This window comes from Dermacentor andersoni, chromosome 9 (genome assembly GCF_023375885.2).
Source record: "Dermacentor andersoni chromosome 9, qqDerAnde1_hic_scaffold, whole genome shotgun sequence".
In the NCBI taxonomy this organism is placed as follows: Eukaryota; Metazoa; Arthropoda; class Arachnida; order Ixodida; family Ixodidae; genus Dermacentor; species Dermacentor andersoni.
Genome location: NC_092822.1, coordinates 27,980,467 through 28,252,500, shown reverse-complemented (window position 1 = coordinate 28,252,500; position 272,034 = coordinate 27,980,467). Strand labels below are relative to the sequence as shown.

Sequence of the window (272,034 nt, the reverse complement as noted above, 5' to 3'; positions counted from 1 at the left end):
ATTATTGATTGAAACGGCAATCTTGTAGTCGCGCGCAACCTCGTTGCGCGATCGGGGCTTATGACTCTCGATATTCGCTTTTGGAGTCGTTCTAGAGGTTTTGGATAACTAGTGTACGTCACATCCCATGAATCCAGGCAGTAACTTTTGTGGCAGTGACATAATGAAAAGTACGGTGTACGAAGTATAGCTTGCGGAAAATATTGGCGACCTTTTATTAGAGTATAGCAGCCATAGGCTACCTTTGCGCATACACTCTGTACTTGCTCATGCCAGTGTAAATTCTCAACAAAAGTGACCCCTAAGTATTTGAAAACAGGGACTTGTTGAATAAGGATATTGTTTAATGATAGGTTAAGAACTGCAGTATCGATACGTTTCCTGCGAGAAATATGTTTCCTGTTTTTCTGAAAGTAGCCTTGAGTCCCGCCTGTTTAATGGTGGGCGGAGAACGTGGTGTTGGACGTCGTAACAACAACAAAGGCAGGGGAGGCGTTAAATAGTATCTTCAGCGCTGATGATTTTGATTATCATCAGGATGGTGATTATGATCCCGATGATGATGGCGGTATTTGTGTGGTCCTCGAGTACTGCCAATAGGGACCTCGCGAGCTAAGGGGAGAACAACGCTACTAGAAAAAAAAAAAAAAAATAAGGACGAGGTCGAAGCGAAGCACTAATGAGAAGTAAAAAACAAACGTTCGAGAAAACAAGAATAACACCTAACTGGGAAGTCGGAGGGAATAAATGCTCATACACTGTCAGAGCAGTGTTTATCAGACGCAAACACAAAACGAAAAGTAAACTAGATTATAGTGAAGAGGTTTTAACTACTGACAGATACGAAAATACACGAATAAAGAATTTGGAAATTGCCGTGCGATAAACAGTGATTACGGATGGATTCAGAATGCTCGACACTTTAGCACTCAAGATCAAATATACGCTGCGGCGGCCGAATTTCAACGGCCAAATGCAAAAGAGAGGCCCCTGCATTGGGTAGATAGACATTTACAACTCCAGGTGGTCGAAATTATTTCAGAGTCCCACGCTACGGCGATCCCCATAATTAGGTCGGTGTTCTGGCACGTAAAACACAATAATTTATTTTTTTACGGTAGGCGCTGTTGGAGAAAGGCTGTACAGGTGAAGGAACCAACCCTGTCAACCCAGTGGGAGGTAGCCAGCTGGGCAATTACTTTGTTTAACGAATCTGTATTTCATCTAGTCCTGTGATTACTGTGGCTGTGTTGGTTACCTTTAACAAAGTGTGGCGATGCAGTTAACGCCCTAAACAAAGTACCTTCCACCCTTCGTTTTGCTTAGCCTTGCGCTGCTCACTGCTCAAGCCTCCAAATGCTACTCTAGGTCATTACCCTGCGTCTTACGTCCAAACTGAGACAAAACAAATCGTTGCAGTATCACCATATACAAAAAAGGGGCTACCTTGCTGCAAAGTTCACCGGCATGTACATTTCTTTCTCTTTTTTTTTTATCTGCTTTTACGCCTCTTCAACTCTGCAGATAAAGCCACGTAAAAGATTGCGAGGCATTCAAGTAAAGTGATAAACAACTTGATAAGCGGCGCGGGGAAAGACCGCTGCAGGAAAGTTCCGTTTCACTTTCACGAAGGCGAAGATAAGAAAGACATTAAGCGGTCCGGTTCACTGATAGCAGATGCGATGGCGTCCTAAAGGCTATTACGCCGCTCGCCAAACCGTTCCTGCTGCATGTATATATTTTCTTTTTTTTTTATTCAAAAGGTACCGTGTTCTTGCCACTTTGCGTACGGCAGTTTCTCTCCCGAGGCGAAGCGCTGTTGAGCTACAGAGTTCTTAGCACGCGATTAACGGCAAACCAGGCCTGGCCTTACATAAATTAGGAACGGGATATTCCTTCAGCCGGATCAATGTTCGCATGGACGTCTCACTCACTCTCTCTCTTCTGTTTTCAGGAAGTTAAGCGCGTGACTAGGGTGTTTAATTCCACCGCGCCAGTTGAGTATAGATATGAGTGAGCAGCGCGTATAAGACATCGTTGTAGTAATACTCAGGACAACATGCTTGAATACGCACAAAAATTAATCTTATAAGCGGCTGAATGCAAATAAGTGCTAGCACACGTAGTACATGACTGGTTGCGCTCCCCCCCCCCTCCCCCTGAGTTAGAGCAAGATATCTTATTCCATCCTCAGTGCCGTGACGCTTACCTCAGGTGCTCTGTTGATGACTGCGATGTTGTATGTTCGAATCATGGTGGTGAAGAGGGCGTCTTGTATGCGTGGAATGGTATCTTGTTTGCGTTCAAAGACTACCGTTGCTTACCTGGCAAAGTCAAACTTGCAGCTCCTAGCCTGTGGTTGTTGCAGAGCGTGTATAAAGTAAGCGAGACGACGTTTGCCAAATTTTTGTATGAGCCTCGATGTGGACGTTGTGATTATTATTATTATTATTATTATTATTATTATTATTATTATTATTAATGCGATAGCAGTACAGGCAGACTACACCCACTTTGGAGGTATCGCTTCTCTCTGCCCAAAAATATGGGCCGATCCAGAAGGCAGTACAGTTTACACAGCGTCTCTAGGCGGTAGCTGTCGCGAGCGAAGCATGCGAGGACAGAGAACTCAAGGTGTGTTGAACGTACGCGAGCACGTCACAGTGACGATATCACAAGTCCATAAGAAATGCGAGGTGTAGAAACACCGCTTCGATCAGTGAGTGTCTAAGGTACCCCCGTGACGCACGCGCGCGCACCTGTCGAGGTTGTTACGTTTCGCCTACGGCGCGCGGTATAGCCGGCGCGGATGCAACGGACGCCGGGGCTTCGTTCCAAGCAGCGGACATTTTGGCCCGTTCAGCGCCGCCGATACGCCTCCCCGCCAAGCGCGTCCAGGCGTGTTTCAGTGCCACGTGTCTTCGTGTGTGCGTGTGTGTGTGTGTGCTACGCTTGTCAAAGCGCAGCAGCCGGGGAGAGGAGCTCCCCAAGTGTGAAGCGAGGAGGTCTGACAGGCGCCGGCCAGGCGATGCGTCACTACACTCGTCCCAACGTGTCTCTCAGCTTGTCCGTGCCGCGCGTCACGTGGGCCTCTATCAGGCGTTCCCTCTTGCCCTCGACTCCGAGACTATAAAAGCAGCTGCCCCCGGACGCCGAGGGCTCCGATTTCTTCTGTCGAGTTACGTGCTCTCCCGTCTCTCACTTCGGTCGACCTGACCGCCCGCTCTTTTGCGATGTTAGAATAAACCAGTTGTTCTGTTACCAGTCGACTCATGCTTTGCCGGGACCTTCGGATGCTTCCAGTGCACCAGGCCGCCAGGCCAACGCTACCCTTGGGGCTTGCGACCCAGATTCTAACAAGGTCGTCACAATCATCACACTGCGAGTAAGCTAACGCACACTCAGAGAGCTAGAGGTGCAAAGTTCTGCCTTTATTTTTCTTTTTAGATTAAATAGAAATTCGGCAAGGTATCTTAATTGCAGCCAGTTTTGATAAGTCTCCATCACAAATTCATTCACTTTTCTACTGCTATCCTTAAATTAGGACTTTAAAGCAGAGCAACTGTCCTTTACATTTGGATGGGTGCTTCTAAGTTCCAATATCCCATAATCCGTTGCTTCTACACTATGTCAAATTTCCACACGGTGGGGTATGTTAGGCAGGCAAGCAAGGCAGGAGAGGCAAGACAGGGCAAGATAGGGTAGGGCAGGGCAGGCAGGCAGGAGATAGATAGATAGATAGATAGATAGATAGATAGATAGATAGATAGATAGTGTTGTAATCGCACCGCTGGCCCGAGTTGTTGGGGTCTCGGTGCTGACGCCCGTTATTGCCAATGGGTCGCAAGCCCCAAGGGTAGCGTTGGCCTGGCGGCCTGGGGCACTGGAAGCATCCGAAGGTCCCGGCAAAGCATGAGAAGACTGGTAACAGAACAACTTGTTTATTCTAACATAGTAAAAGAGCGGCCGGTCAGGTCGACCGAAGTGGAGAGACGGGAGAGCACGTAACTCAACAGTACAAATCGGAGCCTCTCCCTGGCGTCCGGGGGCAGCTGCTCTTATACTCTCGGCGTCGCGGTCCAAAAGGGAAGGAGGGAAGGTCACGGGATGAAGGTCACGGGACGGCGGAGCATGAGCCCACGACGGCGCGAACTGTCGGGCCGAGAGACCTGCTGAACCGAGTGTAGTGACGCATCGCCAACCCTCACCCACACGACGGCGCGAACTGTTGAGCCGAGAGACGTCCAGGCTCCTCATTCGGGGAACTCCGCTCCCCGGCTGCCGCGCTTTGACAAGCGAGGGCACACACACACACACGCACACACGAAGACACGTGGCACTGAAACACGCCTGGACACGCTTGGCGGGTAGGCGTTGCGGCGGCGTCGAACAGGCCAAAATGTCCGCCGTTTTGAACAAAGCCCCGGCGTCCGTTGCATCCGCGCCGGCATTACCGCGCGTTGTAGGCGAAACGTAACAATAGATAGATGAAATGGTCACGCTGGTGACGGGGAGCGCAAAGGGAACGAAATATCTAGAATTTCTTCCTTCGATCTGTCAACGGCACAACGAACGTCTGTTTTCAACGAACCAGTCCTTGCAGTCCCCTATGCAGCATCTTCATATCCAGGTCCTGCCGCATGCCCCGCCGCCGCCAAGCCCGTTTCATCTCGAGAGAGAAAGAAAAGCAGGCGTGCGGGGCCGAGCACGACGATACGCTACTCCTCCCGTTATGGCAAGAGCCGACTCCACGTGTAGCTAAGAGAGAAAGAACGAAAACAGAGATAGTTGGAGTCGTGTGTTAAAAGTCAACGCACGCAGCAAGAGCACGACAGGAACAGAAAAAAAAAAAAAAAAAAACAGGGGGTGTCCGCTTCCTAGTCCCCGCGCGTCACGCAAAGGAGCCGGCAACAAAATTGTGTGAGCGCAGTGAAAGAAAAGAAAAAGAAAATGAACCGCCCCGATGAAACGCACGGCGCTTTGGCCTCCTCGTGGTGTGGTCCCTGCCGCCTAGTGGAAGCGCACGCGGATCGCAGGCATCGGAGGATGCCCGTCCCGTTGTTCTGGGCTCCAAACGGACCGACGTGCTGATGGTGGCGGTATACAGTATACACAGCCTGGCTGGGAGGCGACGCGCCCACGACGACGAGGGAGGCGGTCACGTGGTGTTTCGGAGAAGAGACTCTCGGAACTGCCTTCCCCGGCCGTACGCCACGAATGCGCGACGTCTCCGTCCGCTTCGTGGGAAATCTCGGGCGTCGGCCACCGTTGGAGGCAATCAGACGCGTTTCGCTGAGCACGAACGGGAGAGCGAGGGAGCTGGTGAAAAAAAAATTGCGCGTGTAAAGTCTGTGAGAGAGACAGAAAAAAACAACGACAAAAAAGAAACAAAGATAAGTAAAAAGAACGAAATGGTAACTGGCGGAATTCACGGCCGCTGACTCGCGTTATCGGCCCTTTGTTTCCGCACTGCGCAGCGCTGCTTTCTGCAAATTAATGGAATGGAAATGGCGCACCTTCTCTCTAAGTATACCCGTTAATCACTCTGTATTCGCAAAAAAAAAGAAAGAAAATCGCGCGAAAGGAAAATTCCAAGCTTTTGACTCGTACGTGGAGTGTTCGCGTGACGTCACAGACGCCATGACAGCTTTCTGAATACCTTTTTTTCTTTTGTCGTCACGCCCCTTAGCATAGATATTGAATTAAATAAAGGCGACGGAGGCCCTCTTGATGCAGAAACTGAAACGGCGGATGCGTGAAACGTATCGCCCTCTAAGCCGATGCCTATAACTATCTGATTCGTCCGTAACTTGGCAGCCGGCCATGAGCGACAATGTTGCTGTGTACCTCGGTTGACTTTCAGTTTTAGCGTGGCAGTAGTTTACTTACGGGACTGGACTGTGTGTTTTTATGATTTGGAGTTGTCCTTCACTTATAGTGTTACATTGGTGTCACACTATAACGTCATCCTTAACGGATGAAGTTAAAACGGAATTTGTGTTGTTATGATTTCACTATTTTTATTATGATTTATTCTTTTATTTTTTAGATCCCTATGTCAAAGCAAGTAGCCGGCGTTAATAAAGGCGACAACATCTCCTAAACATCATATAAAAAAGGAAATGCTGAATGTCAGCTGTATAAGGCTGCAGCAAAGGCTGCGGCGAAATATTTCAGCCAGGTTTACCGTTCCAAGCATGAAAGAAATGAAGGCGATTCAATTAAATTGTCATGCCGCTGAGGTTGCTGCACTTCGATACACAGAAATTCTTGCGCCATAATTATTGATGGGCACAAAAGGAAGAGACTATTTCAGATGCGTGCGTTCTTGAATACATAGTTCGGGCGACCCTTGCAAGACTCTAGTAAAAATTGTGATAATTTTACATAAGCAAATAAACGGTTGTGCGTATAGGATAGTTGGTTCTTGAACGAGGATGCCCCTTCGTGCTGCATAGTTCTAACGAAACACACAGAAAGAAAACAAGGTCATACGCTCACGACTATTCGCAAATTGTGTTCATCTTGCGTTTTGTGATCGTCCTTTCTTCTTGTGTGTTTAGAGACAATTATGCAGCGCGAATGCGAATCCGCGTTCTCATAATTTGTCCAATCGGGCGTAAACTTAAGTGATCCTTAGATGTACCAGCAGGCACAGCTTACATACAGTAATGCGATACGTGTTTTTGGTGCAGAGTTACGGAGTTGGGCCTCGAGGCGAAATCCTTCACTTGAAACAGTGCCTCAAGGAAAATAAGCAAATAAACAAAAGAGTAACAGAAAAAAAAGAGAAAAGACAGTCGAGCAGTTCTCGCACCAGCACGGACGCCTAAACAAGGACACTGCTCTAGGGAAGAAAAAAAAAGAAAAGAAACTAGAGGAGAACGAGGACTAAGCTAACATCGACACACGGCGTAGCCTGCCACTTTAGTCCGCGAGAAAGCCTGGAACGGCTGCTGCTGCCCGAATGCGTCTCGCTCCTTGGCTCGTTCATGTTGTTCTCGCTTCTGGTTCCGTGTTTCCCGCGCTGTCTCTCTTCCGGCGTGTCACCTTTTTCTTTCTTTTTTTCTGTTTTTTGCCTCGGCGCAATTCCGGGAGCTGCGACCCCGGGAGTTCACATACACACGCACGTACGCAAACACGCGGACGCGAAAGAACCACGTGACCCTTTTGTTCTATGTATTTGTGCGACCCTCCAGTTGTGCCAACGTAAGCATTGCTGCAGCTAGCCTTACTGTACTTTTTATATAATTTTTTCATCGATTCTGTGGTCTAAAAGACCATGTAGGAGAGAAGGAGTGTTACACTCAAAGAGAGAGAAAGAAAATTTAAAAAAAGATAGGCAGAGAGGTTAACCGGAGTAACCGTTCGGTTGACTACTCTGCACGGGGGAAAGGCGAAATGGAACAAAGTTATATTAAAATTTGTTAACTGAAAATGAAAGAATTATAAGATGTGGCATGTACTGTACTTACAGAAGGAGGTCCCGTTGTCAGTTACCTGTAATTGGGAACGCCTTAGTCCTGACAGAGAGATACAATCATAAAATAAATGCAATGGAAGAAACGCAGAACAGGCACTGATAAATAAATCACGCATAATATAAAAGAATCGAAAGATTACAACAGAGAAAAGTTTGTCACTATTGACAGAAGACGTCAAGTAGGAGAAACGAATCTATATAGAGCTGCATAGCTAGCACATAACCGATATTCACCACGTAAACTGTACAGAAAAATGGAGGAATATTAATGAGCTAGAAGAGGTTGAAGTTCGAAGATCCTGGCCTCTCGGAAGCAGCCTAAGAACTGTCCGCAAAAAAAAAAAAAAAAAACAGAAAAAGAAAACGTCACTTTGTAAGAAATGCAGCTATAATGCACGTGTTAAAATCTACGTGAATTCGGTGAAATACATGCTGTGCAACAAGATGGGATGTATACAATTGTGTTTTCTTTCATCACGTGCAGCGCGTAATCTGATGCTGTGTTTGCACATTACATCATTCATAACCTATGTCAGAATGCAAGCATCAATATTCAGCGGATGCATATAGTGCGAGACGTTGACGTATCCACGTCTCGATGACGCTGGCGATGCACGATGCTGGTGGAAGGAGGCATCGAGCTGACTAAATGTAGTAACTGGGCCTTGTGTTATTGTGTCACGTGCCCATCCTGCAGGATTGGCCAAGAATTTGCGCATGCCGAGAAGCGCACACTGAAAGGCCCAAATATGAGGCAGATATTTCAGGAAACTCACGAGAAGTCGTTGAATATCGTGCGTTACAAAAGGTATCACACACACAAAAGATATCATACACACTACCAACACTTTTAAATTTGTTTCTGAAATCAAGACTTGATATTTATATAACTGATGTACGAGCTTTACGTGAACATTTTGTCACTCAATCTTTCTTAAATAATTGAAGAGCGTTTTTCAGGTAATTTGTGTCTTTGCGTTTATTTTTTGTGCATATTTCACATGTAGTCAATTGCTATGTATATATGTCTCCTGTTCAATCGCTGTTTGCCTTGTAAAAGAGCCTGCGGGCTCTAGTCAAGTCGCTTGCCTCTAAAGCGACTTTTACCCGCAGTCTCCTCCATCACTGATGGAAATAAAGAAGTTATTATTATTATTATTTCATTGGGATTTCTGTCTGCCTTAAGTATGCATCCGTGAAACGACGTTATATGTACGGATATCGTTGTTATCATTGTTTTATTGGGCAGGGCAGATGTGCTCTAGGAGATCGGAAATTCGGGCGTGGTGGTACTTATATTCATATTCGTACTTTGGATTGCGCGCGAAACACACAGACGGAGTGAAGGGACCAGACGACACGAGCGCGAGCTCTCAACGGACACTCGAATTTTGTCGAGATGAAGGGGACAAATTGAGCGATAAATTATGGAGTCATTCCATAATTAAAAGGTGGGAGACGCTTGCGTCAATATGCCATAGATTTTGTCGACAGAGAGATATAATTCGCGCACCTTTCGGCAAGCACGTGTCACGGGATCGAGCTAGACATAGAAATGCCAGCCGACGTATGCTTGCAATGTTTAGGTTATTCCTCGTTTGTCGTGGTGTTATATTCCCTACCAAGTGGCTCCCTTAGGGTTTGTATAATTGATGTTCCTTCAGTAAAAATACCAGTAGATAGTTCGCACTCGCGTCTTCCGGTCTTTTGGTCCGTGGGCTTGGCGCTAAACCCAAATTATGAGTACGCTGAGGCGCTTTGACTGTCACTGCTTTGTCGGTCAAAGTCCCCGTGCCATGTACACGTGACAAGCGGGAGAATCAGGCAAACGAAAGCGTCGTCTTTCTGAAAGACTCAAGCACAGACACGTTGCGCACTTCGTATGACCAGAAATTTCGCTGTGCTCCCCCCGCAGTAACCCCCATAGCGAAAAAAAAAGAGAAAATGGCGGAAGCGTCGCTTGTTTTCGGTTTCCTGCCTGTGCGTTTTGTTAGGCCGAAACACCGTCCTCGCCGCAACATTGCTCCTCAGCTTGTTCGAAGAACGACAGTCCACTGTCCGCACCCTAATGAGCGCGTCAGATCCACGACCTGTAAAACTACACTTTCGAAATGTGTGTACTTCTCACCACGTCCCGCAATTTGCATTCGCCCGGGTCCGCGAAGGAGAGTCCGTCCGAAAGCCCTTGGGAGGAGGAGTGGTGGTGGGCAAGGACAGAACCAAACTGCCGGCATCATTTTCGCGAGTCGCCGGCGGTAATTTCGCGCCTCAAAGTGTGCTGGGGGGGGGGGGGGGGGGGGCTCGAAGGGCTTCCGCGCGCATTTGGTACGAGGACGAATGCCACCGGATAAACGCGCGGCACCCAGATCGCCGTGAACCATTGTCTTCTCTTTTTCCTCGCCCGACGGAATGGCGTAACGTCGCGCCAGACGGGTGCGTTTGTTTCCACATTTTATTCCTTTTTCTTCTTCTTCGGTGCTGCCTCACCTGCCCATGAGATGCGCAGCGAACACGCGTTGTGTCTGTGTATGAGAGAAAAAAAAACGCTACCGCACTACACGCACGTTATTACTGCAGGGACCCTCGACGGCGACGTCTAGGCGTAACCATTCGGGCGACCACGCCGGGTATTAAAATTTCGTCCTTCGCGGCGTCGAAACAAAAATTGCGGGTGCGAAGACGGGCGCATTTCCTTCCACGTTCTTTTGTTTAAATTTGTTGTTCGACATTGCCTTGCCTGCCCATGAGGTGTACAGTGAACGTCTGAGTAAAACAAAAAAGCACGACCCATCCTACACTCGCTATACTATTACTCGCACCCATTGCACGACATTAAGACATAACCATTCGGGGACAGCGCATTACGCTTTGTGTTCTTCGCGGTGAAACACAAATCGCGTGACGAAGACGGGTGGGCGACGTTCCTCGCCGAGTAACAGTGAGGTTCCCACCAACAATTACGCCACTCCATTTGCCGTTTTGCCAGACCTGCGTGTACTTCCATTCGTTCGTGCCGATGACGTCATCTCAATGGAATCACCTCACTGCCTCCATCGCCAGCAACCCGGATTATACTTCATTGAAGCCTGCATGCCCTGAGGCATTAACCCTTGAATTAATAAAAAAAAAAAGACTGCCACTTTGAACATGCTTTACTCTTAATCCTCTCTGTAACTCCGTAATGGCATTGACAGCATGTTAAATAAACAAATAAATAAATAAATAAATAAATAAATTTCCGTTAGCGCCTATAAGGAAGAACTCCCGATCGTCCGCAATGCGTGCCCGATTTTTTATGATGAGTGGCGAATGCTTTCCGGAATTCAAGCGGAATGACGTCGGACACCCGCCGTGGTTGCTCAGTGGCTATGGTGTTGGGCTGCTGAACACGAGGTCGGGGGATCGAATCCCGGCCACAGCGGCCGCATTTCGATGGGGGCGAAATGCGAAAACACCCGTGTGCTTAGATTTAGGTGCACGTTAAAGAACCCCAGGTGGTCGGAGTCCTCCACTACGGCGTGGCTCATAATCTGAAAGTGGTAGCGGCACATAAAACCCCATAATTTAATTTTTATGACGTCGGGCGTTCCTCGAAGCTTCCAGAGCATCTTCGGAGAAGAACGGCATTCGTTTCTCCCAATAATCTTAAATTATCTTAAATCACTCATTTTCTTTTTTTCTTTTTTGTGCCTGTCGCCTTTCTGATCTCATATTAAATGTTGTCTTTCAAGAGCTCTTCATATATCCTACCATCTAAAAAGTTGTCTTGTATTTTTGGTTAAGATGCAGTAAATGGACACCAACGCGCGACACTGCATAAGTTTCGACTATTAAAGATTCCTTCAAAACTGTATTGTGATTTACTTGGTGAAAGAAAAAAAAGAAGCGAGAACGACTATTACAAAACAACGCCAATGTTGCTGTTTGTTCTGAATGCCGGACAGAAGCCTTAGCGCCGTAACCGCCATGCGACGTCACGGATCTCAAAGCACTTTCCGCCATTCGCACCGTACTTTTTCTTTTTTTCTCTTTTTTAAGTAAAAGCTGCTTACCCTTGCTTTTGTGCGCCTTCTGCTCATTTGGGACGCAACGTAAGCCTTCTTTACCGACAAATGCTTAACTAGACCCTAATAAACGTCGTCGAAATCTATGACCTCAGATCGAGCTAGGGCATTACCACCCTTCTTTTGTTTTTGTGTGTTTTCAGGCTCACCAGACTTCTTCTCAAGTTAAGAAGGGGAGATAACCTTTTGCTATCTCAACATCGCAATTCAATAATGCAGATCAGTGGAGTCCGTATTCACAAGATAGTTCTCAAGGTAGAGGAGGAGGAGGAAGGAAGGAAGGAAGGAAGGGTAGGGAGGTGAACCAGATGCACGTCCGGTTTGCTACACTACACAAGGGAAGGAGTTTAAGGGAATAAAAGAAAAGAGAGGGAAGGAATGAGGTACTATCGGCGGGAATACGTGCGGATGTCCATCAATTCTCGCCTATAAACGGTCACTGAGACCAGTCACTTTCATGAAACGTAGCAGTGCCGGCGTCGCTTTGTAAGCCTCAAGGTAGAACTGTTCGTAAGATGTACCAGATGTCAGCCAATCGTGGAGTTGGACATTTGGTTTAGCGAAGGTAGCCGACCAATGGTCAGACAGCTCTTACGAATGAAAAGCTCCGTGAATTCAGCCCCAGCCTTTTCCAATAGAACTAAGAAACCGGACTTGTTCAGAAGAACCTTTTCTTTGGCGAGTTAATGCATGGCTATGCTTTAGGAAGAGTTGCACCGAAGAAAGAAAGAACTGCATATATATGCAGATTCGACACAAATAAACCCAGTTGATAGTTCGCGCTCTTTTCGTCTACCTCGTTTTCCCCTGTGTTTGTTCTTTCTTTCTTAGGCGCAACTCTTCTTAAAACATAAACCGGGCTTGGCATTCACGAAAATCCTTATTATGCCAGATGTGTTTGTTAGTTCGACAATCGTGATAAGGCAGGGTAAGGCAATCGTGATACTCGACCTGTGATGTGCGAAGGCGACCAACCAATGGTGCACAGTATTATATGGACGAAAGGCTTTGTGAATTCGGTTCCTGAAGTTCTTGAGCTTCACGTTAAGATTCTTTTCTTGTTTTCTTTTTCTCGGTTGAAGGTTGAAATGTGGAAGAGATCGCGCTGTGGCCCGTTTGGGTCGTTCGGGTTTCGTCCTATAGCCCTGCAGTGCTCTGCATAAGCGCGAGAACCTGACGCGTTACGACGGCAGCCATCCGAGCAAAATGCGTTATGAGCTGTAATGAACTCAATACGCTACGCTCGCGCAGATTCTTAAATTTCAGCGCCGAAAAGCGTACGCGCCGAATTACCCTTTCCCGGTGTAAGAGCGCGTGCGAGCGCGCGGCCGCTACAGAGTGACCTCCAAAGCAGTCATCACGTGACAATGACAGGCTGGAAAAAATAAATGACTTTTGTTGTTGTCGTTGTCGTCGTTAGATGGCTTTCGGAGTGAGCTTTTGTTTCTCGCATTGAGACAACGCTCGTACATTAAGGCCAAGTCGAACGTTTCAAAAAAGGAATTCGAATCGTGCGTCGGGTCCGATGACGTCAGAGACGGAGGTACGACGGAATGCGTATCGATGTGAAGGGAGCGTACAAACCGAGTGAGCTTTGTCGCTTTGTGGTCTGCGGCCCCCCGCTGGGAAGATGATGGTGCCGATCACGATGATGAGGATGATATTGGGCGAGTTGGTGCGCGTTCGTGAATGTGAAAGGACGAGCGTGAAATAGTTCGAACACAAGCAATACAAAAGGGCGAGCGCTGACTTACTAGTTTTTTCAATTATTAATGCTATTCTGGAAGGAACATAACTACAACAGTTTTTTCCCTTCAGACATCCGTATATTCAACGTTGGATTGTCAACACGCGTGGAATTGGATACTGTCTACTAGTCAAACTCACATTCACCTTTTTTTCAGTTTAAGAGATGTCACTGATGCAGACCGGTTTGTCGAATGTGAAGTCGAAGTTTTTATGACATGTTAAGCTGCATTTCCCTGTGCTGACGTTTAAGTGCTTTTTTAATAGTTATCATAATGTCACATAACAATATGTTCCTTTTATTTTTGTGATATTTTATGACGTGCGATGTACTTTTATGTTTCTCGCGTGAAAAGTAACACTTCCTTCTTTTTCTCGTCAATAAAAAAACGAAGAAATAGAAAAAGAATGCCGAAAGCAGCCCAAATCAGTAAGATTGAGAGAGAAAGATAAATAAAACATGGCTTCACTAATTACCTTATGGTGGAATACGGTGCGACCCTCTTGTTTCTGCCGTCTGGAAGCAGATACAACTTTTGGATAGGGAAATCTGGTTTGAAAGGGTAAGCCGGTGTTTTAAACGTATCACTCTTCCCTCGTGAGATACGGATTCGACGAGGGTTCTAAGGATTGTCCTGCAATCTTCGGATGGATCCATTCCGCATAGTATTGTCGGTGGCAGCGCTGTCAAGACGTGTTCCCTGCACGACTCTTGGTTTTCCCACTGTCCGAACAGGCGCTGTGCAATCGCTGGATGGCGTGTTCTCATGGCGGGGAAAGCAAGCAACACACACACACACACACACACACACACACACACACACACGCACACGCACACGCACACGCACACGCACACACACACACACACACACACACACGCACACACCGTATGTGGCAGTCACGTGCCTCCCGGCCAATTGGCGAAGCGCGGAGGCCACACCTCCACGCGACCTGCGTGAAACACGTGACCGCGGATGTTATCATTGAAAGGTTATCTGTATAGCGCAACAAAACAAGGACAAAGCGTTCCGCTATACGCACACCTTTCAACGATGACCGACCAACGAGCCCGTATCGCCACCCTCGCGGACCTTATAGACTGTCTCCCGGAACGCTCCCCAGTAGTCGTTACACCATATCTGGAATCGGCTAAGTTTTAATACGCAAATATCTACGGGATGGGCCCTCCTAAGCCGGCGAGACGCTGACCAAGCCGGCGCGCTAAGCACAACGAAAGAAGGCTCACGAACTTTCGCTTTGTAAAAAGAATTCTTCGCTTGAAGTCGAATAATTGTTTTCAGTGAAGACATGTAAGTGCTATTTGTTCTTTCACTGCGTGATTCCGTATAGAACCGTGCCAGCACTAGCACATCTGTAGAGGTATATATATATATATATATATATATATATATATATATATATATATATATATATATATATATATATATATATATATATATATATGCTGACTCACACTACGAACGAGTGCTGTAGCGTGTGTGAGGCATTCGCCAAGACCACAGCATCAGCCCCGACGGTCAGCAGCAAAGACGTGGACGATTCACAAAAAAAGAAAGCTTCGCCTCGGCGAAAGAACGGAATGGATGCACCTGACAAGAAGCAGGAAGCGAACGAAATGTCCGATTGGAGGGCCGCTCCACCGGCGGCGGTTATCACGCACCCGGAATAAAAAAAAATAACAAGCTCGCCGGTCAAAGAGCATCCCGCTCTCGCGGCCCCAAAGACGCAAATAGGCACGCGCCCGTCTCGGCGCGCGCGTAGCCTTGAACTTCATTTCAGCGGGAACCCCCCCTGCTGTCGGGTTCGTACTGTCTCTTCCACGTTGGCCACCGCCTCGAGCGTAATTGCGTGCAGCAATGCCGTTCGCTCTCTCGTCGAGTCGCCCGGTGCACGCTCAGGAGCATCCTTTCTCCTCCTCGCACGGACTTTCAACAGCTCTCTCTCTATTCGGTGAGGCGCGGTAATACGGTGCACTGGCGTGCAAAAGCTCCGAGACGTGCCTATCGATGAACTGCTGGGCGTGACGTCACAAAAGATCTGGCGGCAGTTGCACATAGTTCTCTACTAAGCATGCTAGAGGGAACTCTGGAGCTGCATTGAATTGTCTACCGGTGGAATTATGGCTAGTGGGTACACGGATTCGTCTGGTCTTCGTGATTGTGGCTTCAGACGTCCTCGCGGCTTTATTTACTGCGCTTTATCTTCCTTCATTGGAATTAATTTCAAAGCATAGCTACCCGCCCACCCATACCTTTAACCAAGGAGGTAATAAAGCTCTGCGCACGTGCGCATAATCATTAGCGAGTGTTAGATTAGGGAACGCAAGCGGTTATGCGCATAACCGTTAGAGAGTTTTAGATTAGGGGACGCAAGCGGCTTGAGTATGCAAGAACTAGGGGCCACGGTACTGCGCATGCGCAAGCCCCTACGTCTGGGTCTGCGCATGCGCGGTACCGTCGCCCCTAGTTCTTGCGGACGCAAGCCGCTTGAGTCCCCTAACCTAAGACGCTCCATTGTGAATTGTTACATTTATACCGTGATATTTTGCGAAGGATCGTGAATTCTCAAGGTCACGACGCCATCTAAAGTGAGAAATCAGATCAAATCAAATCAAATTTTATTCAGAATTTCCATTTCCCCCTTACCCTCCCCCCCTTTTTTTAAGAAAGATGGGGGAAAAAAGGGAAAAAAAAAAGAAAAATTCTAGGATTGGAGCAACAAGCTGCTGAGTTAGCAGCTTGACAAAGTTTAGATGATTCCACGTACTAATTACGATTTCTGCGCATGGTGAACGAAAGGGAGCTTGCAGCTTGCATCGAAACTAGCGCAAGAGATCGCTGTAGTAAACTTTGTAGGAAACGCCATGTTTCCTTCGTGCAAGATATGTTTCGGCGTATGGTACTGGCATGAATTTTCGGCAGGAGAGGTTAATCGACGTTGGGTGGCTGAGACGGACGGACGGACGGACGGACGGACGGACGGACGGACGGACGGACGGACGGACGGACGGACGGACGGACGGACGGACGGACGGACGGACGGACGGACGGACGGACGGACGGACGGACGGACGGACGGACGGACGGACGGACGGACGGACGGACGGACGGACGGACGGACGGACGGACGGACGGACGGACGGACGGACGGACGGACGGACGGACGGACGGACGGACGGACGGACGGACGGACAGACAGACAGACAGACAGACAGACAGACAGACAGACAGACAGACAGACAGACAGACAGACAGACAGACAGACAGACAGACAGACAGACAGACAGACAGACAGACAGACAGACAGACAGACAGACAGACAGACAGACAGACAGACAGACAGACAGACAGACAGACAGACAGACAGACAGACAGACAGACAGACAGACAGACAGACAGACAGACAGACAGACAGACAGACAGACAGACAGACAGACAGACAGACAGACAGACAGACAGACAGACAGACAGACAGACAGACAGACAGACAGACAGACAGACAGACAGACAGACAGACAGACAGACAGACAGACAGACAGACAGACAGACAGACAGACAGACAGACAGACAGACAGACAGACAGACAGACAGACAGACAGACAGACAGACAGACAGACAGACAGACAGACAGACAGACAGACAGACAGACAGACAGACAGACAGACAGACAGACAGACAGACAGACAGACAGACAGACAGACAGACAGACAGACAGACAGACAGACAGACAGACAGACAGACAGACAGACAGACAGACAGACAGACAGACAGACAGACAGACAGACAGACAGACAGACAGACAGACAGACAGACAGACAGACAGACAGACAGACAGACAGACAGACAGACAGACAGACAGACAGACAGACAGACAGACAGACAGACAGACAGACAGACAGACAGACAGACAGACAGACAGACAGACAGACAGACAGACAGACAGACAGACAGACAGACAGACAGACAGACAGACAGACAGACAGACAGACAGACAGACAGACAGACAGACAGACAGACAGACAGACAGACAGACAGACAGACAGACAGACAGACAGACAGACAGACAGACAGACAGACAGACAGACAGACAGACAGACAGACAGACAGACAGACAGACAGACAGACAGACAGACAGACAGACAGACAGGAATGCAATGGTCTTGAACATAAAAAATGCCCAATTATAGTATTTTTTCCGGTGTGTATAATTCCTCCGCAGTTTCTCGTTGCAACTACTCAGAACCAATCGGAGCGCGAAGCAGGGGTACAATTCACAGCAGCGAAGTGTCTCGCAAACTTAGAAAAATAATGCGCATGAATTCGATTACAAGAAGTTCTGAAGCCGAAAACACGAAGTTTAGACAAAAACCCATGTACAAAACATCATTGTCGTGGTATCTGAGTGATCGTCGTAGTGTCAGATATTCCTCTCGTAATTTTAATAGGGAACTCCGCGAGGCCATTACGAGCTACCCATCGGATACCTCCCTGCACGTCTGCAGAAAAGCAATGCACCGCGCCGGAAGTCGCTCTCCCTTGATTGGCTGCAATGGGCTCAGCTTCGACCTCACTGCATGGTTTTGGAGAGACGGCGCGCGGTGTTACTCGCTCTTTCGTTTTGCCAGTGTAGTGCAAGGGTTATTCTCTTTGCAATGCACCGCCGACAGGCGGGATAGATCACTCCCACCTCGTTCGTCCACTTCTTTTTTTTTCCCCCATTTTTCTTCCGGCTTTGGTGTGTTCGTTCTCTCGCGCGCTTTTTCATCTCGCACGTTCGGTCGACACCGGTGCGCGAACTTCCGGGGTAAGTCCTCCCGCGTGCAGTGAACAACCGGTGAAGGTGAACTGACTTCCTGTTGCTGTCGTCTGCACGAGCGTCGTCGTCTGCTAGGAAGAGGCTCGTTTAAATGCAGCGCCGATCCTCGGTGTCGCCGGCTTCCTCATTAGCCAGCAGTGCAGACGGCGCCTGCCCTTGCTCGCGTCGTTTTTCAATGCGAATGCCGGAGCGACCACGCTTCTGGCCTTTACAAAAAACCAACAACAAAAGAAGGGCGCGTCCGTTTCGCTCCAACGGCACTGCCAGCTAATTGCCTCAACGCACGAGGAGCCCTTAACTTGGACCACAAAGGATTAGCTCTCCTCCTGGTACACCCTTTCCCGTTATTAAAGTCGAGCCCACTGGCGTGGTTGTGCATCGTCTTTCGTGACTGATTCGTTTGAATGACTGCGGAGGGATGGAGGGGGGGTATGTCGGGTGGGGGGGGGGGGGGGGTGGCAGCTGTTTGCATTGCAAACTGACTGGGACGTGGGGCAGCTCAACACCAGTAGTCATAGCTAAGGGCCAGCACTCAGGCACGCGCGATGTCCATTTCCTGTCCCTGTCCCGGTGTACGCTTTAATGCACAGTAACATGGAACACCTACTAGCCCGGTGTCAAACCATATTGCGGTGTCACCGACGGCAACTCACAAAGACGAGCCCTATCTAAGGCCTGCTGGCTGGGGCTTCGGGGCAGCTGTTTAATCATATATTTTATTATTGGTGTGCGACGAAGTAGTAGTGGCTCGGAATACCGACACGCGAAAGACGGTCAACGCCGCGGATGTCGCTGCCAAAGTTTGAGAGAACGGAGGGCGTCTGTTCTGAAGACATGGCAAGTCTATGGCACTGGGCTGGAACAGAACTCAAAGGGCAATGATTGAAGCTTCCTAATCAGGCGAACGGGATCGAAATGTGTCAGTTTGACATCGATGACTCTGCTAGATGAAGTGTGTGTTTTTTTAAGGTCACAACGCACATAATCTTTAATGGAAACATGTTGAAGCTATTTTTTAAACGTTGTTGACGTTATTTTTTTTTCTGCTGGTGCAATGTGTGATGATCGCACGAGAATGCATGTTATAAATAATTCCCTTTCCTGGAATAAGATTCGCGGGTATGTTTCAGTGTACTTCCTGCTTATCCTGCTTATCCTAGTGCACTTTCTTTTTTATCCTTATTTTTTTTTCATTATGTCTTAATCCTTCAACCAGCATGTTGGACCAAGTGACTGAAGCAAGAGGTATATGAAGACGACAGAATGCAGAATAAAGAAGAATTATTCTGGACTGATGGCAGTGTCGTCAATCAGCGCTATTATACCTTCTTTACTAAGGGTATTATAATTTACCTTAAGTAGGACAGTTCTACTGACAGTTGGTACGCTGCGCTGTTCATTACAGTGAAGCTGTATACCTCTACTTCCCAATGCATTTGTCGCGTCCGTGAGTAAAAACTGGACGAATCACAGTGGGAGGCGCACGCCTCGTGTGGTGTTGGGTTCCTTGCAACACCACCAGGTGTATATTGGCTCCGCGCATCCGCGGCAGCGGCGGCGCCGGCCGCGCGGTGCAAAGGAAAAGAAAAGAACCAGAAAGCTTGCCTTCGCGCATAGCGTTCGCCGCAAGTGTTTCCCGGTAAAGATTACGGTTGCTTAAGCTGCAGTTGCCGGGAAGCACCAACTGTAGCGTACGAAGCAGAGAGTAACGTAACGACACTTTCACATGTAAAAGAAGAACCCGTCCAGCAATCACTTTCATGTGTGTTGTGATAGCGCTAGGGAAAGGCCACACATAATTAGGACTCCCGAAGAGCGGCGTGAACAAGATGAGCGGCGACGGGAAGAGCAGCATCAATGTGCACAACGGCGTCGTGCTCAGGCTAGTAGGAGGCAGCGGTTCCTGCCCAAAGCAAGCTACGCACAGTTAGGACGCCTGAAGAGCAGCGCGAATACGATGAGCGACGGAATAGCAACGTCAATATGTACAACGGCGTCGTACTCAGGCTCGGCAGGACCCAGTTCAAGGCTACGTCACATTGGTATATTGCCTCTGGTGATACCACAGCTGCGCTGACCAACCACCTTCATAGCGTTCACTGGAGCCCATTTATTTTAACACTCTAAGTGTTCAGTGGTTTAGTGGCCGAACTAACTGTTTTAACCGTCCCTATCTACTTGCCGTCGTCAAAGAATGAACTGAAGTGTCCGAATGCATCGTCAGTGAAGACAACCCGTGACCCTTGAACAGTTTATTCAGCATCTGTTACACCTGTTAAATTTAGCATCGCTTACGTAGACGTTACTTAAGGTGGGCCCTGGACCGGTGGCGGAGGGGAGGGGTGTAAGGGGGTGCTATTATATGTCGTTTTTGTTTATGATTTTGTTTTACGTTTCTTTTTTACATTTTTGTTTATACCTGGATGTGCGGCCGTCGTTCGCCCTCTCGAGACACTCCTTCAGATCACCGACTCAGCCTCGCCTTCCTTCGATTGGCCAACGATGCCCTCTCGTCAACTTCTATCCTGATGCAGCCGGAGCACGTTGCCCCCAAGAGCATCATGGTGCAGATGCCTACGCCATCGGTGGCGTTCTTCAGCAGCTTCCCGGAGCCCAGTGGCGACCGCTCAGTCGTTTCTCTCGAAAACTAGCATCAGCGAAGCAACAATACATTGTACTCGGAAGCGAACTTCGTGCTGCCTAGCTTCCTGACTGACAAGCACATGCGGTATTTCCTTTAAAGATGGTCATGTGTTGTTATTTTCAGGGATCACAAGCCTCTGACTACCGCCTTCGCCTCCAGCCTCACTACGTGCAGTCCACGTGAAATTCGTCATTTGGCTTCGCCGTATGAGTTCACGGCCAATACTTGGTAAGAAAAAGGCCCATTCAACAACCCTGCTGACGCCTTAATCCGGATGTGCAAGCTAAGAACTCGAATTTCACGCTTCAGCAGCTTGCATGTTTCCAAGCACGAGACACAGAACCACCCGTTCCCTAGTAGTCGCATTCCTCGGCTCTCCCGCAGAGGGAAGTGAAAATTTCTATACTCGGTCAAGCACATTGTTTGAGACGTAGATGTGGGCTCCGGCACGTCAACCTTCCGTGCCCCCGACACTGCGACGACGCGTGTTTGACCAACGACTTCATTCGCTTTGACACCCCAGCTTTCGTGTTTCCAAGCGCCCCGTCGTGGACTCAGTTTCGTTAATCGTTTGACCAGGAATGAACAGCAACATTCGACCTTGGGCACGCTCGTGGCTGCCACTGCCAACGGTGCAAAGTACCGCGACACACTTCCGCCTCATTTGACGAAGCTCGTTGGCTCCAATATCCATATACTATCCATATATGTCAATCATGCTAGAAACATTATATATAGTCTAGTATAGTCTATAGTATAGTGATAAACAGTATAGAAACATATAGTCGCCACCCAAAGAGTTCCCCATGTCCATTGTGGACAGATTCACCCGGCGGCATATAGTCATATGGCATGTATAATAGGTGGCGCTATTATGGAGCATTACAGCCGAAACAGTCGCTTCGACGCTCGTATCCACGTGATTTGCCCGTTTTGGCATTCCTGCCCAGCTAATTACATATACGGGCCATTAGTTAGAGACGGAAGCCCTCCCGCCAGCTCACGAGCCATCTCGGAAACTGCAGCGTGGAGACCACGGCCCTACGGTCCACAAAGCAACGGTTTCGTATAGTTACGTTTCACCGCCCACTGGAGGCTTCGTTCACGGCTCACGCTCTCTCATCAATGGGTCAACTCTACCCGCGGTCTTGCCGGGGCTCCGCGTAGCTATTAAGGATTATCTCTATTCCTCTCCTGTCCACCTCGTATTCGGCCACATCTCTGCTTCTGCACGCTGAATTTATTCACCCTCGACCCCGTGCGACGGCCAACGGTGCGGCCAATACCTGACCCAATCAGTCCGGCATTCGAGAAACGATGACCCCAAACTCAGAAGTCCGAAACTCCCCTTGTGATCCGCCATATGCGCGACTATTCCTATGTGTTTTCTCCAGGTCGTCTCCCACTCTGCCATCTCTGCAGCCACCGCACACCGGCCCCTATCTCTGCTCCGAGCCAGGATACCTTCACAAATACGTTTGTTTGTGGTCTGCTCAAAGGGTACTTAGCTCTAAGTATTTGTCAACGGTCGTGACGGTGTCATGTATTTTTACCTGTTCAAGCCAGCTTTCGTCAAAAAAACTCTCTCTGTGCATCGTATTTCCCCAGCACTTCGTCTGCCTCCGGTACACCTGTCAACTTCTCCTTCGAACACTCCACGCCGCCCCTCGACTTTTCGTCGCACTGTGAAGTGGAAGGACTCATCCTATCACATCCGCCTCTAAAGGCGGATATGACAGGACGCACTAGGCTTAAAAAAGACTTACGTTGTTGGTAAAAGGGTGTCCTTCACTGGCGTATAGCCAGCGTATTAATTAGGGAAGTATCCCCCCCCCCCTCCCAGTAGACGTGCCGCTTGCGTGGTATAAATATAAGACAAGATGGAAACTCCGAGGACAGGTTCTGACCTCCGAGCTCCCTTTCCCGAACTCGCCTTTTTCCGTATGCCTCCGATATTATTTAAGTGATGCTGGATTTATGAAATACCACTAGATCATCGTTAACGATATTAATTAGTCGCGAAATTCAGGCACTAATATCTCTCGGACAGCATTATCAGTACAGGGTTGTTCAAATAGCGAAATTTTGCATGTCAAGTCGAATGAAATTTTCGAGAACAGCGATGCTCGAATATCGATTCAAATACCGTATATTTGGTCATTTCTAAACAATCTCCAGTTGCCAGAAAAATAAAAAGGGAGGAGGACCTACCTTAGTAACTCATAACCAGAATTCCGGTCAACTGAGGAGCTCCTAAATGGTAAAATGTCAAACTTAATCGCGTCTGGGGAACATTGAGGAGGACAGTAACGTAATGCAGGAATAGCATGTCACCAGGCGTCGAATGAGCAAAGCGAAACACGAGAGCCACGCCCATCTTCTCTTTCATTTGCATTATCTTGCAAGTTGTATTTCCATGCACCACGTAAAATGCAAACTCGGTGATACTGCCCAAATGATCATTAAATCCAGAAAGCAAATTCCTAGGCTGCCCAAAGGCGAGTCGTGCATGCTGGTTGGATGACGAAATTTTTTGAGCAGCGAGCAGAAATTGCAACGTAAAAACAGAACTCGCGGTGACCAACTGCGGTGTCGGGTGTGTTGCCTACGCATGAATCGGTAGCCTCAGTGTTTCCATTTCTCGGTGTTTCCACCGGAAGCGCTGTTGGTACAACTCCACAATTTTCGTTTCTATTCGCTCTATCTGCAGCTTAAGTTTGCCATACACGGTTGGTTTGCACAGGGACTGGTGCTTCGTGGTCGCAACCACGGCTTCATAGCAGCAGAATGTATTTGGACTGAATCGAATTTTATACTTTGGCTTGTGTGTACAGCGAAAACGCGTGAAATTGTGCATTTGGACCCATAGTTACAGGCTAGTTGGGGTTCTCTATAAAATTCTGCGGACAAAACAAAGCAAACTATAGGTAACAGAAATATTAGTGCTTAGCGCTAAAACGAGCACCGTTGTATCAAGCACGGTCTTGTTTTGTTACCGGTAAAGAATACAACCCCCCCCCCCCCCCCCCCAAAAAAAAAAAAAAAATCTTCGCGATGCACAGACAGGATAATCGAGTGGTAAACGAATATCGAGCATTAAACTTTAAAGGGAATGCGCAGAAAAAAGCAAGTCATCTGCGACACCAGCACACTCGCACCGGAATTTCTCCCTCGAGCCTCCAGTAAATTGAATTCAGGCCTAAGTGCGAGGCAAGCTGTAGTGAGGGACCCCTGATTATTTTTCACCAAGTGGGGTTCTCTGACGTGCTGCTAAATTTACGTGCACGGGCGTTTCTTTGCATTCCGCCCCCATCGAAACGCGACCGCCGCGGCAGGGATCGAGCCAGCGACCTCGTGCTTAGCCACTGGGTTACTGCGACGGGCCCTCTCCAACAAGTGCTGTTATGCCTCACATTAAAATAGTGTCGAATATTCGATAACTGTGAATAGTGAGTTATCGAATCGAATACGAACCGAACTACAAAGACTGTGCAATTCGTATTAGAAATTTCGAATATTCCCACGCTACTACTTATTGGCACGGTTACACTTAGCGCCATAATAAGCTGGGACAGAAACAGTGCCTCGTAACCGACGCGCGAGCTTACACCAAGGAGTTAATTTGGTTCAGGAGGAACCTCCGTATACTTTCGCTGTCTGCTATGTCGCTGTTCGTTTTAGGAACTGCTATATAAATGCACGAGAACTGAGAAATCGTTTTGCGCGGCATCGATAGCACTTAATATGATGAGGTATGTTCCATTTAAAAAGAAAAAAAAAGTTGAGGACTACCAACCGCAGGGAGCACATTTTTTACCTAGCTTATCGATCTTTAATTTCGTAAATATTGTTGCACATTGCAAGATTAAAACAAAAGACACAGGGATATCAAATTTACAACTCCTTAACTAAAAAAAAAAAAAAAAAATCACACAAACAAGGTATCTGTGAGTTATCAAAACTAAGAAAAAATAAATTGTCAACCGTAATTAGTGCAGTTTACAATTATGGAAGCTGCACCTATCGATACATCCAATTAGGGCTAATTTATTTCGTGTATTATACGCCACGGTGAATTATACCGTTCATTTTAGAGTTGTAGTTTTGCAGATACCGCTCTAAACACTCGTAGCTGCTCTGTGTAAGCTCCAAATGCAAAACGCTCCTTGCACTTGTATTTAAGTGCGCTGTCAAATAGACCCCAAGTGGTCAAAATTAATCCGGAGTCCCCCGCTGCGTCAGATTGTGGTTCAGGCACGCGAAATCCCACAATATATTTAAATAATCCATCTACTCCCATTTGCCTACCGCTCTTGAGGCGCGGATGCAGCGAAGTCGAAATGCGCGCCGAGGGGAACAGGTTCGGTTTGACTATGAGCGTGCGTGTCTCGCCATCCAGTGCCAGCGTAAAGAACTACACAGCGAGGCGCCATTTTTCGAACCGTTAGTAGGTTATGCGGTGTGCCCGTGGCGTGTGTCCGTGATACGTTTGCAAGCAGCTCGGTAGCACAACGTGCCAGTCAAAGTACGAAACGTAAAGTGCCAGTCACTTTACTAAAGTAATAAACGCATAAAGTGCCAGTCAAAGTACTAAACGTAAAGTGCCAGTCACGTTACTAAAGTACTAAACGCATAAAGTGCCAGTCAAAGTACTAAACGTGTAAATCACTGCATACTCTACTTCGCAAATATTTTCCGTCAGATGAACGTTCAGGTCAGCGTTATAAATATAAACGTGCACATAAAGCCCGAGAAATTCGAACTTTGAGCGCGGTTATTTTTCCATTTCTTTATGGAAAAAGTAAACATAATTTGATTTGATATGTAGAAAGACGTGTAACGACATGAGTATGCATCTCTATGCTTAGTGTATGCGCAGTGTATGCATAGCCACGTGCGACGCACATTGCGTACGTAGTCGCATAGGTATATGCAAGAACAGATTATCCGCACTTTTTAGGTGAAACTTGAAAGAAACACATCGGAAGGAGGAAACTTGAAAGGAGAGGAAAATGAAGATGGAGCCAAATGGTAGGCGACTAGGCGAACAAGAATAGTCTCACCAGACAGTGTTGCATTTTAAAGGAGCTTCCGTAAGAAAATCAAAGCACTAACTTACGCTTATACACTGGCAAACGTGAGTACAGCCTAAACAATTTGCTACATCATTTCTCCGGTGAACCAGTTTCGGTTTCGGCAACAGGACATGGATGCATCGTGTCGTCATGATGCACTGTCTCTCTCTCCGTTTCTGTGATAGCTGGGGCTGTCACGCAGGAGCAGAGCCGCAAGAAACACTTTGTTTATTTTGGATAAGCAACACAAATCCCATCTGAACTTACCGCTACACAACGTCAGCGTAAACTTTGTGTCATGACGTCACAATGATGTCGATGCCTCCAGGTGCGGCACGTCGAGAGCAACGTTAGCACCGAATTGAAGCATATATTGTTTCCCAACCTTCACGCTCGCGGCGTTTATTCCGTTCACGTGTACAAGAACCATGCGAAAGAGCTTCTACAATTCGAAAAAGTATTTGCCAGTATGCTTCTTTAGGCAACTTACTACCATCTACACGCCGGGTCTAGTCGCAAAGAGCAAATTTCCAAATGGACGCAGCCGTTCTTGTGCTTTTGAGGATTCTTTCTAAATCGCATATGCTCCTGCTCCCGCGCGCTGGCACCCGCTTCCGAGCATCACTAAATCTCTTTGCTCATCATCATCATCATAATGGTCACAACCATCACCACATTACGCAGCCTACACTGTGTGTGCACTGCAGGACGACGGCCTGCATTTCCCTGCAATCTCCGATTACCACTTTCTTGCCTCAACCTACAGAGAGAGTCCTACGTACGCAAATTTCCCGATGTCATTTCCATGGCACCAGGTAATCCATTAAACGTTCTCGAGTGCGTTTCTTTTTCTTTGACACACTGCATTACTCAATAGATCACACTCGCCAAAGTAGAATTTTTTCTCTGACTCTCAAATATAGAAAAATAAGCTACAGTTGTTTCCTCACTAATCCGTGCTGTTCTCTTCCTGTCTCTTAACGTTACACTTACCAGCTTTGTTAATCTTGATCTTCACTTGGTGTAGTACGGGGACACACACCGGCTGGTGCCCAGAAAAAGAAGTGGAGACGTGCCACGAAGACCCTGTTGTTATGCTTACGCCAGTCAGGACTCAAAGACGTTTTTTGACATTTGTTCATCTGGGCTTGATCTTTTTGTTTGTTCTCAGTTTCTTCTTCATTTTTTTGTTGCTTAGGTCAATGATCTTTTAATAAACAACAAATGGCCTAGCAAAAGGAAATCTGCTTCCAAGGGTTACTACATTTTAACTTTTTCTTCTAAGTGCCTTCATCAAAAACGGTGCAGCGGATTGCCGAGGAAAACAATTTGTCTATTCACATGTATCTGGATAGGAGCTCCCGAGCTAAAATTTCCTTTTAACCTAGATATTTTATTCTTCTGTCCATGAGCTTCCTCTCCAAATTTGTTTACTGAACCTCCCAGTGGTGCCAAAAGAAGGATGTCTTCGAATGTGTCTTGATCGCCTGAGGTAATTGGACTTTGGATGACCCACAAAGCGCGGCCGCGCTCTCAGCAACTCGTACTTTAAAACTCTACACGATAGCTTTCTCATCGTTTCTCGAACAAGACCTTATCATAACGTTGCCGCGTAAACTGAGCGTTTGAATGAATAAATCATCGCTTTGTGCTTCCCCGCAAGCCTAAGCTCCGCCCTTTTGCAGCAGCAGTTCTTCGTGAAGACCTGCGTCTATGCGTCGTTGAGCACTTTCTCTATTCCCTCTCTCCCGTCGCCCAGAGTTGGGTAGCCAACCAGACGCATTTCTGGTAAACAACCCTGCCTTCTCTCTTTATTTCCTCCTCCTCGTCTGCAACATGACTACAGTGCGAACTTGTAAACGTATAACGTCGCGTGCCCAATAGAAAGCTACTTCCTCTTCAGACGTCACAACGCTCACAGTGAGGTCATTGACTGCGACCATCCGCAATGGGTTGAATGCCCAGGAGGGAGAGGGGATGTCTTCTTGAATTTGTGCGTGTTTGCACTAATGTGGCATCAAGGGCATGTAGGCCTAAAATTTCACCTCTAATGGGCCTGGACTCACGCTTGTGATAACATATATGCAATGCGTCCTTCACCTGTTTCCTCCCATTATCATCCCCCATTGTGAGCCTTTTTCTTCCCCTCTTCCCCTTCCCTTACGTAGGGTAGCAGGCCAGATACTCCTTTTTCAGGCCGGCCTCTCTACATTTTCTAATCATTAAACTACTTCTTCTTCACCTCTAATGGACGCAGTACTTTCCTGAAGACTGACGTACAACATGCGTGCGGTAGCTGTAAGTACTTACAGGTTGCATAAAGCGGCGTCGAGTTCTATCCCAAGGGCTACTTGACTGTCACTCACTCATTCTTGTTTGTTTTATCCCGAAATCTCGACAAGTTACTGTAGAACGAGTAAAACCATCCAATTAGGACTATATAAGGGCCCCTGAAATACGTATAAAGATTTGCCTTGGCTTGCCTTGAAGCTAGATAAATGATCGACAATCGTGCGCGTGTTGTGTTTTTCCTGAGGAAACTTGTATTTTATTTTTAAATTTTTCTTTAGCTTTGTGTGCTTCTTTCTGCTTCCTTTACACTGATGTCTTCTTATATGTAATGAAGTTGTCGCTGGACCTTGCTGTATATATAGCCTCCTTTGTGTAATAAGACGAACATTTCAGTCGATAGACAGCACCGATCGTTCTCTCACCTTTCGTCCTTGTCTTGTTTTCAAACTGCATTTTCAAGAATTAAAATTCAGATTTTTGTTGTTTGTTTGCCACCATACGTCGCCCCTCGTGAAATGCACAGGGTAGGGAGAATTGTTGTACGAGAATGAGAAAAAAATTAAATATAAGCAGTGAATCCGGCAGAGTGAGACAGAGCATAAAAAATGTATTTCAAGAACACACCGGGTCCATAATATACCTCTGTGTATTTACATATATCGTCCACTTGACTCGTTTTGACACTGATTCATGATATGTTAGAACTCAAGGAGCAAAACAAAAGTTCAAAACATTTCTTTCACTCGGCATCAGGTAATCAATTCGCGTCAGGTGAAATGAACAAACATTACATAGGAACGAGCAACATACCGACTCGTGGCAGGGTAAAACAACGAAGCACAATAAGTTAAGCACGACGAGGCTGTGTCCACACAGCGACGACGTGCACGCGTGCGTGGTAACGCTCAACGAAATCAAACTTATCACAGCCGTCAGTGCAAGCGCCCCACGGAGCGCTTTCTGAAAAGCCGGACGTAACCACGCGCATGAGCACACGGCTGCAAGTTTTTAATGCTGTTGCATTGAAAAAGACAGCAGATAGGCTATTTTAATGGATCGCATTTTTTTTTTTACGCCGACCGCCCTTCCGGTGTAACCAAAATGTCGGTTACCGAAATTTTCACTTCCGGCGCACTTGTTTGGCTTGTTAGTAGTTCGTCTGTCGTAAATACATTGCCGTTTATGCTCTGCCGGATCAACAAAGACGTGGATGGATGGATGTTATGAGCGTCCCCTTTGGAACGGGGTGGTGGCTTGCGCCACCAAGCTCTTGCTATTATACTGCCTAATGTCCTACCAAGGTTTCGTCAATGGGGACAGCAACGCCATCCTGTGACGCTTTCTTGAACCCTAACAAGTTATAACTATTTTTATGTTCCGTCGTTTTTATGCCAGAAAGGAAAATAAAAAATAAAAAAAAATGGCTACAAGCTAATTATTGTTGCTGGCGATGCCTTTGCAACGGCAGATAGGAGGAACTATAGTTCTGCGTGCTCTAGCTGACGCCAGCTCCAAAGCGCGGCGCCACTAGGATTTCTGTGCCCGTCTGCGTCACTGATGTTCCGGCATTCTATAAACTGTAACGCGTTTACGGACAGACTGAACATCTCTAAATTTTGGCGTAATAGCTGGTTGGGTTTCGTATGGGTTTCCTTTGTAGCAACTGCTGCGATTTGGTGGATGTCTAATTTTCCCTTTATTAATTTATTAATTCGTGTTGCGGGGCATAACGAAAGTTTGTCCCTTGAAAGAAGTCGTGGCATACGACGTTGCAACTTTAGTAACCTCCTAGACGTAAACAACAGTTATCATTGCACCGACTAGAAAACACCAGCGAGCAGAAGAAGGGGAAGAAATGTGTTGGGTTCTAAGAAACTGCAGAGAACAATAACATAAGCACTGCAGTATGTGGGCCCCGAGGTTGTGCATTATAGCCTCACAAGACTAGAGATTCCGGATAAACAAGAAAAATAGGAATGAGGTTGGTAATGAGCCACTATACTTGCACGATCGACACCAATTTTTGCATTTCACAAAGAGCACGGCCACAATAAATGCAGTGTACGTAGTATAAGCAGCCGGTGACTGCGTGGTCGAAGTATTATTGTACCTTATAGACGCCGCATAAGCGGCTTTAAGTGAAGTTTTCCTTTCTTTCCAGCAAACGCGCTTATAAACTGGCGAACGTTAGAACACAGCCAGTTTACTTTCAAAACTACGCAAAGCTGCCCACGTGGTCACAACTTTGTACCACGTACTGAAGCTGCTACAGTAAACCTGCCGGCTTTATGAAGCTTTAAAATTTGGCAATCACCGTGCTTACCGGAATGCACAATTGGTTTCATTGTCAGATTGAACCTTGTATAAATTTAGGGAGCCCTTCTACGGGTCGCATGTTTCGTGCTAAATGTGCTCCGTAGGAATTCTGCACCACTGTTGCTTTTGGTACAATATGTGCGCGAAATATTAGAACAACATTGTAAATCTTACCACGCGTTTATTCTCCAGTAAAATCTGACACGTCGTGTTGTTGACACACAGCAGCGCTTTGCTTTTCGTTTTTAAAGGCTTCACCACGAGCGATCACAGATTGTTTAGTCTTGGTGCGCAGATTCGTTTGCACGGGACATAAGATTTTTTTGCACTGAGAAACAGGTCACAATGTCGAATAATTCTACTATGAGGCAATGCAGAAGGAACTTAAAATATTACATTCAGGTCTGTACCCCCCGCTACAGTAGGCTTAACACAGTGTCTACATATGAACATAAGATAAAGGTGCGTCTAGGGGATCTGCAGAAACCCTCAACACTCGTTTTTATTTTTCATTTCTTTTTCGAGCGTGTGAATTTCGCGACAGTTACTAAAAAAAGACTTGCAGCCGGCGCATAGCGTAAGCGAATGACAAGCAGAACGAAAAATAAAGATATGACGGCGTGGTCAAGGCGAACTGCCGAGACAAAATACAGAATTGCTAAATGCTTCTTCATGTCACAGGGAGCGCGGCGGAGCAGGAAGCTCGGATAGAAGCGCTCTCGGAGCGATAATAATTGGTCCTGCTGGCGACAATTGCACACTACCGGCCCCGCCACTTGAACACGCACACACACGCACACATACACACATCACAATGCCTCGCTTTCCGTGTTTAAAAAACAAAAAAAAAAAAGCCCGAGCACCAGGATTGGGTCCGGAGTAATCTCCACGCGTTACAAAGTCACGGATTCCCTTTGAAGCATAGAGTTTGATAGAAAAATTACGACAGGAACCTCTGACGCTTCAACGGAAGCAGCGACTGCGATTCATTTTACATGGGAATGACGGGCAGTACATTCATTTCGCTAAAGAGCGCATTTATAGCTTCAAGCAGCAATGCAGCGATAAAATTGGTCATCTTCAATTAAATGATTAGTTATAAACATTTCGTAGCGTTTAGATAACTGTCCGTGCTTGAATGTTTAGAAAGATAAAGTGTAATAACTTACGCCAAGAGAAAGTCTGAAGCTAGAGATACGAAGATCGGCCAGATCCGCGTGTACGACTGGGGGCGTGATCTCATAAGCGTTCGGAAAGCGAAACGTTCCCGTGCCCTCGCGCGACTGGCGAGAATCGAGCTTTCGTCATCGAAAACGCGATTCTGACCAATCGTGAGACGGCAAGCGAGTGGTTCGATTTCCGAACCGTTATCAAATAACCCCGCCCATCATTCCTATGGCAGCTGAACAATCGCAGCGCAAGGGTTACCTGTAGTAAAGTTTAGCAGGAAACTCCAAGCTTTGAACATAGCCTCGAAGATCGGACAGTGCGCGGATCTCGGGCACCATGCTTTGAAAAACAAGAAAATGAGAAGATGAAAGTAAGCAATCGCTGAAATTATCTCTTAGGAACTGAAGGAAATCATTCAACCTGACGTCATTCTGAGAGAGACGTTCCATGACGTCATGTCACGTGGCACTGAAAGATACCAGTGGAGTGCTGCTCGTTCCGTTGTGTCTTTAACTAACGCCACTGAGAGTTGCGAGGTCGCTTAACTCGGGTAATATGATATGCTTTATTCCCCCATTTTCTTCCCGCATTCTTTGGTAGATTTGACTAGGCTCACGCCATCGACTAGGTTCCGCACCAAAAAGTTAAAGCTCATGAGCAAACAGTTGTTTTGTCGGTAAATAACTTGGAGTGTGATATGTGAAGCAATGAACCTGAGGACTGCTCCAAAACTAGGGCCCGCCTACCAAGCGTTACAAAGGGCCATTTGATATGATAGATGGCGCACTATGACATCATCATACGCTTCATCTGTTTGATATGACTTAGAAGAGCAGATAAGGTAACCCTGAGGAAACCGAAAGCTACTGAGAGTTTTGACATTGCTGTCCGAGCTTTTAGAAGAGCTTGCAAGACAACTGGAACTGCTCGGCGCCTTTGTAGCAAAGGCTGTGCTTGTCAATCGCCGACATCGATTCAGGCTGTTCCATACATGCATTAAAGAAAACAAGTGCCTTGCATCTGGTTTCCACGCATTCCCAATAAAAACTCAGCCACTGAAGTTAGTCAGAAGTGTGCTGATGAAACATACTTCTTGATCATTTTGAGCAGACTAAACTGCAATTGTAATAGGTTCTTTGAGACGGAAAGCTACCAGAAACGCTCGACCGTCGGTTTCAAATTATCAATAGGAAGAAAATGCAGCTTCCATGAAACCTTTCATATCGCTTACAGCAAGCCTGAAATGTGCGTCTCTTAAGCGGAGGGCAGCGCGTGTAATAGCAACTCACCGCTAAATGCAACTTATATTTTAAGCGTTACATATACACAGCAAGAGCCAATTCTTCCCCGTAAGTCGTAATCGTGTTTCTTAAGCGTTTTGGTGTATTATGAAACGATACGTATCAGTGTATCGGTGTTCCGCTCCAGAGAGACTAAGTCCACTATCAAATACGCCTAATGCACTTGCTCAAGAAAACGACAATATTATCCGAAGAAAATTTTTCGTACTTTTTATGAAACCTCCTAACCAGAGATCATTGGCTTTGTACTTTCAGTCAGCAACTAACGCGCTGCTTTATGGAATGTCTGTGAGTAAATGGAATACAAAACGAAGTGACTAGGTTCAATTGTATCCACCAATAAAAAAAATGACATCCAAGTGACAAGAGGCACCAAAATAGCCAAGCAGCACTGACCTGGTGCTTGAACACAACCTTGATAAAAAAAAATCCCACTGAAAACATACGTGATATGATAAACGTTAAAACACCAGTAAATAGGCATCTGTTCTCCAGACAGCTTAAAAGGGAATGTTTAAACGAACATGTTCGGCGTCTGCCGCGTTGTGATATGACTATCAACAAAGAAGGAATGAAAAAATCGTTTCCACTCGCTTGAGTGTAGATCACCCCAGTGCTGCAAATCGGTGGGGCCTCGCCCGCCCCACGAGTACACCTGAAGCCAGATATCAATCAAAACTCACACTGGGGCCGATCAACAGCACTCGAGGGTCACATACAGTGTGAGTGCCACGAGTGGTAGTTCAAAGTACAAGTGCATGCACAGCTGTCCATCATCACGACACCAATTACAGTGAACAGATATGATCCGGCGTCGGGCCTTTCGAAATTAGGATATCACACCCCCTCCCCAAAAGAAAGGTTCGCGTGCATTTCAAACAGAAAACGAGCTCTCGTCGCTTCACACGCTTGAAGGACGAGGCGGCGGAATGTACCGCTGCACGTGAAATGCAATGCTCGTGATAGACACGATGCCGCGGCGATAAGACGTCACAGCTCACCGGACGCGCACATGCGAATCTTCTGACAGTGCTGTCTCTAATAAGGCTCCTCTTTCTGCTTAACACATGCTTTCGCTATAAAGGTGGAAGTTTCTCGTAAACATTACACGGGAGAGCCGTCGTGAGAGTAAAGAAGCTGTACAGGAAGTTGGCTGCTAGAGGAACCTGGTGCAATGGGGGATGTTGGGGAAATACCGAGATCGTCTGCGAACGCTTTAGTGGCCCGTGCCAATGCTGGTATCGCAGCGAATCGCAAACCCTGCTTCGTCTTCTCTCACTCATTCAGTCACACAAACGCTGTGCGCATGTAACGTGATTACGCTTTGGGGCTCGATGTTTTTCGAAGCAAGCGGTCTCCACGACTCCTACGCTTCCAGCGAAGCACCGTTAAATGTAATGGTCGATAGCAAACATTACAGACAGTATACCTTTCCTGGGAAAGTTTTCAAAATTTCGTTTCATACAGACCTGTTAAAGGGATTCTGGTAAGGTGCCCAGTAAAAAGCACGAATGAATAAACTGGGAAACTACACGGTTGGCTGCTGACGCTTGCGCAGCGGTCCCATAAGAGTACCAGGTCCACGCGGTAGCCTATCGGAATAAGAGTATCGGTGCATTATAAAAAAATCTTCCAGCACTTCATTCGCCAACCGACACCCATATCTGAATGTATACCTTCAGCTAACTTCGTATCAAACTTTGCGTCGACCGTCAGTACTGGAGCCGCTATCGACCAGAGAGTATGAACAAATGTGAGAGCCACAGTAGCAGCACACCGCAGCGGATCCGGCCTCCAACCTTCCGTCCAGCTTCCAAACTCACTCGAGCTCGCCGATAGATATGTTGACAAAATAGGAGGGCGGTAAAGACACCTCGAACTGTACAGAGTATACAAGAGAGGATCGTTTTGACTAGATGCCTCAAGATATGCTGAGTGAGATATGACTTGCTTCTATCTCGTCAAATCCTATACCACCCTGATGCGTTGTTATAAGACTGCTACGAGTACAAAGCTGCGGCCCCAGCGCCGTCTAGCTGTCAGTGACGTTGATGCCGACACACGTTATCTCTGGATATGGACAATGAAGGCAGTGCTTACAATTTTCTTTACAAAGCCTGGTCGCAGGGTTATCTGTACATGTTGTCAGCCGAGCTGATGGCATCACAATAGCTCTTCAAGACGGTGCGCTGTGTTGCTATGGTCTCGGGAGGCGATTAAATGATATGAACCCACGCCGGGCCCTGGGCTTGAACCGCGCTCTAACTCGGATGGCGTTCAGTACTAGAGCAAATTCCCTGCACTGCTTGGTCGATATCACCGCAACGTATCCATGCCTTAATGCCACAGAAACTAAAACGGAACAAAGCAATCAAGGTACAAGGTACGCCTCGTACATTTAAACGCTTAGTGAAACAAGTTAACAAATGTGAAAATGCAGGCTCCAAACTTGGCCCACACTGCAGCACGGGGAGCTCAATAACTTCTAAACGCAGAATTAAAGAAAGACAACGGCTGGAATGTATCCGCAATACTGCACCCAATAAATCAAACAATGACAACAACAATAAAACGACTAACCGGTCGTTGCGTCCTAAACAACAGCGACGATAGCGGAGAATAGTCAGCAAATAAAACTGTCGAGTCGGTGAAACGCTACGCAGTGGGAACGTCACCGTACCTGAGCACCGCGGTAACTATAGTGGCCCTTACACTTAACACGGCGCGCTCGGTAACCTAAAACAGACCGCACCACCGATCCTCTTATCGACTGCCAAACCGTCCCCAACGTCGGGGACCTGCGTCCCACGGCAGCTGTTCGCAAACTGCGAGTTGGCGAAGACGAGTCGAGTAACGTCCCCGAAACAGCCTGGCAAAAAACGCCTCCGTCGGGTCGTTTGTACACAAAGATGTCGTCCTGGCAACCGCCGGCAGTTTGGTGGTATCTCTGTGGCGATGTCGCGTGTCTCGTTGCTCTGGCCCCGCGTTCTAGTTCTGCTGGAGAAGCAGCTGTTCCAGTTCGTCGGCGGATCGCAGCAGGAAGGCCGCCGACTCCCGGTAGCCCGCGATGAGCTGCTTCACGGCGTTCACCTCGGTCGGGTTGAGCGAATACTTCAACGCCATGGCCGGCCTGTCCACGCCGTTGCCGACGCACTTCTTGACGCTCAGGTCGGTCGGGCCGTTGTTGCTGTTGTTGCACGACGAAGACGAGACGCTGGTGCCTCCCAGGCTGCCGGCGTGCCTGTGGTGCACGTGGTAGTGGTGACCGTTGGCGACGGCGGTCGCCGCCGTCACCGCCGCCGTCAGCCCGACGCCGTTGGTGGCCGAGACGTTGTTGAAGCACTTGTGGTGGTGGTGGGTGTGAGGGGTGTGCGGGCTCGCCGCTCCGGTGATCCCGTTCATGAAGCTGTTCACCGGCGAGGACGACGAAGACGACGACGTCACCGTGCCGGGAGAGTTGAGGATGCCGTTCGACGAAACGGAAGGGTTCGCCGAGGCCGTCGTGAAGTGCTGGTGGAATTGCTGCGGATGGTGGTGGTGCATGTGGAAGGGGCAGACGGCGGTCACGTCGACGCCGGACGTGTTGACGGCGCTGCTCGCGGTCAGGGTGGACCCGGCGGTGACCGAAGACAGGGCCACTGGGGAGCTCGTGGCGAGGAGACCGTTCGTCGAAGCGTTGCTCGTGACGATAGGCGCCGTCAACCGGCTGATGAGCTGGCTGCTCACGTTGTTGGTCATTGAGGTGGCGCTGCTGTTGGCCGACAGAGACGCCGGCACGCCCGTCAACACAGCACCGGCACCGCCGGATCCGCCCACGCCGACGGTCACGTGGTAGCCGGGAGCCGTGGAACGGCCCGGGATGTCCAGTTCCATCTGGAACAAGAAAGAACAGCATGTGGAACGTCGCCGCAAGTTCTCTGTCGAGCATCAATCTGTAGGCTATACTTAGCTGCTTGTTATAGAGGTAGGCCGGACTATAGAACACGCATACAGAGGTATCAAGCATTGCTGCCACCAGCACGAGCGCTCTCAATTTAGATATCATAGGCGGAAGTAATCAGGCTCATAATTAGATGACGGAAGGTATGAAAATGGTGTATATATGGCTATGAAGCATAGCATATTCTCACGAGTCTATCGTGCCTTCGAGGAACTAGCAGAAATTCCGTCCGCTACCTTGTTACGTCCTTACTGTTGCACAAGTCTACTGCGTCGCTAGCCTAATTTAGTACTGGCATCCCTTCGCATGAAATCTTTCGTCGCCATCAACAAGTTGAAGCACCTCACCTGTGCCACCAATTTCGGTTACATTTATTATTGACTTATTGTAAGAAAATACGCTTTTACCATAAATAATTAGAAAATCGTTTCATGCCCCCCCCCCCCTTCCCGTGAAGTAAATCATTTCTCTTTAACTAAGGCTCTGGACTCACCAGAATACCAAAGTAAGCAGCCTACGCACTTGGATTTGTGGGCCGACAAAGAAAGGTTCAGAACGACTACACAAGAGGAACGGTCGCAAGAATCAAAGCCATTGGCGTTCAGTGGAGATAATTGCGGCAGTACTGGCAGATGACTCGAGAGCTACATCGAGAAGAAAAAGATAAGGCGACGAAGGTCGATTCTGTTGGCGACAGAAGGAAGGTCAGCCAAAGAAGTGACAAGAAAACTAGCAAGGAAAGCTTTTACGTCAACGCGATGAAGAGGCAATGACTAACGGATAGATGTTGAATATACTTATGAATAACAGCGACCTCACGTACATCCCGCTCGAAGAACCTGGCGCACGGAGAATAGCCCTCAGATGTCATGATGCACTACGTATATCAGTTTGCTTTCAGGAAAAAGAAAACCTACCGGTAACGGCTGGAGACCGAGCCTCATCCTCTTGGCGTTGTTGGTTTCGTTCTCGCACGCTGACGCCAGGATCTGCTCGGCAAGCGGGGACGTGAGGTGAGGAACTGCCGTGCGACCCTATACGCGGCGGAAAAATTAGAGAAGGGAAACGAACAGTCACAAGGCTCGTCTTCTTGCCAAGCGTGAACTGTCTCGACTATTCGAGCTCGTCATCGCTACACAACTGTCTGGGGCCTGACGCTATTCGTTATTACTGTCGTCGCGTCATCACTACGTGCATCTACGGGCTTCTTAGCCACCGCTGAACATGATATCGTCCATGAAGTTACAAGAATGCAAGGCCGGATATTAATGTGATTCGAGCTATACAGAACCCCTTCCTTGCCTGTGTTGCCAAACAGAAAGAAACAAAAACGGGTGGAGTGCGTGTACAATACTTAACCTTGTAATGCAAATAATGAGATCAATAGGAAAATGAAGCACTTACTGTTGCGCTCTAAACAACAACGATAACAGTATAAATTAGGAAATAGAATTGGGCGAGTCGATAAAATGCTGCCCAGTCAGAACGTTACCGTACCAGTGGCCCGCGAAGGCTTAACACGGCGCACTCAGTAACTTAAACACACCACTTATCGATAGCCAAACCATCTCCAAACTATTAGTGCTTCAAACAATTCACCTGCGTTCACTAAACCGAAGGGCGCCAACAAACGGACAGGAATTTACGGCTGATTCTACGGTTCTTCACGTTACGCAGAAAGGGCATCCAATTTCCTGTAGCGATTGCTTATAATCTCTAAAAAGGGTTCATTTTCACCGACCATTCATTTCGTCTCAACAATATGCAGATATTCACGCGCAATAGAGCGCACCTAATCGTGGAGCAAGTGGCCAACCATAGGACCAGCGCCATAGTCCATCAAGCTTTACCAAAGGCGGGGGAAAAAGAAAACGGCACATGAGCTTCCACGGAGGGCTATGTTATAAAACCATCTCTTCGCAAATTCAATGGCGGATGGAATAGCGAATGTCATGCTATGACCACACTGTGGGAACAATCATTCGTACGCTCCTTTTTTCCTTTTCTTTCTTTTTTCTGCCTTCATTGTCCTAATGCCTAAACGCATCGACAACTGATGCAATGCGTGTAATAGGCGCCGAAGTGTGCCCAGGTTCAACAGTGACGCTGGTGTGCTCTTCTCGTGACCAAGTCCTGCTTACTTCTAGCACCGTAGCGCTTGATTCTTCGTCGATTGTGAACCTGCCCTTGTCACAGGACACAATATCGTTACCGTTTGAAAAACTTAATTTCCAAAACCACCTTGGGAGTCACTTCATTTATACATGCAACGTTGTAACAGTGTCGCAAGTAACAGTGTAACAGTGTCGCAAGAATGCAAGTAGCATTCTTGGGCTACTTCGCATAGTTGTTGCTCAGCGACCAGTCTTTCCCTACCTCTTGAATAAAATAAAAAATAAAAAAATAGGACATTTCAAGTTTCCCCGTGCATATGCCGGATTCGAGCCCACATCACATGTTTACTTCAAGCACAGCAGCCCGAATCTTTAGTGAGATACCCCACGACTGCACTGTTTGCGGATGAGAGGAAAACATTGACCCCTTATTGTGCTATTGTCCTCAATTTCAAGCACAAAGACAATCTTTGTCCAACACATTGAATAAATTAGATGATCGTCCTCTGAGTGAACAGACAGTACTAGAACACCGTCCCCACCGATCATTGGCTCAGAAGGCAGTGAATGCACTTATGTGCTTTCTCAGAACTTGTGGTTTGCGCGAGCGGCTTTAATTCAAGTACTGTCCGTACACGTCTCTGCACCTTCTCTCTCCCTTCTCTCTTTCCCCCTTCTCCCTTCCCCCAGCATAGGGTAGCCAACCAGACTCTTGACTGGTTAACATCCCTGCCTTCCTATATTCCCCTCTCTTTCTCCCACGATTGCACTCGGTATGTGCCGCTATTTATTGAACCTATTTCACGCCTACTTGGGTCACTGGGGTTGTGCCATTCGACATGTGGCCACCAAAAGAAAAATTCTCAGCTTCGCACGCACCAGCGCGCCACTCATCTCGGAGGCCTCGAGCGTACTTCTCGGCAACACCGCTGAGTGTCGCTGAGTGTCCAGAGGGAAAGGCGAGAGGGAGCTCGCCTTGCAATACACGGCTCACACGTAATACCTTTCAGGGCATATGCGTTCGCACACAACGGCGGGCCACGGATTTCGGAGACCACGTGCGGGCATCGCGGCGCTACCGCTAGGTGGCGCAGCGTATCCACAAAAGAATAAGGTCCCTAGAAAAGTTTCGAGGTACCGCCATTCCCTTTACCCCCGCTTCCCTCCTACTCTAATCCTCTTGCTACCTGCAGGGCCGCTAGCGCCTCCAAAGGTTAAAGACCTTCATCATGCGCGCCGAAACGAATAGCTTCTAATATGTATCGCACTAAATTAAATATCAGTACTCGCTTCAAAACTATTCCGTGCAGTAAATTCTCATTCATGTGTATGTTGGCGTAAGCCAGGCTGCGTGAAAAAAAAAAAAAAAAAACTTTGGTACCTTTGGGGACGCTAGTGATCGTGGCGATCACGTCAAAGTTCCACGTGACCGCACTAACCCAATCACGCGCTGACAACAACAAGAGAGCACGGTGATGGGGAGGGCGGCTGCATGAAAGAATGGCACTGCCTTGAAACGTCTTTTTCTAGCGTCCTTATTAGGGAAGCGCAAGAGTGGGGGCCGGTTGCACACACAGCCCATACCCACTATCGCGCCATTGGTGCTGCAGTCTCGGAGGTCAAACAAAGAACCACGCGCAGACTTCGCGGCGGCGCCGCTAGAGTGGGCAGCGTGTCCAGAGGCAAGCGCGGGAGAAGAACCCGGCTGCAGCACAGGCCCCACGCAAGGCGCGTTTCGGCGGTGGCAATACGTTGCGTCATTGCGCTGCTTCAATGCTAATCGCATTGCCACTGACGGTCATCGTGAGGTGGGTTCTACCGGGATTTTCGCACTGGTTCGTGTCATCTTGCCTGAAAACGTGTGCACCTAAATTGTTGACGTAACGACGATCATTCGCCGCGTGCACGAATAGATAGCGCCACAGTACTTAACCGGAAAAAACACAGAGACTTCGGCAAGGAGCACAGCGCATTCGTGTTACTAGCACAAGATCGTTAATGTTCGCCCGTGCGGCGATTAATGAGCAAGACAGAGTACGTTAGCGGCACCCTGGCGCTAGAAGGACCTGTATTTCAGTCGCACTTTTATAACAGCCTCTAGGTTTTTGTCCTTGCCGCTGTTATCAGCCCATGCATACACTAGTCTACAGCTAGTTTGTTACGTAAAGAAAAAAGCTTTCGAGAAAGAAATCAGTATAGCGAGAAGGGAAAGAAACCATTGATGTTTCTTTCCTCTAGCACACGCTTCCCAACCGATTCGCGAAACCTTCGCAAGGGCTGCGGTTACTGGGCTCTTTACGGTATTCATTACTTCATTCATTCATTACGTTAGTAAATGCACTATTTTATCAACTTGCCGACGCAAGATACTTCGAAAAACGAAAAAAATAAAAGAAGCGCGTACACTCACGTCCCACCCATTGAGGTCGCGGGTGCGCTTGGTTCGGCGGCAGGACTTGAGGTAGGTGCGAATGCGCTTGCGGGCGCGCTCGGCGAACTCTGGAAACTGCCGGCTGCAAGAGTCGATGATGGCCTGGATCTTCTCCTTGGGCTGCCGGGAGATGGGTACCATGCGGTCCAGGTTCTCGTCCACGAACAGACGCACGAACATCTGCGCATCACAAAAATGGGGGGAGGGAGGGAGAGGTCATGGCACCTGGTTGGCGAGCTTTTCCGACAGCTGGCAACATGAGCATGAAACCTGCCCCGCGAAATATAGGCAGGAACGAGGTGCCGCAATCTATATTTTAATGCTGTAGAAATCTTCAATATCTAATAAAGTTACTGTTACAGAAGATGTAGTTTGTTATAAGTGGTGTTTGTTACCAGGAAAGAGGCTTTAAGAGAACCACGGAAGCAAAAGTGCAACAATGTGGAGGCTCGCGAAAGGCACTATCGCGGACAAATCAAATGAGCACTAGTTAGGGCTAACTGGAACGCATTACTTCTTTACTGCTTTCAATATAGTGCATGATTTCGGCAGGATTTCGCCCTATAAGTATAGTTGGAGCTCCGCGCCATCATTGGAGATGGAATTGTAGAGGTACAAAATCGTACTATACCGTGTCAGTTTAGCACGAGTTTATTTATTTATTCAGAATTCCTTACAAGTACATTAAAGAGCATTCGCAAATGCATTCGTGCATGTGGTGGCTTTTCGCATTAAACTGAGTCGAGTTACCTTCGCCCGTGTTTGCATTCGTGTAAGTATTCGTGTATGTAGGTGGCTTTTCGCATTAAACTGAGTCGAGGTTACTTCACCCGTGTTTCGCTGATCCCGTGTCCTTGTCAATTTCGCGTCGCCTGTTACCATGGGGGGCGAACGAACGAACGAATCTTGTTCCGTAGCAGGCACTCACGTTGAAAGCCTTGAGGCGCTCGGGGTCATAGGAGCTGATGTCGAGCTTGTCCTGCTCATCGTCGTCGTCCTCCTCGTCCTCGTCCTTGGTGCCGGCCGACAGGTCATCCGGTTCGGCAGCCGGAGGACTCTGCATAGGACGGCGGGACGCGATGAAAACGTGACAGCACGAAACCGCAACTAAATCGGAGATGCCGTACTGACGTCATCAACGACGCCATTCGGGCGCGCAGTTCCTGATATCATGCCCTGATAATCTATCTTTTTTTTAAATTTTCGCCGCTGAACATAGCGATACTGTGTACAGCCAAACGGTACGGTGTGATTCTGGTGCTTCAGAGAAAGAGAGAAAGAGTAAGCACGAGGATTAAACAGTAGTTTTGGTTGGCTGCCTGCAAAAGGAAAGAGGGGGAGGGGACAAGGAGTTTGAAAGCGAAAGCGTCCCTAGAACTGGTGTGATAAGCCATCGACAGACATCGTGCACAAACCGGTAAAGTGGATTTCTCGTTATGAGCGGAACCCATTGGAGGACGAGTATCAAAATTCAAGGGACAAATTACCGGCACATATCCTGAGAATTTCGTACTGGGGACAGTAGGACAGTACTGGTTAGATCTATTGGTTAAACTCTAGGGGGAGTGTGAGTACTGTGACGTAAGTATGTAAGTATGCGACCATGGAGCAAGTATGCGACCGATATACGCGTAATAAGCAACACCGAAACAAAGAACGTCAAACGCAAATCCACAGAGAGGCTGGCAGAAATCTCCCGGAACGGCTGGAGGCACTTGACGGAGGCGGCGAGCACAGCCCGCGCAGTCAGCTCTCGGCCGCCAGCAAAGCACACTTCACTACCGGCTAAGTCCGGACACGTGTCGAACGCTCCGATAGTCGCGTTAGCGGCTGCGTAGTGTATAATTAAAGGTAACGATGGACGTCGCTCGCCTTCCACGGGGCAAACTGATGCTAACGCATTACTGTCGCACGAATCTGGTTGACCACCGTCAATTTCAATCTTTCTTTTAAGCTGCATTTTTGAGCACCGCACGTCGTGTTCCACAAGGGCAGGCTGCGTGTCGCGCACGTAGAACCGCTGTCCCGCGTTCTCTTTCACCACCAGAAGCTGGCGCCTGGCAAGTGCGCTTGCATATACTTTCTACCGCAAACAGAACCACGCTTGGCGGGTGGTCTATTACCTGTCCTCGGTCAGCGAAGCCGTGCTCGCCCGCCGTCGACGTTCCGCTGCCGGCGAACCCGCCGGACCCGCCCGGCAGCGACGTCGCCGGCTTGGCGGTCATGTTCAGGGGCTGCTGCGTGTCCATGGCCTCGTCGGCGCCGCGACTGGCCTCCGGGTAGGGACGCCGGCTGGCCGCCGAGGAGGGCGACCCGCCTTTCGCCGAGCCCAGGTCCTCCGATCGGGGCGACGTCGCCGAGGCGGCGTCCGCCATGTGCGCGTCTGCTCCTCCTGCCGCGACCGACGTATCCTTGGAGTCTACCACGCCCGCGTCGGGACTCGCCTCTCCGTCGTCGTCGTCGTAGTTGGGCGTCGCCTCATCGTCGCTCAGCTCGTCGCTGCCCAGCGTTGAGTCCTGCGCAATCATCATCATCGTCGTCATAAACATCAGCGTGATCATCATCATTAGTTATATTTTTTCTTAACGGAGGAAAAAAAAATCGGAAGGCAGGCTGCTTTTAGGGCCGTCAATGTCAACGTCTCAGATGCGCCACTACTGGGGCGAGAATAATGGCAAAAAAAGAAAACTAAGAAAGAATTATCCGCATGCATTTAGAGACGCAAGCACATGACACGAGCATACAAATAGCGTCGTTGTATGTGTATAGCCCCAGCAGCGTAGCGCAGTACGAGGAAGAGTCATCCATCACAAAGAAAAGGAGGAGCGCGCACAAGCGCGCACGCACACAAACGCGTATATATATATATATATATATATATATATATATATATATATATATATATATATATATATATATATATATATATAGCGAGAGAGAGAGAGATTCACATCACCATCAACAACAACGACAACTACAACAACAAGAAGATGAAGAGGAATTCAATCACATCGACAACATCGAATGCAAACATTTCGCTGAACAGAAGACTCCTCAGGCGTTTTCCAACAGGACATGCACTATTGTCCTGAGCCCATCATGGCATCCGACCCGCTTCCGCGACATCCTGCGTTTCTAAACCTTCGCGACCCCTTTTCGTACCCGTTATCCGTGAGCGCCCCTTGAGTAGACTGGACGTCCCTCCTCGGCTACGCAGATCCAAAGGCAACGCCATGACAAAACGGCGTTTAATAACACCCCTGGTTGATTTTCTTCTTATTGCGTTGAGCGCAGTCGTCTGGCAAGACTTCGAAAGCGCCAAACTCTCGAATTTAGTGAGGCAATAAGTGAGGAGCGCTGCGAGGGCTCAATGGCTTCTCCAGAGGTAAACGATTGTTGGCCTTCTTTGCCCACTGAGGTTCCTTTTCCTGCATGTTTTACCGAGCTCCAGTGCACTGCTTTGTAAAAGTGAATGGAGTAGTCGTCTCCAGGAGGAGCCAGCTTCCCCGCCTTCTTCGTGTTTATTTTCTTGTGCCTAAAATGTATCTGCCTTTCTCGGCGTCAAGTCGCAGCGCTGCCCTCTACTCGGTTGAGTCGAGGGGTGGGGGTGTTAGTGGTGAAGGAGGAGGAACAACGAGTCGAGGTGGAGCCTTTAAATATTACCACGCAAGCTTCGTACACCGACGAGGGTAGGTAGCGTGGGATCACGTTACCACGTCATATAATCAACGTCCTAGGCATCTCAGTAAGATCGCAGTGAATGAACGGCAAGTGAACACCCCTTGTTTAGGATTACTTGCGTTTGTAACAATTGGTTGGCAGCTGTGACGCTGCGGTGCTGCAGTTTGAGCGCGCCTCTTTTGCGTGTGTGTGTGTGTGTGAGAGAGAGAGAGAGAGATAGAGATAGAGAGAGAGATATATATATATATAGAGAGAGAGATAGATAGATAGATAGATAGATAGATAGAGAGAGAGAGAGAGAGAGCTTTATATGACTGCTTATGAGGTTGGGAGCATTTGCCTTGCCTTCAAGTGCGCGCTCACTCTCAGTTTTTCGCAAAAAAGCACTTGGTCTGGGTCTTTCCTTTCTTTTTTACTGAAATGTTGCTGGATCGTCTTTACCTACCGTACCAAACTGTTGAGGTGGATGGAATTGGATTTTGGGTTTTTGCGTGCCAGAACCAGGCTTTGATTATGAGGCACGCCGTAGTGGGGAACTCCGGATTAATTTTGACCACCAGGGGATCTTTACCGTGCCCTCAATTAATGCACGGAACACGGGCCTTTTTGCATTCCGCCTCCATTGAAATGCGGCCGCCGCGGCCAGGATTCGATCCCGCAACCTCGTGCTTAGCAGCGCCACACCATAGCCACTAAGTCACCTCGGCAGGTACTGTTGAAGTAGTGTGACATTCATGACGTCTGATCTGACACTATGGCAAGATCAATGCTAAATCACCGTTTTGGCACTGCACGGTTAGATAAGTTTAGCTACAAGGCTTATATTTACTGGGTGGAATGACAATGTAAATGCAGAACGCAGGCTTGAAAACGCCGAGGAGAAGAAGCGAACGCAACAGCGAACCCGTGTTAACTCTTACTGAAACCAATACTTTAATGTTTAACGCACCCGAGTACTAAATAAACCTATGAGTACTCTACGTTAGTTTAGCGACTTGCCATCGCGTCGCAAAAGTTATTATTCCTTCGACGAAGCGCAATAACGACGACAACAGAAACGCCTATAGCAATTGATCGGTGTTACCAAAAAAACCAATGCCTCACACCTACCATTTTAACGCGACAGCGTTAAGGAGCCCATGTCACAGAAAATCCGGCATCGGCGCCCAGCGTCGGGAAAAAGAATTTCAAACCAAATTCTGAACCACGCATACCCAACCACTTCTCTACCACCAAGGTTGCTCATACCTTCTCTTTCATTCTTTACAAATTTATTCCTCGGAATTTTGCGAACGGCAGCCCACAAACAGATGTAATGGAAAAAACACCAACAACGCATGTCCTTTATGTTAGCTCTTCTCGGAGTGGAATATTAAAAGTGCGAAACAATAACAGGAGATCGACCCACGCAAGAGGCCGCGTTTCTACCAGAAAGCTCGCCTTCGTGCATAGCTTTCGCAGCCAGCGTTTCCCGGTAAACGTTACGGTTACATAAGCTGCAGTTGCAGGGAAGCATGAAAAGCAGCAAGGGGTCTTTGAACGCTATGGCGTTCCACTCTTAAAGGCGAAGCTCAAACGCCCTCAAAATTTTTGTTCGGGGTGGTACTACGATATTGCACTGCAACCTGGCAACTTCGTCTTGGAAAGCGGGTTACAAGGCACCCACCAGAAAACATTGTAAAACACAAGCTGGGGCCAACTGGCATTCCTTTCCGACTTCGAATAAAAAGGGACGGGTTTGAAAAACGACACACAAGAGTCAACAACCGAGAAACACACTCTGCGTAAGAAGATATTCGCTTCGGAATCCGCCTTCTCGCGTCAAGATTCATCGCGTGTTCGCTCGAGAAGACCGCACCACCACCATGTTTCTCGCTTCGTCGCGGCACCGGCTGGAGGCAAGGGTGGGGAGGGAGGGAGGCAGGGGACGCTCAACTACGTAAACAAACAGCAATAGATCACCCGGAGAAAGGAATGGAGGAAACGATATAACAAGGAAAACCAGGGGGAAGAAGAGCCCGAAAAGGAAGGGTGAGCCCAATGGAACGACGTCCATAAGAACGCCCGAAAAATGGGCACAGCTTGTTTTCCACTTCCCCATCGTCCCCTTTCTCCTCTCGTGCCTTCTGCCACCGGCTTTCTCCTTTTACGCTCTCTTCTCCGTTTAGTCACCACCGCTCTCCCTTTCACCGTTAGTTCCAGCCTGTCACCAAGCGCGCCCGAGGACACAACGATCGCGAAGCAACGCGTGGAGTCTGCTACAAGCGCGACCAAACACCAAAATAGGCAGGAAGTAGGAAAGAGAAGACGAGAGAGAGAAAGAAAAAGGAGGAAAACCTGAGAGAAAGGAGTGAGGGGGAAAACAAAAGGAAGTAATAACTAAAAGTAGAAAAGGCGAGCGCGGAGCCCAGTTCCTGCACCCCCCTCCTTTCCTTGTTGCCCGTGACAACGGGCGTAGCGGCGAATCACGTGATATTTTCCCTGCCTTTCTGCTCCCCTCACGACTCTGCCCGCTCGTCCCCAGACCAACTTTTTTTGCCTTTTTTTTTCAACGTCCGCCTCCTGTTCTGCTTACTACCACCCACGCTTCCCTCCTCCTTTCGGTCTGAACAACGCTTCTCTTCTTCTACATGGAGGAGTCAACACCACGAACAAAAAAACATAACCACGAGAGGGAGATAAGGGAAAAAAAGGGGAAACAGACAAGTCACATACGAGAGGCCTACGCTGTGTCCTGCGCCGCGATTATGTACTCTTTCCCCTTTGGACGCTGCTGCCGCTACGTCTGCTCGGCTTGGCTGGCGAGCTCCGGCGCAGACTGGCGAGTGAGTACCCGAGTGCCCAAGCCCTCCCACCCCAGCGTCCCCACTCCCTCCTCCCGTACCCGTCTCATCCCGACCGTGCCTGTCGGGGCAGAAAAAAAGTTTGTGCGCTTTTTTCCCGGGCTCTCCTTCGGGACGAGACAGAAAGAGGGCAAAGAAGTAGGAAGGAACAAAGAAATAGAAGAGAGCTAGCGAGAAAGGCATTCGTCCACTTGTTGCTACACAAGATGGAACACGAAAGGAAAGCAGTGGCGCGCTCTGCCGCCAGAGCTACTGGGGCCCGCAAGACGGGAACGCCGTCCTCGCTGCGAAGAAATAAAGGAAGAAATCCTAATGGCTCGTTCCAAAAGAACGGACCTGAGAGAAACGATGAAACGTTACAAAAGATGTGTAAGGGGCCAGTGGAAACGCACCTAGACAAAAATGTAACTTCTAGGGCATGCGTCCCAAGGATGGAGAAAATGGGGTTCCTTCTTTCCCCACTGAGGGAAGGAAGAAGAGCGACGTTCCCTATTCTTTCTCCGACGAACGGACGCTATGGCGAGAAAGAAGGTTTGCAGGAAGCGGCAGTATGAAACGTCGTAGGGCTATAGGAACAAATGTTCTATCGCGGAAGAACGAGTAAGTTCCGGGGATAGGGAGGGGGTGGCAAGCGCAAGCTAAACAACTGGCTGCAGAAAATTTAGTTAGAATACTCGGAGAGGGAAGCGCACAACATGAATAGCGGGCGCAGAAAAATTCTGACACGAAATTGGGGGAGCTGTTTCTTAGGGACCGACTGATAGTGGGGAGGGGCAAAGGTGGCAAAAAAAAAAAGACCCACGTTTGATGACTGAAGAAGAGAAAAGAAGTAAGCGCGATAAAGTGCGACGTTTTATTCGAGAAAAGTGCGAGGAAACAAGAAAAACGAAGATCAAATAAACGGAAAGTGGGGAAGGAGCAGCGCGTTGAATGGAGCGCTAATACACTGCAACGTGTGCAAGCACTAAAACGTGCTGAGAGAGAGGGAGAGGAGAAAAATTCTCAAGGGAAATGACAGGCAACTTCAACGCGCTCAAAGAAAGCTTGAAAGTGGGGAATAAACCTACAAATACACATATATGCGAACTATAAATGTGTAGTACGCGCTCGCTACTTGACAGGTGAGTTACGATTCCTAAAACTACAGCAGACGGGATGTCTAACAGGGTGAGTAATACTGAAGGCGCCAAAAAAGAAGAAAGGAGCAAAGGCGGCGCTAAAACGACGTAAAGAACGGTACTCGGCGCAGCGATCAAAGAAAGGGGGGGGGGGGGGAATCGTTGTAGAAGCGAGCGCGTCGAGGTAAAATAATTTTTAAAAAAGAAAAGAGCCGAGCCCAACTCCATACCACTTCCCCCGGCTGTCGACCTGTCTCTGTCGTCATTTCGAACCGACATCGTTTGTTTTCTTCTGCATTACTTGGGTTTTTTAGGGTTTAGGCGGGACGAAGCACGTAAGGCACTGACTGCAAGGACACTAAAGCACTGCGCATAAAGCGAGCAGCTAAATTTTGAAAAGAGAGATAGAGGAATAGAAAATAAAGCTAAGAATACCCATGCACCAAAAAGAAGACAGAGTTTGTGCACTTGTCCTTCCCATTTTTTGGGGGTAGTCACTGCCTCTTTCATTTCGCTTCGAGTCAGAAGCTCGCTAGGGCACAGAGAACGCAGGAAGGCGGGGGGCGCGTACACATAGAAGCTGCGATCTTAAAAAAAAAAAGGAGAGATACCAGAAAAACAAATAAATGAAAACGGCACTTAGAGAGAAACGGAATATTTATTCTTGACTCGTGTTTATCGTTGACTTTGTTCCGCGTCCTAAGTGAAACCCTTCAAGGTGGCCAGCAAGCCTGAGCGAGAGGCAAACGCAGGCGGCACCTGTGACAAGACTGCGCAGGTAAAATGTAAACGTATACATATAGATGCGGCGAGGGCCATAAGAACGACGCTTTAGTCGAGGGCGTAATCTATTAGAAAAAAGAATATAATAAGAGGGCGAAGTTCTTCCCGAAATACACAAAGCCGCCCGGTCGCACACGCTAAAAAGCAAAAAAAAAAACCAAGTAAAGTACGCATAGAATATGTGCGCGAAGTATTCATGCCGTTAGTTTTAATCTTTAAATATGTAAGTGCCTCCCGGTTCAAAGTTACGAGAACAGACACGTATATAATAACCTGGGAGACGGCAGCCTACACAGCTTTTGTACTGAGTAACCTTACCTTTGTTTTAAACGTAGCAGCGTAGAAACATCATGTTTTTCTCGAATTTAGACGTCAACTTTGTTTTCTTTTTCTTAGTTACGGTCGTAAACGTATGTACATTCAACCGAATCTCTAACAGTACCGCGCCAGCGTTGACTGGCCTAGTGTTCCTGTATATGCTCCCAAATACAGGAACACTAGACTGGCCGGCTCGTCAGCGCCTTTTAACGGCTCGAAGTGACGGGATCAGTAAGAGCAAGAGAGATCAGCAAGATATCAGCAAGATCTTTCTTAATCGTCGCTTCGCACCGTTAGAAGGCGTTCACCGGCCTGCCTGTCAACGTTAGCGCAGCACTGTTAAACGATCGGTCGACTATGCCTTGTTGGCAAAATGGTGACGTTTGGAGGGTGAGGGGGAGGGAACTAGTGTGCCTCGATAAGTAGGTAGCGAAACACCCGCACGAAGTGCGCGCAAGAAATACGATTTCCGAACGGACAAGCGGCCTGAGAAACGCTGACCAATTCAACCAAATACGTAAGTTAGCGCAAGTCGATCAACACGCTCGCTATAACTATATGTATATATATATATCCTCGGACATTGACATAATCGCTTTCGTAGTCGGTTATCATTACCAACCCAAGTACTGCAAACATGACGCAGTTAAGGAAGCGTTTTAACTGCATGGCGAGTTTAGTAGCAGTTACGCTGCTTTTTCAGGCAGGCGGACGGTTAGTCACGTGAATTTCTTTTTTCTTTTTTTTTTCTTTTTTCGCGGGCTCTCTATATCATCTGGAAAAAATAATCGGGCAAATATTACCTGGCTGTAAACATGCCAGTTTTAAGTGTCTTTCAATATTCTACAAGTTCTTCCTTAGCAGCACGCCATCCACAACGAGCGATGGAACAAAGAATGTTCGGCGTGGCAGTAAGAGACAGGAAGACAGCGGTGGTGAATTAGAGGGCTAACGGGTGTACCCGACATCCTACTTGACATTAAGAGGAAACAATGGAGCTGGTAGACCATGTAATACGTAGGGCAGATGATAACTGGTGGAGCGTTAGAGCTACGGAATGGGTGCTGAGAGGGAAGGGAAGAACGTTCGAGGACGGCAGAGGATGGGTGGTGTGATCGAATTAGGAAATTAACAGGCGTAACTTGGAATCAGCTAAAACTAGACAAAGGTAATTGGAGATCGCTTCAAGAGGCCTTCGCCCTGCAGTGGACAGAAAAAAAAAAAGGCCGACGACGAATGACGATCATGAATTGATGATGATCACGATGATCGCCCAGCATGGCAAGCAAAATGCAGGCAATAATTCTGAATCTGCATCGGGACCGCGTAAAGAAAACTGCAAATTCTGAATTTGGCAAGAAAAGAAATCGTGTTATACGCGAGCTTGCGGGAACGAGGGAGCCGTTTGATTCGCGCGCGGGGCGGAATTTACGGCATGCACTTTGCGTAGCGGATAAGCAGAGGCGAGGAAAGCGCTCTGAACTTCATGCAAAATATATGCAAATGGCAGACACGTGGCGCATTCCCTACGAAGCGGCAGCGTGGTTCGACTTTTTCTTTTTATATTGAAGCGAAAAATAATTCGGCTGCGAATAAGGCAGGCAGGAGTTGTTAATAACGCACCTTTTTTTCCCTCATATTAACGCACGACGACGACAAAGATGATGATGATAATGATGATGATGACGACGACAACAACAACAACAACAACAACAACAACAATAATAATAATAATAATAATAATAATAATAATAATAATAATCCTTTGTCAGTAAAGGTCGAGAGCTATTCTTTTATTTGCTTTTCAAAGAAAGATTCGCGAAGTTTCTCCCGTAGGGCGAAGCATCGAAAGCGATAGCGACATGGTAAAGATGGCCGATTCAAACGCACTTGTTGGCAACCTACGTTCAGGGAAGTTCTGCCGAAACATTCCAATAAAATGTTATGCAGAGGAATCCAGGATGCGTTCTATTTTAAGTCCATGTGAACGGCGCGACCACGGAGAACACAACGTTTAAAATCGGTCCAGTTAATGCAAACAGCGTTCTCGGCATACTAAGAGCAGTTTTCTTTCAAGCTACCTAGTGATACCACCGAATATATGAGCCGATCACGGAGATAGTGCACTATAGAAACGTGGGCAGTTTGCATGACTAAGTGCCGCTTTTCCATGAAGCTTTTTTTACGTCACCTCGGGTATCTGCCACTGGGCATGTGGCTCTCTTCAGCGATCCTCATTGACGCCAGCTTGGGTCACAATATACATGATAGTGGGTATGCGCGGACTTCACGGCGGCACCGCCAGAGGGCGGAGGGCGTCCGTAGGGAAGCGCGAGAGAGGAGCCCGGCTGCAGCATACACGTCTCATACGTGAGGCGCTTGAGCTATACGCATACTTGGATAGTCATCGTAAAGGAGTTCAGCTCGAATAATTTTTTTCATTACATTATCTTCGAAATGGACTCAGTTTACTATTAAACACTGATGGTGATGATAAAACAACTTTTCATGTAAACGGCAAGTGTCACAGGAGTTTATCTCCCCTCCCTTAGATGGCGGCTAGGAGCCCTAGCGGCATCTTAAGCTTGCCTGACGACTTGTAGTTGGACCTCGCTGTCTGAGCTGAGCAGCGCGTTATTTCACTGCTCCGCGTTCGTATACGTGTTGTTTGGCCCCTGCACTATGTTCGGGCAAGCCCAGATTATGTGTCCGATGTCCGCCCGCTGATTGCAGTCTTTGCATCGGTGATCGTCGCAGTCTTTATTGCACCACGCCCCGTGTCGTCGCTGTTCACTTTTACACTATCTTCGGTATCGACTCATTTTACTCGGTCAGACAACAACAAAGCCGGCAAGTCATACCTGCGAAAGGAACGCAAACGTCCATTTAATAAAATAATTAGGCCCTCGAAGACGGACATTTGCTGCGAAAAAGTTCATTGAGGTACACTTTGTTGTTTTGTTGCGTAATTCCAAGAACAATGCCGGTCACCAGCACATCCGTAGGGAGAGTAGACATGGCTATATCGACTAACTCGTCGGCCTTCTGGTTGCGAGGCCGACGATATATTTCGAGGTATTGGGTGAAGGACACACTCACGGTAAACCCCTCAACAACCCTAAGCCAATGAGTTCTGCTTAGACATGATATTCCCAACCAACCACACCGGCGAGTGGCTGAAATGACGAAGACGCCATCAGCTAAAAATAAAACGAAAAAAAAGAAAGAATACATGCTAATAGTCACATTATTATCAGTTAGGTAGTATTGGTGCGTCTATAGCGGAGCACAGTCAGAAAAAGTCGAGAAGTGTCCCATTTTCGCTGCTGCAGGACATTGAAGCAGAGAAAGTCTAAGAACGAAAGATGGTGACGCGAATAGTGCCGAGAAAAAAAAAAGCGCGCACTTAAAGCTCAGCATCATCATCATCAGCCTGGTTACGCCCACTGCAGGGCAAAGGCCTCTCCCATACTTCTCCAAGAACCCCGGTCATGTTCTAATTGTGGCCATGTCGTCCCTGCAAACTTCTTAATCTAATCCGCTTACCTAACTTTCTGCCGCCCCCTGCACGCTTCCCTTCCCTTGGAATCCAGTCCGTAACCCTTAATGACCATCGGTTATCTTCCCTCCTCATTACATGTCCTGCCCATGCCCATTTCTTTTTCTCGATTTCAACTAAGATGTCATTAACTCGCGTTTGTTCCCTCACCCAATCTGCTCTTTTCTTATCCCTTAACGCTACACCCATCATTCTTCTTACCATAGCTCGTTGCGCCGTCCTCAATTTCAGTAGAACCCTTTTCGTAAGCGTCCAGGTTTCTGCCCCGTAGGTGAGTGCTGATAAGACACAGCTATTATACACTTTTCTCTTGAGGTATAATGGCAACCTGCTGTTCATGATCTGAGAATGCCTGCCAAACGCACCCCAGCCCATTCTTATTCTTCTGATTGTTTCCGTCTCATGATCCGGATCCGCCGTCACTACCTGCCCTAAGTAGATGTGTTCCCTTACCACTTCCAGTGCCTCGCTACCTATTGTAAATTGCTGTTCTCTTCCGACACTGTTAAACATTACTTTAGAGCTCAGAATGAGCTCTAAACCCATTCTGAGTTCAGCTTGTGAGCGCTCAATGAGTGCTCAAAAGGTAGGTCAAATGCGAAACACAGTTCATGCGAATGCACACGTCGACATGTCACGAGGACTAAGGCGATGTTTGCTGGCAGCAGGCGCTGCCACGGTCAGGAAAAATCCGGGAGGGTTCGCTAGGAAATCTTAGCTTTTAAATTATTTACCCGTGCGCCACCACCTTTATTTTTTTAACTTCGCCGATAGCACATTCCATCTGTCGGGTCTGCAACCTTCCGCGCCTTCCTGCAATATTGCCCCTGGAGCGCTGCCTCTTTGGCACAAAGAGTAACCATGCGGCAAAGCACGCTTTACAGGTGCTCTTTCACGGTTCGACGAAAGTTTGTAAAGGTCAGTCAGACATGGGTTCAAGTGAATCACGGTCACTGACCAAGTCTGAAGAAGGAACGACGTCTCGGAACCACGTGCAGGTTCTTTGTGTGAACCTTCATGCGGTTCCGAAACGTCGATTTCCTTTTTCAGACTTGGTCACTCACCACGGTTCCCTTCAGACACTCTTTCGTAGACCACATGAGTGTGGTTCATTCAAGGTCGCTCTATGTTCCGTCGAAAAATTAGAACATGTGGCATACGACAGCCTACTTACTGCACAAGCTCCCATCCAAGTTATTGCGCACTACAAGGATTCTGCGCTACATCAATATAAAGTACCGATACGCGGTAGAAATTGAAGTGGTGATGATTAAAATAACCTTCGCGAAGAAGGAAGCACAGAACTGTCGAAAGAATGTAAAGGTCAATTGCAGCGAAATTTCACTTTGATTAAATTTGTTATAAATGAGTAGTATATACCACTGAAGCAATCTTGGCAAAGCAGCAGGGCTAGTAATTGTATAATTTTCTTGCTACGAGCTCTTAACAGTACCTAAGCCAACGACGCGTGCACGTGGTGGTTGTCGCTATGACGTAAGTCCCAGCAGCCACCTCCGATATTTTTCAGCGCGCCACGAGCACGCGCGGGCGCCTCTTCATCTGGGAGGTCATGCTAGGCGATCGCGTATTCTTGGCTGTGCGTCACCTCCGGCGAGCGGTAATGGTGGCGTTCTCTTTTTCCAGTTTCGGCATCAAAACCAGCTTTATTATCGAAGTTTTCGTGAGGCTCCCGCTCCTTTCTCAAGCGTGAAATTTTGCACAGACTTTTCTATATCTACACTATGTTAAACTAGACCCTTTACGCCGTCCAAAACATCGTTGCAGTTGGCCTTTAAGTTCTCTGACTGCCTGGTGGCTGTTCAGAAGACTTGAGTGCCCCTCAATAATTTTTTAATGAGTGCAGATAACGAACCATATATGGCAGACGCGAGGTATTTAGTGCCAATAAAGAAAGTCCAGCATGCCAAAAAGAAAAAAAAAAGGTCCTGCAGGACCTTGTCCGACACGCTCTCGCACGCTGATTTAAAGCGTAACAACAGCCTGCTACATGATGATCCATATGACACGACATTCGCCTGTGTTTCCCGTGTTTTTTGTGAGTTCAGAATAAGCCGCTAATGTGTTCTCGCATTGCGGAGACCTTTGCTTCGCCGGCATATTGCGTTACATGCAGGACATGCAGCGCAAGAAGGTTTTGATGGACGAAATATAGTACTAACCTTACACAATACGGCGCCGTATTCCAGCTGAAGTTATACTATGCTGTGCAAAACCAACTAACTTTAGCTGGGAGGCAGCGCTGTACCTTGTTTACGTCATTCACTTCGAGCGTCGGCTCCCTCGTTGCCTTGTGGTACCTGCCACGGATCATTGGTATGAACTCGCCCGGGACAAGATCACATTTTGCAACGTTCCCTTTCCTGTACAGAATTAACTACGGATGTCCATAGAGCACCAAAACGTAACCATTGCTGCAAGGAATTACTTTTTTATCGAGAGAACGAAAGCCCACTTCACCTACTTCAACATTCGCTAGAACGCAAAAAGAAAAAGAAAGTACGTCGCAAGGAGAGAACAGAGAGAGAGAGAAAGAGAGAGAGAGAAAAAAGAAAGTTCCTTGGTTTCCCCTTCCCAGTCGTAAAAACGAAAAACAAAAAGTTTGGCTCCCCCACAATGCAAGTCCCCTTTTCTCTTTTCGGCCCACGCCAGCCGTCATGTCCGCTTTATTTTATTCTTCAGCAGCTTCTGTTTCCAAGCATTCGGGAGAGCGCACCATACTTCGGGGTTCTTTCCTCCCGGCGGCCTTCCTTCTACCCTTTTTGGGGATAAAGTTTGATGTCCCCACTATCTTGTACTTCTTTCCAACCCTCCCTCCTGGCCCCCTCCCCTTTTCCCCTCAGTCTGACTACACCGAGCGCATTCCGCTCAGGCTCTGCTGCTTTGACGCCGGCTCCCTTTCACCAAAATAATGAAAAGAAAGGAGCGAGTGGGCTTCATTTTTCTTTCCAAAACGTATAGCCTTTCCCCAGAACTGCTATCCTTTCTCCCCACGGTGAGCGATCCTTAACTGCTCTCCCCCGCAGCTCTCGCGATGGCGCCTGCCTCTTCGGAAAATAGAAAGTAGCAAGCTTTGCCAGTTTCTCTGACATCCCTGCACGTGCGTACCGCCTCATCACGCGGCGCGCTTGCTTGGCTCAGCCTGCAAAACCGCTGCGTCATCTGCCTGTTTATCTTCATTTCTTTTTGTCAGCAGCTCCTCCGTGCGCGCTGCTCCCTTTCGTCCTAGCCCGCGCGTCATGCTGACTCCCATTCTTCCTCCCCTTTCTCAGAAGCCGTCGGAATCGCTACCCCCAACAACAGCAACAACAACAAAAAATGATAGCTTCAAAAAGAAAAACAAGATATATGAGTATGGCGTCCAAGCATTCCGTCAGCTTTTTTGTCGTTACGGGCGTTTTCTCCCTGTTGATTGCTTGAGCTTCCTCACCTTCCCCATCATTTTCTCTTTCCTCGTTTCTTTCTATTTCATCCCCAAGTGCAGGAACAAACTAGCTAGATCGCAATTTCTTTCTTTCTTCTCTCTCATCGCGGCGGTTATTTTCGGCTACGGAGAAGCGACGTCCTCATCAAGCAACCCACTTCGTCAATTTTTCGTTAGTCTTTCCCATATTCCCGCTCGGCCTTTCTTCAGTGCAACGGGAAAGATGAGTGGGATGTTTGAGCAGCAGGATCAGCTCTCTCTCTTTCTCTTTCTCCTTACTCCCCCCTTCCTTTGAATTCACTCGCATTCCGGTTTGCATTTCTCGGTGAAAACATCTACGTGCGCGTGTTTCGAAAATTCGTTTCTCTTCTCCGCCATCCCTCATCGAACGTCCCCTTCTTTATGTATTTTAAATATAACGGCAGACAAGCTACTCGTTCCCGAAATCATTTGTACTTTTCACCTGCCGCTCGAGTTCCGTTTTTTCCAACCTTCCCCAATCGTCTTCCCCAAACGTCGCCGTCAGAACGCCCCCCCCCCCTCCCCGCGTAGAACTTTCCACTTGTTCCTTTCTATCCCTGCCTGTACGCGCAAGCTTTACCGCCGTAATTCTGACGAAACGCTTTTATTTGCTCGTTGGACTCGTTCCGAAAAATTCCTGAGCTGCTTACGTTCTTCCCCCTTTCTTCCCAACTTTCCTAGACTATATTTTATTTAGCCTGGCATGCGCAATTTTCATACCCCAAGAAAAAGCACCGAGAAGCACGGTGGTAAAGAGAGAGCGCTAGACTGAGCGGGCCGCTTTTCGATCGTGTTTGCTTACTTTTTTTCTTCTTTTCAATAGGCACGGACGAAAGTCAACGTTATACCAAGAAAAGAGCTTCAGAAAGCGGAATCAGCTGGAGGGGAAGCGAGAAGGAAATGCCGCATCAAAAGGTACGATGAGTAGGGATGAAGGGAAAAATGGGGACGCATGGGGTAACAAGAAAAATGGATGAGGCGAAACACGTGTAATTCAAAGGGAGCGGAAAAGCTGCACAGCTCCTCCGCAACGCCGACTGTGAGACGTCGAGCGACTCGGGAAAACCGGCGCTCCGGCAGGCGGCGGACGATGAGGCAAATATAACTCGGTGAACAAGAAACCCATAGTTTCCTTATTTCTTTTTGCCTAGCTTGCCGATTTTCAAATCCTCCGATCTCTCTCCGCCTCCGCCTCTGTCGGTTCTTCTTATAGCGTTTTCTCCTTCAACTGTTAGTTCTAGTTTTATCGTTCCCCTTTTTTTCATTCGCCATCATCCCCTTTTCCCTTTTACCCTCCTTTTTACTTTTCACAATTTCAAATCCGAGCTTGGTGCAGCGGCAGACAGAAACTACGTTCACTGGCTGCAAGCGCTCCCTACCCGTCTCGTCTTTCTCGCTCCTCTTCCCCCCTCCCTGTTTTCCACCGACCTGGCCCTGTAAAAGTTTTATTTTTCTGTCGTTGACACTTTGGAAGCTTCCTTTATTGCTGTTTCGCCGCCGTATGAAACCTGCCTCCTCCTTTGTGCCACTCACTCTAACATTTTTCCTTTTTCTTCGCTGTGTAGAGGTTGGGGATGGGGGATGGAGGTGCTCCCGGTTATTAAATCTTCGTTGCGCTGGCACAACCATCCCCTCCACCCTATTTTTCCTCCTTCGCACACCGCCCCCTACCTTCACCGTTTTACTGCCCTCAAAAAGAGTAAGACGTCGACAATGAAAGAGCCACTGCGGTGGGCACTAGACGGCGACGCGTTTGGAGAGCAGCTTCGGGGAAGTAAAATAAAAATGTGCGGAAAGGGAGAAGAGAGGAGTCTGGACGAAGAGAAATGTTTCGCTTAGTTGTAACGTTCCCTGGGATCCCCTTTCCTGGAGCCACATTGCCTTTTTCTACCGCTCGCTGGCATTCTGTGTGGTAACCTTTGTTTTCAGAGTTTGGTGAGCTTTAGGGAGAGGGTGGGGGAGAAGCGGCATGCGGGAAGGGTGGATCTGGAGAAACGAGCGCTTCAGCATTTCCAGTGCCTCATTCGCCCTTCTTCCTCCTCCTCCTCTCTCTCTCTCTCCGATGTGCGCCTTATTGGCCACCTCGCGTGCATTGCGGGAAAAGCAGCTCTTCTAGTTACCGGAGTTGACGAGATTTTGTATTAAAACTGTATTTTTCCCTAGAGTAGCAATGCTGCTTATTTTTTCTCAAAGAAACTACAATAAAGTATTTTTTGTGTTATTCGTTTCTTGTCTTTGCTTTTTTCCTGTTTCACTCATCGTTCTCAAGTTTTTTTTACGAACTTGTGTTCCTGGTGCAGTAGCACCGGAGCTCAATTTCAAGTTCATCAGTTCTTCGAATCTGAGATCGCGAGAACAGAGAAGATAGAACTTGGAAAGAAAAGGGTTGGCATCTCGGCACTGGGCTTCGCTTCTCCCTCATTACGTTTTCATGCAGCCGGTTGCAATTCTCAATGCGCAACGGAACCGAATCAGTGAGGCAGTCCACCGAAGTTTCTAGAAAAACGGCGCGCCATCGCCTTTTCATCCCTTTTTGAGCAAGCACATCCGCTCCACGTATATGACTGGCGCTATTTGAAACTGTACTACAGAACATAGTCGCCTCCAAGCATAAGAGATGCGTACTTTGAAACGTGGCTCATCACTCGGATCAACGACGCGCACAAATCTCGACGGCCGTACGAAATATGACTAGCATTGTAGTGTTGATGCACGCTTGCTGACGCACTTAAAACGCTGGTCTTTCGATGGCATTATCACTCCAGCGTAGCAAGAGACACCAAGAAGTCACTGCGCCAGTTTGAAGTTGAACCAGTCAGACCGAGCCTCGTGATGCCTAGGCACGGCGTGCATAACCAACACACAGTTGGGTTCGATTTTTCTTCTATTTATCCCGTGGCTGCGGACGGCGCTCACGTATTGGCACACTGTTTGCAGAAGCATCGTTCTTACCATGTGAAATCTAAGTAACGTTGCTCCACTGTCCAGGAGTTTTTCATCTCTTGGCCACGCAGGGGACGGGCCATCAATTCAATAACTACAACTTTTCCTACGCCGCACAAAAGCTTTCTATTGGAACGCTTTGAGAGAGAGCAGTTACAGCAATCAGGTAGAAACAGATGGAACCTAGCTTCGAAGCCTGCAGTGAAGAAAGCCTCCGCCGTAGCGTAGACACTTCAACCATCGTCGTGGTAACTCAATAGAGCGCGGACAGATATCCTTGCTTTGAATGAAAGCTCAGGCACCAGAACCGATCACCGTTCAAGCCACTTCCCGTGAGCGCTTTACTTCAGCTTACAAGCAGCGACGAAGGAAAGAGCGGATTTATTTACTTTCGTTTGAAACAATCATCGCAACATATATAAGGAACTGTCTAGGACAGCGAAAGTTCGCCGAGCGTTCTGGCGCTCTCCCCTCGTCCTCACTTGCCGCGTCTGACACCGGCAAGCACACGCGCTCGCCAGTGCGCGAAGGCGAGCGCGAAGCAGGCGACGAGCAGCGCGCATTAGCTGCCGAGCCGTGTGGGAAGTGTACGGCTTCGGCAGTGGCTCCCTTCGCTTCCCTAACAGAGTACTCAACCTCTCCGCTTCCGCCCACCCACGCAAACTCGCCAATACCCTCCAACAGCGCCCAGCTATGGGGAACTTTGTTTCCCCCACGCGAATAAGGAGGAGTCACTGCTCGACAGAGTGGCCGGGCCGGTCGCCCCAGCGACCGAACCGAGCAGGCAAGAGAGGAGGGAAGAGAAAGGGAAAAAGAAAACAGTATCGAACCCGGCGCTTGTGCTAGCCGCTGCAGGGAAGACCCACGAGTAACGGGAGACGCAGCACCACGAAAAGCGGCAGAGAGAAAGGCGCACACCCCGGAAGGGGGAAATAGGGAGAACACTAACGGCAGCCATGAAACAACAAGGTAGCACACCGAAGAAAGAAAAGACGCAAAAATGAAAACAAAAATAAAGGCAGCTCAAAGCAAAAGGCACAGCCCGACGACCTCCTACCTCCCTCGATGTCCGGGAAAGTTTTTATCCTCTCCCGTCTTCCCCCTGCGCCCACTCATTCTGCTCTTCCTGCTACCCCCTACACACGCCGTACCCCACCCGACGACTCCCTATTTCCCCCCACCGCTGCAGAGAAGAAACTTCTTGCTCTCCCTCGCGTTCCCGACCCGGTTAGAGCGTTGGTGGAGCGCTTCTTTCGATCTGCCAGGCGGTTTCTCTCTCCCTTTTCCCCCATGCAACAAACCTCCTTTTCTCCTTCTCGGGCCAGTCCTTCTCCCCAGGCTTCAACGCAGTCTTCCCGAACGCCCCAGGCTTCGACGTGCGCAACCAGTGGTTTTTATTTTCGCTACAGTTTTATCCCCTTCCCTCCACCTCTTGCCTTCGTTTTCTTCTCTGTGTTCCAAAATCCTCACCGCCCCCATTCACCCATTTTCCCTTCATTTCTCTTACAGTAACTCACAGTATCGCATTTCTTCATTTTTTTCCATTGTGTTCTCTCTTTCCAAAAGCATGTGCGCCCGGGGAGCGAGCCTCTGCCTTTTCACCTCCTCGCCGCCGTGACCCGTTTTCGCTATCTTTCATTCCGGCGCGCTCCCGTCTTCGCTCGCTCCCCAAACTTCCCGACGACGGCGCTCAGGAACACCGAGGCGGGCAGACGCCATATATATAGTTGTAAGCTCGTCCTCGTTATTGTAGCTTTGCCTTTATTTCTTTATTTCCGGCGCCCGTTGAGCGCCCGCTCTTTCCCTCCCTCCCTCGCGTGAGTCCCTAAATCTGCTTCTCCTTGGCCGGGCGCGCCGCTCCTTTCTCCTCGAATCTTCCCTTCCGCGTCTTCATTTTTTGTCTTTGGCCCGGATAAGCACTTTATATACAGACACAGCCACGCGCCGCTGTCTTTTCTCTATGTTGCTGTTTCCGTCGTTCCTTTCCCGATTGCTTTCCCCAACGTTACCCCCCACTTTTCCCCGCTCACGTCAGGGTTTCAGCGCTTCTTTCCCTCGGTGCTTTCTGCTCTATAGTCGTGTTCACTCTTCGCCTCCTGCACAATCCCCTCTTTCATAACTGCGCAAGTCGCTCGACTGCCATTGTGCTGCGTTGAGTGCGGCTGACAAAAGTTGAACTGCGCTTACGTCTTCGGGCACAAACCCGAAATCCTTTTTCCATGCCCTTTGCCGTTTCTTCCCGGTTCTCGCTTTTGTTTTACTGCTCGTGGCGCCCCATCTCCCCATTCCAACGGGAGTATAAGCATTAGTTCCCTGCCATGTTCACTTTCGGATTTCCTTTTTTCCTTTCCTTCGGGCGGTAGACTCCGTGCATCGGCCTTGTTGTTTTGGTGTCACTTCCACGTACGACCTCAATCCAATCCTTTGAGTCACCCGCTTCCCCGCTCCCTACCGTAGGAGGATTTCCAGCGAGCTTTTTTTCCGTTAGTTCGCTTTCCCCTAGTCTCACTTTCCTCCTTTTCCCCATTTGCCAGAAGTTGTGTTCCCAAGGCCCTCTCATGCTTTACCCGAGATTTTGTACAGGCAGTGCGTCTTCATGTCCCTTTGAGCTTCGGCAAGCGGCACCTTCGAATACAAGCTTTAAAGGAACACTAAACAGGAGTAGTATTAACCACTGGAGGCACCAAAATTTCTGTCTATTGTAAATGTATTATGCCAACGTTTGCTGTGCATTTGCTAACGTTACAAGGGTACACCGGCAAAACAGATTGTCAATTTTGAATTCATCCCCGAGTTTTGTTAAGTTGACAGAACGTGTTCTCCGTGCGTGAACTCTAGGTACTCCTCTAGGTACGTCGTGCAAATATAAAGAAATGAACTTTTTCATGCCCAACATAGCTGGAAAGCATGCACCCGGAGACATGAAGAATATACGTGATGTAATAAATACACTGCCAGAAATAATGAAAGAAGCGAACCCACTCTGTGAAGACATACTGGCAACGGGAGCAAACACGCATTAAAAAGTTCAATTTTGGGATACGACGTGCCACAATCAGGATATGATTATGATGCACGCCGTAATCCGGGACTCCGGATTAATTTTGACGACCTAGGGTTCTTTAACATGCACCCAATGCACGGTACACGGGCGTTTTTGCATATCCCACTCATAGAAATGCGGCCGCCGCGGCCGGGATTCGATCCTGCGCCCTCCGGCTTCGCAGCGCAGCGCAAAAGCCACTACACCACCACGGTGGGTACAAACACTCATACATATGTCTGCCTTCCAACGCATTTCATTGAAACCACTTCGTACATATTAGCCCAACAGACAATCAGGGCAAGGAAAGCGTAGAGTGAGTTATTGTTTTGCATGACTTGTAGAAATAATAACATAAGAGCAATTAAAGTAGCGAAAAAAACTACTTGCCGCCGGTGGAACCCGTATATGCAACTAATCTCCCTCATTAAGCCTGTTATTTCTCAACAAATTTCGTAGCTTGGTTGCCAGTTGGCTTCACGTGGCACTAACTAACAAAAATCAGGCCATTCGGTTCCCCTCTTTCTCGTTCTTTGCACATATTATTCAGATATGCTGCAAAAGTTCGAATGAGAAGTGTCTCAAGATGCTTGTGATACATCTTAGGCATCATTATTTTCATCAGTGATATTGCTTTTAATGCGTTATCCTGGCGTGCACAATTGGGTACAAAGCGTCGGAAGGCTATAGCTCGGGACGGTCACTTACGGATATATCACTTTCAGTGCGACGGTCCCTTAAGGGGATATCACTTTCAGTGGGACGGTCCCTTGGGGCGATATCACTTTCAGTGCGACGGTCCCTTACGGGGATATCACTTTCACTGGCTGGCTGAGCGAAACCGGATGAGCTGATTGGCTAGCTGAGCGCTGCGCCACGCGAACGCAATAGTATCGCCGAAAGTGATCGTCCCCTGCATTGGTAAATCACGCTTCTGTACACTTCTGTAACGTAAGAAGAGCCACTCTTATTCTGAAAGGAGCGTCGATAAGTTAGAAGAGGATTAAAAAAAGGAAAATCTGGCGGAGACTCCGCCCCTTAGCTCCCCGCATCAGATGACCGCGGCATCATGAATACTGACAACGTTTACACGGGTATCGTTTCACGTATGTAAACTCTCTACATTGCAATCTAAAAGGGCCAGAGGCCACCTATATACATAGTGTTTTCTCAACCTTCCTCTGCCCGAATGACAGAAATAAGGGATACATTAGAATCAGTGCCAACGCAGCGGTATCCGCGCGAAATTCAAAAGAAAAAGAAAAAAAAGGGGGAGGCAGGGGGGCTTTGTTTTCATCGGTTCCCCAGCTTTCTGCCAAGTATATGTTAATGTGGTTACTAAAGAACCATTCCTCAGAGTAAACTCAATCAGTGCTGGCGTGTATAATGTCCCCTCTCAAAGAATGACGTATATATTGCAATGGCGGACACTTTCAGCCATAAGCCATTGCCACGACTTCACCGATTACGGCACTTGCTTAGATATGTATTCCTAAAATCATAGCGCCGAGTACACGTAGTCGGAAAGCACTGTTGCGCGACCAAGTGCACGTATGCAAATTTTTGCGAGTACTACAGAAAATCGGAGGACATACGCCATTTATTCGAGAGAGTGACTACTCAATGCGAAACAACTACGTACCGTAGAATGACAAATCTGGCTGGTTTACGAAGTACGGCTGAACGAATTCAGCAGTCGTTTTACCGCAGAAAGCACAAATGCCGCAGTGTACTGCGTACTTAGTGCAATACGCACGTCTGTGGCATTGCATAGCTGCGGTTGTTTACGTTCAGTAACGAGCGCTTTGTCTCGCTTGCTCCTTCAAAGCACAATAGACACCCTTATTTTTCGTGCACGTCATATATCACATCCGACAACTGTTGAAAAACAATCTTGAAAGTATCTTCCTTGACATTATTCTCTCGCGTGAATCATATATGACGGCGCTGGTGATTCTCTCTCTTAAGTTATACAAAATGTAAAAAAAATGCAGATGAAGCACACATGTTGTAATTTTTATGTAAAGCGAAGCTTTCGCGACGCGCCTGATCAAATCCTGTACAACTAACGGCAATGCCCACACTTGCGCTTCCGTTACTCATATGCAACGTGTAGTAATCTCATGCAATCTTTATTCAACATTGAGGGCATAACTTTAATATCATGCAATTTATATGTTTACGAACCAGACCACTCACAAACGCCAAAATCAAAACAAGGAAATCAGGGCGGATGCACACTGTGAGACGTCTACGCAGGTAGTACGTCAAGAGGACGAAGGCGATGTATGACGACGCTTGTTCGTGGAAGATGGCGATGGCGGGTTTGTGTACATAGACGTACGACGCATATTTAGCTACGTTTAAGGACGGTGTATTCGCGTCGAAGTGGCCCGCGAACCCATTCCGGAGGATTGGTCAAGAGCGGTCGTGCACCCATCGGCACACACCGAGTTGATAAACCAATGAAAAGCGTGCAAACCAAAGAATCCGTTGACTATGTTGTACGATTTCCGTTAACAGGTAGGTGTTCTTTAGCGATGCCCGTGAGCCGGCAATGTCTTCTTAAAGGTTAATGCCGGAATTAGCGCTTTTGTTACGCAGAACAGAGGTGTGCGTATTCGCGCTACATCGTCGGTCAGCGTACAAGGGTTATATAAGCCCGTCAGCTAGTACTAGCATTCGAAGCACGTATAACCGTCGTATATATATCCGCGAACATACCCGCCGAGACACTGACCTACACAGTACACAGAGCGGGCAAACTTCTCTATAAGAAGGCCCGAAATTCCATGACTATGTTTGAGCTCCTATGTGTCTGTTCCTCCCTGCTATGCGTTCTCAGAAGGTCTTAGGGCCCCTTTAAGCAACAATGACAACAACCACAAAGACTCATGGTCTACAGCCGCCAAACTAAGGGTCGTTATCGAACCCCAATTAAAAGCTATAAATCAATCTAGACTGATAAACTGTTGTATTTTGCGGTGTCGGCTTCATTACTAGAAAAGAAAGTAAAGTTACAAGTTGAAATTTCTTGAATTACGCGCCGATATCCCAGCGCCAGTGCGTCCGTGTGACGTCAATGATTTAACAATAAGGTGTGATTGCAATATCTATCATATGGACACTCTAGGAGCATTTCCGTCGTCGCCATTGGCGCGATGTGCTTGCTGTATAATGTCCAAGTGCGATAACAACGCGGCCGCGCGCCATATGCTGTGGGTGCGAGTGAAAGCGTGCGAAGGTGAGCCGAGAAGGATGGTGGCACCATGTCGCGCGCGCAAGGCTGCAGGGGGAGGGGGAGAGGGGCTCTACTCCGCCGGCAGCTAGAGTTACTAGTAACTCTAGCGGCGGCTCCGTAAGGCGCGGCTGAGCTTGGCAGCACGGGCACTATATTGAAAGCGATCTGCGATGGGTACAGAGTCTAGGCACGCCGAGGGCTGATGGTTTCGTGTGCGTCGTGTTCTCGCCGCTCAGTGTGCGTTGATGAGATAGCGCGAAGGTCGCTTCGCTCGCTGCCGCTGCCGCGCTTCCTCACGCCCAGCGTTTTGACAGCGAGCGTACGCGGTCATCGAGTGAGATGTGTTCCTGTTTGCCTGTGCGCGCGTGACACCATGCATGCTTGTTAATTTAGTTTGTAAGCGAACGTTCACAGGTTTATACGGCCGACAGAACCTTGCGGCCGATAAATCTCTACTTCGTATAGCTGTCTAATCGTTTGCTATCGCAATCGATGCCATACGCATTTTGGGCGAAACTTGCGATTTTTCTTTCGTGCTCGGGGCCACTGTATTTTAGTAAATGCTCCTGCACTTTGCCAAGTTGAGCTCTGGCTCTTTTAGAATACGATGCCGCTGATGCTTAGTAATAAAGGAAAGAAAATTAGCTAGGCCCGAGCAGCCGTCTTTAAAATCAACGACACGACAGCGAGCTGGTGCGAGAAGCGCAAGGCGGCATCACCAGTCTTCTATCGTTTCTTTATACTTGTTAAAATTCTGTATTTTTTCCCTTCTTCTTCTGGCTAACCAAGCGTCATTTCGATGTCAGAGCGGTATTGCGAGCAATTGTAGAGAGAGGTAATTTATAACTACACATCGAATAGCATTTCAACGTATATGTTCCCATTTAGAAAGAAAAAAAGAAAAACTCGGAACGTCTCGCTCAATCGACGGCGAGGCGCCGAAGGTGAGACGAACGGGAGAGGGAGACACAATGGCGCATGTACAGGCGGCGAAATGGCGGGGGCCCGAGGCGGCGGCCGGTGTCTCCTCGAAAACACTTCGCGAATCTCCGCAGCGACGACGACAACGACTACGACGCGGCGGCGGCGCCACTCTAGTCCGTCGTAGCGGGCGCTTTCGCTCAAAACGCCCTTTGAGAAGAGAGAGAGTGAGAGAGAGAGAGGAGCAGCAACAATATCTCCGGCGAGGTAGCTGCCAATGCTTGTTGTCGAATATATGTGTGTGCCCTTTTCGCCAAACGCGGCGGGCGGGCGGGCGGCGGAGAACCGGCGGGAAGCCAGATGTAGAAAGAATGAAACACGCCGTTTCGATTCTCCGAAAAAAAAAAAATAGATAAAATAAAATAAAAGCAACAGACTCGGAAGAACCGTATCTTCCAGAATGTAGTCCGCGGGCTATTAACCCTTCCCCCCGCCCCCGGAAACCCAAACGCAGTCCCCCCCTTCCCCACGCCCCCCCCCCTCTTTAGCACAGTGACTGGCGCTGCGCCTCGGGGCTCGAGGTCGCCGGTTCGATCCCGGTTGCGCGGAGGCCGCATTTAGATGTGGGCGAAATGGGGTGAAATAGCGTAAAAATAAACAAAGAAAGAACAGCAAGAAGAAAAAAAAAAGAGCGTGCGCTTAGATTTACGTGCACGTGAAAAAACAAAAAAAACACGGGTGGTCAAAATTTACCCGCAGTCACTCAGTATGGCGTGCCTCACAATCGCATTATGGTTATGGCCCACACGTAAAAGCCGATAATCTAACTTTTATTTTTAGAGCCCTAACAACATTCCACATTAGAGAAAATAAACGTATTTGTTGACCTCTCTTACCCGGCAATGACGAGCTCATCTTTTTTAAAAATGAAATGTTGTTTGAGTGAAGGCTACTTAATATACTATTGATTTATTGAACCTACGACTGAAAACTTGCTCCAGAATATCAAAAAGGATCTGCGAAGTTGTGGGTTCGCATCCCACCTGCGGGATACGAATCCACGTTGTTTTTTTTTCGTTCACATTCATCTTCCCTTGGCTTTATCACTTATAACTACATTTCCATTCAACAAGCAATTTACTCTATGCATTGTTGAGGCTTCTTAAAGAAAGAACATTTGATTCTAAGCGTATATTTGCACGTGCATACTATAACCAATTGGATACTACATGCGGGAATATACGGTCGCACAATAAATAAGAAATTGAAAAATAAAGGGCATCGGAGCGAAAAAAAAAGCACGGGGAGGCTTCGACGCTATTTCGCCGCTCGCTGTGCGAACAGCGCGTTAGCCAAAGCGCGCGCTCCCAGGCCGTTTCCTTTTCGCGCTTCCGTTCTCCGAGAAAAACAATTCGATTTTCGTTTTCTCCCGTCTCGCCTTTTCTCTCTCTCGCTCTCTCTCGTCGTCGACGGCGACGGAAAACAGGAATCCGAGACGTTCTCCGCACGCCCTACTTTGCCGAAATGGCCTTATCGGAATCATCGCCGGTCGTGTTTTTTTTTTTCCTTCTCCCGCAGTTGTTCCGGTACAGATTTTCTCGGCAACGCGACGCAAAGGATAAGAGAAGCAAGACATAAGAGTGAGAGAGAAGTGAGAGAGAGGGGGGAGAAATGTTTATTCTGAAGAGGACGCTCTGCTTTGCGATATTAGAGGGCATCTTGATCTTACTGGGCAGACATACGCGCTTCGCTACTAAAGTGTTTTACAAGGCTGTGCTAAGCGCTTCTCTTTCTCTAAGCACGAGGTCGCGAGATCGAATCCCGGCCACGGCGGCCGCGTTTCGATGGGGGTGAAATGCGAAAACACCCGTGTCCTTAGATTTGGGTGCACGTTAAAGAACTCCGGGTGGTCGAAACTTCCGGAGTCTCCCGCTACGGAATGCCTCGTAATCAGATCGTGGTTTTGGCACGTACAACCCCATAATTTATTTTTGTATGTTTCGCTTTCGTCGATGGATCTCCCTAATCGATATGCTTCGCATCACACGAACTGCCGTATCATGGAGATGCAATTCTTCACGATCTCACGAGAGGCGGGAAGCCCGCGACAGAGAATCTTAGCGCACAATCGCTTCAGAGGCAAAGCATTGCTGGAGCTATGGTGTTCCACCGAAAGCGTGGACCTGTGGCTCGGGTAATCCTGGTCAGGCAGTATGCGAACGATAGGTCGTACGTGCATGTGTGTCTCTGTGCGAGCATTTTTTAACCCTTTCATCTCTGTCCTCTTTCTAACCTCTTTCTCCCAAGCCCAGTGTAGGGTAGCACACCGGAGACTAATTTCTGGTTAGCCTCCCTGCCTCTCCTCTTCATCTTTCTCTCTCTCTGCCCAAAATTCGTCCTTCAAATTACTCTGTATACTTTGCGAACTGACCACATTCTACGAAACACTGAGTTACAAATGCAACAATTTGCCACGATTGCGCAAGCACGCGGGAACTAATTCTGGCTTCTGCATTTAAGATAATCTGATTGGTTAGAAATTTGAACTGGCAAGTGAAGATGAAGCGTAATGCTTAACGGCACAGGAACGTCTCAAGCCACAAGTACGAAGATCAGACAAAATCCACGTATACATCCACGATCATTATACCATGGTTATGGCTAATGACCGCAGCGTCAGAGATCCCTCCTATAATTTTTTTTTGTAAGAAATCTTGCACTTGCGACGTGGCCTCAGGGATCAGCGTGCACTGTGCGTCGTGCGATCGCGGAGGCGATGCTTGCGAGTACAGATGCAGTATCGTTCACTGGAATCAATATCGGCCCCTCCACACCTTTGAATACACCGCCTCCGAGATCGGCAAGCTTATGGCTCTTTCTTAAACACATATCTGAAACACTTCTACATTACCAAAAAGAAAAAAAAAGTTGGTTCGAAGGAAAGGTTAGGCTGACATACATGCATTCATAAAATGTGCACGTGACCTCACAGTATAATTCAGCTGTAATTGGTAGCCGAATGTATGTTCTCGAGATTGTTCTCCCCTAGACTACGTCATGCAGTAATAGCTAACTCCATCCATCCGTACAGCTCTCGTAATCATGTTTTTAACACGACCGGCCCGATGCGGACAATTCACCTGCGCACATTTTGTTTCTCTGTTTCGTATTCGACGTGCGAAGTTGTGATCCTCACGTTCTTTTCCTTCTTCAAGCGGACACAGTAGTGTACGTTTATACGAATCACGTGACCGCCAGCGTTGCACCCGGAGGTCACAGCACAGCGAACTTCCTTCTGACAAGCTGAAAACGGTAAAAAAAAAGAAGAAAATTAAGAAAAATAAAGAAAAATGACAGAGAGTTCGTAGAGGTGACAAAGATCGAAGTGGCAATTGTAAAGGAACGAATGCGCCGAGCTAATAATATTCAGTCGTGTCCTTTTCGTGGGTTCCTAGGTCCTTTGGAAGCGCCTTCGAAAACAAGCTCATTGGCTGACGACACCGAATTTCCTACTCCTTGCTGCCCAAGGACGAACTTCCCGTGCAGTCGCACGGCCAAGAGAGAATGATGAAGGTACACAATCCACAACGGTAATGGAGCACCCTGTCCATGTGTCGTTAGCAAAAGGCAGTGCGGACTGGGGGGAGAGAGAAAGAGCTCGGGCTGGCGAGAGGGAAGGGAGACGCTGCCAGAGACGCACTGCTAGTTCCTAGCGCCACGCGGACTGAGAGAAACGGATGCGACCCGATCCTTGCGAGACAATCGAGAATTTGGTATCTTCCTATACACGTGGGGGGGGGGGGAGCCATTGTTCGTGATGCCGGCAGCCGCTGGCTTCCGAGAATCTGCGGTCAGACACGCCGCAGGAGAAGAGTGAGGGAATGCGGTAAGGGTCACATGAAACGAGAGAGAGAGAAAGAGAGAGAGACAAGAAAAGAAAAAAAAAAGAAGGCGGACGTGGAGGGGGGTTACTCCGAGGGCAAACTGTTTACAAAACTCGAATTCGCGCACCTCGCGTCAAAACGGCAGACATGTTTCTTTTTTTTTTCCGCGCGTGTTACAATCGCCCCTCTCGCCCCCTCCATCCCTCCCCCTCCACCCTCCTGACCACCACTCTCTCTCTTGTCGTAGGCAATGGGCGAGGAGGTCAGAAGAAATTCTAGAATTTTTCTTTATTCTTTGGCCTGTAGGCTTTGGCTTTGTCTGCTGTGCGGCTCATGCGCGCGTTCCACATATGGTGCAAGCGATATCGGCTTTCTTGTTTTCCCTTTCTCGCGGGACTCTTGAAAAGAAAAGATAAAAAAAAGGGTCCTGGTTCGACGTCGCTATTTTTTGCTGGTGTAGTGGCAATGAAGATTGCGATGTTGTCGCATAGACGGTATTGCATGTGCCTTGGCAGCAGTACAGAATATTATTTCATCGCAAAAAAAAAAAAAGAAAAGAAAAAGAAAGAAAGAAAGGAAAACCTTCTACCTACATAAGATGTGGGTACTGCGGGAAAAAAATGAGGTGTAACTGCAGCTTGACTGGGCTCCGCCTCCCTTTTATGAAGCGGTAGCCGACAACGTGGCAACATACGCACATTAAGAAAGTGCTGCAGTACAATATATAACCATAATGAATTCTAACTTCAAACTTCAGTGAGCCTGCGACCTCAAGTATGCTGCTTCCGTTTCCTATCTGTCTACACCACGCCGATAAAAGAAAAGAAAAACGTATGTTCAATGTGGCTCAAAACACGGCCGTTCTTTTTACGTTCTTATATAAAACAAACGCGCATCGTGTCCCAGGCACATATCTTTATGGGTAATTTACAGAGAAATGAATTTGTAAGCTTGTGATTGACTGCAGAGGAAAGCTTGAAACTATGAGTGCTGAGGAAAACTTGAAAAATATGCGGGGCCTTTGTCCTGCCGCACTACAGGCCTTGTATACTCTGAAAACTGCGAAGTAGGGGCTCGTCAAGGCCCCTAGTTTTTTGTAAACAGCGAAATGGTGTACAATGTCGTGGTTGACGTAGTAGTCGAAGTAGAAGTAGCGCTAGCTTATGCGTTGCGGTGCAAAATTTCTTTTAAGTGCTGTCATTGGCATCAGGAGTGTCGTTCTATTTTAGTAGTGCTTCCTGTTTCCTCCTCGACATTTTTGGGAGGGGGAAAAGCGTCAAGGAATAATTGTCATTTTCTTTCCCGTTTAGAGAAGCCGGTTTGCTTTTCGTGGCAACATTATCTCCACTCCATTTCGAGGTTTCTTTTTATAATGTCGCAAAGCAGAAATCTCACGAGAGAGCGGTTCAGCAATGACAACTCCGTTATAATAGAACTAAGAAAGAAGAGGGAGAGGGAAGTCTTGAAAACAAAACCACGAAGAAGAAGAAAATGTCAGACTTCGATAACACCTACGCACAAGGAGATGAGTCGGCTTCTTTTTCTAGCGCTGCCTAGAATTCGTCTCGCGATCTTTTTTTTTTTAATTTCATTTTTCATTGTGTACGGGGGGCGCCTGAAAAAGCAGAAGCGTGCGACGTTTGCAAGGCCTCTCTTGTACATCTCTGCAGTCAAAAGTGTCAGTTTAGTTGCTTTGGTGTAACGAGCTTAATCGAAAATGCAAGATGTACGGGAAGCTAATCCGCTTCCACCTGCCGTGGTTGCTCAGTGGCTATGGTGTTAGGCTGCTGAGCACGAGGTCGCGGGATCGAATCCCGGCCACGGCGGCCGCATTTCGATGGGGGCGAAATGCGAGAACAACCGTGTGCTTAGATTTAGGTGCACGTTAAAAAACCCCAGGCGGTCGAAATTTCCGGAGTCCTCCACTACGGCGTGCCTCATATCAGAATGTGGTTTTGACACCTCAAACCCCATATTTTTTTTTAATCCGCTTCGAACGCTGACACGCGAAGCAACCTGCATTTCCTGCGCAAGCGATTGGGCAACCTTTATGGAGCACAGGATCGTGTTTATGACGCCGATGTGAGTGATTGAAATTAGCAATTTGAAAACGATAACGTGTTGCTGTGAAGCAATAACGGTGAACAATGTCAGTAGTAGTACTAAAACAGTACGCTGCTTCCTAGGTAACTGCACAAAATGAAAGCGGCGAACTTTTTTTCAGTATTAATTGAGGATAAGTGGAAACGTAGGCAGGTTTCTTTAGGGCAGACAGTCTCACATTCCGAATCAATATTGAGGACACAAAAAAATAAGTGACAAACGACAACTAAATCACAACAGATACTACGGATTCTATAGCACAAGCGAAATTTGTTACATTTACGCGATGGCGTTTTTTGTCAACTTTCAGAAGGTTGATTTTGATTCGACTGGAGACCCACCGTTTCATGTAGGGAATACTAAGGAGAAAAATAATTAAATAAATACCTTCAACAAAACAGATAGAAAGAGAGAGAGAGGGGGGGAAGAGAGAGAGAAAAGAAACAGGGTACTCCTACGGTGAGACAAGGCTTGCGAAGCCGGAAAAGACGAAGAAAAATGAGCGACCCCTGGCGACACCGCCGCGAAATTCCCAAACCAGGTCGCCGTGTTATCAAGGATATGACATCAGTGATATGATACGATATCAGTATGAGTGATAGCGTCTGCTCGCGGGCCGAGTTCGTTGATCGTCGGCAAATAGGAACCACATCGACACGTGACGTTGAACGACGCAATGCGACTCTGGGGCTGTGAGAGTGGAAGGCCACAGAATAATCTTGAGCACCAGAGGCCCCCCCCTGGAAATACGGCCGCCGCAACAGAGTGTCGAACCCACGACCTCGTGCCCAGCTGCAGTGTATATATATGCGCCATAGACCAGGGGGTCTCCAAACGTTTTGGCCAGAGTGCCAGAGTGTACTGGCGATCAGTCTAGGCAATAACGAACCAAATAACAATTAGCGGAAAAAAATAAAGAAATGAGTAAACACAAGTGACAGTATGGAAGTAGACTAAAATATGTACTGCAATTAATGGACGAGCTTTACTTTATTCAAATAATTCAATATTCTTAAGCGGTTGCGTTGACCCTTCTGCGAACGCACAGAAAAGGAGCGAAATACCTATTTTAGGACTAGAATTTTGCTTTTACGTTGAGCCGTTACAAAGTTTGGCCAGCTAAAGTACGGCCAGCCGAAACGGTTGGAAAATAAATAACGTGTTTCCACGTACTTAGTTTTCGTATTTAACGCTACATATACCCGCATGACAAAGTGCCCGGGGAATCAAAAATTGCATTAGTAAGATCTTGATGAGGGCTAGTTGGTTCATACTTAGAACTGGTGTTAAACAACGCGAAAAAGACGAGGACACAAGGAAACAAGACAGCGCTTGCCTGTGGTATTTGTTTCCTTTCGTCCTCGTCTTTTTCGCGCTGTTTAACACCAGTTCTAAATCGAAAATCGTCCGTTGTACAGGTCACTTCGTTGTTGAGGCGTTAAAGAAGAAAGAAAAAAAAAAAAACTTCATTTAACCTGGACCCATAATTTCGGCCGAGGACGAAAACGGCCTAAAGAGCCGAAGAAAGATATTCACTTCAATACCGTGGACACGCTTCAGCGTTCGAACGGTGCACGACTCCACCGCAGCTTGAGGCCAGAGTTGTCCTCCAATTCCTGCTGTACTTGAAAGCCTGTCTCATTGGGCGACTGTCATTCATCAAATTATCTTATTGCGATAGTAGTTATATGGATACTTGAAGCGAATTTCCGCCGTCTTCGTCGCCGTGAGGTTCCGTATACATTAAAAAACGTATATATTTAGGTATATATTTGCTATCTGTCAGGCCGTGTTATATGGCAGGCGGTATATGCTGGCTATATTGCCACACCATTGCATCGCTAAAGCTGCACGTACCAGGTCTTAAATTCTTGATGAAATATTACTCGGAATCTTGAGAAAGTCAGCGCACAAACAAATGTTATGAAACAAAACGCCGACAACTCGTGCCTTTTTTATCTCAAATCTTCTCAGACCTAAATATTGAAAGTGCGAAACAATAACAGAGCTCAAGCCTGAAAAGCCTGAAACTGATGCAATGTTATTGGCGCGGCTGTGCACTGCCTCCGGGATCGACCCAGGAACGAGGTTTTAAAGATACGCGATACGGAAAAGCGGTGGTAAAGTCGCCAAGAAAAAACGTTGACGTTAAGAGGAAGCTTTAGCTCGGGCCCAATTCCAACGCGACCTATTCAAATGCATGTAAAACGCAGAAACGCTTTTCTGAGATAACCCCCTGGACCGATTCTTAATGAAATTTATTGCATTTGAGAGAAAGGTAAATTCTAGTGACTGTCGGAAGCGGAATTTAGATTTAAGGCCGGAATATTGTTAAATTTTTTTCAAAAATTCGAAATTGCGAAAAAAAAAAAAATAGAAGCACGAAGTTTACAAATTAATAGCTCTGCATCAAGAACAGATATCGCAGTTCTGTAAACGGCGTCTATTAGTTAGCGCCTGTGCGTGTCTGTTTTTTTTTCTTCTGCGTCCTCGTGCTTTTGCGCTACAAGCAAAACTTCAAAATGTTACACCAACAAGCCCAAATAGCTACGTTGATGGTCTATTAGAACATTTAAAGCGGACAAATTCGACATGTCAATTTATATCTTACGTGAATTCGTTATGTTGTGTACAAGGGTTCTGAAAAAGCTGTATTTCAATATTACTAAATTTTTTGAGATTTATCTGTGACATATAAATTTTGCCCTCTTTAATGTGCTATTACACGCAATTCACAGAATTGTGATATCATTTTCATTGCTGAGTTCCAGAGTTGTAAACTTCATAGTTTTGTTTTATGAAAATTTTCGCATTTTGTCAACTTATAATAAAAATTTGACGACCAGAGAAAAATACTAAACCAACGGACACCAGAATTGAAGTTTTTCTTTAAAATGCAGCAAACGTCGTCAAATTTGGTGCTGTGGTTGCCGAGGAAAACGAATTCTCCTTTTACATGTATTTAGATAGGAGCACGCGACCTAAAGCACCCTCTTAATAAGCATAAACGAAAGTGTCCGATGGTATAGGATTCCAACAGAGGACACCTAGCACAACAGCTCGTTTTTACTTAGTCAGCTTACGTTTGTTTCAATTCTTACTGCCACTTCAGCTACGTACCTTGCACTTCGTGCAATACTCTAAAATGTTGCTATCACCTTCAGTGCTTCGACCTTATGGCGAAATTGTGATATATTTTTTTTTTCTTTTCCCTAAAGCATTGCTCTTATTTCTTACCCCAGCATTTAGGCGAAGGTGCCTGCCGTCCTATCTGTAATAAATTCATTTGTGTCACGTGACTGCGATTTGAAGTTTCGAGGAAGTATACTAAGATATTTAAGGCGATATATGTATTGCAAAGATAATCGTACTGGCCAATTAAAAAAAAGAAAGAAAAACTCTTCGTGAGGTATTCATCCATTCATTTCTGTTTAGGTGCCGGATAAACGCGACTCAGCGGCCACCATCGACTACAGCATCTGATGCCCGTGTGAACCTCTCGCCCACACTTGAGACCCCGCGCGTCTTAAATTTTGGGGGTTTTACGATCCAGAACCAGGCTATATGATTACGAGGCACGCCATAGTGGCAGGGGGGAGGGGGTCCGGATTAATTTTGTCCAACTAGGATTCTTTGACGTGCGCCCAATGCACGATGCACGGGTGGTCTTTTTTTTTCTTTTTTGTGTGTGTGGTCTAGATACTATCCAAAAGTTGGCGAAGCCCGCTTCATCTTCGTCGTCGTCGTCATCACCACCATCATCATCATCATCATCATCATCGCCTGGTGACGTCCACTGCAGGGCAAAGGCCTCTCCCATACTTCTCCAACTACCACGGCCATGTGCTAATTGTGAACGTGTTGTCCCTGCGAACTTCCACAATTAGCACATGACCGCTTATAATGCTAGAAAGAAAAAGGGTGACCTTGTCAAGTAACGCGGGCGAAAGCTCTCCGGGCCTAATAGCGCGCCATGGGCGAAGTGGCGAAAGCTTCAGCGCATCTTCCGACGTCGTGGCCGGGACCGGCCAATCAGAGCTTCGCACGATGCCCACGGCGCTGAGGTTCGCTTGAGGTTCGTCGGAATTGCCTCGGACGAGGTGGCGTGACCTCGTAACTGCAGTGAAGCCGACTCCACAGACACGGAAGAGCGAACTGTCTCGCAGAGAAGCACTGCGCTCAGGCGGAGGCATAACGAAAGTTTTGCGGGTAAAAAAAAAGAAAGTCGTCGGAAGGACCATCGCCGGCAGCGGGCGGGTCAAGAGGCGGCCCGCAAGCCGTATTTGGGACACTCCTGTCATAGGCAATGGGTCGCCCCGGCACGCGAAAGATGAACTATAGTGTATTCTATAGGAGCCAAAGAGTGAACCTGGCAAGTTTTAGAGAACTCTTACTGCATCACGAAAGCCCAACTACGAGGCCATACTTTGAAATATCTGACGTCGCACAGACGCTCGGGGGCTGGCCTTGTGGCGTGAAATTAGAAAAGAAAGGGAGGTAATTTAGACTTCGTTTGTTCTTGTAATCATCAGCCTCTTCCCGCAACTACCCGCCGTGGTTGCTCAGTGGCTATGGTGTTGGGCTGCTGAGCACGAGGTCGCGGGATCGAATCCCGGCCACCGCGGCCGCATTTCGATGGGGGCGAAATGCGAAAACACACGTGTACTTAGATTTAGGTGCACGTTAAAGAACCCCAGGTGGTCGAAATTTCCGGAGTCCTCCACTACGGCGTGCCTCATAATCAGAAAGTGGTTTTGGCACGTAAAACCCCATAATTTAATTTAATTTTTTTCTTCCCGCAACTGCCGCGGTACTTTAGTGACTACGAGGTTGCGTTGCTCAGCCCCAGGTCGCAGGTTCGACCCCGGCCGCAGAGGCCGCGTTTCGATGGGGGAGAAATGCGACAACGCTCGTACAGTTCGATTTAGGTGCACGTTAAACAGCTTCGGGTGGTCGAAATTATTCCGGAGTCCTCCACTACGTCGTGCCTCATGATTATAGCTTGAACCTACGGAATGTTCTCAACCACATGTCGTCAGCCTGTCATAAGCTTCAGCACAGGCATATTATTTACAGCCGAGTAGAAAACGGCATAATGGCCGCGCAAGCTTTTTAGAAAACCCCTGTTTCCAAATCAATGGCACACCTTCAAAAAAAAATTGCTACCCTTAGAGTTCTTGATGCTAATTGCAAAATTAAAACTTAAATAGATGATGAGGCGCACTTCTAGTTAACTTCAATTTACTGTTTTAATAAGTTATGGTAAATCAGAAATCAGTACTCTTATGCTACGCCGTGTCGTTGATACATCGTTGACTTCTCCTTGGCGTGGTTTACGTTATATTTATTAACAGTTTCATTTCAATCTTCGTTCTGCTGACAATTTTTTGTTGTTGCGAATACCACTTCGTGGCTCGCTTCGCTCTATGGCTTTTGATAGAGTCGACTTCGGTATTTATGTCTCAATACTAATACTAATAATAATAATAATAATAATAATAATAATAATAATAATATTATTATTATTATTATTATTATTATTATTATTATTATTATTATTACCACTATTATTATTTACGGGCGAAATAACTGGCAGCCATGGAATTAGTATGTACCACAAATTCACGGGCACGATGGTGACTGCACAAAACGTTTGGGTATACGTGTACACAAGAAATTCAAAATATTCAAATAAGTAAAGCAGAGTGAGCTAAACAACAACAACAACAACAACAATAATAATAATAATAATAATAATAATAATAATAATAATAATAATAATAATAATAATAAGAAGAAGAAGAAGAAGAAGAAGAAGAAGAAGAACCTCAGTTCCGTTGCAAACCCTACTGAAGAATACATGTACGCCCTGTACTATAATCCTATATGGCCATATATGTTTATACGAAAACATACGGGGACCCATTTCATCATAAAAGACTACATATATAAGATATATGGAGTATACGGGTGTTGCTCGCTAGAGAGAAAATGTAGCTCGAAGTGGTAGCAATTGGTTCTTTAATAAGAGCGAAGAAAGAATGGGTTGGGGAAGCCGAATTGTTTCTGACCGCCCGGTAAATTATAAAGCTTAGGCAACTGGCTTACCTGAACGACGCCATAACTATTATATTTCACTGAGAGAAAGGTATGCTGGCGCTTTCTATGCGTACTCGGTCAGGCTTACGAAGATATGGGTACCATCAATTCTTGCCCTCAGAGGATTTCGTTCCTCCCTCCGGGTAACAAACTGGGAGACTTCCAGGTAATAAGTTCAGACCGTCAAGTAAACATGCGCCTAGAACATTTATTACTCCTTTTTGTTTAAATCCAAGGTCCGTATTGGTGAAATGCGCTGCAGTGTCAAGCAACATACCAAAACATGTCGAAAAAATGTGCTTTCCTCATCTGAGGCATACGCCACAAAGCAAGCGCGCATAAATAAATGTCGGGGCTCGAACACTTGCACGACATGGATCCCGAAAGGTTAACAGAAATTTCAACTCTCTCGCCAAAAAGAATTTCAGAGAAAGAAAGAAATAATCAGTTACAAATCGGCTGGTTCCGACTCTCTTACCAGCGCTCTTTCGGCATGCAGCATTGCAGACAGAAAACAACAATAATAAAAAAAAAAAAACAAGAGCAAGGAGGGAAGCTTTCCGACTTCGCTCCGACGAAAAACAAGTCGTGAAGCCACGTCGCGCCCTGACATTTGAAAGGAAACTCAGTGGCATTTCAAAGGCGTCCCAAGTCTCAAAGGCACGCCGAAACGCACGCTCCGAAAGGCTAGACAACCGCCGCTGCGCAGCAGCAGACGACCGAAGCAGGAGTGGCGGCGGCGGCAACAGCAACACTGCCGATCAGCTTACCGCGGTGTCGGCAACGCAACAAGTAGTTAAGGTGTAGAATAACGTCGCCGCCGACACACCCGGGGAATGAAGCTGCGATTGACGCAAGAAGCGCAGCCGCCGAAACGCAGCGCCGATTCGAGAGAGAGAGTGACTCACTCACCTCCCGCGGGTTGAAGGCATCCTCGTCGGAGAGACCGAGACTCCTCATGTGTTTCAAGTAGGCCGTCGTGATGGGGACGCTGAAGTCGAGATCGGCCGCCGTCACGGACGCGATTCGCGCGCCTACCGCGCGCGCCGCGGCGGCGCTGGCGTCGCTGCCGGCGGCGCCCCCTGGCGACGATGACGCGGAACTCGCCGGCGAAGCAGTGGCGCCACCGGCGCTCACAGAAGTGACGTCACGGCACGGGCTGCCGCTTCCGGTTCGACAGCTGGCGCCGCCGGCGCTGTTGCCGTTGGCTGCGCCGTTGCTCTGGTAACCGGAGGACGCCGTCTCAGCTGTCGTCGTCGGAGGCGGCGCCGCGGGCGTTGCGACGCCGCTGCTGAGGGCGGGAGAGTCGGCGTTCGCTGCAGCTGTGACGGGCGCGATGGCGCTCAGCGCACCGTTGGTGAGGTGCATCCTCTTCTGGCAGTCGGAGCAGGACATCAGGAAGTGCGTGACCGCTTCGCGGGGCAGGAAGGCGTAGAGCTCCGCGATCTGCGGTCCGAAGAAAGGGGCAGAGAACACTCTCTGAGACGAGAAACGTGTGTGACACGACTGCGAGATATCTTAGACTTCTGTTTACGGAACGTCGGAAAACCGGACTGGTAGTGACTCCTCGTGAAAATTTGTGCAACCAGAAAGTGTTAGAAACATTTTTGTTTTTGATTTTATTGTGATTAGTGGGTGTTCTCCACTAATCTCTAATATAAATTTAGTAGAAATCAGTGGTGTTTGTTCTCACCGAAAGGAGTCGCACATCATTACACCAGCATGCAAGTTTAACATGGTCTTAGCAATCAATCTTAGTTTCCTGTGCTGAAGTTAAACGCAATTTAAGAAGATGGCAGCACCGGCGCTTTGCGTCTCTGGATTCCAGGTACACCGTAAATTGCCACAGTTAACGAAGAGGCTCCAACTATTCATTAACAAGAAAGAAACACGGACATCCGCGACATGTAAGAGTTGCAGTGAAAAAGAGGCCATGAACTTAGCTTGTAACTGGATCGGCGTCAGGTATCTGTGCCAGTCTGGCATGAAGCTTCCACCTAAATCATTCTCTAAATTTAAGGTGGGAGCATGGCGAATTGCTCCCGAAGGTTATATATCGACGGAGCCGTACAATTCTGGATTTATTTATTTACTCATTTACTTATTTAATTATTTATGCATATTGTCCTCAGGGCATTTTAAGGCATTAAACGAGGAAATAGGTTACACAGCGCATCAGGAAAATTACAACAAAAATGGGAGGAACAAGAAAAAAATCCGGAGTACAAGGTTAAAATACATGAAACATTGGCAAGAATAGAAAGACTAAAGAAAAAATAAAATATTAGTAAGATATAATGTCATATACGAGTAAATTCAACTGCAGTCTGAAGTAATGTTGGTTGCTGCATGCTGAAAGGAGGAATTATCCCAGATGGAAACAATGTACGCGGGAAGGTGATTCCACTCTAGTAACGTCCGGAGGAGGAATGCCTGGAAAATGCACTAGCGATTCAAGACCGCGCATAATCTTATCAGGGTGATCGATGCGACCGGACAAACACGGAGCGGAGTACAAATAAATACATCACCCACAATGCTGAACAGTCAAAACTTTTTATGAGATAATGTTAAACGAGGAATTTTTGCATCGAATCGCAAGAGATGAAAGGAGAAATACTGCTTTCATAGCTGTTATGTTGGCAGCATTGTTAAAGAAGCCGCATTTTCAACCGAAAGGCGAAGCATCGATTGCGATAGCAAATTAGTGGACAGCTATATGAAGTAAGGACAGTAGCTTTATCGGCCGTATGAACTTGTAAACATAGGCGCACTAGCGAAATTAAGAAGCACGGGGTCACGCGCGCACAAGCAAACATGAACACATCTGACTCGACGACCGCGGAAACTCGCTCTCAAAACGCTGGCGTGAGGAAACGCGGCAGCGGCAGCGAGCGAAGTGACATTCGTGCTGTTCTATCGCTTCAACGAAAAGTGAGCGCCGAGAACACACAGTATATGATGCCGCGTGGGAGGCTGCGAGCGTGGATATTATCCGTTGTACAAGCTCATGTGCGGAGGAGAAGGTAAAGAGACGGAAAAACAGTGGAGGCTAGTCAATGTAAAGACCAGCTGGCCAGCACGTAACGGGGGAAAGGCGGTAAAGAGAATTAAACGAGTTTCGTCGATGCAACTTGTTGGCAGTGCACGATATCTCTCGGCTACCGGGAACAACTTCGATACCGTAACGTGCAGGGAATGGACGCATCGGTTTTTTTCACGACTGTAGCTTGCACCGCCAAATTATAGTACCAACCTTGCACACGATTAAGAAGGCGAACATCACTGAAGCCAAGGAAGTCATAGATCTGCAAGTTGTTGAAAGGCAGCTTTTACTTCGGTGCCCCTGCATCATCATGTATGACGTGATGGTCAAATAAACTTATTATTATTATTATTATTATTATTATTATTAGATGCATATAGTTTGTTTAGAATTCGTAACTACACCTAACTACACTAACTACACTCCCAAAACTCTCGAATGCCTCAAGTAGCTAATACAGCCTCGTGCTAACAAGTGCTCGGCAGCCTACAGATTCAATGCTTTGAACACAGCGCACTAGAGGAGAAGGAAACGTAGACGAAGCGTCGACGAGGGCGACTTACCGCCTTGTAGGTCCTCTTCTGTCCGGCGTGCTTTCCCCCTCGGCCGTCCATCTCGACGTGGACGCCGTAGATGATCTCGAAGAAGTTCTCCACCACCGCGACTCGTTTGTACACCGTCGTCTCGCCATCGCCGCCCTTCTGCGAAACGAGCAAGAGAGAGAAAGAGAGATACAAACTCTTAATGAAATGTGCATATCTTCAAGGGCGTGCCTATGGAGCGCTGACACGATAATCTGCACAAGATCTGAGAGGGAGGGGATGAAACGTCATTAAAGGACAGGAAACACTAAAAATGTATACGTTTAAATTTGACAATAAAGGTTTAGTTTGTCCGTATAGGCATTTTTTAAATTTTGTTTTACACGTAGAAAAATGGCAAGGTATGCCTCTTTGAGGTCGGCTATCCCAACTCGGGCGCCGCCATCTTGGAAAAGTGGCGCCATCTAGTACCTGACTGGGCTCCGCGGCTATGCTGCAATGTGAGGCTGGCTACAGCGAGGGAAGACCCTTTCGCCGGTCTGCGCAGTGGTGTTTTCTTGCCTAATTTTTCTTTATTTTCTTGTCGTGCGTAGGTTGTGTTGTCAAGAGTGGTTATTAAAGTGTATGTCGGTCCTCATCACGAGGTCTAGCCCTGCAAATGCTGCCGTTTAGTAGGGCATCCGCTCCACTACGAATATTTTTGTCGCAGAATGCTGCCATGGCGGTTGTCTAGCAATAAAAGAAAATAAACGCGCGGATTGTTGGAAAGCTAGGTTTCGTTAACCGCGACATCAGAAAATTCGGATTCCGTATGCACTCGCACAATTCCATATACTGTTTTTCAGACACCTGCTCTGCTTCGTACGATAAATAAGTGCTCCATGTTGAGTAAAGATGCGACCGAAGTGTTGGGTCGTTAATTATTCACCTTTCACAAGCATGAAGTACGTACTACTATGTTTGCCGTCAATGTCTTTCCTAGCTAGTCCATGCGGTCAGAGCGACAAAATTTTATTGGACACTCTCTGTTGTAATTCACAGGCTATCGGAGACGTGAACAGCAGCAGCAGCAGAGCTGCTAGAAATATCTTGCGAATGTTTTGTCATCATCATCAGCTTAGCTTATGTCGATTTCAAGACGGAGGCCCGCCTCCGTAATTAGAAAGCCTCATGTGTCGACTGCCTCCGTCATATATACCTGCAAGTTTCTTAATCTCATCATATCGACTAATCCCCAGCCGTCCACGACAACGCTTTCCATCCCTTGACACGCAAGTCCACCACAGAACAAAAGATGTGAAAATAAGAGAAACCGCAGACATGGTCTGTATAGACATCGTTCAGCAAAAATAGTAAAATAAGCACGAATGTCGTATTAATAAATTAAGCCTGGATCAGAACACTCAGTGTTGGCAAAGTTGCCAGAAAAAACATTACAAACGGCAATCAATCAAATAAAATGAATTCGAAAGGCACTCCCCGAGGAAGTCATGTGGGACACATCTCAGGTGTGTATAGGAGGGGCAGGATCATGAACCTAGTACGTCTTCTATTGTGTCCTTAGGATCTAACTGCTGATCCGTTAGGAGCACGACTACAGTAAACGTTGCACACGTTTTTCGTTGGTGCGCGCAACATTACGATGACACGGGTGCTTTGAAGAATGCCAAACTTTCGCCCGAAAGTCTAAAGCAATGAGAGCGTTCACCGTTCCTTAGGCGCTGCTTCAATTACATCATGATGACAGAGCAGCTCGCGTGATTCGCGTCGTTACTCGACTGCCGGTCGGAAACAGACAATCCGCGCGAGTCTGTAGAAGGTCCCGCAGCAAGCTTCTTGATTGCTCCTACTCTCTGCCAACTCTTTAATTAATTTGCGCGAGGGCACTGCTGACATCTCACAGCAATCTTTTTTTCATTGTAATACATTTCTCTCTAGCTGTCTCTCTCCTCTCAGCAACACCGCGCAATAATAGGCTCCACCGTGCACGACGCGAAGCGGCAACTTTCCCCCCTTTTATTGTTGTTCCCCAAAACTTCCCCAAAGGACCTCGCGCCAACCAAGCTTCTCCCCACTGATTGTTCTTCGAACACAACACTCGCGCACCACCGCCAGTGTGCCGACGGCAGCGCGCGACAACCTCCAAGAGAAAAGAAAAGTTGCGCGGGCAAGGGAGGGCTTTCCTTTTAATCGATGCCACCAGGGGGTGCAGCGTTCGCCTCCTCTTCCCCGACAACGCCTCAACCAAGAGGCACGCAGAGCCATCGAAACGCCGAGACGCTTCCCCTGCTTCCCTCACCGCAGGGAAAGTGGGCGAGCAAGCAGCCTATACTCTTTATTTAGCTAGGCAGCTTGCCTGCCGTGCACCGCCGTTGTCAAGCCCCTCCCCCCCCTCCTTCCGACCCTTCGCAAACTTCCCGGGCGTCCCGCTTCTCTTTTTTTTTTTTTTTGCCCCCTCGACTCGACTCAACGCCAACCACCTTCCACTCCACACCACGGTGCTCTCTCTACGACGTCCAGAACTTCCCGACGCGAAAACCACTTCCTCCCGAATCACGCGAGCTTGCGCCCTTCCATCCATTCCTCCCCTTTCAACCCCGCAGAAGCGCAACCAAGAAGGGAGGTGAGAGGAGGAACCGGGGAAAGCCCGCGCCGACTTCAGCCGGGCTGCGCTACGGCTCTCCCTCCCCCGTTCCCGCTTCTTCTCCGAGGCTCTTCATCGACTTCCAAACTTTGGCCGCAGCCACCGGCTCTGTCGTTCCCGGCGCTGGTTGTAGAGTACTCCTCGTAGCGTGTGTGTGCGTGCGTGCGTGTTTGCTCGGCCCGGCGAAGCGCTGTTTCGCGGAACCTGGCTGCGCCCCGCACAGGTCTCGGCGCACGCGACGCTCAAGCGGAGCTGAGCTCCACAGCTTTTCCATCCTTTCCTGGCACTCCCTTTGCCCCCCGTCCGCTTGCACTTCCCCCCTCAGGCTTTCCCTACAACCTTTACGCGCCTCCCCTGATTCACCGGGTTCCTTTATTTTCGCGCTATTCTTTCGCGGGGAAAGAAGCAGTACCGGGGAGCACACGCAAGCGAGAGAACGCTGGTGCAAGTCGGGAAGGGAAAGGGAGTGACGATGGGGAGACCATCTTGACTCGCACACCCACCCTCCTCGTGCCCTTGGGCACAGAGAGATATGCTTCCGCGCCTCCGGCACGAAAGCGTCAAGTACTGTCGCTGCTAGCTGAATTGGACTGCGTTGTCTATTAGCTCGTAAGCCCACGTGCTTTCCCTTCTTCAAGCAGTGGGGAACAAAGTTTTCAGAGAGGGGTAGGAAACTGCCAGCCAATAAAACTAGTTATGTTCTCTTGAGACTGACTGTACAGTCAAGCCTCGATTTAGCGAAATTCGCGATGTAACGAACTATTTTCATTTCCCGATCCTAGTTGCATTAAAAACCGTGTATTTTATTCGCGATTTAGCGAAGTCATTTTCTGACAGGGTTTCGATTTAACGACGTTTTCGGCCATTTTAGCATGTACTTGGGAGCCTGTATGGCTAGTAAATCTAGCAAAAGACTATAGAAATGTCGGCCGAGGCAAAAGTTACTTCAAGTGTCCTTCGGCATGAAAAGTTTGCGCGGCAAAAACGCCATCAAAGCGCGCGCGCAGGGATGCGGTAGGCAGGAAACACCACTGAGCCATTTGTCGCGTCGGTAAACAACTTGCTGAGGCCGCGGGGCACGCTGCATCTCGCAGCGCTCGGAGAAACCCAAGAACTGACGATTCCTTCTGCGCAATTAAGGGAGATGGGGAGGGAGTGAACGCGTGGTAACGTGAACAAGCACGTGATCGGGAGCATGGGAGTGGGGTGGGGGGGGGGGGAACAGGAACGCGGCACCATCTGGCTTCTTCTCCTATCCCGCGCGTCAATGCACGGGACACGCGCCTTATCAATTGGAAGCAATCACACCGTTGCAAGTGCAAAGCCCGATCCGAGGCGTAGATTGCCTTGATGCACACTGGATTCCCGCGCGTCTAGTGGTGGCGGTCGCGTAATCTCAAGTTTCCGAGACAACGCTACGAAGCGTTCTCTCGCGTTGTGACAGCGAGTTCGTCGTCATCGAGTGAGATCTGATAAAGGTGGCGTGAGCGCGACTGACACCGATAAAGGTACGAACCTTGGTTCGTGTAGTTTCATCTTTGCTATTGCCATCACTGCTTTGCCTTTCTGGCGAAACTGCGACCTTTCCTCTCTTTCTTTTTTGTTTTTTGCTCAGGACGATGATTCGTACCTTTTTACCCTTTTGTTTTTAAATTATGGGCGCTCGCTGCGGGCACTAATCGCGGTCAGCGATGGCGTCCAAGATTTACGGCGCCGCACGACTCGCAACACACGCCAATCGCGGACGCGGTGAACCGCGTCGATGCACTGGTCTCGGCGCCATCTGGGCCGGACGCGCTGGCTCTCATAACTGCGCTATTACGGCTCGACCTTCTTGAAATTCATTTCTTTTAGTGCTTGGTAACAAGATACTATCGACCAGGCATGTTCTAGGAATTTGTGAAGTTGCTTTCAGTGCTGAAACCGGAAAACGTCGAAATAACGAAATTCGCCAATTAGCGAAGTTTTTCGGTGCAAGTATAACTTCGTTATATCGAGGTTCGACTGTATTACGCGTTCACTTATATTTATTTAGAATTATTACGGAAGTGACTACGCAAAAGAAACTTAGTGGAACTGCACGAAAGTCATTTAAGCGCATTCTTCACCGTGCGCTTTCAGAAAATTCACTCTGATTAATTTAGACCACTGTGCCACTGCAGACGACAAAGAGCAACCGTATAGTGCGAATGCCACGTACGCACGCACGCCCCCCCCCCCCCGCACACACACGCACATACGCACACACACAAACACACAGACACAATGAGACTGCCATTGTGCGAACGTGAGAGATAGGGCACCTGATGCTGGTAAATCACTCTTCCTGCGATCGTCCCATTCTAAAAAAAAAATGTGGCGTTACAAAATTCACAGCGAATGAGAATCAAATCACTTGTAGTAGCCGGCAGGGAAAGAAAGATTGAAAAAGGGTAAAAAAGGTACACAAGGAAACACCTGCACCGCGATAAACATTTTTTTTTCTCTCACTCGGCGTAGGCACGCCTGTACCGCGCGCGTGAGCTAGTACCGAGATTAACGTCAAGCACCCGCTCACACTTCGGTACGTACGAGAAAAAGAGATTGTGATCCCGGGCATAAAAGGGGGCTGGAGAGGAGGGAGTGAGTCGGGCCGTTAATGAGCGCCAACTTGAAACCTCCCTACACAGATTCGATTGCCACCTTGTGCTTAATTTCTTTTTCTTTGGCGCTCGTCTATTTTCGCCAAACGGGGCCGCCAAGTCATGTCGAGAGTGGCGGCAGGGCAATAAAGAAACGAAGCAATGCATAGCACGGAGGTCGCATGCGAAAAACGGAAACACGCAAGCGTCTACGCGTGCACGCATAACTATGTAGGCAAGAACGCACAGACATCGAAAGAGAGAGAAATAGGTCGTGCAGTAAAGCTGATCACGTGCTTACTTACCCCAAGCGAAGGGTAGCAAACCGGACGCTGGTCTGGTTTGCCTCCCTGCCTTTGCTATCATTGCTTTCTCTCTCTCTCTCTCTCTAATCACATGCAGATGCGTGGGTGAAAGTGCCTCCAGCGACGATATAAGGAAAGGAAGGCAGTGAAGATTGACGCGGAGAAGAAGAGAGAGAGAAAGAGAGAGAGAAGCGGAGAAAGGAAAGAGAAGCGTGGAAACCACGATAACAAGGGAACGCCGACGCTACGGTAAGTCAGCCCAGGAGAGGAGGAGCGAGTCGGAAGCGAGAAAAGCAAACAGCCTGGCGAGGCGCGTAATCTCAGGTATAGGGAAGAAGGCGGTGGGGATGCAGGCGCCGAGGCAAGGCCGCGCGCCGCAGAGTTGACGGGAAGAACGAGCTGCGTTGGGAAAACGGAAGAGTGAGGAGGGGCGAGCGAGGGGAAACGGGGACGGCGAAAGGCGGCGGGAGTGTAGGCCGAGACGTCGCAGCGCTGTACTTGATGGGACGACGTCGACGACGCGCAGGAGACCGGGGAGCGGCGCAACAGGCAAGCGGCACCCCACAGCGCCGGAACGATGGGGAAGTGCGGGTCAGGAGGTGAGAGAGAGCGCGAGAGAGAGAACTGCACTCCGAGACGTCAACTCTTCTCGCCCTCTTATCCTCTGGTTTCCACCTCACCCATGTTCTGCTTGTAAAACTATGCACAACTTCGAGGGAGGGCGAGAGATGGTAATGCAAGCAGAAGGAAGTGAAGCTAAGCCAAGAACAAAGAGATGCAGAGAGGGAGCAGAGAAGGAAACACAGTCAGCCAGTGTAGAGAACGGCTGGCTACCCTGTGCTGGGCTACGGGTAGAGGGAATGACAGGCGATAGGAGATCCGATCTAAAGAAGAAAAGCAACGGGAAGTACTATATACAAAAGTCGGTTGAGGAAGAACACAGGAGCGAATGGAGTGGCGAGGGTGAATGGAAGGAGAGACGGCGTTTGAGATGATCGCGGGTGAAGAAGGCTGAACGCAGGAGGAACAACGAAAGGCTGAGAGACGTCAATTTACGAAGCGAAGCAACGACGCAGCTCAAGGGATAAGGGCTGGAGGGGGGGAGGGGGTATAAGCGCGGGAACACAGAACGACGGAAGAAAGAGGGAAGCTCCGGGGATGGCGTTGCTGAAACGGGAAACAGCAGAAAAAGCACTAGGCAGAAGCGCGGGAAGTTGGCCAACTCATTGTTATGGACGAGGGTGACTGCAGCAGCAGCAGCTCCGAGCTGCGTTGTCTCTTGCACCTACAGGGGTCGTGCGCGCGCACTGAACGAAAAGTTTGCGGATCAGAAAAGCAGGGAACGAGACAATGGGGAGACAAGGGGGATCGCTAAATACCGGCGAATAGTTAAGGGCGCAGAACAATGGCTAGAGTAGAGGAAACAACAACGAAGTTTACGAACAACGGAACTGTGTGGTAAAAGAGCGAGGGGGACCGCCATTACGCAATAACGTGTTTGTTGGTCGGGTACTTTTAGGTAAGAGCGCAACGCTATGGAGGGGCAGTGTTACAGGAAGCAATTGCGCACAGCAGTGTGCGTGTATCGGCCAAATCCTAAATGTTGGGAGTTTTATTAATTTGATGTAGAGGTGAATTGTGCGCTACGAAGATGAGCATTTAGACTGCACTATCTATCTATCTATCTATCTATCTATCTATCTATCTATCTATCTATCTATCTATCTATCTATCTATCTATCTATCTATCTATCTATCTATCTATCTATCTATCTATCTATCTATCTATCTATCTATCTATCTATCTATCTATCTATCTATCTATCTATCTATCTATCTATCTATCTATCTATCTATCTATCTATCTATCTATCTATCTATCTATCTATCTATCTATCTATCTATCTATCTATCTATCTATCTATCTATCTATCTATCTATCTATCTATCTATCTATCTATCTATCTATCTATCTATCTATCTATCTATCTATCTATCTATCTATCTATCTATCTATCTATCTATCTATCTATCTATCTATCTATCTATCTATCTATCTATCTATCTATCTATCTATCTATCTATCTATCTATCTATCTATCTATCTATCTATCTATCTATCTATCTATCTATCTATCTATCTATCTATCTATCTATCTATCTATCTATCTATCTATCTATCTATCTATCTATCTATCTATCTATCTATCTATCTATCTATCTATCTATCTATCTATCTATCTATCTATCTATCTATCTATCTATCTATCTATCTATCTATCTATCTATCTATCTATCTATCTATCTATCTATCTATCTATCTATCTATCTATCTATCTATCTATCTATCTATCACCGTCGCGAGGGGACGTCTGGCGATCCCAGGCGAAGCGCAATAAATGTTTTTCTTCGCAGCGTAAGCAAGCTGGCCAAAAATAAGTACAGCCCACGTGAGGGTGTTCGACGAGTGTAATACATTGAAATCATTCCACGTTGCGCGGTAACGTCGGAAGAAAGTTTTTTTTTTCGTGATACCGCGGCTCTAGGTCTTACTGTTTTCTTTTGTCGGGTGTACTTTCATAGCGCGCGCGCATTGAACAGCAAGCACATGGTTGAAATCCCGCGGTAAGCAAAGCAAAATGCATATGTTTCCAGTGAAATGCCAACTTAATCTCAATTAAGCTTATTTATTAACAACAACACATCTGGCAACGAGCCCACGTAACCAGATTCACAGACCGCGCTGTTCTGCTGTACGAGTCGTTCGAATTTGCCGCGAGTAGAGTCGATAAACTCTCTCTCTCTCTCTCTCACTCTCGTCGGCAGCTGTCGCGCCATCTGCTCACGACTCGAAAAACTGCGGTAGTTCTGGCGCTCGCCAATAGAGGGCAGCAGCGCCAACGCAGCGATTACGCAGCGAGGCTTGACATTTCTGACGGCAGCGCGCGCTCCGTGCGCGGGGCATGAGAGAGCTGCGCCGTTCGTCCGTGGTGTAGCGTGGGAAAGCTGCACGACGCAAGCGATGTGTCTAACGATACAAGGTACAAACGCGGGAGCAATTGCGCTCCTGTACTGAGGAACACTTGTGAGACACGACGAACGTGGATTCGAAAGGTCGCGTTAGAATGTAGTGCGCCTTGGAAACGGCAACGGCTGTTTGGAGTATTACACATGTGAGAGTAAGATGTCTACGTTCTCATCGATAATTTCACGTTTTCTGCCACATTACTCCCCTACCCCCGCCACTCTTTTTCTTAATACTTGCGAAGTTGGTTAATTAATCTTGATTATTTATGAAGTTACGCAGAATACAGACAAATCGCGTGACGCGATTGGGATGGTTTTAAACATTAGCGAAGTCAACCTGTACACACATGCGCGAGTAACAAATATATATATATATATATATATATATATATATAGATATATATATATATATATATGCACGAGAGAAGCCGGGAAACCGAGGGGCTTGATTTCTCCTAATCATGATCATATGAAGCCGACGGACAATGGAGCCAAGAAAGCATAGGGGAAGTTAGATGTGGTTGAAATTGAAATGGTGTGTGTGTGTGTGTGTGTGTGTGTATATATATATATATATATATATATATATATATATATATATATATATATATATATATATATATATATGCACGAGAGAAGCCGGGAAACCGAGGGGCTTGATTTCTCCTAATCATGATCATATGAAGCCGACGGACAATGGAGCCAAGAAAGCATAGGGGAAGTTAGATGTGGTTGAAATTGAAATGGTGTGTGTGTGTGTGTGTGTGTGTGTGTGTGTGTGTGTGTGTGTGTGTGTGTGTGTGTGTGTGTGTGTGTGTGTGTGTGTGTGTGTGTGTGTGTGTGTGTGTGTGTGTGTGTGTGTGTGTGTGACGCGAAAGTATTTGAACACCTTGCTCCAGTCAAGCTTTCTTCACACCCTCATCAAAAGCACATGCGTGGTTGTCTCAAGTGTATCTTCCTTAATCTACGCAGATGAGCTACTTTTTCATATCCGGTGCAAGGCTTGAAACTACAACTGCGGTTCAGATTCATCATCATCATGGTCATCACCATCATTATCATCACCCTTTAAGTGAAAAACGTCTACAGTCCACATCCCTTCAGAAAGGGCACAACATCTACTTGGCTAACGGGATACAGGAAAGGCGCAAAAGCGGAACACTGGAGGGCAGAGAAATAGGGAAGCCGCTTGGAAAAGCGTACTCAGGCAGCCAAAGCGGAGTCGCCATCTGGTGGGATGAAACTCAACATGCGCCGGTGCAGTTGCGTCGCCCTCCCAAGTTTTCACGGTAGATGGCAGGACGAGTTCGTTCTCCCTAAGTTCTCCCCTCTTACCTGCGGGTCGTTTGTTTACTGTTATGTTTATTTACCTATGTTTTGTGCTTGTGAGCTTTCTTTCCTTTTTTCCTTTTCTTTTTTTTTCATGGCTAGGGCGTGCAATTGACATGCCTGTCCGTTGCAAAGGGTGAAGCCGCATTGCATCATCATAATCATAATCATCATCATCATAAGGTAGAGTTCGGCTACAGTGAACTAGAAGGCTCTGGGTCACTATAGTTCGGTCTTCATGACTTATTCTGGAGACGCTGGACGCTAACAACATGGGGATTCGCATCGCTTTCGGAACGTCTAGAGAACTACCGCATCATTTAATACGACAGATGGGGATGAAGAAAGGAAGACAGGGACGAGCGTATTCTAATAAATTGATTTTATTTTTCGAAAAGAAGATCACACCTAAATACCATACAGATCTGCAGAGCACATCTCTGGATTCCATCTAGGGCGCACACAACTATGACGTGACTTGTCCGGAAATTTACAGATACGTGGAAAGTAGCAACATTTCTTTATCTCACGTAGCAATAGATGGGTGACTCGCGCAATCTACGTTTTGCTGTGAAATGTAAAAAAAAAAAAAGAACTTCCGCGATTTCTCTTGATGTTTTGTTACAATGCTTGAATAGAATGGTATAGTCTTGTCGAAGCAGGGCTTATACAGACACTCGTTACAATGCAAAACCAAACGTGTGCTAGGACGTACATTTAAACGTGACAAACGTTCGCTTATCTTGTGTTCACCTGACCGTTTGTCTGACGTACACGTGTCCGCACTTCAAAGGGACCCTATAAATCACATTCTATAACGTTCAACTAACTGAAACTTCTGCCTTATAGTACAATAATTCTTAACTTCATCCTTCCCTTCAAATTTTTGTTTCAGCATGAAACAAACACTATGTTCTTTTTCGTTTTTCTCGAAAAAAAAAAAAAAACCTTTACTCCGCAGTTTCCTGCTACTTTATTAAAATTTGTTCGACAGGCTATGTACATAAGGAATTGTAGAATCTTTTGAATATTCTTCGTTCTGCTTTCTTTTCTCCTTAGTTCCTTTTGTTCTTTTGGCTTCTTCATTAGTGCACCACGCGAAGCCTGCAATGCTGTGAGTGGAGAGTCAGCATCCCTCAAACGGGCAACCTGTTAACTAATTGCCTCGTTCAAAGAGTGACAACACGATTTTAAAGAGGCAGACCGAAAGCAAGGAACCGCTTTACCCATTCCTGACAAGCCTAGAATGGTCAGAGGCGTAGCTCAGAAAATGCTTTCCAGGTCCAGGTGAGGAGGACCAGCAAATGTTATCTGGTTGAAAATATAACTTGACATCAAGGAGCTGTGACTTGTCAACAGGACTTCCGAAGTGAATTTCAGCCTTTTTGCCAAATGAGATAAACGTATCTAGCATCCTCTTCCTGAAAGCGTCCGACGTTAGAACCCAAAATTAAATAGTCGTCTACATAGCTATACACATTTGATACTACAACGCCTAAATCTCTGGCCAGTTCTCTGTCCACGCTACTCAGGTAAATGGTGCTAAGGACGGGGGCTACCTTCGAAGCAATGCACACACTTGTAATTTGTGTGAACGTCTCATCACAAAAGCCAGAGTGAGTGTCTAAGATTAAGCGAACACATGTCTCGTTTAAAAGGACGTCCTACCACACATTTGGCCTTGCATTGTAACGTGTGTATGTGCGTGTGTGTGTGTGTGTGCGTGCGTGTGCGTGTGCGTGTGTGTGTGTGTGTGTGTGTGTGTGTGTGTGTGTGTGTGTGTGTGTGTGTGTGTGTGTGTGTGTGTGCGTGTGTGCGTGCGTGCGTGCGTGCGTGCGTGCGTGCGTGTAAACTCTGCTTCAACAGGACTATACCATTCTCTTCAAGCATTGTAACAAAACATCGAGGGGTAATCACGGATTTTTTTTTACATTTCACAGCAAAAAGAAGATTGTACGAGTCACCCATTCATTGCGATGTTAGATAAAGAAATGTTCCTACTTTCCACGCATCTGTGAATTTCCGGGCAAGTCTTGTGACAGCTGTGTACGCGCTAGATGGAACCCTGAGATGCGTTGCGCAATACGGTATGGTATTTAAGCCTGACATTTCAACAACTAAAAAAAAAAAGAGAACCAGTTTTTAGAGAGCGCTCGTCCTTTGTGTCTCTTTCTTCGTCCCCGTCTGTTTGCGCAAAGTTTCACGATGAATCAGTTCCAACCTAGCCAGCTCGCAGTGATGCTTTAGGCAATCGAACCTACGACCCCGTTCGGGGAACGTTATACCTGCTGAGTCACCGCGGTGGATGACTAAGTTTGTGTGCGATTGAAGTGGCAGCTGCAGTGTTTGCGACAAAAAAAAAAAAGCAATACAGGTATTTTTCGGTAACGCAACAATAACAATATTGAGTAGAGGTGCTTTATAAGTAATATTTTTCATCGGATCGAATGCTAGCATTTGAGGAGAAGCAAATAATGCTTCGAAAGTAGAACAGAACGCATTATTAAAATAAAGCAACCCAGAAACGGATTGACAGCGCCAGAGTGCCTCAAAACTGGATATCGTTCCGCGCACGTGATGGTATGAAAATGAAAACGACGCGATCGAACGGAATTACGCTTACGTTTACACCAATGCAAGACTGAAGACGACTTCAGATATTACCTAGAAGAGGAAGTACAACGCTGTCCACATTGGTAATGCCAAATGGTCAGCACCACCCAAGGAACGAGAGCTTTCATGAACAGGAAAATACAACAACACGGGCAGCTAGAATTAATTTCTAATTAGTTTGCTTAATCCCCAGAATATATCACAGAGAGAAAACAATACAGAAAAGAAAATGAAGTGGTGTACATCCTTATCAATGTCGCATTAAACTGGTCGTTCCACAGAGCTGTTCGAGCGTCCTATGAACGGTCGAAAACAACAATGAAACCGTAGTTTACAAACAAAGGACTTTAGTATCGTTATTCTGACTTTGTTAGTGACTACAGGAACATGCTCATTGTAGCCACGAAGCTTAGCTGCTCTGTTTGACAATTTCTGAGGCTTCTCAGGAGTACGTGGAAACAAACAACCAGTCGAACATGCCATTAGTGAACTGTTCCCTCAGTAAAGCAACGACGGCTTACAGGCGATAATCCCGTACGTATTGACGACGTTATCCAGGTGAGACATCCTACGAGCGGCCACTTGAAGCAGCGAGCAAGAAAGCCCACCACTTGCACGAACCTTTCCGCTTCCACGAATAGTAACGATACCATCGATTCGGCAGTAATCGCATCAGAGAATAAAGCAGAAAGGACGTCAGATTTCTGAACGCACATCCTCACGTTTCTGGCCTGTTCCGTTCTTCACGGGCAAGTCTGCTGAAAGGTGGGCCGAGGTGTGCAGAATTGCGTAAGCGACAACCTTTACTCAGCAGCTCGCGCACGTTGGGAGTTACCAAGGCAACCAGATTTTTGTCGTTTTTGTGTGCGTTGTACAGCTCCTATAGCCTGCCCTTACCCGTCGACCCGACTAACAGCGATAACTGCACTCGATGAGTGAGAGTCGGCGTTATCGTTATCTTTGGCGAGTGTGCGCGGTCCGCCCAGAGAGTGGTTTAGGGAAGCGCCTGGCATGAACCGGAAGCACTCTGGCGAGGACCGAGAGAGACAGCAATTGAGTGTTGTCCGCAGCTTGCATAAAATCGCTGAAAGAAAGTTCCCGTTGCATAACTCATTCATCCGGGCGAGTGGCGACTCTTTGTGATGAACGAGAAGAAAGGAAACCGAGGGCCCGATCTTTATGAGTCATATCATAAGAAGCCAACAAGCAAAGATACCAAGGACAGCACGGGGGAAATTACATGTACTTATAATTACGTGTACTATAAGTACTTATAAGTGTGCAGGAAATGGAACAGTGAACAGTGACGCGTCGCAGTACTTTACTGCGTGTGAAACTGTCGGTGCAGCCTAAAGCGAAGCTTCCTCGCGATTCGTGAGTCTTGCGATGCACGTGTAGTCTCGGAGTGCTAATTTGCCGATGGGACATTCACGACCACAAGCGCTTTCTACTCCGCAACCCGCTAGGTCACCTAGACTCCACCCTTGTTGACGAAAATTCTTGTACCGGCGTCCCATGCGCGGCAAGCTCAGAAAGCGGCACGTGTATTGCCGCAGTTCTTGAAGTCGGCAGACTCTGGTGGACTCTTGATGGAGCGGCAGCCATTATTTCTTTTCACGCTTTAACCTCGTTCCTCACCGTGCAGGGTAGCAAACCGGACATGCGCCACCTTGTAGCCCCCCCCCCCCCCCCTCCCCTTCCAGACCTCTTAGCCTCTCCTTCGTTTTTTTTTTTTGTTTTCCTGCTTCATCTCATTCACGGAGCTAGAAGGAGTAAGATGCGCTACGATTCCGCCGAACATGCTTGTGCCTTAAGTTCGGCCTCACCTTTAAAAGAAGCATATGAAGGAAAAGCTCGATTCGCAGGAAAGAAAAGAGTGGGGCGAAAATAACTGCGAGTTTTACCATTCTTGGTTTAAAACTGATACCCGCAATGCCAATTCGTGCTCTCTAAGTAACGAGAAAACAAACGCATATTTCAATTTTATGAAACGTCCGCAATAGCATGCCGTGCGCAGAATTGGCTCGTGGACGGAAGGACGGATTGATTGATTGATTGATTGATTGATTGATTGATTGATTGATTGATCGATGGATCGATCGATCGATGGATCGATTGATTATTTGATTGATTGATTGATATTGAAGGAGCCCTGAACCACAAATTATGCAAGTTGGTTTTATTCCACGTTTGCTTACTACACTACTTGGGGATGCCCCAGTGCAGGGGAAAGAGCCCAAACCAGAGCACTGGATATATTAATTTGCTTCGGAAATTAGTCTCCGCGCCAATGGCAGCGTAACACGTCAACAAATTTTGGCGGCGGATTGACGCTAAGGCTCGTGACTTATGCTGCTCGTTTTGATTGATTGGACATGGAAAATATATAGCGCATGTTTATACTATACATACAACAATGTCTTTAAAATACAAAGTAGAAAACGTATTTCATGCTTTTTAATGCTACGAAAAGGGCCCACATTTGCGCAAGGCCAATTAACTTAGTTTGCAACTGACACAAGGTGAACTGTCCAACCACGTACACGCGACATATAATGCAAAAATTACCCCTAGCGCCTCACACGTAGGTATCAACGGTGTGTAAAGTTCATTCTGCATATTTTTGACAGGCATCCGATTGATATTCATAAAATTTATATGTGTGCCAGGAAGTGCCTTTGCAGGCGGCTTAGCTAGATGGCGCCACGATACCAACCGAGGCCACGAAGGGAAGGCTGCAACGGGAAGAAACTTCTGGTACCATGGAATGTAAGCCGCGTTTTGATTGAAAGCAGCATAAGCCTTCGCTGGGCGAGTGAAATGCGAAAGGGTATGTCTCTTTCTGCCGCCTGATTTTATTTGGAATTTGTAAGTTGAATAGCCCTTGTTTGGGCGCGTCAATATTTTTTTTCTTTCACTTCTGGATAAAACAAGAAACGCGCCGTGATGTAGCAATCGGCGGGTATAGAACGATCGCAACGCCCCTTTATCTAGGCTGAGCCTGTCGGTTGGCTATCCTGCGCTGGGAAAGGGTAGCAGATGATCAGGAGAAACGTTTACAGTAAGCACGAACGCACAGCGCAATACAGTGTTCATCGATGAGTTCAAAACAAGCGGTGATATAGGCTGGCGAATCTCAAGAAACTCAAGAAACGGTCGTCGCAGAGGTTGCCATTGTGCCAGTCCTTTAAAGCTAGCAGATCGTTGCGCTCTACACAAGCAAACAAACAAAAATCAAATTAAAGACCTGACTGACGCCCGCAAGAGTAGGACAAGTAAGTTTTCTTCGCCGTTATACCCTTGTTTTTACTAATGAATAAAGAAATAGACCTACAGCAACCAACGTTTAAGGCGCATATGCTATATTTTGAAACACAGCAGAACGTCGATAGACACCCGGGCGTTACAAAATCAGAGGCGCGATTAACAATACGAACACGAAACAAAGATAAGCGACGAAGCAAGCACCGAAGGCGTCACCTTGAAGGTGCTGTTAACTCTGCTCTGCCGTTCACGAACTGTTCGCTAATAGCTGCATAAAGTACTCCCTCCTCTTCGAGGGCGAAAGAAGGAATCGTTTTCGGCGCTCCTTTAATGTATGTTTCACCGACAGCGCAAGCAATCAAGGGAGCCGCGAACTTAGAACGGATTGTTTCCGTACAACCAATGACGCAAAAATAAACAGAAAAAGGAAATGGGTGGGGAGGTGGGGTGATGATAGTGTTTAACAGCGCCGCTCGATGGCGCCACTTGTCCTTATGCGTGCTGATGCATATTTTTTTCATCCGCCTGGTCCAGCATGAACGGGGTACGGAGGGGGGGCCTGTTGAAAGTTTCATCGAGCGCGTGTCGTACCTAATGGAGCTCGCTTCTTTCCGTAATTCTCAATTATTCTCCTCACGTGAAGGCGCTTGGCGGAGGATTGCAAAAGTGGTGGTGGTGCGAAGTAAATATTCGGCGGTCGCGCAGAAGTGTCGGATCCGCTTGACGCAGCAAGGGAATGCAAGAGGGGGGGGGGGGGGGCGGTTCGAGTCACTCCATTGAAGATTGCAAGATGACTCGCATTCGACGCCGTGTCATCAACGAATCGTTTACCCGCGCCGTAAAAATGAAGAAAGAAATGAAGTAAGTAAGTAAGTAAGTAAGTAAGTAAGTAAGTAAGTAAGTAAGGAAGGAAGGAAGGAGGGAAGGAAGAAAGAAAGAAGGAAAAAAGAAAGAGTAAAAGGGGGTAAAGAAAGAGAGGATACGTACGGTCTCCTCTCTGGGAAATGGCTGCGCGAACTTGAGGGGTCATGTTTCAACTGGTATGCAATTCGTTCCGTAGTCACCACATTCGATGACTGTCGTACATATACAAAGCTCGAACAGTCCTACATAATTTCGGTTCATAATGCTTATTATATATATATATATATATTCGATAGGTCGCTAAGTTTTCTTATTCTTACAAGCGAAAAGGGGTGTGCAGGACGATAGAGACGCGGCATGGATGGAGCGATCAACATTGATCGAATGAGAGAAGCCTCAGCTTGGAGCCAACGGTTGGACAAGGACACTTCGTGATGACCAAGAGAAGTTGAAATGTCCTGTCTTGATGACAGCAGGTTCCCTGAAGACAAGTGCCCATGAAGGAGGCCCAGGGATCTGTCCATAATTTACGTAATGTAGTATGTAGGTTGGCGATTACGTCAGTGAGTCAGCGATTGACATGACTCTGACGGAACTTGTCTCGACCTGTGCCCTGAAGAAGACAAGCGCTTTCGTCTAAGTTGACTCCAGGTTGAGGCTTGCCTTTTTCGTATGCTGCTGGTCAATTCTTGTAAGCTATTTTCTCTCTTTCTCTTTCTATCTCACTTCGTATAAGTGCCCCTATCTGGGGCCTAGAAGCGGTATTAGGAAATTATTGTTTCTTTTTCTTCTTTAATTTTTAATTCGCTATGTTTTTTTCATTCACTGGCAGGACGCCACGCCTACGTTATCGGCGGTATCGGGACACTCGTTGCGATGGATGGCAATAAAACGGAATCGGCGGGAAAAAAAATTATCAGATAATACGGCACTTACTCCCACTTCGTTCCAGCAGTTACTTCACTCACTCACTCACTCACTCACTCACTCACTCACTCACTCACTCACTCACTCACTCACTCACTCACTCACTCACTCACTCACTCACTCACTCACTCACTCACTCACTCCACTCACTCACTCACTCACTCACTCACTCACTCACTCACTCACTCACTCACTCACTCACTCACTCACTCACTCACTCACTCTGTCCCACATCCGCATTTATTTCCCTTATTCATTCATTGCGTATACCGAAGAAGATACACGCTCAGCCAAGAAAAAGCACGCGCACTCCAAAGCCGCGTTACCAACGCAACGCAATTAGAAGCCCGAGCTGGGTACATTTCGGCTAAGCCTCCACTGTTTCGTCGTCCACGTTGTGTCTGCCTGCGCCTACGATATGTTCTGCGAACATTCATTCATTCATTCATTCATTCATTCATTCATTCATTCATTCATTCATTCATTCATTCATTCATTCATTCATTCATTCGCTCGTTCATTCGTTGGTCAGCGTTCGATCCCTGGCTCAGTCCGACGACAGCCGCGAGGCGCAGTCCTCACTCGTACAGGAAACGTGCACGGCCCGTATCCTGCTGGCGTCGACGCCGCGGAGCCGTCCCGCAGCAGTCGCCCGAACGCGCCACAGCGGGTCACGACGCAGCAGTATACAGAGCCGCAACGGGCGCGCTGGCACAGCTGCGCGCGCGGGACAGCCGCTGTAAGCGAGTATAACGGGGCGAAAAGAGAAAAAGAAAGAAACAAAACAAAAAGAAAGGGAAAACAGCGCATACCGCAGCGACGCGGCCACAAGCCGACGCAAACTGCAGGCCCGTGCGAAGGACGCGAGCGAAGCCTTCGATTTGGCCTACAGCTTTGAGGCGCACCAAAGCGAAACACTAATTCAGTTTAGAAATGCGTTTGCGCGTATTGACGTTTCAGTTGAAGTTTATTTTTTGTTTGTTTCTATCACAGAAACGGGAGCAAGAGCAAAAGGGCTGACAAAGGCCCCCTGCCCCTGTTGGCATTCAGCAATGCGGTACCTGGTTTGAACTCAGTGTAGAAGCACGTCGGTCATCTCATCAAATCAATGTAACAAAACAACGTGGAAGTAACCATCATGCTACACGCAAAAGAAAGATAAAAGGAGACACCGGCTAACTTCCACTAGCAGGCCGCTTCAAATGCAGTACACTAGGCCCTTCTCGCTTTCCCAGTGGAAGGTAGCCATCCGTATGGTTTAAGCTACCTTCCTTTTTCGTATTTTTTTCTTTCTAACTCTGTCTCTCTTTGGGTTTGAACGGTAGACGTTGCCTTCCCCTTTGTCCCAACTTGGAGATCGGCGTCTTAGTAACGACGTCCTACCGGGACTTTTAACCAGACTCTAAATCGAGTTACGGGGGAGGGGGGGGGGGGGGGGGCATGCGTTGCTCTCACCCCAACAAGGAGCTCGCCCATCCCGGCTATACGGCAGGTTCCTCGTATTTCTTGACATACTCTCTCATCGTCTTCACCCCTCGAAACAATCTTTCTCTTTCCTCTCCTTACCCTCCTCCTCAGAGTAGTAGTCTAGATAAGTGTACTCCAAGGCGCCGTCTACGCCGTTCATTATTTCCTCTATTTCTCACTCATGTGTGTCTCTTTCTCTAGTGAGCCGCCGTATTCAACCAACTGTCGTAGGTGCGATCGCTGTAGAGGTAAAACGAAGCGGCTGAGAAGTTCAAGAATGCAGTTTTCGCATGACTTTTTTCCATTGCTCACGTGAAACACGTACTTTGCAGTGACAACCAACACTATGAATAACTATAAGCACTGCCTACAACCAACTCTGCTCAGTCGCTGTGAAACGGGCATGGCACGTTAGAAATTGCCTAGTTGCCAAAGCCCGCCGTGTGTATGATAGGCGATGAACTTACAGGTGCATATCAGGGCGTTAGCTTACCCACGGAGATAAAACACGTAGCAATTTTACAGTCGCTAATGAAACCGTATTATCGTGACATGATCTTTTGTATATAAGGATGATACTTGTAACGCGCCTTTTTGTGCGTACGATTTAATTTCATATTTTCCATATTTGTGGACGTCTTGCATTCTGAAGAATCTTTATGTAGTGGTACGCATTGCTTCGTCGAAAGCTGTATGCTTAATGATGTGGCCACTTTACCTCTCTGCCTGCGTTCCTGTTTCGATTACTTGGAAGAATGTTATCAAATGTCATAACTATCCCAGAACTATGCATCCAAATGCATTTTCCACAATTTCTGCAGTGTAATTAAAAAAAATACAGCTAGCTTGATAACTCACTCACTTATACACTCACTCAGTCACTACCTCCCTCGCTCACTTACTCGCTTACTCACTTAGTTATACATTCACTCACTCACTCGCTCACTCACTCACTTATACACTCCCTCACTGATTCACTCACTAACTGCTCCCTCACTCACTCAATTATATACTCACGTATACACACGCTCGCTCACTCACTTATGCACTCACTCACTCACTCACTCACTCACTCACTCACTCACTCACTCACTCACTCACTCACTCACTCACTCACTCACTCACTCACTCACTCACTCACTCACTCACTCACTCACTCACACGCGCGAATCCACTCACTCGGTATGTGAGGAGGTGGACGAGCACACGAGCCAGCTCAGCACGGGCGTATGCGGCATTCGGCGACGAGGACTCCTCTCCGGCGCTTCGCGCGCGCGATAGAGAAGAGGCACAGCCGCAGCAGCAGCAGCAGCGGTTCAACGAGGCCGAAGCTGCGCCCGCACGCCTTTCCTCCTTTCCCTCGCGCCCCCTGTTTCCCGGGAAGCTCAGCTGGACCGACGCGGACACAGCGCTCGAGTGCGCGCTGCCTAAACGCCAAAACGAGCGCGCGGGCCCAGAGCGACCGACGCCAACGGGCAAATGGCGTGGACAAGCGAAAATAGAAAAAAAAGCTTTAGGCAGCGGTTCAAGTGCACGCTCACGAGTTGCCTGGCTTCTCCAAGCCTGCCGGCCCTCCGCTTTCCGGCACGAGCGGGTTGCGATGACGAGCTCCGGGCCCGATGCGCGGTCCAAACTGATCACCACTGAATATCGTCACCGTCATTTATTTTACTCTCAAGGGCCCTTTAGGGGGCGTTACGCAAGCGGGCGGACGAGCAGTAACAAGAAGTACGTCTTACACAAGCAATGAAATGGCTAACGGTACAGAAGCCATTTTTCCAGTCAATGAAATACGAAGCGAGTACAATAAAGAACAAAATTACCAGCGTTAACGTTGTGCATGTTAATGGCAGCAGTGGTAAAAGTGAACAGAAACAGGCCTGACATAAGGAGAAAGCAGAAAAAGAGGGAAGGGGGGAGGGAACGACCTGGCTAAAAGCACGGAAATGGATCAATTGAATTGAATTGAATTGAATTAATGAGGAAAATGACAATTAAACTGGAAGACAACCTGCCGCCAGAAAGCCCGGTACTCGCTACCTATATGCATGACGAATGTAATACGCTACAATGTGCCTGTGCTGCTTACGCAGTGTGTCTTAATGAAATGTTTCTCGTTCTGGTTTTAGTTCCGTTCCACCGAAAAGAGTTCCGTTCCGGTTCTGCTCCGGAACGAGAAATAAGATGTTCCGTAACGGTTCACAACGGTTTCGGTACGCGTGCAAACATTTTCGAAGCAAAGTAACGATAAAAACGTAGTGTTTATTTTTCTCAACGATGATACACGAATTCTCAGATAACGCTCAGTCCTTTGAATCAAGGCACTGATCATGATCTCAGAAGGAGCACGTCATCGAGCGTACTCGCGGAAATGCGAGACCGCTGCTCCGATAAAACCAACTTAAACGAACATAAAGGAACCACAATATTTCGTTAACAAAGCGTTGCGTACCCGTAGAAAACGAAACGATAAGCTCTTCAGCGCGCAAGCCCTGGGTTTTGCTGCGATGCCGATCCGCTATAGTGCACCGAGCGACAGGCTTAGATTAGCGGAGCGCTCGACCAAAGCCACCTAGAAAAAAAAATTTCTAGGTGGCTTTGGCTCGACGGGCTATGGCTCGCACTGTCCCTGCCTGAGACACACGCTCATGCGGACCCTTGAGATGTACGCTAATGCTGACGTTGCCTGACATCGGTCGTTTCGTATTGCCGACTTTCCCCTTGAACCAAAGATCGATGAAAAAAATATTTCGTTTTCGCTCCGAAACAAAATAATAAGTGGCGTTTCGTCTTCGCTTTCGTTCCGTTCCGACACGCTCGTTGCGTGCTCTTATTTTTTTTTCTTAGGGCGTTCTGCTGCCGATTACGAGGTTAAGGGTTCGAGTTTCATCAGCGGCGGCCGCTGCGTTTAATGAAACGCTTGCGCATCGCGCTTTGCCGATGAATGTTGAGAAAACCGCAGGTCGCCAAAAATAACCCGAAGCGCTCCACTGCGGCGTCTCTCACAGTTCTAGTGTTACTATGGGACGCTGAACACGATCACTAGGCGGTGTCCAAAACAAGGTGTCCAAGACGTGCTTCCGCCGGCATAATCACTTCCGGCCCACGCAATTAGCAAAAGCGTAGCCTTAAAGATCGGTTTTTTGTTGCCCAGAGATAGCCGTCGCTTGGGCGTAGGTTTGGACACCGCCTATCGCTTACATCGTGACTGTGACGCTCATTGCAACTTGTGCTGTTCCTTGTCACTATTCTCACGTGTAATCTTCGCCGCTGCAGAGGGAGACTTCGGGAGTCCGCCCAAAGGTGCGACAGTATGGACGCCCGCGTTCGTTCGATGTCAACTGCGTCTACTACGAGCTTTTAGGGGAACCTTCCAAGCGCGAAGGATGGAAACAACTAGAAGGAAGCACTGCGCAAAGCGCTTGAAGTCAGACGATTCGGCCCAACACGTGATCGCTACGTCAGAGCTCGCGGAAGGTCTTAGTGCTCGCGCTCTGCTTGGCAGAGCCACCTGCAGAGCAGCCGAACAAGTATGTATCGAATAAAAAACTACCGGGAAGCAAACATTCTCGGTCGACAAGCTCTCTCGCGGAGGTCACGCGTTGGGCCGACTTTTGGAGGGAAAAAGCGAAGGGAATCTCTTCGCGGAGAACGGGCTTGCCAAAGTTGGCAGCGAGACGCGATGCTCGATCCCTCCTAGTTTATTTATTTCCTCCGTGCTTTCTTTCCTCATGTGCTTCTTTCAGTAGAAGAACAGAAACTGGAGCAAAAGCAAAAGGCATAGCAGCCTGACGAAAGGTTTCTGCTCCGAATACAGTGCGTATGTCAAGCACGTAATCCATCCTCCAGCAAGGACAGCTGATGTGCAGCGCAACTGAATCGCACGATTCGCGTCTTGTGCCTCGACCTCCTCAGAGCTGTCAACATTTTTCACGAAGAACTCATTCATCGCCTCGCAGCTCTTTCCCTACTACCGAAACGCGTTTGCGACGCGGCTGACTACCACGAATCAACGGCACACGCTGTAACGACGTTAATATTGCACTGGAAACTTGACTATACAGCGCGTACATCGACAAAAGGACCGAAAGGAGAACCAATACAACCGCCGATTTCCAGCTGAAATTCAGTTGGAATTCAGCGCTTGTGGTCGTCGTACTTCCGGTCCTTTTGTCTGTGTCCGCGGTGTAGTCAAGTTTGCAACGGAATACGAACTAGCCCGTACCCAAACCTTGCGTCAATAGTCTGCTTTGTCACAGAGCTGAAAGCGAAGATGGTTTCGAAACGTCCAAAAATCGTTGGTATTTTTCTCCTGCCTTTCGAAGTAACCTATACGAGAACCCTAACATACCTACTCGTTCTCGAAATACAGGTTTCTAAGCTGTCTTGGTCGACCTTAGAGGCACTTCCAGAGAACTCCCAAACAATCACTATAATTTGTCGATGGTTATCCTCATAAAGGAACTTCTCATAGACTATGACTCCATGGAATGGACTAAGGTTGTCTTTAGTCCATAGACTAAGCATAGCGAGTGAATTTACGTAGAGTATACCTAAAAAAAAAAAGCGTTGAGAAATTCGATTGCTTCTTCCGGAGATAATCATTCACAACTTCGACCAATCGTTGCAGAGCATCCCACAGAAAGTTCCCGTAACGTCCACCATGACAGCTCAAAACCCGCATTTCGAGAACAAGTGAGCCTATTTTGTGGCTTGTATAGCTCCACCGTTGCCAGTGGCTTACGCTCGCCTTACAGCTTATAGTCGCTGTCCTACACCGCCATTGCAGAGCCGGGCAGATAGCTCAGAAACGACCCGCCGAACGTGGCACAAACGCATCTCTCGCTCGCCTTTTTACGGTGCCAGTGGGCGCGTTCTAAGAGGCCCCGCATTTCTCTTCGCAGGACCGATACGTCTTCCGGATCGTCATTCCACATCACCGGCGCAAAAAATCTAGAAAGAGGCAACAGACAATAGGGAAGAAGAGCATGCGGCGTTTCGGTGAGAACAACATCGCGGGACCCTCGAGTAGGTTTTTGTGTGTGTGTGTGTTTATTACTATTTCCTTTCCTTCTCGACGGGCGCCGATCTCTTTTTCAGCCCCGACAGCGGCACACAGCACGGCGAAACGTAGGGCTCGTTTTTTTTTTTTACGAGGCCGAACTCGTTCCCCGTCCGGCACCGACGGCAGCTGCGCGCACACGACGGTTCCGCACAGGTGGTCACGTGGAGAGGAGGAAGGCGCCGGCCCGCACCGCTCCGCACACCGCTGTTCGCTATGCAGCTCGCTCGATCACGCACGCGGCCCGACCAAGCTACGGTTTTCTTTTCTATCTTTTTTGTTGTTGTTTCTTTTCGTTTCCATCTCACCTGCTGTTCAAATCTCGATGTACCGCGCCCCCACAGAGCTTCCTCCAAAAAAAATTTTACTGGAGGTGAACTCTACCCGTCGCGGTATAGCGCAGTGGCTATGCGTCGTTACTGTGCTCAGCTTCGAGGTCGCGAGATTTGGCATCCCGCTCGCGACGAGCGCATTGCGATGCGGGAAAAAAAAGAAAGGATAACGCTCGTGTACTCAGTTAGATACAGGTACACGTTAAAGAACGTTAGGTGGTAAAAATTCACCCGCTTGTCCCCCACTGCGGCATGCACCGCATAATCATGTCCTGGTTTTAGCATGTAAAACTGCACAATTTAATAATTTTGGGGGAGGGGGGGGGGAATCTCTGCCGCGCAGATCGTTAAGCTACCATGGGCGACGGGCAGTTAGCGTGGATTTGTCGAATCTGCGTGCTTGTGGTGCCTTACGTTCTTGTGACTAAATTTCCACACGAAACCGTACTTTCGTCTAAACGTCTGAATGCAAGAATATATTCTTCGCGGATTGACAATCATCGCGAATCATTGCGCTTATAACGGTCTATTTTTGTTTGAATGTGATCAATTTCGCAAAATCAAAATAAGCCGCTGGAAGCCACCAGGACGAAGTTTAGGGCACATGCTTGCACTATGCACTATATGGAGCTTCGCATACGAAGCTTCCGTAGCGAAAGACACTTGCCTCGATTTCACTTCACCTCACCCACTTCTAAAAAAAAAAAAAAAAGGCCTACATAAATTGTTTAAACGGGTCGAACTCTCTCTAATACAAATCGATCCCTTGGGGCTACCGTATAGACATTATATAGACCCTTTCACTGTTTACAAACATAGGCCCCGGACGGTTTCCCGTTTTGCTCATCCACATAGCCCGCTAAATTTAGCGACCAAGAATAGCATTGGGCTTCGATATTGACTAGCAAGAGTGCATTAAAATCTAAGCCCACATATTTTCAACACTTTTCCTCTGTACATAACAACAATTTTACAAGTGAATGTCGCGCTAAGTTGTACGAAAATTTTTATGTATTCGTGTTGAGGCGTAATGCACGTGTCTTTTATCCGAAAACTTAAACATTGACTCTCCGCCAGTAAAACAAGTTAAAACGTTCTCCGTGTTCCGGTGCAGCAGTAGACTGATAAGGCCCGTGACCGGAAGTTTCTTGGAGGCGCACTCTCGCAACAGTTATCGCGCTATAGTGAAACCGTCTATGCGCCCGAGTTCTTTTCTAGCAATTTCAGTTGGAAACTGCGGCGCCGCACCACCTGCACGCGTTCTGCTGTGTCGTGTAACACGTACACACACTCACTCCGGTGCCGAATCCTCCTCCCCCTTTCGAATCGCGCACCGAGGGCGCGGACCACTTGTTCCGCCCCGAGCGCAAGCCGGTTGGCACAGCGCGCGGCGCAAGCTGCTGCTTTCTTTTTTTTTTTTTTAATGGGATTTTACGTGCCAAAACCACTTTCTGATTATGAGGCACGCCGTAGTGGAGGACTCCGGAAATTTCGACCACCTGGGGCTCTTTAACGTGCACCTAAATCCAAGTACATGGGTGTTTTCGCATTTCGCCCCCATCGAAATGCGGCCGCCGTGGCCGGGATTCGATCCCGCGACCTCGCGCTCAGCAGCCATCACCATCGCCACTGACAATCAGGGCGGGTCGGAAGCTGCTGTTGCCGCGCGCACTGTAAAATAATTTACGCTTTTAAAGGTGAGAAAAGGTGTAAATGTGTCATTAACCCACACCCTTAGGGTGTGATTTATGTAACGGACACTCTAAGGGTGCGAGTTATAGACACATTTACACCCTTTTTCACATTTAGGGTGTAAATTATTTTACAGTGCGGCCGCGCGGCCGCAGGTTTCCCGAACCGGACGCTGCGCTGCTTGCCTGCCTGCTACGTTTTGCGGAGATCGTTGAGCCAGGCTTCTGCCTATACGGGCTGGCATTGAGACCTGTAGTTCATTTTTTTTCCTTCTTTTTTTTCTGCGGCTTGGCGTTGTAAAAACGACAACGTGACATCAAAAACACGGATGACCGTCAACTGTTCAAAACAGGAAAGGAAATAAAAAAAAAAAGAAGGTAATTGAAAGAAAAAGGAAACAAAGAAAAGAATGTACGTCACCGTAAAGCACGGCAAATGTAGGAACGGAAAACGAAGCGCAGACGAGGGAATGTGGAAAACGAAGGACGAATGAAAAAAAGAAAATGTAGACGACGGCATCTTAACAGCCTGTTCCGTTCAGACGTAACGATGATCCGGCAACCTCGGGTTGCGTGCGTTAGACGCGAAAAAGAGAGAATTACAACACGTGCGATGAAAGGTGCATGCATCGCCAAGCAATGCAAAAATACAGCGTGTACGCATCAAATATGTCCGACTGCGCGTATAGTCAGCAAGATTTATACATTCTTTAATAAACATTCTGCGTCGCTTCGTGCCTCGGCTTACGCTTCTACACTGCGGCCAGTGCGGATCTGTCAAATGTCACTGCCAGGGCGCGCTTGATGCTCGCCCATACTCCAACCATGCCCACAACTGCGTCAACACCTAGAGGTAAATATTAAGGCGTAAGCCTTGCGTGACTCATGAGTGTCCGTGCACAGTCCGTGGTGGACGCACGAAAGCGGTGATCACCGGCGAGAAGAGCAAGGAGAGGAGGCGCCATGCCAGTAGCGCTGTATGAGTGCGCGCGTGCATGGGGGTGTGCGCACATCGGCGACAAACCTTGCAGCCATATGGCTGTGATTGCATCCCAGCTCGCGGCCACGGCGGCGTCCGTTCGCAAAACAGTTCAGACAACAGTAACAGAGGCAATCATAGATAGGCTTTCGCCTATCGCAGTTTAGCTCAGCAAAGTGCCCATAGATTTTTTGAGTTGTTCTTCATAAAGAGGTAATTCGCTTCTGATGTTACTGAAAGGCATGGATCCTTCCGGCCATCAATATTTCCTAATTGTTAGAAACCTATACTAGCAAACGCACGGTGTAGTTGTACTGCAGGTGTTGTACTCAGGCACGCAGGCACGCAGGCACGCACTGGTGGTCTGCGTAAGGACGCGTAATCATAGGCGGGCGCGGAGGACAGGCTGACCTCCCGGCAGTGTTCGAGACCCATTCCCGACACATACCGTGCTGGCAAGCCGCAACGCCGCCAAGTGTCCTCAAAATCGAGAGACGTTGAACAATACTTCTATACCAGATAACAAATAACATACTTCTTCACTCGTGATTCTGTGCCCTAAACCTTGCCAAATTAAATACTTGTTCTGTTTACCTTGCAGCATCGCTCAAGTTCTCTCCGCTCGAAAGCTAGCCTGAATAATTTGTGAAAGCATACCGTTATGAAAGCATACCGTATCTCCAAGAACTCGGACGATTGTGAAAGCTGCAGTCTTCAGTTACACCGTGCGCTAAGGAGAAATAGTTTTTGGTAGGCATAATAATAACTTTTCTGTCGGCACATCCTTGATTCCTTGTTTGGTTTATAGCGCATGTGTGGCGTGGGAGATGATTGTTTGGAACGTTTTGTTTGCCTGGTTTTGATAAAGTGTTTCGGTTGCGGCTAACACCCATGCCCCCTCTCTCTCTCTCCCTCTTTCCTTGGTTCATCAACAGATCATATACTGTTGATATACCAGCTGATAAAGCATCACGATGTATATTATTCAGAACACTACACCAGGTTTACAATACAAAACAAAAATGCAAGACTAGGTTTTGAAACAACGCTAGAATGTGGGATACTCATTACAAATTATCCACTGCAGCGGAAACAACGCCTGGCCTCAGCGTTTATTCAAGTGGATGAAAGCGATAGTTCAGTCTTGATGTCATAAGGCAAAATATGTAGGGGTGGCGGGAAGGGAGGTGTTAGCTCTCCCTAATGACCTCCTCCCGCTTTTCCCTACCGTCCTCCACGAGCGCACGCCTACGCACCGGCAAACACAACGAAACCACAGCTCCGCTTACATTAGGCTACGGCTTGGTCAAACCAGTCCTCGCCGCGGAAACGGCACTTGACCGCTCTGCGCTCCTTCTTTCGGGGTCTCGCTCTTCCCGGTCACGCGTGTCAAGCAGTTTGTTTCGCCGCGCTGCCACAATGCTCTTCCCGTTCTTCCGCGGAAATTCCCGTTCTCTTTCTCCCTTATATTCCCCACACCCCTTATTTTTTGTTTGTTTCCCGCGGTCCCCACTTCGGCTCCAAGCGCGCTCTCTAGCGACGACTCCCGAGTGCCCTCATTTCCATGGTGACGAGCGACAGTGCGAGAGGAAAGCTGCTGCTGCTGCTGTCGGGACATCAAGAGCGCGCGCCGACAGTCGGACAGGGTGCGCTGCTGAAAGGAGGGTGGGGGGGAAGGTAGAGGGAAGGTTGAGAGGGAGAGCGGGGAGACCCGGGGCCCGGCGAAAAAGAGGCAGAGAACTGCGCTGGAGCCGAAGGGAGTGCGAGGGCCCCGACGTCCGACCGGAGTCTGTTGCCATGGTAACAGGCTCGGGCTCGGGCACGGCCGAGACGCTTCGGGAACCCAGGCCGAGGCCGCCGTGCGGGACGGTGAAGCGGGTTTGCAGAAGAAGAAAGAGAGAGAGTAGGAAGGTCGCTGGCGAAGGATTTCCTCCGTCGCGTATATGCGAGACTGTGCTGCAGTGGCGCTACGCGTGGGACGCGAACTACTGCTGAGAGATGTGGTGTATTAGGGAGCTTAGCGAATGTATTGAAGGTGTGTGTGTGTGTGTGTGTGTGTGTGTGTGTGTGTGTGTGTGTGTGTGTGTGTGTGTGTGTGTGTGTGTGTGTGTGTGTGTGTGCGTGTGCGTGTGCGTGCGCGTGCCATGGTAATCAGTTTCACTCCCGAATGCAGAGCCATGGCGTCTACTATACATCGTAGTGAAAGCGTAAAGTGAACGCGAAAGTTTATGCGCACGCATACGCATCCGAGGGCTCGACGAAACCTCGTCTGACCGGGATTAATCATAGCGAGAGGCGAATATAGACGCCGACCACAAACAACACAACATACGACACGTTCGATTGTGAACAATGATCGCGTACAATAGGCGAAACGCCTCGTACATGTGTGCTTGTTTGTTTATGGTCGGCGAGTATGTTTGCCTCGATTACATGATCACTCACGATTCGACGAGCTTGCGTCAAACCCTCGAATGTGTGTGTGTGCGTGTGTGTGTATGCGCGCGCGTACAATTTCTCGCGCACTTTACGCTTTTGCTGTGATCATAGTGCACACGATGGCATGGTGCTGTGAGAGGGTGAAACCGATTACCGTTCTAACGTGACAGCGACAGCTGTCCCAATATCGGCGACCGCAAGAGCTGCGTCGTAGATGACTAGCACCTACACGCTTAGAACCATTTCGCTTGCACAGCGCGGGTGTTCCGCATGCTAATTTCACGCGCGAGTGTATGAGGTAAGGCGAATAAAAAGAAAAGAGGCAAAAAGAAAAGAAAACCACCGGCTGTCTTTAACGACGGCTTCTGAATTCGTTGAAGATGCGGAGAATAAAACACTGAACTGGAAAGAATATGTGAACGCTTAATTCACGTTTTTTCGCGTTTATGAATTCTGTTCAAACCGAATATACCAGTCGCAGTGTGGTACTAGCTATGGCGTCCCGCTTTTTAGAGCGAGGTCGCGTGTTAGTTACCTACTTACCATTGGCCACCGCCATCTGGTTAGGGCGCAACGGGAAGTAAAAAAACGAAAGAAAGAAAAGAAGAAGAAAGGAAGTAAGAAATAAAGAAAAGGCCATAGTACCGAAATTTGGGTGTTCGTTAAGGAACCCCGGACGGTCAAAACTAACTCTGAGCCCTCGGCGTCTCTCAGAGCCTCTTGTCGCTTTGGGACGACAAATGCCACGGTAGATGGTGAACCGAATTGGGGAAACGTTACGCAAGATACTATTGTACAAACGTTGTAAAAATGGTGTGAACATTTTTTGTCAGTACTAAAGTGGACACATATCGGGGTAAAGACTTAGCGGAAGGAGTAATTTGCAGGAGTGCATCGTGCGTCGATAACCCGGGCTCGGCCATTTTTCTTTATCTTATCCTTTCTCTTTTTCATCGTGGACTGATCGCACATACAGAGATACACAATGCTGTCTTGTCATAGAAATCTGCGCTCTGACTCCTACCTTGCTGTGGGCTTATATCGACTTGGCACCACCTTCCCGGATCCATAGCTGCCACTGCAGACGCACAGGCGCGTACCGAATATTGCGCACAGGCGCGTACCACATATTGTTACCAAGTTACCACAGATTACAGTTATCACAGATTGTTACCATTTTTCCCCCGTATTTGTTTTGTTTATTAGCACTCTTTTGTGAACTGTGTACTCGTCTCTACCTGGTCTCAAATATCCACTGAGTAGCCAGCTCGCCGACTCTGTACCCTCACTCACTCACTCACTCACTCACTCACTCACTCACTCACTCACTCACTCACTCACTCACTCACTCACTCACTCACTCACTCACTCACTCACTCACTCACTCACTCACTCACTCACTCACTCACTCACTCTTCTAACTCCCTCACACTTCCAACGCATTCACTTGCATCTCCACTGAATCCCTCACAGCCTCACGCACAATCCAGACCACACCGCACTCGCATCACGGCAGCAGCACCGCCCAGCCATTCCTTCAGCCGACTCGCGCTCCTCTGGATGGCGAAGGGGGGACCACGCGGGCCGCGCGCCCACTACTGCACACGTTCCACACGCTTTTCTCGCCAGCGAAGCTGGCCCGTTGCCGCGTTAACTCGACCCGGAGCTTTTCTCCCAATCTTTCTCCGTGTTGTGCGGGTATACACGTGTACGTGGACGAAGAACAAAGAGGTGGCCACCTAACAGAAGCGCGAAACAACAAACTTCGCTTCGTTAGAGCTTCCTCTTAGGCAATATGGAGGGGAGAGTGAGAAGGGGGTGGGCGAGGAAGAATCGGCTCTTCTGCGAGCGCTGCGCTCATATTTTCGCCCCGCCCCCTTACCCTCTCCAGTTTCTGTTAGCCGGAGCGAACGCAAACAAAGGTTCAGGGGCGGCGGCGGCGGTGCTGGCGAGTCAAGTGGCCGGCCATAGAAAAACGCAGCTCGAGAGATAATGCGGAGAACGAAGAAACAAAAAATCTGGGTTGGCGCTAAAGACAAAACAGAAAGAATGGATGCGCGGCGGACCCAAGGGGCAGTGCAGAAAGAGTGAGTTAGGGAAGTAGACACTGTTTAATGGATGAAGGGAATATTTGAAGAGGACGAGCTGGAGAATGCATAATGCTGCATATATTGCGGCATCGGCCGAGGGAAAGGAGGAGCACACACACACACACACACACACACACACACACACACACACACACACACACACACACATATATATATATATATATATATATATATATATATATATATATATATATATATATATATATATATATATATATAGACATTGACGGAATCATCGACGATACCACGACGTTTCCAATAAATATGCGCCTAACGGAAATAAAGCGACATAGCGGATGGAATATCGTTAGCCTGGCCGTACGTTGTCTCATACAGATTCAACTAAGCGTTTATAGACGCTCCTGAAAGCGGGCGGCCGCTGCGTCGGCAGTGGGTCGTCCCTGGTGGCTTCTCAACAACGGTGACCCTGTTGTCATGGCAACGCTCGGCTGCGAACAAACGCCGCACGCGGAAAAAGACTGCAGTCTTTACCGTGAAAGGTCGGCGCAGGCTACCGCCTTAAGATGTGACGATCGAGAGGAAACACTAGAATAACTCTTGGGTTTAAGGCTCAGCTTGAGGGCGGGGAGGTCGAAGCAATATTATGATGCAGCAATTAGAACGACCCGCTAATAAGCTCGAGAACTCGGCCGACAGTCAGCGCAGCCCGCGATGATGGTGGTCGCGCACAGACGACGAAGAGAAAAGACCAAAATATGGCGATAAGGATGATAATATATGGATGAGAAAGAAGTTTAACCTGAATGGCTTTGGAGCTTTGCATCCGAAACTTCCATGGTATCAGAAAAATCATCGCGAACCCCGCAGGCCATTCGCGTGACGCATAGGCGTTACTTCACTAGTTGAATTTTTCAAAAGTGAGATTGCGTCAGAAAATTTGTAAAGCACGACTTACGCACAACCTGCAGACATAATAGCGTCGGATTGTAATTTGAATATGCGAGAAAACACAAATTCGCTTGCGCGGAAACTCAAACACAAATCCCTTTTAAAGCTGCCGTTTGAAGTCTTTCTTAGTACAAGCGGCGCGCCCCAGAAAGCTCGCCTTCGTGCATAGCTTTCGACGCCAGCGTTTCTAGGAAAACATCACGCGGTTACAGTTGCCGGGAAGCGTGAGAAGCAGTCAGGGATCTTTGAATGTTATTGGTGTTCAACTCTTAAAGGCGAAGCTTGAGCGTCCTCCAAATTTTCTTTTAAATCTTAAACCCAAACTTGCCTCTTCGCTCTATCCATCGGGTGCGAGCTGCACTCCGGACTATACGGTATAAGAGAAGGTGGACGGAGCAGTCAATGGTAAAAAGCCAACGCGGTCCTTTGACAAGCAAGACAAGCTGCGGACGACAAACAAAACGAAAAGTTGAGGTAGCTTCGTTGCAATCGGAGAGAAAGAGAGAGAGAAGTGAGAGAGACAGCAACAACAAAGAAGAATCGTACGAGGAGGAGGAATGAGTGGAGTTGAAAAATGTCCTCGATGAAACGAGAAAAATAACACAAACGCCACACGGCGAAGGAAGTCGGGAGACGAACGAACTGGGGCCGATCTCGAAAGGTCGACTCAGCAGACAGGCACTGATTGAAAGTCCTTCTTCGTCGTCGCGGTCTCAACCCCCGGGTCGCTTCCCCCGAGGATGCCGCGACTCACTGCAGCAGTGCTCTGCGGTGAAAGCTGCGGGTGGTGATGTCAGCAAAGTGGGGAGTCCGGCGGCTTTCGCGCTGAAACTCGCACGCGTCGTAATATTTGTATTATCAATTGCGCCGGCAGGTTTTTTTGGACATCATATATAGTTAGATTTCGCAAATTTCCGGCACCCGTTGTTTTCTTTCTTCTTACTTTTTTTTGTGAACTGTTATTGCGTACGGCGGCCTTCGTTTTGCATAACATTACAGGTTTTCGCAGAGGGTAGCTGACAGTGTAGTTGCCACTTAGCGGAGGCTGATAAGATTCGCTGACACTGCCCATTAAAGTGTCGGTTGTCATTGAACTTTCTGCCATTATCTCTCGATGCCTCTATTAGAGTGATTTAGCATAGCAGATATATGCTGTAGTGTAGGCGGATGGTATATATGCGTAGCGTGACGTCCGGAATATGCAGGCCGTTGAAGTCGCATTGCGAATCTGTGATGTCACACTGACGTCCCGGTACTGCGATTTTGGCGAGAAATCGAAAAAGAAAAAATTGGTTTCACCTTTACTTTCTGTTCTGTGAAATATGTAAATTATGTAAAATAGAGTTTTCGACCATTGTTTTCTCACTCTAACCTCATCTATTGTCTTTAGTGCTCCTTTAACAAAATACGTACCGACAAAGAACCAAAGAAAGCAAGCAGACAGAAAAGTTAATGTTGCCGCGAACGGCGTTAAGGCGCGTACGCGAGGTATACCAGAGTCAGTTGCTCGATAACTACCTCTGGCCTGGTTCGTTTACTGAAGTTTTCCGAGAATTACCCAGCCGTTCAAGTCCACACGCCCTGTTAGATTCTCCGGCTGTTCCTCTAAATACGGGCTGGTTTGGAAGAGGCGGGGATGGAGGGGGGAGGGGGGGGCAGGGCCGGTAGCGCCGGCACACGCGCCGTACTCGCGCTATAGCTGCCGCCCTCAATTCGTTGTCTCGCGCGAGAAGCGAGGCCACATGTGCGCCAGTTTCACTTTGCCGAACAATGCGCACGTCGTTGATCACCTGCCGGCGCGGAGGCGTAGAGTAGCCGGGGGAGAGACGCGTGGAGTGGCGGGAGTCGGTGTATGATAAGGGTTGGAGGGGGTGGGGAGCGAGGGGGGGTGCGTAGCGGGGACAATCCTCGGCCACGTAATTGTCTCGCTCGAGATACCTGGGGCGGAAATCACGTAGCTCTTCGTTCGCGAGTACTCTTTGCCGGTGACAGACCGCCTTCGCTGTGTCCAGAGTTTTTGGATTGCTTGAAATTTTATTTTGCGAACAGTTCTCTTTGCGATGCAATATATAAACGAATTATTTCCTTTTATTTTATTTTATTTCTTTTCAACCGCCATTCACGGCTGGCAGATCCCGACGATAAAGTAGCCGGACCCCACTCGGACCACTGCAAACGGTGAAAATGAAAAAAAAAAAAAAAACATTTACGTGCCAGAACAGCGGTGTGGTTATGAGGCAAGTCGTAGTGGGCGACTTCGGATTAATTTTGACCTCCTGGAGTGTAACACAACCCTTTATTAAGGAATGTTGTCTACATGTGACTTACAAGAAAAATAAAGTTACGGCAGAACTGATGCCACGGTGACTGTCGATGATAATGCGAACAGCAATCGAGCAAATGCGACAGGCCATATTCCTAAAGTCCGTGACGAAGTGGAGTGACGAAGTGGAGTGGCGATGATCGCAGGACCACATCGGCGTTACGACGACGGTCTGAATATGATTGCTTTAATAGCGGCGGTCTGTCGATGACAGCCTGACAAGGGCTGCATAATCGCGATTGAATGACGACAGTATAATTACAATTCAATGACGAAGAAAAATTGACATCGACGGAACGACGAAGACGTTATGGCCACGACGGCATGACGACAATGGGGATGGCGTTACGGAGCTGATGACGATCATAAATTAACATCGTGATTACGACGCCATGACGCAGATTGTGTGACAACGACGGCGTAGTGAACAGCATGACAAGAGCCGGATGACAAAGATGGAATGACGTCGATGCAACGACCACGATGGCATCGCGAACCCGAACACACACCTTGTGGCCCAAGCTGTTAGACAGTCTGGATCACTGGGTAGGCGCAGAAGACGTGACGACAACAGCACGACGAGAGTCAGATCACGAACCTGGAACGACGAGGACTGAGCGACCGCGACGGCATCACTGTGGTGGTACGACAGCGAATTCAAGACGACGGTACGACGACAATGGCGTGGCGACGGCGGCATGACGATTGTCTGAATGAGTGAGTGAATAAAAGTTTATGGGGTGCAGAAAAACGCGACAAAACGCGCACCCGGCCAATATCCCACGACTGGACTGACAAGTCTAGCCTGCCGGCCCGATCGAGGGCGCGCTGGACGGCCAGGATTCGGTCCTCAAAGACGGGACTTCCTTGGTGAACTTCAGGGCCAATGACCCGCACTCCCAGAGCAAGTGAGACAAAGTAGCAGCCTCACCACAGGCCACGCAAGAACAATTCGGGTAAACGTCAGGATATACGCTGTTACGAAACGCCGGATTTACTTAGGAGTTAGTTTACAGGAGTCTGAGCGTGACCGCCCGCGGCCTGCTTAGCTTGGAATGAGGCGGCGGGAAAACAGTTCTCTCCAAGTAAAACAATTTAGTAATTTCATTGTGCGTAACAGGAGCGCGCGTCTCTGCGTGAAAGAACTTTATTGGAAGTCCGGCGAGGACGCGAACTCGTCGCGCACCCGGCTAGTCGCACGTCGGGACCGGTAGATCTATCCCACTGGCCCGGTCGCGGGCACGCCGGACGGCCAGCATTTGCTTGCCTAGAGCGGGTCTACGCAGAAGCGAGTCCCACTTCTCCTTGCTGAAATTGGGGTATCTCGACCCGTACCCCCAGAGCATGTGTGCTAGCGCGAAGGTCTGCCCGCAGGACGGGCAAGCATACGTCGGGATAAACTTCATGTAGAACGGCCACACACGAATCAGCAAATGGAATGTACACCTATGGTTCACGTATGATGAGAACTGCCTGTACAAATTCCAGACGAAGCCACAGGTGGCGTGACGTGAAGCCTACTTCCACCACCGCAGGTGTAACCGAAGCGTGCTTACGACTCACTCCCGTAAACTGTAGAACGTTGTTGCTCACGACATGACACTTTCGCACTTAATTCTACATTTCCGGTCAATTACAGGCTAAAGTGATTCGCATTGTTTCTCCTAGATTGTTTGCAACAGACGTCACCGGGACTGCCATGTCGGGGTCCATAGCACAATGCGAAGATGCGTAAACAAGAAACACGCGATGGTGGCCAGTACGGCCGCAGCGATTCCTCCCGCTCGATTATTCTGCGCAATTCGCCAGCCATCGTTCGCGAGTGGCTGACCCCGTTGATAATGGCGTACTGACATGCGCACTGACCACTGACCGCCCCGTTGGCGTGCTAGCCCGGCGAGAAGCTGCGTCCACGACGAAAATTATCTATATGCGTACCTATACATATACCGAAAAGCTAGCAACGCTGAGAGAGAGAGAGAGAGAGAGAGAGAGAGAGATCTCTTTCCACGATGCAATATGGAATCGCCATTCGGACGAAACGGTCGCACTAATTACCGGCTCGCAATATTGACGCGACGGCAACGTGGAATGCCAGCGGGCGCCTAACCGAAGCGGACGCGAAGATTGGCTAGATATAGAGACGACGTGTTGGAAGATACTGGAAGAGAGTGAGACAGGAGAGAGCAGTTCATAGCCGCACGCGCTCGCAATGAAGCGAGCCAAGCAATCGGCCAGTGATGCAGAATGCTTCCGACTCTGCGAGTGAATCATGCATCCACTCCTGACTTCGGCTGTGCAGTGGAATCTGCATGTCTGTAGCGAGGCTGCGAGGGCGTTGGTGCGCGTTACAAGAAAGCTTTTCTTGCACGGCGTCAGTTCCGACACCTCTATCCAAGCACGCGTGAAATGTAGATAACGCTCTCAGTAGACAGTCTCCGAACCGATTCCAATGAAATTTGTCTCGTCTAAAGTAAATACTACAGACTGTACGCGTGCGTAACCGTGATTTCGGCCTCATAGTTAACACAAGAGCTGCCGAAAATCAGCAAGTTGACAACATCGAAGCATGAATATGCAGCGAAAACATCTATATTGCAGTTATGTAAACTGTGTCTGCTAGAACATCTCGAGTGGACAAACGTGATGGATGAATTTAGAGCTTGCCTGAAATTGTAATAATGTTTAAGAGGGCGTCACAAAAGTCCTACTCACAAAACTTGTATGTTTCGCAGCGATGTGTAATACGTCTATTTTGTCTGCTATATATCTCTCATAGGTACATGTTAACGAAATAGTGATACTGTTGTTGTATTGCTGAGTTACAAAGTTGCGAACTTAATGATTCAATTCTAAAAAAAATGTCATTCTAAACGTTTTTCTTTTGCATTTCTGCGTGAGCGCATATTCGTTGCGAACTGTTATGACACAATATTTTCGGTATTGTATAAGGCGGCATTGTTGGGAAAAGAGTCTCTAGGGGGACCGGACAACCGCGCATAGACGCTCTTATTCTATTCTCCTATTCTTAGAAGCACCTATTCCATTGAACTAGTTCACCTTGCTGCGTCACAAATGCCGTTCGTAGCCAGAAGGACAAACTGTAGCAAAAGCGCATGTAAACTACCCGACATTGCCACGCTGGCTGCTTGCAGCCACACTTGCAGCTTCCGTATCTGTCACTAGCGTCTAGCGACACTAGTGCCACAGTTGCCTCTAGTGACTTCTGCAGGAAACTCTACGCTTCCCGGAGCCTAACCCCTTCCTCTTCAGCCTCCTCCACCCACCAGGACGCTGAAGTGTCAGTGTCACTCAAGAACCAGTCGTCGTAAGGGAACATGACGGGACAAACCGCTAAATATCTCCTCCCCCCTTCCCGCTTCCGCCAAATCGGGAAGACGATCAGTATGACAGTGCAGGCGCGGACGCACGCGTCGCCACCGCGCTAAGATGTCTGGCAAAGCGTTCCTCAATTAAGGGGGGGGGGGGGATATGCGGGGATGTGGCTAGAGTGATCGGGGTGGCATCGCGAGCGTAGGCGACGATAATTCATTCCGCAACGGCGGGGTGCCCGCGCGCGGCCGGGCCGCATCATTCTCTGTCCCGTGCAGGGGACGGAGCCATCCCGCGTTCCCATTTCACGCTCGGGACGGGCACCGGCTTGGCCGCATTGGCGCCGCCGGAATGGGGAGAGCGGGGCGGGACGACCGCGGGAAGGAAGGAAGGAAGAGGAGACGCCCCGGTCGGGTGGCGGGACGCCGCGCTGCACCCCGCGCATGCGCCCTGCGCGCGAGGGGTGACGACGCCCCCTGGAGGCGACGACGCGCGGCGCCCAAGCTGGGCGCGATCGTCGAGTCCGCGGCGTGCGGAAGGGTGGGTGGCATGGTCAGGTGATTTGTTTGAAGCATCGTCGTCGCGGAGTAGTTGGCTTGATTGAATTGTGAAAAAAGGGCAGGAACAAGAGCAGCTGTACAGTTCTCCGTCAGGGGTGTTCATACGTACGGGCCCGCAAAAAGCACGCGGAGTTATTTTTTGTTTTGTTTAAGTATGGCGGATAAAGCCCAGACTCCATGAGGGCGATGTTGTGTACGACGACGAGCGACGGTGTCGAGCGACGAAACGGGCCGTCGCGCGAACAGATTGCTCGTCCTTGTCGCTCGATCGCTCGGTTCCGGAAATCTGGAATTGGTCGATCGTCGCCAGGAAGTGCTACGAGCGACTAGCCAATCGCGCGAAGCCGGAACTGGGTGTACATCAGTCAAGTAATACTGATTGTCGCACGGAACGAGCAAGCGACTAAATTTTTGATGCGTGCAAGGATAAGAACCTATTGCAAGACCTTCCGAAATATCTTATGCTGCCCTTTACAGCAAAATACAACAACTTAAGTTAACAAAGCACGCGTCACGCCAGACGTCGCCCAATGTCGTCGCTCACGTGGGGTTCGTTTTGTAGGCGACGAGCGAACGCGACCGCCATCCCCATTGCGCCGCTTGTCGCCGTCACGAGCAGGATCGCTTGCATGGGGTGTATTAAAATCGTGAAAGCCGTCTCTACATGTATGTGGACAAAGTAACATTCTAGTTAGGCTTGTCAGAGTACAAACCGCATTTCTTCGTCTACGCTCGGATATGAAGATGTTACATCGCGAGGTGGGTTGTCATGTCGACTGCGGAGCCTGGGTTTTCATGTGATAATCGAAACCCGCTTTAATGGTACTTGTCCTCGTCTGTGAAGGCAGACGACAGCTGAGATATCAAGAATATCGGTTATCTCAAACGCAGTTATCAGATATCAGTTACCTCAAACCCTTTCCTTAGAGTCCCGCAGGCATCTAACTACATTTTACGCTTCCCACATGATTTCGTTTCCCAGATGATTTCGAAAAGAAAGATGTTTGAGGTGATGTGAGTCATAACCTACTAGAATTCTCACAACCCCTGGCGCGCTGCTGCTCGTTTCTGTGTGGATATCACCAACTTGTCCAAGCCCTACCAAAAAAGCAAGATATCTACTGAGCTCTGGAATTCGGCGCCTAATTATAGCAACGAAATACGGCGCTAGCTTGCACAAACTGTAAACATGAACTCCAGATTATTTGGCCAAGCTTCGTGGAGATTCAGCTTTCTCGTATATCCCCCCCCCCCCCCCCGCCCTAAACTTTTGACGCTGAATGCATACGTGTCCTTCTTGCTCATAGAAAGCAGCAAAACCCGGCTTTGCGTTGCGTAGTTGGTAGCGATGCGTATGCACAGATCTTGAGGCAGCTCTTCATATTCGAACATCTAAACTTTTCAGGACTGAAAGTACGGAAACATAAGACAAAGACAACACAAGAGAATTTGTGTGTTGTCATCGCTTAAATTTTTAAAACCTTGTTTTTCTTTTCTTAGAATTATGATATGCACCTCGCACCAAGACACCCAACGACGTGTACTGTTGTTCATATCTGACGTTGCGCAAGAACGCCTTTCATATCTGATAGCTGTTTTGGCTAAACCTGAATGTTTAACACAGCCAGTGTCAGCGCTACGCGCTCACGGTAGAAAATACAGCTAGGGTGTGACAAAGAAAGAACCAGGTACTGAATTAAAAAAAAAGAACGACAATCTTGGGCACAACCTCGTCCGTGAATGTTATGGTCAGCACTCTTGACTTTATGCGTACATAGCCTGTAAATACACCGTTTATACATCTTCCATTGCTCCCAATTACTTCCAAGTTCCATTGCTATGGTTCCGAAGTTAGCACATACCAAATATACGTACGAGGGAATGCATGATGCGTGCCAAAAAATGAAATGCGCTTTCTTACGACACGGACGGTACAACCCTATAGGTTCGCAGCATAGCTATAGTCTATAGCGTCCCGTTTCTCATGGCCCCATTAGGGAGGCTGCAAAACACCCGAGCGCAAGAGAGGGGGGGGGGGGCACTTTATTGCGATTCACACTGCATCCCACCTCACTTCGGTGTTTCAGCTCTGATCACCAGACAGTGTACAAACCTCGATTACGAACTCGCGATGTCGCAAGCTGTGCGGTTGCGGAGACAGAAACAGAGTTCGCCAGCAAGGCTGCTTTTCCGACGACAAATTTTTTAGCAGAATGTTAGACGTTGCCCAACTGGCACTTGAGGACGATAAAGGAAAAGAAGGGGCAGTTCCAAGCCCGAATGTCTTTGCGTAAGTTCAAGTGCTGTTTCAAAATTGCAAAAAGTAAAGAAAGGAAGAAGAAGGAAGAAGAAGGAAGGCAAGAAAGGAGCAAGATTGCTACGACGCAGCAAGCGCTGCCATTTATATAGCAAAAGCCAAAGGCTACAACAATTCGGCCAACCGCCGGTGGCGATTTCGTCGACCTTCCTTTTCTTCCACCAATCGTATATGCTCCGGTACAATTCCATTGCTCACCGCACTGAACCCCGTCGTTATGCTACCGCGTCGCTGAATTGGGGAGAATGGGGAAAGGACGCAAGCATACAGGGACTCGATCACGAAGCATCGCAACGCGGGCGCGTCAGACGTAAGGTGTCGCCATAACTGCCACCCCGCGTCGTTCCAACACTCCCCCGGCTTTCTCTCCCTTCCTGCGCCGAGAACGTCACAGTCACCGTGTTCGGGAGCAAAAGGTATACATATACGGGAAACATATCGGCAAAGGCGCGTAACGGCACAGTCCGCGCGACGCCGAGGACACGGTCGCTCCGGCGACCGAGTTCTCCCTTTCCCCCTTTTCCCTCGTCAGCGGGAAGAGCCAGGCGAACTCACGTTTCACGTCCTCCCGTCGCTCCCCGCTCCCGAAAGGGATCCGGGAAGTTGGGGAGTGAGGGAATGGAAAGAGAGATGGCCCGAGGGAGCGGCGGGAGCTCGGGCGCCGTGGGTCGCTGTGGGGGGAGATATGCGGGGACGCACCAGCCACGTTACACCCGCCTCCCCCCTCTTAGCTCTTTCCAAACCTCCAGGATGAGGGTGGGACGCCGTAGGCGACGGGGAGGAGAAAAAAATGTGACGATCTGAACAGCCCTGACACTCGGGTCGGTCGGTCGGGGGACCGGGAGAGGTCCGTCGTCCCTCGCTTCTGGTTTCTTTATTTGGTTGACTCGGGCCAGACTAGGCCCGACCACGTCCCTCCCTAATGGGGAAAGAGGACGCAAATTGGAAGGGACTTGCGCCACAGCCCGAGATCCGACGAAGGAACGCCGGGATGCGAAGGACAGAAGGAGAGGTAGAAAGGAGTCGAAGGTTGTTTCCTCACCGCTGGACTTTCCGGACACTCCCTGCTACGATGACGTGAGGAAAGGCGATGCGTTTCTAGTTTCTGCCTCAGTTTCCGTAAAGAAATAAAACATATAGAAACATAAAATAATAAAGAAGGCATTAAGACAAGGATCGCTCCCGCTTCGTCCACATGCTGCGTCGATGGGGGCCACAGGAACGTCCTTATTAAGGAGGTGAATAAATGTATGCAGTCGTGATTTGGATGGCAAATCAATAGGCGAAAATTAGTAGCTAGAGCTTAGGCGTCATGCATACAGCCTCACTATAGCTAGGTAGCGGTGGAAGTGGATCAACGGGCCTTGCAAGCCACTACCAGAAGGCAAAGTGCCATAGGTACTGGCAACGAGCACTTTTATCAACGCACGGTACTTTCAGGTCAGAAGAATAAGAAGAAAACAGCTCAAGCTTCAAGCGCACACGGCACCAAACGAAAGTAAGCAAATGTGAGACATCCAAAACGCATCTGTTTCAGGATTAAGTTGCGCTGAGTTTTAAAACTGAAGAAATGAAAGAGCATACGACAAGGAAGGACGAGGCGCACCGCTCTCCCTCGTCGTAGTCGTTCACATTTCCGATGTTAGAACTCAGTGAAACATTAATGTGCACCAACTAACCCCGGCTCATCGCTCAACTAAAAGCATCTGTTTCTCGCTTTTTTTTTGTGTGTGTGGGTAGCAAACACGTGTGATGAACGTTTTAGTACCAACAACTGCAAGCAAACGCAAGCGTCCTACAGACCTGTCACTGAGGGTGAACAGGTAATATAATGTATTTAAAATGTGTTACCATGTAAAAATTTTGCGACTAGCGGTAAGTGTTGTTATTCAGACATTGATTAATTAGATAGGATTCAAAACGCAAAAATAAACACAGAGTATATTCTTTGCTGCCTCCCTCCCCTCGGCTCTCTCGATAAAGAAATGAAATATTACCCAACTCTAGTGACGTCACCTACCGCCCTCATGCGGTGGATGACGTCGGTGGCAGTGACAATCACACATCATAACTACTTTCCACAGCTCGCCGCCTCGTATGTATGAGGACCTGTTGGCGAAGCAGCCTTTCAAGCCCTTAACGCTTTGGTTGGGCCGCGATTTGTACTGTTGTACTGTTGTATGTATGTATGTATGTATGTATGTATGTATGTATGTATGTATGTATGTATGTATGTATGTATGTATGTATGTATGTATGTATGTATGTATGTATGTATGTATGTATGTATGTATGTATGTATGTATGTATGTATGTATGTGCGTATGTATGTATGTATGTATGTATGTATGTATGTATGTATGTATGTATGTATGTATGTATGTATGTATGTATGTATGTATGTATGTATGTATGTATGTATGTATGTATGTGCGTATGTATGTGTGTATGTATGTATCTATGTATGTATGTATGTATCGGTAGCACGAAGTCGATGCTGGATTTACGTGCAGTTGCGTTGCTCGTGGCACTGGTTGTTGAATAAAACAGTTGAACGAGAAAGACAAGATCAATTTTGACTGGAAAGCAACAAAAAAACTAAGCCTTCTGGGCGTTGTCCAGGAAAACACTCACACTGACTGATATTTCATTCAGGCAAAATTTACCGATCGTTTACTGCACTCCCGAAACTTGATCCTTGACTTTGGCCCACAACGTCGAAGCATTAGCTCTCTACCGAGAATCGCGAGCATTAGACCGTAACCACCGCAGTTAAAGAGGATCTAGAGACTCTGAAACATGCCACTACATATCATTTAAACTGTTTTCCCCTCTCACGGTATTGCAATTCTCCAATGAGAACTAAGCATTCGTCCTTCGTTCTCTCTTTCCGACTTCGCACCATGGGACAACGCCAACGAGGATCTGCTTAGACGCCGTAGGTTGTCAACAGCATCCATGGTGAATTACCGCACTGGTAGGTGCGTTTCAGTAAGAAGAGTTATTGGGGTAAGCTCAATTTTTGCGATTAGTCTCCGACGACGTTCATTCATAGACAGTTATTCTCCGCGGATTACGAGCTTTTACGTGCCAAAACCACGATCTGATTATGAGGCCCACCGCAGTGGGCGACTCCGTAATAATATGGACCACATTGGGTTCATTGGGTGCACCTAAGTACACGGGTGTTTTCGCACTTCGGCCCCATCGAAATGCGGCCGCCCTGGCCGGGATTCAGTCAATAATATTGGCTGCACGTATCTATTACTGTTGGAAAGTGAATACGAGCTTCAACACACTTGCGCCGCCGCGTTATGGCTTGTGCGCCGAAAACTAGCATTTTTCATACAATAGTCAAAACGGTGTTAGTTGAAATATTTGTAAGTCATTTATGAAAAGGCCCATTCCTGAGGGAATGACGTGTGTGAATTTTTTGTAAGTAAGAATGCGCAAAAATGTGGCATAGACCCGTCTTTTCGAGACATACTTTATGCGCACGATGCATGGTCTTAGAAGGGACAGCATCATGAAGAGATGACCAGCGCCGTTTTACATGAATTTCCAATCACACAACAGGCGTGGAGCAAGAATCTTGGCAAATAAATGGACATTACTCTCCCAAAGCCACCCATCAACCATGCAACGGCACTGCGGCCCCTGCACCCGGACTTTCATCTGAAATGCTAGTTCAGTTCGAACGTTTGTGAGGTTGCTGGAAAACTTAGTCTTTACCAAGCAACTTTATTCCGATTCAGATTGATTATGCAATAACAATGTTGCCCTCAATCACCGTTAAACGTCCACAACGTTTCATTGCTATGATGCGTTTATGGTAACATTTGTTTAACGTTTTTTAGCATTTCATTGAGAAATAAAAGCAAGTAGATTCTGCCGCACTGAAGTCTTCTCTTTCCTCTTTCGCCCAGTGCCTCACTCTGACCAATACTCACAATAATGATAGTGAGCATGGTGATAATCAATAGTGATAATAATAATCAGTAATAATAGTAATAATCAAAAGTGATAACGACCCGTGTAGAGGCAAACTCGTGCAGGCAAGGCAATCCGTATTCATAGAAATAGTTCTGTTCTTAGTATGGTGTACATAAATTGACCTCAAAGGTACACCCTCGTTCAGTGCTTTCGCGTGAATCGCTCGAAACACTGCCACAGACATGAGGAAACTTGACACTTGTTTGTGTCAACACCAGTTACGAGAAGTTTACACATGCGTACGCATTCCTTTACATTCTTTACGTTACACGATTAAAACAGAAATTATCTGCCCGTACGGTGGATACAAACAGCTCGGTCATATGACGTCATCTATTACGGGGAGTCATCAAATACCAAAAGGAATAGCAGCAGCCAGTGTCCGTTAAAGTGGGGTTACACCGCGTGCTCGAGTGAAGAAATACTAGTCCACTCTGTACTAACCCGAGCACAGCACCCGTGTTTCGTTGGCCACCTATCGCCACGGGCGCGCGGACGCGATGGCGACGGGCAAGCGCATTCTGCTCCTTCTCCGGGCTGTTTCCAAGCAACCGCGAGCCCCCCTTTATCGCCCCCCCCCCCCTCCTTTCGCGTGCCAGGTCGGCAGCCCGCTTCCAGGAGCGGGACGAGACGCACGGGAAAGCGGCAGGAGGGATCCCGCAATCCGTCTCCCTCCTTTCACTCTGCCAGGACTGCGCGCCCCCGTATTGCTTCCCTAATTCCCGCGCACGCGCCCTGCAGGACCGTTCCGCGGCACCGCTCCCCGTCCACTCGTTCGAAATAACTACAGTTTAAGGTGCGCGCACGCGCGCGCACAGCCAGCGTAGCGGCGCGCTCCAGGCCGGCCACCGCTGTATGTGGTGCCCCCCCCCTTCTCCCCGCTCCCTCCACCTTCCCTAAAACCCGGCTTTCCTGCTCGTGTGACTCACGTGCCCGCGGTCCTGTCAGTGAGGTGCAGGAGCGGCTGGGGGAAAGCGCTAGGCGACTACGCCAGTCTAGTAGGTAGGCGAATCCCAGCCGTGGCATCCCGTCATCTGGAAAGGGGGGAAGTGAGGTAGGGGGTAGGAATCGGGGAGCGCGCCGGATTTTGCTTCCCTCCCTCCCTTCGTTGCAGCATCCCTGCGTGACGTAGTTCGTGCTTCCACCAGTCTTCATCGTGCACCGCCTGGCCCCTGTCCCGTATCTGCTTGTGGCGCGATAAGGAGCGGCGGAAGAGGAAAAAGGGAGAAAACAACCGGGTCTGCGGGGATGATTCGTTCCCTTGGTTGTCCTCACCACCGGACGGTGGTGGGTAGCACCACCGGCTCTGGCTGCTGCTGCTGCAGCTTCTCCGCACAAGACCGTACCCGCCGCGCTCCCTCATTTTTCCAGTCGGCGCTGCCACCTCCTCTTTAGTTCGTCCCCTCACATTCCCCACATTTCTGTCCCTTCGCTCCTCGAAACAACCCGCGCGCGCGGCAAGGAACAGCGAGTTTTTCCCATCAGAACGCCAGCGTCGCCGGCAGGAGAAAAGTGCCGAAAAACTAAGGGGTGCCAGAACGGGAAGACGCGGCCAGCAGCGGCTCTGACGGTTGGGAAAAGGAGGGGAGACCGAACGCGGTTCATTTTCCTTCGGGTGCCTCCCTATCTTCTCCCCATCCTCTTCGTTCGCCAGAAACCGAGAGGTGGGCTTCGCCCCCGTGTTTTACTGCTTGCACGAGAAGCCTCCCTCCAGCGCTCTCTTCCCTCTTCAGAGTGGGAAGTGTTTGGAGGAGAGATAGAGAGGGGGTGGGGTGAGGCGGATGAGAACGTACGAGCCAGGTTCGGTCTGTCGGGGGTCCTAATAACAGCGGCCCGACCGACACCGGCTGCTCCCGCTCAAGTCGCGGTGTCGATCAGAAAGAAAGAAAGAGGAGCGGGGGGAACGCCGCTCAGGCCGTCCGGTCTGGTCGGCGCCCGGCACACGCTACCGTGTGTGTGTGCGCGGGGTGCGTCTCGACCCGCACGCTGACGTAACCTGGGACGCCCTGAGCGGCAGGGCAGCCCGCGTGTGCCTGTGCGCGGCGTAGATCAATGAACGACGCCGATGCGGGCACGCGTTTCCACCGTGGCGGCGCGAGCGGGAAATGAAACAGCGCGCGCAATAATGGCCACGAGCGATGTCTAGATAGAAAAAGGCGGGGGCCGTTTCGTGCAACGCGGGAAAGCCGCCTTTCTGTTTGCTTTTCTGTTTTCGTTGTCCTTACAAGGCGCCGCGTCATCTTGTACAACCGTGTTGTTGGAACGGGGGGCGAGGCTGCAGGCAACTGTTTATTCACGCTGCTGCCTTTCCTAACTTGATGAAAACTATCTTTTAGAGCTCTGCTCGCGCGAAGAGTGCACCTGGTGGGTGTACGTTTCGCAAGACGTGAACTTGGTGACAGAAACGCGCCGGTCTGGTCACCCGCGTTTATAACGCCTCGTAGATCAAAGTATTTGAAAGATCCTACTACGCGAACTGAGCTCCGCGAGCTCACTGCGCATTACGGCTCGGAAGTGAGCTGCAACTAGTATTTACGCTATGAACCTGAATTTCCGGTGCTCAAGTTGCACCACACGACAGCGACGGTGGGAAAGCGTTTACAGTAGAAATTGTACGTGACAACCGTAGTATTCCTTAGTCATCGCTCCTTCACTGAAACCTCCACCCCCCACACTCCCTGAAAGGCATAATTCGTCAGCTGCAGGGAGTGGGGCGTTGTCCGAAGCCAAGCCTGAAATAAGTATAGAGTGACCGATCTACATGTTTGCCGAAGGCGTCTCCTTAGTGCGTGTTACTGGGAAAGATTCCCTTTCTCTCCAAATGTACCGAAGTACAATATACTTTAATCTCTTTACAGTACAATTCATCTAGTCTGCCATGGTATTATTTCAAGAAAGTAAGAACTGGTTATTCAATAAAAGTACAGTCAAAAGAACGAGTAGTAATTAATACGCATATGTCGCGCATAGCAGAATTTTAATTGAATCAAGTCTAAACCCTCACGCTATGTGCTGTTGGATCAACAGGTGGTCGAAAAACGACGTCTGCCACTTCAGTCAACGTTTTGAATAAGTGACTTTGGCTTCGCCAGGGCTCTAGCCTGATGCATCCCCCGTTAAATCTCTGCTATAACTCCTATTGCTCAACTTCCCGTTGAGTTCCGTTTTGTTTGTGTGCCGGCCGATGCGTGTGCGGGCGTGGAGTATATGTCGGCGTATATTTCGATTTTGACACGCCCATGGGAACAGTCTAAAACACGAGATATACCGCGTTTCTATCGTACATCGCCTTGTCTTATCCCTAGTCCTACCACACTCTAATACGCTTGGCAGGAACACACAGAAATTGGATACGTATTCATCCTTTGGAGAAGGTTGGAGTAGTAGGAGCAATCTTTCTTACGAAGGGCGTCTAACTAATTGATGGTGACATATTTTATGCAGCACGTTATTTTTATGATGATCGCTTCCCCATGCCAAATCTACATGCCATCCGTGAATCGCGAAATCTTATCGCCGCATCAGCATGCCAACACACCAATCAATCTCTCTGTCAACCACATTGCCGAATGACACCTCGGCCCGGTACATCTTGTTGTAATCATTGCACCCCAGCTAAAATACGCGAGTAAATCCTGAATACTCCTAGTGTTCCTAGCTGCAACTTCGTTGCAATCGCCATCCATCAAGCGCGGCGCAGCTTGATGGGGATGTGTCTGTAGAGGGATGGGGCGCCATCGCTGTAATATATTTAGGGCTACGTACAGCTTGCGTCACCTTGGCACATCCGTTCTGGGAGATTAGTAAAGGAATGGAATACAACGACTTCCCATAAGCAGTGCGGAAATTGTCTGTTCGGACGCGTACCCAGTCACCCACGTTATCTGCGAGGCGAGACGTCAGCCAGCCCATGCCTAGTGGTCCAAGCTAGTAGACAACTTGGGTCGCCGGGTATGTGAAACAAATTAGATACATACCGCAAACTGGGTGGAGTTCACACTGAATGCTGAACGCATTAAATCCAACTAGCCCGTCGACAAACGATTAGGTTAAAAGGCCTCTACCATAAACTTAACGCATGCTTAGCGCAAAAGGCGCCGATACGCGATGGCGTGCCATAACCGAAATTGATCCTTGCGCGCGCCAACGGCAGCGTTACGCTAACAACTGACTGCAAATTAGCATTCCTCGGGCACGGTGAAAAAAAAATGTGCGCGGCGAATAGTTTTCCACGCACTTTCCAAGCACTTCACGCATGTTGTGCCGCCTTTCTTGGTCACTGGGTAGTCCGTGGTCGAATGGACAGCGCGTCGGGCTGCTGTGATGAGAGAACAGGGTTTGAAAACGACTATGGGACCAACTTGGCTCACGGAGTATGCGGCAATCTGTGCATACGTGCCAGCTCCTCAACGAACCTCTTCAACGCCGACACGGGTCACTCTAGATGCTGGATCGGGTATACAGCGCTCTCCAACAAAACTGGGCACGTGCCACTCGGTCTGTGCTGGTCATCAACCAATATCTTTGATGCTTACTTGGGTCTCTCCGATGTGCCGCTAGGAACGCCCCACCACTCTACAATAACAAAAAAGCTATTTACATTTAGCTGATGCTGGGGGAGGGGGGGGATTGAATCCCTCAAACGGTTTCCTTACTGACAGCAACCCGACGCTACAGGAGGCAGTGCAACAAATGCAATGCGTATGTGCCGCTTTCAATGTACGCCTTTCGCGTCAACGCTTTAGCGAGCTGCGCCGTGGATGCACCACGGGTACGTGGCACTCTTCAGTAAACCTCTCGCCAATTTGGGTTACCCAGTACGCGCCACTGAGTGTGCGGCAAGCGAGGGAACCATTCTCAGCGTTCGCGCGCACCGGCGTGCCACGATTCTGGTCTCGGAGGCCACGTGCGGACTTCCCGGTGGCGCCACCAGATGGCGTCCTGTTGCCGCATGTAAGAGGCGATTCGAGGTTTGGTGGAATAAAACTAGGGAAACGACAAAAAACGGATACGCACAAAAGCACAGTTCGCAACAGGAGATCAGAAAATTTGGTTGTGGGAGTTCATAGTGTTTTTTTTATTGTTTAGCCTAGGTAGGCAATTAGGCAGTATAATAGCAAGAGCTTAGTGGCGCAACCCATCGCCCCGTTTCAAAGGGGAAGCTCATAACATCCATCCATCCACGCGTTGCTCAGCGTTCGCCACGCACCGGCGCGCCATGCATTTCGGAGGCCACGCAGGCATCGCGGTGGCGCAACAAGATGGCGCCGAGTATTCTTAGGGAAGCGCGACATAGGTGTCTCGCTGCAGTACACTCACACATAACTCGTTGCGATGGTGACAATACCTTGTGTTACTATATTGATTCAATGCTAAAGGCATTACCGTCAACGGTCATCGTGATATGGTTGCTGACGAATTTTCATAGCCTTCGCCTGTTTTTCATTGAACCTGATATCACCGCCATCGTTTCTACGTCACATTTCCTTGTTATGGTAGGAAGTGAAAACAGAGCACGCTTCCGAATTTTCAGTAAGCTTCAAGTTTGTCCTAAAATTGTAAGATCCTGCAAAAGCAACATGTTTCAGTTAGTCTCACGGTTAAAACAACATGACCGCAAGTTAATCTGCACATGTCTTGCTGTTAGATATGACAAGAAAAGACTCCAGTAGCTGCCTCAGTGACGTGTGCCCACGTCTAAATGTCTGCGATAGCTCAAATCCGAAGACCGATCATCTATAGATGTTATAAAAAGGACCCGAGACGAGGTTTCAATTATAGAGATGTGGTGTCGATGTGAGGTGATGTAGAGCTCTCTTACGTGCTGCAGCACACGACAACTCGGAGCCCGCAACGGATATTGAGGCCTGCCTTCCTAACTTTGGGAAGTCGCCGAAGAATCGCGGCGAAAAGGGCACGAGACGTCGAGAAAAAGGGGAGGGGAAAGTCGACTGGCGTAATATTACAGAGCGCGGCGCACCGGCAAGACTGCAGACGGGGACACCCGTCGTCGGCTGATATTCGGCCCTTTCAAAACACACAACGCAGATTGGGGGAGAAAGAGCCCCTTTCACGGCGGCAGAAAAAAGGGACGAAACGGGAGACGCCGGGGAAAGACTCCCGCAGAAGAAAAAAACAACGAGGAGCGAGAAGGGAGTCATTTGGAGAAAGGGAGAGAAGGAGCTTCCCTTTCACTCCCGTACCGTCCTCCTCCCTTCGGCGCGCGGTCACCAACCGCCGACGTGCGTCGAGGCACGCGCCGTACCGATACCGTCACGTTCGGGATGCGGGGGAACGGGAATTCCCCCTTTCCCCAGCCCTCGGCGACGCCAGTGCCGCTGGGGACGAGGGGAGCCGCCGGAGCAGGCCGGCGGGAGCGGGGGAAGAGCGCCGGAAGACTGGGGACGGGCCGCTGCTCTTCGGAAGAGGCTGGTGGCCGCGGCACGACCGTATTATCGGCCGCGTACGCCTCTTCCTCTTCCGTCCCCCCCCCCCCCCCCCCCTTCGGCAACTCCATTTGCTTTGCCGGCGGTGACGCTCAGCAGTCCGCCCTGAGGCACGGGGAGCGGAGTTGAAAGATAAGGAGCCCCAGAAAGCACGCAAGTGTTCGCTACGTGGTGGGGCTAAGCGAAAACTCATCGAGCGCTTGTTACGGAGTTTGCATAGCTGCAGGATTGAGATCGTGTTAGGAACGTGTGATGCGGTTCACGTGTGGGGGAAAATGGAGCTCCTTCATTTTCCTTGAGCTGCTTTTTTTCAGACGTCCTTTTTGTATGCTTTGTTTTTTTAAATGATTGAATGGATAAAGCTTTGTTTGCAAAATGTATGGCTACTTCGCGTGGATGGGGTTAGGCGGGTTCGTGAAGGTGATTGCAATATAGGTGCCGAGATCATATCACGTCATATGAGATCGGTCTCTGTGGCGCAGTCCTCGACATATATATGAAGAAATAGCGCTAGCTACAGGATCATTGCAAGACAAAACAAAGCAGGCACGTTGCAATACAGTACCTGCGTTGTTTTGTATTCTTGTAGTGCTGAAACAAGCACTGTTCCTTAAGAATGTTTATCAACTAACTAATCCAACATTCATCCATACATATTACCAAGTGTCCTTGCCATTAAAAGCGCAAATGAAGACAGGAACACTGAATCGGTCACGAACAAACGCGTACAATGGATGGGAACGCAGTGCTTATCTGAAATCGGCAGCCGACAAAAACAAAAACAAGAAAAACATTAAATTTCTTCCCGGCTCGGTTACGGGCCATGCAATAGGACAAGGCGTTCAGTGGTACATAGAGGCTCCGTTATGGTTGCGCTTAGTGCAAAGAATGCATTGTTTTCTAACGAATGGTGCGGCCCATTCTTCCCGCAACATTCGCAGGTTCGCCGATATCAAGAGTCACCCACGAAACAAAGCCGATCTCAAGAAAGCTTGCCAAGTGCCGTCAATCATTGGTCATCGGGTAACGAACGAAAGCGAGCGAAACTAGTGTGCCGATAATTGCGGTAGGGAATCAAATCCGAGACTTCAGGGCCTGAAGAGCAGCTCACATCCCGCGAGGCCAACAGCTCAACAACACGCGAGCACGCATTCGTGCGAGACACGGGCGTTTATACGAAGCGCCTGTCCGAGGACGATGTCTCGACGTCAAAGGCGAGTCAGGAGCCGACGATTGATTTGACACTGAACAGCGGGCCCAGCAACACGGCTGTGGTTAATGGTGTCCACGGTAGTAGGCGATCTTGCTAGACATTACGAAAGCAAGAAGGGGAAGAAAGGGGGACAAAGGAGTCGACGACGAAGGTTTATTTATGACACTCCTGTCAGAAAACAGCGCGACGAGCATTGACAACATAGATTGTGGCAGTAATAAGTAGGCACAAGGCACGAAGCTTGTGCCTATTTCCTGACACGGCATAGACAGTCATTTGATTTTTTTTTCTAATTTTACAGCTTGCGTTTCGCAAGCTCTTGCTGTCTCCTTGGGCAACTATTTATTGAATATATTCTATTACTAAAATTCCTGGCACATTTCTTTTCTTCGCTCCCATAGATGGCACCGTTTGTTCCCCAACCACGCAGAACGAAATATTCACAACTTGTGGCTGCTACACGAAAGAAAAAAAAATGTATAGTGAGACGACTCAGACATTTTAATGGGACGCGAAGATGTTCATACAGCCAGAACTTGAGGAAGCGCCCAGCTTCCAGAATCGCTGGGGATCAAAGCTGGTGGGAGCATAAATTGGCCAGCAGTGGACATAAGCATCAGACATTTGGAGTGTTGACGAAAAAAAGAAAAGACAGGCAAGATATAGGGCAGAGATCGTGACAGGCATAGGTTACTTTGGAGTTTAGCCTAGAGATAGGTAGAAGTCTAGTTTACAATAGATGCATTAACATGTAATTAAATTACGCACTCTGTGTGACTTTATTTGCCGCCACCCCGGTGGAAAGGAGGTGTTAGCAATGACCATGATCGTCACCGCTGTACTGCTCAAGCCGAACGTATACCATGTAGGGCTGCAGCGTCCATATTTAGCTTGTTGGAAACTTTCGTTTCCAGAAGGCATGATGCAGTAACATTACTTTAAAGAGCGGGCTCGTAATAACACACATTTTCTTCAATCTCCTTTCACGCATCTGTTAATTATTTGGTTGCCACTGTTTCGCCGTACAATCTATTTCTGTTACGTCACACACGACATAAACAGACTTACAAAACGTCACCCTCGAACGAACTTTGTCGGTGGCTGTTCTGTACCATAGCCAGAAGCCACGGCACGTGTCAAGCACAAAGGGAAACATCATCCCCAAGCGCTTGTCTGCATTGGAAGGCAAAGGGAGAATCTGCGGGAAACAGGGAAGCGCCCTGGAAAACAGGGGAGATAAGGGCTTCCCTGACTTCAGCAGAACTCGTTATTAAGGCCGGGGAGAGATGATGCGATATCTCGCGTGATCTTTATCTCCCGCTTCTCGTGTCTCAATAAAGCGCTTTGGCTTGTGTTCCCGCTTCCACCGGCGGCCCGTTCTCATTCAAAAAAAAAAAAAAAAGAACCGGAGATCGCGCATGCAAGACGAATATCACCGACACGTAACGCTTGCAGCGAAAAGCAGTCGAATAGGCGCCGAAAGGAACCGTCCTCCCTTCAGCCATTTACTATGGCGCAACAATGACTATCACGGTCCATCGGTGCGGTTGGGTTAGTTCCAGTTTGGTCGAGGTAGGATTGGTTAAGTTAGGTCAGATTAGCTTACTTTCAGTCCAGCCGTACCATCTGCACCATTGCCCTTCTTTTCCTTTCTTGGAAGTGCTGAAAATGTTCAATAACGTCAATTTTCTGATTAGTTCAAGTTTATGCCACAACGAGTGCGCTCAGGAAGGACCTCACTGGCCTGCACCAAGTTGCATAACCTGGCCAGGGAACGGAAACTAGTGGAGGGTAGGGAGGTGTTGTGTAAGTGTCCACCTAATGGACATGGCCATTTCCTCTGCTGCTATATTGCCGATTGGCTGGGAACGCCTGTCTCCTTCTAACTCGCACCTCAGCCCAGCCAATGAGAACTTCAGAAGAAGACGAAATAGTCATGTCTACTACGTGGACACTTACAGAATACCCCCCCCCCCCCCCTTCCCCAGATCTAGTTAATGTACCTACGTTAGTAAACACCTTCATAGACTTCGCTATCCCACTTAGTCAAACATGGCGTGCAGCGTGGAACATGCTAAAATGCGCCCGATTGCGGGGTCCACGCGGAGGAAGAGCATTTTAACCAAGCAAATTTCCAACACAGCCAGCTTGAACTCATCACCACAAGTCGTGGCCACAAGCACACTTCTTTCCCGCAGTACGTCCCAGCATTGCGGCAATGCGGCGGCAGCAGCGCAATAAGTGCGTGCTAAAGGCGCCTAATGTCGTGGACAGCGCGGTGAGTTATTCACTGCTTGCGTCACCTTCGCTTCCAGCGATCGCAAAAAGATTCGGCCCGAACCAACGTTACCAGATTGCTCGACACAGTAATCGTGCAACGATGGTGTGCGATCGATGAATGTGGGCGGGAACACTGCACGTTTGCTTGCGCCTCGCAGTGAAAGCAATCATTCCCGATAACGTTAGACTGTGCGGAGAGACTTGGCCTGCGGCGTCCACGTGTTGCCGTTATACCATTACCGAAATACGTGCGCCTGTCATTATGAGTTCAACCGGCGCCGATAGGAGAGATAAAGAGATGAAAGTCTGGCAGAGAAAAGGTGTGAACGTTTGGTCGGAGGAGCAAGCCTTTGGCTTGCTGCAGCCCACTGAACCCAGTTGTAGAAATCTTAGTGGAATGTACGGCTGGGTTTCACTTGTCTTCTGGCGTAGACACAGCAGGCTACCGTTAAGACGAAACCGTTTAACCCGAACTTTCGTATATTAAGAACAATTAGTTAACATTTCGTTGGTTTCGACCCAATGCACAGGGCGAAAATCGCTTAATACGAACTTTCGGATATTAAGAATAATTGGTTAACATTTCGTTGGTTTCGACCCAATGCACAGGGGGAAAATCGCTGAATACGAATCCCATATTCGCTTAAGCTGAATTTCCCCAGCCGTCCGCTGACGCCTGCTCTTAGCATAATGAGGGGCCTCGATCGGCAGATTTGGAGGAGGCGGCTGTGCGAGCTACACGAGATGCAAGTGCTGCTTCTCTGGATATACACAGCGACTTCACGCAATGACAATAATTACGTACGAACCTGCAGGGTTGGAACAACGAAAATAATTTTCGGGGAAGTCGTCGACGTGTCCCTGCAGGCTGATAATTATGGTGCAGACACGTGCTCAGAAGGTACAAGAACAAGATGTGGTCACGTATGATGCAGCTGATAATGCTACGGATACTTTTGTGCTTTGTATTCAGTAACATGAGAACACTGAATAATTTTGTAGCAAGCCAGGTAAAAAAAAGAAAAAGTTGGGTTGTGCAACAGCGCTCGGTTTGCATAATGAAGACAAGGAACAAAGTAAGAGCAGAAAGCAATACGTTGTATTACGCAGACGAAATAAATGCCTTCTTTCAGATCTGCCTTTATTTGTAACACTTTTTCATTTAATATTTAATATTTGAGTGCATCGGGAATATAGCACATCTCGAATTCTCACGAATCACTTCTATTAAGAGGTACAAACTTCTGATACGACGATGAAAGTTTCCTGATGGCTTCGAGTTCAATCTTAACGGGTGTCTACTGCATTTTCGCCAGCAACATAATATTCAGAAAAGCGTGCCAAAAGTTTTCTCCGCGCACAGGGGTCTCGCAACGCAAGAGCGTTTCCGAAACAAACACTGCATAAACACAGGGTCAGAAACATGTGGTCAGAAGAGCCGCTCTTTCCGGCTACACCTCGGTAGCAGCGTTGCCGTTAACGCGACTGGGGCGTCACGTATAGCTTTACACATAGCGAAGAGACAGTGCGCATGCGCACACCATTCCGCGCAAGCGCGCGTCAGAAGAACTATCTTATTGCGTACATGAGCGCATATTAAGTCGTCTTCGGCACCATAATCGTCATTATCATTTTCATGGTATGTCATTTCCCACGGCGGCATGAAACGCTCTCCCAGCGATCTTCAATTTGACCCGTCTTACATCAACTGAGTCCATCCTAGGCTAACGGATTTTCTCATTTCGTCCTCCGTTCCCATCTCCTGCCGTCCTCGACTGCGCTTCTCCCTTGGAAGCCATTATTTTCCACTAACAGACTTTCAATAATCGGCTATACTCGTTTTTAGGTAGATGGTACTTAAACTACCTCGTTGCACGCAATTGCTTGCACGTTGGTTCAGCGAGCGCTGCGTTTGTGCTTCTGGGTACGAGGTCTTGGGTTCGATTCCCAGCGGCGGCAGCGGCCGCATCGCTATGAGGAGCGCAACGCAAGAAACGGTCGCGCACGCATATTTAGGATCACACTAAACGAAGCCGACGGGGTCAAAAGTTAATTTCGAGCCTTCCGCTTCGCCACCTCCACTGTCTCGACATCATATGCAGGCTCGGAACGTTGAGCCTCGACATTCACTACATGTCTACAGTACACGTCGCCGAATAACCTGTGTAGAGTTTCATCGCGGCATATACATACATGAGCGGCTAGTAAACCGCCTAGGATACAAGAGACCTCTCCACCCATGGCGGAACACTTCAGTTAACGCAGAGTTCCGTCCACGGGGATTTCTTCACTTCCTTCCACGGGCGCGCTCAGTACAAACTGCAGCAAACGAGAGCAACGGTCGAGTCTCTCTCTCTCTCTCTCTCTCTCTCTCTCTGTCTCTCTCTCGTTTCGACACGAGTAGCACGTGAAAGGCAGATGAGAGGTGGCTGTTCAGCAACTCACTCGCGCTTATATATACTCTATGCCGCTTATCGCGCCACGATGATTCTTACGATATATTTTTTTTGGCGCGCTTGTTAAAACTGAATTGCATTTTTTTTTATTTCTTTGTTCCCACCCGGCTTTCTTTTTCCTTCCTATGCGGTATGATTTTATGCCAGTCACGCTGTCACAAACGCACAACTGCACAAGCTTTGCCAGCTCGCGGAAACCAAACTCGGAGTGAAAAAAAAAACGAAAAAAAAACCGACCTGTTTACCTAATGTGACCATCGTCGCAGTCGTCACGTCGTAAACCTCCTCGAGCGTCGCAATAAATCCTGCACCTTCTCTGTACGCAACGAGAAATCGAAGGGCAAATGTTGAGTCATGGCGCAGCGCTACCGCTTTAAACCGAGTGGCGAAGCTTCTACGCGGAGACAAACGATAGGACGAAAAAAGAAAGAAAGAAATGAGCGCCTATTTGAATATGTTGCTCTTCTCTCGCTGTGTTGTGGTTAATTTGTTTTCGAAAGAACTCGACAAAGACTCATTAGCATGTTCGCGCATAATACGCGAGCTACATCTTGCGCTTTGCATTGTTTATACCGCATATCGCTGATGCTCTCACGAAGTGCGCGCGTAGCTGCGTCTGCAGGCACGTAAATCGCCAGCCATAACGTCGTCGCCGGCACTGCCGGTAAGAAAAACTTGTCGTCGCCGACAAATTAACTCCCATTACGCGTGCGATGACGTAGGATGACGAAGACGTAGGATCGTCCCCGCCTGCGGCAAGTTGTTTTTTCATCCGTTTTCGTTTTCCATTAACTTATAATTTATTTAATTCATTTAGTAAGTAGAAGTGATTTCTCAGTTTTCAGTTTCAGTTTCAGTTTCAGTTTCCCCTACGTTGTCCTTGGTGTGAATGTTTGTTGGCTCCTTATGATATGATTAATAAAAATTGGGCCCCTCGGTGATGATGATGATGATGATGATGATGATGGCCTCATGTTATGGCTCATACCCACACTGGGGGATTGGCCAAGAATTGAGTGCTGAAACGTTTACCTCGGTAAGCCCCTTCTTCTTCTTCTTCTTCTTCTTCTTCTTCTTCTTCCGTGAAACTCATCTCCCGTGGCACGCGGCCTACACAGGGCGATAAAACCATTCGCGTCGGTGTATTCAGCGCGAATCGGCCGTAGCTAATCCATGGACAATGTTCGAATATGCTTTCAATCGAGCAGAGCAGAATTTCACCAGTGGGTTCCATGTTACGAGCGTATAAATAAAGGTCTAGACGAAGGCCACGCAGCAAAAAGCCTAAATGCAGAACGATGAAAGTGCACAAGTCTGTGTAATTAGTGGTTAGAAAAAGAAAATAAAAAATAAACGGACATAGTTTTCGTTGGTTCAATCAAGTGGCACTGCCTCCAGTGTTATTGTACCATATTCGACCCCTCGTCTCCCTCAGCCCCCGAAACTCACTCACTAATTCACTCGATCACTCACTACCTGTCCAACACTCACTGTTCTGCGCGCCCACCGAAGCTTGGGGTCGCCGTAATTACCGAACTTTCCGAATCCTGGACGCAGACGTGTAATGAGCGCTGGCAACGTGCCTCTTCCCTCCCTTTACAGTGAGGCCAAGCTTTCGCGGCGACTCGTCATTCCCCACTAAGCGTCATCGCTCGAGGAGCAAAGGCGTCGGGACCATTAGCGGCTACGCTGTTACTTATTATTATTTTTTTTTGTCACCGCTTGTTCCGACGATGTCAGGAGCGGGTGGGCCAACGCGCGCAAAACCATTTCCCCGACTTTCCGGCCGAACACAACGAGGCCGCACGCCTCGGTTGCGCAACCAGCGAGGCTCAATTTTATGCTCCGACTGCTCCAGCTACGGGCTGCAAATGGCTCGCACAGCGGGTGACGCAATCGAAAAGCGAGTATACAGTGAATACGCGTCGGACGCGCTACTTTAAACATAGATACGCCACTCACTACTGTCCCATAAAATAAAGAACTTGGGTGCGCAAATAACATACTGACTTCAGAAGAACTTCACTTTGGCCTAGTTGGTATTTACTGCATATCATATTGACCGCAAATAAAGACGGGGACAGAGGGAGAGAACACATAAACAGCACAAGCGGTAACTTTCAACTGTTTCAACTGTAAAACAGTTGAAAGTTACCGCCCGTGCTGTTTATGTGTTGTCTCCCTCTGTCCCCGTCTTTATTTGCGGTCAATATGATATGCAACATACTGACGTAACTTTGCACGCAACGAGTAAAGAAAAAAAGAACACAGACGAAGTCGGGGCAGCGTATTGGGGATGGATAGCAGCCTCGGGCTATCGCTTTCAGCCAACGGCTGATTGGCTAAAACCAGCGGGTTCGCAATGCCCGACGATCCAATAAGGCGCCGCGTAAGGTGCCTTAGTTGGAAAAAGCAAGAGCGATATGAAAAAAAAAATTGCCATGCAGGCTGTCATTCAGCCGTTGCCAAACTTCGTGGAATAAAGTGCATATGTGACTACTGCATCAAGCAGGAGTGTTTTTTGATAGCCTTGCAAAAGCCTTAGAAATGTTGCGGGCAGTCGCTCTGTCCGAGCGCCACTTACCCAGTGCGGTACGGTCTTAAGTCCAACGCAAGGAGAGAGGTGGTTCGGCTTGTGCTAAGATTCATCCGCGATACACGGCTGGAGTGTCAATGATAATACGGCGTGTGAGTCGACGTGGAATGGATGGCCTGCAGCCTATTGCGCCCCGGTTCAAATTCCTTAAATTCTATAGGTACTCTCGCTACTCAGTACTACAAAAAAAAAAAAAAAAAACTTGCATATATGTATATCTTTAGAACACATCGGTCACAAGAACGCCGTTGTTTCGAAACTCTATGGTCGGGCCAAGCTAAGGCCGAATTGCCCAAATATCTTACCCAAGATATGTGCCAGCTTTATTAAGAGATTGGAATGCATAAAAAAACTGAACAAACTAGACAATGTAGACATACTTTTTCCTTTCTTTCAAAATATTGAAATAGTAAATTCAGCAGCTAGCCGTGTAATGAACAGGCACGACAATTATTACTTTGCAATTCCTTAATGCTCCAGAATGTCCATAACAAAATGACAGCAAAGATCGCAGTAACGGAGACCGTCAACGTCCAAGCGCGACTTGAAAGCAGCTGCGCATACTTGTTCAAATGTCTGAACCACAGGCGATCAGTGGGGGCCGGGTCAAGTGGGGAGGAGGGGTCAAGACAGATTACCGCCACTAAGTACTTGCATTCACTAGTCTATTCACTAATTACCTCTCTAATTAACAGCTGTCTTGCATGCGCTGTCATTCCGGAACAGAAGCCGTCTCAAGGATCGTTTATTTAGCAGCAAACCGGCAGCAGCACAGCACCAAATGGGAGGTACTCGTCGGCAAATTGTGGCCCGTATACACTGCAGTTGATCACACACGGTTTTTCCCCACAACATTTCGCTCTTAAGAATAAGAAAAAGAATACATTTATTTGTGATAATGCTTCGTCTGCATCGCCAGCTCTTAAGAGGAAGCTTTAGCTCGAGTGCTCGTATGTAAATACACATAAAAAGACAATTAATTTTTCTCGTTTACCACTGCACCAAATTTGACGAGGTTTGTTGCAGTTAAAAGAAAAACTTAAAATCTAGTGACAGTTGGTTTTGAATTTTTCGATTAGGTTGTCGATATTTTATTAAAAATTGGCCAAAGTCGCAAATCTTCAGAAAACGGTACTATCAAGGTTACAACTCTGTAACTCAGTAATGAAAAATGATATCACAATTATGTAAATTGCATCTAATAGTACATCTAAAGCGCACAAAATTGATATGCTACACATGAATCTAAAAAAAAAACTTTAGTAATATGGAATATAGATTTTGCAGAACCCTCGCGCACAACGTAAGAAATTCACGTAAGATATAAATTGACATATCCAATTTGTCCGCTTTCAATGGGTTAGTGGATGCCGTTTACAGAATCGCAATATCTGTTCTTGATGCAGAGTTATTAATTTGTAAACTACGTGCTCCTTTTTTTTCGATCTTTACAATTTCGGGAGGTCTTTTTAACAAAATTCAGACTCTACATCGAAATTTCGCTTCAAACAGTCAGTAGAATTTAAAATTTATCTCTCAAGTACAACAAATTTCATTAAACTTGGTCCAAAAAAAAAAGTACACAGGAAGCTTTAGCCAGAGGGAAACTGTGACGCAAATGCATACTGATAAACCTGACGCACAGTGACAACCTGACAACCGTTGAACCGACACGAAAGGAAGTTGTTGCATTTAAGAGAGCGATTTTCTTCGAACTATTCTGGTAGAAAGAATATCGATTTAAGCCCGCAGATGTTCCCAAAAGCTATCGAAGACGGGTAAACATCAAGAAAGAGAAAGCACGAAACCTGCAACTTCGTAACTCTGCACCAAAAACGGATCTTACGAAACTGTAAACTGCATCGTGTAGAGCATATGAAACGGACCAATATGATTTATTAATTCGAAGCTTACGCGCGATTCTTACATTGTTTACGGTTGATTGCGAAAGCCCTATTCACACGACATGTATTCAGTGCATTAAATATTATGACAAGTTTCTCACCTTTAGAAGAGCCATGTAGTCTACAGAAATGCGATATTATTTTCTTTAGTGCTGCGTTACTCCAATTCTGAACTTCACATTTTCGTTTCTTCCCGATTTTCAGCAATTTTTATTAAAAAGAAAGAAATAATTGATGGCGAAGAAAAATCTACTACATAGAAGCAAGAACTTCTTACTTCAAGTGCAACAAGCTTCAGTGCAGTGAATGCCAAGTAAGACAATATCTCTGTCTCCATATGTTAGGAATAGCTCTAGAAGCAAACCTTCCTCTTAAGGCTGCGGATCAAGACCATAAGTGAAGCACCAATGTAGTAAGTGTTGTAAATTTGTGGACGAATATATTCAACCTAATGCTGTATTCCTACCAGGGGGGCCTGGATACGATACTCACCGGCTTCGGTTGCACAGCGTATGTGCACTACAGCTAATAATTAGAAGGCTAATTAGTGAATCTCAACTAATGAAAGCGCTTACTGCGGATTACTGCAAATTGTCGGCTGCCAAGTACCTCAGATTACGCGAGACAGAAAGAAATTAGTTCCTTGCGTCTACCGCAACGTCATCTAAAATTACACAAACACCTCTCTTTAACAACAGGGCAGACTGGGATGACGTAACCACGCACGGAACAACCCGGTTGTTCTGGGCTGGCTCTGAAGCTTTGCGAGACGATGGGAAGTCGACATATTGAAGTTTGCTTCGGCCTTATCGCCGCCGCTTCAAAGTCCAATCACGTCGATCCACAAGCATACGGGAAGATTGACCAACGCGCTTCAATGTTTAATGGTCGACACAGCAGGGCGATATGCGGCGTAGCGCTGTAATGTTGTTGTTATGTTTCACTCACAGCTCCAAGTACGTAATTAGGGCAGCGTTGATTGGCCGCCTTTCGCGCGCGATAATTTATTCAGGGTGGCCGCCCTTCAACGCACTGTCATTTGCTTCTTTTTTCTTCTTTTTGTTCTAAGAATTCTCCAGAAGTCTGCAACGCTGCAATCTGCACTACAATGTATGTAATCGGCGACGCCTGTGTGCAGCTGGAGGGTCAGTTCATCGGCGATTCGCCAGTTCTTTCCATGCGACTACTAAAACGTTCAGTTTTGTGGAGCACTGGTTACGAGGCGTCTGTACTCGCCTGTGCGTTTGCGCTTTGCTTTGCCCCGATTCTTCTCGAAGCACAGCCCCCTTTTTTTTTCAGGCTGTCAAATTATACCGCTGTTTCCAGCCGCGTGCATACGTCCACGTGCTACGACACCCAAAACGCGCAACGTACATTGTGAAACCACACTTGTCGAGAGTGGTCAATCGGGCGGCCTGGCCGCCATCTGTCACGATAAAAAAATATATAAAAATATAAAATATATATATACAATGAGTGATCATGCCGCACTATCGGTGTATTCTCTAGAATAAGCAGATTTGGAACCCAGCAGCTACCACTCTGCGGCTGCTGCACACGCTCGTGCTATCCCACAGTCGGCCAATCGACTACTCTAGACAAGGCTAAAGCATCGTTCGTCTTCCCTTGGTGTCGACTACGAAACTATCATCCGTCGCCATCACCGACGTTACCACACAGAAGAACGAGGAGACGCTCATTCGAGGCATCGCCCGAAGTTTGTGCGCAGGCGCGAGTACGAGCGGGTGCGAGAGAGGAAATGTGGGGGCTTTTGCTCCTTGAATATCTGTCTTTGGCTAATACGGCGGATAACTTTCTTTGCTCGTTTTGTAAACGCTTGTCCCTAGGCTAGCCGGCATCGCGGAGTGGGGTCGAGTTTGTTTACGCTCCGGCGCTGGCTGCCCGCGCGGTGAGGCAGTGGGCACGGACGCTCCATCTGGTGATCGCTGTGTCTGAAGGTACGTCGGACAGACTTTCTCGCGCCTGCGGCGCTGGTGCTGAGTCAGCCATGACGGATTAAACCATTCCCGCCCCTTACGGCGCTCCACCTTCAAAAAAAAAAAAAAAAAAAAAACATGACTGAGTTTTCCGGGGGAGCAGTAGGGGCCGTAGTAGAGACCCAGCCTGCTCTCCTGGTGCCGTATCTTCGCTCTTGGCAGGCTTTTCGTATGCTGCTGTCCGTGACTTTTCAGGCCCTTTTTGAGTGGTCCCCTTTGAATGAAATAAACGCGCAGCGCCTCAGCAACCGCCGTTGAACGCCACTGCCTGATGTCACGCCGTTAAGATTATTGGCTTTGCGTCTCGCCCACGTTAGGTTAGGTTAGCTTAGGTTAAGGTTAGGTTTAGGTTACGTTAGGTTAGCGTAAAAGGCGCTAGGGTGGCGCGGCGTATTCTCATAGCGGTTACAGGGCTGTCGAGCGTGACCGGCGGGCTTTCAGTCACTTGTGTTCAACCGCGGTTCAATATTCTAGCTCAATATTCTGGCTTCTAGATTTTCCTCTGCTACGGTCCCTAATGCTCGCACGGAAACATCACTGATGGTATTTTTAAGGTACACCGCCCTAAGGCGCGAGAAAGCTATAAGTCAGTCGGCACGACTGACTTAGCACGAGCGCTGCAGGTGCGAGACTGTCTGTCCTACACAGCGGTCGAAAAATGGGGCGTAAGTGCCCGCTGCTTCACCTGTTTCACCGCGCCGGCAGCCAGCGTCCGAGCGTAAACGAACTCCACCCCACTCCGCAACGCCTGCACGCCTAGGGACAAACGCATATAACACGCATAGAAGCTAGGTGAGGCCTTTCTACAGTACATAGCGTATCGCGCGACACTGACGCCGCATGGTGGACGCAGGTCATGATGACACCTGCCAAAAGCGTCGCCATGTGGCAGCTGTGAAAGAAGGCACACGTATAAACACTGTGGCTGTCGCTGATAACGGTTGGCTAGCAGCTGACGGTATTGAACGCGATTTGACTCTTCAAGTACAGCAGAAGCGCAATCGGAATTAAACGATTAATTGGGTGGTAAGGGCACTGCATTATGTTTTACGGGACTGGTCGTTCAAACCGGGATCAGTAAACTAAAACAGGAAGAATGTGCGCGTCTCGTGCGCGACTCACCTTCACCTTGCTGCATGGCACAAATAACAGTTGCTCGGGGGGCGTCTTGGCGGCAGCGGCGGCGAGCGCCGCCTTGTGGACGCTCTGCTGGGGATGTCCCGGAGGCAGGCCCATCTTGAAGCCCTTGGCCTTGACCCAGAAGCGGAACTTGGAATTCTCGGCGCTGGTCTGTTCTTCGCCCTTAAGTATCTTGAGAATGCGCTGGTACTTCTTGCGGGTCACCGTCTTCGTCTTGGCGCTGTCGCCGTAGGTGCGCAGGGCCCAAGTCTGGAAGCCCTCGTACATCTGTTCCGGGCTAGCAGACGACACCGTCGTGGCGGACGCAGCAGACAAGGCGCTTCCCGCGGCCGCCGTAGGTGTCACAGGCGTCGACGGCGGCGATGTCGGTGTCGCTAGCGCCGGCGACGCCGAATCATCCTCCATTTCCTCGTCGTCGTCGTCTTCGTCGGAGGAGTCGCTCTGCTTCGCCGACTGCTGGTGTTGCCGGTACCGCGAGGAGGACGACGTCGGCACCGCGGTCTGTTCTCGTTGGTGTTGGTGGCTCGCTGACCCCGGCGGTGGGCTCGGCGCCGAATTCGCCGCCTTGGAGTTCGGCGAGGTCGTCGTTGCAGTGATCGTCATCCTCTCAGCGGTCGCCGACGATGCTCCGCTGGTCGCGTTGGTGGCGTTGCTACCGGCTCTGCCGCTGTTTCGTGCTTGCCTCGCGGCGTGCCTTGTGTTGTGCTGGCGCTTTTCCATCGCTCTGCAAAACGATACAAGAAGAGCGAGGCGTTCGGTCACGCAAGACGAGTTAACGATTGACGAGGTTGCGTTAATTTACGGCGATCGGAAATGGCAGAGGTATGCACCGGCCTTACCCACACGCTGGAAGCAGCGGTCTTACATGAAATCGAACCCATAGAGATTGGATTTCAGGTTTTGTTGTATTTTGTTTCATGCCGAAAACATGGGCAAAATACACGAACAGCCAAGTAGACGGCACGACCGCTTCTACTCATCGGCCGTGCTCTTTACGCTGTTTCCGGTGTGTCAGCTAACAAGCTCAAGCCACCAGCTTGCTGCATTTTGTCCTGTCTTCTAGAGTACTTAAACAGCGTGTGCGACTACAGCGGATAACTGTCAAAGACACATCGCATGAAATATCGCGTACATCATCTCTAACCATGCAATACAGTTTCACCGGCATAAAATAAGAGCGGAAGAAAGAACAAAAGACGAGGGAAGGGGGGGGGGGGGGGGCAATTCCTCGGCGCCCTAATCTGGAGGCAGTCAAATTACGACATACTGTGGAATTTGCCACAGCGTGGGCTCTGACTGGTTCACGGGCGATCGGTGCTTCTCAGATTTGCTTATAAAACGCAAACATGGCGACATTGGACACTGTGGCGACTAAGTTTGTCGCCGTTTAGTCTGCACCAATTGCGTACGTAGCCTGGAAGTTATGTACACAGGAGCCTGTCTATGAACAAGAGACACCACTATATCATTCCAGCCTGATGAAGCTAAGTCCTGAACAGAGCTAGACGTTCCTTGAACCAACCTCTCAGAGGCCCAAGGATCGGTCAAGCTATACCTCAATACACACACACACACGGCCGTCACAAAATTTCCGATGTGCCCATGACTGCGAGCGTCACCACAACGGCGAATTTCGTGCCCACTGCCGCACGGCGTGGCATCTGAGATCGAAGAGGCGCGCCACCGCGATCTCGGGGCCCACGAGCGCGCTCAGGTCAGAGAGCCTGGTTGTGCGAGGTCGTAACTCGTGGGCCGTTGACAAATACAGCTTTCTAATCCTGATGAAGCTAGAGCGGTCACGGTTACGCCCGCATCTTTCATCTACAACTGGAAGCGAAAATCAAAGCAGGAAATGCACGCAATTCCGCACAAACGCACGCACACAACACACTGAAAGACAAACACACACACTATTGGAATCTCAGCGCTGACGCCCGTTGTTGCATCTGGGTAGCAAGCCCCAAGGGTAGCGTTCGCCTGGCGGCCTGAGGCACAACTGGAAGCATCCGAAGGTCCCGGCAAAGCATGAGTCGACTGGTAACAGAACAACTTGTTTATTCTAGCATCGCAAAAGAGCGGCCGGTCAGGTCGACCGAAGTGGAGAGACGGGAGAGCACGTTACTCGACGGAAGAAATCGGAGCCTCTCTCGGCGTCCGGGAGCAGCTGCTTTTATACTCTCGGAGTCGAGGGCAAGAAGGAACGGCTTGCGAGAGGCACACGTGACGGCGCCGCGCGGACACGTTGAGACGAGTAGGTGACGCATCCGCCGGGCCGGCGCCGGTCAGACCTCCTCGCTTCACACTTGGGGAGCTCCTCTCCCCGGCTGCCGCGCTTTGACAAGCGTGGGCACCAACATGCACACACACACACACGCACACACGAATACACGTGGCATTGAAACATGCCTGGACGCGCTTGGCGGGGAGGCGTATCGGCGGCGCTGAACGGGCCAAAATGTCCGCCGCTTTGAACGAAGCCCCGGCGCCCGTTGCATCCGCGCCGGCTATACCGCGCGTCGTAGGCGAAACGTAACAACACATAAACGTACAAATTCACGCACATAGACACGACGCACGCACGAAGAGCGGACGAACGCACGCATACCCACTAAAAGAAAACACTAACGCTCCAACAGACACACAGGAAGACGCGCAACATGGAAACAAAAACACGCAATAACACAAATGCACACAAACACACATACCTTGCCCTCCGCATGCACAACGCATATAAAACGCACAGAAAGACAAGACGGGGGTGGAGTGGAATAGGGAGACAAAGTCAACCTTAGTGGTCGAACAAGGAATGTGTTGAGACAGCGTTCCCACACGGTACTGATTTTCGTCTCGACGCCCCGGCGACATCGAACGCAAGCACACACAATCACACAAGCCGCCTGCACACGCAAACGCACAACAAGCACATACGCAAAAACACACAACACATATACATTAAATCAGACTTGCAACACACAAACACACACAAATGCAAAAGCATGGGCGAACGCAAGTACGTATACACTCGCGTGCGCTCGAACAAGCGTATACACATTCCCCACAAACTCAAACACGCGCACACATAACAGCCCAGACACAAACACAAACACACATACAGATACACACGTTTCCTGAGCGTTAACGATATGGCTAACTGGCTAAACGATTGGCGGACTGGACCGCGATCTGCGATCAATCACATTCTAAATGCATTCGGTGGCATCACGCAGCGCCAGCGCCGACACTCGACGCATCATTTATCGAACTTCTCACATGCGCGCACTTTTTTTACGAAGCGCCGAGAATAAAATCTAGATGTCGTCCGCCGAGAAATTTACAACCTATACGACCGTACCTTCGATCTAATGAATTTTAAAGCACAAATACACAGACAGCGCACGCACACACAACACACACACACACGACACTGGTCCAACACACAGTAACACTGATGTTTGGAAGCTTGTATTATTATTATTATTATTATTATTATTATTATTATTATTATTATTATTATTATTATTATTATTATCTTTTTGATCATGCAGAGTAGGCGGCGAGCATAGCGGCAGCTTCGAGCTAAGGAACGAACAAAAAAAAAAGTGAGAGAAGTGAATTCTACAAACGCGACGCGAGCTGAAGCCGTTATTCATATGAGCAAACACTCGTCACGTTCAGATCACGAACTGCGCGCGTTTCGGAACGCAGAGCGCGCGCGTCAGGCGCGGTATTTCACGATCTCGCCGACCTCACCATTGCACCGGAAGGGGTGGGGGGCTCCGCGATAGCACAGCCGACCACGAGAGGCGAGCCTGCCGAGGGGTCGTGACCATAGAGTTTCCTACAAAATTACTAGAGGGAACTCTGGCGCTAGTGTCTACGTGAGCTACAATGGGAGCGGTTGTCCCGGCATGGGAATTATGGGAAGTACATGGATTTGCCTAAACTTCGTCTTTTTGGCTTCAAACGGCTTTGTGACTTTGTAAACTCGCCATTTTCATCAGTTTATTGCGTAATAAATAATTAAATAAACATCAGTAAAATTGCCCGACGGCAGGATTCGAACACAGGGGCTCTAGTATAGAAGCCTGATATTGAAACCATTAAGCCACGGATGCATGTATCGACAAGCGAATGAAACGCACTTATGAATTTATCGCGGGCATGCCAGTGCTTTGAGACGCTTGGCGCGTTTCGATTTGGGCACATAGACAAGCTCAATCGTTGCAATTAATAGCAATTGTACGCGTTCCCGGCGTCTTCCGCACTTCGAAGAATATAGATTGCGCTGAAATATACGACAATAAGATTTATATAGCGTAATATACAAAGCCACAAGAACGTCTGAATCCACAAGCACGAAGATCAGACAAATCCATGTACTTCCCATCATTCCCATGGTAGGACAACGACTGCAGCGCCAGAGTTCCCTCTAGTAATTTTGTAGGAAACTCTATGGTCGTGACCTACTGTCCACGCTCCTCGCTGTCGAGCCCGAACGCGCGTCGAAATACCGCAAAAGGTCCCTCCAAGACAGATGTCGAGACAGAGAGGAAAGGGGGGCAAGAGCCTCGCGAGAACGATAGCGCGGCGCGCGACGCGTCTCCTGAGCTGCGCACGGGAAAGAGAAGAGGAGGAACGAGCGGCAGTAAGAGACGAGGAGGAACAGTCGCGGGGAGACGCAGGACAATCTGGGGACGTTAGCGCTGGCTCGGCGTTACGGCTCGCGTCGGGGCTCAGCGCGAGCCCGCGTTCCAACCCGGACAGACGCGCCGGCGCGGCATTTCGCTCGCCGGCGTTGTTAACGTCGTCGCCGCCGAAGTTGTTTCGCCTCTGCTTTCTCTCTCTCTCACTCACTCCTCTCTATCGTTTCCTCACGCGCGGCACCCGCTCTCTTAACCGCCAGCCCAGCTCGCTCGTTCGAGGCTCGGGCGTCCGGGGCAAAGCCACGTATGTGTCACGTACGCGTATCCGCGCCGCAGCTGCAGCCGGAGCTCCGGCCGCCCCGCGGACTGCCGCCAAGGTGGGCGGTGTCCGCAATAGGCGGCGGCAACTGCGCCCGCGTTTCCGCTAAGCGGAGCGGCCCCAGCTGCGGCTTGCGTTTGCCCCCGGAACGCCGTGCCGCCGAGCGCTGTGGCCCGGGACAAGCAGCGCGCGCGCGCGGGTGTATGCAGCGCATACATACACGCCCGACGTCCTAACCGACGTTCTTCGCATTGCTTCCCGTGCTTCTCGCTCCTATAACGAGAAGCACGAGATCGTGTGTTTGTGTGTGTGTGCGTGCAACGCACACGCACGCAGCGTAACGCCAATGCTAATAGGTGGGGTGCAAATCCACAGCGCAGTAAGTGGTGGTTGCCCGTGAATGACAAAAGAGATCTCGAAGGCTGCGCTCTTTTGCTAATCGCATGCGCCGGAAGCGATTGCGGAGCCGGAAACGCGTCAGAGACGCCATGTTTTGGACAGCATACATTGGCTGAAAGCGGCGCTTCCGGCGTAAACCAGGCCGAGCCGCCGTAGCTTGTCGGATACATCTAATACCTGCGGTGCCGCCATGATGCGCAGTGTAGTTCACCCTTTCCCACGAACTAGATTAGCACTACCTCCCGCACCGCGACGTTGATTGGTTAAGAAAATAACGTTCGTATACGTAAGGAAGGCTCGCTCGGACCTTGTGTGCAACGAGTCGCCCGACAAGCGGAAGAACGACCTTACCTCAAGGCCTCGGTACGTCATTGTGACGTCACGAATTTCAGTGTATACGTTTCATACGTCGGACGTTGCGGCTCAGCTAATACAATTTCTCGAAACTTTCCAAATTCTGTCTTTGGCTGCTTTAGAATACAATGATGTATAGATTCACCCATTAAATCTTAACTAGCTCCTAGCAGACACCATCAAAATCTGTGACGTCAATGCGACATGGTACAGGAGCTTGACGACAGCGTCGCCACCTGTCTTCCATATATGAATCTTTATTGCCTTGACAAGCCTTTTCTCATAATAACAATGGTTTTATGTTGGTCTAGAAGGGTAATTTACTAATAAATCTCAAGCTATGTTTCCCTTTAGTATCCCTTTAAATCTTGATACTCACGAACATCGCTAACCCCAGTGCATTGCAATTGCAGTGAGGTATGCAATTCTGCATTGCATACCGTCTGCGGTTGTGAATTCAGCTTTCGCATAAAATTGGCACGCGAAATAAGTATGTGCTACAAATGCGCAGGGAAAATATTTCACCTCAATACGTATAGACGATAGCAAAACGAGATACCTGTAGAAGGAAAGTCATACCGGCAAACTCGGCGCGAACGTTCATAAATGTCAAGACCCTAAAATATAGAACAGGTATACTAGCAAGTTCAGTACGTACGTATTCGCAGTTAATGCCGTTCTGCTAGCTCGGTCAGGTAAGCACCGTCGAGAAAATAGCGCGAACGTAGTAGGTTGGATGCACAGGTCAGTTACCTTTTTTATCTTTCTTGCTACTATTAAAAAAACTATTTATATATTTTGTTTCTCGAAACTGCTCCCCGAAGACCGATATCACGTCCCGAATATATAGCTCAGGTACATAGGGTGTCCCAGCTAACGTTAGCCAAGCTGTTCAACGAATAACAAAAAAAATGAAAAACTGTAAACACCGTACAAGATACAGTCTTGAGACCCACGGTGTCCGGTTGTCACACCATAGGCTTGATAATTGTATTGAGCGCTGTCTCATTTTATATATATATATATATATATATATATATATATATATATATATATATATATATATATATATATATTCTTTCTTTCATTGAACAGCTTGGCTGACGTTAGCCGGGACACACGCATAGCGGGGGCTCAGTACCTTGCAACTCCAGAAGATACCTCGGGGTGGGTTATTCACTGTAAAAAAGCATACTTAGCGGGAACCGGCAAGCGATACTCAAAGCTCACAAATCTCGAATGAATGCTTGCTCGAATACCGACCGACAGCGCTTCCTATCATGGGGCTCTTACGCAGCAGAAACAATCGGAACAGTCCTACTCTCCGAATAAGTGTCTTTACCCCGTATATTACCTCATCCAATAGGAAGAATAGAATTATCTGATCCAACAGCAAGGGATTATTCAGTCGCATTCGAAATTGAGAATATTTCGTTGTTCTGTTACCGTCGTTATGTTAACTACCTTAACGTTTACTTGTGCTATGAGAGGTCCCAGTTCAGTCTATGACTCTGCGTGGGACCTCGTTCGGTATTCAACAACTCGTAATGACACGCGATGTAATGAAAGTTAGGTTCCGATTCGCACTTAACCCACCACTGCGCGGTCTCGGAACTGTAGCTGAACCTCGACATTTCGTTAACACCGTCTCACCCTCCACAAGACAGCGGGCGCACTGTGTCGACGATCGCGGTGTCGTCCTTTAGACTTTTTTGCGAGCGACTGCATACGCGGGTAAAATGCTGACAGAGGCCGGGACACGTTTCAGGGGGCGGTGTGAATTGCTAATCAATATCCAGCATAGCGAACTAGCAAAAATCTGTGAAACACCTTTGAGTTGATGACGTACGTGCGCTGTTCTTGACGCTCAGAGAAAAAAGAAAAAGAAAGTTCTACTGCCGGCTCGTCGCACTGCGTGCTTCCAGCAGACATCTATTGTCATAAAAAAAGGAAAGAAAAACAAAGTGGTGGGGCGGGGGGAGGGCGATTTGAGCCTGTCATCGTAGGCGCATATGCTGTGGGCATTCCAACGTGCGCACGTGGACGCATTCTAGAAGTCGTGCTCATGCACTGACGACACCGTGCAACAGGTCGGGGACGTCTAGTTAACCTTCAGCTGTCGGCGACTGTCAGGTAGCTGTCATTACAAGCTATACGTTACTAGATTGAATGCAGTGACGTTGTGAAATATATATATATATATATATATATATATATATATAAAGAGCAAGAAATAACAGAGACGCGGAGAGTCGCATAACTCTAAATTAACAATAATATTTCGTGCACGAGGAAATTTACTTAACTGGAGGCCTTTGACGCTGCTCTTCAATGACAACTTGCGTGCGTGAGGAATAAAGTCTAGCTCGGCATGCTCGAAATTACCACGACGCCATTCATAATTCGTGGTGGGCGCGATACGCGTATACCATCGTAGATCGGAAAAACGCCAAACGCCATTTTTCTGAGGGTTTCTACAGCTTGTTGCGACCTTAACGCAAAATGCGAGATGCAGGGGCGAAAACGGTAAATCGAGGCGAGCAGCTACAGCGTTTCGACGCTGGCGTCTTCCCGTTTGCTAACCGTGTCAGATTTGCGTCGGCAACGTATTTTCCGGGCTACCAAGTTTGAGTGGGGCACAAGAACCAACAAACCAACAAACAAACAAACGCGCAAGGACACAAACACACAAGCAAGCAAATAAACAAACAAACAGATAAGCAAGCAAACAAACATGCAAAGCCACAAACACACAAACAAGCAAACGAGCGGCTAGCGTTTCTGCTATGCGCACAATTATTTAAATTGTGGTGTTTAATGAGGTGATTGGTTTCGGAAACCTTGGGTATTTTAACGAGCATGCGAAGCACGGTACACGAGAGTTTGCACTCCGCCACCATCGGAATGCGCGACTCCCGCGGCCTGAGTCGAACCCGCGACCTAGTGCTCGGCAGCGCAACGCCGTAGCCACTGCGTTAACGCCGCATCTGTGCGCAACAGTGAACCGTCACGATTTCGAGTTACGCGAAGCGAAAAGGATTCCTCCCCTGGAACGGGACCTTCTTTATTTTCGATGGGCTCATTGCAGTAACGTGTGTCACGCTGAACGTGGTAAGGAAGGGAAAACCCTTGGACTGTTGCGGTGATCTCGGAGGTCCCCTACATCCCTGCTGCGGGTCCTTTGAACACCTTTGCTAGCAGATTTTCGAGCAATACTACCGCATCGTTTGCTGATACAGAACGTTCGATATATATAGATCGAAAGTGAAACGCCCGTGCACCGTGGATTGGGGTGCACGTTAAAGAACCCCAGGTGGTAAAAAATTATACAGAGTCCATCACTTCGGCGTGCCTTATAATGAGATGGCGGTTTTGGCACCAGAAACCTGGAATTATTGTTTTAGACAGATATCCAAGCACACGGATCATCCTACAAGCGAGAACATAGAGGTATACCAGGGTAATCAGTAGAAGCAAAATCTGCTTGAGCTGCCGATCTGTTTCTTTGTTAAAAAAAAAAACGAAGAAAAGGAAAGAAAAAAAGTGAAAACGAATGTTCCTTTCGCGGTACTGAGGCTGCGAAAGGTGATATTGCTGAAATGCATCCTTTGCTGCGTCGTTTTTGTTTGCTCCCTTTTGTGCTTCCTGTTGTACGATAGTATGTACGTACTGACCGCGAGCAATAAACTATCACTTATTTGTAGCACCACGTATTCGTCGTTTCAGTCGACTTGCACGACTGAAACTTTCTCTCTCTCTCTCTCTATTTGCGCTATACACCTCACGTATAATGCAATCACCAACTCAACTACAGCCCCATCATGTCTGTTCTCTCACTGCTGTCGCTTTCGAAATCCAACAGGCATCGCTTCCCGTGGCTTGTTCCTTCGTAAGCACATTTCTCGTATTCACCCTTTCAAGTTGTCGGTTTTCTTTCGTCGTCATATCGTGCTTCCCTCGGTGTAGGGTAGCAAACGGCCACGTGAGCATTGCGCCTGACCTCCGCGCCTTGCGCCGTATCAGTTATCTATTCGCCGCCAGTCTAACCTGTATCCCAGCTTATATACCTATCGGCAACACCGCCTTGCAAGCATCGACTATCCTAAAGGCGGCCGATACTTTGCAGGTGGCCACTCGATCGAGTCTTGGTATGTTATGTATGTTATGTTGGCATGTTGTATGTTGGTATGTTATTCTGTATGTATGTTATTATGTTGGAGTACCTCGGCCACCGTACTCGAAGGCGAAGTGCGCTCTCGTATGGCATAAACAGTTGGGCGGACAACGGAAGAGGAAGAGAGAGAAGTGGTTGTTGCACGGGAAAGGAGGAAAGGCTGGCACTATCTCCTGCAGCCCTTGCGGGAAACACGGCTCAGCGCCAACAGAAGAGGAAGGTAATTATTAACGCAAAAGGCCGCGCGGCTCGTGTGGAGGCCGCAAGCGAGAGAGGAACCAGAGAGGTGTAAATTTTCACGGGGACCGGGCCGACGCGAACACCTTGTCGTTTGGCGGCGGTGCGCCGGGGCAATACAGAGGGCAACACCATTGCTCTCTGCAGTTTCCACTGCTCACGTGACGCGGATCTCCCAGCGTTCTCGTCTCCCATCTGCCGCTACCGATAGGCGGTGCGCTTTTGAGTTAGACCCGCTGCAGCAATTATCGGGAGACGATCGCGCACATCGTAATGCAATTGCCACAATGTATTCACCTAGCAAGAGCTCTAAATCTAATGCAAAAGGATACAAAGTTGGGTGAGCTGGTACGGTAACATGACCTTGAATTGTAGCGCGAAGTGACACAGACAGAGATTTAGCGCTCGTCCTGTCTGCGTCTAGTCTCTGTCTGTGTCGCTTCGCGCTACAATTCGAGATCAAGACCTCTAAAGAAGCGTCTACCTTTCAGAAGCGGTGGCATTCAAGGCTGATGGGAGCTCTAACCAGTTAGCGGTGGTGATAAGCAAGAGACGTACATAGTACTGGCGGAAAAAAAGAAAGAGAAGAAAGGAAGAGATCGATAGAGCTGGTCGGGGTTGCTGCAGGCATATATAGGTAACGGTAAAATATCAAGGTTTTGCTGAAGACCGAGAGAAGATAACAGAGGGATAGGCAAGAATCTAGACTGCAATAGATGAAGTAAAACCCGATTAGCTCACGAAGGCTACTGACTATTTGTTGCCATCCCGTTTTGAAGGGCTGGTGCCGACAGAAATCATCATCATCATCATTATAAGCATGGGTAGGGAGGAATAGAGAAATATGCTGCATAGAGGAAAGCGCTTTACCTCTGCTGGCCTACAGGAAACACGGCTCAGCATCTGTGAGTTGAAGGAAAAGGGGAGAGAAAAGGAAACGTGTTGTCCAAAACATGGTGCGTATAAGGTGTTCCCGGCTGCGCAACCGCTTCCGACGCATGCAGTCAGCAAAAGCCTTCGAGATTAGCTCCCAGACAGAACCGTTCCTGCAGTGTAGATTTAGAGACTATAATAGTCATGCCCGAAACCTGGTTGCTTATAAGTAGAAGAAGCAGACCCCGAAGGCAATGTTATTGCGGTCAGATTGCACTGGAACCGTTTGCGGAGCCGGAAACACGCCATGGGCGTAAAGAGAGAGAGAGAGAGAGGGGGGAGCGAGGGAAGGAGAGGGAGAGAAAGGGAGAGGTGGTGTCCACAACATGGCGCCCATGGCGTGTTTCCGGCTCCGCAAACGGTTCCAGTGCAATCAGACCGCAATAACATTGCCTTCGGGGTCTGTTTCAGAGCACCTCTTTCTCTCTCTCTCTCTAGCGAGCGAGAGAGAGTGAGAGAAAAGGGGGAGATAGATAGATAGATAGATAGATAGATAGATAGATAGATAGAGAGAGAGAGAGAGAGAGAGAGAGAGAGAGAGAGAGAGAGAGAGAGAGAGGGGTGCCCATTTATACACCGTTCATCGTTAACGAAGCGATTCGGCAATCCATTAATCGAGTTGACACGATACAGACGAGGAAACGATACACGCAAGACGCATTAACGGAATGCTGTAGTAAGCGTGCTTACAGATATCAATTACAGCGCACACAGTTTAGCATTAGAGACAGCTGTATGGGCGAAAAGAGCTTCAGGAATTCCCGATTTCGTTGGCGAAGTAGCAGTCGCAGCATTATACCGAATTGAACATTCGAAAAACAGCTGTGAACGTTACAACTGTCGCTGCTAAATGGGGCTATAACAGATACCGTTAAAAAGCCGCAATTGTTTCTCTTAGCGTGCTATATTGCAAACAAGCCTTCTTTTTCTTCTTCTTTGTTGTAATCGAATGAGAAATAGAAAACGCAATTCCTTCTTCGCCTTTGTGTACCGCGTTCGCCTTTATAATAACACAGTTTCTTTTTTTCTAATGGCACGAAAACGTGAATTTGTAAGTTGAGAGGAAGTTCTACCTTTTGAGCTCCTATACAAATACACGGAAACGGAGAATTTGCTTGGCAGCCACTACACCAATGTTTAGAAAGTCTGTTGGATTTACTAGGAGCTCATAAAACGGCTGTGGTGTTTCTGCTGCTAAGCACGAGGTCGAGGGTTCGACTGCCGGTTGCATTTCTGTCGGGTTGCACCGGATTTAACGTGCACGCTTTGAGTGCACGTTAAAAAAGTTAGAAGTTAAAAAGTTAAGATTACGGAACCTTAGATGGTCGAAAATTCTCGAGTCCTCCACTGTATACAGCGTGCCTGATATTCATATCGTGGTTGGCACGTCAAGCGCCAGAATTTTATTTATTTCTGAGGAAAAGTTAAAATATAATAACTGTAGGAAGTATATTGTAAATTCAGGCCATTCGTTTTCTTTAAATTATTAAAATAAGAAATTAAAGAAACAGAAGTAAGGAAGAAAAGAAAGCTACGCAAGTATCAAGGTTCAAGTATCCCAACTATAGCCTTGAGCTGGGGATGCAGATGTCCTGTACATTATTTTCTGTGTACTTTTCCTATTTTGAATAAACTTCAACTTCAACAACTCGGCTTCGTTCGTGTTTTGTTTTTATTTCTTTATATAGAGTTGTCGATTTTCGACAATTCCAAAGAAAAAAAACTGAGGCGTTCAATAAAAATCCAGTTTCCTACAGTCCGTAGAATCCGGCTATCTTTCTTAAGTGAAACCAACTTAACTTAATTCAACGGTTCAGTGGTTGTGTAAGGAGAACACCTCTGCGTTTCAAGTTCACTTGAATTAGGTAAATGGCAGTTGGCCCCCACGCAGAGGCAAACCTTCCTTTCAACTTTTCTGTAATTAACTTGGAGTTAACTGTTCTTTTATTTTGTTCTATATCTTTGTGCTGAACTTGTTTATTCTGATTTTAATTTTTCGACCCACATGAGAAATATATATTTTCGAGTCTCTTTTCATTTTTATTCCTTCCTTCTTCTTTCTTTTTTTTTTTTGTGCTGCTGTATAGTTATCACTTTCAACATTTAACGTCCACAGGACGTGTCAATAGAGTCGCCGATCACGATGCCTCCTTCTGTATTCCACAACTGCCGAAACGGTAATAATGATTTGAAACAACGAATTCAACTGAATTTATTTAACTAGTAACCATGGTGGATGAAAGAGATTACCACTATATTACAATTTCATTTTTCCCCTTTTGCATTTCAGTAGTTCCACACCATCTCCACAGATATCGCCAGTTTGTCGACATTAAATCACCTAATTCGAGCGGCAGTAATATCGCGTTTCGGTCCTGACACCTGTGCTACGAATATTCGTGCGCCCTCGAGCACCAGATCCACGAGAAGGCCCTCATGTCCAGTGCAAGACGACGACTTCTCCCATCGATCATCAATCATCAGTGGGTCTTGCGCCAGCTGACCCATTCGTGATTTCATTGCAGAAACTAGTTTTCTGCCGTCATCGACTCCGTTTCCCCTCCCTTGGTAACCTCTCCACAACTGTAACAGACCTGCAGCAAAGCTGATAGTTGGGCGAGCTGGTAAGTATATTCGTGGAGAAATTTGTAGCGCGCACAATAGACAAGGATGCAGAGAAGGTGGACACACGAGCGCTTACTTTTGTGTAGTTGTGAGTGAGCGCTTGTCTGTCCACCTTCTCTGCGTCCTTCGTCTATCGTGCGTGATACAAATTTCACCACGAGTCTAACTGACCTCCGATTATCTGCGGATGCCCCTGTATACACCGCTGTCTTTATGTCTCCTAACTTCACGCCTATAATTCTTTTTTTTTTCTTTCTTCGCTCTTTGCACGGTCCTCAGCTTCTTCTCAAGATTTGTTAGCCTCTAAGTTTCTGCCCCAGATGTTAGTGGCAGCAGAATGCAATGCTTACGCACTTTTGTTTCAAAGTATAGCGGTTCCTCCACCTTGTGGGATTCCGCAGAACTGATTTGTCATATTCTGTGCCTCTGCGCGTCGGGCTGTCGATTAATTTGCCCTCTCGGTGCGATCTGCTAACCCCCTGGTTAGTTCAGATGGCAGAGCGACCGCACCGGAGAGGCGTTGGTCCCGGGTCCGAATCCCGGACCAGGACGATTTTTTTTTCTTCTTTAACTGCGGAAGCGTTCTTTCTGAGAAACTCGTATAGGTTTCCTTCGTAGCTTCGTGCTACATTCGGGTGGACGACAATATTTCCGTTTCGGGATAGCAGTAAGCTGCCGGCCACGTTCATTAGTTACTGTGAATAAATGGCACACACCGAGACAAGGACAAGACGGACGAGAACGGACGCTGTTCTCGTGTTCAGCGCTTGTTCTCGTCTATACTGTCCTCGTGCCGCCGGTGTGCGCTGCCATTCACAGTAACGCGGAACGCCAACTGGCCCGGACCCCAACCCTTGCTGCCTTGTTTCATAAGGTTGGAGTTCTAACTCGCCGAACCGATTTATTCCCAGAGTCTTATACTTACAACGCGCATAGGAAGATTGGAATTTATTACGACAGGTTGAAGGCGCGAAAGCGAACGACCACACTTACAAAAACACGCCGGACGGACTCTATTAGAACGGCCTCTCTGAATCTGTAGTAAAAATTCGAGTTTCATAAGAAACTAGTGAAGGCATTATCCAGTGTTTTTGTAATGTTTACTCTCGCGCAGATTATTTTGCACGCTGTATTTACATTCCATTAACGTTGCGTAACTGGAAACAACAACGTGTATTTTCTTAATACTTTCTTTTTTGTTGTACTGTAACTCTTTACTCCCTTCTGCAATATGTGCTAATCCTGACAGTAAAATAACTGAATGAATGAATGAATGAATGAGCAGACAGAGAGCAAACAAACAAACAAATAAAGGTTTTTCCTAGTTCAGCAAAAGCCGCGCAGTGCGCCGACCACTTCAACGTCACGACTGTGTGAATGAAGCTAAAACAGAGAGAGAGAGAGAGAGAGAGAGAGAGAGAGAGAGAGAGAGAGAGGAATTATTCTTAAGAGTAAGCTTTAGCGAGGGCACAAGTTCGATGCCGCCTATTCAACTACTTGGAAAACCCAGAAATGCTTTTCGGATGTAACTCCATATTTATAATAATTAACTTTGTTGCATTGGAGAGAGAAAGTTAAATTCTAGCGACTGTAGGAAGTGGAATCTTGATTTATGGCCAGATTTTTGTTTAATCGCCGAAGATTGGTAGGCTATAAAAATAATATAGAATAACGAAGTTTACAAATTTCTAACTCTGCACGAAAAACATATATCGCAGTTTTATAAATTGCATACGTTTGAGCATCCCAAGCGGAAAGAATTGATATATTAACTTATATCTTATGTGAATTTGTTACAACGTTTACGAGGGTTCTGCGAAGGGTTTATTCACAAATAAGCGATATACTTCACACGGGGTATGTTTGTGTTGTCCACCTTACGCGCATTATTAAATGCTGTTAAATTATTCAATTTGCCTCGCTTGACATTGCTGCATTGCAGAGCTGGGAACGTGATAGCTTCGTTTTCCCGAATTTCGCAATCTTAACAATATTTATTTAAATAAAGCGGCGGCCTAAATACGGAATGCACTTCCTAAGGTCACTAGACTTTAACTCTTTCTTTTGAATGTAACAAACATCATCGAATACAGTGCAATGGTTGCTGTGAAAAGGGATATCTCTTTTGCTATGTGTTCAGATGGGGGCCGCCAAGTTAAAGCTTCCTCCTAATATTGACACACTATCACGTGGCATTTTAAATGTTTCTAGCCCTTCAAAGGAGGATGCCAACTGCTTTGTTGACTTCCGCAGTGGGTACACCGTTAGCTAATGTGCACCGTTATGTGCACATAGCAATGTAAATTAGTTTACGGCGTAGAGAGGAAAGTATCCCAGCATAATCGTTACGTGTGTTGACCACCTCAAACATCCCTAGTCACCACTCAAATTGCTTCATTCTACATATTCAGTGGTCCTCTTTGAGTGATCATCGGGCATTTCTTTAAGCTAACGATAGTTCAAATGCCAGTTAATTGATTTCATGTTTCAGGCTCGCCTGTACCGGAAATAGGCAGTTGCCTAGCACGCATGCATTCATATAAAGTCAGTGCACAGAATAACGTCCCACGTGCTCCGTTGAACAATTACAAATTCATCCAATAAAGCATTCGCGATGCAAAACAACAAGGGATCTAACCAGCTCGCAGCTTACACCACAAAACACTGTATGTTCAGCCGAAAGAAAAAAAAGAAGAAAGAAAGAAAGAACGAAAGAAAGAAAGAAAGAATCAAACATAACATGGCGATTAATGCGGTGTTTGAAACAAAGGCTCACAAGAGGTAGCGCGCAGCGCTATAATATAAATATTTATCCTGGAAGCAAACTTCGACGCCTGAAAGAGTTAAGCGTATACTCGGAAAAGGCCCGCTCACGCAATGTAATAAAGGACCTGCAGGGGGGTAATAGGTAGTACGTTCAGTGCGTGCGATAACCCGGCACGCCACATGCTTGCGTGGACGACATTAAGGCTGGTAAGTTAGGGTTTGCGTTAAAACTGCCAGAAAACTCGCGCGTACGCGCCGATGCGTTAGCCTGAACGTGACGTTTGACGTGGCGTCCCTCCAAATTAAAACCCGTTATAGTCGCCATTCATCTCCTTTTAGCGAACTTCCAAACATGGCGCGCACAGCACATAACGGAATGTCGAAACACACTCTGTTCATAGCTCTTTGAAGGACGCTAGAGAGGCGAGTTATATCAGTAAAGACTAGTAAGCGATCCTTTCGAAATCAACATTCGGTAACGTGTAACGCACATGCGATGTAACGTATAGCACAACGCGTAACGTCATTACGCAATACTTAGCTTCAAGAACACAGCGGTTTAATACTTCCAAAAAAGTATCCCAGCATAATCGTTACCGTGTGTTGGCCACCTCAAGTATCCCTAGTTCCCACTCAAATTGCTTCATCCTACGTATTTACTGGTGCTCTTTGAGTGACCACCGGGCATTTTTTAAAGCTAATGATAGTTCAAAATGCCAGTTAATTGCTTTCAAGTTTCAGGCTCACATGTACCGGAAATAGACAGGTGCCTAGCATGCATGCAGAGAGTACAACGCAACTTCAAACGTTATATGACAAGTGTATGCATCGTACATTAACACCTGGCGCTTGCTTGTTTGTCGCCGAGCAAGTACAACTATCGGAACGAAATTAAGAGCAAATAGCCTATCCGCCGGGTCTTACAAAATCATGATCAGCAGCTTGGCGCTATCTTTGAGGACTATACCTACAGAGCTGAGGATGCCCTTCTGTGCCGCTTGTAGCTTGGCGTGGCCTTCACGAATGCGTACTCATTTCGAATAGGAATGGCCAGCAGCCCTTCATGCGATGACTGTAGCTGCGAGGAAACGATCGCCCACCTTCTCTTGAATGTCCCCGCCTTCAGTGCGCCCAGAAAAGAACTTTCGAAGAGCGCTAGGTAGTCTGGAAAAACACCCTTTGTCGGAGGAAAAGGTCCTGGGACACTGGCCGAGACCGTCCTCAGCACAGGTTATGTTGAAAGCGTTGTTGCGCTTCTTGCTGAGGACTAGTCTTAACAGAGAAACTTTAAGTAGTGCCGTATTCTGCTTTCCTTTTTCGCTTTTAAATTCGCTCTCTCCCCCCCTTTTTTTTGTAATATCTCTTTTCTATTATCTTTTATCTCCCTTAGCCCCCTTCCCCAGAACAGGGTAGCCAGCCGGTCTGAGAACTGGCTAACCTCCCTGTCTTTCTGTCTATTTCTCCTCCTCCTCCGTACAATCATTGCGTCGTACCGGTTCTATACCAACATATGGTGCCAAAGCTTTGAGGTCAACCAAGAAGCTTCAGGAGAAGCTACCGCGCGACAAGCGATGGAACGGAAAATGAGAGACGTAAGGTTAAGAGAGAGGGAGACAGCAGTGCGCTTTACAGAGAAAATAGGGGTATACCCGATACTATATAGTTAAAGTTAAGAGAGTACGAAACGGAATAGGGCAGGCCATGTTATGCGTATAGCGGAGAGAACAGGTGGTGTGACGATATTAGAAAACATGGCGGTAACCCGGTGGCGCTAAGTCTCAACCCACAGTTGCTCCGAAGGACGAAAGTAAAGAAAAAGAAAAAGAGAATGTCAGAAAAGAAAACAAAAATGAATAAAGGATAGATTGTGACATCAAAGTAGATTTGTTCCTGTTCAGCCTACGCTGAACAGGAACAAGTCGTTTGCTTCGTTGCGAAACGGTAATTCTCGCGACAGGTTGAATAGCTACAGCGTTGTTAATAGCCGCTAAGAGAACACTAGTTCTCTCAAGCTGTAGAGACCGTACTACAACCCTGTTATTCTTATACAACTTTGTTACTATACATAATAAGAGAACCCATTTCCTAAAGCAACTAAAGTCCGCTAACACTCTCTAAATTTCTTTCGCGTTCCGACGCAGCTAAATAGAAAGGCGAGCGCTCGTGTCCCACTCCGGGCGCGGGACCCGAGCGCGCCGAGCGGAATCTCCCGCCGACAACTCCAGCGCACGTACGGAGGAAAAAAAAAAAAAAAAAGGTGTGACGTCACAGTCAGCGATGCTTGCTGCGTTGGCTACACGGCAAGCGGCCGTGAGCTACGACGCAGAGCAAGGACTAAGCTAGCTCGGTTCCGCGGGTGAGGGCAGCGAGAGAGGGGTAGGGGAGAGAAAGAGAAAGGGGGGGGGGCGAATCGAACAGAACCGTGCTCCACGCGGAGCCATCGAGTTTTTTCCCGAGCTTCACGGAGACCAATGACCGATCGAAAGTCCGAAATTGGCCACGGAGATCCCTCGCTCGCCCGGCGCCAAGTATTTCCTCCAAGCTGCGATGCGCAGCTTGGAAAGACGGCTACCTCGTTGCCAAATCAGTGTGGCTTCCGATTGGCCACTCTTCTTCGATGCATCGTCGGAAGAGTTCCTGACACCAGGAACTTCGTGCTGACTTCGCGCCCATTTAGCTGTGGGTGACCGTTCGCACTTGTTAGCCGACGAATGAACCCTTCGACAACCACACGGTCAACCTCTAAGCAACAACGCGGAAAACTTTATGTTAAAAGCCACAGTTTGAGACTTGTAATGGGCGCAAAAGATGAGCAGGATGGAAAGGTAGGAGCGGTAGTTGTGCCTCCTGGCGTCCCGAACAAGGATGTATTTAACCTCAATCCCACAAAGAAAGGGGGAAACGAAGAGATTAGCGTGGCCCACGACGGACCGCATAATGGGAGAAAGCGGAAGAGGCGAACGCTTGATAAATGTCAGCGCGCGACAGCTGTCCTATCCGGCACTCGAACGAAGTGCACCACCGGCGGAAGAGAAGCGGACGAGCTTTTGTTTTCTTTCGCTCGAGAAATAACCGTTCACATAACATCGAAGCGACACATGATGTCCAACTCCACGTGTCCACCAGGCGTTGCGCAGTATTGATGAACCACTGAGAGACAGGTGGCCTATACGCCAAAAGAGCCACGCGATCAAGAAGTCTTGCAATAAAAAAAAAAAAGCTAAGAACAAAGGCATCAAATAGAGGCGCCCTCTCAAGACGCGGCGCGGATATCGTCCGCGTGGCGATGCACGCAACACGGTACGTTGAACAAATGCCACGACACACCGGCCCCCGGGTCGGGATAAAGGCTGCAGGGAAACGGCGAGTCGGAAGGGTCGCCGAGGACGTCCGGCTCGATGCAACAACAGGAGCAACACGACAGGTCACCGTACGACACGCGACTTTGATACAATCCGCGTGGCAGTCCACGAAATACCACAACACACACACACGGACACACACACTGCGGGAACTGGCCGGCAGGACACCGGCATGGCGAGGGGGTCACCAGCACCAGACGGTCACGGCGCCCAAACATAAAACCCGCGTTCCGCTAGCAGACGACACGCGCCCGGCAAAACCGTGACACAAACTCACCGCTCGTGCAGCAGCGGCCGGTGTGGGGGGGACCCGGGGTTAGGCTTAGCCCTGGGCCGGGCGTCCCACGGCAGGCGGCTGCGTCGGCGGCGTCGGCGACTCGGTCCCGGCGTGGCTGCGGCGACGCTGCTAATAGCGGCGGCGCCGGGTCCTGCTGCCGCTGCTGCAGTTGGCGTGGTTCCTGGAGAGAAGCGCGTCGGCGGGCGAGCGACGACGGCGGAGCAGGCCGGCTGCGTTCAGCTGCCTGCTACTCCCTCGCGGTGTGCGCGCCCGTAGCCAGGCTCGTCCCGGCAGAGGCTCTGCCCTCCTCCGCCACCCCGCTCTCTCGGAGCGCGAGCAGCGTTCCTTCCTTCGCTCGGGAGGCCCCGCGCCAGCCAATGGGACAGACGCGCTCGCACCGCCCTTCTTCGCGCCGCTCGGTGTGTTCGTGCCGCTGGCCGCCGATGCTACAGCCGGCGCGCGGGGCTCGGGTGCCTTCTCTTTCTCTCTCCACACGATGAGGCAGTAGCAGCAAGTGCGCCGCGTCGCAAACCCCCCTACCTTTCCCTGCGATTCGAACCAGCGCGTTGCGTTTGGAGACTCGGTTGAACTCGATCGGGAGTTTTTCACCGTCGTCACTAGGGCGATCGAAACTCTTCCGCAATCCTGTTAGCGAGGGAGTGTGTGTGTGTGCATCTGTGTTGCTCTCGCGGGACGCGTAGCTCAGCTCCGACGTCCGTTCGATTATGCCCGCTCCCGATCTCCTCCTCTAGAAGTTTTCTTGCGAGACGACCTGTTGAACCGATGAGCGCGCGACCTAGGTTTTCTTTTTCTTTTGTTTTTTGGAGAAAAGTTGCACTCGCTCGCTTTGAGCCTGCGTTAGCAAAGTCAGGATGCGCTGTCCCTACAGCGTCATTACGTTTTCGCGGGGGTTCGTTGCCACTAGCGTTTAGGCGCTGCAGTACAAACAATGAAGAAGGCATGTAATGTTCAGCCGCTTTCTGTTGCTCTTCTTCAAGCCCGTTCTTTAAACGCCATATGTGTTGGCGCATTATACGACCGGTATGTTGCCGTTTGGCTATGGAGAGAACAGATTTTGTTTTTCATTCCTGCGCAAGTTGTGCTATAGGAGAAGCTCGCTTCCTTTTACTTGTGGCCCAGTTACAGCTGACTTTATTCGTAGGAGTCCTCTATAAGCAGGGTTGCCATTCTGGACAATGCTAAACTGCGCCATATTGTCAAATTCGCCAGCTTGATACCGCTTATTGGCTCAAAGGGTGGATACAGCTTCTGTGATCGGCTATAAGTTACAACAGTCTTGACTCCGACGACCCGGCGGCATTTGATGAAGTGTTCAGAGCAGCTTCCCAGAATCACGCTACTGGCCACTTATAGGCACGGCTAAGACTCGCTATTCTTTAAGTGTCATTGATGCGTCGAATGAATGAAGTCGCGACATACTAATAACGTGAGAAAAAAATGCCTTTACGGCAAACGCGCAGGTCACCCCTCGCTTCCCTGTCGTGCGCAGGATGCAAGCTTACAGATAACATGAAACGGAGCCAAATCTGACGAGTAGGGTAGAAACCATTTTGTATTCAGCGAACTGGCTTATGCAGAGCGATCGGTGAGATGGGTGCATTGTCGTCGTGGAGCAGCCAGCTCCACATGCGTCCCAGATTGGGCTGTGTTCTACAAAACAGCCTCCCTCAGAGTCATACGCCCTAAAGCTTGGCAGTAAAGATCGCGATTTTACGGTCGGGCCGCCCGGGAAAAATTCCTGATGCACAATACCGTGAATGCCGAAAAACACGATAAGCCTCCACTTCGTCGGGCTGTGGACGTGCCTAACTTTTTTTGTTTTAGGTCGTGGAAATGTTGGGCTTTTCCACAGCACGGAGTGTCGCTTCATCCCAGGGTCGCACCCGTACATCCTAGTTTGGTCCCTAGCGGTGACCTTTGACGTGAAAGACAAGTAATTCGTAAGGATTCGCTTTTCGTAAGGATTCGCTCACTGTGATGAAGGAGCCGCCGTCCAGTCAACACTAACAAATAACTTTCAAAGCGAGTGCGGTTCCTCATTTTCCACCGAGGTAGTGAAATGCAGAAACGCCCGTGTAGCGTACATTGGGTGTACCCGAAAGAACCACAGACGGTCAAGGTTAACCCGGAAATCGTGGTTTTGGAATCACGTAAAACCACTGCTCCCCAAAACCACTGCTATCCGAGTTTGTATCCAACAGACGCGTGTAAAACATGCGGACACAGAGCAACGCTGCGACACATGCTCTGGGAGTGTGCCGGCAACAACGGTAATCAAAGCAGCTCCGTTGGCGACGCGTCCAGAATCGCGGCTGTTGCCAGAGTAGGAGAAGGCTCGAGCTCCGTTCTTCCCGACTCCGCCCCGGATGCGGGAGCCGCCGGGGACCTTCTCCGTAGGCGTCGCCGCCGCTGGGAGGCGGCTATCAGAAGTTCAGAGCTGGCAGACCAGCTCTGGGCCGTCCGGCAAGCCAAAGATGCCGCTCGAGTCCAAGAACTTCGAGCCGTCACCTGAGGCCACCACATCAAGAACTGCCGGACTATTCTTTACTAAAGTTTCTTCTTCTTCTTATTCTAAAACCCCACAATTTGTTAAGGTGTACTGCCGACGTCGCTGAAGGTTACAGCGGTGATGACGGCACGAATTACCGTCGACGTGTTTTGGTAGACGGCAAGGCAGCGCGTCGACGACTGCGGCGGTGAAACGACGACGATGGAATGAATACGATGAAGACGATGACGGCACGATGGCGACGGTACGGCATCCCGAAGACGGGCCTGACTACAATGGATATCACCAAAGCGTGACGACAACGGTACGACGACCGCCGTAGGGCGACGACGGAATGATGAAAGCCTCATACTTTTTCTTTTGTTACTGTTCTCCTCATCGTCATCGAGCATCACCTATTTTTCATTTCCCCGTTGCCCTTGCCCAGCGCAGAGTGTAGTCGGTTACAGCTTAGAATTAACTGCAAAAAATTGCTAGCGGGAAAGTCTGGCGCAAGAATCTGTTATGTATACGCGTGAGCTGCATGCAAGTACAGCGGTTCAGTTAACATAATAACGATGGTAGTCACATGCGTTCGCCTAAACTTCGTCTTGCCGGATTCAAACGGCTTTGCGACTTCGCGAATTGATCGTTTTCGATGACACGCGTTGCTTTATAAATGCGACAATTCGCAGACTGATATGCATGTGCGCGGGAACTTATTTTCTCTTGCCGTGTTTAGAAAACTACGATTTCCTTGAAAATTAGAAAGATCAAGCGCAAAGGAAAGACATAGAGCCTCAAGAAGGTTCTAAGCCACAAGCATGAAGATTAGGCAAATCCATCTATACTTCTCATCATTACCCGTGGTCAGTGAACGATTGCAGCGCCACATGTCTCTCTAGTAATGTTTTGTAGCACTGTGGGTAACAGCGCACACACTCAATGCCACCTCTTTGCACTTCTCCAAATAAAATTATCCCTCTCTGTCACCCTGTCACTCACTCACTCACTCACTCACTCACTCACTCACTCACTCACTCACTCACTCACTCACTCACTCACTCACTCACTCACTCACTCACTCACTCACTCACTCACTCACTCACTCACTGTTACACGCACACACACACACACACACACGCACACACACACACACACGTCTCTCAGCGTTCAACGGCCCGAGCACAAACAAAATAGAGCCGGCATATGTACACACGGCGGTTACAGGACGCATGGCGTGGCGGTTGAATCCCACGTGTTGTTTGTACCCTTTTATCGGCGGCAGGGGTGCTTTTGCTTCCGGAACAAGTGCCGAAACACCTGCGAAAAGCACAGGCGTGCCTATAGGCGAACCGTTAAAGCGTAGAAAGAATGAAAATCGAAATAAAAAGTACTGCGTGTCGAGAGTTATACGAGGTTCTCGTTGTTGCATCCCGGCCGCTTTCTTTGTGCGTGCGTGCGCGCGCGCGCGCGTGTGTGTGTGTGTGTGTGTGTGTGTGTGTGTGTGTGTGTGTGTGTGTGTGTGTGTGTGTGTGTGTGTGTGTGTGTGTGTGTGTGTGTGTGTGTGTGTGTGTGTGTGTGTGTGTGTGTGTGTGTGTGTGTGTGCGTGTGTGTGTGTGTGTTAACTTTATTCGGAATCCGGCGATTGGGAGGCCCGGGCCTGGAGCCGCCTAGATGGCCACTGGGAGCTGCGGCTCCCGTGCGGCCTCCATGGCTCGCTGGACGGCCCAAAGTTGGTCTTGGAGTTCTGAGTTGAGCAGCTCGGCCGACCACCGCGCACGTAGATTTTCCGGGGAGACTGCCATTTTATAGCTTGCATAGCTTGCATAGCTTGCACGTATTGCTCTCGTATATATCGGGGTAGGAAGTTTTTAGTTGCGCGGGGCTCGTATAAGTCTCTGTTTGTAATCGCTTGCTAGTAACGGACTCAGCTCTGTTCAGTTTAGTGTGAGGCGGTGGTAATACTCGCCTCCGAATTTGATAGAGTTTGGTAATATCGCTAAATCTTTTTATTCTATCTTTTTCTCTCCAGATATCCTCCTCTGCGTTTTCCTGACCGATGGAAGTCACTCTTTGCTCAGCTCGGCAAGTAAGACCTCGAGCTTCGCGGTGTGCTACCTCATTGAGGTTGATTGCGGGAATGCCTGGAGTCGTTTGCGCTGGGAACCAGAGCAATTGCCTGCCGTTCTTCTCTGCGTTGGAGAATTTTTCTTCATTGACTCGGATGATGTGCCATGCCTCAGGAGAGATCCTACCTTTTGCATAATTTCTTAATGGCCGCTTGAGAATCGCTAATGATGTACTGAGCATTCGTGGAGACCAATGCTAGTGCAATGGCTACCTTCTCTGCTGTTTCCGAATGTTTGCTATTAACTGATATGCTTGTAAGGGTTTTTTGGGTGTGACCCTACGATTACTGCTACGTAGCTATTTCTGTGTGGGTATTCAGCCGCGTCTACGATGGTTTCTCTGTCGTCTGACCCAAAGCTTCGGATCATTTTCTCTGCTCTACTCTTGCGTCTGCCGTCGTCGTAACCTGGATTCATGTTCTTGGGTAAATTAGGTACCAGGACTTTGTCACGAATTTCTCTCGTTATCGTCCTCTTTTCCCCGTATAGATTGTGGTAATTCATTCCTAGTTTGCTTAGTATGTGCCGTCCCGTTTTGGTTTTTGTTAGTCGTTCTGCTTGAGATATGCGAGTCTTTCCATACCCTCCCCACCTTTGCTGACCGTGGCGGTTGCTGCTGTCTGGCCGAATAGCCGTGTGCATCACATTTTTTATGGCAAGGGTGAGAGCAAGGGCGCGCGGACCAGACTCCATTATGGCCATGGACGCAGGAATAAAACGTGTGAACAGTAATGAACCTTACATCTCAGTTTTCTTTACGTCGTACTCCAGAAACCGATTCGCAAGCATAAGGGTGCAATTTGGTCTATAGCATGCACCCTTGAAACCTACGGGTGTTAAGAACGGGAGTTATAGGCCGATGTGCACTTTCAAAGACCCCTTAAAAGTTGTGAATCGGTTTACAGCGTGCTCACCTTTGCATACAAATTTCCTTACCTTTATTCGTCCCTCGATAAACGTCAAAGATCGCCTTCGTCCTCGAACCAACGTCGACGTCTCGCAGTGTGATGCTGCTTGCATGCAGTTAGGCGCAGCTTTTGTGAACGGTGTATTACGCAAACATAAAGATTGGGTAAGTACATTGCGTGAGTGGCGGGGCATAAATCGAAACATTCAATGCTGCTACAGGTTACAGTAAAGGCAATTGAAATGGGTGCATTTGGTTGAGTAGCATTTACTCAGAAACGCCTCACGAAAGCTTCGATTAAGAAAGATTCCTGCATACGCGTTGGTTCTACATAAAACCGGAGTGTTTCAATTCACTTTTATTTCCGTTCCTTTCTTCTGAGTTCGTGTAAAAAAAGAAATGCGGTGAGCGGAGAAAAGAAGGTTGTGATGCGACACCTTGACAGGATCTCTGTACTCTTAGACGCAAATGCTGGCAGGCATTTCAATCAAGCTTGCACAAGCACAACACAGCGGCTGAAAAAAAAAGTAATAAAGATACGCGGTATACGCAGTAAGCGTCCGAGGCTAAATGACAGATTCATACCTAATGCAATGCTGACAATAACCATATATAGCATAGGAGCACTCACGGCGAAAACATAATAGAAATATCGTGGACTTATCTGTGAAATAAGAAAAAAAACACGTGCATCCGTAAAAAAAGTGACATTGTTGACAGCAGTTACATTTGTTTGAAGAACAAGTGTCTTCCAGAAGAACAAAAAGCGCAGTGCTTTATATTTGTGAGCTTTTCATTAGGCGAGGCCGTATATTCCGAATATCGTATACGAAATACGAGTCAAATAACTTTTGTTACTCCTAGTCACATTGAATTTGAATGCCGTTTTAATTGATTTAATTTACTCAGTCTAGATTAACTTGAAAGCAGCAGCACGCCTTTGTCGTTTGGCATTCGAAAGGCATTTTCTTATTCCATGAGATTCGTAAATTGTCCTAGCCGAACAATCTTGTTCCTAATTTCGCGTAACATGAAATGCTTTGGCTGGAGGCTGTGTCTCAAACGTGTATTAGGAGTGTTTATCGAGACGCTGGAGTACTTTATACAAACATTGCGAGGACGGTTGTTTCTCAAGGTCATATCCGATTTCTCGAATGAAATACACCCATAACGCAGAGATTCTCTCATTAGGAAGCTGCAGAACCAATTTAAGATAAGTTGATTGCATTTTTGAGAGAAATATGAATTTTGCCGACTGAAGGAAGCAGTCCTTATCGTTTTTTCAGAGAGAATTGATGTATCTACAAACATAGCCAAATTATAACAAGCTCACAATTAAAGTGAAGCAGGTAATTTACAAATGCGTAATATTGCGCGAAAAACAGATATCGCCGCTTTGCAAACTGCATCTTGTAGAGGATCTGAAGCGTACAAATGTGATACACGAATTTAAAGCTTACGTAAGGTTTTAAAACTCTGGAAATCGCATAATCGACAAGACGAAGTGAAGCAGACAACTAATTAGATAGTATGTTCCAACGCGTGTCTTCTCTGTTCAGGAAGCATTATATAGTCGATATGACGTCTATTTGTAAATGGGTCAAATAGTCTTGCAAAAGAGCGTTAAAATATGTTGCGGGCCGCAATTTAGCATTATTAGGCAATAGTATATCTGCGCACTGAATACCGAATGACGATGTGGTGCCATCGAATAGATCGACATTACGAATACGGGCATATAAAAGGGCCAATTGTGCCTGCGCAAATAAAATTTGCGAGGCATGTAACCGTTCCAGCATGTATTCAGAGAAGGCATTTAGTTCACAAATAAATGCATAGCCTGTACGTCTAAGAGGAGATTCACAAACTCTCGAGTAGCTTTCAACCACAAGCGCGAGGAAACGCTGGTTGCAGGCGCGGCTACTGGCGTAACACATTTTAGAAACAAATGTAGGAAGGCCTGAACATGAGTGAATAAGAGCTTCACTCGCTAAAAGAACGAAGGGTTTTATTTTATGTGTTGCGGCTACATATAAAACTACACTCGGATAAAACATGCATGCGCGTCACTCACTCATCGGGCGGCATTTAACGACCTCCTCAGTGACGCAATAACCCTGTCTTCTTTAAATATATACGTGTCATGTAAGGTGCAAAGAACTCTAGAATCGCGCATGAAAGGAAAGTGGATCAGATCGCAATTATATTTATGTATTGCCACACCGGCGAACAATGTAAGGATGGTAACCTGCATTAAGGTTGCAGACTGGCAGCTGGTGAGGTTTAGAGCTCATTATAAGGCGGCCGCAGCAAGAGAGAAGCAGCGCGTCCTAAACTCCTATCAAACTTAAAGAAAGTGGCTGGGCTTCAACGTGGCTTGGTATGGGATGGTAAAACTTTATTGAAGTCCTGCAGATCGTGAGTCTTCACGAAGCGGGCCGCTCCCACGTGGGAACCGGAATGCCGAACCTCTAGGCCACATCGGGGGCCTGCTGGACAGCCCAGAGTTGGTCAGCCAGAAGAGGGCTGCGGAGAACCGCCTCCCATCTGGCCGAGCTGTTATCGATGATAGAGCGTGACCGGGCACATCGCCAGAGCGTGTGGTCTAACGTGGCTATCTCTCCACAATCGCAGCAAGTACCATTGGTGTAAGTATGCGGATAGATTTTATGTAAGAGCGACGGATTGGGATACGTATTCGTTTGTAGTAGACGTAGCGTTAGTACTTGAGCTCTTACTGAGTCGCGGATGAGGAACGAAGTAGGTTCCACGGCTGAGATAGTAGTGTTTAGTAATCACGTTGTAGGTGGAGGGCGTGTCCCTGTGCTCTGGAGACCCGGCTTCTGATTGGTCGGGGGCTTGAACCTATAATTATACGAGCGAAAGCTCTGTTAAGCATGGTTAGACACGGTTCTTCAGCGCTTCTTCCAGACGAGCTACATCGGTAGAGTGCTCAGACTTAGCCTGCTGCGAAGAGTTGACGAGCTCGCACCGGCGCGTGGCTCATCCATGAGAGGCTGAGACCAAGCGCCGCTGCAGCAGCTGTTAAGGCACGTTTATAGTCCGACGTTATCGGCGCGCGGACGAGCGTCGCTCGACACTGGGCGCGTCGGGGCGCGTTGGCAGCGTCCGGTTACGTTGGCTACGCCAGTGCGTCGAACCATCGGTCGAACTGTAGAGGCTGTCGTTCTCGCCAACGAGACGTAGCGTGTGCGCACAGTCACGCTACGTCGGACTATACTTGGCCCTTTAACCGCTCGCCTATAGTCATGTTGTACGGCAACGGCGAGGCTCGATAGAGCGCAGCTGCCACGCCTCTCCGCAGCGGATACGTGACGTGGCGCCACACCTTCACACTTGTGCCCTGCTGGCTGAAGGTCAAACGCGCGCCGAGATTAAGTTTGGTATTAACCGTCGATCGAACTGTAGAGGGTGTCGTTCTTGCCAACGTGACGTAGCGTGTGCGCACAGTCACGCTACGTCGGACTATACTTGGCCATTTAACCGCTCGCCTATAGTCACGTGTACCGCAACGGCGAGGCTCGAGAGAGCGCAGCTGCGACGCCTCTCCGCAGCGGATACGTGACGGGGCGCCACACCTTCACACTTGTGCCCCGGCGACTGAAGGTCAAGTGCGTGCCGAGATTAACTTTGGGACTTAATTGTACATCGAAGAGCAGAGCTTTCGCTCTAAAAAATAAAAGATAATTAACAACTGAAGAAAAAATTGACAGTAACTTTAGCAGACGCCAAGGAGGGCGAAGGCGAAAGCCTGCGCGAGAGACATTCATTAAACTGCTTGAAATTCTCATTCCGATGCGTTGTTACCTATTACCTGTTTTCTGCCACCAAAGGTCGTGGTTTCGAGTGCCTTAATTGACGCCACCTCATTTAACTTCGCCCTAATTAACACCAAAGGTAGTGGGTTCGACTTCCACCGAAGGTGGTGAGCCTGAGTGCCTGAATTAACTCTATCCTAATTATCTTTGCCTTTTTCTTTGGCATGATGAGAGGCATCGGAGCCAGCTAAAAAAATTTAATTATGGGGTTTAACGTGCCAAAACCACTTTCTGATTATGAGGCACGCCGTAGTGGAGGACTCCGGAAATTTCGACCACCTGGGGTTCTTTAACGTGCACCTAAATCTATGTACACGGGTGTTTTCGCATTTCGCCCCCATCGAAATGCGGCCGCCGCGGCCGGGATTCGATCCCGCGACCTCGTGCTCTGCAGCCCAACACCATAGCCAATGAGTAACCACGGCGGGAAATCGGAGCTAGCTGTGGAAGAAGACGACGACGAACGCGCGAGCAGTGGCACGAGCGCGTGTCTGCGAGGGTGAGGTCACATGACTTTCTGTACCGCACGCCGCGTCTTCAATGAAGGCTTTCGCCTTAATAAACGCTCAATAGGTGTCTCTGACGAAAAAAAGAAAGCACGGATCCAGCTGACTGTGGGAACCGGGGAGACGCGAAGTTTCTCCATTGTAGAAGTTTGTGTTCTTGCCAAATGTGTTTATTTTACATTAATGTTGATACTACGTTACGTTATACAGTAGATGCCACGTTGACGTCATCTAAGCTACGACTTTGGTTGGTGACCTTTCACTGGCTTCCTGGTAATTACGATATTGTTGGTAGCAACCTCGCTGGCAAGGCTGCCCGTCCTGCCCACGAAAACACTCAGACGTTTCGAATTTCATTGGTGAGGACGGATGCTGCAAGCGAACTTGTCCTGCTCCCTCGCACAAAGAAACATGCTTTCTGGAGTCCTCTGGCTGTCTCTAAATGCACCCTGCCTACCGTGGACCATTTGTTGCGCCTGCAAGTGCCAGCTAACCTCTCCCGAAATCCCATACTATGGCTGGGATTTCTTACAGACAATTCCTGTTTTACTGCGAAAGAATTATATGCCCCATTACGCGAAAATCCGTCGGTGTCGGCGTGGCCGAAATATGTTACCAAAAATGGCCGACGGCATAAAGAGTAAAAACATGTCCAAAAAAGTGCTCAGATTGAAGTCAAATTTCTGAGGGTGGTTCCTGTAAACAAACTAAATGTGTGGCTTCGTAAAGAAAATTTGGTACGTCTTGGTCTTGGTGGGTACCGTACCCGCGCCTCCGGGGTACGAGACGAGCACACTTCCCCAACCCCACTGTGGCTTCATGGTTGAGGCTGACTAAATGTGGGCCTAGTGCGTTCGTCATCACACACGTCATGTCGCAGCCACTGAAAATAAAAATTAAAGTTTGGGGTTCTACTTGCCGAAACCACGATCTGATTATGAGACACGCCGTAGTGGGGCACTCCGGCATAACTTGGACCACCTGGGGTTCTCTAACGTGCACCGAAATCTAAGTGCATGGGTGTTTTCGCATTTCGCCCCCATCGAAATGCGGCCGCCGTGGCCGGGATTCAAACCCGCGACTTGGTGCTTAGCAGCCCAACACCATAGCCACTAAGCAACAGCGGCGGATTCGCAGTCACCTGGCTGACCAAAGACCCACTGTGGCCTAGTGTTTGCGGCACTGCTCACGTGACGGCGCAGCCAATGGGGAGGAGGTGGCGCCAGGTCACGAGTGTATAAAATGAGCGCGTTCATGTCGTTCCGAGGTCTACAAACGGTAAAATGCTTTAGCATTCCAACACGTAAGCAGTCTTGAGTGTGTCTGCCGAATTTCCTTGCGTCACAACAATTGCCATGTTGTGTATTTACGTGTTTTTGGTTTTGGTGTGTAGCGCTTCTTGCGTGGTATTGAAGAACTGTGTTGTACACTCAATTTCTTTCTCTTTTTATTTCTTATTGTCCATGTTGCACTTCCTTTACGCTGTAGTTCTTTCATAATGACGCATCAACAAAAAAAAAGAAATGTGTACAAAGCGAGTAAAGATCTTGCGAATGCGTTACAGCGTCATTTCGTGCTGCTCACTTTCCCACTGACGTCTTATAACGCTGTACTACCTGTCTCGTCGATGGTGCGAGTGTCGAACGGAACTACATTTGTTTAATCAATGGCATACAACACAACAACGTGGCAGCGCCAAAGAAAGTGTGTATCTTCTAAATAAAAGAAAAACGAAGTGTTCCAGCGCACGTAAATTTCCATTATATTGGAAAAGAGACAAGGCGCTTTCTCATTTGACAGCTGTAAATTCCATTTCCCGCTGCTTTTCGCAGCTGAAGCAGTGCGTGATGCAAATTCTGAGTATGAAAACTGACAGGACGCCGCAAGCAGACTCTGCATGTTCGCGAAACAACCGCTTTAGAAGTTTGTGTAAAGGTTATATTCGAAGAGCGCTTGCTGGGGAATTCAGGCTGACTGGTATGGTAGGAAATCTTCAAAACGCGACATCGACGTTCTCCGGTGCAAAGATTTGTGTACGCCAGAATGAGAAGAATACAAAAGAAAACAGAAAAAAAAAAGAAATGAACGTCGAGAAGACAACGAAACCTTTGACAAGTTGCTGTTCTCTGCAAAATTAGGTGTCCCAAGTTATCCGAAGTGAAACGACGACGAAAGTTTTCGAAGCAATGCAGAAACAAAACGGCTAGTGCGAGCTTCGTTTTCAGCTTCACGGTGGAAGCCTACGTGACAACCTGGGATTTTGTTTGTAGTCTGTATAATCTAGTCGTGTGGCAGATATAAATAGTTAGTGTGCAATGTTCGATTCTAATTCGAAACTTCGATTATTCACCCATCCCTACATTATTTTCATCAATGCATTTGTCTTTCATTCTCTCTGCATTGCGGTTAAGCGCAAGACTACATGACTACCTGGGATTTTTGCTTGTAGTCTGTAGTGTTTCTTACAATCTAGCCAAGTAGAAGGGGCAGATAGCGTGCAATATTCGATTCGCATTCAAAATATCAAATATTCCCCGTGCCTGTACATTATGTTCATCAATGCATTTGCATTTCATTCTTTATAGACTGTGGTAGACAAACGTGTACAAAGTGCCTGAAGGGGTTTGGCGCCATTCTTCCGTTTTCTCGCGAGCCACTGTAAACAAACAGGTCGATCGTATTCATTGTTAGCCGTTCAAATTATACGAAGGGTCTAATATTGTGAAGGAAGGTTGTAGCCAGTGTTTCCGACGTTGTAAACGCTCAGGTGATCCACAAGAGAAAGAAGGAGTGAAGAATAACGAAAAAAATTCGCATAAATTCGCAGTTCGGCCCGAAAGGCGATGCATCCATTGCGGTAGCAAATTGGCAGATAGCGATACGAAGTAAGGATATTAGTTTTGTCGGCCGTATAGACTTGTAAACATTCGCTTACTAACCAAATTAACAATGATAGAATATGTAAGCGTGACTCAACGAGGACGTAGTAAGAAACAGACACAAAGAGACAGCGCTGTCACTGCGTGTCTGCTTCTTTCGATGTCCTTGTTTAGTCGCGCTTACACGTTATATCATGGATTATAAACCAACCAGCCCGCCAACATGTTTTAACTAAATTAACCAGCCGGGTGTCAAGCGCGCACAGGTAAACATAAAATCATCTCGCTCGATGAGCGCGGAAACTCGCTGTCAAAATTCTGAAGTGAGGAATCGCGGCAGCAGCAAGTGAATTGACCTTCATGCTTCTCTCGCTTCAACGCGAACCAAACGTCGAAAGCACAGCGCATGCGAAGCTACCGGCACTACGCGCACTCTGCAAACATCGCAGATCGCTTTGAAAATCAGGTCCGCGCGGGCGCGCACTTTAGCCACGTCGCAGACCGCTTTCAAGACACACGAGCACCGGCAAGGCGTCCCTGCGGCGTCCGCCAAAGGCGTCTACTACGGCGTCCGCGATTCGCGTGGCCAACGCCGTCGGAGACGCCGCGGTTGTCTCCACTCTGTACGGAGCGGAGGGCGAGGTGGACATCGAGGCCCTCTAGCAGCCGGCGACGAAGAACGCTTTTCCTCCTTCGCCTCATCACCATCCCCCCGCCTCCCCAGCGACAGGAGAGGGCGCGCATTCGGGCCGCGTTCCTCGCTCGTGCACGCGAGATTGAACCGCGTTCGCCCGCTCACCCTCACACGCTTTCAATCATACGGAACCTCACGGCGACGGCGACGGCAGAAATGGGCCTGGAGTGTCCATATAATTGCTATAGAAACAAAATAAACCATAGTAGCGTGAGAAATTTTATGAAAGTAACTTCCTAAGGATTTAATCCGTGATTTCTTATGTGTCCTTATTTTAGTCTAGCTAAGTGGACAGTCTCGGTGTTTCGTGCACCTGTATGCACAATCGTGTTCCTGTGTTTCTGGTTTGACTTCTAGTTTGAGTGTGGTATTATTCTACTTACGTGACTGGACTCTATGTGTTCTTACGATTTGGAGTTGTCTTTCAGTTGGCGTGACATTAGTATGCTTATGTTATCGGAATTCGTGTTGTTATGATTTCACTATTTTTGTTATGTTATTACTTTTTTAGGTCCCCATGTGAAAAAGAGTAGCCGGAGCCAATTAAAGGCGACAGCATCTCCTAAATACCATACAATAGTAAAAATAAAGAAGAGAGAAATTCTCCGTTGAGAGCACTCTACCGGTGTTTCTCGCATTTTCTGTACTTCTCGACTTCGGCGAGAGAAAGCATGTGTTGTTATATCGTGGCCTATAAAAACGAAAAAAAAAACAGAATGTGTCAGTGCTTTTGCAACGTGTGGCCTGTCAGATGCTTAGAGCACTCTTCTGGCACAGTGGCTTTGTTGCTTTCAGACCTGGAGGCACAAAGAGTGAGATGAAGGAAAGAAATAAGAAAAGAGAAAAAGACGCTTACGCAGTCAGTGGTTCGTGCTGCCACAGCACAATAAGTGAGTGAATAAATAAATAAATAAATAAATAAATAAATAAATAAATAAATAAATAAATAAATAAATAAACTTTGTTAGTTCCGCACGTAGGGTGGTGTATTGACAACGTCAGCAAGAGTTGACGTAGCGGTTGCTCTCCTAGGATGACGTTCTAACTACACACGGATGTGACATATTGTCACGATGATGATGATGATGATGATGATGATGATTTACTGGCATCCTCTTCGAGACGAGCGGGCGACAAATAGTCCCCCAGCCGGGTTGTGCCAATCAAGTAATCTATATACATTTATCCCACTATATCATTTTGTCGTTGTCTCCTTAATAATTTCTCTCTTCCGTAAAACCACAATATGTACCTCTATATGTCCGGTCCTATCAATTTCTTCCCTACATTTTTTTCCCCAATGCTCTGATCGTCTCTTGCTTATCTCGAGTGCTGGCCAGTTAGTGCTCCCATCAGCTTTAGGTCCCAGAGCTTCTGGAATGTGGGCGTTTCCTACGTGTCTCTCTGGGCGAATACCTTCTCGTTTCATTAGGATGGGGTGTGTTGTATCCGGATTCACTTTTTGCTGCAGCACGCACATGACTCACGCTTTCGCGGCGCGGCACGCAAGGCGACTCCTTCTGGGCAGCGGGAAACGAAAACAGCGCCCTGGCGTCTGCCAGGCGTCTCACACTGCTGGCGAGTTAAGCGCCACCCGTGGCGTCGCCGGCGTCGAATCTCGGTGCTGCGCGAGATGACAACGACGGGAAACTGTCGGCGTTAGTCTGTGAACCAGTGAAACATTAGATAACACTTTGAAAACTTCTGAAACGCAACGATAGACAGGACATGATAGAAACGACAAGACAAGGAGCTTACTCGCCACTGAAGATTTCACTTGAAAGAGAGCACACATATATATGCACAAAAAAGGGGTCTGACGGCGCATGCGCAGTAAGAACTATTATTTTTTTGGCACGCCTGTTAGTGCTGTGAATGCGCGACCAACCCCTTTCCTTTTCTGTGCTTATTTATTTGTGCTTCCTTTCGATAAATATTCTAGTTGCGAACAAAGCGCCCTGTGTCCTGTCGCTTCTGTCTTGCTCTGTCCATTGTTGCGCTCTTAAAAAAAAAGTTTGCAAGATGCAAATCAACCATTCTAGCCCGGTTGACCATTTCGTTTTATAGAAAACGACAGCTTGCACGTTTACTCTTTTGACCGGTGCCAAGTGGGAGCGCGCTAGTGCGTTTATAGTGAGCAACAGAAGGAAGAACTCCACCCTCGCGTCCGCCACTGACTCGTGAGATTGAGCCTATGGCGCATACGCCTAGCGCAGCGCGTAAATTGAGCCTATCGCAGCGCGTACACTTCGCTTTGTCGTTTTTGCAGCCAAATTCATTCCGTGTCTCTCCCCTAACACATTACGCGCAAGCCGCTCATGTGCCTTCAGTGGGACAGCTCCACAACGGCGACGGCTGCACCGACAACGTAAATGCGACTCGAACGATCGTATAATTTCTCTCGCAATAATAAATGAGTAAATAAATAAATAAATAAATAAATAAATAAATAAATAAATAAATAAATACGTAGAACAAGTTGCTTCCTCATGACAATCAGTATTGCGGCAGGTTAACGCTGCTGCAACTCAATGCGTGAATAATTTAAGGACAATGGTGATGATAATGGGTTAATGATAACTGACAGTGTTCAGGTTGGTATCGTCCCAGATTGGCGGCGGGACAAGCAAAAGTCAGTGGGGAATGCTTATTTTTTAATTTCGATTTCATCTGCGGGGTAATAGTTCTCGCGGTCACAGTTTGATTATTACAACCGAAAACTATGCTGAAAGTTTCATTTTTGTAAAGTTTCACGCCGAAACCCTAGCTCCTGTACTTCAGTGTGGCGTCACGGATTTCGAAGTAATTACTGTTTTTTTTTTTAATCGTATTCGGGCCACGGTGGCCATGTAAATGTTCTTGTTCTTGCTCAGTTCAGTGTCTGGTTCCTTTAGTATACAACGTATAGTCCATATTTACTCACACCAAGTTAAAGCTAGGACCCAGCAGACGCCGTCAAAGGATTTGTGACGTCACAGCGAGCTGTTCCGGAAGCTTCCAGGCGGCGCCGCGCCAACCGTCTCTCATTTTCTTCTTTCCGCATCTTTCTTTGCTTACAAAGCCTCATGTTGCGGTAAAATTGGCTTCCTTTATTATCGTTTTTTTTTTGCATTGTGGTAGGATAATTTACGGATGCAGCTAAAATAATGTTTTCTTTTTAGTGTTCTTCTCAACGCGCACTCAACTGAAGTAGGCTACAATGGGCGTATTTGCGTGTTTCGCAGCCACCGTCGAAATGCCACTCCGGTGTCGGGATCTAACCGATCGCCCCGTGCTCAGCAGCACAACGAGCGAGCGGAATGAAGAGAACAGATTGGTCCAATTCTTTGTTAGTTGTAACCGCAGAATTTCCTACGAAAATCGCCAGGGGGAGTTGCGATCACTCAGCTGCCAGAGGAGTTGGACGAATCTGTCTAATCTTTCGTGATTGCAGATTCAAACGTTCTTGTCACATTAATTAACCACAGAGTGATATATATATATATATATATATATATATATATATATATATATATATGTAGATAACAAGGTGTCACTGAAGGAAAGTGAGGTATCAAGAACCAAAACGGAAGGTCAGTCAGGTGACGTAAGCGCACTGAAAACAGTTCACAACAGAAGTCACATAAAAACACACTTGCATATAAAGTCGTCTCACATAAATGTGAAAGAGGTTGTAGACGAAAGCAGCTAGGTCACATAAAACACAGTAGGGCGTAAAGTCAGTTCACATAAGTACGACTAAGACAGCTCATAACAGAGGCCACATAACCTCCCCACCTCCCCTCAAAATGCTTCTATAAAAAACTCTTGTGCGCTCGAAGTTAGAATGCGCCGCTGCAATCTGGAACCCCCATCACGCAAATTTAATTAGGTCTCTAGAATTAATTCAGAATAACACCGCGCGTTTCCTTCTTTGTAATTACCATCGTACAAGTATAACGGCAACAAAACAAGCTCTATCACTGCCATTTCTGTCACTGCATCGTAAGTATTTCCGCCTTTGCCTCTTTCATAACGTCTTCCATCATTCATCCCTATGTACCGAGCTTATCACGCCATGGATAGGCCATAAACAAACAGTTAAATGTTTCTTTTCTTGTAACACAAACACATTTTATTTTTCCTTCATACCGCACTCATCAAAGGATAGTTTCGATCTTGATCATTGTCTTTTTTTTTTTTCATTCTTTATCTGCGCACCTGCATTGTGATAGCCCTGCTTAATCATCTCGTGTATCTCTCCTCCCCACTCCTTTCTCTTTCTTTTTACATCTGTCTCGATGCCTGCAATTTCTTTTGCTTTATCACGCTTTTTTTTTCTTCCTCCTCTTTTGCCTTCTCCCTTTCCCAAATTTCTCTTACGCTCATATTTGCCACTGGTATTGTATAACAGGCTGTGTTTATTTCTGTTCAGTTCAGTTACATTTATTCTAGTACCATTCTGGTATATTTCATTTCACTTTTACAATTTGTCGCTAATACTGTAAAACGCTGCACGTTACATTCTGTTCTTTTCTTTGTTTATATGTTGTCACCCACCCACTCCCCTCTGCAATGCCTAGGCGATTGAGGGTATCGAAAATACATAAATAACTATAAAGACCCACTGAAACGCAAGGTCGGCCTCTCATAGATAAGCTAAATGCAGACAAACACGAAATTCAAGTCACAGAAATTCACATTCACTCGGGCACAGAAAGAAGTTGGCGGGCAGAAATAGCAAAGAAAATGAAAAATGAAAATGGCTTCGTTATCTCTTGACGTAGTGTGTCTTTTTTTACCAACCCAGTAGCAGTACCAGTAGCAGTAGCGTCCTATGCAGTGCATGATCGCGGCTGGTCCACGCAATTGCAAGTGCAGTGAATTCTGGGGAGATTTCCATGCGAACACGCCGGTGCAGAATGTTGTATACTAATAGTAATAATAGTTTTATTGCCCCTAATAAACAGTACATTTAGTTAGGCCTGCCAAAGCCATTGCAGGCTTGAGCGGCAGAGCCTGGCATCCAGCAAAACCATACACGGGACATTAGCAGAATAATATTAAGCAGGGAACTCGAGTATAGCACAGAACAAAAATAATATAAAAATGTATACAGTGTCTATGAAGAGAAATTTTTTTGAACATAATGAAACAAACAGAGCAGTGCGTGCGAACAAAAATAACCAAACGAAACTAGATAAGCGAAAGTCCATCTGGCTGACATGGTACAAGGGTATTGCACATGCGCAAACATGAGCAATAACGGTAAACAAAGAAACAAATACGCCTTTACACACAGGCACGCCTTAGCGGTCTCTTTAACTTGCATTTTGTTTTTGTACAGAAGGTGCTGGAGGGTATTTTATTGAAGTCAGGTGGAACATAATGAGCACGTGAGTGAGTGAATTGCACTCACTCACTCACTCACTCACTCACTCACTCACTCACTCACTCACTCACTCACTCACTCACTCACTCACTCACTCACTCACTCACTCACTCACTCACTCACATGCTCTAGTGACATACCTTGCGGAACAACGAGGTCTTCAAAAGAGGTCTTTGGGCTTTAAATAGCGCGAAGAAACGTATGGAACAAGGAATTTACTAGACCAGAAGAGTGTTTTAAAACAATCGTTTGCATCACAAGATCGTTGAAATCAGACATCGAAAGTATTCTGAAACGGTCTGCGTCAGCATTGAGGCTCATATCATATGTTCTTTAAGAGGGAGTGCAGTATAGCGTTTGTTTTGTCGTGCTAGCGAACGGCACAATGGCCGTAAATTGTTATTCCATATCGCAGCGGACAGGTCAGGACGGATGAAAACGACTACATGACTCCGGACATATATGTGCCTCGCAAAAATTGCTTTCGACAGTTTATTGAAAGTATGTTGACATTTGACTGCAAAGTTGATAGAATCTCCATAAACAAATTGTACAGACTTTGATTGACGAATTCTAGGCACGGCGCTAACGCTATTATAGATAGTCTTATGGCTTCACCCGTTATTCGTTGACTATTGTATATAGAATGTCTATAGACAAATTATACAGAGTCGTTATGACTAGTCTTATTGTCTTACAAGGTTTATCTAATATCGTCTATCGAATGCTTACACCGAAATGTGTATAGAATCTCTATGTCGCGTTTGCAGACATAGTCTTACACGTTCTATTGACTTTTGCTTGCAGGACGTCAATAGACAAATCCTGCAGATCGGTCTGTAGGTGGTGCACAGACTGTGTAAACACCTTTCTTTTCTTGCAAGAGATGAACATTAAGAGCCAGTAACCGCCGTCGCTGCCGAAATGAGGCGCGAAGAAACCTCTCATAGGTCAAGTCCGAGAAACGCGCTGCCAACGGAGCAAACGTGGGACGTTGAGAGAGAGAGAAAGGAAGAGCTAGAGAGAGAGAGGGATGGGCCTGTTTATGACGAACAGCAGCAGCTGCGGCCCTGCGATGCGCGCGAGCACCACATGCCTCGGTATTCCCGACTGCGGTCTCGCGCGAGCGCCGGCACAATGGGCAGATCGATCACGCCGCAATCTGGATCGCGCGCGTACAAGTGGGAGGAGGAGGAGGAGGAAGAGGAGGAGGAAGTTATGATTGCCCCCGCGGCTTCTGCAGACGCGATGTCACCCCGCACGCGCGAGCATTTGCGTCGGGAGTGTGCGCGTTCCGGAGCGGGCACATCGAGAAGTTGAGAAAAAAAAAAAAAAAACAACAGCGCGAGAAGACACAGCAACCGCGCCTCGAGACGGTGAAAGATCAGCTGTGAGGGTCACAGTGTGTAATGAGGCTGTGCGCGCGCTTTCGGCGTGGCAGCGCGTCGCAGCGGTGGTTTGTGCGGCGCGCGAACGCCGGACCGCCACGTCGTGAGGATGGGGACTCCGGGCTCATAGAATGAAAAAAATTTTTTTTTTGATCCGGCAGAGGAAAAAAAGGGAAGGTCCAGGAAATTTGGACGTTGCCTCTTAGGCCATTTGTTGGACTTCGCCGCAAAGCGTCGCCCCAATTCAGTGGACAACAGTTCAGCTCTAAGTTAGCCGTAACTTAGTCGTAACAGTTATTAGTCGGTCATAAGTCCTCTGCTGTGCTGATAGCAGTGTTTTAATGCTGGTCAAAATGCCGCTATAACGCGTGAGGGAATTTACGTGACTAGCTGCGGTAAATGTGCATGGATTTTTTTGTTTGTTTTTGAAGAGAGTATCCTTTCGACAGTGCCAATTCAAAGTGCTTGAAAGTAGTTCAATCTTCTGAGGTATCACTCAGGTTACTGAAAAAATGCTAGCAATTGGGTTACCTTCGTTCACTGCGGTGAACTTTGGTAGTTGGCCGAAGGGTCAGGGCCCGAAACCACTGCGACGCGCATTGTTAGTTCATAGAATGCGTCCGTCGAGAAGGTTGAAGCGAATTCTTGTTTTCTAACTCGTAAGATTGTGTAAGTTTGCCTTCTGCTACACAACTTTGTTTTGTTATTTGCGTATTCTTTTGTATAATTTTTCAAGTTATAAACTGATTGTGTTTGTTGTTGCTGCAATAGCCAATACGGAGGCCCTGCGGCTTTGTCAAGCTGTCGAAATGACAGCTTTTTCCGCACGCCCCTTCGTATCATTACACTGCCATCATCATCATCCTGACTACGCCCACTGCAGGGCAAAGGCCTCTCCCATACTTCTCCAACAACCCCGATCATGTGCTAATTGTGGCCATGCTGTCACTGCAAACTTCTTAATATCATCCGCCCGCCTAGCTTTCTGCCGCCCCCTGCTAGGCTTCCCTCCTCTTGGAATCCAGTCCGTAGCCCTTAATGACCATCGGTTATCTTCCCTCCTCTTTACATGTCCTTCCCATGCCCATTTCTTTTTCTTGATTTCAACTAAGATGTCATTGACTCAAGTTTGTTCGCTCACCCATTCTGCTCTTTTCTTATCCCTTAACGTTACACCCATCATCCTTCCTTCCATAGTTCCATTACACTGTACTTTCCACTACACTGTACTGATGCGAAAACAAACCTCATTGTCATTGTACCGCAAAGTGTGCGCAATACATTCTGCATCGGGCGCCGAAGCTTTCGAATTGACCTGGCTCGCACTCCGTCCCGTCCTCAGTCCGATCTGCAAGGAAACTTCGGTATTCAACATTAGGGCCACTGTGGAGACTTAAAGGGACAATAAAACGAAAAATAAAATGGCAGTCTCTCCCGAACGGCGAAGCATTGACAGATACAACAAGGTTTATCGTTGCGCTTAGACCCTCCACGGATGGTGTTCTAATTATACATTGATGTGACACACGCGGATGCGGCAATAGTTCTGGCACCCTTAAAACCTTTAAGATACCCTGTGAGGCCTGTAATGGCATCGCGATGACGGCACTGCGGTACATGCCAGTAAAGAGCGGCGCCAACGAAATTACGTCACATTCAGAATGTGAGCACTGAGGCAATGTTATACTTTTTTTTTACAGCCTCAGAAGATTTACGATGAAAGGCATGCGCTGTGAATGTAATGTAGCTGTGTCTGCGGTTGGCAATTCTCGATGATTCTGAGGAACAATTTAGTCAAGAACGCAAGACCTGGTTTGAGCAACTCTGGTGGTTGAATAGTATAACATATTTCTTGCACATACGATAAAGATAACAAGACATAGCGTGCGTATACCTAAATATACGCGGAACATAATGGCGATGGTGGAAATTCGCCTGGAGTGTCTACACAATTGCAATCACAATAAAATTGTTTGAGCTGCATTCTCTCTGGTCTTGTCTGGCGTTCCTTTCTTCTATCTCCGCTTTCTTGTTTTTGCACTTCAAGTCAATTATTTATTAATAGATTACTTTTAAACGGTCAAACATTTCCCTGATTTCTCTCCGAACAAACCAGCCATCAATTGCGCCTTGGATCAACTATACGAAGTCGTCTAATGTCCCAAGTGATCGGCTTCTGCGTCTGCGATGAATGCGTGCCATCTATTTTGAACGTGTCCTTAATCAAGGACAGTCAGCGATAGTGTAGAACTCGGGGGCGTAAAGTTGAGGCGTACGCTATATATATATATATATATATATAGAGAGAGAGAGAGAGAGAGAGAGACCTGTGGCTACGTGGCCTTGAAGTTTCCGCGCTATCTGGCCATGACACCACGTATTTCGACACCATTTGCTCAGGCCTACAGTTAATTTTTACAGTGGAATTGTTAGAACCTCGCTGGGTTTCTCTTGACGTCCGCACATTCTCAGAGCTGGGGGGAGAGAGGTGAGAGAGAGAGCTCGGCATAAAAATAGCATTGCGCAGCGTAGCAACGTGGCGAGGGTGAGCGAAGCCTAGAGAGGGAGAAGGAACGGCGCGGCTGGGACACAGCTGGTGTGACGTCATTGCTGTCCGATGAAAACCCGCGCGCTCGCTTCGGCGGTTTTCTTTCTCGCAGTGGAAAAAAAGCTATGCGTGCCTCTGCTATCGCAAACACCAGACACCGGCGGAGCTGGGGGAAGCCCAGCAAAAACTACACTAAGTGGGCGGTTTGGTACTACTTTACTGGCCTTCCCCCAGGTCCACTGGTTGCTGGTGTTTGCGATAGCAGAGCCATGCATAATTTATTTATTTATTTACTAATTTATTTATTACTTAAGTACTGCCGGCCTATGGTTCCGGCCTTAGGCAGCAGTGGGTATTAAATATAATTCACAGTAGTGGTTCAAAGCATGCTCAGAACTAGGTAACAGAACATGCGTGAAAATCAGATACAAGCATAAGAATACAAGCATTTGGCATCACATTCACTCTGAGGAATGTACATGTTATATACAAGAAAGAGCAGCACAAGCTTTAATATACAATCTTTGAAAAACGATGATCACACATTTGAGGGCAAGTTCTGCAACACAAAACCTGGAAAACCCTTATTGCTGTAATAATATTGATTGGACACTGTAGGTAAAAGTACTGGTATGAACAACGTGAATAGCACACTTTGGAGTGATCAAATGAAGCAACGCAAGAACATTTGGAAGAACACGAAGATCTGTCGCAATAGATATTACTTGATGTCATGTGAAAAATTATTAGCAGAAAGTTCACAGTTCAACACGTCTAAGTGCTTTCAAAAATACATCAACTGTTGGACTGGTGACAACATCTGAAGGCAGTGCAGTACAGTCGGAGATAGTATGACGGAGGAATGAGTTTTTAAAGGTTATTGTTTTGCATGGGTACTCGGTGATTTTTTCGAGGGGATAAGAAGGCATAGTGAGAAGGTTTACACGTTGGATTAGGGTGTTTTTTAGTCAATTTGTAACATGTCATTGCATAACAGGTAGAGAAGTTTTAGCCTCTCGTGATACCACCGCGTTTTGAGTTGCTCTATCTGGGCAGCTGGCAAAAGCGCGGATGGGGGTATCTGCCAACTGTAGCGAGTGAATATATACCATGGCTGACTTCCTTTGTACACTTCCCAATTGCGCAATGCTACTGTCTGTACGAGGGTCCCATACAGATGCCGCATATTCTAATATTGGTCGGCCAAATGCTTTGTATGCTTGAAGTCTTATCTCAGGCGTAGAATTGTCCGATGATCGTCCAAGAAAGGCCAATTGTTCCCATGCCCTTTTTTCTACATATGCTACACCTTCGTTCCATCGCAGGTCAGACGTGATAATTACTCCCAAGTACTTATAGCTGTGTACAACACTCAATGGTTGACCGGTTAGGTTGTATGTGAACTATAAGGGTTGCTTCTTTTCCGGCTTACTGTCATCGCCGCAGATTTTTGAGTAATCAGAGACGTTTGCCACGTGGAGCGCCACTCTTGTATTTTGGTCAACGTATCGTTCAACAAGGACTGATCTTGTCCGCAAGAAATTTCTTCATAAGGTACGCAATAACTTGCGAAAAGCCGGATTTTAACAGGGATGTTTTCGGTAATGTCATTAATAAAAAGTAAAAGAGGGCCCAGAACAGACCCCTGAGGAATACCGGACTTTACTGGTGTGAAATCAGAGCTAGTGCCGCGGTGATTTACACTATGGCCTCTACACGCAAGGTATGACTCACTCCATGCAACCAAGGATTAATTTTTTAGTATTGGATGTAGTTTAATCAATAGTTTTGTTTGACATACCCGGTAGAACGCTTTTGCGAGGTCGAGAAAAATAATATCAACTCGATTATTTCGGTCTAAGGCTGCCTCGATATCATGAATTGTAATAAGGAGTTACGCTACTCTAGATTGAGCGCGACGGCAATCATTTTGCAGGTTGTTAATTAAGCTGTGTTATTCCACGAACTTTGATATATGCTTGGTTACAATATGCTCTAGCATTTTTACGAAACTGCTGAGAATTTATATCGGCCTGTAAGACGACGGAGCTGAGAGAGAGAGAGACAACTTCATGTAGTCGCCTGCAGAGCGACACCATGACTAAATGGCACCGTGACGCGGGCCCTGACGTCTTCTCAGCGGGTGGTCTCTACTCAACTCAGCGCGTGTTACTCCCGCGGTCGGTCGCCGGGAGCTGAAAGGTTACCTGCTTTAGGTATGGTGTGTTTGTTGAATATTTCCAATCGCTCGGTAGCTCAGCGCAAGACAGTGACTTAGTGAATGTTAAACTCAGATATTTTGAACACCATAATGTGCACCGTACTATAACATCACTTGGTATTTTATCAATTCCCGGTGATTTCATTACATCAACGTTCAGCAAAAGTGCTAGTACACCTTTTTATTAACTTGCATATTGTCAATGGACGGTAATTCTTAGAAAGAGGCAAAACCAGGGATGGTACCGCCATCCTGAGTAAACACCGAGCTTAAATACTCGTCTAGCACCTGCACGACTTCGAAGTTGTCGCCAATGATTTAACCGTTTATGCAAAGACGAGGCACTGACTTTTCCTGCGTTGTTAGATAACGCCAAAATTTACCAGGTGATGTCATCAAAAACTTTTTCACGCGCACATTCTGAAAGTGCTCTTTTACTTCCTTTATGCGGTTTTTCAAGATAACGCGCAACTCAGAAATCTTATCTGCATTGGTCCGCAAAGGGTGCTGCTTCTCATTCTTACGAGATTTCTTAAGTTTACGCCCAATACGAGCGATATCTTTTGTCATCCATGGCTTCAAGTTCCGCATTATTCTCCGTTTTTTCGGATACCAAGTTTAAAAAAAAAGAACACCATAACTGTTTAACGGTGGTATTGTCGGTGTCACACAGAGTTGTGAAAGTAGCAGATGAACTCTCAAGGGCATCTAGTATTCGAATATCATTAGCGCTCGCGAACATGGGAATTATTTCTTTTTTTCTCGAGTTTTGAATTGAAACATACTTCCATTGTTAAACTTACCATCTTATGATTTGATATACCTTCAAACACCTGCACAGAAGCATTTCAACAAAGCAAGTTGTGATTAACGAAAAAAAAAAAGGATCCAAAATAGATTGGCTATTATTTGAATACGGGTTGGTTCTTTAACGAATTGAGTCAGATTGTGTAAGAAGAGCATATCAACAAACAGTTGAGAATTGCTAGTGGGAGCCTCAGAATAATCATTAAACCAATTTACTGATGGAAAGTTGAAGTTACCTGTTAGTAATAAATTACAAGAGCGAGAATTATTTGAACACAAAAACTCATTGAGCTTTTCTACAAATAGATTGTCGCAATTCGGGGGTCGGTAATATCCCGCGACAGCTAGATAAAAGTAATCGATAATTACTTTAACTGTAACAATCTCTATGCTTGGTACATCATGTAATCTGGATACGCGTAATGATTCGCTGATTAGTATTGTAACGCCGCCTCCCCTACTATCTCTATCACGACGAAAGATGCTGTAGCCTTGGGGTGTTATTTCAGAATAGTTTCTATCTCGAAGTAGCCAGGTTTCAGTTGCCGCTATAATATGTGGTTTATGGGCGATAACAACGCTTTCCGATTCGGCTAGATTATGCACGAGGCTACGAGCATTCCTATTAAGGCACCGAAGTGTCTTTTTGAGACCATTACAACTTCAACGTGCTCGCTTCCTGCGGAACCATCTTATTCTGACTGCTATCCCACCGAAACACGTTGCTGTGAATTTTTACTTTGTCATGAAGAAGTTTTACTCTCTTACCCTCTTTTCTTTCTTTAGTAGTTCTTTCCCACAGCTTCTTTCTAATTGTTCTAGTAATAGCTGAGAAGTCCTACGATATGGAAAGGTTTTGCCCTTTCAATTTATAACAGTTCTTTAGTATATTTACTTTCTCGCGATGGTCGATTAGTTTCAAGACTACTCGACGCGGTTTGTTTGCTTGTTTTCTTCCAAATCTGTGAATCCTTTCTACTGAAGTGACATGCACGCCTAGCGTGATTTCAAATAAGTCATAAACCACACTGTCCGAAAGTGACGCCGGAGATTTATCAACATTTCCCCGGATGGCTAAACACCAGCATACTACTGTCTTCTAGATCGGTCAGCTTCCTTTCGAAGCTAAGAACAGTCTCTAATTCAGTGATTTTAGTTCCAAATTAAACATGGTAAAGATGGGACAGGTTGTATTCTAAAAGAGGGAAAGACTGAACTTAGGAAGCTTCAAAAAACTTTCGCTTAGACAAATCATCCTGAATACGAAAAGGTAATTTGAAATACGTGACGCCAGACTGACGTAAGGGCTCTGCGGTCTGCGGACAATTCAAACACAGCTCAAAGACACGTTCCAGCGCGTTGATAAAAAAAAAATGAGTTGCATGTACAAGAGGGCGACAATAAAGGTTGAGTGCTGGTATCGAAGCTACCAGCGCTGAACTTTTATGGTACTTCGACCTTCATTTCCTCATCCAGTAATGAGCGCATTACTGCTAAATTAATGAGAATATAGCTTTGAAAGAATGCATTATCCGCCTAAACGAATTAACAATTTCTCTTTAGTGTTCCTTTAGGGCACTGGACTAATGTTATATAATGACTAAAAGTTCTCGACTAATAAAATTCTTAGAATCGCAGAGGAATATCCTCGAAAAATCGGCCTACCAACTATGGGATCACATAACAAATATTTTCTCGCTTCCAAACAAAGTGAAACGTAAACGTTGATCGAGTCACGTGACTACTGTAGAGCCGCGTGCCGTCTATAATGATCCAAACATGGAGGGATTGTCCAGATAACTAGTTGTTTAGAAAGGAAATTCGTAAGCTTCGTAAAAGTGAGTTACCTTCACTGAATGACTGGAGCTTATTAATAAAGAGAAGAAGGGGAGACTAGGGGCCATGTTTTCGGAAGTCACAAGCAAATAAAGCCGACAGACAATGACAACAAGGAAAGCAAAGGGGAAATCCCTTGTTTATTGGGAATTGAAATGTAGGCATTAGAAATAAAATCAAAAATGAAGGGGGACGATAAAAAAAAGAACTGGGCTCAGGTGGCAGGCGAACTTGGCGAAATTAATAAGTAGCATTTGTCTACTCCGCGCGTTTTCACAGTAATTATTATTCGGTGAGACGACCGGGGGTTCTTCTGCAGCGAAACGATTGGACACAGTCATCGAACTTGCACACTGTCTTCTCCGGGTAGTCTCCAAGCGTTAATGCGATGGGCATTTTTGGGAGCTTCACGCACCATTCGCTGGGACGTCCGCTTCTAACCTTTTCATGTCACGAAACTCGAGGCAACTGACTATGTGCCACGTGGGCATGTGCCCGAATAGAAGAAATAGACAACTCGCACCATTGGGTCTGTTAAACTGGGCATTTCTCTATATCGCAAAACTCTGCAATATCCGTGCTAGCACCGTCTTCTGAATTCCACCATCTTGGCTTCTCATGGAATAATAATTGGTGTCCTTCGAGGCAATTGGAAGTTTCCATTACAAAATTGAGATGTCGTATACCGGCTCTAAATTTTTACTTACGCAGCTCTGGCCTCGCTATGCCCCTCTATGTTCTTTTTGCAGTGACGCCTGAATCTATCGATCATTACTTTGTCTCGTGCCACCGATTTTCTAGATAAAGAAAGCTCTTAGAAAACTCATTTAGAAAACTTGGGCTATCACTAACTTCGCCAACCATCCTTTCTTTTGGGGCGACTTCACTGGGATCCAGCAACAGGGATGCGTTTCTCGAAGTTTACAATTTCTTTAGAGAGACAAAAAGGAGTACCTCGCTGAAATTCTAAAACCGTCACTTGTATCGGTTGTTTCATTTCTTTATGTTAACTTGATCTATCGAAATTCTTAACGACACTTTCGTTACACTTCTAAATTACGTTTCTTTAGTCCCACGCTCTGCTAGTTAAGCCTACTTTCACTTTAATTCTAACCGTGCGGGAAACCGCCTGCTTCTTGGCCAATCCTCCACAGTGGGTACGCGCCAGTATTTGGGGGAGACTAGACGAGACGAGACGAGACGTATGCCACTTGGTCCACAGGTGTGTGCTGCTCGTTCACGCCGACTTGGGTCGCTGGGTATGTGGCGCCGTTCATGGAAAAAAAAAAAGAAAAGAAAGAGAAAGAGAAATGCGTGAAAGAGGAACCCCGCCACTCATCGTGCCCCGTCAAGCTCCGTAACAAACACTCTGCATTTGTACGTGTCACAACTTTGTTTCCGTCTCATAACCATGGTAATTATCACATTACTACTACTACTACTACTACTACTACTACTACTACTACTACTACTACTACTACTACTACTACTACTACTACTACTACTACTACTAATAATAATAATAATAATAATATTCGTCATAACATACAAAACATTCACCATTACGGTGCGCTGAGTTTTATAATGGCAAAAGGATGACGAGGAAGGGAAGAAGGACGCGGACGGGCGAACCGCAACTTTCCGGGTCCTTTTTCCCTTCCTCGTCATTCTTTTTTTTTTTTTGCCAGTGTAAAACTGAGCGCAGCGTAATTGTGAAATTGTACCAACAAGCCCATTTCATCGCATTACGCAAAAAAAAAAACCACGACATATAATCACCAATCGCACATCCATCGCAAGAAATATTGCCAATCGTATTAGCGTCGGCAGTCATCACACCAAATGGATTCGTCACCATGTTCTTTTACTTCGCATGTTCGAACAGAAGCGAATATTCGACAACCTTCAACAGCGAATTCCCGAACCGAATAGCAAAGGCATTTCTATCCGTACTCCGAATTCTCGCAGCTTCGCGCACTCGGAGTATCGGCGCAGTTTTCGTAATTTGCCTCGTGTATAAAAAAAAAAAAAAAACACGCTGCCCAGTGTGTCCTGTACTCCACGTGATTACATGCATACGATTACACGCGTACTCCGATTTTTCAGTTTTTCCGTAATGTTATTGCTTACAAAAGTGCTGTTCTCGCTACGAATGACGCATTCGTTATTACAGAACCATTATTGTTGCAATACAGCTCTACTTCATATCTTTTTCTCTGTCATGCTATTGAACACCACGATTTGATTGTCGGACAGAAGCGTAGCCTAATCTTGAAAAGTTGGTTCACTGTTGACAAAGAAGTAATTGAGAGCGCAGAGAACGCAGTTAGCAAGATTCAGCACATTTTTATACACACTGTGGAACGCATTAACAAAGCACTGCCTACGCACTCTTGCACGTCTCTTCGTATTCATTTTTTTGCATATGTTATCTATAGCTTCATGTTTAATTGTTATCGGTGGGGATGAAGCGTCCTAGAAGCCATAACAGCACCTTGGCACGTGCTTTCAGCATTGTGATGTCGTTCATCCAATTCAAGGTATCTTCGCGGAATTGGGCGAAGTGGAACAAAGGACAATGTACAAAACACTTCAGAGGGTTCTGTGGAATTGTAGATACTTAATGCCTTTGCTGCACAGCAACGATCACCATTTCTTAGTAAATCGGTGTGCTGCTCTTGCGATCTCGATTACGTTTGTGGTGAAAAAAAGAAAGACGCGCAAAACACAGATGCAAGAAGAATAACAGAAACCGTTGCAAAACGAAGCTTTCCAGGCACACCCGTACCGGTTCTACAGACCGCGGAGGCGACGGCTTCTGCTGCTGTTGCTTTTTATTTTTTATTTATTGAGATATAAAAACACAGGAAGGTAGGCTACGTCGAAATCAGCTATTTCGAAATGCCAAATTCGTTACTCAAGGAAAAATAGAAAAAAAAGAAGAAGAAATTATTAAACAAAAACCACGAAACATACGCGAACATAAATAAGCGCACATAAACTATCTCGTGTACGGACGCCAGCGTCGAAAACACAGTTCAGTAACAATGAGATGGTCGCTCATTACACAAGAGTGAAGGAGCCCACATAAGTGAATCCCTTATACATAAGGGCAACATCACGGTGAGATCAGCTCGCTAAGAAAAAAAAAAGCACAGTGTCAGGAAACACAGTCAGCTAAATCTTGTTTTTTTTTTTCTTTTTTTTTCTGGAAAAGAACTTAATGAGCCGTGCAAGGCATGCGGGAAAGGTGGTTATTGACTACGTGAATTGCATAGAAGGAAAAGATGTCTTAAAGGGACCCTGAAGGAAAATTTTAAGTCGAGCTAGATTGAAACATAGTACTTCTGTAACACCAAATTCATCATTCGCGGCGAGAACACAGCTTTCTTAAGCGAGAAAATGACGGAAATGGAAAATTGAAGTGTCGCCACCTGTGTTAGACCGCAGTACCTCTTATGTGACGTCAGCATTGGATGATTCACAGACGTTGGCATAGGGTGAGGTCACGTGGCGAATACGTAAACTCCTCAGTCTTGGCGCGGACTATTCAAATTCAGGAGCAGCAGCGGGACCTTCGGCGGCAATTTCCTACTCAACAGAGTGATTATATCGGCACGCAGAAAACGATGATAGACTTCCAGACAAATAATCTATCGATATAGCTGAATATGTTTTGTTAGTCGTTTCAAATAGTGCTGGTGAAATGCAGCACATCGAACGTCCCGTAAACGTGCTAGTGATTTCAATGAATTTGTCGCGCGCAGTAATGGCGCCTTGAAATGAAATGGAGCCACATTCTCCTTAGCAGAGGGCTCTACTTGAACACATCCTAACGGAATGCGAAGGTATTCACCAGTCGCGACCGGTAGGTAACGTCCATCTTCCAGAAGTGCTGGGACTTAAAGCGGATGAGAGCACTAACGGGTCACCTGTCGATATATGAAGGGGCGTTTACAGCATTGGTGGAAAAAAGAACGGAGCAAATTGGTAGGACTGAATCCGTTACAGGCATGGGGAACTGTGTCAGGTAGATGCAAAGGTTTCAAGGAAGAAAGAAAACGTGTAAGTTATAAGCAAAACGCTTGACTGATAGGCGTGTATAGATTACCCGACTACATCAACAGGCTAAGTAACTTTTTGTCACCGCCGCGTTTCGAAGGGGGTGCCAATAAATCATCATCATCATTGTCCCCTAGACAGAACTAGTAAAAACAACTAGCATATGGAAATGTTTGCACTTCGAGTGAAGTCTACGATATACAAGTCGTCCTGTAGTGTCCCTTACCGAGATGCAAACAACTAACCATTCATATTTTGTACGTCCTTGATGATTGTGAATATTGATGGTTTTCTAGTGACACCGCAATTCGGGCCAAGTATTTCCGCATACGAGGATATCACTCTATTGCGAGTGACATCTATGAGTATATTTCGTACCTTAGAGGCCTAGGGGTTCTGGCGTTGGGAGTTATAGAGACGGAATTTCTCCTTGTGAGTAATATATCCAACCTGATGTTTTACAAATATTCAGGTGATTACCGCTCTACGGACCCCAACACGTCGCACAAGTTCGTGTTTTCTTGTGTTCATTGTCGTTTTCACTGAGCGAGGGAGAGCAAGGATTTAATGGAAGCTGAAAATGTCAGCCCTGCTACATGAGCAGCTTGCTGCTTCAGAAAAATAGTGTTCGAATTGACATGAGAATGACAAGAAAATAAACAAAATCCAAACTAAAAATACAACTAGGTGTATGCCAACAAATCAAGCACAGATGGGATACACTCGATCAAAGAAGCTCTATAAGTCCTGACTGCCATGACTATACCAGCAGTGCCTTGTGGGTTCGAATCGCGTCCCCGTGCGTCATGTCTCGCTTCTAAACGCGCGGTGGCGTATAGGGCGTCAGAGCTCTCCCTATAAGGGAGATAATAACCTTAATCTAACCAATGCTACGGATAGCTCCCTAGAAGATCGCGCTGCGGAGTCTCATCAATCGCTTTGCAGTTTAGGCCCATGTCGAGCATAAAGTTTTAACTGCCGACGCCTTGTCGCCTCGCCTCGGTCTCTTCGTCGACAGGAAGGCATGCGCCGCCTCTGGAAGCGCCTCAACACACACATAACTACACACGCACTCTGCCGTGAGCTTAGTCAGAAAACGCTGTGCCTGTGCCGCCCTTGGAAACAATATATCGCCCGGCGTCCCGCGCAAGACCATCGGCGAGTGGCCTGGCCGCTTATCGGGTTCTTTCCTGGGGAACGGCCGCTGGCCGCATCGATCGGCCCGCCGGCTGCCGGCGGGGGCCCCCGGTTGCGCCGGGAGACGAACCGCGCAGCCTCCGCGACTCCCTTCTTACCGCCCTTTCCCTTAGCTCCCTTTCCCCACCATGTCGGGATGCCCGAGAGGGACGCGCCTCTCTCCCGTCCTCCTCTTCGTCCCCTCTTCGCGCACTGGCTCTTTCCTCCTCCTTTCCCTTCGCAGCTAGCGCGCGCCGGTAGCCGCCTTTCCCGTTTCCAGAGCGCGCTTCGCAGCAACCTGCACCTTTCCTCCCCACTCCGATCCTGATCCTTTCCTTTGCCAGAAGCCGGCCCACTCCTGCAATCTTTCCCTAACTCCCCTTTATTTCCTCTCAACGTCGCTTCCCCTCTCTTACCTAGGCAACGTCCCACGCATTCTAACGGGCAGCGCACCTTCTTTTCTCGTACCTTCTTTGTTTCGCTAACGCGGCGGCATGACCTAACGTTGCCTAACCAAACATCTACACTGTGTGATTAGCTTTGTAACCGAGTACAAACGGGCGCCACTTGGTTTCTCGTCACGTAACGGCGGGATGTGTAGAGAACGCCTTATCCCTCTGCTCCCTCTCTGGTGATTTCCCTATGGTTCGTGCACAAATGCACAAACGAGTACGGCATGTTGGGGAGTTTGCACGTATTCATGATGATGGGCACAAGGCGGACCACACTGAGGACGAAAGCAAAGCGGATAACACAAGCGATTACTGATGTCTGCGTTTCTTTTATGCTCTTTTATGCTTGCGTTTTCTTTTTCGCGCTCTGCGCCCGTCATGACGATAAAAGACAGGGACCCTGAATAATACACAGACTCAATTCCGTTCGAAACCGACACTTTCGTACTTTCGTCATTCGCTGGAACACCGCCCCCGCCTACATCACCACTGAAAATAATCAGGCGGACTTGTCTCAGTGATAACACTAGAGAAGTCGATGCGGTAAGGTGCACTAACGTAACGGAATTAATAGTCGTATGACAGAAGCCCCTGATAACGTGCAACACTCGGATAACGCGATTTGTGGCCAACTTTTTGTCAAGCGGGATAGTTGGTTGATTGGCTAAAATTTTGCACGTAGAACGCAAGAAAGAAAAAAAAGATAAAAAAGGGTCTGAGGAGAAGTGCCGAGCACAGGGCTGGGTCGAAAGCGGTTGCAGCGTCTGTATGCGGCGAATGCTGCTTCACGCGGTTTAAGTAGTAACTTAAACAGCCTCGAAGTGGCTGTAATAATAGTGTTCATCACAAGGTGATGTAGGTGATGGCCTTACATCTGCTGTTTTCTCGAGGTAGTGCTTACGCAGGAAATTGCACTGCGATGAACAATGGCGCTTCGAGGGACGCAAAAATAAAACATAAACGAAGTTCTAAATGACGACTTACTGTTCCCAAATTGTATTTGCCCGTCTTCACCGCGGACAAGAACAAATTAAAAGAAAACGGAAGCAGAATTTTTATGTTACATTTGTTTCGGAATGCCATAACCAACAACGCGAAGTTGGCCTCATGACATTGATGGTATTTCAATTGCGTTATTGAGTCTTTCTTTCTTGCGCGTGGGAAGCACCCGCGAAAGTTGCTTGGTTGAGTCTCTGTTTATTTTCAGAATGTAGCGTGACACTTTTTGTCAGTATGCAGTTTAATAACCTGTAGCAGGCCCTGGAACAACCCATGCTGTCAAAAAGCGTTGTTGCAGGAATTGCAAGCTGATGTCGCAGGCGTCCTTGTTTATTGCGTCTTTTGCGACATACCATAGCTCTGATTATTGTAAGGCTGACATATTCGCGCACTACACAGCTCTAACCCGTACGCCGAACAAAGTTAATATCGTTATGTGGAAATAAAGTAAGCGGCAAGCCATTTATAGGGTGTGTGTAAAGATATATAGGCCCAGAATTGGGGTAAGATGGAAATGGCTGTAGGGTGCTAAGAGGGCAAGAATATGAAAAGTAATTTTGGAGAATATAAGATAAAGCAAGATAAATGCCGGGAAACATTAAATTGATGATTGTACGATGCAGGTACGGCACTGAATGATAATAACAAAGTAGAAACATTAGCTTAAGGAAAGGTGAGAACGAGAGAAAATACAAAGTCTCGGCATGTAATTCGTCTTGTGTCACTTGGAAAATCGAAAATGTCATCACAAACGATCTTACGGCTAAAACTCGGGACGCAAACACCAAACGGAAGGCGCACTGGAGAAGTCGGGTTCAGGTCAAGCCCTGCAAAGGGTTTACGCGTCCTAAAGAAACAAGCCCATATCGGGAACAGACCGTAGATTAGGCTAATAGGAGCAAACGGAAAAAAATAAATTTTGAAAAATGGAGAGATGTTAAATATACCAACGTATTTTTCTAGCTGCACCACAATTTTAAAAGATTGCCTGTGGCAGATCGCACAATTCTAACCTTTGAGCTAAATTACGCGATGAGGCGGCCATCACTTCTACGAGAAATCAAAACGGTTGATCGAATAATTAACGTAATTATACTAATCAACATCTTCTCTAATTAATTTACGGTACATATTTCCATATACGAATTATATCCAGTGAGTTCGCAAGGCGTATCGACTTGGAACGAATTCTCCGGAGAGCACCAGTTTCGTGATATGAATTTTTAACGGTGTCCAACGAAAGGCGTTGGCAGAATATAGATCAGAAGCCAAAGAGGGCTAGCCAAGCCTCTTGCAGTTATTTTCCTTTTTTTTCACGTGCCGTATTCGCTTATCGGTTTTCCATTCGTTCTTCAGCCTGGCACCTTCGTCAAACTTCTCCGGCTGTAGTCTGGGCCTGCATTCCGGCCCTTTGTCCAGACCATTCCGCTGTCCTTCACTGTCGTCACACTTGACTCGTTTTATATATGCTCTGACGGCAGCGGGTTTGGACCTCGGGCACGTATCACAGTCAGGGTGGAAAGTGGGTTATGCGTTCAGCTAGATTCCTTCGGGCCACCGCTGCCTCTTCTTTCGGACGGATAGACATTGTGCGCGCTACTCCCCAAACCGGCCCTCTCTGAATTTTTTTTTTCGCCGTTGTGTGGGCTGTCATATTCAGATGACCCGCCATGGTTGCTCAGTGGCGGTGGTGTTGGGCTGCCGAGTAAGAGGTCGTGGGATCGAATCCCGGTCGCGGCGTCCGCATTTCGATGGGGGCGAAATGCGAAAATACCCGTGTACCTAGATTTAGGTGTCCGTTAAATAGCCCCAGGTGGTCGAAATTTCCGGAGTCCTCCACTACGGCGTGCTTCATAATCATAGAGTGGTTTCAGCACGTGAAACGCAATAATTTAATTTTTTAAACTATTTTGATGATTTGAGTGTGCGCAAATATTGCATTCGGAAACTTCTCATGGTAGTATCTCAGATAAGATAGTGTAATGAATACATGGACATATATATATATATATATATATATATATATATATATATATATTGTCACAAGCTGTCATGAACCACGCCTGCCGCGGAGACAACGAGAAGAAAGAAGAGAACGACGTTGGCCAAGCTGCCGCGAGACCGCTCTTCAACAACCGCGCCTATCAACCAGATTCCTCTGGTTCTGCGTTAAACACCTCGTGTGTAACATTTGGTGGAGCTGTGCGGGGTACCTCCCACGACTTACAACGGAACCACCAGCACTAGAGCTACGCCGAAGCCGTCGCCTCGCCGGACTTTCGCCGTCGCGCTCAATCATGGCTACAGAGCAAAATACCCTCACCAGCAGTGCCTCGGCAAGCCCAGTCCCTATCCAGCACTACCGAGAGCCACGCACGTTCTCGGCGAAGGCAGAGGAAGATGTGGATGAGTGGCTAACCCATTACGAAAGGGTAAGCCAATACAATAACTGGAATGCTGCCAGTCAGCTTAGGAACGTTGTTTTCTTCTTGGCCGGCACGGCGCTGGTATGGTATGACAACCACGCGGACATGCTAACTACATGGACACGCTTCGTTGAGGAGATCAAAAAGTGTTTCGGTGACTCGGACGCAAAGAGGAAACGTGCGGAACTCACATTAGCCCAGAGAGCTCAGGTACCCGGCGAGACTTGCACTACCTATATCGAAGAAATTTTGAAGCTGTGCCGAACCGTGAACCCTCACATGACAGAGGAAGATAAAGTGGGACACGTGGTAAAAGGAATAGCGGAAGACGTGTACAACTTCCTCATTGGTAAAGAGAACTTGCACACTGTATCAGAACTGATACGGCACTGCCGTACGTTCGAGGCGCTGAAGACTCGCCGAATTACACCAAAGTTTGGACGGCTGGCCAATGTAACAACTGTAGCAAGTGTTGACACGAGTCCTCCGCTCCCAGACCTATCGTCCGCCATCCGCCAGATAGTCCGCGAGGAGCTACAGCGACATGACGAACAGGCACGTTATGCGGCGCCACGTTACAGCTCCTCCGTTTTCCGAGACACTCTTTGGGAACCCCCTTCGGCTACTTGGAACCACTCGGTGAACGTCGCGGATCTTAACGGCTCCAGAGACGAACCGCATTACATTACGACCGAACCACCACGCAATGATTCGCCCCCTCAACGTTTTGATCCACGCCCACGCAACTTTCGTCCACGAAGACTCGCCGCTACCTACGACTTTCAAGGGGAAGAGCCTCGTTACCCTCAACCGATGTCTTCGGCAGAATACTTCAACCCGCATTCTGAACTTCGCCCTTCGCCAGTGTGTTACTGCTGCGGCATGCCTGGCCATATAGCTAGGTACTGTAGCCGACGCCGAGCATCGAACTACGGATCGTCAGCGCCCACTATGCGGTCTAGCGGTCGTACACTGCGCACTCAGTGGCCAGGAGACTCCACTTCAGGAAGCCACTTTCGAGAGGACCGATGCAGCGCCCAGGAGACCTACCTTGGAGAAGAAAGAACCCGGAACCGCTACCGCTCCCCTGCCTCCGACCGTACTCTGACGCCACCACCAGCCTTCCGAGCCTCCCGATCACCATCCCCTCGGCCGCGATTCACGTCACCATCGCCTCGGCGCCGTTTCGTGTCGCCCCCGCCGGGAAACTAGCCAGCGCGGCCGATGGAGGTGAGGTCGCTGGAAAATGTGTGCTGCCGACTCAACTGCCTCCAACTATTTTCATGCTAAAGAATAAGGTTCATGTACTGATTGATGGGGTCTCTACAATGGCTTTAGTCGACACGGGAGCAACTGTCTCGGTCATGAGTGTGGGGTTTAAAGGCCTTCTGGGACGCAAGGTTATGTTTCGTTGGGACCAGTGCACAAGTTTCCGTGGAGTCAGTGGTGAATCATTATACCCGGTTGGCGTGTGTAACGTGGATGTGTCATTGGGTGGGAAAGTTTTTAATGCAGAGTTTACTGTTCTTCCTCGCTCCTCGCATGACGTGATTCTGGGGATTGACTTTTTGCAATTGTGTGGTGCGAATGTTGACTGCCGGACGGGAGAACTCAGTGTCGACACCAGTGTTTCACCTGTGCTCTTTGAAGTTGAAGCTTGCCCGGAGAGTGTGCTGTGCGTGTCTGAGGATACAGTTGTGCCCGCCTTATCCGCGATGCGTGTTGCCGTCGCCTGTTCATCTCCGGCTCCTATCTCGTTCGACGCTGCAGTGGAACCTGTACATCGGAACTGCCTCAAGAAAAACGTGTTAGTTCCGCACTGCGTAGTCTCAGTGACCAATGGATGCGCGGGGCTGTGGGCGCTAAACTGTTCCACTGAAGCGGCAGTGCTACCTCAAGGCCTAAAGATTGCCACGTTTCAGGAAGACTCGCCCGTATCGGTGGCAGTACTTACAGAGCTCCCCGATGGAGGAGCAACCAGTGTCTCGAGCCCCGGGAGCTCGAAGATACTTTCCATGATTGACAAGTCACTCAGCGATCACGAGCGTCGAGTTTTGATGGCCCTGCTTACGAAACATACCTCGGTATTCGACTTTGCGCAGCACGAGGGCCCGCCATCAATTCCTGCGTCCAGAACTCGTCACCGCATCAACACAGGAGCCGCCCAGCCAATCCGACAAAAACCCTATCGTGTATCTCCGTCAGAACGCAAGATAATCAGTGATCAGGTCCAAGAAATGCTATGCAAAGGCGTCATTCGAGAATCATCTAGTCCTTGGGCAGCACCCGTGATATTGGTGAAGAAGAAAGACGGTACGTGGCGGTTCTGTGTTGATTACCGTCGCCTAAACGCCGTCACTAAGAAAGATGTATATCCGCTCCCACGAATTGACGACGCCATCGACTGTCTCTTTGCGGCATCTTACTTTTCCTCAATCGATTTACGGTCAGGTTACTGGCAAATTCCTATACACAAGGACGACAGAGAAAAGACAGCATTTGTAACACCCGACGGACTATTCGAGTTTAACGTGATGCCTTTCGGGTTGTGTAACGCACCTGCAACGTTCGAAAGGTTCATGGACACGATATTACGCGGCTTAAAATGGGAAGTTTGCATGTGCTACTTAGACGACGTTGTGATCTTCGGGCGAACGTTTAGTGAGCACAACAAACGTTTGGATTTGGTCTTGAACTGCTTGGAGAAAGCGGGCCTCGTGCTCAATTAAAAAAAAATGCCGTTTTGGGGAACGACAAACTCTTGTGCTAGGCCATCTCGTCGCTAAAGAAGGCATCCGACCAGATCCACAAAAGACTGCGGCCGTAGAAGCATTTAGAGTACCCAACTCTGTCAAGCAGTTAAGAAGTTTCTTGGGCTTGTGCTCCTATTTTCACCGATTCATTCCCCGGTTTGCTGACATGGCTCATCCCCTTACACGCCTTCTCCAAAAAGGCGTTCCCTTTGAGTGGACTGCAGATTGCGACTCATCGTTTCGCCAGCTCAAGTTCCTGTTGACATCCCAACCAATTCTTCGGCACTTTGATCCTTCATCACCAACTGAAATTCACACCGATGCCAGTGGCGTAGGCATCGGTGCTGTGCTAGTTCAGCGTGTTGACGACAGTGAGCACGTGATCTCTTACGCTAGCCGGTCCTTGAGCCGCTCCGAGCGCAACTACACAGTCACCGAACAAGAGTGTCTGGCGGTCATCTTCGCCGTGCAACGGTTTCGTTCGTATCTCTATGGGCACCCCTTCACTGTGATAACAGATCATCATTCGCTATGCTGGCTTGTGAATCTGCGGGATCCCTCAGGACGACTAGCGCGCTGGGCCCTCCGTCTACAGGAATACGATTTCGTTATTTGCTACAAAAGTGGCCGGCGACATGCTGACGCTGATTGTCTCTCTCGGATGCCACTTCAAACAACTGAATGTGATGCGGACAATTTTGATGAATACATCGCTTTTGTGTCCCCGGAATTTCCGGATATGCGTACCGTCATATCCGAGCAGCACAAGGACGAGAGCTTACAACCGCTCTTCGCGGCAGCACAGGAGTCACCTGCAGGCAGTCGCTTTCGCCTACGTGATGGTGGCGCGCTGTATAAGAAGAGCTACTCGACCACCGGTGCACGCTACCTTTTAGTTGTCCCCAAGAACCTTCGCCACCAAGTATTACACGCCATGCACGATGACCCAACTTCCGGTCATCTTGGTTCCACACGTACACTCTACCGGGCTCAAGAACGTTTTTACTGGCCTAAGATGCGGAAAGATATCGAACGGTACGTCGCCAGCTGCTCTCAATGCCAGCGCTACAAGCGTCCGCCACAAGCGCCACATGGCCTGCTTCAACCAGTTCCCCCTTCTAGCGTGCCCTTTGAGCAAGTTGGTATAGATCTTCTGGGCCCTTTCCCGCGATCCTCCAAGGGTAATCGTTGGGTTATCGTTTGCGTAGATCACCTGACCCGCTATTGTGAGACCGCCGCATTGCCATCGGCCACAGCTACAGAAGTTTCTATCTTCTTGCTGGCTAACGTTATACTCCGACATGGACCTCCTCGCATAGTAATCAGCGATCGTGGGCGACAGTTTACCGCGGACGTGGTTGAAGAAACCCTTCGTCTGTGTTCATGTAGCTTCCGCCATTCTACGCCCTACCATCCACAAACTAATGGTCTGGTCGAGCGCACAAACAGAACGCTTGCCAACATGCTATCCATGTACGTCGATTCAGCACACAAGAATTGGGACAGTATCTTGCCTTTCATTACCTATGCCTTCAATACCGCGAGACACGAGACCACTGGTTACTCACCATTTTTCCTTCTGTATGCTCGTCCGCCGCGCTACACCCTCGACACCATATTTCCCTACTTCGCTCATGACAACGAATCAATTGATCAGATCCTATGTCGAGCAGAAGAAGCGCGACGCCTCGCTAGGCTACGCACCCTAGCATCGCAGGACCGGTCCAAGATCCGCTATGACGGGCGTCACCGCCACGTTTCCTTCGATCCTGGGGACCTTGTGTGGCTCTGGACGCCGTTGCGGAAGCGTGGCTTGTGCCAGAAGTTTCTCGCCCACTACGTCGGCCCTTACGTTATTCTGGAGCGCCTCAGCGAAGTAAACTACCGCATTGCGCGTGTCACGAGCAGTGGACGACGCTCGGCCAAGGCTGAAGTGACGCACGTCGCGCGTCTGAGGCGTTACAACCCACGAGATGACTGACTCGCCCGGCGGGCTTCGTCTGCCAGCGGGGAAATGTCACAAGCTGTCATGAACCACGCCTGCCGCGGAGACAACGAGAAGAAAGAAGAGAACGACGTTGGCCAAGCTGCCGCGAGACCGCTCTTCAACAACCGCGCCTATCAACCAGATTCCTCTGGTTCTGCGTTAAACACCTCGTGTGTAACAATATATATATATATATATATCGCAGCATTAGAAAACTGCTTAAGATTGCGAGAATGCAGGAAAACATCCTATCAGGACTCTCCAAGAGGATGTTTCCTTTTCGATGAAACCTATTCTACTTGCGGAAACAGCCCCTCTGTGTCTGATTATGCAGTTCAGGAAGTTCCCGCACAGCCAACGACGGCTTCTGCATCGATATCTCATCCGTTTGAGGTTAGGAGAATGCGACTGCTTGGCGTTTCCTTTTTCCGGTTACTTCGTTACATAAAAAGGAAGATGGCGGAGCCTAATACTTTCGTTTACGTTCAGTTGAGTTTAACTCGACTATGACATAATAAGTAGGGCGCGAAGTGGAAATGTGTCCCCCAAAACAACACCAGGTACTCCGTATAGTAACAAAGAAGAAAAGTTCTCAAAGAAAGGCGTAAAGAAGATAAACGGTGATGGTGTGACATTACTCCAAAGCACTTTCAAAATGATTGCGCCCGAAATATAATGGCTTAGTTAGTCGTTTAGAAATGTTCGTAATATACTTGGCTATAGCCCGTCCCATCTTTTCTTCTGTCCTGCTGAACCATCGGCCCAATCGACAGCCAGTTGTGCGCCTGCATTGGCATTAGAGCTAGTGAAATTTACCCACTCCTTACCAACTTTACCCTTTACCCAGTCAGCAAAGGGTGTTTAGGAGGATGCTTTAGCTCGGGGGCTCCTATCTTATCGCATAGGAAAGGAGAGATCGTTTTTCTCGGCAACCGCTACACCAAAATTTACGAGATTTGTTGAAATTGAAAGAAAACTTTTAAATATAGTGACTGTAGGAAGCGGGTATATTACTTAGGTCTTCAGTTTTTTAAGACTAATTGTTGAAAGTCGCAAATATTCAGAAATCGTAAACTCTCAAGCTTGCGGCTCTGTAACTCAGCGGTAATAAAAAAAAGATGACAATTCCTTATACATAGTACATCTATACAAAAGTACAAAAGTACAATTATCTATACATATACAATAGTACATTTAAAGCGGGAAAAATTGATGTATTTAAGATGGCTTTTAAGTAAACCACTAATACGGGAGCAGTTTTACAATGTTCTCGTAAATATTGCAACCAGTTCACATCATTTATACATTTATATATATATATATATATATATATATATTTTGTCCGTTTTGATGGTTCTAAAGCATGCAGTTTCCAAAAGTGCGATTCCTGTTGTTGTAGCAGAGTTACGAATTTCTAAACTATCTGCTTCTATTTTTTTTTTTCAAACTTACCAAATTCTGGGAAATTCTCGTAAACAAATTCAGGACGTCATTTAAAATTCTGTTTGAAATAGTGACTAGAATTTAACTTTCTATCTCAAGAGCCACAAATTTCGTTCAAATCGGTCAGTAGGTGGTCTCATAAAACCATTTCTGCGTTTTAAATGCATTTCAATAGGCGCTGTTGGAGTTCGCCCCTAGCTAAAGCTTCCTCTTCAGGGTCAAGAGGAAGCTTTAGCTCGCGCCCATCTACGACGCGGCCTATTCAAATACATCTAAAACACCAAAACGCTTTTCTGAGGTAACCCGTGGACCAATTTGAGAGAGAAAGTTAAATCCTAGCGACTGATTGAAGCGGAATTTCGATACAGAGCCTGAATTTTGTTACAAGAATTCTGAAAAATTTGAAAGTTTGAAAAGATAGAAACATGAAGTTTCCAAATTAATAGCTCTGCATCAAGAGCAGATGTCGTGTTTCTGTAAACGGCATTCATTAGATAATTGAAAGCGGACAAATTCGATATGTCTTTTTATAGCTTTTGTGAATTTCTTTTTTTTTATTGAAATGAATATTAGGAGAGGTTGGCGCCTTAATGGTGGCACCGGCTACTCCTTGTCACTTGGCAAAGGAATCAAATTTGCGTAAAAAGGGAGAATAGCGACACGAAATATGGCACTCAGTAGAACACTGGATGAATAAAAAATGTACAGTCCAACAGTACATGAGTCGCAAAGTTCTGTGCATTAGTTCAGTCCACGCACGCATACAATTTCTTACGTTGTTTACAAGGCTGCTGCAAAAGCTGTATTTCCATATTACTAAATTTTTTAGATTCATGTGCAACATATCAATTTGGCTGCTTTAGATGTACTATTAAATGCAATTCACTGATTGTGCTATCATTTTTTGTTGCTGAGTTACAGAGTTGTAAGCTTGATAGTTTCGTTTTCTGATTTTTTTTTTATTTTTGCCAATTTTTAATAAAAATTTGACGAATGAAATGAAAAATTCGATACCAACAGTCACTAGATTCTAAGTTTTTCTTTTAAATGCAGCAAACCTCGCCACATTTGCAGCGGTTGTCGAGAAAAAACGAATTATCCTTTTACATGTATTTAGATAGGAGCACCCAAGCTAAAGCTTCCTCTTAATGACAACGAATGATGATGATTGGGCGTGTTAGTGTCTTATCCCTTGTCTCCTTCTCGACTCTCCTTCCCTTCCGGTTCCCATTGTTCCTTTCTGTCTCTTCTTTGCTGGCCATTGTGCAGGTGTCGATCTCAAAGTTGGATATATACGCAAAAATACACCCAAAGAGCCAGAAATCCTACCTCTCGTCTTAATTTCAGAACAGGGTGTTAAAAAACATTTTCATCAATAATGATTTGACTGTTAACCACTTAACTAAAAGAAGCTTCACTGCAGAGCTTAGAAACTCTACTGTGTGTTCCCCGCACTAAAATAAAGCGTTACTGCCAATTTGATGAACGCCTGTATAGCTTATGCCCGAAGAAACCTACTCGTGGTGAAGCCGAACTTGTGTTTGCAGGTTTCAGTATGGACGAGCCGAGCTTGTCCTCGGTAGGAGCGGTGCGTATTTCAACGACTCGTATGGTTCGTCCTCAGTAGGAGAAGGGCTAAGAAATGCATAAAAACAAAAACAAAACAAATGAAAGAAAAAAAGTAAAGTTGGTAAATATAATCCCAGGCCCTGCACTACAGCGTCCGTCAGCCACAGTACTGATCCGAGGCGTTAAATCACCCGAATCAATCTCTCAGTACATAAGTGATGACAAACTCGGCGCGATCGAATGGACTCCCACCCGACGCCCCGCATCACGCCTCCTTTCCTCCCTCCGAGCTCCCGTCTTCCCGCAGCCCATCTTTTTTCCGACTCGCCACGTGACCCGCTCTCCCCTCGTCGCTGCCGCTTCTTCCGGGAAAATGGGAGCGGAGGAGGAGGAGAGCCGGCGAGGCGCGAGAGGAAAGGGTAGTCGCGGCCTAGCGGGAAAAAAAAGGGGGGGGGGGTAACCGAGGCGATGGAGGCGCGCGGGCTGGCTCCGGACTTTCCCAATTTGTCGGCGGGCGCGAGTTGTTTTTAGCCGCGCCGGTCAATGAAGCCATCCTCTCCTGGCTGCTGCCGGCTGGCTCACCTGCGCGCCGGGCTACAACCGGCGGTGGCTGGCAAGCTGGAGGGGCCCCGCCCAGGGGCTCGTAGCGCGTCGTCTCGGTGCTGAGTGCGACACGACGTCGGCTCGTTAGCGCTCCATGAAGAGGACATTTGTTCTTCGCCAACGACCGCCACGTGGGCTCGACCGAGTGACCAAATTGGGCGACCGGCCACAGGGCCGGCTTGCTGTTCTGTCCTGCCGTAAATGGATCGCCGTGGAGAGATCGAGAAAGAGAAGATTTCGGATGCTCGATTTCTTCGCTGTACAACAACAGACGAACGAGTTAATAAATATAATTATAACTAAGCACAAAAAGTGATGTTGCACATTATGATAATGAAGACAGGGCGGAGCGTTCAAGCAACATTCAACAGCTATTGACGCCGCTGCACACACGTGGGATAGAACTTGCAGCCTCTTACATCTACAGAATTTCGCAGAATCCTCAACTGACGGAAAGTCTAAACACGCAAGTCAATTGGGACTGAGTAGACCATGGGGAATCAAAGGAACCACCAGTGAAACATCGCTGTATAGAACCTGAATTATCACCAACTCTGATCTAACTCTGTTTCCACTAAAACAGTGAGTATAAAAATGTCCGTCTTTTGCCGAGGTGAGTGGCCTGCCACGGTTCAGGTGTCGTTGTCATAAGAAGTTTCACTGTTTTATGGGAAACCCGCAGTGACTGCGTTGAAGAAATAAACCCGGAAGTATCCGATATTTCTTAGCTCAACGGAGCGTTACATGCGATAAGGGTCAGGATTCTTCTCTTTAACATCAGCGAAATGAAGTAGCAAGAAGATCCTCAACGGCGCTCAACCCATTAAGTTATCGTGGCACAGCCGGCAGCATGATGATGATTTATAGGATTCATCGTAGTAAAGCAGCAGTAAGGCCACGAGGGACGTCGTAGTAGGTGACTCTGGGTAAACTTTTTCCAGTAGGGTTTCCTTAACATTCAATTGAGTATTAGTACATGAGCGTTTTTTGCATTTCGCTCCTATGGAAAGGAAGCCACCGCGGCAAGGAGTCGTACACGCGACATCATGCCCGGCAGTAGAATGACATACCTGTTCAGCTACCACGGCGGGTAGCCGGTAGCACGTGCTGGAGACAGCTGTATTTTCACGCCTACGGACTTTTGAGGCCTTGTTACGTAAGTCTTCCACTTTTCAGTGTAGTGCACAGCTTAATTTACTTTTAAGGCGGAATGCGAGCATAAAGCCGAGCTAAATAGCATGAAGCTAAAGCCAGAGACGTAAAGTGCGTGCATCTTTTTTTCTTACGTATTATATTTCATTGAAGAGTATGTCAGGGAAAGTTTACTTTTTTTTTTGCTCATAGATGCTGTTCACGTGTATGTGAGAAGTGTGGAAAGGAGAGCGAGGAAGAGCGTGTAGGTGCATACTCGTGTTATTGTCGTTGTTGCTATTTCCTTTCTTATTTCCTCTGTCTTTTTTCTTCGTCTGCTTCTTATTATTATTCTAATTATGATTACTATAATTACTATAATTAGTAATAGTGAGAATGTACGAACACTACACAAAGAGAAGCCTAGTAGCAATTTCCCTCTAGAAGGGGCTCTACCCGGCTGTTCGGAGAAGAGAGAAAAACAGGAGGGTAAGAGAAGACGAAGGCGCAGCAGAACATATGACGTCCCACACAGTGTACGGACACCGATAGACGAGAGGGTGTTTGAGATTTGAGCATTTGAGCAGAAATGTAGGACAGCTATGTAAGCCTCGTATCGAGTCGAAGCTGCACCTACTGGAAATAAATCACTGAGCACAGTTTCAGCAAGGTCAAACTACTGGAACTTGAACCACACCATGGAGGACAGCTGTTGAAACTTCTTGAAACTCCCTGTTGCAACAGGACTGTTGAACGTTTGGGCATTCCAAAAGTAACTGCGGAGACGTTTCGCTGTAGTGTCCCTGCAAGCCGGGCACGAAGGGTGCTCGGTGCACATTCTTGCAGGAGCAGGCGATGTGCCTATACATACCCTGTGCGCATGCGCGGTAAAACTCCATGGCCTCCCAACGAACGCTGCGCGCAGTCTGTTGAGTGAAAGCTGCGGCCACGGCCTGCCCGCCGTTTTTGATCCAGTTAGAACCCCTTTCTTTCTGCGCACACAAAACCCCGCGTTCCCTCGGCTCCTGCCCCCCTCTGACCCCGTGTCACGTCAGAGGCGACAGCCCCGACCGAGCATGGCCTCTCCCACTCTTTTGATGAACGTCGCGCCTTTTAGACGACGCTCTCCAGAGGGATGAGCCGTGGATGATGCGTCACCGCAGCTCTTCCGGCGCTCACCATGCAAAGTGACCCGCGAGAGCTGCACAAAATGCGAAAGCAGCCTGGAGGACGTGGCATGTTTGTTCGCAGCGAAAAGCCTGTTAGGTCGGGTCGGTGAATTAGCGCTGTTGTGGCTTACGGGGCCTCAACTGGTGCGCCTTCGAGGGACGACAGCGGTGTACCGGAAAGCGGACGCTTTGAAGCACTTGTGGTTGTGTGGTCTGCAGCATGTGGCTGGTACTAACGGAAGCGATCGTTTCAGTTTGGCGTCTGGATCACTCACGTAATGACTTGCCAGAAAATTTCGAGTTGTTCTGCAGTCACGAACGGAAGCGGAGAAAAGATACAGAGTGAACACTTTCGCCTAAATCACCTGCCTTGGCTCAGCAAGCAATAGAACACGTTGTGGGGCTAATTGGTTCGTAGCTTTCAAAAGTTGAAGCTCCAGCAGTGACCGCACGCTAAGGAATAAAGGCAGGACAAGGCGCCTTGTCCTCTCTTTCTTTCTTCTTAGTGTGCTGTCACTGTCGGCGCTTCACCTTTTGTCAGCAAGCAATGCGGGTAGCAGAACATAACGATTAAAAAAGAAACAATTTTTGACTGATTTTTTTTATTCATGGTGTGCAATGTCCAAAAGCGACAATACAGGGTGCTTTTTTTAGCTGCACCATAAAAAAAAAAAAAAAAAAAACTGCCTGTAGCAGGGAGCACAATTTTAACCCTTAAGTTAGACTACTCAATGAAACGGTCGTTATTTCTACGATAAATGTGAATGCCTGATAGTATAATTAACCATTACGCTAATTAACTTTTTAAAATAATTACTTTGCGGTAGGTATTTCAATTTACGAATTGTAGGTCGCGAGTATGCGGAGCATATCGACTTATAACGAATTCTCAGGACTACGCATGTTTCGAGATATCGATTTTCCAGGCGTCCGAGGAAATACATTGGCGTTCCAGTTAATGGCTTCCTTCAATGCATAAAAGAGCGTTTTCTCCCTCCCCAGCCCGAAAAAAAAAGAAAGGTAAGTGGAACATTGCATTTATACCGCAACATTGACGGCGCCTTCCTTGAACGTGTTGCCATCCTCAGAATTCGCTCTAAGTCGAAATGCCTAGCATACTCGCTAGCTAGAATTCGTAGTTTGAAATATGTGCCTTAAAGTAATGAACTGAATAGTAATAAGCGTATTTATGTTAATTCTTTGGTTAAGCATTTTGATTTCTCGTAGAAGCAATGGCCGCTATACAGCGAGTATTCTAGAACAAGGGATAGATCGAACTTTGTCATCTGCCACAAGAAATTGACAGAAACAAAGATTGGTGGAGTTAAAAAGAAAACACCCTGTGTAGGGTTGTGAGAACCACTGTGTAGTGGGGGGGTGGGGGAGTCTCCGGATTAATTTTGACTGCCTGTGGTTTTTTAACCTGCACCTAAATCTAAGTCCACGGGTGTTCTCGCATTTCGCTTCCATTAAAGCCTGCCCTCCGTTGCCCCGAATCAAACTGTCGATCACGGGCTCACCAGCAGAAAGTCCCAGCCACTCAGCCACCGTTGCGGGTGATAAATTTCGCTTTGCGAGCAATTCGAAACATAACTTTCCGCATTTGTGTCCTCGGCACCATCACGTCATTTCAGGTGCCTTGCTCCTGAAGGAAGCGTAGACATTTTTTTCGGTGTTGAATTCTGAAATTTGTTTTCGATTCGCGTTGCCAGCGCGAAATTAAACGAGACGGATAGAGACGACACAGATGTCTCTTGGTGTACCATTTAATTTCGCGCTGTTAACATGAATCAACATATTCAGTAAATAACTAACTCGTCTAACAGCGTTTACAACTAACAGAGTGACTTATAGTTAAGTGTGCTTATTATCGGTAATTCGGCGTGGTTCAGACGACAGCTCCGTGAAGATGTGGGACTGAGCACGCTGTTCTGCAAGCTTGTTTCAAAGATCGAGCAGCGCGGCCTTTCTGGAACAAACGCACCTCTGATTACATCTCTGTGTAAGCAAGAAAAAAAGTTGACAAAAACCTGGTTGCAGATGCCGCTTTTGCGTCCTATACGCCACAAAGATGCACGTTCAAAGGCCTTCTTGGGTATATATTTTGTTGCCATTGCCGTAGTTATAGCTTACTGTGAACAGTCACCAACTGTCATTCAGTGTCTATCCATTCGTGCCGTGCACCCTAAAATCCTGCACATCACCACGCCCTCTTGCTTTTGAAATGGCTACGTTGTCGTCGTGCCGACATCGAGTCATTGTCGTGGTGTTGGCTGTCGTCGCCGTCGTGCCGAAGTTGTTGCGTGCTCGTCGTCGTCGTACTACATTTGTTGTCGCCGCGTCGTCCTGTCGTCTTCTGTTGTCACCTCACTGCAGCCCGCAGTGCGCGCAACCCGCATCATGAAAGCGCTTTTTCATTGCCTATGATTTGTAGTTGCTAATTTCTGCGATGACTATTTAGAATGATTCATTGGGATAAGTTAAGTTATGGGGTTTTACGTGCCAAAACCACTTTCTGATTAGGAGGCACGCCGTAGTGGAGGACTCCGGAAATTTCGACCACCTGGGGATCTTCAACGTGCACCTTCATTGGGTTAGCGAGTTGCATGCAGTATGGAATAGGCAGTATGGTATAGACTGCACTACGTATTAGAGAGAAAACGAGTCTAGCTGATATTCTAGTTGAGGCTAAGAAGAAAAGGAAGACTCGGGCGCACAATGCAATGGCTATGGCAGATAACCGGTTGTCCATTAAGAGTTACAAGAGGGTGCCAAGGGAATAAAAGTGAAGCCGAGGACGGCAGGGGTGTTGTGATGAAATCAGGAAATTTACTTTCACAGGATGTAAATGGCGGATGCGAGACACGGGTGGTTGGAGATGACTGGGCGTCCCGCGGTGGATGCATGAAATAGACTGATCATGAACATAAGGGCAGTTGGTTTGCCTGTTTAAGGAAGGCATAACTTCGGAGACAAGTGTAGCCTATAAGCTATAGAACATGCGCACATAAGCGCACGGTATCCAAGTACACCGCAACAAAGTACAAAAATGTGGAGGTGCGCCCTCGAAATGCGTTACCGACACGTCTCAATGCGGCGTTTTTTTTTTCTTTACCTGAACGGCTTCCCGTAGCTCCAAAAGCTTTCAGGAATGAGTTTTTGTTCCGCTAAGTTTCAGTTTATTTCCCAGTGTTCGCAAACATGTTGGGAAATTAACCTGGCCTTTAGCAGTACCACTATTTATAGCTCTGGGCCCAGTAGCAACACAGTTAAGTGTCATGCCACGTAGAATACGTACACGCACACCATCAACATCCGTTCCAGGTTTATTTTTCCAATACGAGGCTTTCTTTCATGCGCCACGTGGGTCTCGTGTTTTCTTAACCCTATGTTTATTAAGCCGTTTTACGCGCTCTCAGTGCTCAACCAACTCGACCATCTACAGTTGTGTTGACCAGCTTTCCTTCACATAGATTCACGTAGATTCATGTCCATAACGCATATCCAACGCATATGCAACGTGTGTTGGATGTGCGTAATTGCCTTGGTTAGATTCAGTCTGCTTCTGCAAAGGTCACTTCAACTTTCTTTTCATTGTTTCACTTAGTATTTGTGAGCGCTCATCTCGTTCTTCATTCGTCATTTATTTCCCCTCTTCACATCGTCCACTCCAATGTTTCTGTCCCCTCCTTCCTGAAGAGTAAGTGGGCGTTGCGCTCCCTTCCGGAGGCAGGGACCGGCCTGCTCTGTCCTTTTTCTTTCTCTCCACCAATTTGTATGCAAATTCTTTCCCAAACTAAATGATGAGAATAATTCTGGTAATCCTCTTTATTAAAGAAGCAGGCGACCCCCTGTTCATGGTACTTGGAGCCATGGTAGCTCCAAGTACCATGGCTCGAGCCTCGAGGCCTTGAATCCCCGCCTGCGCGCCATCATGACTGCCCGATGCCGCGACGCCTTCCCTACCTGGGCCGGCAAGACGCGCTGCTACGGGGACGCTCGCAGAGGGCGCCACCGTCACGCGCCCGGGCCGGGAAGGCGCGCACATGACGCATGCTGGACACCCCCCCACCAGCGCCCGCGTTACCCCCTTTCCCGAATTCTCCTCCCCGCGCACCGGCGTCTCCCGAAAGAGAAGGGAGCGCCGCGCCGGACTCCCGTCCAAAAACGGCGCGCTCCCACCTTTTCCGACGCTCGCCTACCTTTTCCTCCCTACCTCCCCTTATATCGAACAGCTCACCTGGTCCTCCCTCGCCTGCGCGTGTCTAGCTCTCCGACGCGACGCGCTCAGGGCCTCTCACAGACTACCCTGCTTTCGCTTCCCCAATTTTTTCCTCTTCTTCTCCTCAGTTTTCCTCCTCCCGTCGCCGGCGTCTCTCCCCGCCCTGTTTGCCGAGGCCCTTCGCTGCAATCGGGGAAGCTTGATCAAGGGTTGGAGCACCGCGAGCAGACGATGCCTGCGTCACCAGGTCGTTGATCAGGCCGACTCGTGGTCGAGTGTTGAGAGCTGCCACCATATGTTCCCTATTGTTAGTGCGACTAAGGTGTACCTGCCATGAAGAGAAAGAGAGAGAGAGAGAGAGAGAGGGAAAGAGAGAAAATTTGAAACAGTGGTGAGCCTGCAGGTGTCCTTTTGACCCGTCGTCGTTGCTTACTGACTACAGTGTTGGGCTGCTAAGCACAAGGTCGCGAGATCGAATCCAGGCCACGGCGGCCGCATTTCGATGGCGGCGAAGTTCGAAAACACCCGTGTATTTAGGTGCACGTTCAAGAACCGCAGGAGGTCCAAATTTCCGGAGTGTCCCACTACGGCGTGCCTCATAATCATATTGTGGTTTTGGCACGTAAAACCCCATCATTTAATTTTTGTTTCAGGTGTCATTTCTTTTTTGATCATACAAATAGCTATCGCAGGCTATCTGAATATTTTTTTACCTGATTAGATGAGTGAATAAACAGATGTTCCGAGGGATCTAATAATGGATAGATGGTTCGATGGATCGGAGTATGGAAGGAGGCATTGATGGATAAAAGGACGTATGATGGATAGATCGATGAATGAATGTCTACTTGTGGACCTGTCTTTAGGCAACTTATTAAACAGGCCTAATAAATTTGTTGCATTGCAATGAAGACTGCCCCATAAAAATATTTCATGAACCCCCCACAGATAGAATCAACACAAAAATAATCTTTAAGAATAATGCAATGAATTTCGACTCAGCAGAATAATCACGTTTTCATTATCTGCATGATAGAAGCGTTCAAAGCATACAAAACGATCTTGTTACATTGAAAGCGCAAATCTATACAACCGGCTAATCTGCATTCAGTGGACCGTCTACAAAAAAGCTGAGAAGAAGTGTCGAAGTCCAAGCGCGAAAAAAAAAAAGGAGATACAACAGGAAAGAACAAGATAAACGACTCTGAGGCAGCGCTGGTCTGACCGTAGAATGTTACACCTACAGTTAGAATTTACGCGTGCCTTTTACCTTGCTGACCTGGCGCTTAAAGCTGCGTGCAGTAGGTAATGAGACGAGTCAGCGGCTACCGCAAAACGCAGTTTCCTTTGATGGGCGCTGCAATCGCTTGGCAACCATGGGAATGGTGAGTAGTGCACGAATTTGTGCACATTTTGTGGCTTGAGACGTTCGTGCGGCTTCATGTATTACGCATTATCTGCCTTTGTTGGACTGATTCAATTTCTAAGCAATCACATCATTCAAAACGCACGAAGGCAACAAGACTCTGCGGACATGTATAACCATTATGCAGCGTTGTAGGTACAACGCGATTTATTGGCAAAAGTTATCAGTTTGTGAAATTTACGCAAGTGCATCTACTTAACAATCATTTGTGAATATTTGTTTCTTTGTGAATATTTATGCCACCGAATGCCCGCTATACACCTACTTTAAACACTGAAAGCTAATTTACACACATAAGGCCTGAATAAGGTTATAAACTGGTCTATAACACATACCCTTACACCCAAAAGGGGTGTAAGGGTGTGAGCTACAGACGGATTTACCCCTTTCTTTCAGCCTTAAGAGGAAGCTTTAGCTCGGGTGCTCCTATCTAAATACGTGTAAAAGGAGAAATCGTTTTACTCGGCAACCACTGCACCGAATTTGACGAGGTTTGTTGCATTTAAAAGAAAAACTTAATGTGTATTGACTGCTGGTTTCGAATTTTTTCTTTAGATCCTCCACTTTTTATTAAAAATTGGCAAAAATCGAAAATTTTCAAAAGAACACGATACTATCAAGTTTGAGACTGTAAAACTCAACAACGAAAAATGATAATACAATTATGTGTATTGCATCTATGAGTACATCTAAAGCGGACAAAATTGATATGTTATACATGAATATAAAAAAAATTAGTAATATGGAAATACAGCATTTGCAGAACCTTCGTAAACAACGTAAGAAATTCACGTAAAATGTAAAATGACATAACGAATTTGTCTGTTTTGAACGTTCTAATGAATGCCGTCTACAGCACCGCGATATCTGTTCTTGATGCAGAGCTATGAATTTGTAAACTTTGTGCTTATATTTTTTCCAAACCGCCGAATATTTGAAAATTGTTTTAACTTAATTCAAGCCCTAAATCAAAATTCGCTTCCAACAGTCACTCGAATTTAACTTTCTCTCTCAAATGCAACAAATTTTATTAAAATCGATCCAGGGCTTATCTCAGAAAAACGTTTTTTGCGTTTTACATGTATTTGAATGGGCCGCGTCGGAGTTGGGCCCGAGCTAAAGCTTCCTCTTAAGAGGAACATCTCGGAAATCATGTTTGATGGGACAATCAATTGAACATCGAAAATCGGCGGAGGCGACGGAGAACACGGAGGAGGCGACAACGACGAAGTAGCGATAAGAGACGACATAGATAGACTGGTCACGTACCACGACATGCTGACACACTATACGAAACAAAGAGAAGCATACCCACAACCCCACTAATAACTCGACAGGTCTCAAGAAACAAATTGGGGAAGGTTGCAAACCAGAACGTTCCCAAACCCAGTACGTTTAAACAGGGTAAATTCAACACAATACCCAAACGCGAGCTGCAAGCTCTGCAAGCGCAAACACGCCGACATGGCACACATCTTATGGAAGTGCACAAAGATCAGATCGATATATGTAGAGGACAACATAGAACCGGACCTTCTCGACAAGCGATGGCTAAGTGCTCTGACTAGCTCGGAACTACGCGACCAACTATGGGCTATCCAGTGGTCCCGGGCAGCGGTGGAAAGGCTATGCCTTACCGCACATAATGCTCGGGTGGCCTGGGCCCAGGCTGGCAACCTCGCAGGTCCTTTGCTCGTAAAAGTGTTTTCCGTCCGTCCGTCGAAAGCATGTTTCAACTGTTTCAACTGCGCGCCACAGTGACGTTCAGTAGGCGGAGCGTTGTGGGTACGCCCCGCTGCGTTGTAGCCTTCGCAGTGCATGGCATTGAAGAAGGAGTGGAAGCGCCGAGAAGCGGGTGTTTGCTTGACTGCCGAACTCCGTTTCTGCTGAACGAATTGAACGTTTTCTGCGGCAAAGTAGTTCTGAAATAGCCTGCTTTAACTTGAAATGCGTTTCTCCACTTCTATACAAAGCTGTTAAGGGCCCCTTTAAATGCTTCCTATAGACGTGTATGTTTCATTGTAGGACCATTGTCTAATCCACAAATATGGCCGCACCCACATTACATTATGGTGTTTTACGTGCCAAAACCACTTTCTGATTACGAGGCACGCCGTAGTGGAGGACTCCGGAAATTTCGACCACCTGGGGTTCTTTAACGTGCACCTAAATTTAAGTACATGGGTGTTTTCGCATTTCGCCCCCGTCGAAATGCGGCCGCCGTGGCCAGGATTCGATCCCGCGACCTCGTGCTCAGCAGCCCAACACCATAGCCACTGAGCAATCAGCGGCAGGTCGCACCCACATTGTTTCAGTTATTGCAGGTGAATTTTTTTCACGATATTGTCACTGTTAATCGCTCCGCGAAATCAGTGCGCACTGCATCCCAAGTTTCTTCAACATTTCTTAAATAATTCTTGGTAGAAAACTGCTTCATACATACAATTATTTCTTGCACATGAGCCTGTTTGTTACTGCAGGTTTCGGCTGCACTCAATTATATAGCAAACTAGGCATGTGTAAGTAGCTCGGATACACTACGCAGACACTGTTGTACATTCTCGAACGTGTGCAAGCGACAGCGGTAACTCTGGAATGTACACGCTGAGACACGTATGCATATCTCGCGAACGCACTTGACCAGTTACGTTAGCTTCGAATACCGACAACCACGCTCACGACTTTCATTGCGACTTGTGTATTGCTTGTTTTTTTCTGAGCTCAAGTTCGTCCAAGTAAAGAGTTATATCTTAACTCCCACATTTTTTAATGTTTCTGGTTCTTCGCCGTCCTTGAAACGTGCCAATAGTCGACCTCAAGCGGACAACGCCGACTACACCTCGTGCATTCACTGCAGTAGCAACGTGATCAATTATCTCGACGCACCGTTACTCAAGTTTTCACCGGTAATTGTTTCGCAAGGAACTAAGTAATCAAAAACTTTTAAAGCTCTATGTCTGTTTTCGCGGTTTACAGGCTTGCCCTGTGCGGGTATCAACGTGATCTGCTGCTAACTGGTGTATGCAGGCTTTTCGGGCCTACCTGTGTCTGCTACATATAAACGCGCTATATACCCATAGAAGATGTACGAATTGGTTGTTCAGCAACCCTCCCCACTTTCCTTTATTTTCTGATTGTACAGCATGTTTATTGCTTTGTTCACCGTGCGTATGTGTGAAGCATATTTTGATCCCGAATATTATTTCCGAACAAACTACCTCGGTTGCTGCCTTACAGGCTCTTTCCGATTCGAAATCTTCCATTCGATTCGAAGTTTGAGTAACAGACGGCGCTGGCAATAAAATTGCGGCAATCGCTTTCTCATTTCCAGTATGCGTCGCAATCAAGGCTACGATGGCCCTTGGATGTGGCACCAACGAAATGGACAAAGAACTCTCCTTCGTGAACAAGGAAGTCAAGCACTATTCAGCAAACGTTAATGGTGCCCACAAGCGTAAGTAGCATGAGTACTATGGAACGCGAAACAGACGGCGCTGTCGCCGGGCGACGCCCCACCGAAAGTACGCTGGGAATACGCCTCTTGTGGTTGCCTCTTAAGGCGTTCTTCCACCCGGGATCTGACCTTCCGAGGAGGGAGGGGGGGGACGTGGTCGTTTCGGTTTCCTGCCAAGATGGCGCGCGTGACCGCTGACGCCGCCGCCGAGCATTTACAGCGCGCACCGCGTTTTGTCCTGCGCAGGCCGCGGGGGCGAGGACGAGGAGGGTGTAACAGCCAGTCCGCCACCGGGCTCCGGGAGGAGCTGCGAGCCCGGGCCCGAGCAGCGGCGGGGGCGAGCGCGCATCCCGAGTTGGATGGGAGTTGCGTTAGGGAAGAGAAAAAAGGAGTTCCCGGGTCGGTAGGGATAGGGGGGCGCTCCGCGGCCCGGGGCCCCGGCAAGGAGTGCCGCTTCCTCGGCGCGGAGGAGGCGCAGGCGAGGGAGAGGAGTTGCCGGTCACGTGATCGCGGACGGGGGGTGCGCGTTCCATCGATCTGTTTCCTTCGTCGTCGTCGCCGTCTCCTCCAGACCGGCTGAGGAAGGACTCCTTCTCCTCTCTCATCTCCGGATGGTTGCTGTTGGGTTTTGCGCGCCAGGCGACGCGCGCGGAGTGCGTTGCTGTTTGTTGTGCGGCGGGCCGGCTGGGGCTCTCCCCACCCGCGTCCGAGTCTCTCGGCGGGACCCGTAGCGGCGCGGCGGAGTCCCTGCGGGTGGCCTTCCTCCATCGAGCGGGTGGCGACGCTTGCGCCGCAGGGAGTGGTGCCGGGCAAGTTCGCGCTCCCCTCCGTCCCGGCCATATTGGGCCGATGCCTGCCGCCAGCGTCGCGATAGGACGGGCCCGTAGACTAGGCGCACAGCCGGGACGTTCCTGAATGCTGTCGCATGAATTGTAAAGCGTTTGAGAGAGAGAGAAAGAGAGAGAGAGAAAAGCAACAACGCGGCACCTTGCATGTCCTGATTGCGCGTGTTCTCACTGATTGATTGAAAGTGCTTTATTAACAAAGTGGGAGGCGCAAGTCATTTGCGGAGAGTGTTAAGGGCGTCGCCGGGATGCTTTTAGTTCACTGAATCTCCTGACACCGCCTTGGTCACTGCTACAAATCACTCGACGCGTAACTAGTTGCGCTGACGCTGTACGCGGTCAAAAAGGCGGCCGATCAGTCCCCTATGAACACCCCTTACAGAAGAGGCGTCCTCGCCAGATGGTGATCACACGGAAGCCGCCGCGCTATGCAACATGACTCAGATGCCATCAAAATAGCATGCTGCATGTGGCACACATGCGCCTGCCCTACAATGAAGCAACTCGTGTGGGGATTTGGCTCCAGCCTACTGACCATTCGGGCACTCTGCGAGCTCGCCGCGGCTTTCCTCACCCTCCCTTCCCTCTATCTTATTTTTATATTCCCTCTTTCCCGTCTACCGTGATAATGTGTCATCGTATGGACACTGGATTTCACTCCCAAAACAAGTCAGCGCTGCTCGGGTCCTCCACTCAATGTGAAATTCAACACGCGTAGGGCAGGAATCCTCCCAAGGATATAGCTTGACTATATTTCCTACTCTCCCTTTTTCCCAACGTGGGCCAGCGTGTCATTAACTTCGATAATAAAAATTTCCCATTTCATTCCATACAATTGAAGTTCAAGTTAATTGTTTCATTACAGGTACGTATGTGCAGAAGATATTATACAGAAAGAGGTCCCACAGTTATAAACGGCAGCGGGACCTCTTGTCCTTAGGGACATAATAAAATAAAACTAAAAAAGCGTCATTTGCGGTTATGACCAAACGAAGAACAGAATACACAATCTCTACAGTGTTCAGCGGCGATTTGTTGGTAAAAGTGAGAGAAATGCGCTAGCATTACGTCGGCCTCTGTGAGGCCCCACACCTATGAATGAAACCGCGTTCACCACATTGTAACGTTCTGTTCAGTAACTCACTTGATACAAGTCCTGCCTATGCAACTGACGGGTAGTCTGTAGCAGACCACCGTCAGTCGCACCACACACACACACACACACGCACACACGCACACACACACACACAGGCACGCACGCACGCACGCACGCACGCACTCACTCACTCACTCACTCACTCACTCACTCACTCACTCACTCACTCACTCACTCACTCACTCACTCACTCACTCACTCACTCACTCACTCACTCACTCACTCACTCACTCACTCACTCACTCACTCACTCACTCACTCAAACACACACACACACACGCACACCACGTGATTGACTTGCCAACCTTCACACACGTGCACTTCTTTTCCCTAGGGAAAAATTAGGCCGGATTCTCACCACATTTTTCGCGCCACGATCCCTAAATAACCGCCCACGTAGAGAGGTCAAGTCACTTGCCTAGAATGTGCGAGACCCGTTCTCCGGATTGTACTGGCGACATCAGCGATAACATGTGGTACGAAAGCGGTTCGATGTGACCGTGTACAGCTGCTTTTACGAGAGGCCCTGTCTCTTCCCGGATGGCTGGTCGCCAACTGCTTTGGTAGCTGCTTTGACCGTTTGGTGCGAGTTTTAGTCAAGTATCTTCACATGAGTACGGCCAGGTTCTTCATCTTGACGCACTGAGCAAATTTTTGTCCAGGGCCTCCTTCACAAACCGAGTTTTAAAATGTCACAATGCTATTGTGACTAATACCTCTCACCGGGCATGTTTTTGATGGTCTACCTTGCTTGCAATAGTGGCCATATTGTTCCGGCACCGTGAGCAGAGTGACAGCGACAGTGGTCAGCAATGTGAGAAAGAAAGCGCAGGGTTCCTAAGCTACAATAAAAGAAATGTTTGTACCCTCTGCACTGAGGGTTTACACCTCTGAGGTGTATTTGGTCACCAAACAACTACCACCAATCTTGCCAGCCTTTCCTTTCTTTAACGCTGAGCGCCCAGTAATTCGCGGTCACGAACGGCATGTGCTTTATTAGCCTGACAGGATATTTTTCGTAGGAACGACAGCGAGTGCAGAGTTTTCTAAAAAAAAGGAAAAGCAAGCAACACAGATGATTCTTTTTTTCGGGGATGAATGGGATACGCCCCGAGAGGGTGTAAGCTTTATTTTAGAGGGTAGACTCTCCGCCAACTTGTACGTTTCTAGATATATATTTTTTTAATGTATTCTGTAAATACGTTATGAATGATATCTCTGCGCGTGACAATATGACGTGCGCCTCAAGGCAAAAGTGTGCCCCTATTCCTGTCCCCACCGGCAGTCGGACCGAATCGCTTACGAAACTACGCATCTTATTAGATCTGAACTAAATTACACGTTCTGTTGTAATCCAAGTGCACACGCACCAAATAACATTTCTGCATGTCCATAGCAGGGATCACCCTTAATGGACGGATGAATAAAGGAAGATTGCAGTCTGTGACGCGAATAGTGTTGTTGCGGAAGTGAAAAATATGGAACCAATTTTAAATGCCAACTACATATTTATACGCATAGTCGCAGTGCTTGCAGACACGCAGGGTGATTTTGTTGTTTGGCTGGTATTTCCTCGCTGGAATGAGGCACCACCTACTGTGTGGAATCCTCTAAGAATGAGATACGTAAATAATAATAATAAACATATTGGATAATATAATAAATAGGTACAGCGAAAGTTTGCCCAAGCTTTGCGCACCACGCCTTCATCATCACAGCTTGGCCTGGCGCGATCGCTTTCCTCAAGTCACTTCGTAGTAATATAAATAAAACATATATATATATATGCGGAAGCAAGTATATGTCAGAGAAAGCGTAAATTAATCTTGTACATGGCTAACATAAATAAAAAAAAAGAAATAAAGATCAGGCTCAAATATTTTAGGACACTGGCTAGCCTTTCGAACTAGTAAGCACTGGTTAGCCATAATCTTATTTTACCAACATTGTAAAGCAGAGAGAAACACATACAAAGAGAAAGGAGGACATACAGCGTGATGCACTATTAAATAAAACAATAAACTATTTAGGGACTGATGACAGCTCACTTTTGACACGAAAGCCCCGGCAATAACTTTATTAGCAATTTTTACCTAGCGCTTCATATCAGGCGCTTTCTTCTTCCGATGTTGATAATTCCTTATAATTTTTGTTGGCATGAATACTGATCAGTTGTTTTCATTAACAGAAAGCTATGGCCCGGGGGAAATTGCGATTTAATTATTTAAATACGCGTACAACGCGTAAATGCGTTGATGAGACAAGCGATGGCTCGATGTGAATGAAATTGACATGAATTTTAGAAGGAGAGTAAAATTCTAGCAATATTGTGAAACAAAATTTTTAATTTATTGCCTGGAAGTGTTAACAAAGAGTCTTGGTAACTGGTAAGATTAAAAAAAAAAGTTTAAGCACGAAGTTTACAAATTGGTATGTTTCCACCAAAAACAGATATCTCAGACCCGCGAACTGCGTCTGTTAGAGCTCTTAAAGAGACCGAGTTCGATATGTAGCTTTACAACCACATTCTTAGGAAACGTTTACACCTTTTGGGGCGTATCTTGTCCCACAACAATAATCCTCATCTAGCTTGCCCTCATATCATTTCCTTAACGCTGTGCAGCCGGTATTTCCCGGTAAGAAGCGGCGCGAGCGTTATCAGTTTGATAAAGCATTCTCGGCAGGAAAGTAGCGAGCGCTGAGTTTTAATAAAAGGAAATGCAAGCAAGGCAGATGACGATTATTGTTGTGGGACAAGATAAGCCCCAAATGGTGTAAGCACTTTTAAGAGTGTAACATAACATTGTCTCGATGACCACTATGGTATTGCAGTAGTCTTACTCACAAACTACTGATTTATTTTCAAGCAGTGTATAATATATAAATCATATTTGTCCGCTTGAGATGTATTCTTAGCCGTAGTGAACATAATTGTGTTATCGTTTCTATTTGAGGGCTCAACTTGTTATTTAAGTCCTTTAAAATTTGGCAATTTTCACAAAGTTCATTTCGTTTAACTTCAAGTCTAAGTAAGCCCTCTACTTCCTACATTAAGCGTAATTTAAATTTTTCATATAAATGCAACAAACCTCATTAAAATCTATGTAGTGGTAGCCGAGAAAAACGATTTCTCCGTTCCGATGTGTTTAGATGGGAGCTCCCGAGCTAAAGCTTCCTCTTAAGCTGTCACCGAATGGCCAGGAGCGATTGTCTGAAAACGGGAGTTTATCTCCCCCTTCTTCCCGTGTCCTTTTCTACCACTCTACGCTTTTTTTGTACGCTGCCTAATTGGCATACCCTTCCAGCAGCGCTTTTAACTCCTTTTTTGAGCTCGTCTCCACGGCTCTCCCCAATTTCCCTCATTCTCGAGGGAAGCTGGGACGACGGTCCGCGCCGCTCATTGCTGGAAAGACGGGAGAAGAGCAGAGGCGAGTTTTAGGGAGTGAAAGGATGCCTTTTTTTCTTCGAGCGCCGGGTCACTCGGGATTTCGACCACGCGGACAGCGCCACCACCGCCTGTTGCATTTCGAGCCCGGAAATGGCCGGCGAAGGGGAGGGGCGCCGGTAGCCAGCCATCCTAACTAGGGCTGCGGCAGCAACCACCGCCCGCGCGCCTCTCCCGTTTGGGATAAAAATAGGCCTGAAACCCTTTTATTCCCCAAGTTCGTGCAGTGCGGCGGAGTGCTATAGAGGTCGCACCAACTGACCAGGAAACCAGAACCGGGCTGCGTGAGGAAAGTGGGGCTGCTGCCCACTACTGGCCCTCTAATCCTTCCATAATCCTTGTACTCGACCAGAATCGATTGTACAAGGGAATGAGCAGCCGACAATGCAGGTCAAAACAAGTTGTATCGCCAAAAAAAAAAAACAGAAAAGAAAATGAAAGAACGTGAGGACATGATAAGACACCGTCGGCGTGCATGTACGGTGCTACTTGCAACGACAAACTTTAGTTCTATCACCAAGCCAAAGTTGAATAGCGTTCGCCGATTGCCACGTGCACATTCCTAATCAATAACATTTGATTGGAGATGTACACGTCGTTGCAGTGAAAAGCAGTGAAGCAGAAACTAGGAATAGGCAATAATCAGATGTATGCGTTAAGAGACAAAGACGGCAATATCATTACTAATATGGATGAGATAGTTCAAGTGGTTGAGGAGATCTACAGAGATTTATACAGTACCAGTGACACCCACGACGTTAATGGAAGAGAGAATTGTCTAGAGGAATTTGAAATCCTACAAGTAGCACCGGAAGAAGTAAAGAAAGCCTTGAGAGCTATGCAAAGTAGGAAGGCAGCTGGGGAGGACCAGGTAACAGCAGATTTGTTGAAGGATGGTGGGCAGATTGTTCTAGAAAAACTAGCCACCCCGTATCTGCAATGCCTCATGACTTCGAGCGTACCGGAATCTGGGAAGAACGCTAACATAATCCTAATCCATAAGAAAGGGGACGCCAAAGACTTGAAAAATTATAGACCGATCAGCTTTCTGTCCGTTGCCTACAAAGAATTTACTAAGGTAATCGCAAATAGAATCGGGAACACCTTAGACTTCTGTCAACCAAACAACTAGGCAGGATTCCGTAAAGGCTACTCAACAATAGACCATATTTACACTATCAATCAGGTTATCGAGAAATGTGCGGAATATAACCAACCCTTATATATAGCTTTCATTGATTACGAGAAAGCGTTTGATTCAGTCAAAACTTCAGCAGTCATGGAGGCATTACGGAATCGGGGTGTAGACGAGCCGTATGTAAAAATACTGAAAGATATGTATAGCGGCTCCACAGCCACCGTACTCCTCCATAAAGAAAGCAACAAAATCCCAATAAAGAAAGGCGTCAGGCAGGGAGACACGATCTCTCCAATGCTATTCACAACGTGTTTACAGGAGGTATTCAGAGACCTGGATTGGGAAGAATTAGGGATAAGAGTTAATGGAAAATACCTTAGTAACTTGTGATTCGCTGATGATATTGCCTTGCTTAGTAACTCAGGGGACCAATTGCAATGCATGCTCACCGACCTGGAGAGGCAAAGCAGAAGGGTGGGTCTAAAAATTAATCTGCAGAAAACTAAAGTAATGTTTAACAGCCTCGGAAGAGAACAGCAGTTTACGATAGATGGCGAGGCACTGGAAGTGGTAACGGAATACATCTACTTAGGGCAGGTAGTGACCGCGGATCCGGATCATCAGACTGAAATAACCAGAAGAATAAGAATGGGCTGGGGTGCGTTTGGCAGACATTCTCAGATCATGAACAGCAGGTTGCCATTATCCCTCAAGAGAAAAGTGTATAACAGCTGTGTCTTACCAGTACTCACGTACGGAGCAGAAACATGGAGGCTTACGAAAAGGGTTCTACTCAAATTGAGGACGACGCAACGAGCTATGGAAAGAAGAATGATGAGTGTAACGTTAAGGGATAAGAAAAGAGCAGATTGGGTGAGGGAACAAACGCGAGTTAATGACATCTTAGTTGAAATCAAGAAAAAGAAATGGGCATGGGCAGGACATGTAATGAGGAGGGAAAATAACCGATGGTCATTAAGGGTTACGGACTGGATTCCAAGGGAAGGGAAGCGTAGCAGGGGACTGCAGAAAGTTAGGTGGGTGGATGAGATTAAGAAGTTTGTAGGGACAACATGGCCACAATTAGTACATGACCGGGGTAGTTAGAGAAGTATGGGAGAGGCCTTTGCTCTGCAGCGGGTGTAACCGGGCTGATGATCATGATGATGCACGTGTCATTTGTGACGGAGTCGGCGAAAGGTATCTAATGTTCGGCCTCGTGATGAAACAAAAGTTTGTCCTTGAGAGTAGAGTAGCACCTGTCTGCTCGTGTGCCATGTGCTCATGTGCTCGTGTTATTTCTTTTTTTCTTTTGTGCCATAACTCGCTTTCGCTTGATGAACCATGCTGGTGAAAAATGGAGGAATTTTTCCTCCCGAGGGGTGTGCATTCAGAGCTTGTTGGCGGTTTATGCGAGAACTGGCTCAACCCGTAGCCCTGAGAGGGGAAAGACGGACAAATAGGAGTAGGTATTTAGAGCACGAGGAAAAAAAGGGCCACCATGATGCTCGACATTTTTCTCACAGACTCATCAGACCAAGAGAGCCGAGGAAAGGGTAGAGAGAGTTAACTGTCTCGTATATAAAGTTTATAGTTATAGATGAGAATGGGGAGAGAGAAGCAGAGCGATAAAAAAGGAAATGCAGGGAGTGGATGCGGGGTTAACTTTGCAATAAACTTCATGTCATGGCCCAGTGCATTGCGGTGGCAATTTCGCGAACTTTGCGGCGGCACCGCTAGATGACGCAGCGTGTCCAGAAGGAAGTTTTGAAGAAAGACTCAGGAACATGGATGAAAAGAAATGGGCGGATAAAGTGCAGAAGTACCTGTACCTAAAAGGCGTGGACTGGAGGAAGAGGTCAAGAACGTTGGCAGTCAAGTACAGGGTAGCGGAAAGTGTAGACGGACAACCAGGAGGAATCAGAAAGAAAGTGAGGGAAACAGAGACAGTGAATCGTTTGCGAATAATGGAAACGAAAGAGGTCTTGGAGATTCACAAGAATGAAAAAAGAAAAGAAATTAGAAAGGTAAATTTGTACGATAACACGAAGGGAGGTGTCTTGCTATTTGAGCAAATATTCTCAAATAGATGAGGCATGTGCATGGTGCATAAAACATCAGGACACCGCCGAGCAAGTCCTAATGCAACGCGAAGGGATCCACCCAGTGAGAGTACGCAACGTACACCTTCCAGAAGCTCTTTCACTTAAAGTGAACCGAAGCATCAGCCGGTCAGCAGTCGAGAGAAGCAAGAGACGTTTAGAGTATTGCTAAGGAAAAAACAGCAGGCAAGAGATTGATTGATACGACCGGATCATGTACCGCCATCGGTAGTGGTACAAGGCAGATAGAGAAGTTTTGAGGGAAAAGAAAGATTGAGGAGATGTGTACAAAAATGATAGAATGAAAAGCATGTATAGTATAACTGATTAAATTGGGCAGGCAAGGTGACCATTTGCCAACACCACGCTTTAAGAAGCATGCCAATAAATCATCATCATCACCGTCGTCGTCGTCGTCGTCATCATCATCATCATCAACAACAACAACAGCAACAACAACGAAGCGCGAGAGACGAGTCCCGCTGCTGGACACACGTCATACACGAAGCGTTTCAGCGGTGGGAATACGGTGTGTCGCAACAGTGCTGGATAGCTAATCGCATTACCGTCGACATTCATCGTGAGATGGACTCTGCTTGAAGTTCTGCAAATATGTTTGCATGAATGTTGAAGAAAATGTACGGAAGGACAGCGATCCCCGTGAAACATGAATGGTAGTGCGCGTTGTGCAAGGGCAGTGGTTTGTGGGCAAACTTGTCTTTTCTTCCACATCCCTTCTCTTTTCATTAAGCGCTTGAACATTATCGCGAACACAGACCTCGTATCTGTAAATAGTTATGCACTTCAAGAACGAGAACGTGGCGTCGGGCTGGTTCGTTGGACGTAGTGCTACTTTCTAGTGCTGAAAACGCTCCCAACTAAATATACATGACAAATAAAGCGACGACTATCAACTCACGTTTAGTTTTGGATTCCGCAGAATATATTGGCCGCAATCGCAAAGTCAAAGGAGGACATTTGAGTGGACGTCTGTATTTCGCATCGATTCTCACTGCATGCACACTAAAGAAAAAACTGATTTCGTCTCTATCGGTCAACTGCCCTTCTGCAATATAAAAAACATCACCCTTACCTAAACAAGACGCTTGGTAAGCCAGAAGAATGGCGATAAAGAAAGAAGACGGGTAGCGACGCCTCCTTGAAGTTTCCGCGCCAGATTGGCGCTGTGACGTCATGGATTTTGATGGCGTTTTCTACGGCCCAGATAACTTTTTTAGCAATGGAGATGGACTATATTGGGTTGTAAAGGAGTCAAAGATTGAACATGGCACGTTTCAGGAACTTTTGTTCAGCCAACTCGGCCCTAATGCGAAAAAGAATACTTTGAAATCCGTGACGTCACAGTGACGCACAGGGCACTGAAGATATGGCGCGAAATTCAAGAACTGAAACATTGACCTTTACTTTATTTTCTAATAATCAACCTATTATTTGAATATCCAGACAACTAATCCAGTTTTCAAAGAACACTCAATCCGTCTAAACTAATTTAGTGTTTTGCTTTAGTGGTTCCATAAGAAAAAAAAGAAGCTTACGTCCTTTTTGTGACGGGGAAACGGACGCAACCCTGACATTCCCATTACCACGACAAACAATCTGTATTGCCCCTTATATTTCTCTTGGTGTGACCTGTCGCGACTTTTACGCAGCACAGTCGCTTGAACAAATCGCACAGCGCATCCACACTCACTGCAGTGCAAGATTCCCGCCCCCCCCCCCCTCTCGAAACCTTTCGTGACATTTTAGTAGCGCTCTTTGAGTCGCTCATTGTGGCACTGGCCTGTTCGAGTGAAAAAGCTATCCTTGCACATTATTCCTCTGCCTCTGTAGTTGCGGCTCATGTAGTCTGCTCAGACAATCAATAAACGTGAGTTCCTAGTCAGCGCTATGTCTTGTCTATTTGGTTCTCCCATTTCTTGCACTGCAAAATTGCACTCAACAGACAAGACGGTTTATTTCCCCGTATGCTTACCTCGACTTTTATTGTCTGCTGGCTTCGTACGGATGTTATTATAATATAGAGCTCCACGTCCCTCTTGTTCGTCCCGTCTGCGCCTTGTGTTTGCTCGTACTTATTTTTTCGTCGCTCTGCGAATTCCCTACAGAATTCGTCGTATCTTCATGCATTTCTGGTTGACGCGACCCGCACGTACTCTTCGCCGCACTGCACGGAACAACCAGGGTGTAGCGTAGTACTCGACCGGTGAAGAGAACGCGCCCCCTCCCTCTCCGTTACCTCTCGTCGGGACAGAGCTCTCGCTCTGTCGCGGTGCCCGGTCGTCGGGCCCGCACCCTTTCCTTCGGCGCTGGCCGCTCCGTGCAAATATTGTCGCAGAAATTGACGTTGATGGGTCGCAGCGCGCTCTTCTTATCGCGTTTCTCCCCGCGCACCCTGACCCCGTCCGCCGCTGGCGTCCTCTCCGGGCGGCGGCCAATACAATTTGCGGAATGAAGCTTCCCGTTTCGTGATGGACGAGCAACAGGCGGAATAGCTCGTCAACATGCTTAAATCTCTCGGTTGGGTCACTTGGGGGTCGAAGTTTAGCACCTTTCGCGTTTCCGGCTCTTGACCGACGCTCTTCGATCATATTCTGTTGCGTTTGTCGTTTTCCTTTTGACTCGTGAAGGCCAGTTATACTCCGTGTCCGGCCTGCTTCGTGTAAACCTTTTGTCTGAAGCCCTTTCCGTGTCATGTGTGTCTCCGAAATGTCTGGTCACGCAAAGCCTGCGATATGGAGTAAACATCGTTTTCGCACTAGTTCGTATCATCTTGCCTGAAGCCCGTTAAATTTCGTATGTCGAACTCCAGAAAAGAACGTGCGAAAACAAGAAATAAAAATCATCTTGCCTGAAGCCCGTTAACTTTCGTATGTCGAACTCCACAAAAGAATGCACGAAAACAAGAAAAAAAAAACAGTAATGCGGGAAAATAGGCTTAAGTGTACCTCCAAAATATCGGAGGAAACAGCCGTCATTCGCCAATAGCATACCAGACGGCGCCGCAATACCGCACCGTAGTTTATAGAAATTGTGGGGAAAAGGTAGAGAAGAGATAGAGCATGGGTCTCTACGCGCACAGCTATAAGTGTAAAATATAGATTACAGTTTCTATAGTTAAGGCAGGCAATATAAAGTAGATGTAAAGCAAAAGGCTAGACTGGAATAGATGTAGTAAAAGTTGATTATCTCAAGCACGCTAGATGACTATTTGTCACCGCTACGTTTCAAAGGGGATGCCAGTATGAATCATCATCATCATCATCATCACTACTACTACTACTACTACTACTACTACTACTACTACTACTACTACTAATAATAATAATAATAATAATAATAATAATAATAGTAATAATAATCTTTAGAAGCAGGAGCAGCAGCCAGCAGCAGCTCCTGCTTCCCCGTAGGCCCATATGATGTGTTCCCCACGCTAGCCAAAGTTCGCACCTGAAGTAGTAACTGATGAGACGTGGTTGATGACGTATGTCAGTGGCGGCGTGTGCACCTAAGATTACTACCGACGCTAATTTCAGTTGCTGGTTTACGCGAAGAGCCTATATTCTGTCTGTGTGGCACGTGGCCCTTCACATAAAACCTAAGTCCATTGCCGTTTCATCAACTACACGCAAGCTAAAGACGGCACCACACTCAAATGCAGTTGCTCTTTTGTTTCCGCGAAGACATCGGGTATTCAGGAGGGAGGTGCTTCGACTCCTCCTAAAGTTCCTCCATGATACAGGGTCGGGAAGTGAATGAACTAGTGAATGAAGTGAATGAACCGTCACTTGCACTTCGTTCTTCGAAGTGAGAGGACGTGTGTCGAGTCAGATCCGTAACAACACTTTGCAAATGTGGTGAACGCGGTTTAAATCATAGATCCGGGACCGCGAAGAAGTGGTGCGACGCAATGATAACGCATTTCTCTCGCATTTCCCGTAAAAATCACCACTTAATTTTTTTCTAGAACAATTGCATGATAAGGGTGCAATGTCCGTGTCGCTGTCTGTGTGTCCACACATTAAATGTCGCATAGCAAAAGTAGGGACAGCAGGGCGACCACCCAGTTGTTTATGTTTCGCTATCTGCGTCCCTGGCGCTGTTCTATAATTACGTCTTATATCAACAAAGAGAGATATATTGACAACGGGAATTCAGTTTCGTGCCGAATAATTTGTTACTTTAAAGGTCAGAAACAGAGATTGAAATGCTTAGTTACTTTTCCTCCTCGAGTAGGTCGCTGCAAATTCTGATGAAGCATTTAACAAAGTGATCAAGTAATACCAGGAGAATTACGGCGGTTGAGTAAAGTGGCGTGCAGTAAACGTTCGGAACTCCGGCTCTGAAGCCGTAGCACAACAAACCCTCGCGTTTCACGTTCATGCGTAAGTGTAAGTAGCGCCCCCTTCTCCTCCTTGAACTGGTGTCCGGAAATTGGGAAGAAATAGGCCGGATCAGTAAGGTGGTATTCCTAAGTACTTGCTGTCAGCATAGAATACCCTGGACTGATTCCTGTTTAGCCCAGTATCGCAGCGTCTTGCATATTGGCCTTAATTTTGTGGGCAGGAAAGACAATGTGACCGGCTGTACTGCAGAAAAAAAAATGAACAATGCTTTTGCACTGCAGGTAATCTCAATTTTCCAACTTACCCTAGCCGTAAGATAAAAGAAAAATTATGCATAATAATCATGAGGCCTCATGCGCATGTATTTCATTTGAATATGAAATGAATTCTTTTCATTCTTTCGAACGTCAGCTATGTACATTGGGTATCTTTGTCGACTACTCAAAGGCGTTCGACTGCATTAATCATGCTACCCTACTAAAAAAAAATTTAACTATTATGGTTTCCGAGGCGTTTTTTTGAAGTTAATAAAATCATATCTCCAACACCGCATGCAACACGTAGTTATAAACAGTTACGCGTCCGATTTGAAACCACTTATCGCAGGAGTACCACAGGGCAGCATTTTGGGCCCCTTGTTTTTTTGTATCTATATTAATGATCTAGTGACTATCGACAAAGACGTAAAATTTATTGCATATGCAGACGACATTACAATTCCTGTAACCAAAAAAAATGCTGAAGGTCTCATAACTAAAGCCAACGAGGTGCTGTCAAAATTATCATCTTGGAGTATCGGGAACTCGTTAACAATAAGGAAGGAAGGAAGGAAAAAGTGGAGAAGGAAGGCAGGGAGGTTAACCAGTTTTGCCTAACCGGTTTGCTACCCTACACATGGGAGGGGGATGGGGGGGATGAAAGATGGGGAGAAGAGATAGAGGGCACATAACACGGCACACACATCGTTGGTTACAGTCTGTCACTCTTGTGTGGTACGTGACATCACTGTCACAGTCGCTTGTCCAAGCCCGTATCCTTCATAAACCGAAGTAGTCCCTTCGTCGCCTTCAGCTGCGATGTCTTCAGTCGGCGATATGTGAAAATGGTTGCAACTGACAATGGTCTACTGTCAAGGTGCGCTAGAACGGACGCCATGGACTGTCTCTGAACATTATATTCAGGACAGTCGCACAGAATGTGTTCCAGCGTCTCCTCGCAAAGACAGGCATTGCAGAGAGCGTTGTCGGCCATTCCAATGCGAAACGAGTAAGATTTCGTGAAGGCCACCCCTAGCCATAAGCGATAAAGCAGGGTGGCCTCACTTCGGCGGAGTCCGGTTGGCATACAGAGATGCATCAAGGAGGGCAGGTCGTGTTGATGATCGCTGCGGTTGGTCTGGCTGCTTGGTGTGCGCCATAGAGAGAGCGTGATCTCCTGTGCAAGCACTTGAAGTCTGCTGGCTGCGTCGGAACGTGAAAGTGGTATGGCCTCTTCCTGTGTGTCTTCAAGAGCTGTCCGAGCGGCTTTATCGGCGTCTTCATTTCCGATGACGCCGCAGTGACTTGGCAGCCACTGAAACGTCACGTGATGTCCTTTCTCATGTGATGTATGAAGTAGGCATCTAATATCGAATACGAGCTGTTCAGATGGCCCGCGACGCAGAGCTGATAGTACAGATTGTAGGGCTGCCTTTGAGTCGCTGAAAATTGACCATTGTCGAGGTGGTTCCCGATTGACAAAACAAAGTGCAGCTCGAAGAGCAGCTAGTTCCGCAGATGTAGATGTCGTTGGGTGGTCAGTCCTAAAGCTGATGGTAATACCTCTTTCTGGGACGACTGCAGCACCGGACGAACACTGGATGTTTGTGGAACCGTCAGTATAAATATGTGCACTGTCTGCGTACCTCTCGTGCAGAAGAAGCAGAGACAGTTGTTTCAGCACAGGCGACGACAGCTCAGACTTTGTCCCGATTCCTGGCACGTTGAGATGGACTGTGGGGCTGACAAGGCACCAAGGGGGCATCGATGGTTTAGATGCAGCGGTGAAGCCCGAGGGAAGTTTGTCGTTGTACTTGACAATAGTTTTTGAGAATGATGCTTGGTGCCTGTCTGAAGGTAGTGTTGCAAGGTGGTGATAGGGGGCCCGTGCCAAATGTCTGATATGCGTTCTCAGGGTTTCCACCGTGATGTGAGTCTGCATTGGATGGTCCCGAGCAATCGCAATAGTTGCCTCAGTTGACGTGCATCTCGGCAAACCAAGACAAACTCTGAGTGCTTGAGCTTGCGCTGCTTGCAGAACACGAATATTTGTCTTGCAGGTGTTGTTCAGTACAGGTAGACTGTATCTTAAAAAACCGAGAAAGAGAGCTCTGTAGAGTCTCAGCATTGCGTCTACTGACATCCCCCACGTCTTTCCTGTCAGGTATTTAAACAACTGGGAGGTTGCTGTTAGGCGTCGTTTCATGTAAGCCACGTGCGGGCTCCAACAGAGGTCTCGGTCGATAATTACGCCTAGAAATCTGTAGGTTCTGACATAGGAAATGGTCCGCCCGTTGATTGAGATGACATAAGGCGTCATTGGTTTGCGAGTAAACGCCACTAGGGCGCATTTTTCTGGCGATATGCTGAGACCTTGTTCACACAAGTAGCTCGCTGTCAAAGTAGCCGCTCTCTGAAGCCGTGCACGTATCTGAGGACGTGTGACTGCCGAAGTCCAGAGACAGATGTCGTCTGCGTATACTGAAATTTTGGTGGTAGTTGGCAAGTGTTCAGCAAGCCCAATAAGAGCGAGGTTGAATAGCGTCGGGCTGAGAGCACCGCCTTGAGGAACGCCCTTGCTGGTATAGCGTCGCGTAGTTGGGCCATCGTCAGTTAATACATAGAATGATCTTGCAGATAGGTAACTTGCAATCCATAAAAATACTCGGCCACCTAAGCCAACCGTCACAAGAGCGTCGAGAATAGCCTCATGCAATACGTTATCGTATGCCCCTTTCACATCTAAGAATAAAGCTGCAGATAAACGTTTACGGGACCTTTCGTGCTGGACATATGAAACGAGATCAACTACATTGTCGATGGAAGAGCGGTCACGTCGGAAGCCAGCCATGGAACTCGGATAAATCTTGTAGTGTTCAAAGTACCATTCCAGGCGGCCAAGGATCATCCGTTCCATTATCTTTCCTACACAGCTGGCCAACGCTATCGGGCGGTAAGAGCTGAGCTCTAGTGGGGATTTGCCCTGCTGCAATATTGGCACCAGGCGGCTCACTTTCCATTCGTCAGGAACATTTCCCTCCTGCCATGAGGTGTTGTAGAGACTCAATAGTGCTGTCCGTGCGGATTCTCCGAGATAGCACAAGGCTCGGTATGATATACCATCTGGACCCGGAGATGATGAGCGCCTGCAGAGAGCTAGTGCCGCCTCGAGCTCCTCCATTGTAAAAGGAAGGTCCATGCGGCAATCTCGGGAATGGGGGACATCATCTCGGGCTGGAGGATCTGGGCGTGTCGCTTGGTCTGCCATTCGCACACAAAAGTCTTCTGCGACATCGATGTCTTGCCGCCCTTGGAAAAGCGCGAGTGCCTTGAATGGAAAACGCTGTTCCGGAAGGCAACGCAGACCTTGCACCGTTTTCCAAATGTGAGACAGCGGCTTGCGGGGGTCGAGTGTTTGGCAAAACGTTGCCCAACGTTCCGACGCTAATCTATTCATTCGACGCTGAATCTTCTTTTGTATCCTCCTGGCTGCCCTAAGGTCATGGATTGATCTTGTACGCCGATATCGACGTTCCGCCCGGCGACGAAGTGCGCGAAGTCGCTCTAATTCTATGTCGAAGTCGTTTCGCGTGTGAGAGATCGTCAGTATGCGAGTGGCGTTCCGCATCGTATTTTTAATTGTTTGTTCTAACCCAGAGGGCAGGCCCTCGCTGCAGGCATCTTCCATATCAGATTTGAAGTTGGCCCATTGAATCGTCCGAATGGTATTCCGTGGGCCAGATCTAGACATCAAGCCTTTGATGTTCAGATAGGTGGGAATGTGATCACTCCCATGGGTCTCAATATCTGGAAACCACTTCACATATCTGGCGAGAGAGTTGGAGACAAAAGCAAGGTCGAGGCAGCTGCCGTATGTCACACCTCGAAGAAAGGTGGGGCTACCATCGTTCAAGAGAGTAAGGCCATAGTTGTAGGCGATGCTTGATAATCTTCGTCCTCTTGCATTTGTCTTTGTACTTCCCCATGCTGGATGGTGTGCATTGAAATCTCCTATGATGACCCATGGAGCGGGGCAAACACTCAAGATATCCGCTAATCTTTTAGTGTCGAAATTGTTGGAAGGCGATATATACACGCCTATGAGAGTAAACAAGAGTTTGTTCTTTTTAACTGTGACGCATATATACTGATTGTCGTCGTGGGGCGCAATCGGTTGCAAAACATAGGTGAGTTCCCGACGAACAAAAATGATGATTTTGCTGCATGCACTATTTGTTGATGACATGAAACATTCGTACCCTGACAGTCTGATTGGTTTCGACAAGTTGGGCTCACAAATGACGATGAGTGGAAACACATTGGTGTACACATACTGACGGAAATCTGAAATTCGTGATTTTAGCCCTCTGGCGTTCCACTGCATGACGGACGCTGCCTTGACTTCTTTTCGGAAGGATGGGGTATGGGTAGCCATCTTTCTAGTTGAGGGATTCAAGCACTGGGCTTAAGGCGTCCAGCACTTTAAGTGCGCTTCGAGCAGACGGTGTCCCCATCTCGACTAAAATCGTTCGGATGGCCTCCATGAGGGAACGTAGCACCGAGATGACTTGATCTGTTTTAGGTGAATCATCAATGGCCGGAGAAGGCTCCGGTGGCGCCGTTACCTTCTGAGGTTCCTTAGCAAGGGAGCGGCTCGGTAGCGTAGGCCATTCCTCTAAAGAAAGAGTCTTATCTGATGCCCTCGTGGAAGTGGTGGGCCCTATCGCGTCGCGACTAAGTGGTACCGTAGTGGAGCGGGTACTATCGCTTCGCTCATGCGCCTTCTTTGAAGACTTACGACGGTGCCGATGTCGACGCCGACGCCGGACTACTTCGGCTGCCTCCCTGTGGGCCGAATTGTCTCTGGCCATTTGCTTCAGAACCGCGCGCTCCTTCTTGATGCGGGGGCAGTCTTTCGACGAGGCTGCGTGAGGGCCGCTACAGTTGGCGCACTTCAGAACTGTGGCACCGCAGGTCACTTCTGCATGAGGTTCAGCGCAACGGGGACACAGAAGCGAGTTCGGACACACGCCCTTTACGTGTCCTAGCCTGAAGCACTGATGGCATTGAAGCGGCTTCTGGATGAATGGTCGAACTGGATGTCGAAAATGTCCGACTTTAACGTGGGAGGGTATGCAATCCCCCTTGAAGATTACTTTTACGCAGCGCGTATTCCCAAGACGGCGCACTTGCGTAATGATCGTGCCCTCGTTTGCCGGCTTGATGAGGCTAGGTAAATCTTCATTGGGAATGGCAATGTCAATGTCGTAAATTACACCGGCTATCGATGTGTCGTCGATCGGGATGAAGGGGCGCATTTTGATTCCGCCAAGCTCCGTGATTTCTTGAAGTGTTCCAAGCGCACTCGCGTTGTACACGTCTATGGCGAGTATATTCTTGCGTGGGTTTATTCTGATGTCTTTAATTTGATCCGGCACCGCACGTTCCAGAAAAATGGATAGGGCTTGCCTGTTCAGCAACCGTAGGTTGCTTGACGGTTCTTCCGGCATAAAGATGATGACGTGTGGCCAGCGCGCAGGCCTTGACTTCATAGTCGTAGTGCTCGCAGGAGGTGACGGCGCTGTGTTGGCGATCTCGCGTTGTACACGTCTATGGCGAGTATATTCTTGCGTGGGTTTATTCTGATGTCTTTAATTTGATCCGGCACCGCACGTTCCAGAAAAATGGATAGGGCTTGCCTGTTCAGCAACCGTAGGTTGCTTGACGGTTCTTCCGGCATAAAGATGATGACGTGTGGCCAGCGCGCAGGCCTTGACTTCATAGTCGTAGTGCTCGCAGGAGGTGACGGCGCTGTGTTGGCGATCTTTCTCTTCGCCCTCTTACTCCGGACGGGTATGAAGCCGTCGTCGGATGAGTCGTCTTCCGACATAGAGTACAGCTCGGTGTCCTCGGTGTCGCTGGGGGAGCCAACTCGCTTCCTTGCGGTTGACAGCCGTGATGACTTCTGGCCAGGAGGGCCTGTGGCATGCTCCGCGTCCATGGTCGCAAGACGGGGAGGTAAGGCACCCCGAAAGGCAAAGAGTTCACCAAAAATGCAGAGAGCACAGAAACAAGCGTTCTGTCAAGAAGACACTTCGTCGTCTTCCCGTTAACAATAAATGTTAATAAAACAAAGGCTGTACTTTTTAGGCTGAAAAATCGAAATATTGACACTAGTACCGTTTTACAGCTTAACCAGTCCATTTTGCCTATTGTTCCTTCTATTAAGTGTCTTGGAGTTATATTTGAGCAACATTTGTCGTGGAATGCTCACGTGGAAATGATAATTGGTAAGCTCTGTCGAGTGACTGGAATACTATGCAAGTTGCGTTTTTTTCTTCCAGAAAGTATTAAACTTCTTTTGTACAAATCACTGTTATTACCACATATAAACTATTGCCATCTTGTCTGGGGCACTACAACGCTGTCTAATATCAATGTACTGCATAGAATACAGAAAAAAGCTGTACGTTGTATACTCGATGTCCCTTACTTAACAGATACTAGTCCTCTATTTCAAAAGCTCAATTTGCTGTCAATGCCTAACATTTATGAAAATATGTTACTACGAAATTATATGACTAGTATTAAAAGAAACAACGACACCCTAAAACGTATTTCCAACTTAATAGCAAAACATAAGGTGGTCAGTACAAGGAGTTCTGAAACATGGGAACTACCAAGGCCTAGAACAAATTATACTTATCAAATGCTACGTTTTCGACTACCCTACCATTTAAACAAGGCAAACATAAAGTAATGTTTATTTCTGTGCTGGATAAACATATATCTAGATGCGAATATGTACATAGACGTATGAATGTTCTTTGAACAGGTTCAATTCTTGTATAAACATTTTTTTTTGTATTGTGCGAATCTAATCCTTCTGTATATGTTACTGTATGAAATATATTTATATATAGTGTCGTAATAGCGATGTACATTGTGCTGCATTTGTTTTATTATCTATTGTGTATGTTGTGATGTATTTCATGACTAGCCTTATTTATGAGAATTACTCATCACGTAAGCTTTACTTTTTTTGCGTTTTTTTTTGTTATACTTGCTCATAGTTATCATGATTAATGTTTCGCGGTTATTAGTGTAGAAATCCTATTTTTCCATTTATTATTGTATTTAACCGTGCCAATCCTTTGTTGCATTTGTTGCTGCCTGTAAAACGGGGCCATGGACCACGTCAAGCCTTGCTGGCTTTTTGTCCACGGTCCTCAGCATCAGTTGTATGTTGAAATAAACTTGATTTGATTTGATATGAATATGTAATAAGGGACGTCCCGCACATTAGACGAGATTGACAGCACGCGTTTTAAACGGTAGCTTTCTTCAGGAACTAACCGTGATTTACAATGCTTTACCATTTGCGTGGGTCGTTCCCGAAAATTATGCTAACGTGCCGGTTGAAAACGGCAGGGTGATACGATACCACCGTTCGGTGGTACCGGTAATAAGGAGGAGCATTCTCGCATTCTTTCCTCGCGATAGCAAAGCGTTTTGAGACTGTTGTTGAAACGCTGCGCCTATGGTCGAAGACGTTGCCCGGGGTTCCGAACTGGTCCTTGAGGAAGTGACGCTCGAAGTACCGGTTGGCTCACGTATACCGGTAAGGCACATGGTACGGTGAAGCGTCACTCATAACACATAGTTCAACGAAGTGCACGTGTTACTGCTGCTCGCTTGCCAAAGAATTGCATTTCATTGATGATTCATGTGCAGATGTCGTGTTCTCTGATTTATTTGAATGATTGTATAGGTAGTGATTTACCACGTCATTTTCTCTTTGCACCCGTCATGCTCATATAAGTTGCGCCTTTATTCTTACTGCGTTTGTGTAATGAGTGTTCCCACGATGCTTAGTGGATTTACTACTTGCCTAACATTTCTTGTTACCAAGTGTTAATCTTGACTTGTGTACTCTGTGGTACTACTCTGGCTGCTGCGCCCGGCGGGCTACGAATCCAGTCAAGAGGCACACATCTTTTTGTCCTGCCTTGAGGGCAATACCGGTATATTGCCCCAAATAAATAAACTGAAAAAATAAATAACCACATCTCAATGCATGCTAAACGCATTCTTGGATGGCTACTGTAGTTGGTATTAAAGCGAAACTTTTTTTTGCCTTTTCCTTCGGATATCGTCCTGCTGCTGCTGCTGCTAGCTGCTGCTGGATTATGTATGCTTCTGCTGGCTTCTGCTGCCTTCTGCTGGTTTCTGCTGTCTTGCCGAATCGCTCACACAGGAAATGGCACTGGTATCTTTATACCTCTACTTGTGATCATTTCTGCGTTGCCCTGTCGTCATGTCGTCTGATCGTCACCATTCTGTCGTATACTAGTGATTCCGCTGCCATCATCACATTGTCGTCATGCCCACGGCTTCATCCTTGAAAGGGTGAGCTACTGGCGCAGGATTATGGGCTGGGCGGGCTGCATCGGCCGGCGTTGGCATCACGTGGACATCGTGCCGTCGTTTGTCACGCCGTCGTCGACATGCAGTCGTCGTCATTCTGGCGCCGCCACACCTGTATCTTTATGCCGTCGTTGTCAAGCCCTCGTCGTCGTACCATGGTCATTCCTGCTGGCTGCTGGCTACCGTCTCGCAGGATTAGTCGGTACCATACAGAGCGCAAACAAACACTGCATATAGTACACATTGAGAAGGCCCGCGGCGGCAGATGGTGCACTTAAGAGCGGACATAAGCTCCAACACGAGAAATTGGCAGTTGCTTAGCTCGGCTATGCCAGAATATACGTAGCGAAAGCTAAGGCGTAGCATGGTTAGCCTTGGTTAATGCTGATTGCAAGTCCAGGTTAGTCTGGTTGTCTAGCTATGTTGCGGCGTTTAGCCAGTCATTCGGCGCGCCGTTCGTCTGCTTCCTGGGCGATTCGTTTCCTCTTCATCTCGTTCCGATTTCGATTCCAGGCCTCCTCCTGCTTATCAGAATTGTCGCCGTCCGTACTGCCGCCTCAACTGTGGTTGGCGCACGACATTAAAAGAAGAAAAGTATAATGTGATGATAATCTGCTATTCCATAGGAGGTCTGTGTCTTTTAGGGGTACCTATGACCCGATATTTTCTGATTACACAGAACAAGAGCTGTGGTCGCAGGCACTAGCTTATGAACCGAAATTTCGCACGGTAAATGCCGAAGCTTCCGGTGGCTCATACCCAGTTCACCCAGAAACGGGCAACCCAAATGTAACAAAACTAAAGAAGCTGTTTAATAGTTTGTGCTATTTCACAGAAGTGTTCTGTGGGCGTTAAAGATATCTATGAGCCAGTGTCCGGCGATCGCTTGTATATTATACTGCGCACTGCTTTCATTCTTTTTCGCTTTCTTCTTTCTTTTTTTTCACTGTTTTCTTTTGAAGGTAACTCAAAAGCAATTACGTAAAACATTTGCCCGAAATATGAAGCCAGATGCGCTGTGCAGCTTCATGGAAGTGGTTTTATTGATGATCTGGGCCGACAGTTTCCGAGAAAATTGACAATAGTGATTTGTCGACTTTCGAATCACCAGAGGCACCGAAAATTGTCTGTGACATGCGTGTCAAATACCTCAAGACGACATAAGCATTCTGAATGCAGCATCAACGTGCCGACATATTGCATGCAGGTTTTACGTCAAGAATTATGTTTGATTACTCAGAACACAGACGTACTCACTGGTACTGTGTTGTCGGCCAATATTCAGGGCTATTTAAGTTGGCTTGGGCTATATACGTGGTGACCATTTTTAAGTTTCATGGAAATAAAAAAGATGCCTCTTGCAGATAACACAATTCCAGTCCTGGAGCTGAATTACCCAGAGAGGCGGACACTGCTTGCACGTGGAAGCGAGAAACGTGCTCGACTAATTAACAAAAATCACTAATTATCCTTTTTAGTTAATCGCTTTACGGCATATGTTCAATTTACGAATTGTAGCCGGTGAGTTTACTAGCCTTATACACTTGGAATAAATTTCCATAATGACACTAGTTTGGAGATATGCGCCGTCGAACTTGCCGCAAGAATGCAATGTTGTTCCACTTACTTTTTTTAACAAAACGCTATTTTATGCATTGAAGCACAATAGTAACTGGAACATCCATGTATTTAGCTCCACACTTTGGCAAATAATATATGGAAGTTGGTGTAATTCTGGAGATTTATTTCAAGTGCACACGTCTTAATAACTCACCGGCTACGATTCGTCAATTGCAAAGTGTGCCGTAAAGTAATTAATTAAGAGGTTCATTAGTGAATTCTTTTAATTACTCGCACTAGTAATGTCCGCCTCATCGAGTAATCCAGCTCAAGGGCATTAATTAATTATGCTATCTGCCACATACGATTTTTAAATACTCCATAAAACTTAAAAGTGATCAGCCCTTATAAATATATAAGGCTAAGGTATAACCACGGCATATATGCCGACAATTCGGCGAGAACTTTGCCTTGCGTCTACCATTGCATCACACTCCGGAAAATATGGCAAAGAAAGCTTTGTTTAAAAAAAGCAAATGCTAGATGCACTTCTTACACTTGTATATCGATTTTACCGCATCTGACAGAAACCACGATGGCCTGATAAGCACAGTATTGCTACCATAGAACCAAAATAGGACTTTCAAAAGGGGTCCGGTCATCGATGCGTGCCAAAGAGGCAGTCATTTACTCCCTCTCTCTCTCTAGTGCAGAAGTCTCGGTCTTGACTGTCTCCGTGCCACCAGTTTGTAGAAGCAAGGACAGAACGTTACATAACCTCATGCTTGTGCCGAGTTCATGTTCCTTCAGCACTCTCTTGCCACCCGTCGCAGCCCTCCCCCGGCCCCCCTACCCCTTTTTTTGTCTGAAGTTCAGAAGGAGACCCGCCCTGGTGTTTGCGTTTTCTTGTCCCAACCCCGTTCTTTTCGTCGAGGCATCGTCGGTGCGGTTGGGCGCGAAAGGGAGCCGCGAGAGACTGATTTCGACCGCGGAATAGCACCGCTAAAGGAAGGGGTGGGGGAGGAGGGGGGGAGGGGGGGAGGAAGACGCCCGCCGAGCGCGCGCGCGCCTCCGGTCTAATCTAATTTCGGGCAACGGCGGCGGTGGCTCCCTCTTCCGGCCACCGGCAGCGACGAGAGTTTCGGTCAGAAAAAAAAAAAAAAAAACAGCGACGGGAGTTTGGGGAACCGGGGTGGTGGAGAGAGCGGAGCGGATCTAGGAACATACGCTCCCCCATCCTCCGCCCTCCTGCTAACCCTAATTCCCTCCCTTTCCTAACCCAGCGCTCGAACTGAGTGGGCGTCGTCGTTGTAGTCATGCCTACGACTTCCCTGGCCTGCGCGCCAAGCGTTAAGAGGTACTAATAGAAAAATAAAACAGCGGGATGGAACCCGGGAAGGAGACTATAATTGCATTGTCCCCAGGCGTGTTCGCATCCTTTTCTTTCGAACCGGCCTCTCGGGGTGGCGAGCACGTGCATATACAGTTACAGAATAACAGAACGCACAGTTTCTTGCGAAAATTACTAGAACGAGCTTCTGGTGCTCGTCTCTAAGAAGCTGCAAGCCTGTCGGTCCAGCCGGGATGAGAGTGATGGATACACTTAGATTTTGCCTGAGGTTAGTTCATCTTCCTCTCAAAAACGGCCTTTTGACTTTACAAATTGATCGTTTTCAACAAAGCCTACTCCGTTATGAACGCAACAATTCGCAATGATTGTGCACGTTCGCGGAAACCTATTGCCATCGCGCGTTTGCGAAAATTAGTGTTACTATTATCATCTTTTCTTTAATTTGGGAAGATATAGGCCTAGTAAAAAACACTCCACATGGAAGTCTGCAGTCACCAGCACGAAGATTAGACAAATCCGTGAACTTTTCATCATTCCTACGATAGCTGAACGATCGCAGCGCCACAGTTCAACTGGTGGCACTTGTGCGAATCTTCGTGCGGAGGGATACGCGCTGTCTCTCATCTTTGCAGGTTTTGGTAAGTGCAGTGGGGTTCGCAGAGTTTGCGAAGTGTAGTGTTGGTAGTTGGGTTAGTTTGTATTGCCCTGGAAAATCTGCCGCGAAAATCAGCGCTGGACGCGTGGTGATGAATACTAACGAAGGGACCAACCAAGTGCTATGAAGAGGGCATACTAGCGGTTGCAAGCGTGCTGCAAATCTACGCCGTCGCTGAGGTGTGCCGACATTTGCCCCTGCTCGGACATCACTTGGAAAGTTCGAAAGCAAACCTTTAGCGGCGTATATGGGCCACTAAACCACCCTATGAGCCCGCGCATGTTGTAACCTTGACACTGTAGAGTATAGTAAGTTCGCATACGTAATAATTAACTTTTGGTAAATATTAGTTTATACCAAACGTAGGATGCAGTGGCACTGCTTGTAGCAACATTTTGTGAGACACTGTCCGACCAAAACGAGTCAGAAATGTTTCTGAGCTACATTGGTGTAATCGCGAACGGGACGTAATAAAAGCTGAGCATTGACGGTTACGGTGTTGACGAAGCTTTACACCTGCAGGCAAGTAGAAAATGGTTAATTACTGAAATAATAGCTCAATGTCATCTGTGGGTAAACTCGCACTAACAGATGGTGCCACCAACGTTACTGTCCGCATCAGTGTTTCCGCTGCACTGGTATTCCGTGAATGGTAATACGTGTACGGTAATACATGTATGGTAATACGTGCACAGAGAAGCCGAAACTATTGCGATTAAGCCACGTTACCAGAAGTATTCAAGTCACGTTCCACCAGTTGCACTTCTTTTTTTGATTAGCATACCCTCAAAAACCCAGAGGGTGTTACAGAGGGACTGGGTACAATATAGATAAAAAACAATAACAGGGATTCAAAGGAAAAACAACAACAACAACATTAGTTGGCCGCTACACCAGAAAGTGTTCAGTGACTGCTGACTTGAGCAACGCTTGGTCCTCAGTGGGCAGCGATCGAGGGGTGTAGGTGATTCGACTCTCTACTCGTATTCGCAAGAAAAGAATATAAAAAGACATTAGTGCGGCAGAAAGGGATGCTTACTTTACTTGGTCGGTCGACACGTGATGAAAAGTAAGCAAGTTCTGAGATAAATTCCTGCTGAAGTACTTGATTATGGAAGTAAATTTTACGAAAAAGCGAGAGACGGGAAATCGTTCATCTGATTACCAGGTTTGGGAAGTGAAGAGTGCATTTCATTATGGTGACATTATCAGTAACAGCATAATTCTTGAGTTTAAATCGAGCTGAACGGTTCTGGACAGATTTTAAGGTGTCAATTAAAGTTAACTGAGCTTTGCTCGTATGCCTGGATGATATGAAGCACATCTAGCGGAAATAGTACAAAAAAAAATTGTTATACTTTTCCAGTGTAGTAGCTCAAGTGTAATATTCTAAAAGTGCGCAAGCGCGGCAAAGAAAAGACGGATTAGTGGCGCCATATAAACCGCCAGAAGTTAAACTATCATTGACAGTGCAGCACATGTGCTGTAGTTATTCGCTTTCGTGTCCTTGTTTGAACTGGCGCCGCTCGTGATATATCGCTACCAACCGGCACCATCTGTCATTCCAGGCAACCTGTGATATCACCGCACGTGATCTTCGCGCTGTGTCCTTTGGTAAAACGAACTCACTTCCACACCGCTTTCGAGTGTCCACCCTGGCCGCCTGAAACCTGCCCTTGGCTCGTCAGAAAGCCGCCGTTCTATTGACCCGCCGCTATGCGCATGCGCTTCCCCATACAACGCCTCCCTTAAGTGGACTGCGAGTGTTTCAAACTACAACAATCGGAAGCACTTGAGGGGGTTTCGATCAGCCACATCTCTGGGAGGCCGCGTTCAGTTGATTAATGGACCAGCCAAGGAGTATTGTTTGGTGGGCGGCTCGTTAACTTATTCTGAATAGGTTGTCGTTTAAGTGTTTCGAGATTGACACGGTAGGGCATGGCATTAAATGGGCCCTGAAACAGTTTTCTAACTAATCATAAAATGCCTCCACTGGTAACGGACGTCATCTCGCGAATCTCATGCAGCGTAAATATTTGGAATCATTCAACCTAAGTGGAGTTATTGCAGTGATACACTGCTTTCTCTATCTTTTCGTCTTCGCTAGCACGCTGGAACCTATGCATCCAAGAAGCTAAGAGGGCAAAGCCCCGGCCAAAAGTTGAGTGTCGCGGCGGCGATGGATGGTGGTTGGATGTTATGAGTATCCTCTTTGGAACAGGGCGGTGGGTTGCGCCACCAAGCTCTTGCTATTACACTGCCTAATGTCCTACCTAGGTTAAAGAAGAGCGAAACAAAAAAAAAAAACCGCTATGAATTCTCATAACATAATCATGCGAGAAGGCTCGTCGCAGCGCCCCCTGGCGGCCGCGGAAGTCTACGCTATGGAGCACGCCGCTGCCATCTCGGAGGGCATGTGCAGGTGACGCATCTAGGCGCAGTACGAAGGTGAAATGATTTTCTGCCTCATTGAGAACACAGGCGCATATTTTTGATTTATTATTGCAATAGCAATTATATGGACGCCCCCGATGCATTTATGTCGTCGGCGTCGCCGTGAGGTTCCGCATGAAGTCCAAGAGCGATAAAATCGTCTCCGCGTGCCGTATGATGTATGTGCGAGTGAAAGCGTACGGTGAGCCGGCGATCGCAGCTCAATATCGCGCATGCAATGGCGGAAGGCGAGGAGGAAGCGCGCCGTGTTCCGGCGCGCTCAAAACTTGAAGGGGAGGGGAGACAGAGGAGGGGGGGAGGGGGGCGTTCTACTGCGGGCGGCCGTGCGCGCCCAGCCGGGCCACTGTATCTTGAAAGGCATTTCCGACGGGTACAGAGTCCGCGCTGCATTGTGTTTTCGTGGCGTAGTTCGTATTGATGCAAGCGGCAGCATGAAGGTCAATTCGCTCGCTGCTGCTGCCGCGTTTCCTCACTGCAGCGTTTTGACAGCGAGTTTCCGCGGTGAGATGTGTTCATGTTGGCTTGTGCGCGCGTTACGCCATGTTTGTCAAATTTAGTAATTACTATGCCTACGCTTACAAGTTTATGCGGCCGATAAAGCTACTATTCTTACTTCGTATAGTTGTCCACTAATTTGCTATCGCAATCGAAGCTTCACCTTTTGGACGAAACTGTGACTTTCTTTAGCCCAAGATAAACAATTATGTATTAGTTAGACTGATCGCAAGATCAGCCAATAGCCTTGGTGGGCCATCTGCTTTCGATTACGCTGCATGATGGCACTGCAGAATCGAGAGCAACCGGATTTTTTTTTTACACGAGACTGTTAACCCTCTCGTGCATCCAGTGCAATAATATTTGGCTCGCATGTTCATAGCAGCCTCTACGGCAGGTCGGCAAACGTTTTCTTGCTATGTTCAAAAAGTGTTTCAGGGCCCCTTTACGTGATCTGACATTGTGCCCTGCCGAAGGAAAGTACTGTTACGCATCCGGATCCTCTAGATCCGGGTGCGTGGCTGGCAGATTTGTGCAGCAATCGCTGTATGCATGTATAAGTGGCCAGAGAAAAGGTAAAGTCAAGATGGACGGACATATTTGTGTTACCAGACACGTAGTAAGCCATGCATGCCGAGCTCAGAGAAAGTACGCGAGAAAATTGAAAGGCGGGTGGCCTCAATGTATTTAAACTGAATTTCTAATTTATTGCGACGACAGAAGTTTTGTTTTAGATGGCATGCCTTTATGACTCTCTGCTAATCCTGGGAAATTTGGGAAGTTCATGTTGATGCATACTCGAGAACAGCGCGAAAGACAGAGGCCATGTTGTCAGTTGTGTGTGTGTGTGTTTGCGTATGTAAATTTGTCCGTTCCTTCTAATCAATAATGTGCATTTTCTGTCATTAACAAACGTGCTACGGTGCAGTCAATGGCGCAGCTGATGTTGGTGTAAGGGTACGTGCACCGTACACCCGTGAGCAAAAGTATAAAGACCACAGTGTCGCCGAAAAAACAGAATTCCTTCAAAATTAACACGCGCAAACGGAAACTGACGAGTGCACTAGAAAATTGGTAATGCGGCGTTTAGACTGCAGTCTTTAATTGCAAGTTGCATTCACAGGCAGGGCAGACAGACAGACAATGAACTTTATTTGATCCTGAGGAGCTTCAGCGGAGGCCCCTATCGGGGACCCGCGGAAGCCGCTAGCCGCGTCCAAGTCGGCGCAGGAATACCGTGATGTTCCGCCCTTTCTCGGGCCCTCTGGATTGCCTCTAGTTGTGTCTGGAGCGATGGGCTCCGGAGTGCCTCTTCCCAGTCGGCTTCGCTGGATAGAGGGCCGTTAGGTAACGCGGGGCATTGCCAGAGCATGTGCGCTAAGGAACAATAGATCGCGTTACAGTCCGGATAGCTCGAATCGACGTCTGTGTAGATACGGCTGAGAAAGCCCAGCGAGGGGAATGAGCCAGTCTGGAGCATTTTAAGTGAAACTGACTGAGACCTGTCTAACTTCGGGTGAGGAAGAGGATAGGCCCTTCTGCTAAGTCGATAGTGAGATGTTATCTCGTGAAAAGCAAGGAGCGGATCATTCTGCTGGATTTCATCCTGTCCCCATAAGGCCTCCATGCCGCCGCGGCGCGTTAGATCTCGCGCACGGTCATGGGCAAGCTCGTTGACGTTAGGTATGTTCTGATGAACATCCGCACCCATACGGGCGGGGTGCAGACAGGGCAGAAAATCTTTTTTATCTCGCAATTCCTGGTCCGTATATTTTTGCTCGCGGGTGTACATAGCACATGTGTATAAGCAGACTCTACTGATAACTGGTATAACGCTTCTGCGGTTTTTCACTGCGAATCATCAAAGCGTGATAAGCATGGATGCCGTCAAGGCGGTGCACATGTCTTGTTGAAATGTCCATGTGAAGGTTTCTAGGAGAGAATTCAACATCGCCAACCTATGGCCAACGATAAACGCCTTAGCGGCGTTTAGTTCAGATAAATCATTAAATATATCGCGGAAGCCGTGGCGTCCTTAGTGCGGCCTGATAGCATTGAAACATGCTGGTTATTTTACAAGAGGGGACAAATAATGGGTAATTCATTGTCTTCAAAGTGCGACAAATGAGTGACATCAATTTTTCGAGTTATTGTTACTACAGTTTACTTTCGCGTTAATTCGCCCCTGACGAGACCAACAAAACTGATTGATTTATCCGGTGGGTTGAATTAAACGGCATGCAGAAAAACGCCAGAACACATGGCCGATTCATTTGATAGCGTTTGCCCGTGTCAAACTCATCACCGAATCAAACCGGCGCCCACTCTCTCTGTGCCCAAAGCAGACAACTATACATATGACATCAACGCTCTTAAACAAAGTAGATATATAACGTGCACCTGATTTTTTAGCAAGAAAGATGGACAGTGCCGTAATAAGTGTTGCATAATGGCGGCTGGTTTCCTAAAGTCAGCTCTCCCGCATATTTTTAAATATTAGCTTCACCGCAGTGCGCCTTCGTTATGAGGCAAAGCTAATAAACGCGGCGAAGGTGGTTTTGGTTTCGCATCCGCTAGCACAGCGCATGTAATTTCCGGCCCAATGTGCTCTAAAAAAAAAAAAAGGCGTGCGTTATTATCGCTTAAATTCCGTAATCGGAGATTGTGAGCTACGGTTATTGCTTAGAAATCTTCCTATGACGGGTCTAATATAGGCGTTCTCGACGGGAGGGGTGGCTTGCGCTCTACACATTCGCTGTCGTCTAAGCACCGCCGAGACAGACGCTATCACCAAAAGGGTCACCACAGGGGTGACCATAGGGGTCGGGCGCGTGCGTGTTGACTGGTCAAGTGCATTTTATCCGGCGAAGGCCAATCTTAGAATCGAAATCTCATGTCTGGGCCCATAGAAATTTTATGGTATCCGGCCGGGACCTTTGGTCGGGGTTCAGTCTACTGAAAAATCGAATTAACAGGAGTCGAATTAAGGGATGTCTACTGTATCATGATCACATAGTTTCACTTTTTTCTTTTTTTTATGCGGACATGACGGAAAGTAAGTTACGAGAACGAGTTCGATTCGACGCCATCGCCCTGGGGGCACGACCCGCGACGTTCAGTTCCAAAGCGGGCCATTCGTACGCAACCCAGATAAATTCTCACTCTGTTCTGAGCACGTATCCTTCGCACCCGCTAAACTACGGCGTACACAAGTATGTTGAAAACGTCACATTTACCTCTTGAGACTCAAGAATAGACTTCCCGAAGAATACTTCTTGTCAGTTTCTATTTCCAAGCAATATGTTAGTAGCATGAAAAACCCACTGTTTGACGAAATGGCACGGGTACACGCGCACAGCGGCATTTCCATGTGCAACGGACAAAGTGGCGAACATCTCGAATTCGTTTAGGTAAAACGCCACCTTTGTTCACGTAAACACCTGCATAAGAATAACGGAATCGCTGTCTTGTCGATTTTTCATCTTGTATTGCAGTGAAATGTGAGGCCGTTAGAAATATGCTGAGATTTGTTGGTTGTTGGTGATTACAAAATGGTTATCACAAACCATGGTATCCAGTATCTATGTTTTCAAATGCCGTTGGCAGCGAGGTGATTAAGTCATTAATATGTGGTTCTTCATTCACATGACTTCAAACTAGAGCGAATTTCTTTTCTCTGTTACTTATGGCTCAGTTTCTAAAAGCATGAAACCCAATGTTCCCCGATGCCCTATGTTCATTAGGCCTTGGGAAGCTCAATATGTTTATTGTCATGCCCGTGTATAGCTTTTGCTGGTAAGCAACAGAGTCATCAAAAGGTGACTTGACAAGAGTGCATAGCCAGTAGCCTGCAGGCTCATTTTGCAGTCCTTCGTTACGGTGGCTCGCCGCAGTAGTTTGGTATTGTACGCACGAATTCGCTGCCCTGGCGCCTATGCTACAGCATTGGCAAGTTCAAAGTGCACAGCGTTCTCATGGTTCTCCTCATGGCGTTCTCGTTCTCAAAATGCTGATGGTGAGACTCAAAGGTCTGATGAAGCCCAACAAACCTACTTAAGCAAAGGAAAGCAGCACACGAGTTGCAGAACAAGATATCATTGGCGTAAAGGGAAGATATAGTGATCGGTGGTGTAAAATAAATAAGTGGGTGTAGCTTGGTTTCTTGTTGATATCAAGAGGAAGAAGTCGTTTAATGCATAGACCAGATAACCATTGGTCTATAAAAGCAAGAAAATGGGGGCCAAGGGAAGGGAAGGACGTAGTCGAGGATGGCAGAGAATTAGTTGGTGCGACGAGATTGGGAAAGGTGCGGGCAGTCGGTTAGTGCTGGACAGTCTTTATTTCGAGGGGAGCAAAACAATGCAAATAAGTGCCTCGGCCCACACCGTATAAAGATACGGGGTAATTGAAGATCGCCGGGAGATGGCCTTCGGCCTACAGCGGACGTGAGGCAAGTGAATGATGATGATGATGCTGATGATGATGATGCTGCTGCTGCTGATGATGATGATGACATTGAGACTGCGCGGCGTATGATCTGCGAACATGTTCGACGGATTCGTTTGGGAGCGTTGCTGACTATTTAAAAAAAAAAAGAAATCTTTCATCATTGCCTTTATATCCGGACACTTATGCCAGTAGTTCTTGCAGGCACTGCAATGACTTTGCTAGCCTAGACCATATGCTTTCGTGTTGCCCCTCGTTGCGAGGCAGGGAACAAACCAATGGGCACAAGTGGCTCTCCGCTATCAAGAGCCCCGAAGCCGGGCCGCAACTATGGGCTGTACAGAGGGCCCACGATGCCGCTGTCGGGCATGGCCTGACTTTCCCAACGTGGGAACGGCCCCCAGCGTGCTGAGTCGCGTACCTCAGGACTTTCATTAAAGTTGTGCATCCATCCATCCATCCATCCATCCATCATTGCCTTTGGTAGCGTGACGAGTGTTCATATCTGTGACTAATATGCCACGTTTTAAGTGTGAGGCGTAAAAGAACATCTCCAACTACCAGGAGCAGCAAGCAATCAACGAAAATCAGTAATGATCCCTGTGCTCTCAAGAGCACTTACGCTGGTGCTTGAGAGGCTCCCGTGACTCCCATAGAGAGGATGCGGCTGCTGCGCAGCGCTCTAGCGCCATCTCGCAGCACAGTAGCACAACAACTAGCCTTCGGTATTTGCCGTGCGCCACGACAGATGTCGCCTCTGCACTAGCGGTTGCAGCTCTACGGATCTGTTGCGATGAGCCGTGCGTCGTCTGCGGCAAAAAGGCGGGATATGTGAAGTTTACATGTTGGTATGACGCACCTTAGGCGACTGCAGTTTGCGCCATGTCCTTTAAACAGTAAGCCGAATAATACTGTGTGACGTCACAAAGATGCGGTAGCGCTGCTGTCACATACTGTGCGCGACTTACATTCCGGTTTCTTGACGTCAAAAGCCTCTCTTTCCACATCCAAGGTACAGAGCTTATAGACAAGCTGAATGCATGTAAACAGACAGGAAGAGTGCAGGTAAAGAGAGCAGGTGCCGGTGCTGCTGGCTGACGCGTTGACGCGCTGACGTGGCCTGGTTCCTGAGCTCCCGAACACTGGTTCTGGTCAAGTAGCTGGCGGTTTTCTGTTAATCTGTGTATTTTACGTATTTGTTTTTACCTTTTCTTTCAATATCTGCTAACCTTACAGAGTAATTTCCTGTTTTTTTTTTTGCAATGTCACTCTCATCGCCAGGCCAGGAGGCTTCCTCCTGGTCGGCTTCTGTTCCTAACTCTGATTTGCCGGTGGAGCTCTTCTTACGCAGTGGGACGAGCAGCGTACCTGTGGCTTTGGTTCCGAGTGATGGCGGTGCGATTCGCATGAAGAATCCCAAAGCGATTCAAAGCGAACTCCGGATGGCCTCGGCCAATTTTCAACAAATCACCGAGGTTCGACAGTTCGGCCGAGGGGGGATTCTTTGCTGCTCGTCAGACCAGGCTTGTGTCCAAGATTTACTGAAGTGCGATGTTTTCGCGACACATCCGGTGAGCAGTTTCATTCCTCATCACCTTGCATGTACCAAAGGCCTAGTCCGCGGTGTCGACATAAGTCTATGTCCGGCAGAAATTTTGGAAATGTTTTCAGCAGCAGGCGTGATTTCTGTGTATCGTTGTAGCCGTGTCGTTGACAATAAGCGCATGCCCACTGAAACAGTCATTGCTACTTTCGCTGGAATGAACCGCCCATCGGAAATCAAGGCATGGCCACTGATATACCGAGTTGAGCCTCTATCACCTCGCGTCCTTCAGTGTCTAAAGTGCTGGCGGTTCGGGCACTCGATAAAAGGCTGCAGATCCAACACACGATGCCGAATTTGTGGAGAAGGCCATCACTCAAATGATTGTTCTTCCCGAAATGAGTCCTGCTGCCTTTGCAGTGGTCCCCACCCCGCAAATGAACCTAATTGCCCTGCAAGGGCAAAAGAAATGCAAATCCTCGAAATAATTGACAGACGTCGATGCTCTCGTCGTGAGGCCATTGGAGAAATTCAGAGCAGATCTCAAGGGTATGCTGGTATAACGGCCCGCCAAACATTGTCTATGGAAAACTCAATCTCTGAGGCTGTGGCTGCTTCCGTAGAAAAGGCATTGGAGAAAGCAATGGAGCGTATCATGACAAATCTCACCGACTCCCTTGTTCAGGTGCTGTCCTCCCAACTAACTCAGTGGCTTCAACTAACTAATAAAGCCAATAGTGAGGATCCGGTGTCAGATCTACCGCGGAGTCCACCAATTGGAATATCGACCGCGCAGACATCCACAATAAACGAGCCATCTAAGCCATCAACTTCTAAGAAAATCGATCAGATCTGTCTTTCTGACACAGACGGGATGGAAAATCAAGATGTAGATATGGACCCCCGATCTCTTAAACGAACAAGGTCACCGACACAGAAAAAACCTAGCTCTCCCACCAAGTCCAAGGCAAAGAAGTACGATAGAGAGATTCCTACGAATAAGGACTTTTTAAAAGAGAGCGTTTTAGACCAAGCAGTTTCTACTGCTCGGATTTATTCACCATAGGAACTTTAACAGTAATTCAGTGGAACTGTCGTTCCATACTTTCCGCTGCAACAGATTTGTTATATCTTATTTCTAAATATTCTCCAGATATTATTATTTTACAGGAAACTTGGCTTGTTGCAGGTCAGGCTTTTCATCTAAAAAATTTCCGATGTTTTCGATTGGATCGCCTATCCCGAGGCGGTGGTTTAGTTTTGTTTATCTCATCAAAAATCTGTCATAGAGCTACTATAACATACCAGATAATGTCCCCAGACTGTGAAATCTTAGCACTGGATATAATACTCCCTGGTTGCACACCTTTTTCTATAATTAACACGTACTTCCCCGCTGGAGTGCAAGATACCCGCTATCTAGATACCTGTATTGCACGTAGTCAGAAAAACATCCTACTGGTGGGAGATTTCAATTCTCATCATGTATCGTGGGGTTTCCGAACGGACACTTGTGGCAAACGCTTGTGGGATTGGGTCTTAACGAATCAATTCTCTTGTTTAAATTCGAGAGCACATACTTTCGTACGGGGTCAGTCGCGATCTGCCCTAGATCTTACGTTTGCTACCTCGAGCATGTCTGTCACCTCCTGGAAGACTGTAGACTCCGGAACTAACAGTGATCACCTCCCTATAATTTTTGAACTGCTTACCCCGTTAACTAGTTTAGATAGTAATGTGCGCACTTTTGTTCATTACGAAAAATTTAAAAATGCACTAAAATCAGCTTTACACGCTCAGGAGGGCATGGAGAGGGATATCAAAGCAATGAGCCTATGTTCCATTCTAAAACAGTCATCAAAAAAAGCTCAGTTTGTTGTGCAATCCACTAAGGGTGGATCATATTGTCCCTGGTGGAATTCTGACTGCGAACGAGATTTTAGACGTAGAAAAGCAGCGTGGAAGAAACTTTTATTCAACCAAAGTCCTGTTAATTGGGCTGATTATACATATATAGCTACTACATTTAAACGAACAGTCTCAAAAGCTAAGGAGGATTATGATTCCAAGCACTACACATACCTTTCAAAATCTTGCAATAAAAAGGCCCTGTTTAAATTTCTTAGATCTCGTAAAGTTATACCGGCGCCCGTCAATGTCGATTCTGTCGTTTTAACTACAAAAGAAGTATCGGAATCACTTGAACAAATTGCTCAAGGACTTGCGCAACGTTTCAAACATAAATTGCCCTTAAACCTAAAGAAACCTCCCTTGGCAGACGACTTTGAGATAATAACAGCGACAGAGATAGAACGCATTATTAGTTCGCTGCCAGCGTCATCCCCCGGTCCAGATGGAATTACAACAGGAATGCTAAAAGTCTTATTTGATAATGCACCTCAGGACCTCCTAAATATAATAAATTTCTCTCTCAAGAATGCATGGGTTCCAAGAGAGTGGAGAGTAGCTAAAGTTATTCCACTATTAAAGAAAAAATCAGCTGGACTTGACTTAGACAACATACGACCAATTTCTCTTACTTCCAATGTCGTCAAATTAATAGAAAGAGTTCTTCACGGCCGTATAACAAATTTTATGGAGAATGACACCCTTCTCAGTCCTTGCCAAATCGGATTTCGTCCCGGCCACTCCATATGGTGCGCCCATGTAGACTTAGAGAGCCGCGTTAAACTGGCTCGCCGCAAACGAGAGTACGCAGCTTTGGTGACGCTAGATGTGGCAAAAGCATACGACTCTGTAGAACATTGTATTCTATTCGATAAACTTCAGTCTACGAATATCCCAAAATATATAACCGCTTGGATCTATGAATTTATAAGAGATAGAGAGTTTTATTGTTACCAACGCGGTATTTCGACGTCCAAACACAAGCAGACAAGAGGTGTACCACAGGGTTCCGTTCTTTCCCCTATATTATTTAATATTTTGCTAAGCACAATTCCTTTGTGTCCGGAAGTACATGTTTATGTTTACGCGGACGATATCGCATTTTTTACGTCCGCAAATAATATACATTCACTACAACAGTCGTTGCAGAATTACTTAGGAATGCTAGAGACATGGCTAGAGGGGTTATGCATGTCGTTAAATATTAGCAAAAGTGCAGTATTGGTATTCCCATTAACTGCACAGGTGCAAATTACTTTACAATACCGACAGGAAATCATTCCTCAAGTTGACGAAGTCAAGTACCTTGGTGTCATTTACGATGGCAAACTCACCTGGCGCAGTCACATTGAACATATTAAAACAAAGGCAGAACGAGCCGTAGCTATGCTCCGCCGGCTCAGCCACCGTCGCTCTGGACTACGCAGGGATACCTTACTGATGATCTATAAAATGTATGTTCGGCCCATCTTAGAATTCGGCTGCGTGATACTTTCCGGTGGCCCCGCCTACAAAATTAAACCTCTCATACTTTTGGAAAGAGAAGCACTACGGTCATGCCTCGGGCTTCCTAGATTTGTTGCCAATGCTGTTTTATATCAGGAAGCTCATATACCCACCCTAGATTGCAGATTCCGCATGCTTACGGTTCAGACATTTTTAAAAATTTATGAGTTTTCAAAAAGACGTACGCAATATGCCTTTATCACTGAACCTGCTGAGTTTTTCCAAGTATCGTGGTCGAGATTGCACAGCCCTCAGATAGTATTCGTACAAGCACAGTTACAAAAACTGGATGTATCCATACGCCAAGTTTACCATTCAAATGATGCCTTTACAGACCTCAAAATTGACTTCGAGGACATATTTCCTAATCATGCAAAACTATTACCAAGGCAATGTTTAATTAATATCTTACACGGCCACCTGCACCAGCTAACCACTGACAACGTAGTAGCTACTGACGCTTCTGTTTGCAATGAGAAGGCAGGAGGGGGGGTCTTCTCTGAATCTCTTCAATGGTCCTACTCCCTTCGCCTTCCCGACTTCACACCTATATTTCAGGCAGAACTATTAGCGATTATATTAGCATTACGAAAACTCCCCCAAAAAGACCCATTAGCTGTTATCATGACCGACTCGCTATCTGTATGCACCGCACTAACTGCATCATTAAATTCAGCAATTCAAAGAACATTTCGTTCAATGATACCTCCGTACTTACGAAAAGTATGTTTGCTTTGGGTACCGGGACATCGTGGGTTGCACTTGAATGAAATGGCAGATTCACTCGCACGAGCATCCCTTAACGGCCCTATCATACCTGTTTTGCCGACATCAGCTTATGTCACCGCGGCAAGGTACAGAAATTTCGCTATATCTCAAAATTCTGCAATATCCATGCTAACACCGTGTTCTGAATTCCACCATCTTGGCTTCCCATGGAATATTAATTGGTGTCCTTCAAGGCAATTGGAAGTATCTTTTACAAAATTGAGATGCCGTATACCTCCTCTAAATTTTTACTTACACAGGTCTGGTCTCACGACGTCCCATCTATGTTCTTATTGCAGTGCACCTGAAACTATCGAACATTATTTTCTCTCATGCCACCGCTTTCTAAGACAAAGAAGAATATTAGAATACTCATTTACGAAACTTGGCCTATCACTAACCTCGACAAACATTCTTTCTTTTGGGGCAACTTCACTGGGAACCAGCCACAGGGATGCTTTTCTTGCTGTTTACAATTTTATTAGAGAGACAAAAAGAGTACCTTGCTGATTTTCTACAATTATCCATAGTTTCTATTACTTAATTCCTTTACGTTAAATTATTTTAGCAAAATTCTTACCAATACTTTCATTGCAAGTCTAAATTACAGTTCTATCGTCCCGCGCTCCACTAATCAAATCTAGTTTCTCTATACTTCTAACCTTACGGAAAACCGCCTGCTTCTTGGCCAATCCCCCATAGTGGGTACGCGCCACTGTCTGGGACACAAGACAAGACAAGGCAATCATTACAAAGTAAGTTTTTTAATCACCGCTAAGTCAATTAAGACTGCCTGACCAGAAAATTGATACAAGTAGAGATCGACATAAATTTCCTTTTCTTGCGTGCACAGTATGTCACAGCAGCGCCACCGCATCTTTGTGACGTCACACTGTGCAGTTTGCCTGTAGGATATTTTCATCTAAAAAGTTTACGGCAGCTTTACGTTGACATATCCTGTATATGTGCATGGGAACTGAGTAATCTTTACCCGCACCATTCACTGAACCCATATTAAATAGGTTTCCTAATTCTTAAAAAAGCCTATATAACACATCGCAATGTTGATCAAGCCAAGTCCAATTACTTCTCATTAAACAGAGAAGCAGCTAATTCATGTCTGAAGACTATCTTGATTGTTTTATCGGTATTTATCAATATATTATTAGCCATAGACGTCTAGAGGTACTTCAGTAAGCCATGCTAACGTTGCGCTAAAAGTTGGCTAATGAACATCTTGACAAGAACAACCGAAGTCTTTCATTAGATATTCCACAAAACATTTGTGGTACCTTTTACAGTAGCACGAAGTCTGTCTGTGCAGTTACATTTTATTAATAAATGACGCATGAACATCGGAAGAAATGTTTATGTTTCCAGATAGTGATGCACAGGCAGTCTTTCCAAATGCGAACAATCCTTTCTTTAGCAAGTAGCTGGAGCATGGAATTATATTAGCATAGCCTGATTGGTCGAGAAACGCATTTTCCTTAGATCAATCATTGAACGCCACCTGTAGCATTTACTTTTTAAAATAAAAAAATGTTCTGTTCTGTATGCGGATGTCATGCTAATGGGCATGTAATGATTGGAACAAGGATGCCACTTCTGCATAAAACACATAATTGTCGAGAAAATGTTGCCCTGCTGGGTCTCGTGAGAAGTTTCGAGTAGGTTAACACTTTGTCAGCGATGCTGCGGTTCAGGCAGAAATGACATCCTGGCTTCAGTTACAGGTGTAAGATAAGCACGACATCAGGAAACAAAATAAAATGCTGCGTTAGAATGAATGTTTGAATAAACATATGGTTTACGTCTGGAAAAAAGTGTGTGCACCACTCTAGTCTAACCACTGACCACTCAGTGGTCAGTGGTTGGACTATACAAGCGCACCGTTTGTTCGTTCATTATTTGGTTATTTTGTTCTTACTTTCGTTAGTTTGCTCCTTCGCTAGTTCGTTCGTTCATTCATTCGTGCAATCAAATGTTAAATTAAATTATGGGGTTTTACATGCCAAAACCACTTTCTGATTATGAGGCACGCCGTAGTGGAGGACTCCGGAAATTTCGTCCACCTGGGGATCTGTAACGTGCACCTAAATCTAAGTACACGGGTGTTTTCGTACTTCGCCCACATCGAAATGCGGCCGCCGTGGCCGGGATCAATCAAATGTTGGTGCGCTCCGACATTCCCTGTTTACTGTTCCGGATCAGTAGTTCGTTCGTTTGTTCGTTTGGCAATTGTCATCGATGGTTTCTGCTCAGTTTTCTTTTTTTACAGCACTTAAGTAGTCATACCACGGACGTCACAGTCACTATCACAGAACTGTCATATCTCTGTCGTTTCGTGCTCCTGCGGTTGTCGTGCTCAGCATGCCGGTGTCATCGTCCACGTGTCACTGTCGCGATGCCGTCGCCATTACCGATTTCGTGTCTCAGTGTCGTGGTTACTGTGCTGTCTTCGTCACACCTGTGTAGCGGTTATGCCAATGTTGACGTCAACGTCAAGCTACGTCGTAGTTATCCACGTCATCGTTTTGCCGCGGTCGTTTTTGTGACGTCACCGCAATGTTGGTGTTATGGTCGCCAGCTTAACGTCCGCGCCATTTTTTCTCATGCGTCAAAGTTATGTAGTCGTCATCGACCCAATGTCTTATTCTCGCTCTCGCATGAACGCATGCACTGATCCGCCTGACTTGGTGCTCAAATGTCAGCATAGATTGAGAATGGTGTATTCCACAAACGCAAAAAAATAAATTCGGTGAGAATAAAATTATGAACTTCGCGGTGGAAAAATATAACCATTGAGTGGAATTACACAATCCACAGGATGAAAGAAAACGCAATTGTACGCATAGCCGTTAGTTGTATAGCATTTGGTTACACATTCTACGTAATCTTCGCTTCAAATAATTACAACATATGCTTAGTATATGCATAATTCTGTTTTCATGTGGCATGCAGCAGCCATTTCCAATTGCTAATTTGGACCAACTGGGACATTACAAGTTGTACAACTGCGTGACGATACGGGAAACAAAATTCGACTCTGGACGATCGTTGATATTTTGTACTTCATTACTTTTCATATGCCCTGTTGGTTCTTTATAAGTCGATTATATACAGGGTGTTACTGCGAACACTTTCAGTAATTACAAAAAAATCAACTTTAGCAGACAACACAACAAAAATCTTTCAGCTGGATTGTCCAAGCAGGCGGAGATTATCTCGGCGAGAAGTGGAAATGCACAACTGAATAAATAAAAATAAATATAACTAATTATGAAGTAATAGTTCTGCGGAAACCCGCAAGGTGAAGAGAAATAATAAAGGGGAAGTGAGACATCCGCCAAAACGTAGCTAAGTGCTATAAAGGAAACCCATATGGGTTCCTCGAAAGAAAAGCTTCGCAGTTGAAAGAAAATTCGTCCTGGTCCGGGACTCGAACCCGGGTCAAGCGCCTTTCCGGGGCAGCCGCTGTACCACTGAGCTAAGCAGGCGGCTAGCAGATGATACGCGAAGTCGAATTTATCAACTCAGAAGCAAAGGCAAGAGTTTTAAGTATAGTTCTGCGGAAACCCGCAAGGTGGAGAGAAGTAATTAATAAAGGGGAAGTGAGACATCCACCCAAACGTAGCTAATTGCTACAAAGTGCTCACTGATTATGCTTAACTAATTGCTTTACAGCACATATTTCAATTTAAAGCTGTAGAGTGGGAGTTCGCAATGTTGATCCAATTGGAGCGAATCTTGAGGATGGCACCAGTTTCCATACAATAAATTTCGAACTTTGGGAAGGAATTCATTGGCTGTCCACTTACTTTCGTGCTTCAATGCCTAAAATAGCGTTTCGTTAAAGAAGTAAGTGGAACGACAGCGCATTTTTCAGCAAGTCTGATGGTGCATATCTCGAAAGATACGTCATTCACAGAAATCTTTTGAAGTGGACACGCATGCAGTCTCACGAGCTAAGATTTCTAAATTGCAATATGTGACGTAAGGTAATTAGCTAGAAGTTTGATCAGTGAATTGCTGTTAACTGGCAGAAAATTGGAGACTTACGCGATGCATAAACGAATACGGGCAGAATGATTTGCCAGAAGAAACAAGAAACAAAAAGGAGGTAGTTGTATACCACGTTATACTGACGGCCCCACCAGATAACCATATCTAACGAAACCCAAATAGATCTTAAGACCCGCCGTGGTTGCTCAGTGGCTATGGTGTTGGGCTGCTGACCACGAGGTCGCGGGATCGAATCCCGGCCACGGCGGCCGCATTTCGATGGGGGCGAAATGAGAAAACACCCATGTACTTAGATTTAGGTGCACGTTAAAGAACCCCGGGTGGTCAAAATTTCCGGAGTCCTCCACTACGGCGTGCCTCATAATCAGAAAGTGGTTTTGGCACGTAAAACCCCATAATTAAAAAAAAAAAAATAGATCTTAAGGCTCCAAAAAAGACCATGTCTCCAAAAAAGTAAATAAATAAATAAATAAATAAATAAATAAATAAATAAAAGGAACAAACAAAAAGCACGTCACTGTACCACCGCCACCTCACCCGCACCTTGATTGCGTCGTCGGTAAATGAAACTTCCATTAAAACACGTTGGCGGACTGGTTGGTTTGAATCTGTGGTAGAATGCGTAAGCTCGAATGAACGAGGACGTACAAAGAAACAGATGCACAGAGACAGCGTTATAGTCGCGCTTACACGTTCCATCACGGAAACTTCCATGCGGTAAGCAGGCGCGTAGTCAATGGCGTGACACGTGACACGCAAGAAAAATAAAGTAAAAACGCTGACTCACGCAGGCTCTCGTTCGTGCCGGGGACGGCCACTTGTACCAGCCGGCCGTTATCGGCGTTCCGCTGACCAGAGTCTCGAACCCAATCGGCAGCGACGCCTACATAAGCGCTTTCTCGAGGGCCGCTGCAGGGCGTGTACTACAAGACAGCCGCCGCCGTTTGACGAGAAACATTCCTGCAGGGAAAGCAGTTCGGTACGGAGGCTACGTGCTTTAAGCTAAGAAACTCGTTCTTTCTATTTATTTAGACCAGCGAATACTTTTTTTGGTCTTTTTCAAGCAGTATTTAAGGCCACAATGCGCGACATTACCGTAATCATCAGCCCATTGGCATTGATCGCCCTCTTGGAAGCGGTGACGGCGAGACCTTCGCTCGTTCTGCCCGGTAAGTCTTTCCAATTTGTGCCGCGAATATTTTTTTCTTTTTTTCAGTCGTGCCGCGTTTCTGGGTAAGCCGTATACGCGTGTACGGTGAATCCTTTGCCTTGTGCCCGCTTTGTTTTGCCAGACGGACTGGCTTGCCGTAAGGTACGTAATACGGCATAGCTTTAACCTTTCTGCTAGAAGACTACTCTGTTGCGCCCGCGCCAGTGACTTTAGTTTCTTATGGCCGAGCGCGAGGGCTAGACTTCTGGCTGCATTTAGGCGACGGGCACAATACAAAAGCACTACTAATCTACGCCTATTTTGATTTAGGTGCATGTTGAAGAATCCCAGGAGACCGAAGTAATCCGGAGCACTCCGCTGAGGCGTCCCTCGCCGTGCATTTTCTAGATATTAATCCCCCCCCCCCCTTCGATTCCGTTTCGAATTTGCGAGCGTACTTCAAATATGGCAAGCGACAGCTCTTCGCTACGTTACAGGTGCCGAGAGGAACTGATTAATATCTCGTGCAGACGTGTTCGCTGCAATTTGATCAGTTAGTGTTCTGGCTGTGAACTTTCTCTTCGTAAACTATGTTCAAATCGTGCTTCGCTTGAAGTGGCTCCGTTTCACCAATTCCAGTCCAACAGAGTTCTGCTACACTGTCTCGAGATTAGTACACCTTATGCGAATTGACCCCTGTAAGCGTTTCCCAGAGCCATCGGCAACAGCCGTTAAAGGTATAGCAGCTCTTTGTCGACCTGCGCACGATTGCATCCTTATCGTTAGCTTCGCTTCTTTTTATTCCGCAGGCGCTGCAAAGCCGTCCAAATTCGACGAGTACGCCATTGACCCGCCCGACATAGTCCAACGCGGCGGCTTGCACGAACAAAGGCCCGGCAGCGACGACGAACTCGACGTGACCTTGAGCCGACTTCCGGCCGAACTGGCACCTGCTCATGGACTCCGGTACCATGACGTTGTCTATGACATATCGTCGGAGACGGCTGGCTACTACGACGACGACCGTGGACCTCAGTACCGCGCTTACAGTGCCCCGGCTTACAAGGCCGCACACTCGGCCTCTCGCCAGACTTTGCGCACTGGATCGGAGGCGTCCAGTGTTCCTTCCGAAGTGGTCAAGCGGTCCTTGGGACCCTCTGGCCTCTCCGATCGCTCTCGGCCGGTCACCGAGGCGCCCAGAAAAGCACCGTTCTCGGTGGGGTACACCCGGGAGGAGGACGACTGGCTACTCTTATCTACGCGGCACCACGACCCCCACTGGGAAGCACCCACGGCGTATCGCGTGCCCCCGTTCACGGTGGCGGTGCGCCGGTAAGCGTCCCGTAGGTGCGTGTTTGTGTCTGTGTATGCGCGTTATGAATTGCAATATTTTTTAATTGGCTGGCACCTTATTTTACTTTAACCGCGTTCTCTTCTGTGCCAATAAAGTTGTTTCTTCTGTACCTGGACTTGTTCTTCCTTGTGCTTGCGGTGTGGGTCACCTGCTCCCGACCCTCGGTGGCTTTGCTTTCTGCTGAGCGCGAGGTGGCCCGTTCGACTCTCGGTAGTGCCCGCTACATGGCACCACACCCGTGCCCGTCCGCAGCCGAAAGCACAAAGTACGCGGTGTATTATAGAGCCTCTATTTAGGGGGTGTAACACACTTCAACACAACCGCCGCGGTGGCTATGACAGCCGCATTCCAATGGCGGCGGAATGCAAAAAAAAAAAAGGCTGTTTTCCGCATTGAGTGCACATTAAGCAACTCCCGCTCGTAAAAACAAAAAAAGAATCCCGAGAGTATTTGATTACGGCGTGCCTCATAATTGGATCAAGCAGAAGATACCTGCTGCATGAATCTCGTGAGCGGGAAAGTGTTTTCCCCGTTAGATAGCACCTCAGGTTACTACAAAAATTGAGAGGAGAAAAAATTCTGCCTCTGCGAATGTTCCGCCATCATGGCAATGATGGTTACAACACGGAGCTGATTTTTCTATGCTTTCGAATGTTCTTGTGACATTACTTATTACACGTTATGTTAGTCTATATCCAATCCATCTCAAGGGCATTACTCACTGCCCTTGTGCTTAATTGCAAGTTCCGGCAGTTACAAACCTAATACCTTGTTGATATGTGCGAAGTGACAAGGCTGTGCAAATCCAAAAAGGTGGGGTTTAATCAAATTTACGCATGTACTGCCCGCCATCCCAGTTGCTGATTTAGGCACTAGCGGGAGAGTTTCCTTTAGTAATTTCGCAGTAATCTCGGTAGGCCGACAACCTACAGAACTAGACTTAGCAGCCGTGGTTGTCGCGTTTTAGATTTTGAATTAATCTTGCCGACAAATACACGAAAATCTGCTACTGCGGCTGCACGCAGTCGATTTAGCGAGGACATCGTTGGATCTATTGAATTTAGCATTTCTATCCATTTCGACTTCTTGCGTGGCGCAGGGCTGAGAGCAATGAAACATTTGGAGGCCTCTTAAGCTTCGCCTTTTAAAGTGGAACGCGACATCGTTCACAGGCCCATTACTGCTTTTCATGCTTCCCAGCAACTGTAGCTTATGTAACCGTAACGTCTACCGCGAAACGCTGGCTGCGAACGCTATGCACGAAGCGAGCTCTCGGGTAGAAACGCGGCCTCTTAAGTGGGTCGTTTCCCTGCTACTGTTTCGAACTTTAATATGTTAGTCTGAGTTGAGCTGACATAGAGGGCGTGCGCTGTCGGTGTTTTTTCCCCATTACATTTGTTTGTGGGTTGCCATGCTCAAAATTCCAAGGAATAACTTTGTAAGAATGAAAGACAAGGTATGAGAAACTTTGGGGGCAGAGAAGTGGTTGGGTATGCGTGGTTCGAAATTTGGCAGGAAATTCCTTTCGCCGAGGCGACGTACAACGTCGACGCCAAATCCCGGCCACGGCGGCCGCATTTCGATGGGGGCGAAATGCGAAAAAACACCCGTGTGCTTAGATTTAGGTGCACGTTAAAGAACCCCAGGTGGTCAAAATTTCCGGAGTCCTCCACTACGGCGTGCCTCATAATCAGAAAGTGGTTTTGGCACGTAAAACCCCAAATATTATTAACGTCGACGCCGGACGCGGACGCCGGATTTTCTGAGAGGCGGGCCGCTTAACGCTGTCGCGTTAAACGGCTTTTCTTCTGACGTGCACAGTCCAGCGAATGTTGTACACTGCGTACCTCTCGCACCCGTTTTTCTTCAACGCGTGAAATGCGACGGGGCGACGCGGTAGAGCGCCATTGCGGTTCAATTAAAAACCCATGAAAAATACACAAGGCAAGTAAACACCAACAGTTCATGAGTGAATGGCTACAAGAGCTGCAACTGAGAACTTGTCCATATAAAGTTTAATATCATAAGGGGGTCGATGAAAGATGGCTGCGCTATAAAGCACTCAGATACATTCGTACGATGCGTGAAGTGTGTTTATAGTATTGTATTCTTTTGTCCTGCGGCTAAATGTACAGTACATGCAGCAGACCAGCAGATTCGTCTATGTACGATTTAAAGAACACGTGATGGCTGTGAAAAATGCGTATTCTCGCCTAGGGCGGCACGTCCAGTATTTTAGAGGTACTGTGCTTGAAAAAAAGCAATCTTTTGTTGAAGACTGGTAATCAAATGACTCGTGAGATTGTGGGGGATTATCATGGTTACAAATCGGGTGACCAATCCGC

At 47.6% G+C, this 272,034-nt stretch overlaps 2 protein-coding genes and 1 long non-coding RNA gene across 7 annotated transcripts; 2 read left to right on the top strand and 1 right to left on the bottom strand.

Annotated features, from left to right (window-relative positions):
* Positions 1-28,730: 28,730 nt before the first annotated feature.
* On the bottom strand, positions 28,731-168,647 carry LOC126527364 (nucleolar protein 4-like). 4 transcript variants are annotated; one of them, XM_050175167.3, is made up of 9 exons: positions 168,231-168,647; positions 148,124-148,865; positions 83,021-83,158; positions 80,324-80,857; positions 43,536-43,928; positions 42,341-42,469; positions 41,386-41,592; positions 37,785-37,901; positions 28,731-36,800 (listed from the first exon to the last, which is right to left on the bottom strand). In XM_050175167.3, exons 2-9 carry the CDS (start codon positions 148,859-148,861, stop codon positions 35,916-35,918), a joined length of 3,141 nt encoding a protein of 1,046 aa, XP_050031124.1. In that variant the 5' UTR covers positions 148,862-148,865; positions 168,231-168,647; the 3' UTR covers positions 28,731-35,915. The 4 variants fall into 4 exon arrangements, with proteins under 4 accessions (XP_050031124.1, XP_050031125.1, XP_054924667.1 ...); XM_050175168.3 differs by having other exon boundaries at positions 41,392-41,592; XM_055068692.2 differs by lacking the exon at positions 37,785-37,901.
* On the top strand, positions 58,007-108,196 carry LOC129383808 (uncharacterized). 2 transcript variants are annotated; one of them, XR_011890273.1, is made up of 2 exons: positions 58,007-58,092; positions 106,965-108,196. It is a non-coding gene; the product is annotated as an uncharacterized lncRNA (long non-coding RNA). The 2 variants fall into 2 exon arrangements; XR_008611685.2 differs by lacking the exon at positions 58,007-58,092 and adding an exon at positions 88,673-88,818.
* Positions 168,648-268,075: 99,428 nt separating the features above from the next.
* Positions 268,076-269,798, top strand: LOC126527365 (uncharacterized). The gene is made up of 2 exons (XM_050175170.3): positions 268,076-268,354; positions 269,145-269,798. Exons 1-2 carry the CDS (start codon positions 268,267-268,269, stop codon positions 269,669-269,671), a joined length of 615 nt encoding a protein of 204 aa, XP_050031127.1. The 5' UTR covers positions 268,076-268,266; the 3' UTR covers positions 269,672-269,798.
* The last annotated feature ends 2,236 nt before the right edge of the window (positions 269,799-272,034 follow it).

Excerpts from the sequence above, each read along its gene's own strand:
- LOC126527364 (XM_050175167.3), bottom strand. The coding sequence starts at position 148,861 with ATGGAAAAGCGCCAGCACAACACAAGGCACGCCGCGAGGCAAGCACGA. Across the intron at positions 80,858-83,020 it reads AGAAGAGGACCTACAAGGCG|ATCGCGGAGCTCTACGCCTT; the intron begins GTAAGTCGCCCT and ends TTCGGACCGCAG. Across the intron at positions 42,470-43,535 it reads GCTTCGCTGACCGAGGACAG|AGTCCTCCGGCTGCCGAACC; the intron begins GTAATAGACCAC and ends CGTCCTATGCAG.
- LOC126527365 (XM_050175170.3), top strand. The coding sequence starts at position 268,267 with ATGCGCGACATTACCGTAATCATCAGCCCATTGGCATTGATCGCCCTC. Across the intron at positions 268,355-269,144 it reads ACCTTCGCTCGTTCTGCCCG|GCGCTGCAAAGCCGTCCAAA; the intron begins GTAAGTCTTTCC and ends TTTATTCCGCAG.